At 52.9% G+C, this 224839-nt stretch overlaps 74 protein-coding genes and 5 pseudogenes across 79 annotated transcripts, besides 5 other annotated features; 41 read left to right on the forward strand and 38 right to left on the reverse strand.

The window, feature by feature from the left end:
* Positions 1 to 7755: 7755 nt before the first annotated feature.
* On the reverse strand, positions 7756 to 10550 carry NCS57_01167500 (uncharacterized protein; the record flags this gene model as incomplete). Its single annotated transcript, XM_053061381.1, has 5 exons — positions 7756 to 8494; positions 8545 to 9715; positions 9764 to 9943; positions 9999 to 10317; positions 10386 to 10550. The coding sequence occupies 5 exons, from the start codon at positions 10548 to 10550 to the stop codon at positions 7756 to 7758; spliced, it is 2574 nt and encodes an 857-aa protein (XP_052909767.1).
* A 1574-nt stretch (positions 10551 to 12124) lies between these two features.
* On the forward strand, positions 12125 to 15382 carry NCS57_01167600 (Mitochondrial presequence protease; the record flags this gene model as incomplete). The annotated part of the gene is made up of 3 exons (XM_053061382.1): positions 12125 to 12882; positions 12937 to 15151; positions 15203 to 15382. The coding sequence occupies 3 exons, from the start codon at positions 12125 to 12127 to the stop codon at positions 15380 to 15382; spliced, it is 3153 nt and encodes a 1050-aa protein (XP_052909768.1).
* Positions 15383 to 15699: 317 nt separating this feature from the next.
* NCS57_01167700 (Ste24 endopeptidase) lies at positions 15700 to 17220 on the reverse strand (the record flags this gene model as incomplete). The annotated part of the gene is made up of 3 exons (XM_053061383.1): positions 15700 to 16149; positions 16197 to 17126; positions 17206 to 17220. 3 exons carry the CDS (start codon positions 17218 to 17220, stop codon positions 15700 to 15702), a joined length of 1395 nt encoding a protein of 464 aa, XP_052909769.1.
* A 746-nt stretch (positions 17221 to 17966) lies between these two features.
* NCS57_01167800 (uncharacterized protein) lies at positions 17967 to 19582 on the reverse strand (the record flags this gene model as incomplete). The annotated part of the gene is made up of 5 exons (XM_053061384.1): positions 17967 to 18449; positions 18500 to 18743; positions 18793 to 18941; positions 19007 to 19278; positions 19390 to 19582. 5 exons carry the CDS (start codon positions 19580 to 19582, stop codon positions 17967 to 17969), a joined length of 1341 nt encoding a protein of 446 aa, XP_052909770.1.
* Positions 19583 to 20545: 963 nt separating this feature from the next.
* NCS57_01167900 (Mitochondrial presequence protease) lies at positions 20546 to 23613 on the forward strand (the record flags this gene model as incomplete). Its single annotated transcript, XM_053061385.1, has 2 exons — positions 20546 to 20832; positions 20886 to 23613. The coding sequence occupies 2 exons, from the start codon at positions 20546 to 20548 to the stop codon at positions 23611 to 23613; spliced, it is 3015 nt and encodes a 1004-aa protein (XP_052909771.1).
* Positions 23614 to 26023: 2410 nt separating this feature from the next.
* On the forward strand, positions 26024 to 27416 carry NCS57_01168000 (Ornithine decarboxylase; the record flags this gene model as incomplete). Its single annotated transcript, XM_053061386.1, has 2 exons — positions 26024 to 26303; positions 26350 to 27416. 2 exons carry the CDS (start codon positions 26024 to 26026, stop codon positions 27414 to 27416), a joined length of 1347 nt encoding a protein of 448 aa, XP_052909772.1.
* A 655-nt stretch (positions 27417 to 28071) lies between these two features.
* Positions 28072 to 31380, reverse strand: NCS57_01168100 (uncharacterized protein; the record flags this gene model as incomplete). Its single annotated transcript, XM_053061387.1, has 3 exons — positions 28072 to 28300; positions 28350 to 31269; positions 31323 to 31380. 3 exons carry the CDS (start codon positions 31378 to 31380, stop codon positions 28072 to 28074), a joined length of 3207 nt encoding a protein of 1068 aa, XP_052909773.1.
* Positions 31381 to 32189: 809 nt separating this feature from the next.
* NCS57_01168200 lies at positions 32190 to 34354 on the forward strand (annotated as a pseudogene). The gene is made up of 4 exons: positions 32190 to 32230; positions 32292 to 32480; positions 32536 to 32563; positions 32612 to 34354.
* Positions 32190 to 34354: a sequence feature.
* A 318-nt stretch (positions 34355 to 34672) lies between these two features.
* On the reverse strand, positions 34673 to 35821 carry NCS57_01168300 (Lipase-3 domain-containing protein; the record flags this gene model as incomplete). Its single annotated transcript, XM_053061388.1, has 3 exons — positions 34673 to 35459; positions 35507 to 35672; positions 35728 to 35821. The coding sequence occupies 3 exons, from the start codon at positions 35819 to 35821 to the stop codon at positions 34673 to 34675; spliced, it is 1047 nt and encodes a 348-aa protein (XP_052909774.1).
* A 1862-nt stretch (positions 35822 to 37683) lies between these two features.
* NCS57_01168400 (uncharacterized protein) lies at positions 37684 to 38184 on the reverse strand (the record flags this gene model as incomplete). Its single annotated transcript, XM_053061389.1, has 2 exons — positions 38039 to 38184; positions 37684 to 37990 (listed from the first exon to the last, which is right to left on the reverse strand). The coding sequence occupies exons 1-2, from the start codon at positions 38110 to 38112 to the stop codon at positions 37684 to 37686; spliced, it is 381 nt and encodes a 126-aa protein (XP_052909775.1). The 5' UTR covers positions 38113 to 38184.
* A 192-nt stretch (positions 38185 to 38376) lies between these two features.
* On the reverse strand, positions 38377 to 38985 carry NCS57_01168500 (uncharacterized protein; the record flags this gene model as incomplete). The annotated part of the gene is made up of 1 exon (XM_053061390.1): positions 38377 to 38985. The coding sequence occupies one exon, from the start codon at positions 38983 to 38985 to the stop codon at positions 38377 to 38379; it is 609 nt and encodes a 202-aa protein (XP_052909776.1).
* A 1003-nt stretch (positions 38986 to 39988) lies between these two features.
* On the forward strand, positions 39989 to 42731 carry NCS57_01168600 (uncharacterized protein; the record flags this gene model as incomplete). The annotated part of the gene is made up of 6 exons (XM_053061391.1): positions 39989 to 40414; positions 40464 to 40739; positions 40786 to 41006; positions 41053 to 41194; positions 41243 to 42418; positions 42471 to 42731. 6 exons carry the CDS (start codon positions 39989 to 39991, stop codon positions 42729 to 42731), a joined length of 2502 nt encoding a protein of 833 aa, XP_052909777.1.
* A 605-nt stretch (positions 42732 to 43336) lies between these two features.
* On the reverse strand, positions 43337 to 44820 carry NCS57_01168700 (uncharacterized protein; the record flags this gene model as incomplete). Its single annotated transcript, XM_053061392.1, has 2 exons — positions 43337 to 44679; positions 44727 to 44820. The coding sequence occupies 2 exons, from the start codon at positions 44818 to 44820 to the stop codon at positions 43337 to 43339; spliced, it is 1437 nt and encodes a 478-aa protein (XP_052909778.1).
* Positions 44821 to 45400: 580 nt separating this feature from the next.
* NCS57_01168800 (N-acetyltransferase domain-containing protein) lies at positions 45401 to 46036 on the reverse strand (the record flags this gene model as incomplete). Its single annotated transcript, XM_053061393.1, has 2 exons — positions 45401 to 45978; positions 46021 to 46036. 2 exons carry the CDS (start codon positions 46034 to 46036, stop codon positions 45401 to 45403), a joined length of 594 nt encoding a protein of 197 aa, XP_052909779.1.
* Positions 46037 to 46374: 338 nt separating this feature from the next.
* Positions 46375 to 48454, reverse strand: NCS57_01168900 (Methionine--tRNA ligase; the record flags this gene model as incomplete). The annotated part of the gene is made up of 3 exons (XM_053061394.1): positions 48229 to 48454; positions 46885 to 48179; positions 46375 to 46836 (listed from the first exon to the last, which is right to left on the reverse strand). The coding sequence occupies exons 1-3, from the start codon at positions 48419 to 48421 to the stop codon at positions 46375 to 46377; spliced, it is 1950 nt and encodes a 649-aa protein (XP_052909780.1). The 5' UTR covers positions 48422 to 48454.
* Positions 48455 to 48708: 254 nt separating this feature from the next.
* Positions 48709 to 49465, forward strand: NCS57_01169000 (NTF2 domain-containing protein; the record flags this gene model as incomplete). Its single annotated transcript, XM_053061395.1, has 3 exons — positions 48709 to 48754; positions 48801 to 49219; positions 49265 to 49465. 3 exons carry the CDS (start codon positions 48709 to 48711, stop codon positions 49463 to 49465), a joined length of 666 nt encoding a protein of 221 aa, XP_052909781.1.
* Positions 49466 to 49860: 395 nt separating this feature from the next.
* NCS57_01169100 (uncharacterized protein) lies at positions 49861 to 51497 on the forward strand (the record flags this gene model as incomplete). Its single annotated transcript, XM_053061396.1, has 3 exons — positions 49861 to 49903; positions 49953 to 50546; positions 50605 to 51497. 3 exons carry the CDS (start codon positions 49861 to 49863, stop codon positions 51495 to 51497), a joined length of 1530 nt encoding a protein of 509 aa, XP_052909782.1.
* Positions 51498 to 51850: 353 nt separating this feature from the next.
* NCS57_01169200 (Mevalonate kinase) lies at positions 51851 to 53411 on the reverse strand (the record flags this gene model as incomplete). Its single annotated transcript, XM_053061397.1, has 2 exons — positions 51851 to 53134; positions 53193 to 53411. 2 exons carry the CDS (start codon positions 53409 to 53411, stop codon positions 51851 to 51853), a joined length of 1503 nt encoding a protein of 500 aa, XP_052909783.1.
* A 1739-nt stretch (positions 53412 to 55150) lies between these two features.
* On the forward strand, positions 55151 to 55582 carry NCS57_01169300 (VOC domain-containing protein; the record flags this gene model as incomplete). The annotated part of the gene is made up of 1 exon (XM_053061398.1): positions 55151 to 55582. The coding sequence occupies one exon, from the start codon at positions 55151 to 55153 to the stop codon at positions 55580 to 55582; it is 432 nt and encodes a 143-aa protein (XP_052909784.1).
* A 323-nt stretch (positions 55583 to 55905) lies between these two features.
* On the forward strand, positions 55906 to 56532 carry NCS57_01169400 (uncharacterized protein; the record flags this gene model as incomplete). Its single annotated transcript, XM_053061399.1, has 1 exon — positions 55906 to 56532. The coding sequence occupies one exon, from the start codon at positions 55906 to 55908 to the stop codon at positions 56530 to 56532; it is 627 nt and encodes a 208-aa protein (XP_052909785.1).
* Positions 56533 to 56721: 189 nt separating this feature from the next.
* On the reverse strand, positions 56722 to 57158 carry NCS57_01169500 (60S ribosomal protein L38; the record flags this gene model as incomplete). The annotated part of the gene is made up of 4 exons (XM_053061400.1): positions 56722 to 56768; positions 56823 to 56951; positions 57023 to 57056; positions 57129 to 57158. The coding sequence occupies 4 exons, from the start codon at positions 57156 to 57158 to the stop codon at positions 56722 to 56724; spliced, it is 240 nt and encodes a 79-aa protein (XP_052909786.1).
* A 513-nt stretch (positions 57159 to 57671) lies between these two features.
* NCS57_01169600 (uncharacterized protein) lies at positions 57672 to 58110 on the forward strand (the record flags this gene model as incomplete). Its single annotated transcript, XM_053061401.1, has 4 exons — positions 57672 to 57686; positions 57768 to 57780; positions 57841 to 57977; positions 58027 to 58110. 4 exons carry the CDS (start codon positions 57672 to 57674, stop codon positions 58108 to 58110), a joined length of 249 nt encoding a protein of 82 aa, XP_052909787.1.
* A 595-nt stretch (positions 58111 to 58705) lies between these two features.
* Positions 58706 to 60037, forward strand: NCS57_01169700 (uncharacterized protein; the record flags this gene model as incomplete). Its single annotated transcript, XM_053061402.1, has 1 exon — positions 58706 to 60037. One exon carries the CDS (start codon positions 58706 to 58708, stop codon positions 60035 to 60037), a length of 1332 nt encoding a protein of 443 aa, XP_052909788.1.
* A 621-nt stretch (positions 60038 to 60658) lies between these two features.
* Positions 60659 to 61761, forward strand: NCS57_01169800 (NMO domain-containing protein; the record flags this gene model as incomplete). Its single annotated transcript, XM_053061403.1, has 2 exons — positions 60659 to 61099; positions 61150 to 61761. 2 exons carry the CDS (start codon positions 60659 to 60661, stop codon positions 61759 to 61761), a joined length of 1053 nt encoding a protein of 350 aa, XP_052909789.1.
* Positions 61762 to 62451: 690 nt separating this feature from the next.
* NCS57_01169900 (uncharacterized protein) lies at positions 62452 to 63495 on the forward strand (the record flags this gene model as incomplete). The annotated part of the gene is made up of 1 exon (XM_053061404.1): positions 62452 to 63495. One exon carries the CDS (start codon positions 62452 to 62454, stop codon positions 63493 to 63495), a length of 1044 nt encoding a protein of 347 aa, XP_052909790.1.
* Positions 63496 to 64011: 516 nt separating this feature from the next.
* NCS57_01170000 (uncharacterized protein) lies at positions 64012 to 65598 on the reverse strand (the record flags this gene model as incomplete). The annotated part of the gene is made up of 3 exons (XM_053061405.1): positions 64012 to 65227; positions 65280 to 65360; positions 65408 to 65598. 3 exons carry the CDS (start codon positions 65596 to 65598, stop codon positions 64012 to 64014), a joined length of 1488 nt encoding a protein of 495 aa, XP_052909791.1.
* An 875-nt stretch (positions 65599 to 66473) lies between these two features.
* Positions 66474 to 67988, forward strand: NCS57_01170100 (uncharacterized protein; the record flags this gene model as incomplete). Its single annotated transcript, XM_053061406.1, has 1 exon — positions 66474 to 67988. The coding sequence occupies one exon, from the start codon at positions 66474 to 66476 to the stop codon at positions 67986 to 67988; it is 1515 nt and encodes a 504-aa protein (XP_052909792.1).
* Positions 67989 to 68147: 159 nt separating this feature from the next.
* NCS57_01170200 (uncharacterized protein) lies at positions 68148 to 68656 on the reverse strand (the record flags this gene model as incomplete). The annotated part of the gene is made up of 2 exons (XM_053061407.1): positions 68445 to 68656; positions 68148 to 68397 (listed from the first exon to the last, which is right to left on the reverse strand). The coding sequence occupies exons 1-2, from the start codon at positions 68618 to 68620 to the stop codon at positions 68148 to 68150; spliced, it is 426 nt and encodes a 141-aa protein (XP_052909793.1). The 5' UTR covers positions 68621 to 68656.
* Positions 68657 to 70410: 1754 nt separating this feature from the next.
* Positions 70411 to 70861, forward strand: NCS57_01170300 (uncharacterized protein; the record flags this gene model as incomplete). The annotated part of the gene is made up of 2 exons (XM_053061408.1): positions 70411 to 70610; positions 70660 to 70861. The coding sequence occupies 2 exons, from the start codon at positions 70411 to 70413 to the stop codon at positions 70859 to 70861; spliced, it is 402 nt and encodes a 133-aa protein (XP_052909794.1).
* Positions 70862 to 72966: 2105 nt separating this feature from the next.
* On the forward strand, positions 72967 to 76135 carry NCS57_01170400 (uncharacterized protein; the record flags this gene model as incomplete). Its single annotated transcript, XM_053061409.1, has 2 exons — positions 72967 to 75571; positions 75618 to 76135. Exons 1-2 carry the CDS (start codon positions 72976 to 72978, stop codon positions 76133 to 76135), a joined length of 3114 nt encoding a protein of 1037 aa, XP_052909795.1. The 5' UTR covers positions 72967 to 72975.
* A 608-nt stretch (positions 76136 to 76743) lies between these two features.
* On the forward strand, positions 76744 to 77442 carry NCS57_01170500 (uncharacterized protein; the record flags this gene model as incomplete). Its single annotated transcript, XM_053061410.1, has 1 exon — positions 76744 to 77442. The coding sequence occupies one exon, from the start codon at positions 76744 to 76746 to the stop codon at positions 77440 to 77442; it is 699 nt and encodes a 232-aa protein (XP_052909796.1).
* Positions 77443 to 78219: 777 nt separating this feature from the next.
* NCS57_01170600 (MFS domain-containing protein) lies at positions 78220 to 80082 on the reverse strand (the record flags this gene model as incomplete). The annotated part of the gene is made up of 8 exons (XM_053061411.1): positions 78220 to 78321; positions 78371 to 78616; positions 78664 to 78698; positions 78753 to 79025; positions 79075 to 79110; positions 79163 to 79284; positions 79335 to 79839; positions 79890 to 80082. 8 exons carry the CDS (start codon positions 80080 to 80082, stop codon positions 78220 to 78222), a joined length of 1512 nt encoding a protein of 503 aa, XP_052909797.1.
* A 1061-nt stretch (positions 80083 to 81143) lies between these two features.
* On the forward strand, positions 81144 to 83384 carry NCS57_01170700 (Fungal-trans domain-containing protein; the record flags this gene model as incomplete). Its single annotated transcript, XM_053061412.1, has 4 exons — positions 81144 to 81179; positions 81236 to 82462; positions 82508 to 82879; positions 82932 to 83384. The coding sequence occupies 4 exons, from the start codon at positions 81144 to 81146 to the stop codon at positions 83382 to 83384; spliced, it is 2088 nt and encodes a 695-aa protein (XP_052909798.1).
* A 640-nt stretch (positions 83385 to 84024) lies between these two features.
* On the forward strand, positions 84025 to 85647 carry NCS57_01170800 (uncharacterized protein; the record flags this gene model as incomplete). Its single annotated transcript, XM_053061413.1, has 1 exon — positions 84025 to 85647. The coding sequence occupies one exon, from the start codon at positions 84025 to 84027 to the stop codon at positions 85645 to 85647; it is 1623 nt and encodes a 540-aa protein (XP_052909799.1).
* A 605-nt stretch (positions 85648 to 86252) lies between these two features.
* Positions 86253 to 88616, forward strand: NCS57_01170900 (Beta-glucosidase; the record flags this gene model as incomplete). The annotated part of the gene is made up of 3 exons (XM_053061414.1): positions 86253 to 86466; positions 86521 to 86830; positions 86882 to 88616. The coding sequence occupies 3 exons, from the start codon at positions 86253 to 86255 to the stop codon at positions 88614 to 88616; spliced, it is 2259 nt and encodes a 752-aa protein (XP_052909800.1).
* Positions 88617 to 94438: 5822 nt separating this feature from the next.
* NCS57_01171000 (uncharacterized protein) lies at positions 94439 to 96802 on the forward strand (the record flags this gene model as incomplete). Its single annotated transcript, XM_053061415.1, has 2 exons — positions 94439 to 95013; positions 95068 to 96802. The coding sequence occupies 2 exons, from the start codon at positions 94439 to 94441 to the stop codon at positions 96800 to 96802; spliced, it is 2310 nt and encodes a 769-aa protein (XP_052909801.1).
* Positions 96803 to 98302: 1500 nt separating this feature from the next.
* Positions 98303 to 99931, reverse strand: NCS57_01171100 (annotated as a pseudogene). Its single transcript has 2 exons — positions 98434 to 99931; positions 98303 to 98361 (listed from the first exon to the last, which is right to left on the reverse strand).
* Positions 98303 to 99931: a sequence feature.
* A 1726-nt stretch (positions 99932 to 101657) lies between these two features.
* Positions 101658 to 103999, forward strand: NCS57_01171200 (Poly [ADP-ribose] polymerase; the record flags this gene model as incomplete). The annotated part of the gene is made up of 3 exons (XM_053061416.1): positions 101658 to 102488; positions 102537 to 103823; positions 103877 to 103999. The coding sequence occupies 3 exons, from the start codon at positions 101658 to 101660 to the stop codon at positions 103997 to 103999; spliced, it is 2241 nt and encodes a 746-aa protein (XP_052909802.1).
* Positions 104000 to 104762: 763 nt separating this feature from the next.
* NCS57_01171300 (uncharacterized protein) lies at positions 104763 to 110235 on the reverse strand (the record flags this gene model as incomplete). The annotated part of the gene is made up of 2 exons (XM_053061417.1): positions 104763 to 110068; positions 110181 to 110235. The coding sequence occupies 2 exons, from the start codon at positions 110233 to 110235 to the stop codon at positions 104763 to 104765; spliced, it is 5361 nt and encodes a 1786-aa protein (XP_052909803.1).
* A 3729-nt stretch (positions 110236 to 113964) lies between these two features.
* On the reverse strand, positions 113965 to 115806 carry NCS57_01171400 (BZIP domain-containing protein; the record flags this gene model as incomplete). Its single annotated transcript, XM_053061418.1, has 1 exon — positions 113965 to 115806. One exon carries the CDS (start codon positions 115804 to 115806, stop codon positions 113965 to 113967), a length of 1842 nt encoding a protein of 613 aa, XP_052909804.1.
* A 2941-nt stretch (positions 115807 to 118747) lies between these two features.
* NCS57_01171500 (Conserved oligomeric Golgi complex subunit 2) lies at positions 118748 to 119644 on the forward strand (the record flags this gene model as incomplete). Its single annotated transcript, XM_053061419.1, has 1 exon — positions 118748 to 119644. The coding sequence occupies one exon, from the start codon at positions 118748 to 118750 to the stop codon at positions 119642 to 119644; it is 897 nt and encodes a 298-aa protein (XP_052909805.1).
* A 121-nt stretch (positions 119645 to 119765) lies between these two features.
* Positions 119766 to 120761, reverse strand: NCS57_01171600 (uncharacterized protein; the record flags this gene model as incomplete). The annotated part of the gene is made up of 2 exons (XM_053061420.1): positions 119766 to 120429; positions 120517 to 120761. The coding sequence occupies 2 exons, from the start codon at positions 120759 to 120761 to the stop codon at positions 119766 to 119768; spliced, it is 909 nt and encodes a 302-aa protein (XP_052909806.1).
* A 314-nt stretch (positions 120762 to 121075) lies between these two features.
* NCS57_01171700 (SurE domain-containing protein) lies at positions 121076 to 122016 on the reverse strand (the record flags this gene model as incomplete). The annotated part of the gene is made up of 2 exons (XM_053061421.1): positions 121076 to 121794; positions 121842 to 122016. The coding sequence occupies 2 exons, from the start codon at positions 122014 to 122016 to the stop codon at positions 121076 to 121078; spliced, it is 894 nt and encodes a 297-aa protein (XP_052909807.1).
* A 1556-nt stretch (positions 122017 to 123572) lies between these two features.
* On the forward strand, positions 123573 to 124493 carry NCS57_01171800 (NmrA domain-containing protein; the record flags this gene model as incomplete). The annotated part of the gene is made up of 1 exon (XM_053061422.1): positions 123573 to 124493. The coding sequence occupies one exon, from the start codon at positions 123573 to 123575 to the stop codon at positions 124491 to 124493; it is 921 nt and encodes a 306-aa protein (XP_052909808.1).
* A 2632-nt stretch (positions 124494 to 127125) lies between these two features.
* NCS57_01171900 (uncharacterized protein) lies at positions 127126 to 128176 on the reverse strand (the record flags this gene model as incomplete). Its single annotated transcript, XM_053061423.1, has 2 exons — positions 127126 to 128094; positions 128162 to 128176. The coding sequence occupies 2 exons, from the start codon at positions 128174 to 128176 to the stop codon at positions 127126 to 127128; spliced, it is 984 nt and encodes a 327-aa protein (XP_052909809.1).
* Positions 128177 to 130051: 1875 nt separating this feature from the next.
* NCS57_01172000 (TAFII28 domain-containing protein) lies at positions 130052 to 131375 on the reverse strand (the record flags this gene model as incomplete). The annotated part of the gene is made up of 2 exons (XM_053061424.1): positions 130476 to 131375; positions 130052 to 130420 (listed from the first exon to the last, which is right to left on the reverse strand). Exons 1-2 carry the CDS (start codon positions 131070 to 131072, stop codon positions 130052 to 130054), a joined length of 966 nt encoding a protein of 321 aa, XP_052909810.1. The 5' UTR covers positions 131073 to 131375.
* A 547-nt stretch (positions 131376 to 131922) lies between these two features.
* On the forward strand, positions 131923 to 133067 carry NCS57_01172100 (annotated as a pseudogene). Its single transcript has 5 exons — positions 131923 to 132256; positions 132306 to 132506; positions 132565 to 132629; positions 132676 to 132714; positions 132762 to 133067.
* Positions 131923 to 133067: a sequence feature.
* A 564-nt stretch (positions 133068 to 133631) lies between these two features.
* NCS57_01172200 (uncharacterized protein) lies at positions 133632 to 139243 on the reverse strand (the record flags this gene model as incomplete). Its single annotated transcript, XM_053061425.1, has 6 exons — positions 133632 to 134814; positions 134859 to 137530; positions 137575 to 137666; positions 137828 to 138646; positions 138695 to 138743; positions 138827 to 139243. The coding sequence occupies 6 exons, from the start codon at positions 139241 to 139243 to the stop codon at positions 133632 to 133634; spliced, it is 5232 nt and encodes a 1743-aa protein (XP_052909811.1).
* Positions 139244 to 141351: 2108 nt separating this feature from the next.
* NCS57_01172300 (Structure-specific endonuclease subunit SLX1) lies at positions 141352 to 142337 on the reverse strand (the record flags this gene model as incomplete). Its single annotated transcript, XM_053061426.1, has 2 exons — positions 141352 to 142054; positions 142102 to 142337. 2 exons carry the CDS (start codon positions 142335 to 142337, stop codon positions 141352 to 141354), a joined length of 939 nt encoding a protein of 312 aa, XP_052909812.1.
* A 245-nt stretch (positions 142338 to 142582) lies between these two features.
* NCS57_01172400 (Matrin-type domain-containing protein) lies at positions 142583 to 144136 on the reverse strand (the record flags this gene model as incomplete). Its single annotated transcript, XM_053061427.1, has 2 exons — positions 142583 to 143992; positions 144044 to 144136. 2 exons carry the CDS (start codon positions 144134 to 144136, stop codon positions 142583 to 142585), a joined length of 1503 nt encoding a protein of 500 aa, XP_052909813.1.
* A 305-nt stretch (positions 144137 to 144441) lies between these two features.
* NCS57_01172500 (ATP-dependent RNA helicase FAL1) lies at positions 144442 to 145751 on the forward strand (the record flags this gene model as incomplete). Its single annotated transcript, XM_053061428.1, has 3 exons — positions 144442 to 144562; positions 144608 to 145648; positions 145693 to 145751. The coding sequence occupies 3 exons, from the start codon at positions 144442 to 144444 to the stop codon at positions 145749 to 145751; spliced, it is 1221 nt and encodes a 406-aa protein (XP_052909814.1).
* Positions 145752 to 147070: 1319 nt separating this feature from the next.
* NCS57_01172600 (uncharacterized protein) lies at positions 147071 to 148648 on the forward strand (the record flags this gene model as incomplete). The annotated part of the gene is made up of 1 exon (XM_053061429.1): positions 147071 to 148648. One exon carries the CDS (start codon positions 147071 to 147073, stop codon positions 148646 to 148648), a length of 1578 nt encoding a protein of 525 aa, XP_052909815.1.
* A 1925-nt stretch (positions 148649 to 150573) lies between these two features.
* NCS57_01172700 (uncharacterized protein) lies at positions 150574 to 151716 on the reverse strand (the record flags this gene model as incomplete). The annotated part of the gene is made up of 4 exons (XM_053061430.1): positions 150574 to 150679; positions 150732 to 151130; positions 151184 to 151527; positions 151579 to 151716. The coding sequence occupies 4 exons, from the start codon at positions 151714 to 151716 to the stop codon at positions 150574 to 150576; spliced, it is 987 nt and encodes a 328-aa protein (XP_052909816.1).
* A 6126-nt stretch (positions 151717 to 157842) lies between these two features.
* On the forward strand, positions 157843 to 159623 carry NCS57_01172800 (annotated as a pseudogene). The gene is made up of 4 exons: positions 157843 to 158277; positions 158324 to 158599; positions 158645 to 159493; positions 159540 to 159623.
* Positions 157843 to 159623: a sequence feature.
* Positions 159624 to 160126: 503 nt separating this feature from the next.
* Positions 160127 to 161693, reverse strand: NCS57_01172900 (uncharacterized protein; the record flags this gene model as incomplete). Its single annotated transcript, XM_053061431.1, has 3 exons — positions 160127 to 160585; positions 160639 to 161562; positions 161622 to 161693. 3 exons carry the CDS (start codon positions 161691 to 161693, stop codon positions 160127 to 160129), a joined length of 1455 nt encoding a protein of 484 aa, XP_052909817.1.
* Positions 161694 to 162143: 450 nt separating this feature from the next.
* NCS57_01173000 (Mitochondrial import protein 1) lies at positions 162144 to 162567 on the reverse strand (the record flags this gene model as incomplete). The annotated part of the gene is made up of 2 exons (XM_053061432.1): positions 162144 to 162254; positions 162304 to 162567. 2 exons carry the CDS (start codon positions 162565 to 162567, stop codon positions 162144 to 162146), a joined length of 375 nt encoding a protein of 124 aa, XP_052909818.1.
* Positions 162568 to 163017: 450 nt separating this feature from the next.
* NCS57_01173100 (uncharacterized protein) lies at positions 163018 to 164308 on the forward strand (the record flags this gene model as incomplete). Its single annotated transcript, XM_053061433.1, has 3 exons — positions 163018 to 163080; positions 163126 to 163529; positions 163573 to 164308. The coding sequence occupies 3 exons, from the start codon at positions 163018 to 163020 to the stop codon at positions 164306 to 164308; spliced, it is 1203 nt and encodes a 400-aa protein (XP_052909819.1).
* A 207-nt stretch (positions 164309 to 164515) lies between these two features.
* On the reverse strand, positions 164516 to 165641 carry NCS57_01173200 (GTP-binding protein; the record flags this gene model as incomplete). The annotated part of the gene is made up of 2 exons (XM_053061434.1): positions 164516 to 165413; positions 165460 to 165641. The coding sequence occupies 2 exons, from the start codon at positions 165639 to 165641 to the stop codon at positions 164516 to 164518; spliced, it is 1080 nt and encodes a 359-aa protein (XP_052909820.1).
* Positions 165642 to 166682: 1041 nt separating this feature from the next.
* On the forward strand, positions 166683 to 167498 carry NCS57_01173300 (uncharacterized protein; the record flags this gene model as incomplete). Its single annotated transcript, XM_053061435.1, has 1 exon — positions 166683 to 167498. The coding sequence occupies one exon, from the start codon at positions 166683 to 166685 to the stop codon at positions 167496 to 167498; it is 816 nt and encodes a 271-aa protein (XP_052909821.1).
* A 2474-nt stretch (positions 167499 to 169972) lies between these two features.
* NCS57_01173400 (uncharacterized protein) lies at positions 169973 to 170706 on the forward strand (the record flags this gene model as incomplete). The annotated part of the gene is made up of 2 exons (XM_053061436.1): positions 169973 to 170438; positions 170492 to 170706. 2 exons carry the CDS (start codon positions 169973 to 169975, stop codon positions 170704 to 170706), a joined length of 681 nt encoding a protein of 226 aa, XP_052909822.1.
* A 2154-nt stretch (positions 170707 to 172860) lies between these two features.
* NCS57_01173500 (MFS domain-containing protein) lies at positions 172861 to 174734 on the reverse strand (the record flags this gene model as incomplete). The annotated part of the gene is made up of 6 exons (XM_053061437.1): positions 172861 to 173037; positions 173082 to 173415; positions 173457 to 174081; positions 174124 to 174221; positions 174264 to 174483; positions 174635 to 174734. The coding sequence occupies 6 exons, from the start codon at positions 174732 to 174734 to the stop codon at positions 172861 to 172863; spliced, it is 1554 nt and encodes a 517-aa protein (XP_052909823.1).
* A 1338-nt stretch (positions 174735 to 176072) lies between these two features.
* Positions 176073 to 178321, forward strand: NCS57_01173600 (HAUS6-N domain-containing protein; the record flags this gene model as incomplete). Its single annotated transcript, XM_053061438.1, has 2 exons — positions 176073 to 176381; positions 176429 to 178321. The coding sequence occupies 2 exons, from the start codon at positions 176073 to 176075 to the stop codon at positions 178319 to 178321; spliced, it is 2202 nt and encodes a 733-aa protein (XP_052909824.1).
* A 100-nt stretch (positions 178322 to 178421) lies between these two features.
* NCS57_01173700 (uncharacterized protein) lies at positions 178422 to 179349 on the reverse strand (the record flags this gene model as incomplete). The annotated part of the gene is made up of 2 exons (XM_053061439.1): positions 178422 to 179145; positions 179195 to 179349. 2 exons carry the CDS (start codon positions 179347 to 179349, stop codon positions 178422 to 178424), a joined length of 879 nt encoding a protein of 292 aa, XP_052909825.1.
* Positions 179350 to 179567: 218 nt separating this feature from the next.
* NCS57_01173800 (PWI domain-containing protein) lies at positions 179568 to 181975 on the forward strand (the record flags this gene model as incomplete). Its single annotated transcript, XM_053061440.1, has 4 exons — positions 179568 to 179589; positions 179638 to 179724; positions 179773 to 181835; positions 181883 to 181975. The coding sequence occupies 4 exons, from the start codon at positions 179568 to 179570 to the stop codon at positions 181973 to 181975; spliced, it is 2265 nt and encodes a 754-aa protein (XP_052909826.1).
* A 553-nt stretch (positions 181976 to 182528) lies between these two features.
* Positions 182529 to 183368, forward strand: NCS57_01173900 (uncharacterized protein; the record flags this gene model as incomplete). The annotated part of the gene is made up of 1 exon (XM_053061441.1): positions 182529 to 183368. The coding sequence occupies one exon, from the start codon at positions 182529 to 182531 to the stop codon at positions 183366 to 183368; it is 840 nt and encodes a 279-aa protein (XP_052909827.1).
* Positions 183369 to 184441: 1073 nt separating this feature from the next.
* NCS57_01174000 (uncharacterized protein) lies at positions 184442 to 186486 on the forward strand (the record flags this gene model as incomplete). The annotated part of the gene is made up of 2 exons (XM_053061442.1): positions 184442 to 184841; positions 184886 to 186486. Exons 1-2 carry the CDS (start codon positions 184559 to 184561, stop codon positions 186484 to 186486), a joined length of 1884 nt encoding a protein of 627 aa, XP_052909828.1. The 5' UTR covers positions 184442 to 184558.
* Positions 186487 to 186780: 294 nt separating this feature from the next.
* On the forward strand, positions 186781 to 188031 carry NCS57_01174100 (uncharacterized protein; the record flags this gene model as incomplete). The annotated part of the gene is made up of 1 exon (XM_053061443.1): positions 186781 to 188031. One exon carries the CDS (start codon positions 186781 to 186783, stop codon positions 188029 to 188031), a length of 1251 nt encoding a protein of 416 aa, XP_052909829.1.
* A 317-nt stretch (positions 188032 to 188348) lies between these two features.
* Positions 188349 to 190379, reverse strand: NCS57_01174200 (annotated as a pseudogene). The gene is made up of 5 exons: positions 190186 to 190379; positions 189688 to 190134; positions 189446 to 189640; positions 189120 to 189397; positions 188349 to 189073 (listed from the first exon to the last, which is right to left on the reverse strand).
* Positions 188349 to 190379: a sequence feature.
* Positions 190380 to 191429: 1050 nt separating this feature from the next.
* Positions 191430 to 192669, reverse strand: NCS57_01174300 (PKS-ER domain-containing protein; the record flags this gene model as incomplete). Its single annotated transcript, XM_053061444.1, has 2 exons — positions 191947 to 192669; positions 191430 to 191903 (listed from the first exon to the last, which is right to left on the reverse strand). Exons 1-2 carry the CDS (start codon positions 192601 to 192603, stop codon positions 191430 to 191432), a joined length of 1131 nt encoding a protein of 376 aa, XP_052909830.1. The 5' UTR covers positions 192604 to 192669.
* Positions 192670 to 195428: 2759 nt separating this feature from the next.
* NCS57_01174400 (Pyruvate carboxyltransferase domain-containing protein) lies at positions 195429 to 197662 on the forward strand (the record flags this gene model as incomplete). Its single annotated transcript, XM_053061445.1, has 5 exons — positions 195429 to 195436; positions 195515 to 195659; positions 195751 to 196646; positions 196700 to 197441; positions 197507 to 197662. 5 exons carry the CDS (start codon positions 195429 to 195431, stop codon positions 197660 to 197662), a joined length of 1947 nt encoding a protein of 648 aa, XP_052909831.1.
* A 378-nt stretch (positions 197663 to 198040) lies between these two features.
* On the reverse strand, positions 198041 to 199810 carry NCS57_01174500 (uncharacterized protein; the record flags this gene model as incomplete). The annotated part of the gene is made up of 5 exons (XM_053061446.1): positions 198041 to 198391; positions 198441 to 198525; positions 198579 to 198925; positions 198973 to 199517; positions 199567 to 199810. The coding sequence occupies 5 exons, from the start codon at positions 199808 to 199810 to the stop codon at positions 198041 to 198043; spliced, it is 1572 nt and encodes a 523-aa protein (XP_052909832.1).
* A 546-nt stretch (positions 199811 to 200356) lies between these two features.
* Positions 200357 to 201217, forward strand: NCS57_01174600 (uncharacterized protein; the record flags this gene model as incomplete). Its single annotated transcript, XM_053061447.1, has 1 exon — positions 200357 to 201217. The coding sequence occupies one exon, from the start codon at positions 200357 to 200359 to the stop codon at positions 201215 to 201217; it is 861 nt and encodes a 286-aa protein (XP_052909833.1).
* Positions 201218 to 201438: 221 nt separating this feature from the next.
* Positions 201439 to 203102, reverse strand: NCS57_01174700 (HET domain-containing protein; the record flags this gene model as incomplete). Its single annotated transcript, XM_053061448.1, has 2 exons — positions 201439 to 201712; positions 201763 to 203102. The coding sequence occupies 2 exons, from the start codon at positions 203100 to 203102 to the stop codon at positions 201439 to 201441; spliced, it is 1614 nt and encodes a 537-aa protein (XP_052909834.1).
* Positions 203103 to 208979: 5877 nt separating this feature from the next.
* Positions 208980 to 209597, reverse strand: NCS57_01174800 (uncharacterized protein; the record flags this gene model as incomplete). Its single annotated transcript, XM_053061449.1, has 2 exons — positions 208980 to 209243; positions 209472 to 209597. 2 exons carry the CDS (start codon positions 209595 to 209597, stop codon positions 208980 to 208982), a joined length of 390 nt encoding a protein of 129 aa, XP_052909835.1.
* Positions 209598 to 211600: 2003 nt separating this feature from the next.
* NCS57_01174900 (uncharacterized protein) lies at positions 211601 to 212087 on the reverse strand (the record flags this gene model as incomplete). Its single annotated transcript, XM_053061450.1, has 4 exons — positions 211601 to 211616; positions 211667 to 211914; positions 211963 to 211982; positions 212072 to 212087. 4 exons carry the CDS (start codon positions 212085 to 212087, stop codon positions 211601 to 211603), a joined length of 300 nt encoding a protein of 99 aa, XP_052909836.1.
* Positions 212088 to 214017: 1930 nt separating this feature from the next.
* Positions 214018 to 214865, forward strand: NCS57_01175000 (Endoglucanase; the record flags this gene model as incomplete). Its single annotated transcript, XM_053061451.1, has 3 exons — positions 214018 to 214367; positions 214413 to 214765; positions 214816 to 214865. The coding sequence occupies 3 exons, from the start codon at positions 214018 to 214020 to the stop codon at positions 214863 to 214865; spliced, it is 753 nt and encodes a 250-aa protein (XP_052909837.1).
* A 2537-nt stretch (positions 214866 to 217402) lies between these two features.
* On the reverse strand, positions 217403 to 218644 carry NCS57_01175100 (uncharacterized protein; the record flags this gene model as incomplete). The annotated part of the gene is made up of 4 exons (XM_053061452.1): positions 217403 to 217815; positions 217874 to 218100; positions 218192 to 218524; positions 218571 to 218644. 4 exons carry the CDS (start codon positions 218642 to 218644, stop codon positions 217403 to 217405), a joined length of 1047 nt encoding a protein of 348 aa, XP_052909838.1.
* A 1015-nt stretch (positions 218645 to 219659) lies between these two features.
* NCS57_01175200 (Chitinase) lies at positions 219660 to 220958 on the forward strand (the record flags this gene model as incomplete). The annotated part of the gene is made up of 1 exon (XM_053061453.1): positions 219660 to 220958. The coding sequence occupies exon 1, from the start codon at positions 219684 to 219686 to the stop codon at positions 220956 to 220958; it is 1275 nt and encodes a 424-aa protein (XP_052909839.1). The 5' UTR covers positions 219660 to 219683.
* A 3284-nt stretch (positions 220959 to 224242) lies between these two features.
* Positions 224243 to 224608, forward strand: NCS57_01175300 (uncharacterized protein; the record flags this gene model as incomplete). The annotated part of the gene is made up of 1 exon (XM_053061454.1): positions 224243 to 224608. The coding sequence occupies one exon, from the start codon at positions 224243 to 224245 to the stop codon at positions 224606 to 224608; it is 366 nt and encodes a 121-aa protein (XP_052909840.1).
* Between the last annotated feature and the right edge of the window lie 231 nt (positions 224609 to 224839).

The following is a 224839-nucleotide window of genomic DNA, read 5'->3' on the forward strand; positions in this document are numbered from 1 at the left end:
TAGTAGTCAACTCAATCTTATCCAGCTTATCTCGGCCCAGCGCTTCTATCTGAGGCAATATCACACCCAAGTCGTGGTTCAAATCATCAGTTGCTCGTGCCATCAAGATAAATCGCGCCTCAATATCCTCCTTTCCACCTGCATCCCCCGCGCTGCGTTGCTTAAACAGCATGCGTTTTGGGTACCAGGAGGGGGGGGCTTGCGCCTTGACACCTCCCGGCTCTCCCTATCGGGCAACTTCATCTGGCCACATCCTGGTATATAGGAGCCACACTGGAGGCTGTGATGTGATACGCAAAATCATCCCGCGCTGACGGGCATATCATTTGGACTGATCCAGACCACACGGTGGGAGGTGCAGAACGATGCCGCGGGAGTGCCCGTCCATTGCGCGCCTGCCGCTGCATCCCGCACATCTCCAAAGAACTCATGGATTGGATAGGAGGGAGACAGCCGTTTTGGGCGGACCATGCGAGTTGCAGGTTGGAGGCTGGCTAGTCCACGGTTAATCACAGCGCCTGCCCTATCCCCAGAGCGGCATCACCCCGGCAGGCATTGCTATTTGACGACGACGATGCTTCAAAAGCGGCAGCGATCTGTTGATTCATCACGAGGAATCAACAAGCGTCGGGGATCGCAGCCGGCAAACGGGCCAATAACCAGATTGTCGAGAGAGCGCTCTGTTTATCTGCAACCCTACTCAAGAGGTCTCTCAAGTGCGCAAGAGCTGATCCGTGAACTTGACTCTGCGTTTTGGCAATATATTGCTCAGTCTCCACATTCTGTTGGTGTTGCTGGCCTCAATTGCTCTGTCCAGTCCAGAATCTAGGGCCATCTGACGCACGGGGCAGAGGCGGCATGTTGAGCTTCTCGGATGACTCGAGTCAAGCCCTAGCCTCGTGGTCTCTTTACACGAAATGAGGGTTCGTATTTCCTGTTGCATGCATCCTTCTAACAAGCCATGTAGATGAGCGCAAGTCGGGCGCGGCCGACGCAGGAGAGAGCGTGACTGCACCGTCGGGACTGCGATTCAAGTTGGCATCACTGCCGAGATTCATATGCCTATGAAAGCGTTCCTGGTTCCCCGAGACTCGAGGGCGAGCCGGGATCATGAACAGTAGACCCTCAAGGGTCGACAGTCCCGAGCTCGTGGGAAGGAGGCAATATATTCGCAACACGCACTTGGATCAGGGAGTGCAAGGGCTTACACAGACATCTACCTTAATGTGCAAAAAGCAGACCACAGGGAGGGCTCGGCGCTGCCCCCTTTCGGCTGACAACCAACCGGACGCGCACCTATTTGCCGGTAGGCTCACCCGGCGCCCCAGGGAATTGCAAAGGGCGACATGACGGCCAACTTCAAAACACGCCCCTTTGTGCCCTTGCTGAGGGCGGGGCGCTTGGGCCTGCTGCACATCATTGATGCGAAGCAAAGCAAGGGGCCTCCTGGCTGCCGTGGGGAAGTGCGAGGTAGAGTAGCAGCGTCGTCGTCGGAACTTTGCAAGGTCGGATTCGAGTTGTTACGGTATGATTACGACTCTTTCGAATCGATGTTTCCGACAGAGTAGCTCAGAGGAACCATGCTGACAACGTTTGCTAGCGGCTATGGAGGCCAGGCCAGGCCCAATTTCACGGGACCGATCCCCGGGGCATCAAAGCGTTGGTCTGGTTGGGCTGAGGCGCCAATGTTTGTTAGCGTCCGCGGCGTTCAACGCGCTGGGAGATTGATGGCTCTGCTCTGCCGTGAGCTTGTTGGGTTTCTGCCCTGCAACATCCATCTCATACACGCACGCACGCACACGCGGACAGGTCTTTTGCCTCAAAAACGCTGTACAACAGAACGAGGCAACGGCATGCTGTGACACGATGCACAGGAGCACGGCGCAATCACATCAACGCCAGGTGATAAGACGTCCTATAGCATCACGACGTCTGTACACCGCCGAGACATCCAGGTGACCGGCTCGTCCGAAATGGACAAAGAATGCCGTCGACGCCATCTCCTATTTGCAAAGCGAAATCGAGCCGCCAAGAAGCCACATTGGGAGCGAGGACACCCAGCTTGCATCGGGCATCATGAGACTGGCCCTCATTTCGGAACGACACTCCTGGACAGCCTTCTGACGGCATCTCCTCGACCCAAGCCAGGTCAACACCCGTTGAGCCACATCGGGAGGTGGAATCCGCTCCACATTGCGCCAGGTGTCTAGTCTGGCCGTTTCGAAATCCCTTGGATGAGACCCAGATTCGTACACTTGACTTTGGGACAAACCGTTGGCCTTGCTAGACCCCCTTGCCCTTCCCTGCCCTGCCTGCTGCTTGCTTGCTTGTGCTCAATGCTGTTGGGTGTTGGGCCGAAAACCTTTTTCCAGATCATGATCCCTACCTCACATCCATCCACGCCGGGGCTCTGGTCTGCGACATGCTGTTGGCTTCGAGGCTCAGCCTTCTAGAATCCTTCTTGAAGGCCCATGGTTTCGGAACCCCTGAAGACGGTGGCGCTGGCATTTCATTGGCGTCGGCCGCTGGCGGTGAGCGCATGGCTATTCCAGGGATCGTCGATCATTCTCCGCAAGTAACGGACCTGGAACCTTGCCTGGAGCTGGCTGGCCTGCGTTGGCGGTTTGATTGTCCTGAATATTCGGGCGGCCCACCACAAACCTGGATGGAGATCCTGTCACCATGGGCATTTTTGGCACATCAACGCCAGCCTTGTCGTTAGTCTTGCGCGCACACCAGCCGCGCGCTGTGACTGAGCGGCAGACTGAGCGACGACATCTCGACTATGACAAGTCAATTTCACCGCACGCATGTCACCATCGAGCTTATGCTAGCGCCAATGTCAGAGCAAGCCTGCTTTGACAAGGCAGGCGACGTTGCACTCTGCCGTCTTCAACTCGGGCCCTGAGTCGCATCCGCGACGAAAGGACCTGTCTCAGACGAGACAACTCGACTCGACTTTCTTGAGCAACAGCTCGACTCGCCCTTATCTCTGCGTGCTGCCTGGATGAGGTGCGTATTCGCTCGACCAACTAAGTGGCTGGTTCCCCTAGAGATGCGTATAACCTTGACAGGGTTTGCCCTGCCCGCTCCGAGACAAGATATGGGAAACGGATGGCACCCGACGGAATGGCACATTGGCTAGCATCAGGGCAATGGCATCGAGATTGATTTGTTTCCCATGGAGAGCCAATGTGGCACGGCACAGCCCTGCTTTGCTTTGCTTTGCTTTGCTTTGCTTTGCTGGCAAATACTTGCTCCACCATGGTCATCCAGTGATGCTTCCATCCTTCAGCCTTGTCGTTCTCACCGTGGATACACCTCGGTCTAGGCGCCAAGGATATCGTCAACCTCCCTTGGTACTCTGGTCAGCTGCGCTGCATGTTACCTGCTGGCTGACAATTGCAACCTCGTCTCCCCTGCGGCACAGGATGATCGACTTGCACCGCCTTTTCGTTTCGGCCGCCATCTTTCACCTCGGTTGCTCGAGCGAGTTGGCCCGGTGGTCTCAAAGGGCTGCTGGCAGAAGCGAGTGAGGCTTGCTGGTGTGAATGAAACTCACCTGGCCAGTGGCAGAGGCTCTTTCGGATGACGGCTGCGCCATAAGTCGACGATTATGGTGGCTCGGGCCGGTCCCATGTGTCGCCTTGCAGGTTGACTGGTCATTTTTGGACGACATATGTAACCCTACAGCTTGACCTCCAGTTCGGCCTGGAACGACTGGGTGTTTGTGCGCCGGGGGCGCGTATGACCGTCCCTGGCGAGTCGCAGCCGGGGAAAGGTAGTACAAGGAACGGCAACCACCAGGTCGGCGCGGCACGGAGGCGAGGCCCTCAGGGAATCGAGGGCAGACGGGCGTGGTGGGTAGGCGCCATGCCCATGGTAGCGTATGGGGAATGGAGGTGTGGTTGATCTCCATCCAGCCTCACGGATAGCTGCGGCAAGCCAGCAGCAGCTCACATGGCTTTTGAGGGACAAGCACATGTTATTTCCCTCACCGATCTTGTCTCGACCACCAGCAGGTCAATGATGCAGATGACAATTGACAGAACAGAGAGCAACGGAGAAGAAGCGGCGAGGACCGGCGACGGCGAGTCCGACTCCGACGCAGCCCTCTCGTCATCAACCCACACACGCATAGCCGGTGTTGGGAATGGCCTCCTGCTGTGTCTGTGTCTGCGTTGTTTGGGTGAAACCTGAGCAGTAACCTCGGCTGACTAAAGGGGGAGTTGAAGGAGGCAAGGGTGGTATATTGGCTGCTTCTGGAGCCGGCAATGCACTCAATACCGGCGAACGAGCATGATCCGATGGATGTGCAGTGCAGCACAGCACAGCGGGCATGCCATACATCCATCCCTCACCATACATTTGGATGCCTACAAAATGGCGGTTGCAGTTCCCACCTTGTCGGCAAATTGCCGCGAGGAAAGAGACAATATCAAGATCAGCATCTATCAGCTGAGAAGAGACTGGACTGGACATGTTCCGACGGGACGCTGGATGCAGGTGAGTTGTCACCGACATGGTCTGGCAGCACTCGACGCCGGTATCAGCCGTGACGTCTCGTGATGGTACCGTATATGGCACACAATGTCATTTCGCCAAAAAAGAAAATGACTCTCTGGCTCTGGCAGCATCATGTATCGCGGACGTAGCAGTACTTGGTTGCTCACCTCACCTCACCCTCTGCTGCGAAAGGCCATGGATGTGCCACGTCAACTGTCAATGCCATCCGATGTTCATCTAGCCAGACTAGTTGGACGTCAGACCGCGTTTCTCCCGGGCTCAGTGTGGCGCCTGTTTCACGACAACAAACGCGGGCGGGCGAGGTAGAGGCAGGGGCGAGACTCGCCGAAGGGGCTGCAGACAGACAGGCAGATAGACCTTGAGTCAGACCTTGGCTCACCAAGGAGAGCGACCCGACTCACAGCCCCTGCCTGCAACACCTAAACAGACAGCTCTGTCTGGGGGAAGCCAGTCAGGACCTCGCATTGAATTAATTTCGCACCAGCCTCACTGAGCATCACGCCATCACTCGCATATTCGTCCGGTCACGTTTCACCGGTGAGGCCACTCAGAAGCTGCGAGGTGTCGAAACATGGGAGCTTTGCCCTGGGAAAGGATTCTCCGACAGGACTCGGGTGTGAAACAGCAAAGGAAAAAAAGAGTCGGTTCCGAGAAACTGGTCGTAGGTGCGGGGGTGGACCATGTTGGATGGCAGTAGTTGAGGGGGGGAGGGGCGTTTATTTTGGTCGGGGCGTAGGAGGTGGCGATGCTATGCCAGGATGACGATGGATGCCTTGGGGGCGATAAATGAAGAGCTGTAAGAGAAGGACGGACAAGTGAGGAGGAAATAACAAAGGAACGGGACAGGACAAGAATTGGGTCCGAGTGGGTTCCATGGATATCCCGGGCTCGAACGGGGGGCCCGGGAGAGAAGCGCGGACGTCATTCGGAGCTTTGACCCGGGTGGCGTCCCCGAAGGTTTTAAGAAGGAGGTCGGATCGGATAAGATGGATGGCAGTGGTAAGTGGCAGATGGAGGCACGAGCACGGACAGAGAAGAAGTTGAGGACTCCTGGAGTATGGAGCTCAGGCCCCGCCAGCAGACACACGCTTGTCTGAGACACGGCCAACGGTGTTTTTGAGGGAGATGGAAGGGGTCTCTCAGGGGTGCAGCACGGAGCTGCCAGCAACCATTCACTCTGCTTGGAGTCAGTCTGCTTCTTTGTGGGTTCGACTGACGGGGCGGAACCCTGCGCCGGATCCCCTAGATCGGTGTCCACAGAGTTCCCCAGGGAGACGCTGGGGCTGGAAGAGATCCGGACAATGCTACGTGGACCAGCCGGTGATCTCGGCGCATCAAGGCGCCTGCTGCGGCTGCGGCTGCTGGTGTTTCTGTTTCTGCTGCCTTGTCGGACCTCTTTCTTCCACTCTTTCGTTGTCGATGCTCGGCCAACTCGGCCAGCGGAATACAGAGCCGTGGCAGGGCCTCATCGTTGTTGTTGGTGGTGGACCTCGAAGCAGTGAGCTGTGCAACGGATATACTATTCATGGCCAGAGAGTCCGGGCTAGCCTAGGCTGTGCTACGTTTCATGCCGGCAGACAAAGCAAAAAGCAATGCCGGCATCAACGAGTATCAGCCAAGCCCATGGGGTACGCTTGTTGTTGTTGTCGTCGTCGTCGACCAGCATGGATCGATGCCGCTCACGCGACACTAGAGAATCACTGTAGCATCCAGGTTTCGACCGACATAGCGACATCATCATCATGCTGTACGAAATACGTGTTGGCACCGCATTCCTTCCTTCGCCGACACGCGCAATCGTCAGTCCGTCACTGCGACTAGCCGTGTGTTACTGCCGTGGTGTCTGATTATGGCGTCGCCGAGAGCCGCAACATGTCGCCGTTTTGCTTGCCCCCTTCTTCGGCTGCCTCCTTCTCAGACGGGCTCATCATACAGCTGTTGTGCCAGGGCGTGAATGACTGTCCAAGCATGCCGTGCCGGCTTGGCTCATCACCACGGGGCGGTGGATTTGCGGATTAGAGCCGTCTCAGCGCATAGTCATGGCATGGAAGTCTGTCCATGTCATACCAGAGCGATGAGACGAGCGGCACCCTCTCACAAACCAGACTTGATCGCGTGTTCCGGAGACGGGCATTTGGCTATCCTCGATCATGTCGGTGCCCAGACGAGGACTTTCGCCCATCAGCAGCTTCCCGTGTCCTCCTCGACTGGTCTTGGGGCCTTTGTATCACGGCAGAGTTTGCTTTCTGTTTCCTGACTTTCTCGTCTGAGTCTCTTGTTGCCTCGTTTCGGGGGACGCAAAAAGATTTGCCTTGCTGTGAGCTTCCACTCTCGGGCGAGCCTGCGAGTCCGCGCGTGGCATCATGACTCGAATGATGCCTAGAGTTTCTTGTGCAACCAGTGACAAAAGTGAGAATGATCCGTCATTGTTTGTCGCGGTGTAATCTCGAATAGTGAGGCAAACCCGCGATGTGAGGCCATACCGTGATAAGTGATGAGGCACGCCGTGACGTCGAGGCATGTTATTGGATGTGAACTTGGACGAGAAGTCAGAGTCACCGGAGATGTTGAGTTTGCTTCCATGCACACGCCCTGTCTTTGTCTGACTCTTTGGTACTCGGACTGCGTTGTTCGATTACTGTTGCTCTTGTGTAAAGCACCTTCATCATGCGTATTCGTTTCGATGCGGATCGAGAAACTCGATAACGGTCTCTGTCTTGTGATTTGATGGGCATCTGACCGCCTGTAACACTTTCACTCCTTGTCACTGCCTGTGGATGAGTGTTCTGCATACTCTGTGAAGATATGTCATGAGACGTGGTGTTAAAATTGTTGATGGCATCTCGAGATTGCCTCGTGTAGGGTAGCTCATTGCACTCGGGTTGTTTCCAAATCCCCACGACACTGCAAGCTGGTTTAACTCTGGATGTAGGTAGCAAAGCAAGTCGTGGTCTAACGGGCCCGAATAATTTGTATCTGGGATTTATCGAGATGAGAGGTGTTTGGTGTTTGGTGTTTGGTGTTTGGCTATGTTCAACACTCAGCAAGGGGCAAAATCAGGGGCAACATGTCTAGCACCATCAACCATCACTTAAGCCAGAATGTAACAAGATAGAGAAATTCGCCGAGTTTTTTGAGCAATCATCAACATTATCATCACCCAAGATAATAGGACAGCCCTATCTAGCTTCCAAAGAGCCCAAACATGACATCCCACCCCCTTGACACTCATCGTCCAGCCGCCGGCGCCGGCTTCGACTGAATCTCCCGGATCGTCTCCCTCGTCCTAGGGTTCGCCTCGAAGCTGGCCTCGATGAGGTCGACCACCTCCGAGGCAGAAAAGTACAGGCTCAGCTCGCTCTCGAACCACAGGTAGCGCACCTCGTTCAGGTTGCTCTGGAGGACCTCGCTGAGGTACTTCAGTCGGAGCCAGCTGGGAGCAAATTGCGCTGTTTGGGGTACCTCGTCTTCCGCATTGTCGCTACTTGTACCTGACAGGCTGCTTGGTAGGAAAAGATCGTCCAGCTCTGTGGCTGTAGCAATGAGCTTGGCAATGTTGTATGCTTCGTCCTGGCCGATCGAGGGCATCTCAAGAACATCCGTGATGAGCTTTGTAGCGAGGGCTTCAGCAAGTGACCCGAGAGCCTGGGTCAAGACCGAGCGGGCGAGAATAGGCTTCCAAACAACAGCCATGGTGCGGATGCGAGCAGTGCCCGCCTCGATGCATGCCTCCATCTCGTCCTGCTGCATCAGACTCGAGGATCCGCCGAGAAGATCACGCAATACTGTCTTCTGGATGTTCATCTCGTTGGCGTAGCTGCGGTTGGCAAAGCTCTGTAGGCTCTTGATGTCGTTATCAAGGCGGAGCATGTTTCGCGCTCTGGGGGTTAGGTCTTCACGCTTCTTCCATCCTTCAGCAAACTCGGAGAGCTTTTCGGCCAGATACATGGCATCATTGTAGAGGAACCTACTTAAAGTCAGAATATACCACTTCGACTAACTTCAGGGGGTGCTCACATGTTGCCACCATCGCTAAACGAGTAGTAGTAGGGAGAAATGGCCCTGAAGAGAGCCAGAGCAAATGTCGGCAAGCCAAACAGACCTGGTGCAGTGGCTGCAACAGGAGCGTATTCGACGTCGTCCCTTGTTAGAGCAGCACCGTCTTCGAGAATCGAATAGATGAGCTCGAGGACTGGCTCTGGCATAGATGAGATGTTGTATGTCTCTCGAAGCACGAGCTCACGAGTCTCATCGTGGGGATTAGAGGTTTTGCCCTGGACTGCTGGCTCAACTTGGGGTTCTTGAGTCGCATCGTCATCTCCCCAGCCCCATGCTGCAGCACTGTCATCTTCATCTTCATCCTCCTTCTGGGCCTTCTTGGTTTGAGGCTCGGCAGCCGTCGTGTCCTCGTCGTCCCAACCCCAAGCGTCAGCGCCATCGTCCTCCTCGGCCTTGACAGAGTCTTGACCCTTGGACTTGGGCCTGGGCTGGCTTTCATCTTGCTCCTTGTCGTTATCCCAAGCATCGCCCCAGTCCGCTCCCCAGTCGTTGGCTTCACCAGTCGCCGCAGTTCCAGGAGCCTTGGTGATCTCTTTGCCCTCTGCGATAGAGACCATTTGCTTCTCGACTTTTTCCACTTGCTTGGCTTCGCCAATTCCATTGAGTAGCTTGGATCTGACAGAGTCCAGAGTTGTCTCCCGGCATTTTCCAAGCCATATTGACGGCGCATTCTCAACCCAGTTCTGTAAATCTGTGAATCCCGTGTACCCGCTGCTTGTGAGAGTTTCGCAGAACCCTCGTGCCCGTTTGATCATGGCCTGGAACCTATCCATCTCTGCCAATGATGAAGGCACAGCTGCATCAAGCCACTCGCCAATAAGCTTGGGGATCACATCGGCCATCATGAAGTTGCCGAGTGATGGGAGAAGATCAGAGGGAAGTTTCTGTGAGAGAAAGGTGAAGACGGTTTCCAAGTCAGTGAGTAGGGCTTCAACTGAGCGTGAGGCATCGCCTGATAGCTTCAGAATCTCGCCTTCTGCTTGTATGCCTGGAAGGGTACTGCTTCTCGTATCCATTCGGGGAGATACGATAGCGGCGTCCACGTTGCGCCAGAGCTGTTCCATACGCTCATCAACCTCCTTGTAAGCCATGAGGCCTATCACGGAGTCGGTGAGATTCATCTGCTCACCTAAATATTGTCAGTAATGGTAAGAATGTTGCAAGGGGAAAGACCTACCCTCGACACTCTCATAAACGGCGATTTGACGAGATTCTATGTCGACATGAACCAGAGTCTTCCAAACATGATCGAATACCTCGTGAACAGAGGACTTTAGCTCAAAGCTTCGGAGATTCAGCAGTTTCATGACTCTGCAAGTCTTGCTGACGCCAACCTGGTCGAGTGCTTCCCATGATTCTAAGCGGGATGATTAGTGGGACAATACTGTGAACCATGCAAAGCAACAACCTACTCTCTAACAATCGCAGCGAGTCTAGAATACGCCGCTCATTTTTGGCAGCCTCTACCTCGCTCAGTAGTTCATTAACATACTGGATGCCTCGTAGTACGCCATGGAGCTGGTGGCTGTACTGGACTTCTCGATTCAGGAACTCGGCCTTTTCCTCAGCTTCCTTGATGGCCTCTCCGGTGACTTGTGGGGCCTCTGATTGCCGCACAATGTCGTTGGCCATGGTCTTTGACCGGATGATATCCTCCTGCAAGGTCTTTGCATTCCGCACCCAGGAACTGACATCTTCCTTGGTCTCCTCATTTATGGTATGAAGTTCTGTCTGTGGACGTCGTGAGTATTACTGCTGCTGGCATAGTATCCCTTCTGTCTGAAGCAGAGTCAAATTACCTCTAGCTCTTGCTTGGCCTTGGCTAGGGCTTCGATTGCTGGCTGTAGGTCGGTTTCGGAGACGGGAGGGAGAACGGAAACGTCGTCGGGGAAGCGGCCGTCGAGGGAGAAGGAAACGAGGGCGTCGCTAAGTTGCTGCGACGGTGATTCGGTTTCTGCAGCCATTTTTGTAGAGCTAAGGAGCTATGGTGGACGTAGGGTGTTGTCGCAAGGAGGTTCCTCGGTGAAGCGTCGTGGGCTGTAGATCAAATGTATGATGATGTTGATGTCTAGATTCGTAGTTTTAGGAGTCGCATCATATCTCGCTTGACATTGAGACACCCAAGATCGAATATAAATCAAAAGAAAGGTCGCCAGTCGTCTAGGAACCTTCGTTGTTCGTCAAAAACCTTGTCATGAGATGCTGGTGCTCGTCAAGATGCATCGGCCAGCCACAAACTGGCAACTTCCCATCGGCGTCATGGGGGGAGCTTCTGCCTCCACTGGAAGCTCAGCCGTGGCTGATGACCTGGCCAGTGCGCTTAGCGGTTGTGCAGCCAATCAGCGCACAGGCCAGCGCCATAAGCATTGTTCCTTGGCTTGGCGGGGTGAAGGTGCCCACTCTTGATTGTTCTTTCCACGCAGGTTGAATGGGAAGGAACGGATCAAGCAAGGCCGTGCCTGCCCGGAAGGTGCTTATGATAGGTAGACGGCGCTCTGCGTGTTTGCCAGTGATGCGCTGCAGGGAGAGAGAATATTATAATCTTGCTATAAACAGTGAAAAATCTGCCCATCTTGATTCCTCTCTTCTTCTTCTACCATCTGCTCCCCTGAGTGACATCTGGGGAGTGTTGCCTGTGCCTGCCTGTGCCTGCCTGTGCCTGCCTGCCTTGTATCGTCGATAGCGGGGTAAATTTTCCTTCAGGTGCATTCTCACTGATTGGACCCCTCCTTTCTCGTCTTCCCTCTCACTCGCAGGCAACCCGTTGTGCACGCCCACAATCTCAACCGCAGGTGAGTGAGGCTGTTTATTTTTTCTTGTCCTTGCTGACTGCGTCGTGTCCTATGTTTTTCTTCTTCACTTTTGCTGCCTGATCTGCCTTCCGTTGATCTCTTTTCTCTTCCCAATTGCTGTGATAGCGGGGTCTTTTTTGCCCGTCCTCGCTGTGTAACCAGCTTTGTGCAATGCCCGGAGAGGACATATACACGTCAACTCAACCACCCTGCCCCCCGATTTCAACATCGTCTCCTTTCTTTTTGTCTCAAGGGGTGATCAAAGTGAGGCTGTGAATAGTTGCGGATAGCTGCGTATTCACTACCTCTGCAACCCTATCCGAGAATAGAGAACAGAGAAACCCTGCACACCTCAGTGGTGATGTCACCCAAACATGCAATTTCACAATACGCTGTTGCGGCGGTAGTCGCCCTGCTCAGTGTATTGGCCTATTTTACCCTTTCGAGCAATGGTCCCGTATTGCAGTCGCTTGGGATCCCCGGCCTTGAGTTAGTTGTCTTCTTGGTTTTGCTTCTGAGTTGCTAGCATTCTGCCTGGGCTTGGCTCGCCCATGATTCAGCCTCACCTGAATACCCTCTCAGTGACCTGCCGAAAACTGATTTGAAATATCTCCTTTGTCACACTCTTCAGCATTTATCTTCCTATTATTTATATCATCTTCATCTGCGTTCCGTCTTCCCAGCATTGAACAGCCACTAACCTCGATAGTTCTCTCTGGAGCCTTCCGGGCCTCAAACACCTCAAAATGCCGGCGGAAACGTCCAAGTCGCATTTCCGCAAGATTCAGAGCTTCAAGACTGACTATGCTCCTTGCACAATCACCCAGTATGTCTCTGAGCGCAGCGGCATGCAGGTGGTCGTCGCAGACCGCAAGGGACCCAAGATCAACGGCTACTTCACCCTAGCCACCGAGATCTTTGATGACTCGGGAGCTCCCCACACGCTTGAGCATCTCATCTTTATGGGATCCAAAAACTACCAGTACAAGGGTCTCCTCGACAAGCTTTCTTCTCGAGCCTACTCTAGCACCAATGCCTGGACGGCTACTGATCACACAGCTTACACCCTTGAGACCGCTGGTTGGGATGGTTTTGCCCAGATCCTTCCTGTGTATCTTGAACATGTCATTTTGCCTACCATCACGGATGAGGGCATCGTGACCGAGGTGTGGCACATTGACGGAGAAGGCAATGATGCTGGTGTCGTCTACTCTGAGATGCAAGCTGTGCAGTTCCGAAGCTCTGAGATTATGGATCTCAAGGCTCGTCGTCTCCTCTACCCAGAGAACGTTGGCTTCCGCTACGAGACTGGTGGTATGACAGACGCTCTTCGTGTTCTCACCCCTGAGCGTATTCGACAGTTCCATCGGGACATGTATCAGCCTCGCAACTTGTGCTTGGTCATTGTTGGAGAGGTGGACCAAGACAACATGCTCCAGATTCTTGACGAGTTTGAGGAGTCTATCAAGGATGATATTCCTTCTCTCGACACCCCATTCAAGCGGTACGCTGTCTCTTGGCTAATGTGAGGAACCATCTGGCTAAATGTTGATAATAGGCCTTGGATCGACTCTGCTCAGCCTCCCAAGATTAACGAGTCACAAATTGTCACCGCTGAGTTTCCAGAGGAAGATGAGAGCGTTGGTGAGATTCTGGTCGGCTTCTTTGGCCCTAATTGCATTGATCTCATCACATCGTCTGCTCTCGAGGTCCTCCTCACCTACTTCTGTGGTTCTTCTGTTTCTATCCTTGAAAACATCCTTGTTGAGCGCGAGGAGCTTGCGAGTTCCGTCTCGTACTGGCTGGACCCGCGTCCTAACTCGGTCATTTGGCTTCAACCCACCGGTGTTGCCACTGAGAAGCTCGAGTTTGTCGAGAAGCGACTGTTTGAGATTCTCAAGGAGGTTGTCTCGAAGCCCCTTGACATGGACTACATGAGAGAGTGTATCCGCCGCGAGAAGCGTCAAGTCAAGTATCATGCTGAGACATCCGAGTCTTTCTACGCCACCAACATCATTACGGACTACCTCTTTGGCAAACGAGATGGATCTACGCTCAAGGACCTCCAGAACCTTAGCGAGTACGATACTCTTGAGAAGTGGACGGATCAGGAGTGGCGAGACTTCATCAGCAAGTGGATAGCTGATGCCCCTCATATCTCTATTTTGGGCAAGCCCTCTGCGGAGCTGGCTCTGAAGATGAAGAAGGATGAGGAAGAGAGGATTGCAAAGCGCAAGGAGGAGCTGGGCACTGAAGGCCTGGCCAAGCTGGCCAAGCGTCTTGAGGATGCTAAGAAGAAGAACGATGAGCCTATCCCTGCCGAGGTCATTGACCGTTGGAGTGTCCCCGGTACTGAGTCTATCCACTTCATCGAGTCTGATACTGCTCGTGCCGGACGTGCTCGGACCATTGGACTGGGGTCAGGCTCTGCGCAGAAGCTCATCGATGGGACACCTCAGGGCAACCTCCCTCTCTTCATCCAGTTCGAGGATGTTCCTACCAACTTTGTTCACATCACTGTCCACATCGGTTCTTCTCAGATTCCTAACGAGTTGAAGCCTCTGATGCCCATCTTCAGCGACACTCTCTTTAACACTCACATCACGCGAGATGGAAAGCGAGTCGACTATGAACAAGTCGTCATGGAGCTTGAGCGAGACACTATCAGTTACTCTCTCAGCTCTGCACGCTATCTCAGCGACCCTGATGGTATCATGATCCAGTTCCAGGTCGAGCCTGAGAAGTACGCTGCCGCCGCCGAGTGGATCCGTACCATGATGTTCGACACCATTTTCGACCCTCAACGTCTTAGCGCTGCCGTTACCAAGACTCTGGGCGATGTTCCCGAGTCCAAGCGCGATGGCAAGTCTATGGCCAACGAAGTCAGCGCATCCTTCCATTCGGAGAAGACGACTTTGGCCGTGTCACAGCGCGTTCTTGTCCGAGCTGTGTACCTGAAGCGGCTTAAGAAGCTCCTCGAGAAGGAGCCTGAGAAGGTTGTTGGCTGGTTCAACACTGTCCGCGACTCCCTCTTCACATTCAACAACCTCCGCTTCCTCGTCACAGCTAACCTGGCCACGCTTCCTAACCCTCTGTCTACTTGGGACACTCTCTCCAAATCCTTGACAGCCACAGAGGAAATGATCCCCATCCCCAAGCCCGTGAGCCTACGCAGCGCTGAAGGTCGCAACCCTGGATCCGTGGGTGCCGTTATCGTTCCCATGGGCACTCTCGAAACCTCCTATTCCGTCTCGACAGCCAAGGGATTGGAGTCACTCACTGACCCCTGCCTCGCGGCTATCATGGTGGCCATTGGCTACCTCGAGGCTCCTGAGGGACCCCTCTGGAACGCTGTCCGTGGTGCTGGCTACGCTTACGGCTCCTACTTCTCGCGGGATGTCAACTCGGGTCTTATTTCGTACTTTGTGTACCGCTCCCCTGACGCCTACAAGGCCATTAGCGCCTCGCTCGAGGCCATCCGCAAGATTGCCGACGGCGAGGTCGAGATTGACCACCACCTGCTCGAGGGTACTATTAGCCAGATCGTCGTTATGTTCGCCGATGAGCAGTCCACTATGCCCAGCGCTGCCCAGCAGAACTTTGTCCAGGGTGTCGTGCGTGGCCTGCCCAAGGACTGGGATAAGGAGGTGCTTCGCCGCGTGCGCGCAGTGACTGTTGACGAGATCAAGGCTGCTATGCGTGAGACCATCTTGCCCTGCTTCGAGCCTGGCAAGAGCAACATTGTCGTTACGGCTGCCAAGATCATGCAAGAGGTACGTTTCCACTCATCGTTGTGTTTGTACTTACCAACTAACTTGAAAAAGGGCATGGAGACGGCCTTCAAGGGCATGGGTTACAAGGTCCAGACCCATGAACTCAGCTACTTCCACGACGACTACGGTCTGAAGCCCGAGGATGGCGAGGAGGAAGAATCGTCCGAGGAGGAGGATGAGCTGGCTGGTTCGGAAGGATCTTATGACTCGTTCGAGTCGGACGATGAATAGACGTGATTCTTAGATGAAATGGTAGATGGATGGCCTCTTGTAGATTCACTTGGATACAGTCGCTTAGGATTCACCAAGAACACTTCGGTAGCAATGCCATAGACTCAAACGTGGCGCAAAGAAATACACTTGGTTGTATTGTACACGAGTCTGAATCTATACCTCTAGGGATGGCCGGTCCCCTCTAGATCGACTCTCATCTCGGCCCCTTTTCCTGTTTATCCCTGTATCTCATCTGCAGAATCGCAGTGGAGATTTTAATGAAAAACACACCCTTTCTTTCTATACAACATACACCTATTCTATTTCCCAGAAATCTACAGCTCATCTCGGCCGCTGGCCTTGACGACGCCCTCCTTTTCCGAGGCCTCGGCAGCCTTGTCAGGCACACCCTCAGTGACGCCCTCAGAACCCTTCCAGCCAAGAGCCTTGAGGCGCTCCGACAGGTGGGGGTGGGAGAAGTGGTAGCTGGCGTACATCCAGTCGGCGTCCATGGTGCTGAGGTTCTGGATCTGGAGCTTGAGCAGGGAGCGGGCGAGCTCCTCGGGGTAGCCGAGCTGCTTGGCAAAGGCGTCGGCCTGGAACTCGAACTTGCGGCTGACGATGTGCATGAGCAGGGTGATGACCAGGTCCATGGGGGCGAGGGCGTCCGAGAAGAGGATGAAGCCGATGATGATGGGGTGCTGGGTGAGGAAGCCAAAGTCCGAGTACAGGGAGTGGTTGTTGATGAAGACAGAGAACAGAAGGAAGATGTAGAAGGAGTGAGCCTGGCAGTGTTAGTCTTGATACACAGCGATGAGGACATGTTACCTACCTGGGAGATACCAAACAGGCTGGTCGTGTGACCAAGCTTCCAGTGACCAAGCTCGTGCGCAAGAACAGCAACAACCTCCTGAGGCTCGCTCTTCTCAATAAGAGTATCGTAGATGACAATGTGCTTCTTCCAGGGGAGACCAAAGAAATAGGCGTTGGAGTGGGCGCTGCGCTTGCTGCCGTCGATGACGTAGAGCTCGTGCAGGGGGAACTTGAGGCTGGCGGCAAGAGACTCGACCTTTGTCTTGAGCTCGCCGTCCTCGAGAGGCGACAGCTTGTTGAACAGGGGCAGGATGGCGATTGGGTAGATGGTGATCATGAAGACCTGGAGGGCGATGACGAAGAGCCAGAGGTAGTAGAAGAACTGGTTGCCAGTCTTTTGGATGATCTTGAGGAAGCCGGCGAGGAAGGGGGGCGCGAGGACAAAGGTCAGGAGCTGAGTCTTGATGAGATCCGTGACGAAGAGCTTGGGCGTCTGCTTGTTGAAGCCGAATTTCTCCTCGAGGACAAACGTCTGGTAGATGGAGGCGGGGAGTCGAAGGATCTGGCTAATGGCGGCAAAAGTCAAGACGAAGACGATGGTATGGCTAATCTCGCCCGTGAACCTCGCAGGCGCAAACTTGAGGAGCAAATCACCAGACCAGGACCAGAGCTTGGGGAGTATATCAAAGTGCATAAAGGCGAGGTTCTGGAGCTGCGAGTATAGACCGTTGACGATTTCAAACTTTGCCTTGGCGCGGCCGTAGGCCTGCGACTTGTCAAAGACTTCCTGGGAGACCTCCTTGGAGAGGACGACGGGGGGCTTGGTGTTCTGGAGGACGCGGTACTGGCGGAGGGTGAGGAAGGTTTCGAAGAGGTACTGGCCGACTGAGAAGCCCATGATGAGCTTCTTCCACGGGAAGAGCGGGCGGTCGAGGAAGCGCGCGAGGCGCTGTGCAAGTTAGCAGAGCCCATGATGTATAGAAATGCGAATTGGCAAACAACAAAGCGCATAGAGAGCATCGACATACCTGAAGAAAGTCCATGGTTGCGGTGTTGTCGATGGAACACGTAAACCTGGGTACTACTGTGGTTGTAAGAGCGAGGCTATACGAGCTGGGATGCGCTGCACCTGCGCGGGCGGAAGTGGGATGGATGAGGTGGCCTAAACGCGCCGTTTCATCGGGGCTGATATTCGCCGATATGCCGATGTCGCGTCCTTTCACACGTCAAGGCACCGGAGATATGACGACTTTCAATCGCACAGGGAGGCCTCGTATCTGCTTACATAGTTAGTATTTATAAGTAATTGGCCTGCCGTCCATCGATCTCGTCTGATTCTACGCCCGAGGAAGCCTCCTTATCAAGTGTTCCGCCCTATCGTCAGCTTCACAATCGTGCCTCACAACATGGGCGACACACGCCTCAGACCAAGCGGCACAGCCATTTAACCAAATACAAGAGGGCGATGATGGTTCAACACTGCTGGAAGCTACGACAATACATCTTACACACAACAGCAACAGCAACGCAACAAAAACAAGCACCTCTAGCAGTAACCCAACCAGCTTAGCCAACGAGTGTAAACCCAACAGCTCCCTACTCCGCGGTGATATTGACACAGTCCTCTGATGGACCATCAACCTCCGCGTCATGTGGGAGCAATCTCTCAGGGGAAAAGCCAACTGTATCGCCGGCGTTTGATGGCTCAAGATCCAGGCTCATCAGAACCCAGATCCTTCTCATCCCCGAGGTTATGGCTACGGCTTGGGCTCCCGCTTCCAGTGGCCTCCTAGTGTCCGTTGGTAGCGGCCGCAGGAGCTGGCTGAGGAGGACGCTCAGGGCCAAAAGGCACCGGGGTCCCTTGCTCATTGCTTTGCGGTTCCTCCTCTGTATCATCGTCGAACTCGCTAAGTTCTTCCTCCTCGCCCTCTTCGTCAGAGTAGTCGCTCTCGTCCCCTTCATTCCCTCCGTGGCTGTCCGAGTAACAGCTCTCGACCGTGTTGGCCATGCCGGGCGGTACCTTGCGTCCTTGCTGTTGCATCTGTTGGATGATACTCATGAGCTTCTCCGACTTCTTCTCGGCCGACTCTGTCTTCTTCTTCCATTCCTGGCGCTCCTCGGCCATGCGGATGATGTTGGCCGCTGTCGCCTCCTTTTGGCGCTTCAGAGCCTCGTTCTCCTTCTCTAACCGCTTGCCCTTCTTGGACATGTCCTCCATCTCCTTGCGGAACGACAAAAACAGGTCGTTGCTATTGTTCAGGGTATCCTCAACCTGCTGTGCCATTAGTCAACATGCGCGCTGCTACTGCCGAATCCCCTCACCTGCTTAAACTTATCCACGTAGACGTTGAGTTGATTCCTGAGCTCCGTCTCCGTCTTAGTGAAGGCTTGAACTTGGGCTTGGAGGTGCCGGGCCTTGGCTGATTCGCCTTCGGCATTCTTCTTTTCTCTCTCGTACCGAGCCATGTGATATTGGACTTCGAGTTCTTTGGTCCGCATGAGTGAGTGGAAATGTAGCTCGCGTAATTCGTATTGCTCGATGAAGGACTTGAAGCGCACTCGAAAGCTGAATGTCGTGTTAGTAGGTCAACTTGCCCAAATTGCGCCAGTCTTACAGTTCGTCAACCTCCATGTCCACGACCTGCTTTTTCGGAGTATCCTTCTCTTCCTGGTATCCCTCGAGTTTCGACAACAGCGTAGCGTACTTCTCATCCCAGTGAGTGTTGTTCCGCTTCTGGGTTGTTTGAAGTTCCTTGTTCTCGGTCTGATGTCGATTCATTCCGTCAGTATTGAGTCCCATGTCCCATCGTCGTGGCAAACGCGACCGACCTTCATCCTGTTGTTGTCACGCTGCAGTTCGCGGCACAGCTTCTCGAGTTTCTCCTTGAGTCCAACCGTCTTGCTAAGCTCGGTTCGGCCTGTATCTCGTTCCTTTTGCAGGTTGTCGCCTCGTCGCTTGTTCTTTTGATTCTCACGCTCGAGTCGTCGCATGTCAGCCAGCAGTTCACTGGACCGCTTGGTGAGATGGTCAATCTTTTGCATGTTGTCCATTTTGGAAACCTGCTGCAGAAGGTCTCGGTTCGCCCTTTTGACTTCGCGCTCTGCATCCCCAACGTATCAGCATTCCGATTTTGGCCTCGTTGTCTGCAGGCGCCACGGCAGCGACCGGTACAACATTGCATTGCCACTTTAACGATAGGGGCGAGACGCACCGATTTCCAGCTCTTGATCCTTCTCCCCAGCGGCATCTTGCTCCAGCTGGGAGATGCGCGCGTGGAGAAGGCGCGTGGCCTCGTTTGAATCCATGGCTTTCTTGCCCTTGGCCTTCTTGGCTGACGTTGCTGGCGGATGGACGTGGCCGTCGTGCCCGTTGGCTAGAGGAGCATCCAACTGACTGGCAGGCATCACCGGTTCGGCAACGATCGAGGTTCAGGCAGTAGACGGCGGGCGGTTGGGCGGGGGTCACGGGGGCAGTTACAAGGCCCGATAGCATCGAGGCGGGATGGATGAATAGGGCCGGTGTCGTCGCGGAAGAGATGGATCGAAGTACTCGAGTCACTGGATCGGAGAGGCTATTGATGATGAGGTGGCTATGGATATGCAGCCGATTGCGAGAAAGGAACGTCGGCTAGAGTGCGGGACAAGGCTGTTAGTCGAGTTCACGCAGAGAATTGCCCACTTTGTAATGCAGAGCGGCACATTCAAGGCTGGGGGGGTTCAATGTTTTCGCACCTCGACTTGGGTTTGAGTTTGTGATAATTAAAGGCAATGGCCTCCGACTGTGGGAAACGGCGGCAGTGCAACGTGACTGGCAAGACTCGAGGCGCACAGCAAGAAAAGCCACCACAGCTTGTTGGTCATGGACAAAAACAGTCGCTCGGCTGGGGTCGAGATAGAGGGCTCATGGAGTCTTGGGATGGAGGCATGGATGGGTTTTGCGGGAGCATGACTAATCACACAGGGGACTTTTAGTGGTCACCCACTGAAATGGCGCCCACTAATGGCCGGGCGAGCCACCCAGTGGCCACCAGCCATTACGCACCCTGGGAGACTGACGTGGGCGGGCAGGCGGGCTCAGGTTCAGGCTGCCCTGGAGGGGAGACTCTCTGACTGGGGCTGGCTGTAGGGGCCGGGGTACGTACCTAGGTCGACTCGACTCGGGGCGAAACGTTCCGGCGTCATTGTGCCGACGGCCTGCATCCATTCGCGAAATCTCAATCCTGACTCTTTTATTTGACGACACTAGACGTTGGGCCCTTGTTGTCGGATCTCGCCTGGATCTGTACGCTAACTACTTGATTGTTTTATGTATTATTAGATCTCGTCTCTTTCTTCTTCATCTTCTTTTTAATTTCTCCCCCATCCACAATGCTTCGCAACGCTGCGGCCGGCGCTCGAAAGGCCGTGACGGAGCTGTCGCAGTTCCCAAAGCCTGGCGAGAAGCTCCATGGCTTCACCCTCGTGCGATCCAAGCATGTGCCGGAACTTGAGTTGACGGCTTTGCATCTGCAACACGACAAGACTGGCGCCGATTACTTGCACATTGCACGCGACGATAGCAACAATGTCTTCTCGATCGGCTTCAAGACGAACCCTCCGGACGACACGGGAGTGCCACACATCCTGGAGCATACGACGCTGTGTGGTAGCAACAAGTATGGCTACTCTGACTCCTGCCAGCAAGATGGCAGTGGCTGACAGGATCTAGATACCCTATCCGCGACCCCTTCTTCAAGATGCTACCACGAACGCTATCAAACTTTATGAACGCTTTCACGGCTTCGGACCACACCTTCTACCCCTTCGCCACAACCAACGCGCAGGATTTCAAGAACCTCATGTCGGTGTACCTCGATGCTACGCTGCACCCGCTGCTCAAGCAATCCGATTTTACTCAGGAGGGCTGGCGAATTGGCCCTGAGAACCCGCTCGCCGAGGATGAAGCTAGCAAGAAGTTGGTGTTTAAGGGTGTCGTCTACAACGAGATGAAGGGCCAGATGTCGGATGCCGGATACCTCTACTACATTCGCTTCCACGATCACATCTTCCCTGATATCAACAACTCGGGTGGCGACCCTCAGAAGATCACTGATCTTACTTACGAGCAGCTGCAGAAGTTCCATGCCGAGCACTACCACCCTAGCAACGCCAAGGTGTTTACTTACGGCGATATGCCTCTTGTGGATCACCTGCAACAGGTTGACGCTCAGCTCCAAGCATTCGAGAAGATCCAAGGAGACAAGGAGATCCGTGAGCCCATCAAGCTGGACGGTCCTCAGGATGTGACCCTGTATGGTCCCTTGGATCCTCTGGTGGATGCCGACCGCCAGTTCAAGACATCGGTATCGTGGGTGATGGGTGATACTAGCGATGTTCTGGAGTCATTCTCTATTGCCCTTCTGTCTACTCTGCTCATGGACGGCTATGGCTCGCCTCTTTACCGTGGCCTGATCGAGGCTGGTATGGGCGCTGACTGGAGCCCCAACGCTGGGTACGACAGCTCTGCCAGGCGAGGAATTTTCTCTATCGGTCTTACAGGTGTCCAGGAGGCCGATGTGTCCAAGCTCAAGGAGAAGGTGCAGCAAATTCTCCGGGATGCCCGTGACAAGGGCTTCGAGCAGACCAAGATTGACGGCTCGTTGCACCAGCTGGAGTTGGCGCTCAAGCACAAGACTGCCAACTTTGGATTTTCCATGCTCAACCGCCTGAAGCCCAAGTGGTTCAACGGCGTCGATCCCTTTGACAACCTAGCCTGGAATGACACCATCACGGCTTTCCAGGCTAAGCTCGCCGAGGGCAACTACTTGGAGGGTTTGATCGACAAGTACCTGCTCAACGATAATGCCCTCACATTCACTATGGCCCCTTCGGCGACTTATGGCGAGGACCTGGTCAAGGAGGAGCAAGAGCGGTTGGCGGGTAAGATCCAGGCGGCGATCAAGGAGGCGGGTGGCGAGGAGAATGCCCGCAAGCACTTTGAGAAGCAAGAACAAGATCTTCTGGTCGAGCAGAACAAGACCAACACAGAAGACTTGAGCTGCCTGCCGACCGTTCACGTCAAGGATATCCCTCGCAGCAAGGAGCCTGTGGTGGTTCGGGATGAGAACGCCAATGGAGTCAAGATCCAGTGGCACGAGGCCCCAACAAATGGGTTGACCTACTTCCGGGCCATCAACACGTTGGAGAACCTGCCAGACGAGCTGCGTGAGCTCGTTCCCCTGTTCACCGATAGCATCATGCGCCTCGGTACCAAGGACATGACTATGGAGCAGCTTGAGGATCTCATCAAGCTCAAGACTGGTGGTGTCTCAGTGGGATACCATTGCACACCTTCCCCGACCGACTTCCACGCCGCCAGTGAAGGCCTCATCTTCACTGGTATGGCGTTGGACCGCAACGTTCCTGTCATGTTTGACATCATCCAAAAGCTCGTCCTCGGAACCGACTTTGACAGCCCCGAGGCAGCCCTTCGAATTCGACAGCTTCTTCAGGCTTCTGCCGATGGCGTGGTCAACGACATTGCCTCTACTGGTCACCGGTTCGCGATGGGCAGCTCGGAAGCAGGCCTCACCCGGAGCGCGTGGTTGAGGCAACAGGTGTCGGGTCTGTCGCAGGTTCAGCTGGTGACTTCTCTGGCCAGCCGGCCAGAGTCGGATAAGCTGGAGGATGTGATTGCCAAGTTGAAGCAGATCCAGAACTTTGCGCTGGCCGGCGGCAACATTCGCACAGCTATCACATGCGGATCCGAGAGTGTGGCCGACAATGGCGCCTCGCTGCAGAAGTTTATGGGTGGTCTTTCGCATGCTCCGCTCGGATTGAAGAACCCGTCTCCCCGACAGCTGCCTCGGGATAGCAAGACCTTCTTCCCTCTGCCTTACCAGGTCTACTATGGTGGTCTGTCGGTGCCCACGACGTCTTACACGGCTGCGGACGGCGCACCGCTGCAGATCCTGTCACAGCTTCTCACGCACAAGCACTTGCACCACGAGATCCGTGAAAAGGGCGGCGCTTACGGCGGAGGTGCCTACTCTCGACCCCTGGATGGTGTGTTCGGCTTCTACTCTTACCGCGACCCCAACCCCCAAAACACCCTGAGCATTATGCGCAATGCGGGTCAGTGGGCGGTTGACAAGAAGTGGTCAGACCGGGACCTGGAGGAGGCCAAGATTTCCGTGTTCCAGGGAGTTGATGCTCCCAAGTCGGTGAATCAGGAGGGCATGGGGCGGTTCCTGTCGGGTATTACTGAGGAGATGAAGCAGGCGAAGCGCGTGCAGCTCCTGGACGTGACCAAGGACCAGGTGCGCGATGTGGCGCAACGGTACCTGGTTGATGCCATGGCCAAGGGCGAGGAGAGGGTTTCTTTCCTGGGAGAGAAGCAGTCATGGGTTGACGGCGAGTGGAAGATCCGCGAGATGGACGTCAAGGGCGCCGAGTAAAAGGAGGATTGTTATAGAAGCTAACCGGGGTATGACAGACATGACAGACATGACATGGAGGGTGGGTGGCCGAGATATGGCTGACCATCCGGGGCAGACGCAGTGGCTGCGGCTATGACTGTACGATGAAGTGTACATTACAGACACAAGATTATAGACGACCCTTCTCAACTGACACATTCGGGCAACGCTTGACGCGAGGCACTGACGCCTCATCGACACTTTTTTGTTCACGCGTTCAGATACGATACATCTCTGGGCCCTTTCAATGGCACAGAGACCACAGAGCAACGCAAGATGAAAGACATATCTCTCTCCGTCTCTTCCCGGCACCTGTTGCGGTATTCACTCTTCTCTACCTCTGCTGACCAGACACGTGAGAACCCTCTCGGCTGAGGAGCGAAAGCACCAAGCGTGAGTGGTTCCAGTGGATGAGCGGTTGGCAGCGGCATGAGAATTGTGGGTGAAGCAACAGGTGCCTGGTCGAGAAAGGGGAGAGAGTCAAAGCTCGTTCTATCAGAGCCGGAGTCCCTGAGCGATGGATATTGCTGGACTAAAGAGCGGAGTACATGCACATAGACATTTACATGGTGTTTGACCTGGGGATCCAGGCGAGTTGTCACATTGGCTGTGCCTGATTTGTATGGAGGAGGATGCAAGGCACGGGAGCCGAGCCGATTCGACGACAGGTTCAAAGAGAGGGATTTTACGGCAGAAACAACCAGGGCGTCGGTAAATATGGGAGAGAAGCTGGGAAATTGAATTGCATGCCCGTCAAGCAAGCTTTCTCTGGAGCTGGGGTCAGGCATGGATGCCTGACGGGCCGAGTGCTATGTAGGACGAGATGGAGCTCTTCTGAGGGGAGCTGGCTCAATGCGGAAGTCGAGCTGACCCTTTTGAAAGCATCAGATTTCTTACGTACTTGATTGTTGATGGAAACCTGATTATACGAGGCATCGTATGTGTCTGTGTCTATCCAGGCTATGCTTCAAGTTGCGGGAATTATCAATTGGGTCGTAGGTACATAGTCTCTAGCTATAAAATCTAGGAGCGAAAATGTCGTGACGTCTACCGAGTACATCGACGGGGATCGACAGGGCAGGGTTTCGGTGTCTGTCGGTGAGAAGAGTCATGATTACGACCACACACTGACTGGTACGTACTTGTTCTCAGTGGCTGCATTTTTCTTGTGTGCCCTGTTTATTTCTTCTCCCGAATGGATGGACAAATGTGCGTGCGTGCATGCGCCACATCGGAGAAGAGAGGGACCAACGGGATGAGCTGCCGGGGGAGAAGAAGTGGAATTGGTTCGATTTTCTAGTCTGGTTCGATCACCGCCAGTTGAGGAGCATCGGGAGCAAAAGGTATAGTAAACATGGAGGTTGTAACTGAGAGCAGTGTATCTACCTGTCAATGAATATGTCCTTGATCAATTCAATTTCATGATCAATAGAGGTAGAGTTCAATTGCGTGTACTGCTTCTGATACTGCTGCGCCACCGAGTTCCTGGCGTTCCCAAACCTTAAAGTGGAGACTTGACGGGCAGCAGCTCCTTCCTTGTCTCTTGTGTGCCTGCCCCTCCAAACCCAACGTCACAGGTCAGAAATTTCTCCTCCACCTTTTTTTTTTTCAATCAACCAACCAACCACTCAAACCCGCATAATTTCAGGCCCAGACTTTTGGACTTTGCCTCTGTTTGGAAAACCTGTCGACTTCTTTTTTGGGACCAGACCCTCCTTCCCCTTCCTTCTCTCACCTCCTCTTGATCGAGAATAAAAAGCCTCGTCCTCCTTTCGACTTTTTTACTCCTTCTATCTTACTCACTTGCTTGCCTCGCCTGCAAACATCAAAACAACTTCTCACCACCACATCAACAACACCTCGCTTACAAGCCCCCAACGCGCCCGCAAGAGCTCCCCCTCCAAGCTCTTTTAACCAAACCCATCGACTCGCCTTTGGTCTCTTCAAAGGCACCGATCCCACCACGGCTCCTCCGGCCGTGAGCTTCGTCAGTGACAAAGATTTCAGCCTCCGCAAGCCTTCCCACATCATCAACGTCATCCCTCCTCCTGCTGCTGCCGGAATCGACGCCTAAGCTCCTCGACCTTTTCGTCTTGGACAACAACCCCCGACCCGAAAGAACTCCCCCGCCGTCCTTGGACGACCACCAGCTGCCGCATAGGAGGATTCCGGAGGTTCTTCCTCTCACCGAGGAAGAGTCGAGGAGGCCTCGCCAGATCACTGAGGGATCAGTCTGCTACCGCTCTCGACCGCCCTAACACCAGCTCAACCCCCCACGGTTAAGCTACATTACTCTCAATCCTCGAGGAACACAAACGTCTCTCGTGCGACCCAACCACTCAACACCCTCTCTTCAATCCCACCCCAGTCGCAGACTACTGTTTGGGATATGGTTATGGCAACGGCTGTCCTCGACACCTACAACCACAATGTCAATCACCCTCATATCGCATTAAAGAGACCCATCTACCAGGAACCTCTTGAGCAACATGGCGTGATTACCCCAAAGCAGCTTATTGGCGAGGCTCTCCACCAGCGTGTGGAGGCCATCGACCATGAGATGTGCGACCCTGGCGATGAAGACACCTTCTTCGTCGCGGACCTTGGCGAGGTCTACCGCCAGCACCTTCGCTGGAAGAAGAACCTGCCTCGCGTCCGCCCCTTCTATGGTGAGTCAAGGTTTTGTCAGGTATCAAACACTGCTAACTTTTGCAGCCGTCAAGTGCAACCCCGACACCCAGATCATCAAGCTCCTCGCCGAGCTCGGCACCGGCTTCGATTGCGCCTCCAAGGCCGAGATCGAGCAGGTCCTTTCCCTGGGACTTAGCCCTGACCGCATCATCTACGCCCAGCCTTGCAAGACCAACTCGTACGTCCGTTACGTCAAGACTGCTGGCGTCAAGCAGATGACCTTTGACAACTCCGATGAGCTCTACAAGATCGCCAAGCTCTACCCCGGAGCCGAGCTCTTCCTCCGCATCATGACCGACGATAGCGAGAGCATGTGCCGTTTCAGTATGAAGTTTGGTGCCGCCATGGAGACCGCTGAGGGCCTGCTGGCTCTCGCCAAGCACCTCGGTCTCAACGTCGTCGGTGTCAGCTTCCACGTCGGCTCCGGAGCCTCCGACCCTCTGGCCTTTTACAAGGCCGTTCGCGACGCCCATACCGTCTTCCAGCAGGCCCGCGAGCTTGGCTTCGACATGCGAACCCTCGATGTTGGAGGTGGCTTCTCCGGCGACACCTTTGAGACGATGGCCGAGGTCCTCCGTGAAGCTCTCGACGAGTTCTTCCCCCCCGGTTGCGGAGTCGACATCATGGCCGAGCCTGGCCGCTACTACGTCGCCACGGCCTTCACCATCGCCTGCAACATCATTGCTCGACGAACTGTCGAGGACCCCACCCTCGACGGCAAGGGCTACATGGTCTATGTCAACGATGGCGTCTACGGCAACTTTTCCAACATCGTCTTCGATCACCAGACCCCCGTCGCAAAGATCCTCCGCGCCTCTGGCAAGACCCTCTACGAGACCCCCTCTGCTCACCCAGTTCCCACTGGTGAGGGTGTCGAGTACTCCATCTGGGGCCCGACCTGCGACGGCATCGACCGCGTCACCGAGAGCATCCGCTTCGACCCCATCCTCGACGTCGGCGACTGGCTCTACTTTGAGGACATGGGCGCCTACACCAAGTGCTCTGCCACTCAGTTCAATGGCTTCTCCAACGCTCACGACGTCATCTATGTCTGCAGCGAGCCTGGTGCCAAGGCCCTTCTCGGCCTGTGATCTGTCGTATGGCAGTAGAACGGAAATGTAGGCGTGTTGATTTGGGTACAAGCTCGGATTGCTCCCTAGACACATGTTTCATTCTTACTCCCGTTTGACTCGGGAGGGCATTTTGTCGACGCGTTTTTTGTCCTTCACTCATGTGAAGCAGAGCTACAGTACAGTGGCTGCATGCCACCAGAGCTAGAAATCAAGAACACATCATTTAATCAGACAGCATCTTGATATAATACACGTATCAATTGCCTATCGCATCATTTTGTCTTGTCCAGCCGTGCAACATCCTTGACGTTGAAACAAGCCGTACCATCTAATAAGGGGCAAGATCCTATCCGTACCGCATCTCACGCAAAACAGTTCCTCCGTCCCTGGGTCGTTCCGTAATCTTTTCACTAATCTCGTACATATGCCCCCGAAACTCCAAAAAATACCCTCGTGCCGCATTGAAGTAGCAAAGGCAAAATCCTCTTGCGCTCAACTCCCCGACTCCATGCCCGTTCCAGTGGCTAAAATGCCACTCGACATTACAAGATCATAATAGTCCCGAAGATTCCTCAAGTCCTTCAACTTGACTCGAGTGAAAATTAAAGCCTTCATCAGTATTCCCTTCCAAGAGAGGCACAGAAATCAAATCATCCTGTAATCATTGAATCGCTTAGGAGCCGCGGAACAGGAACTGCATGTCCTGAGGACTGAGCGAGTCCATCGCCTTGTCATCAGCATTGACCGTCGAGTGGATCATGCTTGTCTTCTTCTCCTGGATCAGCACCATTCGGCTCTCGACCGAATCCTCGATGCACAGGCGGGTGATGGTACAAGGTCGAGTCTGTCCAATACGGTGGCATCGGTCGGCAGACTGCCACTCGGCGGCAGGGTTCCACCATCTGCAGAGGTCAGTAGGCTATTTAAGCAGCTATCAGGTCGGATACTTACGGATCAACAATAAAGACTCGCGAAGCCTCAGTGAGGTTCAGGGCCACTCCACCAGCCTTGAGAGAGACGAGGAAGCACTCGACATCCACATTGTTCATGAAGTGCTCAATGGATGCCTGGCGCTGAGCAGGCGTCATGCTTCCGTCCAGCATCACCGTAGTGATTCCAGCACGTCGAAGACGCCACTCAATGAGCTGGAGCATCGTGGTGAATTGAGAGAAAATGATGGACTTGTGCGAGGCATTGTCAGAGCGGAGCTTGTGAAGCTCATGGACGAGAAGTTCAATCTTGGACGACGAAGTCCAGTTCTCCATCTTGATTCGGTTGATAATCGAGTTCTTCTTTACGAGAGCCTCGTCCTGCTCAATCTCGGGCTGCTCAAGGTCGATCGACAGCGAGATGTGGCAACGAGGGCAATCAGGCTCAGCAGTCGAGCGGACATAGCTACTGACGCAGGCTCTGCAAAAGTCATGCTTGCACCGACTGCGCACCGTGTCTTCAGCTGGCTCATCGCAGATACAGCAGATCAGCACATTCTGGCCTCCTTCGGCATTCTTCTTCAGAAGCAGGTCAGGGTGGTCGGCAACCTGTCGCATCTGCATAATGAGACCAAAGATGTTGGCGTAATTGTTGAGGAGAACACCCTGGGCGACGTAGGTGTCAAACTTGCGTTGACCGTTGGTCATGATGCTGTTGGCAAAATCATTCTCCTCCTCTCCAAAGAACTGTCGGTCGACATAGATCTCCTTGACAGGGAGCTCCATCGAGTTGGTGTGGTCCTTCTTGAGACGACGGAGCATAATGCGGTCAGTCATCAGGCGAAGCTTCCTAAAGGCTTCTCGGCCAGGTCCAATGTTGCCGTACTTTTGAATGGGGTTCAGCAGCTCTTGGTTGAAGACAGATACGTGCTGCATTCCAGCGTGCTTACACTGAGAGCAGCGGCTATCCGAATCCATGGACCATTCGAGAGTCGAGCAAGGGCATTGCTTGCAAAGGTAGGATGCAAAGGGACGGATGTTGAGGAATCGAACCAGAGAGAAGAGTTCTCCGATTCGATTCTGAAGGGGTGTACCAGACAGGCACCAGCGATATGTCGTCTTCAAGGCGAAGCATGCTTTCGCTGTCATTGTGGTTCGCGTCTTGATGCAGTGCGCCTCATCCAAGATGATGCGGTGAAAGTTGATCTTGTGGATCACACTATCCACCTTGTGTGTTCCGTCCTTGCGCGTGAATCCCTTCACTTGTTTGCGATACATGGATTCGAGACTGTTATACGACATCATGAGAACATCGTATGCCTTGAGATCCTTGACGGTCATTTTCTTGGACTTTTGGTTTGTGCCGTGAAAGACAAACGTCTTCAGTGTGCCATCCGTATACGACTTGATCTCCTGCTGCCATTGCATCAAAGCAACCGGAGGGACGAGGACCAGAGTAGGTTGCTTGGCGGGATAATCCGACATGATCAGGGAGACGGCCTGGATCGTCTTGCCTAGACCCATCTCATCACCAAGCAAACCTCCCTTCCACTCCGTCTTTTCCATCTCCATCATCCAGGCGAGACCTTCAAGTTGGAATGGTTTGAGCTGGCGTGAGATGGTTTGCGGCTGAGGTGCCTTTCCAGCCTTGAGGACAGGCATGTTCTCCAGCTCCTGCCACATCGTCTTGATCTCTGGATGGTGGGTTTCCAGGCGATCTCGCTCCTTCTTAAGACGTCGGCTACTTCCCGTGGCCCTGTAAGCACGACGCGATCTGGAGATGGATTGAAGTGCCGCCGCATTCGTGACATTGATGTCGTTAGGATCCTCGTCAGTATCACTAATACTAAAGCCACTAACAGAATCCGTCGCGTCAAAATCGCTGTCGAGTATGGTGGTGGGGTTGGCCGGAGCTGCCTGGGTAGGCTGTGGGGCCGAGGTCGAGGCAGGGGCCGGGGCCGGGTCCGGGGCTGGAGCCAGTCTTCGGGGAAGGACACGGGCTTGACGGCGTCGTGAGAACGGGACGAAATCATCTTCGCTCGAGAGGTCTGCAGCCTCGTCTCTGTCACTAGCATCGTCGAGATCCGCGAAGGACGCATCGCCATCCGATTTCAAGCCCAGAGCATACTCATCGTCTGAGACGAGGCCAGCAGCCGCTGCAATCTCCGCATCCATGTTGATATCGGATTCGCCTTCGTCAGAGTCAGGGATGACTTTGCTCTTCTTTGATGGACGGCTGCTCTTGGGAGCGGAGTTGGTGGAGCTTCTGCCACGCTTGGCTGGTGCCTTCTGGGGAGCTGATGAGGCAACTAGGCTAACAGGCTCAACGGTTCGTGTGCTCCGACGTGGGAGAGACGAAGTGGTGTACTGGGCCATATCTTCCCGCTGAAGACGACGAGCCAGCTGAGCGTCTCTGGAGTTGTCTGGGAAATCCTCATCATCGGAGTCTAGGATGATTCGATTGTCCTTGGTGCCTGTCTTCATCGAGTAAATGCTGTTTCGCGATGCTCGCTCGCGGTCTTGACCAGAAAGTCGAGAAGGAGCAGGGACAACAACTTGAAGACGGCTCGAGGTGGACTTGAAAGAATCCGTGGCAGTAGGAGTTGGGCCTTTGCTTGTGGCAGGGGTGGAGTAGCCACTCTCAGAAGTGCCATCTTGAGGCGTCGGGGCTGACGAGGTAGATTCAATCTCGATAAAAGCCTTGCTTGGGCGACCACGTCTCTTCTTAGGAGGGGCGACATCCAAGGCAGAAGATTCGGCAGTCGATGATGCAATCTCGATTACCGGTGCGCTCTTCCTTGGTCGGCCTCTGGGGCGTGGAACCGACGGGGCTTCTGTCTGAAGCTCTGCGCCTTGAACTGGAGTTGAAGCGGATGAGGCAGCCTGACTTCTAGTCGCAGCGCGAGTGATCCGGACTGATGCAGTGGATGCTTCACGAGAGGCTAAATATTGTTAATAACTGCAAAACATACAGAGGAATAGAGCAGAGGCTTACTGTTTGCCATGTCGGAGGCAGCGGGCGTACCCCGAGTGGATGGGCGACCTCGAGGCATCTTGCCGGCGAGGTTGATTCAGCTGGTCAAGAGGTCGATGTGCAGGCTGGCGAACCAGCAAGGTTCCTTCTCGAGAGTGCCGCAGACCAACGTCAAGATGGCCAGCGAAAACGCTGAGAGAAAGGAAAAGAGGGAGAAGCTTGACAAAAGCTGCAGAGAGTGTTTCCCTTCAATGAACAAAGGAGTTGAAGGTTAGGTGCTGCTGACGGAAGAGAGCCGGTGGTGGTGGATGAATCCCTGTCTGTTCGCACTAATGCTAGTCGGGGATGCAGCAGGGAAGAGTGCAGTGCGCAAAGGACAAACGATGACGGGAGTGGGAGATGGGAAGAGAAAGCAAACACCACAACAAACGAAATTCACCCGCTCATGCGTGAATGGGAAGATGCCCCTTTTCACTGCAGCCTTGATGGTCAAACGATGGTGCAAGGAAAATAAAGAGCGGGAGCTGGTCGGAGGAGTTGCCACTGGCCCAGCTCCTTTTTTCTGGGGGCGCACCTTCCAACTGCCAATTCACGGTCTCACAGTGTCGAGAGAATTGATAACGCGAAGTCACGTGCGCGGGGAGCTGCATTTTAATTGCAGCGGGTGCCCCTCCGCTGCCTTGATCCAGGCCATTCATCAACGCTCAGGTCACCTGACACCGTGCCAATTCCGCGAAGACGTACTCGCGCCTGTGCAAGAGGAACGCCACTCGTCTAGGCAGCTTTGTCTCCTGCGCCAACTCTAATCACGGCTTGATTTTCCCATCCCCTTTGATATCGGCAGCTGGATCTTTGTCGCTGGAGACTGAGTGACATTTTCGTGCCAGAATCGACCTTTTCTTTGCCGGACGACCCGTCGCCTTTGTCATGTAAGCTCACCCCTGGTCCCTCTGGAATCGAAATATTGCGACGTACTAATGCCATTCGCAGGGCGCGGCCCAGGCAGACCCAGGCCAACAATCAAAATGGCCAAACTGCTCCGGCTGGCCAGGCTGCGCAGAATGGTCAAGCTGGTCAGAATGGCCAAAATGGACAGGCTGGTCAATTCGGACAGATCGGCCAGACTCAACCAACTGCCCAGGCTCGGCCTGCCAGAGCGAATCGTGCTGTATACGGGCCGTGAGTCTCTCCAGTGGCACCGTTTACCCAAGTACATCTGCTAACATTTCAACAGCCAATCTGCGCTGACTGATTTCCTTGCCGTAAGTTCGTAGCGATGGCCGTCTACCTGACATGCTAACCCGCCTTAGTCGCACAACATTTCTGCAAACCAGATTCGTGCAGATGCTGATGCTCGTCGACGTCAAGCAGCGGCCAGCAACAACCCGCAGAATGGAGATGAGGATGAAGATGGTGAATCTTCATCGGCCCCTCTTTCTGCTAGCACCCGGCGACGCTCAGGTCGGAACGCCACCGCTGAATCTACGAAGCGGAAGAGGGAGGAAGAAAAGAAGATCCAAAAGATCAAGGAAAGCAAAGCCTTCAAGAGACGCAAGAAGAGAGTCGACGCTTCCGATGACGATGAACTCGCTCGGGCCATTTTTGAACAGACATCGGCTCCTCTTCCCGGCCAGATGGAAAACTGCGAGATCTGCGAGAAGCGCTTCACTGTCACCCCTTACTCGGTTGCTGGCCCTAACGGCGGCCTCTTGTGTGCCCCTTGTGGCAGAGAGGTGGCCAAGGAACGCCAGGATCAACCTAAGAAGAAGCCGAAGAAGCAGACAGGCGCCAGCGGTGTCGGAAGACGCCGTGCAATCCAGAGCCGAATTCTCGACGGCGATTTCGGCACCAAGAGTTTGGCGACGCTCTGTGTTCAGACCTTGGCCAAGAATGTCGACCTCGCGGACAGTCTTGGAGACCTTCCCGACCACTTGATCGACAAGATTGCACGAATGTTTTCCAAGAGACGTCTTCTCAAGCCAGAGACTCTCCCTCTCTTTGTTCAGCCCACAACAGAGAGCGTGCACATTTACGATGGCGCAAGGCTCGGTGAGCAAGAGTACATTGGCATCTTTCAGGTCGCCCAGCAGCTGCGACACCTCAAGATTCGATGCGGCATCCAGTTCAAGGACGAGGTTATGGACTACCTCTTGTCTCGCGATATCGCCCTCGAGTCTTTTTACCTCCACGGAGCAAACCTCTTGAGCGAAGACAAGTGGCACGAGTTTCTCCGCGCCAAGGGCGAAACACTGGGAGCCCTGCAAGTCTACTATACCGACAAACATTTTGGTGACGACACCATGGTCGTGCTGAAGGAGAACTGTCCCAACCTGAAGCGTCTCAAGGTTGAGAACAACCAAAAGTTTACCGATGTTGGCGTCAAGGCCATTGGAGAGATATCCACACTTGAACATGTCGGTCTTCAGCTACAGAACAAGACCCACACGTCGGCATACAACGAACTCGTCTCGAAGATTGGCGCGAACCTTCGTACCCTATCGCTCAAGGTAGTTCCTGGAGTCGATGATGGTTTGCTACGAGCCATCCACCAGCACTGCCGATCGCTCACCAAGCTTCGCATCACAGACAGTGAGGAAATGACAGACTTCGGCTTCGTTGACCTGTTCACTGACTGGGCCAACCCACCTCTACACTACGTGGATTTCCAGAAGTGCCGACAGCTTGATGCGAGCCAGCCGCGAGAGAACCCAGACAAGCTTGGGCTGTGCAGTGACGGGTTTAAAGCCCTAATGGCGCATTCTGGACAGAAGCTGCAGTATCTCAACGTGCATGCCTGTCGTCACATCACACGCGAGGCCTTCGAAGAGGTATTCCACCAGGATGCCCATTACCCGGAGCTGAAGGAGCTTGAAATCAGCTTCTGCGAAGAGGTGACGGACTTCATCTTGGGGTCCATTTTCCGTGCGTGTCCTAGCATTCGGGAGGTGAATGTGTTTGGATGCATGAAGGTGAAGAGTGTCAGGGTGCCTCGAGGAGTCATTCTAGTTGGAGTGCCCAACGCGCAGGGTATGATTGTTGAGGGCGAACATTGATGGCATGTACCAACATGAAGGATGTGTTTTGGTGTTATGGCGTTCCCGGTAGAACGGATGTTATCAGCACATCCGGCTAGCGATTACAGGATGGTCTTGGGCATTTGTCAAATATGATGCCTGTTGTTTTTGTATGACGTATGTATGTATGTATGAAAGATGGACTTGGCCTTAGACTCGGATGTTACCATGTAGACGTGCTGTTAGTCAGGCATATGATGCAGGACTGAGGTGGTCATAAGTATTCATCATTGTATTATTTTGCATCATTCCTCCATGTCTTTATGAGATCATGCAAGGATAGGTTCTTTACAAGGCCTAGATCTTATGGCTGTCCACGTACTCCTTGTCCATGGCAACATAGTCGTTGAGCTTCTGCTCCAACTCCTCATCCGTCATGCTCTCCTGGCGCTTGGGGATCTCGTCACGCTTGGCCTTGTCCCCTCTCTTCCAGGAGATACCGCCCGCTGTGCAGGCATCGGTGTTCTGGAAGTAGCGCAGATGAGCGATGATATCCAGGCCTAGTGTACCGCCGTTGCAGGCGAGATTGGCAGCGCCTTCACAGACCTTGATGTCGTTGACGGTGTAGTCGATCTTGGTGGATGCACCGCCGGCCAGCCAGTACTCGGGCGATGTGTGTCTGTAGCCAAAGACGATGGGAGGCAGACGGGGCACGGGATCACGACCATGAGTGACGCGGAACTCGCCGCCGGCCTGGGCCGTAATGAATGCTGAGAGTTCAGCGTTGCCCACACGGGGAGCACCAAAGGTGAAGATGTCAACGGGGGTTCCCTTGGACCTCAGGTCAGCGGCACCCAGAGTTGCGACAGCACCGCCGAGAGAGTGGCCCGTGGAGATGACCTTGTAGGACGGGTTCATGGCGCGGGCCTTGGCAACGGCGTCCCTCGCGCGCTGGGCAATCTCATCCCAGGCATTGCGGAAGCCCGTGTGGACTCCGCAGTCGCGGACGTAGGAGCAGCTAGACTGGCCAAAGTCGACGTTGGTGAGCCAGTTGCGGATGTTGCTGCTGCCGCGGATCGAGAGGACAATCTCCTTGCGCACGTTGTCAGTGGAGACGTAGCCTCCGATACCCGTGCCTGTTCCGCTGCTACGTGTCAGTTGAGGGCTTTGTGAGGGAGGAGGTGAGCTTACACGAAGGATGCTACGATGATTGCGTTGTTGGCCTCGATGCCTTTGCAGCCGTTGTCGTTGCAGGTTATTTTTTGGCCAGAGGCTGTCTCGGAGTTGCAGTATGCTGCGGCACCATGCTGGATGTAAAACTTGAAGTTTTCATAGTCAAGTTGAGAGGCGGTGATGGCTGCGGAGTTGACTTGTCAGGGCGACGTCTGTCTTGGGGGAGTGATGGTAGTTACCTCTCTTCTCCAAGGCGTCAGTGTACTCCTGGACGGATGCTATAGGGCTCGCCGCAGCGAGCGTGACGACCGAGAGGAGAGGCAGCAGGCGCATTTTCGCTGACGGGGGATTTGGAGGTGAGGAAGTTATCTACGAGGCCAGTATACACGGCTGGGGCAAGGAGTTCGGCTCAAGGGGTTGAAGGGAACTGTCTTCAACCGGCGCAGGGCGAAGGAGGGAGTAGATGATGACGAGATGCTTCTCAACTGATGCACTTCATGATGAACCGGGACGCCACGGTAACTTATATACTCGTCCACAGGCTGTAGACCATCGTCTTCATACCGCTCATCAACAGCCAGCAACCCACTCAGGAAGCTAAGGCATACTCTTTTCAGCTCTAACCGCCGCCAAGAGGACACTCGTCGTCTTTCCTCCCCGCATTCTTGGCTCCTTCACCCTGGTAGGCAAGGGTTGAGGGCTTTTTTTTTTTTCTTCCTGTGAATGTTTTCCCGTCCGCGGACGGCGGTGGGTGGATAGCTTCTCGATCCGCGGGCACACACCCCTACCGGACGAGCTTCCCAGATGGGTAATGATGATGGCGATGAGCCACGTGAGGCCCCCAGAGGTGGGCAGCCTTGCGGAGAGATCAACCGGGGTGGGAACAAGGGTCGTCACATCTTTGTTGAGGGGAGGAATCAGAATCCAGGGCTTCCTCTTGTCCCCTGTGGAGTGACGAGTTGAAAGAGTGTTCAAGTCAGGTGAATGAGTGGTTGAAACAGAGTCAAATTGGCCCCTTCAAGTCACTGTGACAAGGCAGACCAGGGGGGGTTGAATAGCCGCCCAGGGGAGAGTCTTGTAGCCAACCATGTTTCGCACAAGCTCATCTCAACGTGATGCAACTGCCGAGCGGGACAGAGAAAGGCAGACAGAGGCGACGGCACGTACGGAGTCCATCCCCTCTTTTTTCTCGGTAGGCCGTTTCCCCGAAGTAGAATTGTCCGGAGCTATTCGGATTGAGGTGGTTTGGCCGGCATGAACTTGCGGACAAGGTTGTATTTTGCGGGGAAGTGTTGAAGTGTTTGTTTTCTTGGTTTTCTTTGGGCTTTTTGTAGAAACTAATCTTTTAGTCGCAAGGCTAACGTGGTATTCAACCGTTGAAACTAGACAGCATTGGATGATTCTTTCTCTTGTTCCGTCCGAGATGGTTATACCGATGGCTCTATCAACACCACCCTAAGTCCATCAGCCTTTATCTCACCTACCTATTACATCTCTCAATCGTACCATCTCTAACCCACCATCTTACTCCTCATGCAAGACGGGCCGACGCATCACATAAGCCAAAATACTATTATTGTGCTGAACTCAAGCGTGTGTGTGCCTGATGATCTGCGAGAAAAGGACCTGCATGCGCCACATTTGCCAACGAGCCGAGGGACAAGACGAGTTTCCTTAGTCTTTTACACATCTGACTGAAGCCTGTGATGAGGGGTTGACTGCAGTCGTGATGGTGTTGACAAGGTGGCCATTGTCTCTCCGAGACTTCTACTTTGAGAGTCTCCCCCGAAGAAACAACATGCATTCAGCTAGATTGAGTTTGCCCAGCTTATCCCATTTTCCCCCTCTTTTGTTGTTCGGCCACTCAGAAACTACCCGGTATCGGGCGGAGAATGGGCATCATGTATGTCTTGTACAACCCACGCTCAGACAAATTGTAAGCGGGATGCTCGGTCTTTCCGCCTTGCCGAGAGAGTTTTTTTGACGCCTGATTATGCAGCTCGGGTTGAAGCCCCGAGCTGAAAAGACGGACCATATGAGAGGGTTGTTTTGGTTTATCGTGTTGATTTGTACAGACATGGCATCACACGAGGGGGAGTTTTCGCTAGTGGACAACTTGTCCCCAGCCTCGCCCTCTCTATTCCCTTTCGTAATCGTACATCACATGTTTCTGCCGTCCCCCTGCCAAAGCTTTCTTATTGAGCAATGTGCTTGCGGCCCTTGAGCTTCCTCCTCCACAGGATCTTGCGTCCCGTCCTGCTTCGCGTCCTGTAGAGGAATCCGTGTCTGCGCTTCTGGACCAGCCGGGTGGCGCCGTTCATGGTGTTTCGGGGACCGCAGCGGATTTGCATGTCGCCCATGGCAGGATGAGCTGAGATGGCGCTCGAGGGGACCAGGTCTGCCGAGGCGGCGCTCGAGGGGGTGAAGCTCGAGGGGAGGACTGTTCGGCGGACGGTGGAGGGGGTCAGGGAGGGTCGGAGGGGGACGAGGGTCGTGAACGTCCTGGAGAGGGTTAGTCGATGGTTCGGTGACCGAGATGTGAGGGTTTACCTGGGCGATTGAGCCAGAGGAGAGGCCATGACGGGGCGCGCTATGCGCGTGACGGAGCGGAACATTGTGTTCATTGCGATTGAGAGCGCGCAGCGAGGACTGCGGCTGGTGATGCAATGGACGGGGCGGAAGTGGTGATGGTTGAGGTTGGAGTTGAATGTTGAAATTTTGGGCCAAGCTCGGAACGATGCCGTTGCCGAGTGGGGCCATCTACCCTAGACTCTGGATTCAAGTTCCCGCGGCTTCATCCTTCCATGTAGGATCTATGATATCAACTTGATCTTTTTATCATAATGAATCCCTTTCTCGAATACCCTCTTTCTAAGATCATTACTTCGTCACTGTGTATATCCCAGGTCTTTGAACGCCCGCTGCAAAATCTCACGAATCACATCCTCCTTACGTTTGTTGTACTGCATAACATCCTCACCCTTCTCAGCACTCACAGCAGCAGCCTCCCTCTTTGTCCTCTCATACAACTCCCGGTCCGTCTCATTGCGTCTCAACCAGTCGGTAAAGATCTTGTGTCTTACCACCTCGGGCGAATCAGGTCCCCAGACGTGCAGGTTTGTAGATATGGGCTCGTATCCGCAGAAAAAGCGGTGCTCGTGCCAATGAGGCTCCCGTACAAGAAACTGGAAGCCTGCTTCTTCGAGAGCGGGCGCGTAGGATGCTTCGTCTGTCACGTCTTTGACCACCAAGTCGATGTCGATGACGGCTTTGGCTGGAAGACCTGGGATGCTCGTTGAACCAACATGATTGATAGAGACAGCTGTGCTGCCGAGAGCAGACTCGATGCGGGCCTTGAGCAGGTCAAAAGTTGCCGGCCACGAAGGGTCAGGCTCGACGATGGCCAGCGGAGGCTTTGATCTGCGGAACGCCACCCGCTGAAGCAGCGAAGGGTCAAAGTCGTAATCCTTAAGCAGTTGCTCGACAGAGGGCGCCATGGTGTGATTGGTCGCTCAGAGGTGAGTAGCCGCCCGGTGTTGGTTGTTGGTTGAGATATACCTTGGCTCAAGACAAGGGAGAGAGACCAAAACAGCGGCCCAGTTTGAGGTACGTTGTCTTATCTCTGGCATCAGCACCGTTTGTGTCAAGCGCTTAAGAGGATTATATGCTGCGTTGTGCTGATGTTGATCTCTAGATATCTTCCTATTGTGTTCGGCAATGACTCACTTGCCGGCTCAATGAACTGCAGACATCTCTCACGAGTACAACGTCAGATCGGCACAACTTTGACCCACCACTACAAGAGAATACGATGTCAAGGGCAGAGAGTTTTCTCAGCTTCCGTTTTCGTTTGCATCAATTGTCTGATCGACAACAACCCCTGCAGACCTGAAGAACTGCGAGCGCAACCAACACCCTTTCTTCAGCTCCCAATGGGCTTTGCTCTCCTGAGTTTCAATTAATGCTGGTCTCTCTGATGCGACCCAAACTTTGACTTGGCTGAGTCTATTTTTGTTTCAACACTTGCTTCGCCTTGCTGGTCGAGTTTTGGGCTGCGTCTCAGCTACATCTGCTACCAACACAGAGTTGCAGTGCCTTTGCGAGCAAGACTTTCATTGTGTCAATTACTCTAGACGGCTCGACCCGACCCTTGAACTTGTCAAGTGGGAACACCATCATCGTTTCAACTTCAGTTGGTTCCGCGATTCCGTCTTCTATAGAACCAAGAACGGGCGCCTAGTTGCAGGATAAGCTGATGGCAACATGCATCGGGGGAATAGCCCGCTCCTGGCAGCATCTAGCCCAAGTCTTGACTTGGATGTTGTACTGGTGAGATAACCACCATGGCGGAGAGACATAAAACGTAGAGCAAATCCAACTTTTGATCAGTCCAAAACTGCACATTTCAATCTCTTTTGTTACTCATTTTTCTCTTATCTCCTTGTCTTTTGTGTTTTTCCCTTTTCTCTTTCCCACTGCTACTTCCTTTCATCTATCATCATGGCTGGTCCGGTTGATATCACCTCTCAAGTCCCCCAAACTCCGCCTCAAACGGCAGCCAAATCTCCCAACAACCTCGATCCCAAAGACAATGAACACCTTCTGGGCAAGTCACCCGCCGACTCTGGCGTGTGGGACATGTCTGGGAACTCTGTGAGATCTTCGAGTCCGTCTCCCAGTGGAAGGGTTGACGTCGAAGTTGACTCGGACGAAGAGGGTAGCTTCTGGCAAAGCGCCCAGACTCTTGCGTCCCAGAAGACTTTCCCCAAGAAGACTGTGGCTGAGGAAACTCCGGTCAAGGCCGGGAAGGCTGTTGCTGCTGAGATCATGCCCAAGGACCCGTTCGACAATCCGTACAACAGGACTCTGTTTGACGCCATTGACAAGCTTCAGTCTTTTGGCTCGAGGGGCCTTAGAACCCCCCAGGTATGTCCGAGTCTTTTCATTTGATGAGACCTCTACTAACAGAATACAGCTAGTCATTGTCGGCGGTCAATCGTCAGGCAAATCGTCACTCTTGCAAAGCTTGACCGGCATCCCCTTCCCAGTTAACAGTGGCTGCTGCACCCGCTGGCCGACTCGCATCGTTTCTAGACGTACAGGGCCGGGCAGCAAAGACTCGTTCCGTATTAGCATTGAACCACCTGATGTGGACGTTCCAGGCATGGAACCGGCCTCCGAAGATATCAGCAGCTACTCACACCAAGGCAATACCTTGACCAAGGACGAGTTTGTCAAGACTATCGATGAAGTACGTCGATATCCCAAACTTGACGAAAGTTATCTAACAGCAGCAGGTCTCTGATCGCATGGGAATCTCTCCCGGAACGGGTCGAGGTGCCAAGAACTTTGCTTCTGAAGTTTTCAAGATTGAACTGTCTGGGCCAAACCGCTCCTATTTCAGCATTCTCGACCTTCCTGGAACCTTCAAGAACTCTGTCAAGGTCAACAAACAGGATCCATTCCAGGTGGAAGCCATGATTGTTGAGTACATGAAGAATCCTGACAACATTGTCATGTAGGTTGACTCACCCCTTGAACTTTGACAAGACTGACAAAGATAGTTGTGTTTTGGATGCCCCAACAGACTTTTACCGTCAGGATGCATTTACTCTGGCTTCTAAATACGTCTCTGACCAAGAGCGTCTTGTGGGAGTTTTTACCAAGTGTGACATGATTCAGAATGAACCTGACGCGGCGGAAGACGTATGTTTCTCTGAGGAGGTTGCATGACTTTTCTAACATGGCACTTAGATCGTTAATATTGCCAACAATGACTCTCTGAGTGACTCTGGTCACCTCCGCAAGGGCTGGTTTCTTGTTCGAAACCGTGCTGGCAAGGACGGAGATTCTTTTGATCTGAAGGCAGCTGAGGAGAGTCTCTTCAGTACAGCTCCTTGGAGTAGGGTCCCTCAGAAACGCCTGGGATCTACCGCCTTGAAGACGTATCTTGGACGCGTTCTCAGCTCCAAGATACGCAACTGCTTCCCGGAGTTGTGTGCCGAAATCGAGTCGACGCTGAATCAGAAGGTTGCAGAAAAGCAGAGCTTGGGCGAGCCTCGGGACACTCACGCCGCCAAGCAACAGTACGCCATGAACACTGTCAGCAAGTTCAAGGAGATGGCCGATTTGGCACTGGGTCGCCCTGAAGAGCTGCCCGAAGATGTCACACCACTGCTCTGGGAAGTTAGAGAGCTTGACCAAAACTTTGACGACTTTATGAGAGCTAAGGGAGGCAAGTGGGACTTTGCAGATGCTGACGTTGATCCTTATTCCAAGATAGCTGAGGCTCTAGGCCAAGAGCCGAAGCTATCGTCGGCCCCGCAGGTGGTTCCCAAGGTGCCTGCTAGCCTGGACAAGAAGTTCCCCAACTGCTCTGTGGTCCAGGGCCCGGGAGAGCTCATGAAAACCATTGAGGCGCAGCTCACCCAATACCAGGCTGCCCAACTGCCGGGAATCATCAACCCGGTCGTGTATCCCAAGATGTATCAGATGCAGGTGGAGAAGTGGGAGAGGATCACGCACCGGTACCTGTTTCTCGTGCGCGAGGCAATTCAACGCTGCTACATGTCCATCCTAGACTTTATCTGTCCTTCTCATGGCGAGACAAACACGCTTCGGAAGGAACTGGAGAATGTCCTGGAGAGGATTCTAACTGAGTCCTACGAGGCGGCCGAGGCCCATCGCGAGGAGGTGTGCGGAAACGAGACTAAGTGCAACCAACTCCAAACGACGGCGCCCCGATTCGGCGAGCAGATCCTTGGGTGGCGGCAGTTGAGGTTCTTTCAGGGGATGCGGGCTGCCCAGGCAACCGATCTAGACGAGGCTGAGAGGCTTGTAGCGTTTGTCAACTACTTTCAACTTGCGCACCCGAGCCTCCAGAAGAACATGGTCAACGATGTCCACGACGTCTTGAAGGTGTACTACGAGGTATGATTATTGCGCCGTTGACCAGGCATTTTTCTAACCTTATTCTTTTCAGATCGCCTTGGATGCGTTTATTCGAAACAGGACTCAGTCAGTCTTCAATGGTTTTGTTAACAATAAGAATGGTCCGATCAAGGCACTCAACACCGAATGGGTCCTAAGATTGGGCCAGGAGGAGCTGGATGCTCTGTGCAGGGAGGACGAGAGGATTATCGAGAGGCGGAGTGTGCTTGGGAGTGAGATTGAAAGGCTGCGGGGGGCTTTGGCTATTGTTGACAAGGCGAGGCAGCAGACGGCTGGTCTGGAGAAGTATTAAGGAGTTTTGGGGGACTGGGTTATATGAGGACTTGTTATGTATGTATGATTGTGTATTTTGGATGTGTTGGCGTTGTCTGAATCTGTTGGCGGTCTTAAGGTACTCCAGACAGTCTCTACCGAACCATTCTCACTGCACTCTCTACAATTGTTAAGCGACGTGCCTTTTCCCCATGATCTTTTTATTTCTTTACGTACTATTCAATCTCTCGAATGTGGCTGTAACTGCTCATGGATGCTCAGCCTCAATATTGGTAGGGGTGCTGGTGTACCTAGTAACACAACGAGATGAGATGAATCCAACCACAGACGACACTCACAGACAGAAGCACTTTGATGAACCCTTAAACCATGTTTTTCTTGCTTAGGCAATCATTTGTGTGCCTATTGAAGAGGCTTTGTTAAATAGATGAGTTGTACCTCTTTATACTTGGGCAATTGAGATCTTATACCGGTCCTGCAAAAAGAGGAGACATTGGCCATTTTCGGTTGAAGATTTACTCAGGAATAGTTATTCAATTACAGATGATATAGATAAAACGACGCTTGTTCCTTCTTATACAATCTTGCCATTCCTCATGATTCATTACACACAATTTACATAGCTTAAACCTTGGCGGCATTCTCATCAGTGCTTCCGCTCCTGACACTGCTCTTCTCGTGAGAAGCGGTACCCTTCTTTCGCCTCATGAGCATGAAAGCGATAGCTCCAACAATAGCAACAACACCGAGGGTAACCATGGCACCGATGACACCAGCAACGGCGTTGGACATGCCGCCCTTGCTTCCGGTCTTTTCGTCCTCGGTCTCGGCGGATTCATCGTCGTCTGTCTCGTAGGCTGCGCAGAAATCTTCCTTGGCTCCGCACTTGGTGCACCAATCTCCAACGTCGGTGATGGCGCGCTCTTCCATCTCGCTGACAAACTTTGGCCAGGGGAGGGAGTCGTCGTTTGTGCCGAAGAGGGGGAAGGTCTCGAGCTCGCCAAAGGTGCTGTTGCGGAAGAGCCAGCGCACACGGAGGTCCTTCTCAGGGTCAGACGGGAAAGAGGATGCGTCGGATTCGGTAAAGAGCTCAAAGGCCATGGTGGAGGCGTAGTCAGGAAGACCGTGGAATGCAGGGTCTTCGTCAAGGAGGCCTGCGAGACCGAAGAAGGCGAGGAAGGTGTCGTAGCTGCCGGCAAAGAGGGAGAACTTGAGCTTTCCTTCAGAAGTGACGGTCTCGTTGAGCTGAGCGAGGACGGCGCCGGAGAGGGTCTCGGCGCCGATGGCTCGGGCCTTGTCGGAGGCGTTCCAGTTCTGGCCGAGCTCTGCAGAGTCGGCGAGAGTTCGGAGCTGGAAGAGGTCCTCGTCGGAGACGTTGCGAGCAGGAGAAGTAGCGTTATGAATGCGTGCAACGTTGACGAGATCAAAGATGTTGTAGGCGTTCTTGTAAGTCATGTTCTCAGGCTTGAGGTTGTATACTCCATCCGAGAGAACGTCGTAAAAGCCTTCGTAAAACTCCTTGGTGTCCTCTGTACGCTGGGCAAACACCTCGCTGTCCATAAAAGCCTTGGAGGCCTTCACATACTTGGGGCATGCGTCATCACCCTTGATCCAGATGGTATCTGGCGAATTGTCGCTGATGGAGTGCAGCCGAACATACTGATACCCATCAAGAGGCGCCTGGCTCTGAGAACCATTGTTGAGCGTCTGCGAGGCGATCTCGGGATCAAGATCAGCCAGAGGAGGGTAGAGGCCTTGCAAAAAGGCAGTGGCCGTGTTCATGAGGATGCCCTGATCGGGAGCACTGGCAAAGACCTGCGCGGGCTTGTATTCATCCTCTGAGATGCCGAGGATCTGGTAAGTCGACTCTGATGAGAGGTAGCGGCTTCGATAGTCGCTGCCTACTTGGAAGTTTTGCTCGGCGCCGAGGGGGGTGAGGGCTTGAGCGCCATACCACTTGGTGGTACCTATGTGTGTTAGTGTTGTGTGTAAGAGAGGTGGAGGGGAAACATACGATCTCCATGACGGCTAAAGACGACGACGCCGTGGATAGTCTCGGCAGCAGCAGTGCCAAAGAGCAATCCGAGAGGAAGGGCCTTGGAATACATGGTGAGAGTAAAGACGAGTATTACAGGCTTTGGAGCATGGGTCACACACAGAAACACCAACCGATGGCCCGATGGATGGGAAGACGAGCTACATATTTATGCTTGGACACAACCTTATACCCTAGCTCCAACCCAAAAGCACTGACTAATGATTATCTCTTGTAAATCGCTCGCATCGATCAGCAGCGGCCAATGCCCAAAGGGCGTGCGTGCGGAGAGGTCTGACCGGTTGGTGTGATATCCATCGCATCGCATGGTTTGGGAAGCTCCATACAAAAGATCCTGGCGCAAAAGCTTCCCAACCCCGCCTTCAAAAACGCCGTGTTACGTCCGCATGGACGAATGATATGAGAATGCCAAGGGCCGGGTTCTGCGGAGATGGTGCCGGTCTCGAAAAAGCTTCCAGATTGAGAATCTTTCTCGCCCATGATGGATGGGGTCGAGGTCTTGCAAGAGTGGGGGGGTTTTGGTGATGGAGCCGAGGATGGTTGAGATAAGGATGGAGTTGATGATAACAAGAGACTCACCTCGGAGATGCCCATCTCCGGTAAAGATCTGTATCTAAAGACATGAACCCAGTCTATTCCACGATGCCCTCATACCCCAGCTCCTCATACGCCTTCTCCTCTTCAACTCCATCATCCCACCCCTTCACCATGACCACCTCGCCAAAGTAATTAACCCCGCCCCTCTGCTCAAACCCCATCTTGTCAAACAGCGCCCTGCTCCCCGCGTTGCTCTCCTTGATCTTGACCATCAGACCCTTGAGCTCGCCTCCTCCGTACTCGGCCAGCATTTCTCCCATGTGTCTGCGGAGGTACGTGAGGAGAGCCTGTACAGCGGCCCGGCCCATGCCCCGCCCGCGGTGTGACGGGGAGGCTATCATCACGTCTACTTCGCCCGTGAGCCAGTTTTGCTCTTGGGCGAGGGCTTCTTCTTCTTCCGAGGCTTCGTAGTTGTGGAGGAAAAAGTTGATGTCGCCTCGCATGAGTTCATCTGCATCCGCCGTGCCAGCTTTAACCACAGACGTAGACTCCTCAAGCGGTGCACACACGATAAAGGTGAGCTTGTCTGAAGAAGTGCGCCACGACTGCTGGTTCTCGTACTCTTCGTCCAGCGTCATGGGCTCCGAAGCCGTAGCCTCTTGAATGTCCTTGCCTGTGTCAGCCCTGTAAAGTCTTTTGAGTCCAGGAAACTCACAGGGTCTTGCATCCATGCGTGGTATTGCCTCACGTGGCGTGACTCGTACGGGACCAGCAGGACCCCTGGAGTCGAGATGGCTGCGAGAAATTAGTCAAGACTCAAATAATAGAGGGAATTGACTTTCCTGTGTTTTGGTTTATTCTCATTTTGACGATTGATGTGTGTCGTGAGTTGTAGGTTCACCGTGAGCTGTTTAAACTCGATTGGAGAAAAATTCATGGATGGGGCAACACCACACAGCGAGAACCACCGAGTGAGGAATTGGGTATGTTATTTTACAGTATCGTAGACTACATGTTTTACACATCTATCTTCTCATACACATCTGCGCTACATCATTTTCATAACTCGTCAGTTGCCTGGAGTCTGTCGAGCTTCTTCAGCCAGAGACGCAGCCACCCGGCTCAGGCGGTTCTTGGTCTTGCCCGCCTTTGCCGGCGCAGCCTGTCCCGTCACAGCCTCATAGTCTGGCAGCTCGATACCCGATACTGGAGGGAACAGAGACGCCCACGCATTAGGCTTGGGGTCAATCTTCTTGCCGCTGTCGCCAAGCTTTTGGGGCTGAAGGGGTGCAACGCCATACTCGAGATCAGCACCCTTTGCCGCGAACTCGACGGTGCGTCTCTCTAGCTTGACACCGAGGCCATCCAGTAGCTCGCCCGCCTTGGTCGGCATGACGGGCTGGAGCATGATACCTGCGATGCGTAGGGCCTCGGCAGACCGGTAGATGACCCAGTTGAGACGAACTCGAGCATCCGGGCTTGTATCCTTGACCATGTGCCAAGGGGCGGTATCAGAGATGAAGCGGTTGGTCTGTCAGACGTTAGCAGATGGCATTGTCAATATTTCAGGAACACTCACCTCTCGAAGAAGCTCAAAAACCTCCCTGAGAGCACCACTCAGGTTAATATCATCCATCTCGTTGCGAATCTTTTCAGGCGCAGTCTCCAAAGTCGACTCGAGACTCAACAAATCAGGACCCTCCGCAGCCAACCCAGCTATGTCATTAAACTTGCCCTCTCGAGCAAATTCTGTAGCTTCAAGGGTCGACCATCTACCAGTCTTGTTCCGAGAAATACGGTTAAACAGGTTGCCAATGTTGGCCTGGAGCTCCTTCTCGTAAGCGACAATGATGAAATCGTTTGCGTAGCTCATGTCGCCCTTGAAGCTACCGTTGCGCATGAGAAAGTACCGCAGGGGATCCAAGTTCCATCGCTGAACTGCGAAAAAGGGGTTGACGACGTTGCCGAGCGACTTGGACATTTTACGGTTCGACATGGTCCAGTGGTTATGGCAGACAATCTTCTTCGGCAGAGGGAGGCCCACGGCCATGAGCAGCGCGGGCCAGTAGATGGCGTGGAAGCGGATGATGTCCTTGCCCACGACTTGGACGTCTGCTGGCCAGATACCCTTGTCGGCGCTGTCGACATGCCACTTGGAGCCGAAGCCGGCTTTGGTGATGTAGTTGATGAGGGCGTCGACCCAGACGTAGATGGTGTTGGAGGGGTCTTCAGGGTCCTTGATTCCCCAGCTCAGCCTCGACGCTGGGCGGGTGATGGAGAGATCCTCGAGGTGGTGCTCGACCCAGTTCCTCACTTCGTTCATCCGATGGGCTGGCTGGATCCAGTCGGGGTTCTCGTCATAGAACTTGAGCAGCTTCTCCTTGTACTTGGATAGAGGGAAGAACCAGGTATCTTCTGTGACCCATTCGACCTCGTTGCCCGTTTCGATACTGGCCATGATCTTGCGTCCCGTCTGTGGCACAACACTTGGCTGGACCAGATCTTCGGGATAAAAGCACTCATCACTGACACAGTACCAACCCTCATGCTGTCCCTTGTACAAACCCAGGCCTTCAGGAGCACGAGTCTTGAGAAGCAGCCAGAACTGCTCCACCACACTCTTATGGTCCTCATCGGTGGTCCGGATAAAGAAGTCGTGAGAGATGTTGGCGACTTCTGCGAGGTCCTTGAACTTGCTGGCATTGTTGTCGCAGAACTCCTTTGGCGGCATCCCCTCTTTTGCGGCTGCTTGTTGAATCTTCATGCCGTGCTCGTCAGTGCCAGTACAGAGGAGGGCTTCTTTGCCATTGATCTGCTGCCATCGCTTGAGGACGTCGGCCAGGACCATGGTATAGAGGTGGCCGATGTGGGGTGCTGAATACACCATGAGCAAGTCTCTTAATCACTGTCGGCCCTAACATACCAGCATTGACGTAAAAGATGGGCGTTGTGATATAATACGGCTTCTCTTTCGACTTGTCCGACGAGCTATCCGAGCTCCATCGATGCTGAGACTGATACACCCGACATCCTGAACACACCCAGCTGGACTGACGAGGAAACCTTGATTGGACCTGGCGCAGGCCGCGCAAAGATTGAAGTCGAAACGCCCTCATGACTCCTCTTAAGCCGTCAATTGAAACGCTCCCTCTGACAAAGTGGGATGAATGGCTGCATCGCGTCACCTGGAGCTCCAAAAATTGGCCGATAAGCGGCGTGGGTGTACAGTGTGAATTGAGCTAACCGATAACTGTGTCTCTCCTTCCATCGCAGGCAGAAGAGCTTCTCAACCTTCCGTTTTGTGTTTTGCGCCAAACTCTCAAACTCGAACAACAACAGCAATAATCTCGTCTCGTCGGTCAAAGGGCCTTTTAATATTGTCGCTTTACACACAGACTTCATCATGACTCTCCCAGACGAGGATACTCAGGTGCGAGTCGCCAGCGAAGGTAGGCATCAACTCTCTTCTGCACCAACCAAAGCTAACACCTCCAGCCGCCGAGATCTTCGTCACCCACTACTACCAGGCCGTCAACAAACAGAGCGCGCTTCTCCCCTTCTACATCAACTCTTCCTCGCGGTACCCCATCCCCGCCGATATTTCCATCAACGGCGCCGTCCTCTCCGCACCCACCGACTACTCTAAACTCCTCGAGGCCCAAGGCCAAGGCGCAGTCTACGAGCTAGAGTCCTTCGATGCGCACGTCGTCAACCCATCCTTCGGTATGGGCGCCCCCGAGAATGTCTACGAAGGCGCCAAGGTGGAGAAGAACGGAGGTCGCATGAGCATCCTGGTCAACGTCATGGGCAAGGTGCAGTACGGCAAGGGCAGGGAGGCGCCCCAAAAGATGTTTCACGAAACGTTTGTCCTGGTGCCCAACTGGGAGGCCATGGTCAAGAACCCGCCCAAGGGCGTCAAGAGGTGGTTGATCATGTCGCAGAACTTTCGCGCCTTGTAGGGATGGCCGCGGGACGTGGGACAGACATCGACGACAGAGACGGCGCTTGCCGCTGCTGCTAGGATCTTTTCGACTACTGGTGCTGCGGGTGTCACGAAGACACAGGCTGTGAGCCGACAGGCTATCAAGACGAAGGGCGTTTTGAACGAGGATTCGACCAAGGCCAACGTGTCGAGGAAGCCCAGAGTCAAGGGGGCTTAAGCTGGAGAAGAAGCCGGAACAGCAATGCCATTATAAGATACCCGAGTCGAAATGGAGGAGGCAGCTTCATTGAGGTTATGAATTTGGAGAAGCGCCCAGTTTACGACATGATGAGAGGCATCATATGCTTCAGCTAGATAGACAGCCACCAACACAACTTTGACTACCCCTTGCTTCTCGTGTATACCTACATATGAACCGTGCCTCCTAACCCAGATACTCTCTTGATATTGTTCTCCAAACATGGTGTTGTAGAACAATAGCTTCACCTTTTGGCGGGGTAACAAACATCCTGGGCCTATCCATCTCCAGCCCAAAAAAATAGCCTGGGCATGTGCCAACCCCACCATCAAACCATCCCCGAACCCGACTCTCCAACTCGTCCAACCTGAACCATGCCACCCAAGACAAAAGGCAGCTCCAAGCCCGAGCCCAAAGGTTTGCTTTCCCTACATGTTGGCAAATATCCAACGCTGACTTATAGTAGCCACCCCAGAACCTCCTCCAGACACCGTCTCTCAACGCTCCGAGCAACGCTTCTTCCAGACAAACCCCATCGAGAAGCGCCGTCAGCAAGTCGGCCTCGCCTCTCTCTCTCCCGCAGAGAAAAAGACCTTTACTCACACCAACCTCATCCTCCCCGTCGCGAACCGCCGCGTGCCCCTGTCGAACCGCTCCGAGCGCGAGTTCTGGAAGTTTGTCACGAAAGAGGGTCTGCCCATCCGCCGCCTTCCGCGCGACTACGCCTGGGGAAAGGACCGCTCCGGGAGAGATATCGGGACTTATTCTCCTGACGAGCTTGAGCAAAGGGGGCTTAAGCACGCAAAGCTTACGAGCTTGCAGATTCAGCATCGGCAGTTTCTGAAGAAGAGGGAGATTGCTGGTGGAGAGGCTTCTGAGGAAGAGGTTGCTAAGGAAAAGACAAGGAGAAAGGCGATGGCTGCTCTCAAGAGGGACCTCTACGGGGAGATTACTGGTGCTCTGGCCCAGGATCCAGAGTGGGACGACGTTATTCCCATTCCCCAGAGCGAGCCTGAGGATGCCCTCGCTCAGATCGCCTACCCGGACGACTACGCTGAGGGTACGTCTCAAGAGCACAGCTAGACGTAACTACAAAAAGCTGACTGAAAGCTTCTTAGCCGTCTCGTACCTCCGTGCCGTCATGGCCGCTGACGAGTGTTCGCCTCGCACCCTCCGTCTCACTGAGCACGTCATCTCGATGAACCCAGCGCACTACACCGTCTGGCTCTTCCGCTTCAAGATCATTTCAGTCCTCAAGCTCAGCATCCCCGATGAGATCAAGTGGCTTAACGAGGTGGCTCTCTCAAACCTCAAGAACTACCAGATCTGGAACCATCGCCAGTTGCTCATGGACTACTACTACCCCCTCATCGAAGAGGACGACGCGACTGTTCGCAAGCTGGCTCGCTCCGAAACGCAATTCATCACTACTATGCTAGCTGAGGACGCCAAGAACTATCACGTTTGGTCGTATAGACAGTATCTCGTGGGTAAGCTGTCAATGTGGACCATGAGCGAGCTCCTCTCGACGCAGAACCACATCGAAGAGGACGTGCGCAACAACTCTGCCTGGTCGCACCGCTTCTACATCGTCTTTTCAGACCCTACAGCTTCAACGACCGGCTCTGGGCCTACTGAAGCAGACCCGCGTGTTCCAGCAGAGACCATCGATAGAGAGATCAAATACGCCAAGGAAAAGATTAGTCTCGCGCCGCAGAACCAATCGCCCTGGAACTATCTCTTTGGCGTTCTTTCCAAGGGTGCTCGACCTTTGACGTCTGTCAAGGAGTTTGCAGAGGGATTTGTTAGTGCATTGGGTGAAGATGCTGAAGAGGTGCGCAGCTCTCATGCGTTGGATTTCCTAGCCAAGCTGTACGATGAGGAGGGCGACAAGGACAAGGCGGAACTGTGCTTGCGACGGTTGGGTGAGAAGTGGGATCCCGTGCGGGAGGGATACTGGAAGTACCGAGTGACGCTGCTAAAGAGCGGAGGCGAGAAGGCTCAGGATTAGTTTAGTCGTGTTTTGTATAGTTATGATGTTATGAGGTGTCGATGAAGCATGGAAGAGCAGCTTGGTCTCACAAAGACGTCTAGTAAAGAGGTCCAGCAGTATGCAGCAGGCATGAAGTAGAAGAGCATTTCGCATTACTGAATTATAACGTATATATGAACTCCGCAGTGGCAACCTATAACTCCCAAGCCAAGCGCGTCCCTACCCTTCCCTACCAACTCGCTTTCTTCTAGATTTTTCCCAATTCATGACGGACGTCACCTGGCTCGTAGCCATATAGTACATAGAGCGACAAACTCTTTGAGGTAAGGTGAGATATAAGACGCCCTGTCTCATGGTATCAAGGGAGTGTTTCACCGGCTCTCGACCCGCCAGAACTTCCATCCCTCCCGTTCTCCAGTATCGCCGTGGACACCCACCAGCTTTTCAACCCCTTCGGTACCCTCAGCATTGAGGAATTTCTCCAGGTCAATCTCCATGCCACCCTCATCATCCTCCACGGTGCCATTCTTGAGAACGGCAGGCCACAGCACACCAACACCATCACCGCCCAGCGTGGTCTCGAACTTGGCGTAATTCTCATCCTCAAGCTGCTCTTCCAGCTTATGCAACTTCTCTGCAGGCGCGTCGGGTCGGAGAAGTGTAATAGAGCAACCACCACCACCGGCACCAGTAAGCTTGGTCCAGCCGATACCCTCGTGATCCACAAGTTCTCGCACTCGCTCCAGACGAGGGTGAGAGACACCTAGCGACACAAGCAGACCATGGTTGATGGTCATCAGCTCACCAACCTTGGTAAGGCACTCCTCTGACTCATTATCGAAGTGAATGTCCTCGATCAGGTCGGCAGCGGTATTCGTGACTCTGTCCATAGCATCCAGGATGGTTCCAACAAGCTTAGGGTGTGCTTGCTTAAGCTTTGCTACCTTGCCCACCTCATGCGCAGTCGATTTGGCTTGTCTGGTGTCTACCAGTAAAAGAGGCAGCTCAGGAAAGTCCCAGAGTGGTCTAACTGACGGCGGCTTGGAGTAGTCGGTACGCTGGAAGACCACAGCCTTGCCCTGCGTGGCTACAGTGTTGTCCACACCCGAGGGGTTACCGTGGATACACATTTCCGACACAAAGGCCCACCTGTTGATTCTCTCCACCTGAAGTCGAGCCTCATCTGGGGGCTGATCTGGGTGAGGGCCGGACAAGGTGCGTAGTTGTAGAAGAAGCGCAGCCGAGAGGCAGACTGAGATGGATGCGCTGCTACCCAAACCAGCACCAATTGGTATTGTCGATCGCAGAGTATAAAGACAACCAGGGAAAGAAGGCCATCCTAGTGAGAGGAAGAGGTAGAGGAACGCGGATGCTGAATTGCGGTGTACTCGGCGGGTTTCTTCTGGGCGATCGGGGGAGACGACGTTGATGTGTGGCTGAAGAGCGGCGACGAGGTCGGGGTCGAGTTCGGTGACGAGAGAGTAGTATGACTTCTTCTTGGACGGTTGCTGGAACGTCTGCCATGGCAGCTCGTCAATGTTCCAGGTGTGAACCAGATCGATATCTGGGAATCGTAGAGAAACGGTGCGCTTCGACTTGGACAGGGTGGTGACGTGAAGGTATGATCGCAGCGAGATGGCTGCAGCGATAGCGGCCTATGCACCAATGGCAACGTGAGCATGCAATTGACGTTGTAGGGGGCGAGTATCATACCTTGCCATGGACGACAGAGTGCTCGCCAAAGACAATCACCTTTCCTGGGGCCGAAACCATGAAAGGAGGCGCCATGGGGCTCGACATCTTGCGGGCCAACCTACGTCGGACGGCGCCTGCAGAGCCATTGCTGGAATCACCTGAGAATTCGGAACCCGAATCGGAGACATTGGCAGCGGAATGGCTCCCGTTGTGTCCGTTGATCATGACCGAGGGCATCTCAACGTCAATTGAGAGAGTCGCGCGTCTCGTATCTTGGCGTCGAATCGCAAACGCCAACAAGGTCAGCGTCGTGGGTGTACCTTGTCAGTGTGGGCAGTCTGTGCGAGGGAGCTCTATGTTGCGACGCCCAGAATACGGTTGTAGATGGATAGGTAGGCGAAGAGGTGGCGTCAATATCGAAAGATGAGGAGCGACAAGAGTAAGGATCAGAGTTGAAAATGGTCAGGTAATTAGAGGTTGTCGCGTTGTTGTTTGATTGTTTAGGTGTTGTTCGCTTCAGGGGTGGTAGAAAAGAGTCTAGAGCGGGGGTGTAGTAATATTAGAGAAGAAGCTCAAGCTAGAGTCTTGGAGTAAAAGACGGGAGTCTCGAATTCGGATACGGTACGGGCAGTAACGGACTCGCACCCCAACAAATGCAAGCCAAAGACGCAAATGAACGGGTAACTTGGATCCAATCGTAGGTAGCGTCACGGAAGGAGCGTTAGTTGCAGTCCCAGATAATGCCCATGGGTGCCATGCGAATAGATGTGATGCGTGTGATGGATGCGAATGCGGATGCGGATATGTGTGTATGATGCGCAAAGCAGTCAATGTTTTAACAAGAGACTCCCCCCGCACTTTCAGCTTGTACCTGGATCACCGTACCTGCCTTTTGGCACACTTGTCAGACGAGCTGCCAGCAGCCAGCCCAGTCAAACACAAGTGGATGCAGCAAGATGGTGACGGCGTCGTCCGGAATAGGTAAGGGTCCGGATGTGTGTGGCCGATGATGCAGGCGTTTTGATGGCGGCTACAACGCTCAGACAGAGTGACAAGACTTGACTGGAGGAGGCTAACGTAGCAAGAGGCTGGGTAAACTGGCTTAGTACATGTACTGTAGATGCGGCAGAGGAGTGTGCGAGAGGAGTGAGGTCGTCTCAACAATCACTGTCGAGTCCAGCCGTGTGTTGTAATGATAGACCGCCAATTGGAAGACGCCAAAAGGCGGTCTAGGGGACAAGTGCTTCGCTTTTATCTGGCATCTCCAACCCACCACCACCAACAAGGCTGCTTGGGACTTACATGCCGCGGGTACTCGTCACACGGGATCGTCCGCGATTTGTCGATTCGTAGGTACACCAGGGGACCGGATGCACCAACCGAGAGGGGAAGCAAAGAAAGAAGCAACAAGCAGCAATCAATATGGAGCACAGATCAGACGGTGCAGGGTCTACAAACGAAGGGAGAACGGCGAGTCCCGGGCTTTGAGGGAGCCCGATGTTGAGAAATAGGACAGAAATTACTCGAGGGGGCGCGTGATGGATGACGATGACGATAATTGCTATCGAGGACGACAACGGTAGGACGAGACAAACTGGCGTGTGACAGCTCTGAGATTGCCAAGGGAGGTCCTGGTTGGTCGCTGGCCTACAGGGGATTAATCTTGTATTTAGTCCTTGCTTGTTCAGCTCCAGCCGCAGCACAGACAAGACACCATGGCTACCTGAGCCTCCATCTTCTGCGTCAATCAATGGCAAAGAGTTGCCCAAACGCCGGCAATTACGTCGCAGAAGAGGCGTAGCTAGTTTTATGTGACGACAAGAGTAAAATGCCGGTGCCTGCAGTTGCAGTGCACACCTGCAGATGTAACGGAATTTGCGTATCCGTATCCGTATCGTTTTTTGGTGGCTTCTTAGTGGACGACACCACATCTCCTCCTTTCACCTCAAAGAGTGAACCATCGAGACGACGAAAAGATGTCTGGAACGCCCGCACCTGTCGCTTCGGCTTGGAAGATCATTCCAACCTTTGAGTCTGATGACATAGCGAGGACTCTTGAGTTCTATGTTGGCACCCTTGGCTTCACGCTTGCCAGCACCAAGCCGGAGGATGGTGACCCAAGCCTCTTTACCTTTTGCTCCATCTTTGCTGGTGAAAAGGCTGCGGCCAACATCTACTTCTTCAAGCCCAGTGGACGGTCTGCCAATCCTAGTTCAGCATACATCGCCTTGGGCACCACGCAGCTCGACCAGCTCCACGACTCTCTCAAAGCCCGGGATGATGTCGAGTTTGCAGAAGAGATACAGGATCAACCCTGGGGTTTTCGACAATTCGCCATCGAGGATCCAGATGGAAACACGCTGACGTTCTTCAAGTACTTGGAAGGGGGTAATCCAGGAGATGAATGAGTTGAGGCGTTGGACATCAGGGATGACACGGAGCACTGTGCAACTCGGCCGAGTCTCCGCCACGGTCTGTACGAAGTCATCCGCCACATCATGAGCCACGATGGTGATGCTCTTAGTCAAGGATCATCAACGACAAGCCTTGGGGATTACGAATGCCACGGCAACCTGATCATCCTGTGTTGGTTGATGATGGGACAAGATTCCATACCCCTGTGTCAACGTCAGTGGGGATGCCTAATTGCTGCATCGTTTGACAACCAGCTGCCACCTCTTGAATCACCTTGACTCTCTTGTATCAACTCATTCACACCAAACCAGCCATCATGCCCGTCAACGAATTTGCTCTCCTTCAGCTAAAGAGCGGCTACGACGAGGACAATTTCCTCAAGCTCATCAAGGCAGGCCAGGCCAACCAGGCTCAGTGGATCCGCGAGCATCAACCCCATCTCCTCGAAGGAAAGCCATACGCCAACCCAAGCAACTTTTACCTTCAAAAGTCCGACCCGCCATATCTTGTCATCACGGCACCATGGGACTCCCCTGAGGGTCATGGAGAATGGATCCAGAGCGATGTAAACAAGTCTGCCATGGGTGGTCTCATTGAGTACATCGCTGAAGGTCCTGACGGAGTTGTGCTCTTCCATATGAAAGCTGCGGGCAGTGAAGATGAAGTGCGGGGCGACCTCCTTGTTCAGGGTTCCTTCAATATCTGGAGAATTTCGGTCGACTCTGACCAGAAGGAGAAGCTGCAAGAGCTATACCGCAGCGTGGAGCTTCAGATTGGCAACACAAACCCTAATCAGAGGGTCTGGGGAGGATGGAAAGTTGAAGAGGGCGAAAAAGAAGAATTGGTCGTCTTCTCCCAAAACGTGAAAGAGGATGTGCTATCCCCTCTAGCCCAGGTTCCAAACGTTCAAGTCCGTCGTCACGAGGTCCAAGGGCTCCTGTAATTAGCAGATCCAAACCATCACAGCGGGAGCACCAGGTCGACGTCGTGACTCGAATCGATCTTTTTACTTTTTGGACTCTATCCGAGTATCCTCCTTTCAGAGCACATGAAATGCAAGGTATCCCGAGACGCCCATTCGTGCATGTGAATCCTCCCACACCCAAAGCGCAACCCTTTTCAAACCATCTTCTTAAGCAGACTTCTTGCTCTTCTTGGAGACGTCGGTGAGCTGGAGGGCTGGAAAGCTGCGTCAGTACGATTACTCCCATTGTGAGTGTCAAGGGCGCATACTGGGGGGAAGGCTCTGCTTAAGCTTCTCGGCCTTGTCGTTGTCCTTAAGCACCAAGGTGTAGAGGTGCTTCTGGCATCGGACCTTGAACTTGACGTTGTTGGTCTTCTTGCTCTTCTTGATCCGCGCGGCTGTGGATGAATGTTAGAAATCGACTCTCTCGTTTCGTTGGACTCTCGTGGAGGGTATCGTCAAGACGTACACGAAGCGTCGTTCCGACGGCAGATCTCGATGAACTGGTGCAAATTCAGTCAGCATTTCAACAATTCAATCGCGGGCGAAATGCCCCTGTGTTTCTTCTCCCGTACCTTCTTGATATCAGCGACCTCCTGAGGCATTTTGGCGGTGGTTCGATGTGACGTTCTTGAACAAGAAGATTGTCAAAGGCTCGGATGTGCGATTTCGATTAGATTTTGGAGGAATTCATTTTTGTGCGTTGATTTTCGCGGGGGGGAGCGATGGCCGATACGCACGGACCACCTTGCGGTTTTCGGGAAAGCAGAGGGCCGACCCAGAGCAACCTGCACAGCTCCGGCCAATGTGGCGTCGAATATGGGACATGGGAGGCGTCATCGTCGGGGTGTGGCGCAGGCTGCCAGCTTTCATGGCAGGAAGTGTCACGAATGGCCACCTTTCACTGCCTTGGGTTGCCTGTTTTGATAGGCATTTTACAATATCTCAAATATCCGAGGTTTTCTTCTTCTTTTCTACTATCCATTTGAGAATTTCGTGTCGTCTTGCTGTGTCCAAGCAACCTTTCCATCTAGCTCCTGGCTTCTTCTCCTCAACACCAACATACACCACGATTAACCCCCGGCAATACATTTAAGATGCCTACTCGTCTAGATAAAATGATGAGGTCCCAGGTATGTAGCTGAATTCGCTTGCACAACTCCAGCCTTTGTCTTCATTTTACCACTACTTACACTCTGCTAATCGTCATGTAGAACATGGTGCTCGGTAAGTACTGCTCTTCCATCTACAGGGTATCCAAGTGACGACAACGCTCACATTCTTCAGCCTTTGGCGCCGCCGTCTGTATGGGAGCAGCATATGTCATAATGGGAAACAACGGACAAGGTCTCTTTCCTGCCCCGGATCCCACAGGTGACCCGACTACATGGACGCGAGATGAGCTGCGCAGATGGCTTGCTGCGGTGAGTCGAATCTGGCTTCACGCAACATCCCGATTACTGACCATTACAGAGGAATTTGTGTCCGGCTGAGAATGCCACCCAAGAAGAGCTCTTGGAAAGAGTTCAGGCAAACATGCGCATCCCGAGGGAGTAAAGATTGGGCTGAAGATGGTTTCAACGGTTATGTGTTTATGGTTCCACCACCACAGTTGCATGGGTCACAAGATGTCTCGGCGGCAATCTTTACTTTGTTTCGTACCACGGTTACCCTTTGAAGAGACTGACTTTCAAGTACATTCCAACAAAAGCCAAAATAAAGATTGATTACTCGAAGCCCAAGATAAAGATCAAGACCAGCCCCAGTGGATCTGATCAGCGGTACCTCAGCCCCAGCCACGCAGACGCCCAGATCTGGGTACCGCTCAATCAAACCCAACCACCCAACAAGCTGTTAGTCGTCTCACCTTGCTGCACGTGCCACCACAAGTCGCTCTCTCGTCTCGCACTGTAAGCCGTCCTGCAGCCATCAACCTCGATTCCTTGTCTTGTCGCATCCATCCTGCTTCAACCTCACGTTACAGCGTATTTTGCTACAGATTGCGCCAGAACCGGCTCTTGCGACCATGTATCCCTCTTGAATCCTCTTGCTGGTCGTTCCCATTTCATTTTCTAGAATCTCGACCCCGGATCAACGACACTGCTCTCCCGGCGCTTCTGATGTTTGCGACGTCATATTCATCATCTAGACAATGGCATTCCTCGAGGATCCGCGCCTGCGCCAACGCTGGAACCAAATCACCCACGACGCCGAAGCGGTAACGGAGAATGCTGCAGCCGGCATCTGGTCTTTTCAGCATCACTACATCAATCCCTGCTTCTCATCGATCGCAAACTCGTTTGAACAATGCACGGCTGTTTGCCTTGGCGACCCAGAGGAGCGCTTACGTAGGCGCAGGGAACGAGAGCGCACTCGGGGGAGGGCAGAATACAGCTTCGACTTTTACGACGATTGGTACGAGGATGAACAGAATGGGAGTTTGTTTGGGACTTGGGGAAATGAAGACTGGGAGAGACTGCTGGCAGGGACCGGCAGTCAACGAAGGAATACTGGAGAGACTTTGGAGCAACCCCGGAGGAAGCGAGGCATGAGTTACGGTACTCGAGGCGGACGACGGAAACCTAGCGAGAACGACGACCCGACCGTTATACCCAGTACCCAACCGATTGGGTTCCTAAGCAAACTGCCCTGGAAGATGGGCGGTACTCTGCGATACAAACCTAGCGCGGCAGATCTGCAAGACCACCCACAAAGACACGGTGAAGGCGAGGCAGAGCCGTTGCTTGGCTCCGATGAAGACCACGACCATGGAAATCTGCCTACGACTAGGAAACGAAGCGGGACGACAGGGTCGGGAGATACATCGGATTCTTATCGGTCAAGAGGAGATTTGTTCCCGAGTGACGGTGAAGGTGAAGAGGATGCAATTCCGCTTGATGACGAGGTTACATACGATATGGTGAGGAAGGACGACAGGAGTAGTGGGCGAAGTGGTGGAAGTGGCCGAAGCGCGAGAACGATTGGCAAGGGAAAGCGGCCGGCAATTGGGCTGGCTGGTTCAAGAACTGTCTCAAGGACGACATTGGTGTCTGTTGCGTCGAGAGATTCGTTACGCATGGGTCGCCGATCCACGTCGTTTCTCGCTGGCTCTGATATTGATGACGTGCCGTCTCTGCAAGATCTGGAGCGAGAAGAGCAGATGCTGCAAGAGGAGGAAGATGAAGAAGTAGCAAGGAAAAAAGAGGCTGCTGCACAACTTGCGGCTGAGATGGGCCTTGCAGGGACAAGTCCTGGTATACAATCAGTGCCTGAACTCAAGCCCGAGGTGGCAGAGGATGAGGTTTATGAAGGCGACCCCGGCAAGAATGTTTCTGAAGAGCGTATGGAGGAGGTCAGCAATGAACTTCGTGTGCCCAAGACACGTGAAGCGGAAGATGCAGCAAGGAGCCCAAAGGCACCACCAGGCGCAAAACCGCCAGAGAACCCGGCGTTTGTGCCAGCGCGTTTACCACACTTTCAATGAGACGATGATCAGTTTGTGATGGGAAGGCATGGAGGATATGCCTGCAGTTCGAAGCAGCGCGAAGTCAAGGGAGATTTTGATGCGAGCGAGGCGAGCGCTGTTTACTGATGACGAGTCTCAACCTGGACTGTAAGACTAATGAAACGTGGCAATAACGCACAGCGGCTCTTACCACGACGATTTGAAGTATGTATGATACCAACTTGAGAGAAGGATGGGAACTTGGCAGTTATGGCTGGGTCTGTCATTGGCAAAGAGAACGGGCAAGATAATTGCTGATGTAGCAACATTGAGCATTTGACGTTCCTCAGATGACTTGCACCGTCTTTCACATCAGCTTCGAGTTGATTCTAGGCAATGATCCTCATTCTGGATCGATCACCATGTGAATGAAGTGCTCCCCAATGCGGAAATGCCTCGGGCTCGAGCCGATCTCCCCGCATATAACCCCGGTTGATCAAGGTAAAGCCGGATCCCCCGCAAACCGGGTATTACTTGTACACAGGAGGCTGGCGAGAGGCTGAGACAGTACATAAGACGTTTCTTCTTTGTTATCACTTAAACTTGTTTATCTCCTGGACTGATTCGGCGATTGAACTTATCACTTACACCACCTTCACTATGACGACACCAGGCCCCATCACAACACCTCTCACCTCCTTGCTGGGCATCCAGCACCCCATTGTCCTCGCCGGCATGGCCAGGACATCAGGAGGCCGCCTTGCTGCCGCGGTATCCAACGCCGGCGGACTCGGTGTCATTGGCGGCTTCATGTACACTCCCGACCAGCTCCGCGAGATCATCGCCGAGATGAAGGCCAACTTCTCACGACCTGACCTGCCGTTTGGCGTTGACCTCGCGCTGCCTCAGATTGGAGGGAACGCGCGAAAGACGAACCATGATTACACGGGTGGTAAACTGGATGAGCTGATTGATATCACTATCGAGAGCGGTGCCAAGTTGTTTGTTAGTGCGGTCGGTGTGCCGCCTAAGGACGTTATTAAGAGGCTTCACGACAAGGGGATTTTGGTGATGAATATGGTTGGACATCCAAAGCATGCGGTGAGTTTGGCAGAAGCGCTTGATTGCTGTTCGCTAACGCAGCTTGTTAGGTGAAAGCGCTTGAGCTTGGTGTCGACATGGTCTGCGCCCAAGGCGGCGAAGGCGGCGGCCACACAGGCGACGTTGCCAACTCGGTCCTTATCCCTGCTGTTGCAGACGTGGCGGCCAAGTATCACCCTCCTCTTCTCAAGGGTCTTCCCGCGCTGGTGCTTGCAGCGGGTGGCATTTCGTCTGGACGCAGCCTGGCAAGTTCGTTGATGCAGGGAGCGGCGGGTGTTTGGGTTGGCACACGGTTTGTGGCCTCTGTAGAGGCGGGATGCAGTGAGGAGCACAAGAATGAGGTTGTTTCTTGTGGCTTTGATGAGACGCAGCGGACGCTTGTGATATCTGGAAGGCCGTTGAGGATGAAGACGAATGAGTATATTCGGAAGTGGCACGACAAGCCTGAGGAAATACGACAGCTCTGCGATAAGGGAGTAGTACCTCTCGAGCACGATCTTGACGAAGGAGCGGATGTAGACTTGCCTTATCTCATGGGGCAGGTTGCTGGAGCCATCACGAGCGTGCAGCCGGCTGGGGAGATTGTCGATGAGATGGTCAAGGAGGCGGTTGAGATGCTGAAGCTAGGAGGCACGTATCTGACAGCCAAGCCAAGGCTGTGATGATGTGGTGAACATGAGATGAGTTGAGGGAGTTTGCCCAAAGCGGTGTTTACTGGTTATTATTAGTATTGTCTGAATCAACGTCAGTGAATCACTATTGGCCACTTTTAGTCACAAAGCTCCTCAGACTGCCAAACAATCATTCACAATACGAGCCAACTCACTTGCCCCTTTAGCCTAGATCAGCACTGATTCAAACACCATCCAGTCTTTCATTGTTCATCCAGCGCTGCAGGTTATTCACAAACTGTGAGGCACGGTTCAATGGGGGCAAACGTCCAGACTAAACCGCCTCTTGATGCAGCCCACGGACCCTTTTGGCTATTCTTTATCACTTGCGGAGTGCGACTATAAATGAGTTGATCTAAACCTGCACGTTTTTGGGCTTCTTACTTTTGATCTTGAGAGTTTCCTTTTGCGTCGCAGGCTTCTCCTCGATTAGACTTGAGACTGGGCTTGATACTCCTTTGGTTCCTTCGACTTGGTCTTTTGTTCGCTTTGAATCATTGAGGAAACTTCATTCAACTCTTGGTCTTGTTTCCATCATCGACTTGCAAGCACGCTAGCTATAGACTTGGTTGCTGGGACACCACCTGCAGACATCAACAACTCTCTACTCTCAACAATCTCGCACAAACAATCCAACACACTATCCAATACTCATCGAGGCTTGAATCATCAAGTCAAAACATGTCCAACTCACAGGAATCTACCTGGTCCAACCAGGAGGGCCTCTTCTCAGGGGAAAGCCAATCACATATCCCCCCCTTTCGCTGCGGACACCTCCGAGCCCAAGCTCCAGAAGGTCTAGACAATGTCCTACCAGTCATCGACCCCCAAAACTCTTTTCGATTCAACAAGAGACCGACAACCGATTACGTGCTGGTTGCCCTCGACTTTGAACACCTCTGCAAGACAAAGATTGGCCGCTACGCCGACGGAACTCGATACAGCTACAACCCCCTCACCGAAGCTGGTGTTGCATACCTCGACATGAGAAACGTCCTGTACAAGAAGGGACGCTGGACTATGCCCGGTGACCGTGGACACTCTTGGTTCAAGCTCATGACGCCTCTTCACTATATCGTCGAGGAGTACAAAAGCCACTGGGGCCATCTCTGCAAGTCTGACTGGCTGCACGTCGAGCCTTACATGTTTGCCTTTGGCAAGTCCAAGATTGTCAAGGAGAGCGAGCTCGGGTACAGGCTCTACCGCCTGTTCATGGGACTTCGAAAGATGAACCGTCGAAGGGATGAGATTCGACACAATCGACTTCGTGAGATCATCTTTCTCACTTTTGACTCGAGTCCTGTTGAGAATACCCTTAGTCGACTGGGGCTGGGATGGCTCGCGGAGCCAAACATCAAGATTTGGGATGTTCAGAGGGATATGCAACTTGAGCTGCGCTTCAACTGGCCCAAGATGCGATTCGAGTACGTCATGGAGAGTCTAGGTCTCCGGTTCGAAGACAATCGATTCGGAAACCTGTCCCACTGCGCGGGAAACGCGGCCGTTTTCACGATTCAGATCTTTCTTGCTCTTTTCTACAAGGATGAGGAGCAGAGCGTTGCGTTTGCGGCGCGTGAGCCCATGTCATGGCTGCGGTTCACTTGGGTTGGGCATGCTCTCGATCAGACCAACATTGCTCCTGGGGATACGCCCAAACGTCGGGAGGAGAGTCAGATGAATCGACATGATGTGCCTCAGAGGAGGGATGAGAATGCGTTTCACTGAAAGAGTTTGCTGACGAGCTGGAACATCGTTAGGCTTTCGGTACGGTATGGGGACTTGGTCAACCTGTCTTCAGAGAGAGGGGGCAATCAACGTGGTTTATTGGGGGGAGGCTTTTGTTACTTGTCATGGGGAAAGGGGACTACTTTGGAACATGTTTTGCTGAAGGCATGAAGGTGCTGATTGTGCTCACCTTGTCAACTGACGTTAGTAACTGCATTGTCAAGCATTGGCTGTATCATCGCCGCATTTTCTCTGATAGAACGGTTTAATAAACGGCTTGGTATTCACACAGGCCTTCATTTCTTGTTTTCGGTGAAGTGCTTGCGTTCTCATTGCATCAAAGGTGCTCGTAGGCCAAGGCAGCAGAAGCAGGCAACAAACACGATGCTGTCCTTTCGATCCGGGAGAGGTTCCAACAAAGCTCTTGATAGCATCAAGATCTGTATCAAGAATGATACAATACTCGATCAGCACAGTGAAAACAGGGGTAGTTCTGGCTAAAGTCCGCACCACCGCTTACTCTCTTAGCAGACGTCTACGGTGAGGAACCTTGCACGCCGGTTGCTGAACCAGTCCCAGCCTCGAGATAGTGCCAGTAAGCGTCTCTACAGCTTTGAACCCGACGATGAAGTGATCAGGCAGAGCAAGTTCCTCGCGCTCATCTCCCTCGGCTTCACCAAGTTGCACGTTTCCACCGTCCGGGAATAGAAACTTGAGACCGATGATCCTCGGGTAGTCGGCTGGGTTCTTCTCAGTTGTGATCACGATCCCTTTGAGCCAGCAATCGGTGGGTATGGCGACCCGGTTCTTCTTGACGGACCTGGACGCTAGCCAGGGCACGTACTCAACTGCGATGCTCTTTAGCTCGCCCAGCGGGGTCCAGCTGACTTCAATGTTGGGTCGAGTGGTGGGCAATTCGTCGAAATTGCGGAGAAGAAGAGTTTGCTCGTGGATTGAGTGCTCCAACTCAACACAAGTCAGTGGTGCCATGGGCGTTGATATGGCGTCCACAAGGGATGCAGGCTGTTTCGGTTGTCCTTGGTCCTCGCCTTCCTTGTAATTAAGATAGACATCGGCGATCCATCCGATTATGTTCCACATGCGATATCGATTTGCGAGTGCCAGATGCTTTTCAGGACCATGTGTGAGAACGGCCCTCCAGATCCTCTTGTACAGAGTTTCCCAGTTGATGTGCTTGGAAAGATCTTCGTCTATCCGAGGAAAGTCGTACAGCCAGGGCAAGTCCTCTTGGAATCTCAACTTCCAGAAGGTGTCTCTCAGTTCGAGACGAGCCACAGCTCTTGAGGCTATTCTCCATGGCCAGGCATGCGGCATGACCATGTAGCTCATGATATGTAGCAAGATTTCGGGCTGAAGCTTCTCAAAAGGGTCGTTTCCGGGCTTGGTAGACTCTCGGATGACTGGAGGTCTGTCCTGGTTTTCTAGAACGGGGTTGATTAGGGACTGATACCAGGCTTGGAGCTCAGGACTCGAGCACGGGGAGAAGACAATGTGCTCGGCTCCTCGGTCGGAAGGCCAATACTGGTGATGATACTCTTCAGCCCCTCCATAGGATATGTCCAGAGGTCCACCAGGTGGAGAGGAATACCTGTCGAACAGCCGGTAGAGGACTCTCGGGTCGATGGGCTTAGGGGCCAAGACTCTACGGAGCTGCTCGAAGCATGCGTCATGCATGGGGTACCCGAGTGCCAGGTCACCACCGTCATCGTAGCTTGGGTGATGGTTAGATGGGCATGTTTGTGAGGAGTGCGTGGCGTACTCACGCTGATATCATGCCTCCTCCCTCTTCGGTGTCGAACTCGAAGGCTCCATGGTCCCAGTAGGTGGCTGGGATGAGGTGAAAGCTGTGAAGCGCATTAGTAGGAGCATCTAGGGAGGGGGAGTGTCTTGCTCTTCATTTTCCGAGTCCTCATCTTCTGAGCTCCATGGGCCTACCAGAGTACATTCTCCCAACCACAGGGTGTCCTCAAGGGTGATGACAGAGTGATCGTAGCAGTCCTCCTCTCCATCATCTTCGTCTTGCCACCATAGCTCTCGTGTTACAGCACCGCAGAGTGCACACCAAGTATCCCGCCCACCCATGATGATGCTGCGGGCAACATTGGATAATTCCCAGCTCGACAGTGGTCGATATATATACTTGGCTGATGGTGCTGCACGATGTTCAGAGATTTAGAGCTGCCGACCTATCAGAGACTCGATAGGAAGCCATTGTCGCCTAAGCTAGGCATCGTGCTGACATTGAGGACTTTGGTCAGGCAGCCCTATGCAAGTGGGTTGTCTTTGTTGGCGATAATTGGATCCTCAGTGAGAGTGAAACAAATTGTTTATTGACTGATGCAGGCTATAGTACTCGAATAGAAGCTGGGATAGGACTTGGCATTGAAGGGTAGATTTTCTTGTTTATGCTTCAATACGGCTTATACGAACGTCAGGTGAGCTCGCCAGCGAAAGCCGATCTATTCCCATTGCTTCATCGCCATTGGTGTTTATTCGAGGAGGCATCCGAGTGAGGCGGTGATGGACTAGCCCAAAGCAATTCTCGCACCATGTAACCATCCCAACAGCCCTGTCAGCTCGAGCCGTGACATCCTTGGTCACCTCCAACAAGGCAGTGCAATTCAGAGATCACGCATGAAAGGGCCAAGAACCAATTAATTTAAAAAACAAAATGTGATCGGCAGAGTGTAGGGTAGTTGGTGATGGGGTCAAACGAAAAACGTCCAAGCTTACGTGTTTGACGTGGCGTATCTCTTGGCCGCTTTTCACCGATAACATGAGCTCATCAATGATTCAAATTAGACGCAGCGTCTCGGATGAGTCGGATAATTCATCAACGGGCCGGTCGAATCGTTTAAAACTCTTTTTTCACAGAAATTGACCTTTTGTTGGCTTCCCTCAACTTCAATCAAATCCTTCACAAGCAATCCATCTCATGACAACACCTCGGCTTTGCAATGGACGCTCATGATGCCGTCGTAAAGGGTGTTGCTGAACGGGTCAAGTACTTTCACAAGAGGCAGGAGCCTTTTCGATTATACCATGGATCGACAAACAGCACGCGCCAGTCGAATCGCCGCGCCGACAATACTGTTGACACGAGCAGTCTCAACCATGTCCTCGAGGTGAGGACGGACTCCAAGACGGTCCTCGTCGAGCCCAACGTCCCAATGGATGCTCTCGTCGACGCGACTCTGAAGCATGGGCTGGTGCCGCTTGTGGTTATGGAGTTTCCGGGAATCACCGTCGGAGGGGGATTTTCTGGTACCTCTGGAGAGAGCAGCTCGTTTCGCTACGGCGCGTTTGACGCCACCGTCAATTCGATCGAAATTGTCCTCGCCGACGGGACAATCACTCACGCGTCAAAAACAGAGAGACCGGATCTCTTCTGGGGCGCCGCATCGGCCTTTGGAACCCTTGGCGTTGTGACGCTGCTCGAGGTGCAGCTCAAGGAGGCCAAGAAGTACGTCGAGCTCAAGTACCGACTTGCGAGGGGCCCTGCGGAGACGGTCAAGATCATCAGGGAGGAGTGCAAAAAGCTCGAGAATGACTATGTCGATGGCATTGTCTACTCAAAGGACACGACTGTGGTGTGTGTTGGGCGGCTTGTTGATGACCTCCCCGTGAGCGCAAAGCCAATGCGTTTTTTCCGCCGGAAAGATCCGTGGTTCTATCTTCATGTCGAGACGGTCCGAGATGGCCTTCGACTTGGAATGGTTACGGTTGTTGCAGATTATATCCCGATAAAGGATTATCTCTTCCGTTACGATCGTGGAGGCTTCTGGGTGGCCAAATATGCGTTCAAGTACTTTCTCACCCCTTTCAATCGTCTCACGCGCTATGTCCTGGATTCACTACTACGAGCTCGAGTCATGTACTCGGCTGGCCACAAGAGCAACCTCTTTGACTATTACATGGTTCAAGACGTTGGCGTACCATATCGAAGCGTCCAAGAGTTCCAAACCTGGCTCGACAAAGAATTCAGCATCTATCCTCTCTGGCTCTGTCCCCTACACGTTAAGCGCGACGACCCGGACTCGGGCCACGGCCTACACTCGGATTTCTCCAAACCCGGAGCACCGGACTTGCTCAACTATGGAATCTGGGGCCCACTGCAAGGGAATCGGCGGGATGCGATCCGGCATAACCGAGCGCTGGAGCAAAAGGTGCAGGAATGCGGTGGCAAGAAGTGGCTATACGCGCACGCCTACTACACCGAGGACGAATTCTGGACGCACTACGACCGAGCTTCATATGAAGCGCTGAGGGCAAAGTACGGGGCTACTTACCTACCAACTGTGTACGACAAGGTCAAGGTGGACATCGAGGGACCAGACAAGGTGATGCAGTCTACAGTGAGAACGAATTGGCCGTTTCAAGGGCTGAGAGGTGTGTACAAGGCCTTGACTGGAGGAGATTATCTGCTGCAGAAGAAGAGCGGAGACGCGGACGCTGGGAAGAAGCAAGATTGAGTAGACCTCAAGGCGTTGGAGGATATCTAGATTTGTCCATAATTAATTCATATTTATTTGTATATTATTTCTTCAGGAACCAGGCCCGGTAAGCAATTTCGGTCCATGGGCCAGCCATAACAACGAATGAATTTGTAAATGTTTTGGTCTAATGCGGATTCATTCAGCTCTGAAGCCGCCCATTCCACCACCGCCCTTTCTCCCGCTGAGCTCCGTCAACGACTCAACTTCCTTGTCCTTGTACTTCGCGGCAAGGGACGGTCGTCCTGACGGCTGGGGGATGGAACCGATTTCTGTCGAGTTGGCGGCCCTCATGTCTCCCTCAAAGGTCCTTTCGACCTTGGGTTTTGCGGGGGATAGAAGGTAGAGACCTCCGAGAACAACGCCGGCAGCTCCCGCGATAGGGACCCTAGAATGTCAACACTTGTTAATGCAGCTCAGAGACAGATTCGTTACCAATTGCGCTTCAAGGCCTCGGGGCCGCCCGGGTTTGGCGGTGGGGCTTGCTGGCCTCCCGGACCGCCGAGGGATCCCTCAGGGTGGATCGTTCCTGCGAAGCGGAACTGAGCAGGCCGGAGGAGTGGGGCCGCGAAAGGTCGGAGACCGGGTCTGAGCATTCTCACCAAAGTCATGATTGAATAGTTTCTGAATTTAATTGAATATTCAAGTAAATAAAGGGCAGAGAAAGCTCCTGGAGCTACAAGGGGAGCTTTCGGTATTTAAGAGAGGGGAGCTCCTTGAACCTGATGACTTCTCAGATGATGATGGCATGACGTGTGGTGACCTATGATGGAACGGGAGCGGGTGATGTTGCCCCTTCCCCGCGTTTGACGACGAATGGCTTGCGCCCGGAGAAGAGATCAAGGTTGAGCCTCACTGGCTGGTTATTGGATGTGGGCAAGGGATCCTCGGCTGCGGGAGCTTGTTTTGGTGGGTGTAGCTGGGGGTGTTGTAGCTCGTGACTTATGCGCTACAACCTAAGTTCGGCTCGGGTTTCCCATGAAGTTTGGCGGTAAGGGATGAATGTGGTGATATTTTGTGCTTCCCAGGAGTTTGCTTGAAGGTTGCTTGAGGCATGTGTGGTGATACGTCTCTGGAAGGGCTTCATCAGCATGTGATGGTTGTGGAGGGTCCGGGAGTTGCTACTGCTTCCGTAAGCGAATGCCTGAGGGGAATATCTTGCGTCGACACCAGGCCTCATGTTGGTACACAGCTATGAAAAGATCAACAGAATAAAGTTGGATGTGGCATCATGACTGTTCTTGGCAACATGTGAGTTACCGGACCTTGAAGTAAACCGAGCTCTCCCTGGAGGAGGGAAGAAGCATGAAGTGAAGAGATGTTTACGAGCGTAAATGCTGAAGCTACACTTGAATTCTGATGCCTTGACTTTGATAGAGATCTTGGGTATTAGTTCATGGTCAAATGCCTGGTCCGGTCGAGCCGGAGCAGGACTCGGCGTATTGTGGGGACATCGGTCAAGAGTGGACCGGCCATTCCCGGCGCGGACCTACTATTGTAGACGGTCTTTCGGCGCTCAGGAAGGGGCCGTGCATGCATGTTGATGGGAGAGGTTGTTTTGAATTGAGAGGATAAAGGCTACGAGGAAGGGTGGAATGACCGAGAAGGTGTCGCGGTTAGTTGGCCTATGAGCAATTGACGTGGCCTGTGGTCAGTCGTGCACCGTACCATGCGCCCGGAGACGCGCGATCGCGGAGAGCAGCGGTTAGATGGGCAGTATGATCTGGTATGCAAAAGAATCATCAGGAGTAAAGAAAAAGGCCAGATTTCCAAGAGTTTAGAATGGCCGAGCCTCAAGCCGGGCCATCTGCTGATTTTCCGGCGAATTTTGGCGACAGTGGGTGGATCGGTAGACGCCGGGTCCGATCATCAGATGGTTTTTTTGGCCACGACGAATTTGAGATTGTTGGTTATGCCATCACCGTCAGTCGAGTCTCCGGGCACAGTCGGAAGGGAAGAGAAAGATGATTGGAATGTTGAAAGATGCAAGAGAATATGCATTTACATATATTTTGTTGTTTATATCTGGAGGTGTAACTAAAGGTTGGTACTCTTCACTGCCTGTGTTGCGAAGTACATGCTGCGAAGTACCCAGAGGCACCCGACACTCAGGTAACATATTACACCAGGGATGGTTACCATGATCTACGATTCATCTGATCTTGTAGATTTAATCAAGATGCAAGATCAAGACGACTGAATTGACCAATTAATTCGTCTCCTTCCCTGAACATGTGGTGTTTATCCCAGTGACAAGCTTCCCCGGTATTGCCCGAAAAGGTTCATGGCCAGGGCTGGAGCATCACAGTGGCACCACTGAGCTTCAGAGTCGAACTATCGACACGCGACCAAGATTCATGACCGTACCATGGGCAAAAAGCTTCTATTGTAACGGTATATAATGACTGGTTTCTCTCGTCTTGGGTCTCCTGATTCATCATCATCATCACTCAATCACAAGCATCCATTTGAGATCTTGACAACTACCACAATCCTTGTCTTCGACTACCGGTCACTTACACCACTTACACCAATCACAACAACACTCAAGACCTTCAAAATGGTTGCTGCTCCCATGATCAAGCCTTCTGCTGGCCCTAAGTGAGTTACACCACTTACTTCATAATCTTCCATGTCTAACAGCATCCAGGGCCCTCCCTCTTCTCCTCGTCGTCGGAAGTGTCTCCGTCGTCGGCACCTACGTCTCCTCCCAGCTCAGGACACAATCCCGCACTTTCGACCGGTACTTTAGCCAGTACAACAGCACCCAGAGCGAGGCGTCCCGGGCAAAGACCTTTGACGGTTCTGTTCCTGACCCTCGCACGAGCATCTTTAACATTCTTGGCTGGTGATTTTGTGGAGTTTCTTGGATAAACGGATGGTGTTTTGGAAGGGCAATCATAGCGTTGGGTTTTACTACACGAGGCGAGGGATAGAACAGCCTCGATGAATTGAGTAATTTTAAACTGTTAAACAGAACCGAGCAATTGGAATGAATGTGACACCCGAGGTGATTAACATTTATAACCATAAAAGAAAGTTGCTGCCATGTCTCAGGGCTGGAAGCGAGCTTCGGTACTGTACTGCATCCCTGATCAGGGCGGGAGGGTACTTTGGTTGCACATTAAACAATCAAGGACAAAACTGGACAGAAATAAGAGTCTGAATAGTCATAGTTGGCCATATCCGGACAGAGAGTGCCTTTTCTTGACCTGTCAACCTAGAAGCCACACTCTATTCATAGCATTGGATTGCACAGCCCACAGCATCACCAGCACGTTTTGAGTCTGGCGCGTGAACGGCCGACGCCAATGCGCTACTGACATTGGAGGCGGAGCCTTGTAAAGTCGAATTATTCTGACGACTTTGGGAGCAAATACTTGATGTATCAATCTGGTTATTTGACGCATATTCCTATCCTATTCTTTGGCATGAGGATACAATTATAGTGAACTTGGATGGAAAAGATTTTATTGAGTCTAGGACGAGCAGAGTAAACGCTTGGAAGAGCCTCTTTCGGCTCTGCTCTGCTAGGTAATAGGCAGCCACACTGGTGCAAACAGCCTCTGCCGTGGCTGGCTGAATGACCTCTGCCACCTGGTTCAGCTGCTCCGATTTCATGATAAATCAGACAATGAATAACAACTTTTACCGTTGGCAATTTTCCGAGTTTTGCGTGATTCTGCCCCGCGAGATTGTGTGGAAATGATGCCAAGAGCGCCTCTTGGCACCAGCAATCAATAGCCTGGAACTCAATGCAAAGAAAAACATCAACAAACACGGCACGTCAACCGCAGTATTACAGGGTGCAAGCTGCGCATGTGCCGTATTGCCTGTCAGAGTCTGACACGCTCGGAAAAGAGTTGACTTGGTCGGCTATTTCCGTAATATTCGGGGGGTTTGTCGGTGGTTTGTCAGGATCCAAAGATAGAGAACGGGCCGTATTCTTGATTACTGTACGGATAGAAAGAGTGGTCTTATTCATCCTGCAAGACATTTGATAGGAATGCTTGTTTACCTTGAGACGTGCTGTGTCAGGGATGGAGCCCGCTGATGGTGGCTTGTGAAGTATCCCTGCAGACGGTCCGACCAACGGACACGGCACAAACTCAGAGGTTGGGAACTCACTTGCCCAAAGCTAAGCCCTGCTGGAAGGCTCCAGTTGCCAGTAGGCGGCAGAGATGCATGTAACCGACAGGGCCTTGTTTTTAACATAGCCACTGTCTGCATGTCACTGACAGTTGATTTGATCAGGCTGCAGTTGCAGGAGACACATCCCTGTTTTTCGTCCTCAACCCTTGCTAAGGATGCTAAAATTGAGTTGCAGGGGGTTACATTTCACGGTCTTGAGCCTCTTTGCTGTTGCGAGGCCCCCATATTTCACTGGGGGGAGAGTAAGCACTATGAGGTTGCCGCTTACTATTTCCCGACATCCCTGGCAAATCCCTTTTTCTCAGTCTCGAAAAGTCAACTTGTCTTTTTCGATGTTTGCAGAGACAGCAAGAGGGGAGAACCGAGAAAAACAGAGGCAGCTGAGCCGTTGGGCACTACCAGAGTCTCGACCTCAAGCGAGGACAGTTTAACTGTTGGGCCAAAGCTCAGCCCCGACAACTTGGCTTGCGCTAACGGGCTTGGCAGAAGATTCAGCCTCAGCCTTACACCATTCCTCCCTCGGGTCTTGTCCAATAGAGGTTTAGAACAGCTCGCTAAACCAAGCCTCTAGAGAAACCCCGGTGGTCCTGCATGCCGAGGGGAACGGACATTGGACGCCACAGCTGAAAGGTCTGGGGGTCTAGGCTGTCTCACGGGGGCTTGCATGGGAAGGATGGATGCAAGGATGCCTTGGAGGGTTGCAGGCGGGAAAATAGTCTGTAGAGTTGGGCCGGTCTCTCAATAAAGGGACCGGCATCCCGTTCTTTGGGGTGGTCGTCTTGTGTGATGTTTGTATCGGATTGTTTACGTCAAGATGCATCAACCGCCGTATCCCGAGAATACCTGGTCGCAACCCAGCCCTCGTGAGTACGAGCCGGTTGCACAGAATGAACAGAGGGATCTGCCCTCGCCGCTCGAGACGCCTCTCGAGACGCCTCTCGACAATGACAACCTACACCAGCCACATCCAGTACAGCACGCCTGGTCACCGACAGCTCCTCGAGAGTACAAGGCCGTCCCTCAGAACGTGTGGCCCATCGAAGAAGACCGAAGTGACTCGCCGCCACCATTGAAGTCGGAGGGTCCCAGCTCAGAGTTGCCCAAGTCCGACTATCGACCTATTGCGTTGAGATGGCAGTTTATCGGCCTCATCATCGTCGCCATCGTGGCTATCCTGGGTGCCATGGGTTACGCGCTCCACGAACTCAAGAATTCGGACTCGACGTACAAGCTCGAGTCGCGATCGTTTGGCTTGCAGGGAAGCCTTGGGCTTATTAAGCGGACGGTATTGAGGTTTGAGACACGAGATGTTGAGCTTCTCAAGAGGGAGCTTGGTATTGTGGAGAGACAGGACACTGCGAGCGAGCCAGCTGTTGTGTCGGTTGAGACTGGGCCAACACAGGCTGCGAATGAGCCTGCGGCGGAGCCAAGTCAGGCGCCGGCAGATGCTGTGACTGAGATTGAGGTCAAGCCATCTCCTACTCAGCCGACAGTGGAGGCGCCTACCGAAGAGGCACCTACCGAGGACAAGACGGAGCCTTCACCTACACAGGACGATAACAAATCTTCCCCGTCCCCGACGGAAGATGACAGCAACGACTCTTCGCCTAGTCCTACAGAGGATAAGAACAAGTCTTCTCCGTCACCGACCGAGGATGATGAGAGTGATTCATCAGCAACACCGACAGACGATGATATCATTTCTTCGCCGACTCCCACCGACAACAAGGCCAAGAATAAGCCCTCTACCACGGCCACAGACGACAAAGACAAGACATCGCCATCACCAACAGAAACTGACGACGACGATGACAGCAAGACGTCGCCCACTGCCACTGAAACAGACGACGACGAGCCTAGACTGATTACTGCCGTCGTCGAAGCGAAATACACCTCAACAATCGTCTCGTCCTCGGCAGTGACAGCCTTCTCCACCGACGCCGTCGTCACCAAAGTAGAGAAAGTAGCCTCGACAATGGTGTACACGGTCGCAGGCTTCACCAGCACATACGCGCTCCAACCGGAAGAAGACGAGCCGCAAGGATTCGCCCCCAAGTACACCACTGAGATCCAGCCTGCGAAGGAGACGACGCGGATCACGTACATGCCGAGCACCTATGTCACGACGTTGGCTACCACGCAGACTAGCTTCGGTCCTCCCGTTACGTACGTCGAGACTGGTACTACGAGGCTCACGTCTGTGTTTTATGTCGATGATGATGGTAAGCCTATCCAGAAGGCTGTTACTCAGGTCAAGACTAGCGAACGCCCTGCTACTGTCATGACCATTACCGAGACGCCTCCGGTAGAGACGATTCTTCAGACGCAAGCGGATGGACAGGTTGTTACTATCCTGTCTACGCCACTGCCTACTACGAGGGTTACTAGCGTTGGTCCTACTAGGGTCGTCGTCACTGATGTTTCGACGCCCACTGGGGACTTCAAGATTGTCATGGAGGTTACGGAGTACACGCTTACGGGTGCGGGATACTTTATTGGAGCGTTCCTCCCGCCCATCATCGCCGTGTTGCTCGCCATGACGCTTCGTGCGATTCACCAAGCTGCCACGCAGTTCCAGCCTTTTGCAGCTCTCTCACGACCTGAGGGTGCTCTCGGCAAGGACGCCCTAACGCTTCGCTTCGATGGTATTGACAGTATCACCATCCCCTTCAAGTTGCTCGCAAACAGTCAGCCTCTACCGTTCATCACGGCACTCGCAGCTTGGGGATCGAGCTTGTTTGCTCCGCTGGCTAGTGAAGCCATCGGTCTCAAGATCCATGGTCGTTGTCGTAAAGGAGCCATTGGCGGCTGTGCCGTGGAACTCGGTATATCGGAAAGATCGGCATACGGCCTGCTCGCTCTACTGATCGCAATCGGAGCCCTTCTCATCGCCACCATCGTCGTCATTAGTCGTCGCTGGAGCACAGGTGTGGCAGCGAACCCATTGTGCTCGGCCAACGCAGCCGCTCTCATGGCGAGGAACCCAGACCTTCGCGCTCTACCGCTCCACGACTACCGAGCTCTCAAGGATGCTGTGGTGGACAAGAGGTTCAAGATGGGGACGTTCCGAAACTACGAAGGCAGAGACGAGTATGGTGTCGTCCTCCACCATGGCCATAACCACGGCGCAGAAGCCTACGGCACCACGCCCTTTGACGAGGGCGGACCGCGTGCACAGTCTCATCGGGCTCCTCAGACGTTTGCGGCCCTGACGTTTTGGTATCGGTTCCTGTTTGGAGTGTTTCTGCTCTGCCTGCTCGGCTTTATCTGTTACTACCACTTCACCGACACGTTTGGTCACCTGCCCAAGGGGCTCAAGAACGCCATGGAGAGTTCTCAGTTTGGTGTCCGCTTCATTTGCTCTGCCATCGGTGTTGCCATCATCTGGCTATGGGACATGCTCTTTACCAGTAAGTCACCATCCTGTATAACCCTAATCATTGCTAACTCTTGCAGGTGTTGCGGCAATCACGCCTTTCCGAAGAATGGCAGACAAGAGTCAATCTCCCACACGGTCCGTCCTTATGACGCCGCCGACAAACGCCTTCTCGGGTCTCTTCGTTGCGCTCCGAGTGGGCGATCTTCTTCTCTTCCTTACGGCCGTTGCGTCCCTCATGGCTCAGTTCCTCCCGATTCTGTTCGCCAACGTGCCGTATAACCTCACCCAGACACGGCTAGCCCACCAAGTGTGCTCACGACTCAGCGCTGGACTTTTAGTATTCATGGTCATCGGTCTATTTGGAAGTCTGTTTGTCAAATGGCCTGATCTTCCTGTTGATCCACGCAGTCTCGTCGGCGCCATGTATTACGTTGCCGAAGCACCGTGGGTCGCGGGAGTAGAGGGCGTAGCAGGAATGAATGCCAAGGACCGCAAGAACAAGATTCAAGGACTTGGGGGACGATGGAGTTATGGATACGTGCAGACGGGGCATGGAAGACGGCTTGCTATTGAGCATGAGATGGGGTATAGGTGAATGAGACATGATTTCATGAGATGGGTTTGGGATTTGCATATCCTGGGGCGCTTGGATAATATTAAAGGCATTTACATTGGATATTGGGTAAACAAGATCAATTCGGTTACGGGGTGTCTCTTCGAATGTGGACGAGTCTATCGTGTCTCGAGTCCTGAATGACATATTCCTTCACTTTAATCTTGGAGTATCCCTTGCAAGCGCCTGTCTAGATTAAGCTCGTCTATGGCTGAGGGCATAATTAAGCATAAAATTTGAGGGTACATCCTGAACTAGGTGTGCCATTCTTGTGTTCCCAGTGCAGGTCGCATTTCGTCTCCCTGCAAGTCATGTTGCCTGGGCACTTGCTGCATGTTGATCGGCATCCCCGACAATGGCCAAAGATGTGCTGCTTATGCTCTTGACCTGGAACCCCCCGAAAATATCAAGAAAATCACTGAAGGACACCTCATTCATTCACCAGTCTATCCACTGATTCCGCCTGCGTAGGGCAAGCTCAAACCTCGCATGATCATGATTACTAGTGCTGAGAAGACCGAAAGCGGGGCATCGCTGACCTGACTCCTTCATCCACGTCAACCACAACATCACCAAAACAGCGCCTCACCATGAAGACTCTAGGCCTCCTCGGGGGCATGAGCTGGGAGTCTACGACTACTTACTACCAAGAGATCAACCGCCGCGTACGAGAGGTTCAGGGCGGTCTCCACTCGGCGAGATGCATCGTCTTCTCGTTCGACTTTGCCGAGATTGAGAAACTTCAACACGCTGGGAAATGGGACGAGGCTGGCGCTCTACTCGATGATGCCGCCTCAAGACTGAAGCTCGCCAGTGCAGATGCCATCGTGCTCTGCACAAACACCATACATTTTGTGTCCCACGGCATCGAGAAGGCATCGCAGCTACCTCTCATCCACATTGTCGATCCCACCGCCGACCGTATCCTCAAGGCGGGCTTCAAGTCTGTCGGACTTCTCGGAACACGTTTCACCATGGAAAAGGACTTTTGTAAGTCTCGTCTGGAGGAAAAGTTTGGTTTGAGCGTCATTGTACCCAACGAGGAGGGCAAAGAGACGGTGCATTCCATCATCTACAGTGAGCTCTGCAGCGGCATCATCAACAACGACTCGCGGGAAAAGTACCATGAGATTATTAGAGACCTGAAAAAGGCTGGCGCAGAGTGTCTTATTCTTGGATGTACCGAGATCGGACTGTTGGTGGACGAGGCTGGAAGCGAGTTGCCAGTGTTTGATACAGCCCAGATTCATGCAATAGCAGCTGCAGACTGGGCCATGGGGGTTGAATAATGAATATTGGATAGAGTAGAGTAGATATTAGAGGTGCTAGAACAACAATAAGTAGATATAAAGGTTTGTCGGTTAGAATTGGTGTGCAGGGAGAAGTGGACAAGCCAGTGTTCTTGGTATGCACTTCTGCTGGTTTCCCTCGAGAGAAATATCGACATTGGTGGCTACGTCTCATTCGAATCGATCGTGACCTTGGTATAGCGACATTCCGGCTCGGATCGTCGGGGATGATACTTGAGGCGGGATGTGTTCGGGCCATCGGAGCATGAATATCGATCATCCAAAGACTAGATATTCTCTTGGTGCGAGATGGCCATCCCAGAAGCGTTGTTTGGCCAATGATTCAAGAGTAGCACACCTATATGCCATCTTCATTCCAGTAAACTTGGGACTGGTCCTTGTCCCTCTGTGGTTTCCCAAGTACAATCAGTGAAGAAGGGAATACCAAGGGACAAAAAAAGACGTGAAAGCATTGTCTTCTGGAAGAAATCCTTGTGATCAAACCAGATCTGGTGTGGAGATATACTCTTCCATAAGATTATGGCTCATACTCCAATTTCTCGATAGACAAGGAGCCAGAGGCAAATAAAAACTTGCCCCTGTTCAAGCATCAATATACCATCTCGGATTATGGGTAACTGCTAAACTGAGAGATCCATAGGTTGCCATATCTGACCGAATCCAAGGAACTGCCATGAAGAATTCAAAATTGGCCAAGAGGCTCGGATTGATATTATGCCCCCGCAATCAACTTCAAAGAGCTAGTTCTATAGGAACTCAGTTCTTGGTGCCCTCGACGCTGTTGTTCTCGATTTGTAGGCTGGCCTTGGGACTTCCAGGGGCATCCTTGGAGGACCTTTCGAGGTCGATTCGAGTATGCTTGGCGTTGAAGACTAGGAGCACAGGTTAGCGAGAGTTATATACTCACGGTGTTAAACTTACTGAGCTCCATCTCTTCCAGAGATCGGCCCTTGGTCTCCTTGATGATGAACCACGCGTAGACGACGAGGGCAAAGTTGAAGATGCAAAACATGAGGAATGTCTTCCAGCCCAGGTTCTCAACGGCATGAGGCGTGATTTGACTGAAAGCAAAGTTCCAAAGCCACTGAGTCGCTGTTCCGACGGCGATCCCTCCTTCTCGGATGCGTGTGGGGAAGATCTCGGACATGTAGAGCTGGGAAACGTTAGTTATGCTAGAAGTTGAAATCATAGTTTACTTACCCAAGGAACAGGACCCCAAGAGATGTTGTACGTCACTATCAACCCAGTTAGCGTCCAATTAGTCTCTGAATAATCAAGTCTAAGCTCACTGGCTTCGAGGTAAATCATGGTCAACGAGGCAACAGAAGCAGACGTCATGCCGCCTCCTGCAACCGGAGGATGAGTAGCAGTGATGACCGCAACGATCAACATGTAAACACCCATCATAAAGGCGCCGAGGATAAGAGAGCCCCTGCGACCGATGCGCTCAACAAGGAAGAGCAGGAAGAACAAGCAGGCCACGACCTTGACGAGGCCGAAGAAACCGCTGAAGAGGAAGGCGTTTGAACCGGCTCCAACGGCGTTGAAGATTTGAGGAGAGACTGGACTTGTTAGAATATTGTAGTCGTTTGGATATCCGATTCGGCTTACAGTAGGCGAGGGATGTGTTTCCGGTAAGTTGGACACCTGACAATCGATATTAGCCGATGGCTTTTGATATAGTGGACTGTATCCATACCAATCTGGAGAGTGATGACGATAAACATGCGCCAGCGGTTGGCAGGAAGAAGGAATTCCTTCCATGTAAGACCCTCGGTGATGCGCTCTTCTTCGGCAATACCAGCTAGAATCTCGTCCATCCTGTATTGAGTCGGTTAGATGACGCAAAAACCAAATTCCCAACCACTTACTCTGACTGAACTTCAGGGGTCAATTCACCACCACGAACCCAAACCAACGACTCCAAAGCCTCCTCGTGCCTCCCAACCTTGGCCAACCAACGACAACTCTCCTTTGTAAGCAACATGCCCATGCCGAGAATACCACCAGGTACAAGCTGCAGTCCAACAGGAACTCTCCACTGCGCTGTAGTAGAAGGCATGTGCTCGGCAACAGCGTAGTCGATCCAGTAGCTCGTAAAGACGCCGAGGGTGAAGAAGAACTGGAACATGCTGCCCAGCTGGCCGCGGATCGCCTTGGGTGCCATCTCGGCGCTGAACATGGGGATGATGACGGTTGCGATGCCCACACCGAGGCCCGAGATGACGCGTCCGGCGTACCACGTCGCGACCGAATTGTTTGGGTAGAAGAGCTGAAGGATCGCGCCGATGTTGAACACGCACGAGGCTAGAACAATGGACCATCGTCGACCATATCGTGCGGTAAAGGGCCAGACGAAGAAGCAGGCGAAAAAGGCTGGTTACTGTCAGCACCTAGGGGTAACTGTGGAATATCAAGATGCTCACCTCCGGCTTGCAAGAGACTGGCCGAGTTGGAACTGACTGTCGACTTGCTCTCGGGCGTCATACCCATGTCACGCTGGAAACTCTCGAGGGACAAGACGCCCCCGACGATGCCAGTGTCATAGGCAAAGAGGAAAGATCCTACGCAGCACAAGGCCACCAGGTACGAGGCACGAAAAGTACCGAGACGTGACATTGCAGCAGATTTGCCAATGCTCGAGGTAGTTGAAGCTGAATGGAGACCTAAAATGTGACGTCCATCTGATGCTTTATAAGATCTTGTTTCGTAGTGATGGGCCATAGGGACCCGACAGGGTGGTGTGAGAAGGGATCGAGGTCGGTCGGAGCTCGGTCAGGGAGGATTCCTGTTAGAGGGTCTGTCCAAGTCACTAGCGGAAACTGCTAGGTGAGCATCGATCCGTGGAGTTTGGCTAGACCGCAACTGGCATGAGTCGTCCGGTGGCCCAATGAAGTCCCGATAGGTTCCTGGTAGTGTCTATCGTGCATACCGTTTTTCATTATCACAGCTTAGCCATCCTGGTATTTTCTTACAATTCTTTTCTTCACAACTGCAGCCGACCTGCACCTACTCCAAAAACCAAGCCCGCCAAGGGGCTTCGGGGAGTTGCTGGCAATAGCCCGGAGGGTTCGGGGACTTGGCCAACGGAAAAGCGGGTCGCCCGAGGGATCTCGGTCGGGCCCGGAGCTGATTGGGCGCGGAGATGCATGATTTGCGGAGACCCCGCACGCCATCGCAGGCCCTGGTGTCGTCAGCGGAAGAGAACAGGGCTAACGGGGAGTAGCATCCAGATTCATTGGACGAAGTTGTCGAGAGTATGGCGTGCTTGGGGGGATGAGAAGAGAATGGTGGTTTTGTGCCCTTTTGACGGTAATGATGAGAGAGATGCAGTTTTTACCTCCTTCAACATTGTTCTTGAGAAGGAAGAAAAGAGAGTAAAACAGTCCCGTCTGTATAACCTGGCCTGCCTTTGACACACCGTTACATGAGTCGTTGGCCCGCGTGACAGCCGTAGCGGCAGACACTACCCCAGATTGAGGTATCCTCTCACCAAGCGGAAACAGGGTTCTTTCTCTTCTCCTTCATCCTCCCAGCTTGGCTCGCATATATCCGACAGTCAAATCCCCTGCCCGAATGCCGACCGGATCCTTCAGCTTTCCCCGGATCGTTCAAAACCTCGCCAAACCTCCGAGGCCCGAACTTGTTGACAAACATCTTCCTTATCTTATGGGGTCGCCATGAAAGCTGCTTGCGTCCAATGCCGGGTCCGCAAGGTGAGTTACACACACCCACCACCCCCCGGGTCTCGGCCGGTGCTGACTCCCCGGAGGTCCGATGCGATGGAACTGTGCCGCGGTGTCGCACCTGCGAGCGCCTGAGTTTCCAGTGCTCCTTTGAGCAGGATGGGTCTCACGGGCAGTATGCGCCTCGGCTGCCGCCAAAGTGTCGCGGTACCAGGGCTTGCCTCGAGTGTCGGGCCATGAAGGTCCGGTGCTCGGGGGATACTCCTAGATGTTCAAACTGTCAGAGGAGGAACAAGCAGTGCACGTATTCAAACTCCAAGCCTGGTCCTTCGAGGGGTCCGGTGGAGGGTGCGTCATCTTCGAGGGATGAGGCAGGTTCAAGCTCTCAGCGTGCCGTCTCGCCGGATCGTCAGCAGTCTATCGCCTCGAGTTCTCAACACGAAAGTCCAGGACCTGCTGAAGATGCCCCTCCAGTCAATCCACCTACAGATTCTTCACCTTCAGATGAGTTAGTCACTGGTTTGGTCAATCAGTACTTTGACCGTCTGTATCCCCTTGCCTCGTACAGCTTCCTCCACAAGGCCACCGTTATTCAGAGATGTCGCGACAAGACCATCGACCGAGCCCTCAAGTTGGCCTTATGCGCCATCACGGCCATGTATTTCGACAAGCACAACCAGGAGCGCGACGCCTGGGCTCAAGAAGCCGAACGACTCATGCTCGACCGTCTCGAACAGCCTTCCATCTTTCAGCTGCAAGCGTCACTTCTACTCATCCGCTATCGTGCAGGTGTTGGACAGTTTCCTAGGGCTTTCATCATGGCAGGACTTGCTGGTAGGTGGGCAGTGGCTCTACGACTCAACTATGAGCACTCGAGGTTAGGACCCGTGGCACAAGAAGTGAGGAGGAGGACGTTTTGGTCGCTGTATCTGCTGGAGGATAGCTTCTGCGTTGGCCTCAAGGAGTTTGAACTCTTTGACCCCGACACGATCCATCTCCAGCTCCCCTGCGAAGATGTCGACTTTCACCAAGAGCGTCATGTCAGCACGGGTTATCTACAGCCAGGCAAAGGTCTTGAGCCAGAAGTGTTGGGCTCTCGGGCCGCCTTTGTTCGACTCGCATTCATCCGTCGGGCTATCATGAGACTTAATCGTCGAGTCTTTCTCAAAGAGGTCAACCTGTCGGAGCTGTTTTCATCCATGGAGAGGTTCCAGAACGATCTCCTTCGTCTCCGGACAAAGCTGGCCCCTAGCGATCAGTACCCGCCTACAAATCCTGAAGAACTACACCGACCGCCCCAATATGCCATCATGGTAGGTCTCAGAACTGCTTCCTACAGCACTGACTAACACGTCTAGCACATGAGCTGGCACCAATGCCACTGCGATCTCTATCGTATCTTCCTCACCGGATATCCCGAGGCAACACCACACGCAGCCGTCGAGGGAATGTCTGCCCCCGAAAGGGCATTGATGAAGGATAAGTGCCTCGCCCACGCCGAGCAGATCGTCAAGGTCTTGTCCGATTTTGTGCAGCACAAGGATGAGAGGGACATGCTGGAGTTTGATGCTGCCGTCTGCGCATATCACGGTGCTCGTCTCATATTGTTTGGGACGTATACTGGCAAGGACAATACCGGGCTTCCGATGCAGATGGCTATCAATAAGGCGCAGCTGTGTTTGGATGTCATTACACGGTACTTTGACTTTTCGGCACAACTCAAGCCCATGGTAAGCATCTCTTACCCCATTCCAAGATTGACAGACGCCAACTCGGTGATAGCGACAAGAACTTGAGCGAGTCATTCAGCAACACAAGTCGTGGCTAGAGTCGTCAGATCACCAAGCCCTATCAACATCAGACCCAGCACCACGACCACCACCCAAGCTATCCAGAGACGCTTACATTCGGCAACGCCTAGCCATTCATAGTCTCCTTCGACAATCCGATTTTGTCGACGACAGTCGCGACGCAGCCCCCGAGCCTCCCTCAGAACCCGCTCTGAGCTTCACAGCATCCACAGAAGACGAGCAACCAGTCGCAGAGCCATCCACAGATTGGAATACGAGGGAGACAGGCTATCCGTTAGCAGATCCAATCACGGACCCCAACCTCCTGTTTGGTCTACCTTATGGTGGTGTTGGACTGGACTTGAACGCGTGGGCGTGTAATACGGCTGGGACTCAGGATTTGAATGGGTACTTGGCCGATTTTGATGAACAGTACATGTACTAGCGATGACGAGATTTAATGATACCAAGGCGTGATTCTACTCTATTCTCGTTACCTCTATTTCCTCCTTTTCCGTGGTGATCCCAAAGGCTGGAACGTCCACATACCGCACTGGCCTTCTCCCAATGTCTAAGGGCTACTTCACCCACTCATTCACAACGGGCGCCTAGACGGTTCACCAACTGTTAAACTCGTACGTTTAACAGCACCTTGAGCCAATTTCCCCAGCGGTTTCCCCCGGCTAGCCCAAACTGATCAACCCACGTGGATAACAGAGTTTGCTCGCCAAAACGCACCCCATATTCCGCCCATCATGGATCAAGGTCTCGGCCAACATCCAGATTCAATCTCAAAAGTCATGATGGTGTCCGTACGTCAGCCAATGGCAGCTGTCCCGAGCCGAGCACCGCGATACCGGCAAGTGGGGACCCGACAGCCCCGAGGCTCCGCTCCGGTCAAGGACCCTGAAACTCGGGCGTCGGGGGGTGATGTACGAGTGTCATGAGAAGAGGAGGATCGCACGCGAGCTGTCTTCTGGGATTATTTCTCTTTCCATTGTGTCAATTTTTCTCATCTTGCGTGCTTTCCATTGACCCAATTTCTCTCCTGATTTGTGTCACTGTCAAAGAATTGAGAGCAAACAATGGCGACAGACTCAGCAAGCAGCGGCAGCAATGGCCGTCCAAACGTCATCTTCATCATGGCTGATGACCATGCGTCCAAGTCCATCAGCTGTTATGGTGCTGGAATCAACAACACGCCAAACATCGACCGTCTTGCAAAGGAGGGCATGCTGTTCAACCACTGTTATGTGACCAACAGTATCTGCACTCCTAGTCGAGCTGCTATTCTTTGTGGTACTTATAACCACGTCAACGGCGTTATGACGCTGGATGACCACGTGAGTTGCTTTGGTGGAATTGAAGCCATTGGCATTCTAACGCTCCAGCAGATCAATAAACATCTCCCCAATGTCGCCAAGCACCTCCGAACGGGCGGTTACCAAACCGGCATGGTTGGAAAGTGGCATATGGGAGAAGACGTCGACAACCAACCCACCGGCTTCGACTACTGGTCCGTCCTCCCAGGCCAGGGCGAGTACTGGGACCCCGAGTTCATCGAGTCCGACGGCGTTCACGTCAACCCCGGCTACGTGACCGACATCATCACCGACAAGTCTCTCGACTTTATAAAGTCACGAGACAAGAATAAGCCATTCTTTCTGATGTGCCATCACAAGGCGCCTCATCGATCGTGGGAGTGTGATGATAAGCACAAGGACCTGTACAAGGACCCCGTCCGACTTCCCGATACTTTTACCGATGACTACAAGAACCGTGCTCGCGCGGCAAAGATTGCCAAGATGCGAGTGGCGGAGGATCTCACATACCAAGACCTTGGACTCGTGCAGCCCGACGGCGGAAGACGCGTGGGTGAACGAGTCCAGCAAGAGAAGGGGGCGAGCGAGAGAAAGATCCCCGCACCAACCAGCGAAGAGGACCTCAAGGCCCTCAAGCTCATCGACAAGGAAGACGGCACTGTCTTTCGCTTCCAGAGCGCTGGAGAGCTTGCCGAGTTCAAGTTCCAGCGTTACATGCAGCGATACCTGCGCACTATCCAGTCCATCGACGATAGTGTTGGTCAGCTGCTTGACTACATGGACAAGGACGAGCCGGAGCTTGCAAAGAACACTATCGTCATTTACACCTCTGACCAAGGTTTCTTCCTTGGTGAGCATGGCTGGTTTGATAAGCGCTTCATGTATGAAGAGTCGTTCCAGATGCCTTTCCTGATCCGTTATCCCCAAGAAATCACCGCCGGATCAGTGTGCAACGACATCATCTGCAATGTAGACTTTGCCACTACATGGCTTGACTTTGCCAACCTACCTGTTCCCTCCTACATGCAAGGCAAGTCTTTCAGGGCTCTACTACAAGGCAAGACACCTGCGGACTGGCCCCAAGCTGCGTACCACCGATACTGGATGCACAACGACATCATCCACAACGCCTACGCACACTACGGCATCCGCGACCAGCGATACAAGCTGATTTACTGGTACAACGAGGCCCTTGGCATCAAGGGTGCTCGACCGGGAGATGAAGAGTACAAGGAGTGGGAGCTGTTTGACTGTGAAAAGGACCCTCTGGAGCTGTTTAACGTGTATCATGAGGATGAGTACAAGGACGTGGTTAAGCACATGACGGTCTTGCTGGAGAAGAAGATGGTGGAAATTGGAGATGAGCCGGTGCATCCTAGATCATAGACGTGTAAACGAAGGGTAGATGACTTAGATGAACAGTTTGATTGATGAATAGACTTGATTATCAGCCATATCTTGTTAGCCCGTTCCCTTGTGAGGCCCTCTACGGTGTCATGACATCCCATGAGACATTCATCTCTCCAATCTCCCATGCCAACATCCCCAACTTCCCCAGCATTCGCCAAGAACACTCCTCACAACCAGAAAGATGATCCCAACTCGCTTAATACAAGCTTCTCCGCATCCCCCGGAGTTCAAGGATTGACAGCCCGACTAGCCTCCCCCAGTACAGCCAATCGCACAACCCACCGACCGAAGCCCCGACATGCGAATCCCTTCGTAGTCTCGGTGCCAAGACTTGCCCGGCAGACAACTCGGCATGCGGAGTTGAGCTATGTCACCGCTTAGCGACAACCGACACTATGACCAGCGGCGAAACGAAACCTTGTCATGCCATCATACTCTAGGGCGATGGTTCAATGTAGCTGAACTACGTATAGCATCCTAATTTCTGAAAACTTCTATAAGAGAGATTTGAAACCCCATCATGGCTTGAAGCCACAATCCAGTGTGGAGCAAGCTGAACACCCATCTGGCCATCTTCAATCATGAAGTTTCAGTACGTCCTCACGGCGCTGGCGGGCCTAGGCCTTGCCGAGTCCAAGAGCTCTCCTAGAGACCGGGCCAAGGCCCTTCTCAAGAAGATGACTTGGGAGGAAAAGATTGCGCAGATGGGGAGTATTCGACGGTTGTTGAAGCTTGGCCCAGAGGTTGATGAGGAGAATTTTGAGAAGAGGTATTCTCTTCAACATGGAACTATTGGTAAGTTCCCTGGTCTGAGCGAGGATCTGATGGGTTGTTGACATTGTTGTGTAGGCTTTGGTCCCATGTTCAACTGGATCTTGGATGCCCTTCCTCTCGTAAACGACGTCCGTGAGAAGGAGATCAAGAACAGCCGTCTACATATCCCATTCATCACCGTTACAGATTCAGTGAATGGTTTATTCATCTCTGGCGGCACTGTCTTCCCCAGCAATCTGGCCATGTCCTCGACTTTCAATTTTCCCCTATTCAAGAACATCACAGCTGCCATTCGTGAAGAGCAGTTGTCCATCGGGGTCAACTGGGTCTTGTCTCCTCCTCTGGATATTGCCTGGGAGCCCCGATATGGTCGTATCGGCGAGCTGTAAGTACTAATCCACAGTGCTCAAAGTCATCGCTAATATCGGATCTACAGCTATGGAGAAGACTCGTACTTGACTGGCGAGTTTGGCCACGCATATGTCCAGATCATGCAAGACAAGGACAAAGATGGAAACATCAAGGTGGCCTGCACCATCAAGCACTTTGTCTACGGCGAGTCTCGCGGTGGTGTAAACACTGCCAGTCAATATGGTGGCATCAACCACCTTTTCAACGACCAGCTGCGTCCTTATATCCGCGCCTTGGAAGCAGACCCTGCCGCGCTGATGGTCTCGTACGCTTCTGTCGATCTCATCCCCATGTCTATGAACGAGTACATGATTCAGGATATTCTCCGCGGCAAGCTTGGCTTCCATGGAGTTGTCATGTCTGACGCTGGTTCCATCTCCAACATGTACACGCAGTCTCGGGTTGCCACATCATACGCCGATGCCGGACTTCAGGCATTGAAGGCTGGTCTCCAGATGGAGTTGAGCCCTGGTAACCCGGCTGTTTTCCCCAATCTCATCAACAGCACCAAGGACAAGCAGGTCGCCAAGCTCATCGACGAAGCTGCCCTCAACCTCCTCACCATCAAGTTCGCAACTGGTCTCTTTGATAATGACCTCCCAGATGTTGAAACCGCAAACAAGACTCTTCGACAGGCGGCCCACTTGGAACTTGCCCGTGAAGCATGCAGGGAGGGCATCGTTCTTCTCAAGAACGACGGCATCCTCCCGCAGACTCCCAAGAAGGTGGCTCTGCTCGGTCCCTTTGGTGAACTCCTCAACTTCGGTTCTTATGCCGCCATCAACGCATCGAACCCCAAATGGGGTGAATCTCTTCACGCTAGTCTGAAGTCGGCCCTCGGCGAGAAGAATGTCAAGTTTGTTCCCGCTGTGGACCTCCTCGACACCACTGATGATAGTGGCATCGCTGATGCTGTTACTGCTGCCAAGGAAGCTGGCTTTGCTGTCCTCATGCTTGGATCTCTCTCGGCACCGATGGAGGACCCTCTCTTCAAGAAGCGAACCGACGGCGAGTTCTTTGCTCATGCTGACCTTGGCCTTCCTGGTCTTCAGCAGCAACTCCTAGACGCTGTTCTCGACGCAAAGGTACCTACTGTCCTCATCCTCACCGGCGGCCAGCCCTTTGTCTTGAACAACTCGACGCTCCGTTCCAACGCGATTATCCACTCTCTCCTCGGCGGCGAGTTCTCAAACTCTGCCCTCGTCGAGGTCATCACCGGCAAGGTCAACCCTAGCGGAAAGCTCACCGTCAGCATGCCGCAGCTCGATGGTGCCGTGCCCGCCTTTTACGACTACCTCCCCTCGGATGATGCAGGTGGTAGTCAGGATCGATTAGGTTTCCACTCGGCGTACCAGTGGCCTGTTTTGCAAAAGGCCTCTCCTATGCCGTTTGGCTTTGGTCTCAGCTACACAACCTTTGATATTTCGACTCCTACGGCCGAGTACAAGAAGGGCGAGGTCCACATCCGCGTTACCGTGAAGAACACGGGTAAGGTAGCCGGAAAGGAGGTCGTCCAGGTGTATCACCGACCCAACACCTCCGTAGGCCTTGAGTTCCCCGTGAGACGACTCGTGAGGTTCGACAAGGTGGATTTGCAGGCTGGCGAGAGCAAGGATATCGAGTTTTCAATTCCTAACGAGGAACTTGGATACTATGTCAATGCCAAGCTCGTTGTTCGCGAGGGTCTCTACAACTTTTGGACTGGTTCAAGCTCTAGGGTTGAGGATCTCAAGGGGGTCAATGTCACCGTGACGCTTTAAAGAAGATGAAATAGCTTGTACATAGGTTTATCTAGCAGTATAAATACACGAGATTGCGTCAAGCATAGTGGGTCATGTTGCTTTCTTTTTGTTAATGTCGCCACTCTTAACATCTGCCCGGACAGAGCACTGAGCAATCTGTCTCACCATTCATCCAAGTGATGCCCCTGGCTCTATTCCTATCAAAGAATTTCTTAATTGATAGTGATATGCTTGGCATTCTATGCATAGACTGGCACCTTTGGTGGCATCTTTTGACCTCTTGATGGTATCATTTTAGTGTGTCAGTCCCGTCATAGCGTAATTGAATGATGCCATCTCGCTACAAATATAAAAGAGGCCAAACTTCCACCTAACTCTTTCTCAGAGCTATATTCAACCCTTCATTAACATTGACTATTAAGATCGTTTTTGAGCCCAGCGTCGCAAAGACTCGCCTCATTGTTAATCTGGTGAGTTGTCCCCCAACAGAGAGTCAATCATCATAGCAGAGGACACGGTTTTCAGCACAATGTTTACATCATGTAAAACCCAATGCTGCATAAAACCGCAGCCTCTCTTATTTGGCCTCAGGATGGGCCCAGGAGTTTGCATCTTGTTACGCTTGACGTTCCTTGTCACCTTGTAGAAACACGACACGTGTTGTTGAGGCTACCCGGGAACGTGGCTTGCCAATGTCTGAGTCAATTGTCAATCATCAACAGCCACGAGCCTCTAGGGTCTTTGTAGTCTCATCTCAGGAATCCTTGATGTGATTACCACGATAGAGTTGGATGAAACAAAGACTACAGATCACGGGCCGGGAAGATTGGAAAGCTTACACAGTCGCAGGCATCATTTGACGCGTGATAACACTCAAATCGCCAACAATTGTATTTCATGAGTTGATCCTACACTCACTAAAGGAAGAGGGACTGTCCTTTATACCCTTTGTTGTTCGATTCATCCACGATCGGATGAGGGGAAATATCTGCCCTCTCGGGGCAACATAAGCATCGCAAATCAGCCATCAGCCTCCTTCAAGGTTTGCCATAGAATACTTGCGATTGCTACCCAAGATGCTGACGTCTCTCTTCATGTTGAGGTTATTTAGAGGCCAAGCACCATAATCGAGTTCGAGCTTGCGCAACAGTCGCCCCTAGCTTCTCACTCGGCGCGTAATTCGAGCTCTTTAGTACTCAGCATAGATGTTGTTTTGATATAAGATTAATTCTTTTTTACACAACATGAGAGTCCGAGATGGACGCCAGCTAGTATTAGGGGTGTCCTTGAAGACTTGACCCCTATTCACCTACGAGATGATCTCCCTGTCACTGATAGTATAGCAAGCGTCAGCGAAACGATTTCAGCCAATTTTACAGAATATCTTGAGTTGTTTCCCCTCGCGGCTAATTCAGGTATCAACTAGCATCCTAATACCTTCATCTAGGTCCACGATCCTGCCTCACCGTTGCAGAAGGAGTATCCTGATAACGCATCGCTTGGCTGATCGAACTCTATAGTTCCCATACCAAGATCGCTTCCTACTAATATCCACGGCACGATCTCTCTAATCTCTCAAGAATCCCCTTCTCGGCCACAGATCATCCCTAGTCGGTTTCACGACCAAGCTTAGAAAGAATGCTTGTGCCCGAGCCTCGTTACATCTCTTGAGAGAATATTAGAGAATACCACGAACAGGAGCTCTCCCACCGCTTAAAGTCCTCTTCCCGTTCCATCAACATCACTCATATTCATCTAGCTCATAACTAGCCACAACACCTTGTGCGGCAGAGATCACAACTATTGAAACGGGTGACCTAGGCGAACAGTAGTATTTCCATACGGATATAGAATCGAACCCGGATTCATGTTGACAACTCGCCGGATCAGAATCATACGGACGCGGGATTTGGTATCATGAGTCATGACGGTGATCTAAGTTCTGAGCGCTCACCATTGATGTACATGAGCGTCATTGCTTCAATAAAGAATGTTTAAAGACGAAGCATTCTGGAGGATTGGTCTCCGGTATTTGATTCTCACCAACAGGTATATAAGCTCAAGTAGCGAGACCAAACCCCCAAGGTACTATCTTGAATGGACTACCCAAGGGCAGAGCTTCTCTACGAGTAGCCTTTTGTTCCATCTCACCGGTATTTTCACTTTTGATGAGAAAATGTCGTTGATATGTGACTCCAATACTGTGGTATGATTGTCAACTATGGTCTGAATCCCGTACCCCGGCTCCATAAGGGTATATGATTCATATTAAGTGGAAAGACGAGACTTTCGTCCAACTCCTTCAAATACCAATCTAGATTATACAGAAGAATGATGTCGTCTTTCTTACTCTATGGATGTATCAAGCGACTTGCCATATTAACTGCTTGAGTTGAGGAATGTCCCCTGATCCTATGCTCCACTGCACAATTCCGATACCAACTGCTCCGGCGTGAGAAGCGATTGATTGACATATGGAAACTGATTCTGATGCATCTGTACTTGTTCCTGTGTTCTCTGATCGGGAGAAATGTGCTTTAACATGATCCATCTGGAATTGGATAGGATTGACGGGGGAAGCATGAATAAATATTGCCAATGAGCCAGGCCATGAATCACAACTTTGTGAAAGATCAAATCCTCGCTGAGACAGAAGAACTTAGGGTATTGACTCGGCCCTCGGGGGCTGGGAAGGTTGACTGGCTTTCTCAGCGCTGCACACAACAGTCGCCGTCTGCCCGGGGAACAGCGTCTTGGTCCCCGAGTGCGGCAATTCCAGGGTCACATGGCTAGACCTCACGGGCAATCCGTATTCCTCTGTTCTGGGTTCCTCCTACGCTTATCTGATAGGTGTCTGGCTATCAAGGATGAATCGGCGCTAGAGCAGGACTGTGGATGATGGCAACCTCTTGTCCAGCCAACACACAGATGCCTGAACTAGGAAGAAGCTTGGTCCGGATAGCTCGCGAGCTAGGGCGCCGGCTGCGGGGAAAACTGGAGTTCTCGTTGACAACTGACAAGTTAGGATTGGGCCTGGATTTCCACCTTCTCATGATCTTGATTTGGAGTGATTCGGGGGCTCGGGATGAGGAGTAGCTAGGGGCAATATGTGAGAGCGGTTGTAGCCGAAGCTGAGTTCTTTTGGCGAAGCTGTGTCTGACAACGTTCAGGCATGGCTAGATGGTGTCATGATCGGTGCTGAAAGGCATGGGCAGGCATGCAAAGTGGAGTGGCGAGGCGTTGATAGAGCTGAACTAGACGAGGGAGTAACCGAGGTTGAAAGGAAGACATTTTGCGCAATTCGAGTTGACGCGTTGGAGAACAAGTTCATGGTGATTCTGTGATGGTCAGCAAGCTTGGGTAGTGTCATGAAGACCAGCAAGTTCATCATTCGCCACAGAGAACTCAAACTCACAACCAGACAAGGCTGTCTCGAAACAACGATCGCAAAGCGTGTTTTTCGGATTCATCTCGCTCTCGCAATTGAACAGAGCCATAGAGCCAGGGGATAGATGGGTTATGAGGTAATAGATGACCACACAGCACGCCGGGTATCATCATGATTATGCGCCAGCTGGCTGGGGATACGAACGAGGGAGAGGGAGCGGGCCGGAAGTCGGCTCCGTTGGGCCGAGAGCCGAAAAGTGCTTGAAAGATGCTGGACTTGATATCAATTGCATCGCTGAAATTCAATGATTTCATCCCGAACTTTTCGCTTCAATATCGCGTCCTGGGTGTTGAAATTCGTCGACACTGCAACATTCGGCTCGACTACATAATCTCGCCGAAAGGGTCCGCCTGAGTTTTACGGGGGCATCAAACGATGATATGGCGGTGGTCGGAACGGCAGTCGGTTAATGACGCAGGTGTGGCCCAGAAATTGCACTAATTGGCAGGAAGGAGGGTCAAGGGTGGACACAGGCGGGGCTAATTGTCCGCCCTTTGCTTCGGTTGGTCGCGACTTCCCACCAAGTTTTGCAAAGCTCACTTCGGGTCGTCGGCACCCCCAGTAGCCGACTCGACTTTGGGAGGAGCAGGAGCTGGCGCGAGTCCAAGGAAGGAGCAATCATGCTCGGTACGTACCTGACCGGAGGACACTCACCTCAAGCCACGCGCCGGTGTCTCTCATCATCTTCCAGTTCAGGCATCGGCCCTCACCCGCTAAACCTGGAAATTATTTGATTTTAATCCCGGTTATGACCTGGTCCATGGCGGAGACAAGCCCCGAGCCCATGCGCCGGGATAAGGGGCCTTGAAGCGGAGCCTGAAGCACTCGACGGGCGTCGCTTCTCGGTGCGGGCCTGCTCTCATTGGCATCCCCAGGTTTTCGCTCTGGATGATGACAGAAACACTGTGACGATAGAGTTGCTCGTTGTGGGAACATGGTAACGCTTTTCGGGCATGGAGAGATGAGCACCCCAGGCGCGGCATGGATTTGCGGGGAACAAACTGCCGGGGAGATTTTCCTCTTTGTGCTGACCTCTTGAGCAGGTGAGCACGAGGGGAGATGGATCGGTCTGGCAGAGGGCATGATTGTTGTTGCACCGCATCTCTCCCGTTGTTGCAGTTGAACGTGGCATCAGGCACAGCTCAACCTCCACTGACTGAGGCGAACAGGTACAATATCATGTTGTCCAGTCATTCGATCTATTTTCTGACGACTCAAATGACTCGGCCACCTCTTGCTCTGTTCCCCGACGTTCCCCTATCTTCGGTGACCAGATAAAGAGCCCAGAAGGCCCGCCCGAGGACTGCGGTCAAGCCGAAGGAACCCAAGTGACCGATGAAGATTTTCCCCTTGCAAGCTTGGCGGCGACAAACCTCTGTGTCATAGCTCAGCCTATGAGGCGTGGCACCGGATCTTTTGCCAAGATTTTGGGCTGGAGCGCGGCCCACACTAAACGTCGTTCCATGCATTTTCCAGGCCAGTCGGTTGAGCGTGTTTACGTATGGGTCGAGAGGCATTATTATTACGAGTGAGAGACAATCTCTGTCTTGTGTTGACTGATAGACAGGAGTTGGACTTACACTCGAGTATCGAAGCCCAGGCCTGATACGAGACGTCGCGGCCAGCTTCTTGTTTGATGTGTGCCCCACCAAACTTGCAGCTTGTGAAGGCATCTCATGTGAGCAACTAGAGGGGTGTGCTTAGGGCTGGTGGCAGTGGATCTATGGAGGCGTCTCCCCAAAAGCCAGAGGGACCAGCCCTGGAGCCCAGAACTAAAAGCTAGCAGCCGCGCCAGCACCTCATCCAAGACATCCGGTAAGAGGCGGTCTTGATGAGCTCCAAGACGAGGATTTTGTGCGGTCCGACCACTTCTCTTGATGTTTGCTGTGGCCAGTTTTTGCCTGATGTGTGCTGCGCCTGCGCCTTCCAAACAAGTCCCCTCCAGTCCAATTAATCGCCCCTACCCACTAGGGGCTCCAACTCCCGTCCTGGACCCTGCTGTCCCTCCATCCATCAAGTCCAGGTCCCCATCCACTGGCGCTGACTGCCCGGTATCGACACCCACTACAGTTGACAAGAGCCCACTGCCACTGCTCCTGCCCATTCCGGTCCCGGTTTTCCCACCAACACCCAGGACCCAGCACCAGCACCTGCCTCCACCACCGCCCGCTCTTTGACTCCCACTCACTCAACATCGTCACCTCTAAAAAAAAAACTCCAGTAAAAACAATTCCTGTTTGGAAAGCAGCGCTTTTTCCACCTCCATGGCCCTCGTCGAGGTTGACGTCGGTTTCGGTGGATTGATCTTGTCCCGTCTGCCCATCCCAGCTGCCGGCTCCTAGCCCTTGGGTCCCTCCATGAGCCGTAAACCGCCGCTGCGACTGCTGCCGCCATGGATCTCGCCTCCTCTGCAGGCGACCACCCGAATAACCTCATCCCCAGCCTCGACTCTCCAGTTCCCGTCTCGGCCGCTGCTCCGGCTGCGTCGGCCGTCTCTCAACCACCGATAGCCGCCTCCCAGCCCGCCTCCCACGCCAATTCTCCCGACCGCAAGCCCAAGAAGTCGTCTCTGACATGCACCACATGCCGCGCCCGCAAGGTCCGCTGCAATGGCGCGCGCGACATCTGCTCCAACTGCGAACGCCTCGGCTTCCCCTGCTCCTATGATGACGGCGACGCAGGCGTCTTGTCCGGCAGCTTGCCGCGCCGACGTGTCCGACAGGCCTGCCTCAGCTGTCACAGCCGCAAGGCCCGATGTTCCGGTCATATGCCATCATGCGACCGCTGTCGCTCCCAAGGCATCGAGTGCGTCTACCGCCCAAGCAAGCGTGCGCGCATCGCCATGAGGAGTGAGGACCGAAGCCCACAGAGTCTGGAAGGCGATCGAGACGATGGCCACAATGATAGTGACCCAGGATTGACCGACCCTGCCAGCACCGCAACACCCCAAGGCTATTCCCACGATGTGTAAGTTTGATTCGTAGATGATTGCTCTTGCTGCAGGCTAACAATCGATTGTAGTCCCTTCCCTGATGAATCCTTTGATGCTTTGATAGGTCGGACATTTGACCAGTTCTTCCGTCACGTCCATCATATTCCCATGTACTCTTTCCTCCATCGGGCATCCCTCATGGAACGATACCACTCGGGCAAGGTGGAAAAGGCTCTTCTTCTAGCCTTGGTCGGGATTACGTCGTACCTTACAGACATGGGACCTGGCATGCGGGAGTATGGCGAGAAATGCATGGACGATGCCGAAGCTCTCATCTTTGCCGACTACACGCGACCTTCCACTATCAAAGTCCAGGCGCTTGTGCTTATTATCAAGCACCGCATCCTCTCCAAGAAATCGCCGAGTGCTTTCATGCTTCTCAGTATAGCATCTCGATACGCTGCCGCCCTCCGTCTAAACCACGAGTCGCCAACCCTCTGCTTCCTCGCTCAGGAGTCCCGCCGAAGACTCATGTGGGCACTCTACTGCGTCGATTCGGGCATCTCGGGAGGATACCGGGACTACTCGCTCTGGAGCGCTGACAAAATCCACGTAGGATTGCCCTGCAACGAGCGCAACTTTGAATTTGACCTACCCCAGCCCACCGAGAGACTAGTCCACGACCCCGACAAACCCCGTAACCCCCAGGCCGAGGACATTGGAAGTTTGGCACTTCACATTCGGATACAGCACATGCGGCGTCGAATCATGGAATTCTCTAGGCGAGTTATGTTGACCCGCAACATCAAGCCGGATGATCTCCAGGCTGGGATTTGGGGTCTTCAAAAGGATCTGGGTGATTTCGCTGCACATCTGCCGACATCTTTCCAGTTCTCCGAAAGCTCGCTGAGACTTCGCGCCTACTCTCCCCGAATATGTGTGTTTATCATGATCCACGTCTGGTGGCGCCAATGCCACTGCGATTTATATCGTCTGGCGCTTGGTGGTCTTCGAGAAGCCCTGCCCCGAGCTGTGCTTGCCACCCTTGATGACGCCTTTATCGATCATTGCCAACGACAGTGCGTTGAACATGCCCTTGCCATGGCTAACATCTTTTCATCCATGCAAAAACTCAACGCAAAACCCGTGACGGACCTTGATATGGCTATCTGCGCGTATCAGTGTGCCCGCGTCTTGACCTACGCTTACCATACCAACGGCCCCAAGTTTGACATCACTCTGGACGCTGTGATGGAACGGGCCAAGGTTTGTCTGCAGACTATCAAAGAGTGCTGTGTGGGAAAGACAGCGGAAGGAATCAAGGTGGATTTGGAAAAGCTGATATCCCATGGAATCGCCATCCGTGTACCCTCGGCAACTCCAGATCCTCATGGTCGACTGCCAATGGACAGTGTGTATCCTCGGCAGGCCCTGCGCCAACACATGGTTCCTGATGACCACAACATGGGCGATGCGTCTCACTTTGCCCCGATTACCCCGGTTTCCATGTCCGCCATGACCGATTCGACGTTCCCACCATCCCTTGTTGCCGACCCATGGGTACCCGAGAGCCAGGTCTCGCCAGACCTACCCCAACCGACCGTCGAGGTTCAACTTCCCGCCAAGACCAGCGTCACCGCCCCTGAAATCGTTCCCCGGCAAGAGTTTGGCATTTCGGAGCTCAACAACGCATACGACGGTGGTACGGATGGCCTAGGAGTTGATAACGGTCTGGAGTATGGTATGGGGATGGACCAGAACATATGGATGCCCAGTAATGACTGGCTCGGCATTGATTCTCTGAATGGAGGTGTCGGTGCATGATTGAAAAGGATCCGGCTAGTTGAGAAGGGGTCTGGATCGTTTGCCGAAGCGAGACCCCTGATTCTTCAGAGCCACGGTTACTTTGTAACGAAGCGACAAGCCCTCCAGCTCGCCGCAACCCCCGAGACGCGTCCCGACCGACCACCCGATAACCCGAACCGATAATCCGATTGCACGGCACGGATGATGGAGCAAGAACAGATGAATCTTGATTCGGATCCGGAAGTCGGCGCTCCGGAGCAGGACATGTCGGGGACAAATCAAATCTGCCCGCCAGGCCGAACACTCAACCTGGAACGAGGCCCTGCCCTGCCTCGAGAATGCCTATTCAACACTCATCCCATCACGCGCCGAGATGATGAAATCATCATGCTCTAATCGGATGGGAGGCAATCCAGGCATCGTCTGGCAATTCACCATTGACCGACGAACCGATGCGGAAAGTCACCAAGTGACACAAAAACACGAACTCAACATGCAACTCTGATCCACGCCAAGATCGAAAGGGTCTGAGTATGCAAATGAGTACAGGAGAAGTGATTGGGAATAGTCATAACCCAGATGTGACTAGTCTTGAAGAGGAGGAATCACGCCAGCCTTTCCTGTCTGGGCCCTTGGGGGAGCAGGAAATGGCAAACGACGAGGCTCTTTGGGAAACGATATCTTTGAAGCGATACCCAAATAACGCGAAACGAGGATGATATATAGTATTTCTATGTAGTGTGCATTCACCGCCGGTGTTTGAGATGATCTGAAAGAGGAGGGTAGTGGAAAATGAAATCAAATCAAGATAAAAATCAACCCATTAGACGATCTTTCCCTATATCAGTGCCGTGATTGTAGTTCGCCTTAAACATGCGGTATCAAAGAAGTCATCATCGTATTCAGGGGGAAGGGTACCTCGTAGAATAGGAGCATACAGTTGCCTGCCTACCTAATCAACAAAGCAACAGTATCAAGAAGGGATATACATCCACGTTAGAAAGGGCTTCATCAACCCACTCCTTGTCCAGTTTGTAGTGAATCCTTCATCTCGTGAATTCAACGCCATGGTTGCCACCTATAAAGGTCGTGCCTCATCTCGTATGCATCCGCCACGACGGGCCTCAGTACAGGATAGAACCATGGCGTCCTCGGCTCATGCGAGAGAATCTCCAAACCTGTAAGAATCACAGCTACGTGATACAGATCGAACCGGGAGAGTCGAGTATGGGGTAGTCGTTGGTTTATTCTACTGATCAGACAGTCTCCTCCGGCTAACAATGACCCACTGACATCAGCTGCGACATCTACCACACGAAACATGTACGCTTCATATCGTCCAAAGATCCCATCCATCCCATCATATCATTACAATGCCTTGTTTCTTCCGTGACAACAAATGGTCTCCATGCAGACGTTCACGAACAGTAGATCGGGGGAATACCTTCCCTTCAGTCATCATCCACAGAAACATCAGCAAGCCAAAAGCGCCCGCGGGGCGAGGGGGCAGCTCTCCTCTCAAGTCTCTTCTTCATCCTCGTCTTCATCATCTTCCTCATCGTCTTCGTCGTGGGAGCCTACAGACAAATCATGTCAGTAACGGGCAACGGCCCTATGCTACAAATCAAGCGCGTATTGGTCCCAAATACCATCGTCACTATCGCTGTCTGGATCCCCCTCATCCGGAGTGTAGTGTACAACCACCTTGGGAATCATCTCGCCGACAAAGTGCTTCCAGTCAGGGCCGGTGTACTCCATGGCGTTCTTGTTGTCAGCCTGGAAGTTGACTGGGGACTTGGCAGGTCGTGAAAGCCATTGCTGTTGGGGGCAGCTGATTTTGATGTGATGTAGGTCAAGGTTCGGGACGTCCTTGAGTCGTTCGAGGAACTTGGTCCAGAAGCTGACCTTCGGGGGAGGACCTGTCGAGTCTTTCGGGAGGCGCCGAGTAAGTATCACTTTATGCATCTCCAACCGTTGAAGGGTCGGAGCGAACTTTGCAAGGGCTTCCAGCACTCGACTTGGCGATACGCTCATCATGCCCAAGTTGAGCTCTTCGAGCAAGGGGAAAGAAGGCGGCGGTGTTGGTGGGACGCCAGATGGCACGCTTGGTGCGGATGCTGCAGGGTTCGCCGAAGCCCCGGATGTTGAAGGGGTTGAAGTCTGACCGAGCCATCCGAGAAGAGCTCCTGGTCCAGTGTCGCTGCCCTGGGTTTCGTTGATGCGCAGGTGCTTGACATTCGTGACCTGGAGCAAGAACCGGCGCAGGTTTGCATCCGAAAAGGCGGCTGAAGGGTAGGCCGAGAAGCCATCATCGCCGGTCAAGTAAACATCCAGATGAAGCTTCTCCAAGTTGTTCAGAACCGGGAACACGGATGCTTCCATGTATGAAGGCATGTTAAATGCAAGGTCGCGCAGGTGGTTTCTAGAACGAGACATGTATTCGATGCCTCTTGGTCGAGCCCCAGCCTGGCCAAGGGCAAAGAGAACGGAACTGAAGACAGTGCTGCCGTACGCAACAGTGATCTCAGGGCCCCATGTGGTCTGGTTAGGACGAGTTCCGGTTTCGTTGAATGCTGTTGTCGAGCCATAGCTGGTCCACTGCCTATAGGGACCATCTCGGGTTCGGCGAGTCGAGTTAAAGTCGCGAAAGACAACATCCTCAAGGTGCTTCAAGTTGCGAAATGCCTCGGCAAGCATCTCGCGGTGATACCCATTGCTAAGGAGTGTGAACTGTCCGGTATAATGCTCTGCCAGACGCAGACTCTGGGGGTCGTTGCCACGGATGTGGGGGACTTGAGGGAAACGGTCCAAACCGATGTGCACCTTGCGGAGATGGCGACTGAGACGGCTCTTGGAGATATCGATCAAGGCCTGGAGACTTTCCTCCGAGATCATGAATTGCTTGCGGGTGAAAAACTCATTGGTAAAGGACGTGTAGAGAGCCTGCTCCATGGAGCGGCACAACAGGCGGACCTTGCCAAGGTCTGGGGTGGTGAGAAAGTGGGTGATACGTAGAAGGACCTCCAGGGGAATTTTCTGGATAGGAGAGCCAGCAGTTGCAGGATCCAGTGTAGTTGAGGCACTTCCGTCCGTCATGACGGTGTCTGGATCAGCCATGACGAGATGTGTCTTGGATGCTGCTGACGTCTAGGTTGCGGCCAAGATAACGTTGGTGGGAGGATAGAGTAGAAGGCTGAAGAAGGGATGCGAAGGCCTTTTAATTATCGTTCTGGGGCTGCCACAGTCTTAAACAAGCTGGTCGCAGTAGATATAGTGGTTGGCCAAAGGTGCTCGTGAATGCCCGTACCCAGCTCAACAGGCAGCAAGCGAGGCAGTCGATCCACCCGCTTCTCATCGGTTAGCGACTATCCAGTAAGCGTAGGATAGATGAGCGGTGTCTTACCAGATTAGGCAATCACCCTGTCTGTAGAATGCGTGGATAACAAAGCTGTATACTCCAGACGGAGTGTTGTTTGTTGGTGAACAAGAGATGGGGGAGACGGAGAACAAAGAAATTGCGGCACAGGGCGTGATGTTGAGACGGAAGGTGCGCGGGAGGTGCACCTGCACCCAGGCGTGTTGTCCCGCTGAGCCAAGGGGCCTCAGCCCAGTGAGACAGCCCCTCGCTAACCCCAGGGGGGAACTGGATTGGTGGAGCAGGGGCTATGACGACGTTCGCAGTTGGGGCCAGTCCAGAGGGAATTGATCGGGTGTTATCTTGCGACAGCGAGGAAATTGATGTTGGATCTTAACTGTCTCGTTGTATGGCAAAATGTATGTTTTTGCGCTGATGCGCTATTCGTGAATGCTCAATGTTCTCTGTGCAACATGGGCAGGCAACTAACCTCGACAGTCCCAACCACGGCCGGAGTTGAGCTTAGATATGAATTGCGAGCAAGGTGTCTCTGTTGACCAACATTTGGTGATCTCACTTCGCAGGGTTAGACTCTATATCGCCATTCATCCTTGACTCTCCAGGCTTCAGGACCCAGAGATATCTATCGCATTCGAGCCATGACTCAAAAAACAGGCAACAATTCCCACTTAAAGCGTTTAATTGAATCCACGTGATGTCGTGACATTCTCGTGTGGGGTATTAACCCTTGTGGCGCGTGCTGGTGCCTAGAAGCGCGTCATGCTCTGGAGGAAGGAGCTGAGCTGAGGTTAATTGGGAGAGGGTCAGTGACAGAATAAGTCAAGCACTTCAACTGAAGAGATGTCAGTTTTCTGGAGAAAAGCGCGGTCGAAAGTCCTCAGAAAAGCAATTGAGTGTTGCTAGATAAACATGATACGGTTAATAAAAATATGCATAACTTAATCCTTGACTTTTGAGCTTAACTTCGCTTCAAAGAAGTCTCAGCATCCATGATGTCTTCAGATTTTCTTCAGCCAAATACGCCTCGCTTCCAAGTGGGGGGTTTCAGCCTGGATCGTACCTTCCCTCTAAGCTTGAGCTGGGGTACCAACTGAGCTGCTTCACTTGAGCGCAGTTGACTTTAAAATAGGAAGGCACCTCCCACCCTCATTCCCATCCACCTCTCAATTCTCCTCTGCATCTTCTCCTCTTACATCTCACTTTTCGCATCGCCTCAACACCAATCGTTTCCCCCCCGTCAGCCGCATCTCGCGCAATTAGCCAAGGATTTTCTCCCCTACTCGGCGATTGCTCGATCCGGTCTGTTATTGTTGGCAGTTGGTATGACGCCGCAGCTCTCAGCCCCTAATTTCGCCCCCACAGCAAGACTAACACAGCCCGTCATAAAGGCCTGCCCTCGTCTGAGCTCAGCTCAAGAACAGCTCGACCTGACCATCTCACTCTTTCGCATCACGTCACCCCTTTCCCCAAACCCTTTCTTTACCAACTTTCGCGAAAATGCCCCCCAGGCGACGAGCCGCTGCAAAGCCTCCAGCTGATCCGCCTTTGGACGGCTGCGCAATTGCATTGAGCGGCAAGTTTGACGACATTGACCACAACCACTCCTCTCTGGAGACTGTCATCCGTAAGCATGGCGGAACTGTCACCAGAAGCGTCACCAAGGCCACAACCCATGTTGTTTGCACAGAGTACGACTTCAATGCTGGAACAACCAAGATCGCAGCTGCCAAGGCCAAGGATCTTCCTTGTGTCAACCCCTCTTGGATCGTCGATACCGACGACAAAGGCACCAAGCTAAATGCGGACGACTACACTTGGTCCGCTGCCCCAAAGACTAACGGCACCAAGACTGCCACCAAGGCTGCTCCCAAGGCTGCCACCAACGGGACCAAGTCTCGAAAGAGAGCCTCCAAGGCTGATGATGAGGAAGAGGAAGAAGAGGAGGAGGAGGAGCAGCCTCGAGCCAAGCGATCCAGAAGTGCCACTGCTGATTCCAAGACGACCAAAGCTGCCAAGGCTACTGCTGCCAAGGCTACTAAGGCTACCAAGGCAAAGACCGCCAAGGCCTCCAAATCAAAGGCTGCAGTCAAGGACGAGTCTGAGGAGGAGGAGGAGGAAGATGTCAAGATGGATGAGAAGACCAAGGAAGACAAGGTTGTCGCTGAGGGTCAGTTCATCAAGAAGAAGGACGTCAAAATCCCTCTTGATGAGTTCTGCACTCTTCCCACGTACGAGGTCTACGTCGACCCTGACTCAGGCATGATCTACGACGCCTCCCTGAACCAGTCCAACTCGTCCAACAACAACAATAAGTTTTATCGCATTCAGGTCAGTTTTCCATCTCCGTCTGCCCAACTTCGTCTAACACTGTGACAGATCTTGAAGGATCCCAAGGGTTCAACCTTCAAGACTTGGACTCGATGGGGTCGTGTCGGTGAAGGTGGCCAGAAAGCCGTTTTGGGAAATGGCGCTCTCGCCGATGCTATCAAGCAGTTTGAGAAGAAGTTCAAGGACAAGTCAGGTCTCTCGTGGGAGAACAGAGGCGATAACCCCAAGCCTGGCAAATACGCTTTCATTGAGCGCAGCTACGACCCTGACTCTGACGACGACGAAGATGAGGAGGATGCCAAGGCAGTCAAGAAGGAGGGTGACGAAGATGAAACACCCGCCCCTGAGTGCACGCTGGAAAAGCCCGTCAAGGAGCTCATGGAGCTCATTTTCAACCAGCAATACTTCCAGGCGACCATGACATCGCTCAACTACGACGCCAAGAAACTTCCTTTGGGCAAGCTGAGCAAGGCAACCATTACTCGTGGTTTCCAGCAGCTCAAGGATCTCGCGGCTCTCCTGGATGATCCTACTCTCGCTGCCAGCAAGTGGGAAATGAGCATGTCAGAGGCAACTGAGCATCTCTCCAACACCTTCTACACCGTGATCCCACACGCCTTTGGCCGTAACCGACCGCCTATCATCCGAGACAACTCGATGCTCAAGAAAGAAATAGAACTTCTGGAGAGCTTGTCTGACATGAAGGATGCCGCCGACATCATGAAGATTGATCGCAAGACCTTGGATACTGTCCATCCTCTTGACCGTCAATTCCAGGGCCTTGGCCTCGAGGAGATGACACCCTTGGACCGCAAGAGCAACGAGTTTGTCCACCTCGAAAACTACCTCAACGAATCTCGTGGCGCCACCCATCACATGAGCTACGAAGTCCAGGATATTTTCCGTATTGAGCGCCAGGGCGAGACTCAACGCTTTGACAACTCAGAGTATGCCACGATCAAGTCTGACCGTCGTCTCCTCTGGCACGGCTCGCGATGTACCAACTTTGGCGGTATCCTTAGTCAGGGTCTGCGAATTGCGCCTCCCGAAGCCCCTGTGTCTGGTTACATGTTTGGCAAGGGCATTTACCTAGCCGATATGTCGTCCAAGTCGGCCGGCTACTGCTGCTCGTACATCTCCAACGGTCATGCTCTTCTGCTCCTGTGTGAGGCTGAGCTGGGTGATCCCCTTCAGAAGCTGACACAAGCCGACTATGACGCCGGTGACAATGCCAAGGCCAAGGGCATGCACAGTACATGGGGACAGGGTAACACAGGTCCAAGCAAGTGGGTGGACGCTGGTTTTGTTCATGAGAGCCTCAAGGGCATCAAGATGGTAAGTTTCCTCGAGTCTTTTCTACACGCCTTGCCTCTAACGATGAATCACAGCCCGATACCAAGGTCAAGCCAGGCCCGACTAATGTTAAGAACGCCTCTCTGTATTACAACGAGTACATCTGCTACGACATCGCTCAAGTCAAGCTGCGCTATCTCCTTCGCGTCAAGATCTAGAAGACCTAGTCTGTCTAGATGGCAAGTTTTGATCCTCGCCAAGTTGGAGGGCTTTTGGGCGCTTCAATGGAGTTTCGGGCGTTTTGATGACAACAGGTTGTGGGTGTTGATGGTGAGCATTATCCCGTGTGGGATTCCCTAGCGACCTGGGTCTATCTGTATCTTGGAGTTTTCTTGTTTTCGCGTCGGCGTACCAGGCGGTGAGTTTGGTCAAGGCAAAAAGCGGTAATGTCCCGAAGAACAAGTTGTCGGTCTACAGATGACAGGACGTTCTGGCGATTTACTTGATGACGGCAATGTGGCCCTTGTATGTAGAGTCGTTACGTATCCAGACCTGCAATAAACATTTTACCCGTACGGATGCCAAGATGAGGCATATATATGAGTGAGTTGAAGACCATGATTGTTCGTATTCATCGCTAAAAACACCCATCTCGACACCAATGTATATATCCATGATGCACACCTTGGTATATCCTCCACATTCTCTCAAGAATTTGCCAAAAAGGACAAGATCATCCATCACATCCAACGCATATGCTCCTATGCAAAAAAGTTGATAACCCAAGAGCCACCAGGAGGTTCGCCCAAGCCATGAACCAAACCACGCAGATGACCTTGCGTCTCTAAACCAAAGGCCATATCATGTTCATATCCATCGACATCATGTTTCCTCCAACAAAATAGACGCCAAAGCGCCAAAGCACTAAACAAAAAAGCAGCAAACACAAAAACAGCTATGGGGGTATAATAAAAAAAGATTTCAACCAAGACCCATGAACTCGTTCTGTCGCAAGAAACTAGACGCCAGCTCGTCGCCTCCATGTTCGGCCGCTTCCATCCAATGAACGGCAACACACATCAGTCCCGGGTCGCTCCTCACGTCGTTCTCCTTGCCGTCGCCGCCTCCGCTCGAGAAGCCCGAACCACGGGAGCCGCCTCCGTTGCCGAGGCCGTGACCACCACCGCCTGGTCCACTACCACTCAGGCGGCTACGCTCGTTGCGGCCATACTTGTCCATGACGGTCTGCTTGAACACCTCACGAGGCTTGGAGAGGGGGAGAGTTGTCCGCTCAACGTACTCGGGGTTGGACAGGTAGAACAGCGCCAGTTCACGCTGTGCTGTCGGGTCTCCTTCCTTGGCCGTGATGGCCCACATCTTGCCAGCATCGTCTAGCTTGTAGGTTGTAGAGGGTGGCGGGGGAGTGCCGGTTGAAGATTGAGGCACATCTGGGATCGTGTTATCGCTGGGCTTTCGCACATGAGTGTGCGCGGCGACAACTTCATCCGCCATCTCCACCATAGTTCGGCAGACCTCTCCCTTAAGCTTGAGGGCCGCCAACGCCGTGTTCCAGAAGGCCTTGCCTCTCTCTTGCTTGTCTAGAACCGACGGCGGCACAAAAGATGCAATGAATTGCAAGTCACGGAAAAGGGACTTGGGTCGAATCGATGACTCTCGGAAGAGAGCCTGCAGTTCCTTGGTGATGACATCGGTGTTGATGTTTCCTCCTGACATGATAGATCGTGTCTCGGAGCTAGCCTGTCGTGGACCAAAGAAGGGGGTTTGAAGTTGAGACTGAAGTGCTTGAGATCGTCTCTCCTTGACATTGTCGATGGTTCCCTCCAGAGGCGTGGGACGGGCGTTTCCGTGCTCAGTCACAACACTCGAGCCAGCATCAGACCTATTCCATCGAGGCCTCTTTTGTCCATTTGACTGCAGCGCAGCGACAATGAGGTTCTCCAGCTCATGCAGGGCATTCAGTTTTGCGTAGGGGTTGGGATGGACGCAGAACATGTTGAGCAGTCGCTGATAAGCCTTCTTGAAAGGAAACTCGGACTTGTCCTCCTTTGCTGCTGACAGGCGCGGAGTCGAGTCGTTGGTAGCCTGTCCATCGTTGGTAACAATAGGAAGGCTCTCTGAGGTCTCTGACGCTCGCTCCGAAGTCGACTCCCCGGCTCCCCGCAGGTTGCCAAAGCTCTTCTTCTTCTCAATAACTCTGGGCCGTCCAGAGCTTCGTTTCTCCTTGATTTCGGATCGGCGTCTCGCTGCCCGGCGGTCCAGAGCATCCTTTCGATCGATGCACTGCTGGCCCAGGTTGTCAAACCACGCATCCGTCTCAGAACCTCGGGAGAAAACTTGGTTGCCGAGGTCAGAGAGCAAGAGACTGACGAGGGATTGTCTCAGCTCGCCCAGGAAGCGAGTCTTTTCGTCGTCAGCACGCTGCTGCTGGAACACCGTCTCATTGGAGGACGCCGACGTTCCTGGGCGTCCAGTTGAGTAGCTGGCGGTGGAGGGCGCAGTGCCATGTTGCAGGGGGTGAGAAAAGGTTGTAGAGAGATTCGTCAAGCTCGTGGTGGGCGAGTATCTGGATGCACCGGAGCTTGGCGACATGACGGGCTGGAAGGGTGACCAGAAGGTGCTGGCCGAGTCGATAGTATGAGCTGGTGATGCTCGGTCAAAGTACTCTTGCCCGTCGAGAATATCAGACAAGGCTGAGCTCGCCCGTGGCATGCTCTGTCGTACCGAATCGAGCGACTGTTGGCTAGGGTTGTGCATCGACAACGCTCTCAAGTCTCTTGCCAACGAGTTTGGTCGGCTTGTTGTCGAGGGAGTAAACTTGCGATCGTGTTCGCTAATGACGCTTGCAGAATCATCTCCAGCCCATGACAGCTCACGCTCTCGAGCTCTTGCGCGGTCATAGCCTAGCTTGTCACGCTTGTACAGCTCGCTCGACCAGAGAACTGGGGCTTCTCGGATCGTCTCTCCCACGAGTCTCGAGATACACTTATCCACCTCATAGCAGAATCGATGGATTCTCTCCTCACCCATGCAGAAATTCTCAATACCGCGGCTCTGAAGCCAAGCGGCCGTTGCCTCAGCCGGGTCATCGCTGAGCTTGTTGGGTCCTCCCTGCTCTTCAGAAGCAGCAAGGAGATCCATGATTTGCGACTCGGTGCGGTAGAGGTATGACGAGCCTGGTCCTCGAGCCATATGAGCACGAGATCGCTGGAAAGAGTTCCAGCGCCTAGGCATGCCCATAGTCTTCAATGCCTGGCATATATCGCGACTATGGGCGTATTCTTTCGAGTTGCGCACATCCGTGACATACCACATCTTGTCACGCATGGCACGCACTCTCTTCATCATCCGGTCAATGATGCCTTCGTGGCGTTCCTGGCTCTGCTTGAGCCAGACTAGCCAGGCATCGTATTCTTCAATGGCAGATGCTGACCGCCGAATCGAGTCTCTAGGTCCACGGGAAAAGATGTTGATGAGTACCGCGAATCCATTCTCTCGGAGGGAAGGTGATTCCAGTGCATTCAGTTGGTTGAGGGTCTTCCAGTACTGATGAGATGAGACGAAATCAGCCAGTGCCTTGGACTGTGATGACGCTGCCTTCAGCATGGTGACAAGCACAGCTTCTGGTTGCTGGTCCTTGGGGTTTGGCTCAGGTACAGTTGAAGATTCCCGCTTGGAATCTATCTGGCCCATCTCTTTTCCAACTTGCTTTCTGTACGGGTTTCGACTGGCCATCGACCTCTCCGTAGTGATAATCTTGCTCTTTGACTTGTACCTCTTGAGTCCAGAGGCACGGTTGCTGAGCTGGGTCCGCCCATTCTCGGGTTCGAGGCTGCGAGGAATCTCATAATCTTCAACGAGCTTCAGAATCGAGTCGCGAAGTTGATGATAGTCCTTGTCAAGCTCTGGGCCGTCAGAAGCATCTTCCTCGTCCGTGTCGGTGCTTGACGAGTTCTCCTCATCGTCAAGCTCGTCGTCAGGATCAAACGTCATGTTTGTCGACAAGCTCTTCCCATCAGCTGAGATGAAGAGAACAACCCATCGCTCCGCACAGGGGTGAACAGATCCACGGACGGTGTCGGCGCCTAGGTTCTGGGTCATCTCGTGCAGGGCCAGGCGCAGGCGGTAACCGTCGTCCTCGTACTTGTTGAGGCGCCTCTGCATCTCCGAGTCCATTGCTGGAGGGGAATATCGCTGAGGAGTCACTGACGTCTGCTCATCCATGTACCCATCTCGAGTGGTTGTGTCACTAAAGACGGACGAGGCGCTGGTGCTGATGATCGAAGCAGTGTCAAAGTTATTCCGTGGGTTTGACATGGAAATGGGCTGTGAGATGGCAGACATGCCAGAGATGGAGGCAGGACCCGATCTGAAGCTGCCAGAGGCTGCTGACTGGGGCCTCCTCTCTGGGAATATGGCATTTACCAAGGTCACCAAATCTGCCGGGCTGATGACCAAATAAGGGTGAACCTCCTTGGTTTCCCTTAGGGATGTGATGGACCTTGCCGGGAGTAGCTTGGCGGCCGGTATCTTGGACTGTGATCCCTGGAATCGGGCGAGGATACTCTCCACATGACCCTTGATTTTTGGGGGCACTTCAACAGGGACGCAGGTCGCCGAAGGCTTCCCGCTCCACATGCTCGAGACGTACTCATGAGCCTTCATGGCAACCTTTTTGAGAATCTTCTCACGCGCATAGGGCGTGATGTGATACTCAGCCAGCATGCCATAGGACTCGGGGTGAATGATGACGCCCAAAAGGAAAACGAAAAAGAGACATCTCCAAACCAACCACCGGGAGGTGTTTTCGACGTACTTGTTGTCAAGCTTCTGGATGACAGCATTTCCAAGTTCCAAAAGTCCTTCAGGGATTCCAGTGGCATCTTCGTCATCGACCAACTCAAACAGCTGGTTCACTGCCCTCTCGTAAAACTCTTTGGCAGCGACCTCGTCCGAGTGGTTCCAGTCTGAGAGGTTGAATCGTGTGCCATGCTGATCCTCGGCTCGATCCAAAAGGAAGGCTCCGTCCTCGAGAATCTTCATCAGATACCATTCCATGTTAGACTTGCCCGACCAATCGCGCATGGCGGTCCAGATGTTGAGGACCGAGATGAGGAAGTGCTCGCCAGTGGATTTGGGCTCCGAGATCAGGCGTGCCAAAGCAGTGGACCAGATCTCGGTACGCCGCTGGTCCTCGGAGCTATCAGGTCCGGCAGAGTTGGCGAAGCAGGTGTGGATGAGGATCGAGAGGGGGTCGTGACGCTGAAAGGACAGTAATCGTTCAATATCCACGGCGGTGCTGCTTCTTCCGGACGCACTTGCGTGAGACCTTCCGGCAGATCGACCATGAAAGGGGAGAACGGATTCCACAGGCTCCAAACCTTTGTGATAAGTCAAGAACGAGTTCAACTCGGAACTTGACAGGGAACATATACGAGTGGCCAGGTAGTCCGGGTTCGTACGAAGCTGCGTGAGAAAGTCCATAAAGGTATCCCGGGCAGAGGCGGAAATGTCGTGCAGGAAGGGAGTAATGGTTTTGAGAGGACCAAGAGCAGCTGCCGAGTTAGTCGGAGTATCCAAACTTTCAGAAGAACCAATACCAGCCGAGGCGAGGCCCTCCATCTCGGGATCGAGAAGGGCGTAACGGCGGAGCTCGTCACAACTGTTGCGTACATCGTGAATGGCGTTGTAGAGGGCGGAAAAGTTCTCCTTGTCGTCCCGGCGGAAGCTGTCGACCAAGTTACGATGGGCTATCTCTCCACAACGGGTCAGACGGGCGCTGAGGGCCGTAGAAACCAAATTCCTCTGGAGTCGCAGACGGGTGTTGGCGCGCTTGCGCTCCTGGTACTTGGACAGTCGTACGAGATGGGCCAACTCCTCGAGGGTCGTGCTCTCGTTTTCGGGGGCCAGGTGCGGATTTGTATACTGGGAAACGTCCTGCAGAAGCTTGGGGAACGGCGAGGGGGCGTCTTCGTTCTTGGAGTCGGCGGGTTTCACGGTCGAATCGTCGGGAGCGTGTCGCGGGCTCGGCTGGCCAGGCATGTTGGGCTGTGCCACGATGGGCTTGCGGGAGGACATGGCTGGTGAGTGTTGTTGGGCATGGCCCCGATGGGCGTTGTCGTCGGAGCGTCGTAGTGGTAGGGTTTGCGTCGCGTTGTGAGCTGGGTTTGGGCTCGGAGAGCGGCGTCGACGAGTTCGGGGGGGTTGCACATGGATATCGATGTGCGGAGCGGGCGACGCCGAATCTTGCGCGACCGACGATGACACGGCTGTGCGGCGGCGAACTAGATCAGCACAAAGAACTACCTTGGAGGCTCATATGAGCCAGAGGACGAGAGAACCCTTGGTGGGTTCACAGTGGCGACGTCGGAGCAGACGTACTGGGAGAGGAGTGAACGCGGACGGGCGAAGACAAAGATCGTTGCATAGAAACCATGCTGAGCCCATAAAGGAACTCTACGTCGCAGCCGTACAGCTCCTATGGCAGCTCTCAACGAGGGGCTGCTCACGGGTCTGCCGGGCGAGTAAGTCGAGGCTGAAGGGTATTGGACGAGGTCGAGTCGAGTCGAGTCGAGTCGAGTCGAGTCTCGGTGGTCGTGCAAGCAATCAGAGAAGGTGTGCTAGGCCGGCCAGCAACTGATGGAGAAGGGCAAGGCGAGGTACTGTAAGGAGTGACAAGGCGCGCGAGGATCGAGTATAGCGCGTTCCAAACTGCAGCTCTGGCGTGGGAGGAACTGGGATGGATCGTATTACGGGGATTGGAGTCGCACGTCGGAGTCGCCCAAGACAAAACACAGAGAGGGACAGAAAGCGGAGGAGGAGGAGAAGTCTATGGTAGAGAGAGCAGAGCAGAGCAGAGCAGAGGGGAGGTAGGAGGAGGGGGAGAGGAGAGAGGAGAGAGGAGACAAGAAGGTGGGGGGAGAAGTAGCAGCAAAGCCCAACTTTAGGTGCGGTAGAAAGAGTGAGCAAGAGGGAGAGGCAACTGTAGGCCTCATAAGACAACAACAGGACAGCAACAAAAGGGGGCTCACGCTTCACAGCTGGCACCTGCTGGTTGCGCCGACTGCATAGAGGCAAAAAGAGTCGAATCGAGGTCGAGGGGGGGTGGTGGTCTCTTTCTCTTGGGCTGGGATAAGGATGGGATTCAATATGATGGGGTAGAGGTAGGCGTAGGCGGGAGAGAACAGTCAAGGTGGAGCATTCAGGTTCCCACGGAGCGGTACGTACCACGGGCGGAGCGGGCGGGCGATGCGCGCTAAGCCCCTCTCGGAGACGGAGACGCGGCAATGCGGGTGCGAGATTGAGCTACGATTGGGCCGCCGGGCCCCTGCTGCTGGCTGCGGGCCCGGTACCTGAGCCCTGTGCCATTCGCACGTGTCAGCCAGCGCCTGGGTCAGGTCGGGCCGGGTCTACGACCTTGCTTGGGCCTGAGAAAGCCCGGGGCAGGATGGACGAAAATTAGGTGAGTTGTGCGTTGGCAAGCGCTAGAATGGAGGGGGAAGAGAGAGAGAGAGAGAGTCGGTCGCTTAATTCTCGAGGCTGAGTTGGTCTTTCTGGGAACTCCCTTGTCTGTTGGTTTGAACAAAGTTGCTTCTTTGAGCGCATGCGCCGAGACAGAACCCATCCATCTGGTCGAGATTAGGTATGTAGACAAGGTGGAAATGTGATATGTACGCATGTGCTATCAATTAAATTGCTTAATACTAAATCATGCCCGTTCCTGGGTTGAGGCTTGTTCCTTTCATGACAACGAATGTAGGTACACCACAAAATCCACGTTGAAGATTTGCTGAGGTGGCTAATATGACTTGCAGACAAATTGATTGACACTATGAAAGAAGAAGCGAACAACAAGTCTTGTGCTACAGGACACACCTCCAGTCTCTCGTTGTCTCGACAAAAAGGAAAAAAAGGTACAGAGCAATAATGTGACTTTGGTGTGACTCTAGGCGCTGAGTTGTCACTGCAGAGGCCGCCCTTCGCTTCCTGATCAGCAGGAAGTCAAAAAAACGGACCAGACGTTTACTTCCACGAGTGACGGAGACGCAAAAAAACAAGTTTAGACGAGAAGGAATGATAGTAAAGAGAGAGGAAAAGACGGTAAGATGAGATGCATGCATGCCCCCGTGTTCGGATATTGGCTCTATGGATTATTGATTTGGGCCTGGGTAGGTAGGCACTGTAGGTAGGTTGTCGGGCATTTTACATCCCTTGCATTGGATGGCTGCACATGAAATTTCGTTGGGAGTTGAAAGGCTCAAGGTGCATTCTCGCGCATAATTACTACACCTCCATCCCATGATATCTTCATCTTAAACGCTGCACCGCACCGCCATGTGCCAGAAGCAAGTGCAAACATGACATGTTTCACTCCATGCTGTCCTGTACTGTACATGGCCATTAACAGTTCCCATCAACTCGCTACCTACAGCGCAGTACACTACAGTCACTACAAGCCCAGACCCTCCATCCTTCCACCCCCATCCCTCGGACCAATCTCGACGCACCACGCCAGTTCCCTCCATGCGAGGCAAAGACAACAAAGGTCTCTGTGCGTCCCCTCCCCCCATCACCCGTCAGCGAATGCCTTCTGCCAACGCACCAACGGGGCCCTTGCCCAATCATGCGCTACGCCGGTGCACACCACCCCTGGTCCCCTATGCAGAGAGTGCGCCGCTGCCCTCTGTCTCTCCCCAATCATCGGGTGCCAGAGCAGGCCTTCACAGGAAGAAAAAAATCTACAAAGTAACAAGCCTCCACCCCCCTCTCACCGAACATGCCCAGCCATTCAAATTTGTTAGACAGACCGACATGTTTCTGCTGGACGGTGCCGAGGGGTCCATTCCAGCCAGTTATGCAGCCAGAGCAAGCACAAGTTGACACTTGATGCAAGTTTACCGACACGGAGGCGATTATACTCAGCTCGGCTGGCCTCGTCCAGTTTGTTGTCAATCTCTCTGCTGGTCATCCTTTGGTCTGGTCTCGCCTTCTGTTGGTCATTCTGGCCCTGACCATCTTCGCCTTTCAACTCCACAGCCCAGCATCAGCCCAGATATTCCAGCCTCCTCTGCCTATCTCCCTCGTCCAGTCTTTCAGATGCAAGCGCATCTGTCATACATGCCTACCTATTCCCAGTCGTACCAGGTCCAGCCCCAAGGTGAGCCGCCCGCCCGGTGCGTTGGCCACTCTCCACCCTGCCCTGTCCGGCCGGTCCACCTTCTCGTCTCTTGTTTTTTTCCCAACAGTTCACGACGGCTTCAAGAAGACTATAGGCGGATGACCCTTGACCGCAACCAGCATAGGCCACCCCAGCTTTCCCCAGCATCTCCTCTTTGAGCCTCGGGCAGCTCGAGTCGTCATGACTCCTCATGCACGTCAGCCGCTCACAATTTACGAACTGGGCGCTTGACAGTTCGTTTTCGCTGGTATGGCGTGTTGTTCATCTCCAGCTCATCTGAGCCGCAGAGCCACCGACGTAACAAAGACCCCGTTTGCTGTCAACTCGGCTCATTCCATTCCTCAGAGTCAAACTGCTTGTGCGTGAGTTGTGCATGGTTCGCTCTCACTCACCACGTCACCTCATAACGCCCAGTCAGTACCAGGTAACTATGCTTTGCGTTGATGCTTGGACCAAGATCGTCTTCTGTCTGTTACTCCCTTCATCCATGTCATGTCATACAGCTTCAGGCCTCTTCAAGGACGTCCCTGCTCGTCCCATCCATACATCTTCATCGACTCGCCTGCTTTTGTCTACGTCCCTCACTGGCCAGATCCTGACCACTTCATCCTGGTTCGTGCAAGCCCTACTTCTAGAATCCTTCCTCCGAGCTGCCGAGGCGTTCGGCACTAACAAGCTGCGTCGACATTGCTCCGGCACATCTACTTGCACATCACTTCTCACATCATCTCGAGTGATACAAAACATCTTGAAATAACGCATAGATTCGTTCATGCATGAGACTAAGGTGAAGGAACTACATCTTCACCATAAACATGGGTATAATACAACCGCTATCCGACCATAACCTGCACCAATGTGCCATATAAGGCATGCAACCCCAACTGTCCATAACTCGTAGGACCCCGTATGTGCTTTCTGCTCATTTTTTGCTTCATGTACTCCATATAAGTATTTTCGCCCTTTTTTTAACGGTTTGGGATCTCCTTAGAATCCTCTCCCAAACCGAATATCAAAATCCTTCAGCACGCTCATGATACTCGCCGCTTCAACCTCGATGGGCATCATCGCCCCTTGAGGTGCTGGGCGGGCTCCGGCACGAGGAGTAGCCTTGAGCTTTGGCAGCCAGGAACCAATATCATCCGCCGCCTTGGAAAAGTTGCGGTGACTTGATAGTGTCTGGTATGCCTCGGCACAGCTAAGTCCCAGGCTGGGCAGACTGGGAAGAGAGATCTTCTCAGGCTTGGGTTGTTGGGACTTGCAGCAACCGCCGCCAGCTCCCTTGCCACCACAGCAGCCTCCAGAGCTGCTACCATCCTTACGGTTGAAGTTGGCGGCCATCAGGCGGCAGAAGAGACCAGACTTGGGATCAGCCTGGCACTGGGCACAGGTACCAGGTCCGTTGGGACCACAGCCTCGACGTTCAGATGATTGGTTCTGAGTCTGTGTCCGGCGAGGGAGCTTGACGGCACCATCGGCCGTCATCTCCATGGCTAGTGTAGGAGAAACAACATCGGTCTCTGACGGGGGAGGTGTCTGGACCTGCTGGGAGATGGGAGGAAGGGTATCATTTGGAGTCATGGCTGGGGTCGCCAGTGAGGTGTCTGCGCAGACGCAGTAGGTTCCGTCCTTACAAAACCCACATCCGTCTCTGAACGGCATGTTGTCTAGTGAAGGAACTTGGGAGGGAGCAGTGTAAGTGTCTTGGGTGACGTTGGTGGCCTTGCGAGAGTACATGGCGGTAAAGTCTGTCTCAGCCTCGTCATGGCTGGAGCGGTGCCTCTTCTCGCCGGAAATATCTCCAGACGGCGAGGCCGGACGCTTAAGGTCCTGAGATCGGTTGAGGGCGTCAGCCACCTCGCCGAGGCACTGGCAGCTAGATGTCAGACCGCACTTGCTGCAGCCGTTGGCGGCGGTCTTCATCACCTCTTCGGCACAGGCACATGGCCCGTTTGGGGAGCAGTTCCCGCAGGTGATGGCGGTATCATCATTTGATGCGTTGATGTCGAGGGTCTCAGGGGGAGAGATTATCTGGGAGATGGAAAAGGAATGACCCGACTGCCGGTCCGGGCGGCCATCGGGAAGACTGTGCCTCTGCGGCTGACTAGTTGGACTTTGAAGTCCATCAAACGGGTGGGAAGTGCTCATGCTCCGTGACTGGTAACCCGAGTTGAAGACGCCTTCATCTAGACGTCGCTTGAGGGTCTCGGCCTCGGTTTCAACCCGGATACGGTCCTGTCTTTCCCGGTCGAGCATGTTCTCGAGTAGCATGCATCGGGACCGGAAGGACTGGACATCAAGCTCGAGCTCGTGAATCTTGTCCTTGAGCTCCGTCTCCTGCTTCTCATGAGCCTCACGCTGCTGATCAAGCTGCTCCTCTAGCTCGCCGACTCGGGCGGCTCTCCTCTCCCGGAAGGCCCTCTGGGCTGCGCGGTTTTGGGCCTTGCGCTTGGTGGGTGGTGTGTCGGTGGCGGGCTTCCTGCCGGGCTTGGGCCTCGGAGGGATCACCCACTCCTTGGAAGTCATGGACATCTTGGGAGGCTCCGGCGGCGCCGGGTTGGGGCTGATTACGGACGACATGGCCATCTTGTTGATGGAAGGGAGAGCAGTGCGTTGTTGAGGTTGTGCGGGTGGAGGTGGCTTTGCACTCGGCTTAATGGAGAGAGGCGTCCTCTGTGGGGCAGTGGATGTGGCTGGTGAAGCCGGCCCAGGTGCGGCTGAGATAACACGAGGTCTTGCCGCGGGTGCAGGTGCGAGGACGGGAGTACCAGCGCCAGGGGAGTCGACAGCTTGACGCGGAGGAGATGGAGCGAGTGCTGGGCCTGTCATGGTGGGTGACAAAAGGCCTGATGTGGATGGGTGGCGAGTCCTTGTTTGTTATGTGTGTGTGTGGCGAGACCGGCGGGTCTCTTTTCGGTCGATCGGTCGTGATGAGCCAAATGGGGTTCGGAGTTCCGAGATGGGAAACTCTGGGGGAATAGGAAAAGTTGTCGTAATCGGACAAGTCGGCTTGGACGAATTGGATAATGCTCAGTCGAGTAAACGCGTCGTCAATTGGTGGTGAGGTGCTGTGTGCTGGCAGATTGCCGGATCAGATTGATAAGATGGGGGTCGTTCCTAGCTGTTGCAAGGCTGCAGAATGACCCAGGCAGGTCGTGGGTGCGGCTTCGGCTTCGAATTAGAGGCGCGGCTGGTAGCCAGAGAAGAGTCAATTTGACAGCGTGTTGATGGACCCATTCGTGACAGCGCAAAAGGAAAGAAGCTCAGATGTCGCAGCTGGTCATCAATTGGAATCACGATAAGAGGATGATGGATGGAGGAGGGGAAAAGGGAAGGGGAGGCAGCAAGAGGGAAATTGATCGTGGGGTGCGTCGCTACTTTTGTGCCCCGACCGCATCCGACGCCTGGGAAGCCAATGGTCCGATTCCAGGAGGCGATGGGTGGATCTGATCTGATTGATAAGATTTGATTGATAAAAATTTCGCATGCACCCACGGCGCCAGGCACAAGGGAAACCGCGCCAGGCACCCGCCCGTGCGGGTTTGGCAGGTCCAGCTCGAGCCACTCAACCGCCGAGTTGTGAGCTTACCAGCAATTACGACGGAGCACAAAAGCGGGTTTCTCGCACTCTGATTGCCGGCCAGGCCTCTCTGTCAGGCATCGAGTCGATGGGCGATGGGGTTTCGATGGGGACGTTTAATCAGTCATACGCAGGCGGCTCCGCCATCGCTGGCTGTGTCTCGACTTTTTTTCTGCGCCCCCACCTTCTGCAACCCATCATCCTTTGTGACCCCCAACAACGACTCAAGATGGTCCATTTTGAGCGGCGGTTTTTTACTTGATGCAACTAGGAGAGTTTCGGTATTTTGTTGGTGAGGGACGATCGATCGAAATGTAGTATTCCTGGTCCGAGTTTGAGCTGCCGTCGGTGTGTCTCTGGCGTCCAAGGTCTTTGGAGCGGAACTTCGGGATAACAACATCCCCACGATTCTCGGCTTGGCCCCACCTAGCAGACCCTTCTCAGCCTTCACCTTTCAGCTTTCTGGTATAAGCTTGATCCAAGGCCTCACCTGGAACAAGCCACCGGCGTTAGCCGGAGCATGCCCGGGCCATCTGAGCGACATCCGTTGACCCTGTGGTTGCGAGTGTCGTGGGAAGCAAAAAAATGCCGTGCAACCCAAGGGTTCTCGGAACTCCGACTTCGCTCCCACCACCCGCTTTGCAAATCCTGGCCGCGTGGTTTGCAGAACAGGGACTCTGGGCCTGTGCTCTCCCAAGGGTCAGAGACAATACCGGGCCCGCTCGCGTGGGAGGTCTTTTCCCAAAGACTGAATACCCTTTGTCGGGACTCTGAGAGGCCGGTCGTACGAGCTGCACCAAGGCTGATCCATGCCTCGAGCGACGCCTCCACGGAAATATCCCACGGCAGTACGGGGGTTGGACTGGTTCGTTATGGCGCTCAAGCTTGGGCATCTCATCAGGGTCTTCAAACTGCCAACGAGATCAGGGCAAGATGATGTGACAGATTCAACTGGTCGCGATGGGATCCATGGTCTGGCTTGGGCTTTTGACAGGCAGCACACGCATACATGCGTTGATGCACGCATGGCATGGTAAAGACGAGACGCCATCAAACCCTTTCGGCATAGTAGACGCACATCTCACGAGATGCCATGGGAGGTCACAGTCGACACCGATGCACACCGAGCTGGCATGCAAGCAGGCAACTCGTCTCTTTTTCCTCCCAACAAAGATTGTCGAATAGCGACCATCGTAGCATCTCCTTGTCTTCCCAAAGAGGAAATGTGTCGTCTCTCCCGCCTTTTCCCACTCCGACTTTATCCTCGGCAACCGATTCAAGGCCGGCTCCTCCAAACGTAATGCGTATCCGCTTCTTCGAGACTTTTTCTCTCCGACTCAATTCCTTTTTTTCCCTCCGCTTATCGCGCCCCCCCAAGCGCGTGGGATTCCGCCCAGGCCACCTCAGCTGCTTCAAACTCCACCGAGCTAAGCCTTTTGTCTCGAATCGTGCCTTCGCACGGAGCACACCTGAACACAACCAACAGTCAGTAGACGAGACCAATCAGAGGCTGAGGTATCGTTGTTCATCCCGCGGAATTGGAGAAGATGTTCAGGTGAGGTGGCCTTGACGGAGGAGGCATATTGAGCTGATTGTCGCCTCACTGGATCCAGCACGGTAAAAGACGTCAGCATAAGGTATCAGCTATTCGTCTTTTTTAAGACATTTAAAAAGTATAGTAAGGGTAATTAAATAGTAAATAACAGAGATCTAAAATCTACCTTGAATGAAGATATCTCTTGTAACAGTTTATCTCTGTTCCTCCACAGACGAGCAGCATTTGAGACTTAAAAGCTGTACTGTGCCGTCTCATTTTTTTCTTGACCGCGTGTCAGGGTGTTGGTTAGACGTACGAGTACGAGCCCACGAACTCCTCCACAGAGTATACGGATCTACCAATGATTCAAGGGTGCTCAAGAGCCAAGAGTGTTCGTTGCACCCTGGAACATCACGAGGTGTGACTTATGCCGAGTGGGAGGTCTTGACTCAGCAGAGGTTAGCACAACGGCACAAGTCCGGGGTTTATCGATAAGATAATCAGTAGCACCCCTTCCAATCATGGTTAGCGCCGCCGATAACGCTCATGCCGCCACGAAGCTCCTTCACCAATCCATGCCACCTCACCTCTAGTGCTCCAAGCATCGTGGGAGACAACTTACAGAGCACACCCACGACTCACCACCACCTACAATGGCCGCCGCGCCGGACCCTCTCGCCTCTTTCTCGGGCCTCGGGATATCTACCCCGTCCCGTGCTCCTTTCACCCTCTCCGGCTCCGACTCTTCCTCCTCCGTCGACGATGACGCCCCCCTGCCGTTCCCCGAGGCCCTACCGCGCGCAGACTTTCTTGCTCCGAACTTTCAACCGGCTGCATATCTCTCTGCACTTCCGAACCGACATCAGACCCTCGAGGATTTGCGCTCTGACTTGCGCGATCGGAGCGCAGCCATCAGCTCAGAGCTCCTTGAGCTTGTGAACTCGAATTATACGGCCTTTCTATCCCTTGGCAGCGAACTTCGCGGCGGCGACGACAAGGTCGAGGATGTCAAAGTCTCGCTGTTAGGTTTCCGAAGAGCGGTGGAGGAGGTCAAGGGTCGTGTATCGTCACGAAAAGAAGAAACCAATGCGCTCAACGATGAACTTCGTGGCGTGAGGTCAGCCATCGAGCAAGGCCGCAAGATGATAGAGCTCTCTGAACGATTAACATCTTTGGAGGAACGTCTGGCGCTGGACAGCATGCCAGCTTCCAATACCCAGCGAGATTGGGAAGACGACGAAAGCGAAGAGGAAGATGAGGACGAGGATGGGACACTTGGGAGCTCACCAACAAGACTGCTTTCTTCAGCACAAGAATGTAGTCGCATTGCAACGCTCACCGAATCTCTAGACCAGAACACACCCTTTGTGATCAAGATGGAGGAGCGCTTGACACGTTGTCGGAACACTCTGCTACTAGACTTGGGCAACGCACTAAAGCAGGCCAAAAAGGCTGGCGTGCATGGTCAGGACAGAGTTCTGAAATATCTTGCTATATACAGAGTGCTAGGCGCACAAGCAGATGCCATCAAGGCTCTTCGAGGCGGTTAGGAGGAGCTCACATAAAATCCAATAATGATACCCACGTCAAGCTGTTTTGTTTCATTCACGAGGTCGTCTATTCGGTAATATGACATATGATACAATAATACAAGCCCCGCGCTAGCATACTTTACATGATGCTCGACAAGGCCTCGGGGGTAATCTTCTCCTCTGCGTCCTTCAGCTTTCCGTTCAAGCTCAGGCCCGGCCCATTGGTCGTGCTGAGAATCACCTCGTGCACCTCCTTGTGCACCTCCTCTGAGATCTCGGCGCATTCGGCCTTGATCTTGGTCAACAGCACCTTGATGTTGGCCTTGAGCTGATCGGGTGTGTATCCCAGCTGGCCAATAGCCATGCGGATGACACCCTGCCTCTCACGGTAGTCCGCCGCACCAGCCGAGTCTCGCATCGACTTGACAACATCGGGAACGATGGTTCGCATTCGCTTGCTGGGCATGAGGCCCTTGGGACCGAGGATCTTTCCGAGACCGGCCTTGTTGAGGGCCTTTTCGCTAGCCTCGTGGCAGATGAGGCGGTCAAAGTTGATCTGCTCCTGGCGGATAGCCTCGAAGAGGGTCTCCTCACCGACGGCCACGGCTCCGGCGGCGGTGGCCTCGCGGGCAATCTCGCTGCCCTCAGGGCACACGACGGCGATCTGCCAGTCGCTCTGGACGGGGTGGGGGAGGCGGACGCTGTTCTTGATGACGGGGCCGTTTCGGGCTGTCTTGAGGTTGATGTGTAGCTCGTACTTGACCGAGGCGGGGGGTTGACCGACTTCGACGGCTCGGAGGACCCTGGATATGAGTTAGCACTGATATTGGGGTTGTCCTTGACTGAGGTCCAGTATCCCCAGTCCCCTCCACCCATTGCTCCCAACTAACCTCATAGCCTCGCATAGCGAATGTTGCGGAAAGTCCCTCTTGGTAAGGTTATGCCTCTTGAAATCCTTGGGAATCGGCCTCTTCTTCTTGGTTGTCTTTCTGATGCGGACGACCGAGGCATTGCGGACCTGCTGTGCGGCGGCGGCCGGTGCGAGGAATCGGGGTATCGTGGGGATGGCAGGCCGAGGAGTCTGGAGGAGGGACAGCCTGGCCATGGAGGCCAAGCAGCGGTCGATTGGCGCCATTCTGTGTGGGCAATTGAAGCTCCTGGCTGCTGGATATTGATGGTCGCGCAAAAAGTCGATGTTGAGCCACAGGCTTTGATGGTAGGCCTGGAAAGTTAGGCGCCAATTCTTATCGATAAGGTGGGGCCTTATGGGCACACTCAGTGGCAATGAGATAGTTACAACTTGACAATTGATGCAATGAGACAGCATTTAAGGAATCAAGCGACAGAAGTTTTTGAGAGGCTGCCTGAATCATATGTACACAATTACATTCATACCGTTTAATCTATTTACACGTCCCCTCAACAATACATGAGCACCGTACTCGCTGCTTAAGGCAGGCACACGAGCATATCCCTGAGCTTTGCAAGCACAACATCCTGTCGCTCATCGTTCACAGTCGTCTTGTCAGTGGCGTCACCAATGCTGACAGAAATGTAGCATCCATCCTCAAGAATAACATCCGTCTCGGTGGGCAGGCGGTCATCACCGCACCACTCAGTATCAGGCTTAGAAAAGACACCAGGGTTGATGCGGCTCAACACCCACTTAAACTTGGATGCGTCGGTGCACTTTCCCTCGACCTTGGGGAAGTTGACGTTGAGGAAGACGTCCTTGGGGAGGTAAGGCTTTCCAGAGTCCACGACCTTCTTGACCAGCTTGGTGGCCAGCTCAGCGTACACAAGGCTGCGAGCGGGAACAGGGCTCGTGTTGAAGGCAGTGTTGCCGGAGGAAGCTCCAGAGAAGGCGATCGCCGGGATGCCAGCATCGTGAGCTGCATAGCAGGCAGCGCCGACAGTACCAGAGAAGGGCACCTGAAGCCAGAGGTTGGTACCGACATTGGGGCCAGTAACAGCCAATTCGGGTGCAGCACCATCCCACAGACCAGGGCCAAAGGTGTCGATACCATACTTGATGGAAGTGACAGGGAATGAGTTGACCCAGTTGAGATCAGGACGCTTGGGGTCAGAGCCGACAGGGCCGCTGTTGGCGGGACAGCTGTTATACTGGCATGCCTCCTTGCGATCCTTGGGCTTCTCGTCGCGCGAGCCTGACTACGTGTTAGTGCATGTTAGCTCTGTTTGTGATGTAACTTACTGCTGCCCGACTTGTTCTCAGCTGGGGCTGAGAGAACAACCTCGTAGCCGGCCTTGTTCAGGGCATCGTTGAAAGTACGGATGTACGACTCTGCCCAGCCATCATCATTGGATTGAACGATTCTCACTGCCTGGGCGGCAAGAGGCAGAATAGCCAGCGAAACGAGAGACTTCATGATGATGCAGTTGGACAGTTGCAGAAAGACAACGAGGGGAAACCAAGTAAGCTGGCGAAATAAGCTTCAGACACGAGGTGCAGACACAAGCTTTCATACTACACGATGCAACACCCAAACCTATATAGCTTCCGACATAAGACGGCCATTGCATGAACTCATCTAACTCTATCCTCGACCGAGCACCAATACCTCGCGGATCGTCCTGGCACTCTAAACAAAAGCCACCAATCAGCGCTCACCACTTCCCTTGTCAGCTGGCCCCATGAAACCCCTAGGTCATGCCCACCGCGCCATCAACCACCCCACGTGCCATGCCATTGGCCTAATCAAGATAAAACAGGAGCATCATCCTCAGGCACGTTGGCCGCCGAGTGGTGAGTGACCCCGGGACTACCTATGACTTGCAGAGAAGCTCCGGCATGTTTGTTCGCTTCAGGATAACGGGCCGAGCCGATTCGGTGAATGATGCATCGGCAAAGGTTTTCTTTTTGGCATGTTTCGGTCGCGATTAAGGTGAAGTGGTTTTCCGGGGTTGTTTATCGCAACTACCGGAATCGGGGCAAGAGCCGGCGCCGTTCGGTGGTTGTGGGGCAAAAGGCCGGGGTTGGTCCCGGAGGTTCTCCAATACGGCAGGTCCACCGGGTTCCGTCCCTGAGCTACGCTTGCACGAGGCGATAGTCGTACGGTCATAGGTAGAAACTCGGGTTAGTATATTCAATAGCTCTATTACGTAGGTGACCATATAGGTAGTTCGGAAACCAGGGTGATGATAGAGTTCTCGCTTACCCTGAATCTCGGACGGTGAGGGAAGCATTCACATGTTTAACACGAAAAAGGGGGGGGACTGGATTAGCTGGAATTGAGTATTGCTTTTCTGGAAGTTCTAGGCGTGTGCTCGATGTGACACAGAGCCAAGTTGATGATGTTGTGAGTGTCTGCGTGCTAGTTAGTAATATTGGTGTAGTTGGAGGGCCCACCATTTAGTGGTGACAGATTGGATAGAGCTTGATGATTATACAACAAAGACAAAGGAGTTACTAACAGTGTAGCAAGGGCTAATAGTAGACAGACAAGGTAGTAGACAATACAAGTGATAATACCAATACCCTATAGTCAAGTCAATTGAGTACTGGGATTGATCAAGAACTATAACGGCTTATTTTTAAAGGTGAAGGCCATCAAATATATCAGCAATGCGCCAGCCTACCTAGGAATGCATATCTCCCTGGTTAAACAAAATCTGCTATGTTTGCCAGCTCATGTGTGTTTTCAGAATCTGGGGCCTATGCTGCTTTTCGAGGCGGTCGTTTGCCGATCATCCGAAGGATTATATGCGCCTTTACTAATCAGCCTCTTCGCTACAAGCACGATCCTTGACCGCTTGTCCCTGAGATGACTGCATAAGTGTTGGTGATCAGTCTCTTCAGATTGGCCGGAGTTAAGTAGTCGCGAAGGGAATTGCCGAGCCCCGAAGACATGGGTATAAGTTGTGAGACTTGGGGCGAAGTCAATACAGAAACACCATCCTTTATTCCTCCAATTAGAACCTCAATATGCTCGTTCTTATAGCTGGCGCAACCGGAAACCTCGGCCAAAAACTCATTGATAGCCTTCACTCTCATGGTCATCAAGTCCGCGCCCTCGGTCGCAACCCGTCCAAACTCGAGCCCTCTCGCCGAGAGAAACTGGAAAGCTTCGTTCAAAGTGAGGCTTACTATGACATTCCGGCTCTAGATCGTGCCTGCAAGGGCGTCGAAGTGGTTATTTGCGCGTACCAGGGTATCCCTCAATTGCAGCTTGAAGGCCAGCTCCTCCTCCTACGTGCCGCTGAACGAGCTGGTGTCAAGACATACGTTGCCCACTGCTGGAGTTATGACTGGAGGAACATGAAACTTGGTGTTCAAGAAAGTTATGATCCATTCATATCTTTCAGAAATCACGTGGACTTGTCTTCGAACCTGAAGCCGATTTACATCTTCACTGGAGTACTGGCTGAGGTACTCTTTTCTGCGCCTGGCCATGGCCACTTTAGCCCAGCGCACAATGGTGTCTGGGACCCAGAGAGCAAGACGATGGAGATTTGGGGAACAGGCAAAGAGGTCTGGAATTGGACTACCGAACGAGATGCTGCAGAGTTCACCACCGCCATCATCGAGAAAGATGATGCGTCTCAAGGCGGCGACTGGACTGTGTGTTCGGGAAGTAGCACACTCAAGGAGCTAGCCACGATATACGGCAAGGTTAGGAACTGCAAAGTGGACATTCGCATGAAGGGAACTGTGGAAGAGTTGCGTGAAAGAGCTCTTGAGGCGAGGAGGCAAGGATCAAGACGGAACTACTGGCCGTATATCGGGTGGTTCTATCAACTACACACCGTTGACGGGACCTGGTCTCTTGGAGAGTTGGACAATGAGAGACTGGGAGTGAAGACTACAGGGTTTGATGAGTTTCTGAGGAAATACCCAACCCTCTAATATCAGTCTCAGGTATGGCTGGGCGCCTAGGGTCTTTGATGTGCCAAGCTGTCCGGGGTATATTGATCATCAACTTAAAATTTTGAGTATAGGTAGCTGGAAGTCTTGGCCTCTCATATATCGCCCTTGATAATGACATGTCTCACTCGTGATGAGATTGTCTCAGAATCGCCTTATAAACTTGTCTAGACAAGTCCTCGTGGCAGACTGAGCAACTGCAAACTGTAACTGGCTCACCGAAAGAAGTACGAGACTCTACCAGACCGGCTGTCTTCTTGGCAATGTGCCTTGGCCAAAAATATTCCATTTTTAGGCCTGAATGAAGTCATAACCACATCTGGGCCAAGCACAATATTCGTAAACCTTGTCTCCCAGCCCACTCGGAAGCTATCCAAGAGTTAATCGAGGCGGTATCGAGGGCCGGGACTCTTGGCTCGACCCTTTCGCCACAGATGCCTTATCTGATACTCGGGACTGAGCACATTTACACGCAAGAGGGACCCAGCAGACCTTGTTGGCGCCAAGCTCGACATTTTCTCCCTTTTTGAATGACGACGAGTCGGGTGTGCACTGCCACCACCGACTACGGGCCAATCCATTGCCGAGGCCGCGCGGCCATCCTAGGCTACCGTTTCTTTAAATGTTGGGCGGCGACCCTAATTTTTGATCCGCGAGGCCGCACCAACTGAGGCCTGGAGAGTCTGCGTAGCTGTTGACTATGGCCTGGTGCTGAGGAACGGGTGTAAGTGATCTAGGTACGTAACTTACAGTTTGCTAACGTCTGCACAATCAGAACTTTACCAACCATGCTGCAGATTATATTAGCTTTTACTATCATTCTCCAAGACTACAGGCCAACTATAGCTCGAACCAAACGACGTCTCATTCGACGACCGCCGTTGATGCCCTGTTCTGGATACCCCGACCCGACTGGCGAAAGCAACCATGGAAGAATACGTACCGGAAGCGAGCCGCGATGGACCGAAGCCACACCTTAATGTCAAAGCTTAACAAGCTAGCCAGTCAGCGATCAACCACGGGCACGTGCTATCAAGCTCCTCTACTCCACCCCGGGCCCAACGATCTCGGGCTTGTACCCTGGGAATTGCGCTGTCAGTCACTGGGACTGTCTGATTGGCCAAAGCTCTTTGTGTTGCCAGTACGTAAAACAAAACGAGATGCTGCTGCGCCTTGGAAACATTGGATTTATTGTTCAGCGGACGCCATATCGGTACGTTTCTCTTTCTGATTCGGTCTCTTTGCAGACGGAAGGAACTTGGCTGGCTCCTTCCTCCTGAATATCCCCCTTTCCTTCCTCTTTGGGCCATTGCAGTCGCGTGCCCACTTTCCGCTCTTGCTTCAACCCTGTTATCTCCCGTCTTTCCTCCCTGTCTTTCTTTTTCCAACTTCTCCTCTTCAACCTCTTTGGCCTCTCTGCTCTTCTTGATCTCTTCTTTTCCCGCCGATCCGGCCGTGATCTACGAGCGAACTACATGGAGATATCTTAGATCTATCTCCGACGCTCAGTTCATTCTACTCTGAGCAGCTTCAGTCGTAACTACCAGCCAGACACCAAAAACACCAACCACCACCTGAACCAAAACCTCACCAGGTTGTTACGAACCATCAGGCGCCGGGACGTCATCCCGGGCTTACCTTTCGGTTGGCTGGGCCAGTATGACGCCGTTGTGGATCTATGATGGATCCCTGATTTCCCGACATGAGCGAACTGTCCGAGCAACTCGAGGGCCAACGAGTTTTTGTCAGGGGAGAATATTAATCTGTGCCGGAAAATTCCAGCTCACAGGATATTCTGCCTTGATCAAAATTCTTTATTTTGCTTGATCTATACGTTTGCTGATTCATCTATAGTTTTTCTTTCCAATCTCGCGCCATCTTCTCTCAACCACTGCAACTCCGTCGTTGGCGTTGAGTCGTTGGTCACCCAAGACGTTCCCCGGAGAAGCCTTATCTTTGCATTCCCACTGCATCCCCGCTCAGGACCAAGGGTTTCAGCCGCCTTCGACAACCCGTCTCGTCGGACCCATTGGCTTGCCAGGCGGCCTCCCGCCAAGACCTTGAGGTCTAGCTGACTTATATCAGGCTGAGTTTCAATCTCTCGAGTTCCTGGTCTGGACTTTTCCTAGACACTGCTAGAGATGTTTCAATATTGGGACAGGCATCCCTTCGACTTGGCCGGCGGTCGATAAATCCTCTGTCCACACCGTTCGGTTGAACTCAGTCAATCCAGTTGATTGACCTCCTCACCCATCCGAGACCCCGAGGATCAAACTTCTACGGTTCGTCGTTACGCCAAGCACCCCGGTACTTCAGATCGAAGAGCGCACTATGGACTGGTTGATTGCACAAGTGTGTAAGAGACCACCATCGACGCTCGCACGATATCTGGGATTCGCCACGCCGTTCGAAGATCGTCTTGGCAATGGATCTGAGTGGCAGGGCCACAGGAGATGTTGAGAGGCGAACGTTGGGATCTAGTGGATCTCGAAGCTTGTCTAGACGACGTCAGATTACCGGCCTGGAAACCGAGCATCCAGGAGCCTGTGCGTACCACGAGACATATGGGCAAAGCTGCTCGCCACATGGTATTATTTGTATCAGCCCCTTTTGCTCAGGGGGTCCTCTCATCGTGTACACGGAGTACCGGCGACCTCTGGACAGCGCCCTTGTCACCACTTAGCGCCGGATTTATCGAGTCAGATTCCCTGCGGCCTGGAACTTCCGTGACGAAGCTGGGTGCTGTCCCAACCGGAAGGTCGAGCGGTGATCTCGAACCGTACTCGTAGCTCCGTGGAGACGTCGAGCTCAATCGGCTGGGGGTCGTATGCGAGGAGGTGGGTGAGCTTTGCCCTACTACTGGCGGACTCGGGACGAGGAGGCTATCTGTGCGGGAATGGGTACGATGGTGCTTGCTGGCACCGGGTTCTTGCTGAACACTCGCATTTGCGAGGACTGACAGTTTATCGAGGGGGTTAGGTTCTGGCCTGCTCTGTCCTAGGACGAGTGCGGGCAAGACTGGTAAGGCTGGCGGTTGAGGTCGAGGTTGGAGGAGCGTTTGTCGTTCGATGGGTAAAAGTTGTGGACCGCTGGAGCTGGATGATCCCGACTTGTTGCCGTCTCTTCTGATTCCTACGATTGCGTCGACGACTTCGCGGGTGCTGCTCTTTTCAGCGATTTGGGGAGGCATGTATGTTGACCTGATGGGATCTGCTGACGGCGGTCGAGACAGGGGTTGAAGAGCCATCTTGGGCGTTGTGCCGAGGGCAGGCGGCTGACCAGCGGCTGACTGCGATAGGGTGGCCTTTGCGGCATCGGTAGCGGGTTGATCTGGGAAGCTCTGCAAGAACTTGTCGATATCTTCGGCGGTGACGCCGTGGTAACCCAGCAGGATCCTCAAGCGCGAGTTCTCGACGGCGACGTTGCGAGCGGCCTGCTGCATCTGAAGGGTGGCCTCGACTCCTTGACGCTCATAGTCTTGGAGCTTCTTCTGCAGGCCTTCGACATACTCCTTGTGACGTGCACGGGAGCGCCGCTGGTTGTCACGAATACGGATGGCGGATGGGTTGTTCGAACCCTCCTTCTGCAGGGCAACGAGTCAGAGTTATGGGCGAGGCCAGAAGACTTGCTCCCCGAGACCAAAGACTCACCTTTCCTCCCGTCATGGCGGCACATGTGGTTCATTGATCCAGGTCTACACTACGAGACGGATGCAAAAGACATGGACAATCGGGATGAGATGTGAGCTCTTCTTGATGTACCTTTTGACCTGCCAAGTCTAGGACGCGCGTTGACGGCCGAGCTCCGAGTTCTTGGCAGAGATCCATGTCCTGGGAGGTGCAGATCCAGCTGCCGGACGAAAGACGCTAGCGCCAGGGAGGTTTTAAACATACATCCAAGCATGGCAACCCTATCACGACTTCGAGCATGCATTGCTCAATAAGACGCCCTTGGCGCCAAGGCTCTGGGGGGGCCTTGAGACGCCGTCACTATCGGAAGCACAGGAACAGGACCTGTCTCGAAAACTCCTGCCATTGTCATGAACAGTCGGCCGCCCATGAGAACAGCAACGTTACGACAAGCAAGACAGCAGACAGTGGAGACATTGGTCGAGGTTTGCGCCCTAGCCTCCCTTGAAATGATAGCGAAATCCCGAGTTATTGCAGGGGACGGTCGGTCTCTCTGGGCTCTGGGTCTCTGGGCCTTTGGTTGTGGGATGCCCAGCCGCCCAGACGCCCCATATTTTTCAGCGCATTGCTGGGCTGGCAACTGCTGCGCCACGGTCTGTCGGGCCAGCCGACTGCCAAGCCAGCCTCTCGGCTCTTTCTATCCGGTCGAGGTGCGATGCCGACTATCCAGGGCGATGAGTGTCTTGTGGTTTGGGTCCAATGTGCTTGGGGCAGAGACGGTGACAGGTGGATTTGGCTTGACCTGTCTTGTCTGGGGTCGGTGAGCTCAGGGACCAAAGACAGTCTGGACCCGGAACATTTGCCAAGACCCTGCTCGAAGGTTCGCTTGCCGGCGAGTTGTCACTGACGGGACGCCTTTCGCTGGAGCAGGTCTGGTGAGTTGAGCTGGCTGACTACGCATGCCACAGAAAGTCTTGGCTGTTGAGGCAGGGCAAGCAAGGATTGCTTGCCTGGTTGTTAGCCGTGACAGGCGACAGCAGCCCTGGGAGGTTGCTTACAACCAACTCCTGGCTTGCTTGGGCCCTGCTTGGGTCCTGTGCGGACGGAAGAACCCACTATCAGCGCAGCGACTCAGCGAGGTCCAGAGTCTCGACCTCAGCAGCCAAGGCTTGGCTCCAACTCATGGGACTATAGAGCAAGTCGTACGGAGAGATTAGTGTGCCGTGTTTCCCAGATGCCCCCGCGATTGCGCTTGGCAGCGTCTCACAAGGAGACAGGCAGCGAGGGCCAAGACGAGCGTTTCGTGTAACAAGGCCAAGGTGAGAGTAAGCAGAACCCTTGAGCTTGCTTGCACAATGCCACAAAGGATACCGAGGTTTGAGCAAGAAGAATCAGATCAGTCCACCACACTGTGGCCCGCGTATCCGCTCGCTTTGGTGTTTTTACCGACTAACGTAGATGGCCGTTTGCAACACAAAAAAACAAGAGCAAATTGGGAGGGTTTAATTGGCAGTTTGACAATTTAGCCAGCTCTGCCACATGGCAAGCCCATACCAGATTTGTATGTGATTTTCACAAGTACCGATAAACTCCCCGCGGGCACCGAGCAACGGCACCAACAATGAGTGACACCACAGACAGGCATTGGCGACGGATGCAAGACATTTCAGCTTGTAGAGTCAAAAACATGCCCGATTCGGTATTATCTCGTCTGGCAGGGTATCGAGCCAGTATTTCCCGATCTGGCTAAGGGTATCATATTACGCTTTAAAGACCATTCATCTTCTCCTTTTCTTTCTTTCTTTCAACCTCTGCCCAGAACTGCTCTGCCACGTTCACATCTTTCCAAGACAGGGTCGTAGCCATGTCTTGGCGTGCTTGCCTCGTGCATGGGCTCCCTCCTTGCCAGCCTCACTTGAAGAGCCGCTTTCCCGTGCGTGTCGAGAAGCGGTCGACACCATCGGCCTGTTGCGCATGCCAGAGCTGCTGCACGCCCACTCCGCGGCTTTCTCCCGACAGCTTGTAGCGACGCCATGCCTCACGCAGGTGGTCAGGACGCAGGGGCCCGCGCTTCAGGTCTACCTCTTCTTCCTCGGCGGCTGCATCGTTGTTGGAGGGGGGCGGTGTTGGGAGCTCACTCTGCTTCTCTCCTGTTGCTATCCACTCGGCCTGCACGTTGCGGGCGGCCTCGATGATCTCACCAGCAAAGAGCTTGGCAACGGCTTTGACGGCTGTGCTGACGTTTTGCGGAACGGATTGCGACACGGTCGCGTTGACCACCTGCCGTAGTCAGTAAAGGGAAATGCATCATTCGTAGGCTGTGGGTGTGCCATACTCGTTTGACGACAGAATCGGCGAGCTTGGCTGCGCGCCAAAGCTCGTATCGGTTATACTGCTGGCTGTCGAAGGCCTCAACAAGCATTGCACGTAGACGAATCTCCTCTTGCTTCTGCTCCTGTGTCCTTGCAACCACATCCTCCAGCGCCATCTCTGCCTTTTCGTCATCTTCGTCGTCGTCTTCCTTATCTCCGCCCTGTCCGCTGACGGCTGTAGGAGCGCGGCCTCCTACGAGGCTGGGTGTCTGCTCACGCGCCTCATCCTGCTTCGCGTTCTTTGCCTTCCGGCCGCGTTTCTTCTTTGGCGCGCCGCTGGCCGTGACGCTTACTGCGCTGCCGCTCACGTGGGAGGATGCGTCAACGGATGGGGAGCGAGGGTACGGAGATCGGGCCTCTGGGGGGAAAGAGGTCTGGCGGAGAGGGTGGTTGACTGCGGCTGCAGAGTTGGAGGTTTGCGAGAGGTTCGAGGGCTTGCGGCGCTTTGAAGGGTTGTTTACGTCGAGGGTTGACGAGCGTTTCTTGTTGGGGATTTGCGCTGGTGATGGGTACGGAGGCGACATGGCTGAGGGGGAGGAGGCGTAGGGAGGAGAAGCCATGGTTGATTCGAGTTTTGGTTGATATGGAGATCTGGCTGGGCTTCGTGCCAGGTGCGCTGATGTTTCGATTGGATGGAGTATGTAGTCAAGAAGAATCGCGAGAAACAGACTAGTGTGAGGAATCGACGGTCGAATGTACAGTGATGAGCGAGGATTAGTTTCGATATCGGCTTCGGGATACAAGGCCGAGATGAAGACGCTACACACGGAAGAGGATCCGTTGCGCGTCCTCTCCCATGTTCGGAGCGTGATTGCTGCGAGATCACGTGATATCACACATGACCGGAGTGCGGCTCCATCTTCCGTTTTGCTGATTGTGCCGGAACCCCACTCTTTTCTGATTGAGCAATTGGATTGCTTGCAATTGACGACAAAGCGGGCTAACAATGGGGATTGTAGTTGACATGAGCTGAAGTGTTTTCTAGCATTGGAGAACGAGGGGGTATTGTTTATTTTACTGTATGAAATCAATTGTTGGCGATTTTAGAAGCTGCTTCCGTATTTGTTTTATACAACAAGTCTTTGAAGATACTTTGCTAATTGTAAACAACAAAGTTTTCTACAAACCCGTGACGTCAAGCGGTTTCCGATAAGATAAAGAACCGTAGAGCAGCTATGAAGAAAAAAAAGTCCCGCTAGACCAAACAGATCAAGCGTCTACCCCCCCATGATCCTTGAATTTTGCTCCGCCCCGGCCGCCGATGGCCGGGACCTCTCCTCCAAACTCGAATGGACCCTGACTCGAGCGATACATCACTTCTCTTCTTTTAATCGCTTGCTGGTCCTCTTGCTCTTTTCACTCTTTATCTTTTCATCGTACCGACTACTCTTGCGCGACAACAACTCTAGTATCATAGCAATGGCTCCTTCAGAAGACGGCGTTCTTGTCGCAGCGAACAAGAAGCGCCCCGCCAGCGTCTCGGGGTCTTCGACCGGTAGCAGCGATGATTCGAGCCGTCGCAAGAAGCGTCGCGATCGCAAGAACGGGAGCAGCAAGAAGCGAAGCAACGGTGACATTTCCGTCCCTGGTGCTTTTGCGCAGCGCCGCAACAGTCTTGCCAAGGCCTCGCGGGATCCTCGCGATGAACCCCTCCCCAAGAAGAAGCGCGCTGTTGCAGAGGGCGCTGTCGTCAAGACGAGGTCGCCTAGTCCCGTGATTGACTTTGATGGTCTTAGTAGGCCAAGTATGTTCCTCCTTCTCCTGTCTTTTATGTCTAGCTAACATCGAGGTAGGCCACGGCACCCGAGAGCGACGAGAAGAGACAAAGGAACAAGCCGAGCAGCGCCTCGATCGCATGCGCGGCGCCGTGCGCACGCTCCTCGAGTGCGTCGGCGAAGATCCCGACCGTGAGGGTCTCCTCGACACGCCCTCGCGCTACGCCAAGGCTCTTCTCTTCTTGACCAAGGGATACCAGGTCAATGCTGAGGATATCGGTACGTTGATTACGCCTTGGGGGCTGAAGTGTAAGATTTGCTGACTGGCTTGTGATAGTCAACAATGCCTTGTTTAGAGAGGGACATAGTGAGATGGTTGTTGTCAAGGATATTGAAGTCTTTGTAAGTTGACGAACTCTTCTTGTCGAGATGTATACTTACTCTCTAGTCCCTCTGCGAGCATCACCTCGTCCCCTTTACAGGCAAGGTAAGCACACCATCCACCCCCCAATACTCCTCATCTAACGCCTTTAGATGCACATCGGCTACATCCCCAACGAAACCGTCATCGGCCTCTCCAAGCTCCCCCGCATAGCCGAAATGTTTGCCCGCCGCCTCCAGATCCAGGAGCGCCTCACAAAGGAAGTCGCCAACGCCATCATGGAGATCCTGAAACCCCAGGGCGTCGCCGTCGTCATGGAGTCGAGCCACCTGTGCATGGTGATGCGCGGCGTCGAAAAGACCACCACTTCCACCATCACCAGCTGCGTCCTCGGATGCTTCGAGCGCAAGTCCAAGACGCGCAACGAGTTTCTCAACCTCATCGGCATCAACCGATAAAGAGATTGAAAACAATAATTTTTTGCATTTATTCGGCGTTTGGGGGGTTGGATACTTTTACTTCATTTCAGGGACGTCCAGGGACAACAAAGAAAGAGAAGAAAAAAGAGCCCTTGTCTTCAACAATTGGACATGACGAAAAGCGCCTCCTCAGTTGAGGCTATCTTGGCTACATCAGGTGGAGGGGAGGCGTTTACAGCATTTATTGTTTGTTCCCTTAACTTAGACGTCCGGGCTCAACGCCCTGGAAAAAGAAATTTGCTAGGTAGATTGCTCCTTTCAACGAGAGCATCCATATTTTATGAACCAATACAATACCTACGTATTGCCAGAGATAAACCCTCCGTTAAACCAGACGCCTCCGTTGATGCATTTCATATCATTTCAAAAAAGAAAGAAAAAATTAACGAGTTAGAGCCCTTCTCACTCATTCGCATGCCTCCATCGCTGTAGAACATTCATTCATTCCCTCCAGCCAACTCCATTCCTTCCCATGTTTTGGTAGCCGATTAAAACGCCCTTCTACCTCGCTTCCGACTCTGAATATTGTACTCTTTGCATAGCTTACGCGCCGTCTAGGAGCGCGTCCATGCCGTTTCTCTCCTTTTCTAGGGATGCCGTCGTCATATGAACATCACCGCTTGCATCCTTCTTCTTGTCGTCCTCCTCATCTTGGTTCGTCATCTCCTTGAACATCTGGTCCACGTTTCCGTCCTCTTGCTTCATCATATCGTCGTCCATGGGATTTGGAGTCATGCGTCTTCCTCCATCACCCATAGAGCCACGACGAGGTCCCCAAACGTCTGGTCCCCACATCTTCTCGGCTTGCTTCCTGCCCATTTCTGTCCTCGAGAGGATTTCAAGAGCCTTACTCTTTTCAGCCTCGGTGTGAAAGCTGATGCCGTCGTCTTGACCTTGCAGAAGCTTTTCCTCCAGAGACATGGAAGAGTTGCCAACAACTAACTGTGGACCGCCAGCTCCAAACAGACCGGGGTGTAGCCCACTACCCATGCTGACTGAATTATCCCTCGAGTGGTTTGATCCGGACTGCGATGGTCGACGCTCTGGGTGCCCGTGAGTCGGAGGACTACCGCTCAGGGTCGCCCCTGTCCTGGGAAAGAATGCTGGGCCTCCATACGTTCCGGGGGCCGCACTTGGAGGCAAGATCGGGACGGATTGTGATTGCGCAGCAGCAGCAGCAGCCGCCTCTGCATTGGCCGCCTTTCGTCGCAGGCTGTTGGCCTTACCTTTGGCGTGCTCAGGGAGGTCGTCGGGGTTATCGACTCCATACTCGACAAGCATCTTCTGCAGCTTGGTGGGCCGAGGCTTTCGAGTGCTCAGTGACACCTCTAGTATTGGTGGAGCCTCAGGAGCCACGGGACACCATTTGTGGAGTTCTTGGCGGAAGAAGTTCGTTTCATACGCCAGTAAAACTTCGGCCCCTTCGATCTTTCGGAGGTAAAACCGTTGAGTCTCGGCCTCGGCTTCCGTCGACAAAAGTGGATTGCAGTACCTAGCAATGTGGTTGCGGAAGTTTTGCGCATTGTCAATGATCTTGCGCAGCACCTCTTCCTCTTCAGGCTGAAAAGGCAACGAGGGCATCTCGTCCGCTAGAGCCACCAGATCTTCCAGCTTTGGTCGTGAAGCATCTCGAGGAATCTTCATCCGCCAGTCGCAGATAGGACAAGTGTACTTGTCGTCTTCCTTGACCTTGCCACGGGCAATCTTGAGGCACTTGTAGTGATACCTGGTCATGTTAGCGCTGTTCCACTTCTCCAAGACTCGACTCACCATTCGTGGCACAATTCACACTCAATCATCATGCCTGCCTCAATCTTTCGGCAGATGCAAAAGACTTGCCGAGACCGCGGGTCTTCCCATCTGCTCACCCCTGGCTCAGGGCTAACCTCTCTGGAGACTGGCTCCCCAGGCAGACGAGGCGTGTCGTTTTCGGTATCGAAGCAGTCCATGTTACGCTCCAGCACGTATTCGAGGTGACTCTTGAGGATGTGCAGTGGGGCATTTGACTTGCCAAACAGCTTCTTGCCCTTACGCATCCAGTCTTCGTGGCGTTTACGCTCGTTTTCGAGATCAATCGTCCCATTGGGCTTCGAGTTGAGATCCTCCAACTTCTTCTGGATTTCGACCACCTCCGAGTACTTAGGTCGTTGGCGAAAGTCGGGGTTCCGGCATCGTTCGGTAATGTCAATGATCTGACGATGCGCCTCGCGTTGCTTGTGGAGAATGTTGTCGACAGCGTTCAGAGTCTCCTGCGAGACGGGCAAGTAGTTGACCTGCACTTGATGCGAGAGGGCCTCAAGCTGGGGATAGTGCACAAACTCGGCACCAATGAGCTCCTTTGCCTTCTTCTCCCAGGCCTGGCCAGCATGCATCTGCTCGCGGTAGTGGGTTAGGTGGTCGTTGTACGGCTGAATCTCCAGTCGATTTCCCTCCTCGATCAGATCCTGCACCTCCTTCAGTGTCATGATGACATTTCGGTTGGCTCGGGCCTTTTGATTCCAGCGCATCTGCTCCAGCACCCTGGAAAGCTGCTCGACCTCGGGTGTGTCCACATTAAAGCTGCGACCCTCTTCAAGAAGCTCCTCGATTGTGTCTGTTGGCACAGCTGCCGTGTTCTTCAGAGCTTGCATGGCACTTGTCTGGAAGCGCTTGATGGCTTCAGCGCGCTCTTGAAGTTGGGCGATTTCAGGGCAGTCGAAACCAATCCGTTCAGCCTCGTCGAGGAGTCTGTAAATGTTGGACACATTTCGAGACTCTCTCTCCTTTTGATCATGTTCGGCGCTACCGATCGATTTTCGCATTCCAGACTGCCAGGCCTTTTCGTTCTTCCGTCGGTTTTGTTGCTTTCGGACAGTGTAGTTTGTCGCTTCTTCCACCCAGTCGTTGCATCGGTTGACAAACTCCTGCAGGATCGGTAGTGAAGGCAGCTCATAGGGAATGCGCTCACCCTCGTGGAGAATAGCTCGGAGCGTCTTGAGTGATGGCGTAGACTCCTCGTCTAGGATCTTCTCATACTTTTCTTCCCAAGCCTCGGGAGTCTGGGCCTTCTCCATTACCTTGTGGTAGGTTTCAGTCATGTCATCTTCTGTCTTGCGATAAATGAGAACATGTCCATCGCCTCGGAACCGTGCTTGTTCAGGTTGGTCACAGCAAGCATGATAGCCTGCATGCAGCAGACAGAGAACCTTCCCTGAGTTGAGGCACTTGAAGCGTGAAAGATAGGAAAACGCCTTGCAGTAACTGCAACATTGCTCGTCTTCATCCTGGACATCCTCATCATCAACCTTGAAGGTCAAAGGACATGTGTCTTCACTGCCCCCTGTGGCATGACATTGATGGGGTGATGTCTCGCAATGCTTGGACAGGAATTCCTCACGCTGGGAAATCTCTCGCTTGTGAATGCGGTCGAGGGCTGGTGCTAGCCATTTCGCTGTCTGGATCGTGAGACCAGTTGCCGTGCTTCCTTCAGCAGCTGTCCAGAGCAGCTCATCGTGGGAAAAGCATGGTTGCCTTCGGAACAGCTGCAATCGCTCCACACCCGCAAGGCCGAAGGGTTCCCAATCACTAGGTGCAAAGTTGACGGCCTCGTTGAAGTTGAATCCGTGGTTGAAACCAGCATGGTAAGCCTGAGGGAACGTAATGACAAACTGTCCAGCACGTTGATCGAGGGCATACACGCGAACGCCCGCCTTCTTCAACTGTTCAGGAGTCAAGAGCGTCACCAACTGGAAGAGGAGATCTGGCTGTGTCTCAAAAAGCTCAGGCACAGCTTCTCTCATGGCAGTCTCGAACTTTTCGGCATCTTCTCCTGGAATTCCGTACCAGGTCTTGGTCGCGCCGAGATGCTGGTAGTTGGCTGAATAGGCGTAGTGATCCTCGTTGTGCCAACAGAATGTCGAAAAGATCATCCCAACATAGACCCAGGGAACGGTCATACCAGAAATATCCGACTTGATATGTCTGAACAGACTCTCAGGATGGAAAGGAAGGACATTCAGATTCCAAGGATCGGTCGCATACGGGTTGTTGGGGTGTCGTTCGGCAGTAGGGAACCCAGAGCCATGGGTGGTGCAGTGAATATCGGCTCCGTATTCGACTTCAACCGTCTCTTCGAGATCAGCAACCAATCGCCAAAACTCCGTCTCCACATCTTCCTCAGTGACAGGTCGATGGCAGTTGAGTTCGTGGTCGAAGGGCATCTTCTTTTCAAAGTACCCTTGCTTGAAGTCGTTTGCCTTTTGCTGGAATTGTTTCAGAGAGTACAAGCCTCCCTCTTCGAAGCCGAACTGACCATCTCCAACGAGGCATCGGGGGCAATTCCACTCAGCATCTGGTTTTCGCTTCAAGGGTGGGTCCAGACAACCGGGATGATAGGAGTGATCGCAAGATTCGCAGACGAGAAGAGAGCCAGCATCCTCTCCTCTTGCACATGTTTCGCATTTCTATCCTTGTCAGTAAACTCCTTGCCAATTGGAACAACACTCACCTCGCCTCCCGGTGTCGCTTCATCTCTAGGAATCCTCGGCACTGATGGACGGAATGGCGTCATGTGTGATCCAGCCACAGTGGGGACGGCATCTGCGAGCACAAAATGTTAGTTAAACTGCCAAGGGGCCAATGAGAAGCGGCATGGATCATCACAGCTGAAATCCCTGCGCATGGTACCACCAACGACAAAGACGGAAAATGCTCTGCGTACACCTTGCATGGAGCTGGGATCTGGAATCGCGTGCACATACCTTTCTTGAGACGCTTAGAACGACGACTACCCGCGTCGCCATCGTCTTTACCAGCGTCGGCGTCTTTTCTCGTCGAGTCTGATGAGCTGTCGCAGCTGAGCTGACGCTTCAGGGCTGTAGCCATGAGGCTCGACGCACGGTTGTCTGGGGTGTTCTTTGCCGAGGAGCTGGGGCTGTCGAATCGCTTAGATTCAGGAGTAAAGCTCTTCGAGTCACCATTGGTACTGCGGTTGACACTGGTGAATCCCGAATTAACCGCGGTAAAACCTCCAGAGTTGATTGCGGTAAAACCCCCAGAAGTAGGTGCTGGAGTGGTGGTTGGCGCATCGGTCATTGGAGTATCGCGATCCGCCTCCTTCTTCACCCCGTTGATGCTAGCTTGTAGAGCATCGGATGCGTTTCGCGCTGGCGAGTCGCCTCTACCGCTCGCAGGCGTGTTGACATTTGATCGCTTAATTGGCGTATGCGCTGGACTGGGAGTCAATGGGCCGCCGTATTCTTGTTCTAATTGCTGGTGGACTCCAGGTTTCGCCAGGCGCAAGTACTCCTCGTACGGGCAGAGCCATCGCTGGTACGAGTTTTTCAGGGACGTCGAGAGTGATGACATGATCTTGCCACTGTAGCCCAGATCACGACCAATCTCTGCCCATTTCTTGTGCTTGCACACCTTTTCAAAGCCACCTCGCGACTCGACAGCCTTTTTCAATCTGTACAGATCAAGCGGCTTTTTATCCACGTAGGGAAGGCGATGAAGGTTGTTGCCATGCTGTTTGTGGAATTTTGAGAGGCCATCGAGATAGGTCAAATTGGCGCGGGTACCTAGCTGGTCAGTTTCTTCCTGGTGGGAAAACAAGGTGAAACACGTACTCCCTTCCACCGAGTTCAACTCTTGTTTTCGGGTCCTGAAATGAAATTTCTAAACAAATTAGTATGAGCTCTTGAGCGACACATTTCACAATGCCGAAAGGGATGCACGCGGGTTGTGCAAGGTCGGCATACCTCGGTGTCGATGGCAAAATCGGGGTTCCAGGAATCTGGAGGAATGAGTTTGCAGATGCCAAACTTCTTCGCCTCTGGTGTTATCTTGCGCATGTACTCGAAAGGATCTCGCCATTCTTCCTCGGTTGGGCAGTAGGTGGGAGCTTCTTGGAGGCCATGCGGGCGGCTCGTCTTTGTCACAGGCTCTCGGATTGCGGTAGGTTGTCCTCGGCGTTCGACCGAGGTTAGATCCAGGGGAGCGCTCGACAAAGAGCTGAGAGGCGTCTGCGGATTAATAGGGTGGTAACCATTTGAGTTGACCTTGGGCTTCGGTTTCGACGAGGAGCCAGCGCCGACGGCAGGCGAACTTCGCGAGCTCGCACTGGCACCGTGGGAACTTGACGCGGCGACGGCGCCGACAGTTGGCACTGATACCATGGTGGAAGCGGAGGTCGAGGATGAACGGGAGCGATATTGGGGAGCGGGCGTATCGAAGTATCGGTCGACTTTACGGATGCGCGGCAGATGACGACTTCATACTCGAGAAGGGGCCGTTGTCGTTAGTTTACCAGCGGCATCGCAGGCTATCGGCGTCCCAATCGCGGCGAGAAACCAGACTCGTAGAAGGTGGTGGCAGGAGAAGAAAAAGACGAGCCGAGCTTTATGTCTGCGCTGCAAATGTTAACGTCGAGGTGGACTGTGGTGGAAAGGTTATTGTGGAAGGGAGAGCACGAGGATCCGGGTATGACCCAACTAACACGAGGAATATGATACTCACGTTGTAAGACGAGGAAGGAAACCAGGCTGAGGACCTGCAGAGTACAAGTCTGGAAAAAAGTGGTATTCGACTTCAATGGGCCTCGTGGTGATGATCGAGGCGATGGGCGAGGAACGAGTCATGCAAACCCATCAGAGTGGAAGGTTGATGAAGGAGTGAAAGAGGAAGAGTGAGGAAGGAGTGGAGGGTGAAGGGTGTGAGTGGGAACTTGGGAAGGCGGGAATGGGTCGAGGGAATCCCAGATCTGGAGGCGCGAGCGTCGAGCCTACCTACCGGCGACCTTGGGCCATGGCACGCACACGCACACAAAGGAAAGGGAAGGGACGAGGGTGTGAGGGAGGTTCCTGGTAAGGCGCTGCGCCTAGGTGAGAGGTACCTCCGTTAGCACTGACTGGCGCCAGGTACAAAGGTACCTGCCGCCGCCGTGGGTGGCTTCCACAGGCCCCGTCGTCGCTGTCACGGCGGAAGGTCCGGTGGGATCTCGGACCCGCAGCGAGAATATGGCAGGAGCTCTTGGAAGCGATAACGGGATTTGAACGCGTCTAAAAGGATGAATTATGTGTCCTTAAGCATCTCCCATTCTGCCAGTCTCTTGCGTCGCCAATTCTCCTCGCGTTGGTCGGCGTAGCGCTGGAAAGCGCCGTCCTGATACAAGGACCCGAAGGCTCAGGTGCGGACCCACTGGCGACGACATCCGACCGGGCGCAAAACCACATTACCGAGACAGAGTACCCATCGACGGGCTCTGCGGTGCTCAAGATGGTCACAAAGGGGTACGGGGTCAGCTTGGGGATTCATGCAAGCAATTATCTCGAATTTGGGAGCAACCACATCACCAACACATCCGATCTCCCGGCTGATGCACACGCCGAGCCTTGCGACGATTGTCCGAAGGGAGAGGTTCAGGGATGCCGCCCCCACGATGCTTCTCCCAGCTTCTATTTCCGAGCCTCGTGAGGGACTTTGACATGGGTCAAGGCAGATATCAGAGCTCGACAGCTGCGCGTCAACGTTGATTGATGTGCTAGGCACGGCTCTGTGCATCTCACCAGCGATCGACCCGAGATTAATTCCACGGCCACGTCGTCATTGAACATGGCATCCGAATGCGGACAAGATGGTGACATGGACGTTCAGTCGAGTCACGCGCTGACAGGCATCATCATATTCCCTTGTCGGCGGTTTGTGTGGCTGGCATGTCCCGCTTCTCCCAGAACAGAACTCAGGTCGGCCCCTAAAAATCTTGAAAGGGCACCCGCTGAAAAAAGCCCGGCCCCAGAAAAAAACCAATCTGATATCGAACTTTGAATGAGCAGGGGTCGGTTAATAATTGGCTGCTACCGAGCCAATCACGGCGAGATGACGTTCAGCACAAGGACGCCGCTGCGCCCGGGGGCCTGGTCAGCGACTCAGGGCTCGCGGGGAACCCCGGGGCAAAGCAAACACGACGTGACGAGATTTGAGGTGCTTTGTGGGTTGACATGACGAGATCTCTGCTGGGGATCGTTGGAGAGTCTCAACACGGGCATTGATGCTTCATCAATCCTCAGGTCTGAAGACTTATTCTCAGCCTGGAATATGCGCGGCATGGGTGTCAGAAACAACCTGTGTGAGGCTGACCAGCACGCCCCGTCTCACAGTTACAGGGGACACCGCATCCGAAACCACAGAGATTGACATGAGACTTGAGCAAAGTACGGTACAAACAAAAGAGCAATCCTCAGAGGGTATCTTTCCAAACGCCGATAATGCAACACCAGAACCATGATCAAGATACAGCAGCCGCCTTCTTTGTCCGCCGTGGCTTTTTCAGCAGTTTTTCCACCTCTTTTGGTCCCCGTACCCGAAGTGTCAACTCCTTCATCATGTCACCCCATTGAATCTCGCTGTAGCAACTCGGACACGTGCATGACCGCGGTATCATGACCCCCTCGTCTTCACCCTTGAGGGCGTGTTTACTCCAACAGTCGAGATGGCCCATTGCTTCGCATCTACCGTTGGGACACATTGGATGAAGTCCCCTCCCCGATTCCAGTTCTTCATGGCAGTGCACGCATTTTCCTTCTCGCTCGAAGGAGACGACGTTGTGTGCCTTTTCAACGTACCCCTTCATGGGGGCATAATCCAGGGGTAAGGCGTGAATGCCCCACGGCGCAGGTGACGATTCCCTCTGAGTCTCCTTGGATGGTCCAAAATCAGTGAGAACATTCATGCCTTGTCTTGGCGCTGCATCAATCGACTGAAGCCACTTGTCCCAAGCCTTCTTGGGCTCGCTGGCAAAGAAATGCACTGTCAATGGCCAACGGGCAAAGCTTGGTACACTGGTGAGCAGGTGAAGATTAGAAACGACCGAAGAAAGAGTATGAATAGGTTTTCGCGGCTTTTTCATTCCCTTTCGTTTCTGGGCGGCCTTTGTCAATCGCTCTTCTGCCGAAATGTGTGTGGTCAAATGTGGGTTTGTCATTGCCCACCTAGAACGTTAGTACACCATGATGCCATACAACACAACAAAACTTACTCAAACTTGAGGGCTGCAATCGAGCTGGGAAATCCAGTAACCAAGATCATGACCTCCCATGGCCGTAGCTTCTCCCGCGACGTCCTCACAGCACCTCCTCGGGCTTCACCATTGTGCTGCTTCAGGCGTCGTGGAGGGTTTGGCGTGGAACCTATGTAGATGGAGGCATGGCGCACAGTAGAGCGGAGAACGTAGACACCGTAGAGGGCTGGATGGGGTCTTGAAAGCTGCGACATGCCTGGCTGCAGGCGTCAGAAAAGGGTTTCTCGATGTGAGGATGTTTACTTGGCGTGAGCGAGTTGGAGGGGTGATGGAGTCGGATGACTAATCTTATGAGCATCACCACTCCATACCAGTATCAAGCAGAAGCTTTGAAGAAGCAAGGCAATTCAAGCTATGGTTTAAATCCAATACCATCCTTTATATGAAATTGTTTTATGGTACCTATGTTACATGACCAGAACGCCAATGAAAACCCAGCCTACAAGAGACCCTGCTTCTGCAAATCATAGTACACCTTCTCAGGCATGACATTGCCCTCTCCATCCTCCATCTGCACCACACTGCCCTCGTCGACCTTGTTGCGCTTCTTCTCCCTCTGGATCTTCTCCCACAACTTCAGCGCCTCATCGATACGCGTAATATCTCTGAACAGCGCCGTGTTGGTGACACCAAGACACTTGAGACCGTAGATGTGTCGCGCCTCGTTGAAGTGCTTGTCGAAAGCTCTTCTACCCATGTAGACAAAGTTGCCGCAGATCTCGCAGGGGAATTCAACGCCTAGACCGTGAAGACGGTACAGCCAGAAGGGAATGGGCTTTCCGTCCCATGCGAGGGGTAGCTTGAGGGGGTTGTAGATCCTCTCCTCGCCGTCTTCGTCCTCGCCATCACCCTCGTCGACTGCCTCCTGTGGACCTTCGGGGACGTTGAGGAGGTTGTCGAGCTCCTGTTGACGCTCACGCTCCGTCATGCCCTGCTTGCGCTCGACGTTGACGCGTGTATCGCTGCGCTCGGTGCTCATGGCGCTGGCCAGTCGCTTGACTCTGTATTCTCGCTCTGCTACAGCGCGCTCCTTTAGTCGTGTTGCTGAGACAGCTCCGTTGGTTGCGCCGCTGGGGGTCGATTCTTCCTGGCGCTGTTTCCTCTGCTCGGCCGCCTTGATATGTTTTCGCCCTGTCAAGTGGTTCTTGTAGACGTTTTCGTTCTTGAACTCCTTTTGGCAATCATCGCACCAGATAGCATCTGCCGCGGAAGCCTGCTTGCCAACATCTGAAGGCGTCTCCTTCTCCCAGCCCTGAATCTCGTCCTTGTCCCACGCCGTCTCGAATTCCTGATCGAACGATGTGAGGACCTTGTCCACGTTCTCCAGAGGTCTCGTCCGTCGCATGAAGCTCTCGAGGTATTCTGCTAGTTGACCAACGTACTTGAAGTACTGATCGGTCAGCTTGTTTGATCGACTGACGCCGCCGTGGCCAGGGGCAAAGTTGTCGAATGTCTCGAGGTATTGGAGATATGTCAATCGTCTGACGTTGGGAAGGTTCAGGTACGCTTCGTGGCAGGTGTTCAGATCAAAGAATCGTCCGTACGCTTCTTCTCCGGAGAACAGAGAGTCCACGATGGACGGCATGGGCTCTCCCTCGGTCGGTCTCTTGACCTTGTACCGCTGCTCCGAGTTCTCGGCCTGCTCGTTGGGGTATCGTGCGTGGTGATCGCGGACATCTTTGAGCTGCTTGTAAAACTCCTCGAATGGGTCGCCGGTGCCAATCTGCTGGATCTCTTGTGATCGTACTCCGTTCTCGTCCTTGTAGATGTCGAGGAGGTTCTTTGATTGGACTTGGATCTGGTCTAGTAATTGAGAAATCTCGTGATCTCTGTTGAGGCGATCGCGAATCTATAGAGTCAGCATCTCAAATTCGACGTCTGATAGGTATGATTTGCTCACATGTTTGGGTTCGTCGCGAATGCGATCGGCGACGCCTTGCTCGAGGCGCTCTAGATCCTCATGGATGTAGCGCTGCTCTTCAAGGACCAACATATCGTCTGCGATGAATAGAAACCAGCTTCTCGAATACTCGTGTAGAATGCGCCTGATTCTCTATCTCGACGCGATGCAATATGTGAATGAAGTTGAGCTCGAGTTGCTCAAAAAATTGCGGAGCTTCACCAGTCGCGATTACAGTGGCGTTCCAGGCGCGCATTGTCATTCCGAAGTATTCCCGGCGCGTGCTACCTCTAAAGTTCCAAAACTTTGACCACCGACACCAACAACAAATCTCGTCGCAATCATCATCTTCCGACCCCATCGTATCCTTTTGAAACGAAACGGAAACCGTCGCTATCATGGCTGAAGGCTCAGGTTCAGGTGGAGGCGGAATTGACCGCAAGGCCGATGAGAGGATGGAGTTTTCCACCTCCAAGGAGGTTACTGTTCATCCGACTTTCGAGTCCATGTCGCTGAAGGGTATGTGAGGACAAACAGGCAAACAATGTAGCTAACACGGAGCAGAGAACCTTCTTCGCGGTATTTACGCTTACGGATACGAATCTCCCTCGGCCGTTCAGTCTCGAGCCATCGTCCAGGTCTGCAAGGGTCGCGACACCATCGCCCAGGCTCAGTCTGGTACCGGAAAGACGGCGACCTTTTCCATCAGCATGCTGCAGGTTATCAACATTGCAGTGCGAGAGACTCAGGCGCTTGTTCTTTCTCCCACGCGAGAGTTGGCGACTCAGATTCAGTCCGTTGTCATGGCCCTGGGTGACTACATGAACGTGCAATGTCACGCTTGTATTGGTGGAACCAACGTTGGCGAGGATATCCGCAAGCTCGATCACGGACAGCACATTGTCTCTGGTACTCCTGGCCGTGTGGCCGACATGATTAGACGACGACATCTGCGCACCAGACACATCAAGATGCTTGTTCTCGACGAAGCAGACGAACTCCTCAACAAGGGTTTCCGAGAGCAGATCTACGATGTTTACCGATACCTCCCCCCTGCGACCCAAGTTGTGGTCGTCAGCGCTACTCTCCCCTACGATGTCCTCGACATGACGACCAAGTTCATGACGGACCCTGTTCGCATCCTCGTCAAGCGTGACGAATTGACCCTCGAAGGTCTCAAGCAATACTTTATCGCTGTCGAGAAGGAGGACTGGAAGTTTGACACTCTATGCGATCTCTACGACACCCTGACCATCACGCAAGCCGTCATCTTTTGCAACACACGCCGCAAGGTCGACTGGCTGACGGACAAGATGCGAGAGGCCAACTTTACCGTCAGCAGCATGCATGGTGACATGCCTCAGAAGGAACGAGACAGCATTATGCAGGACTTTCGTCAGGGCAACAGCCGAGTGCTCATCTCGACCGATGTGTGGGCTCGTGGTATCGACGTGCAGCAGGTCAGCTTGGTTATCAACTACGATCTGCCTAGCAACCGTGAGAACTACATCCACCGTATTGGTCGTAGCGGTCGATTCGGTCGCAAGGGTGTTGCGATCAACTTTGTGACTACCGAGGATGTGCGCATTCTCCGAGACATTGAGTGTGAGTATTCCGAGGTTTTTGATGAGCCTTGCTGACTTTGGTAGTGTACTACTCAACCCAGATTGACGAGATGCCCATGAACGTTGCGGATCTCATCTCATAAGCGGTAGATGGGATTCATCCTGGAACAGAAATGAAGCAGAGCCGTGACAGGCTAAGAAGTAAACGTGGAGGAAGGGGGCCCGGTACCGTACCGAGTAAGTGAGATTACTCCCTCTTGACGGGTTGATATTGACAGTGATGCAGATTAAACGTAGATTGTCAGAACAAGTGTGATGGGGATATTACTGGACTACTGCTCGAGCCGAACTCATTACGTGTACGCCTTGACAGGGTATAATGAGCCTCAAAACTACATGATAAAAATGTCTCAAAAGCTATTCTAATTCTGTCTCTTGACTTGCAAATATCGATATGATGACGGTGCTGTGACACATCACATTGCGGGTATTCGATCCGAGGCTGACCTCGAGATGGATGTCGAGCCACAGATAACGGGAATCCCAATTTGGAAAGTTCATGCGACTCTGAAGCACGACCGGATCTGCGCCGGGTTCAACGTCGAGCCTCTGGCAATCCTCTTCCCCATGGGGTAACTAGATTGCAACACAGTGATTGTTGGCAAGGATGAATGATTGATGGTGGGGTCCACCTCGGACAGCAGTGTTTGATCCATGTTAGATGTGTTTATTGTGTTAACTACCCTCTGGAGTCTGGGGTGCTGGGAGGCTCAGTCTAGGTGGTGTTGTGTAAGCCTTCATTCCACTACAAGGTCTAGTCTTTGCCACCAAGTTCCCTGGACCATACGAGCCGTCTTGATAAAGTAGAGCTGATGATAACATCCCCTGTTACTCAGACATGAAACATTTGATAACAACCCAGGAGCTTGGACTCGGACCCTGTGCCGTGATGAATCTCTATCCTGCAGTTGGCAAATGGGCCGCAGCAATCTAATGCGGACCTGCCGCATCCGCCCGTCGAACTATCCCGGTTAGGGCGAATACTTTGCATTTTGAGAATGCGGAGATGGAGCTAGTTTGACGCCGCGGATCTGAAGAACCCTGTCGTCGATATCGATTTGTGTAAGAGACGTTACACACAGAGATAACTCATAAGAACAAATTGAGTGAACTAATTAATATGTATTGTCGGCATGCCCGGCGGCGATTGTTGCCGCCGGCCAGAGTGTTGGTGTCGTCGGAGTCTTCCACACCATTTGAGAGGCGAATTCTCTACAACAAGGGGCGTTTCCCCCGCAAGAACTTGACCCTAGTTTCTGTTTAAACTTTGAAGCACTTATAAGATCAAGAGATATCCCCCCAAGTTTCACTCAATCCAGCACATCACCAAACAAACACCTCTCCGCCAGAGAATGCCCACAACCCTTCACTACCCCATCGTCGAGTCTTCCTCCGGAGTACCATGGAGAAACAACAACAGATGAACCAGGCCGAGCGGGACGCCCTCGACCTCGCGGCGTTTGGCCATGCCGAGGGCCTCACCCGCAAGTTTAGCGTGCTGAGCATGCTCTCCCTCGCCTTTTGCGTCCTCGGTACGTGGGCTGTCTGCGCGCAGGGTCTTGCCACGGCTATTGAGAATGGCGGGCCTGTCAGTTGTCTATGGGGTCTTGTTCTCGTTGCGCTGTGCAATACTTGCATCGCCGTCTCTCTCGGCGAGCTGTGCAGTAGCATGCCCACAGCCCTGGGTCAGGCCTTTTGGGTTTCGCGACTATGGAGGTCACCTCTTGGGCGGTTCACATCGTACATGACTGCCTGGCTTAACACATTTGGGTGGCTTGCCCTCAGTGCCTCGCAGGTCGCCTTCATGGCCGAGTTTTGCCTCTCGATGAAGCTCATGTTTGATCCCGAGTGGACAGGCAACAAGGGATGGGTCACGTTTCTCGTGTACACTGGCATCAACATCTTCTTCACCTTTGTCAACTACGTCGGATGTCGGTCTGAAAAGTTCTTACCCTACTTTAACAACTTTGTTGCTGTTGGGTTTGTCGGACTGTTCGTCACCTTTTGCATCGCCCTCCCTGCTGTGGTTGGAATAGAGTCGGATCTCGAATACCAGTCGCCCAAGTTTGTCTTTGGAGGTTGGGTCAACGAGACTGGATGGAGTGATGGGGTCGTCTGGTTCTTGGGTCTTGTTCAAGCTGCGTACAGTCTTACGGCCTTCGACTCTGTTCTTCACATGGTGGAAGAACTACCAGCTCCACGCCGCAACGCCCCGAGGACAATGGTGATGGCTGTTGTCTTGGGCGCCATCTCTGGATTCGTCTTTTTGGTCGCCAGTCTCTTTTGCATTCAAGACCTCACTGCCGTTCTTGATCCCGTGTCTGGCTTCCCCTTCATCGAGCTTGTCCAGAGCACCATCGGTCTCAAAGGAGCTGCGGCCCTAATCGCCTTGTTCATCTTCAACGGCTTTGGACAGGGTATCTCGGTCGTAACTTCAACCTCAAGGCTGACCTGGAGTTTTGCACGAGACCGAGGGTTTCCATATGGGGCCTACTTCTCCTACGTCGACCCTTACTGGCAAGTTCCCGGTCGAGCCTTGATTCTCCAGACGGTCATTATCAATCTCGTCGGACTCCTATACCTCTTCTCCAGCACCACCCTCGAAGCAATCCTAAGCGTCAGCACAATCGCCCTAACGATTTCATACGCCATCCCCATCGCTGTGTTGATGGCAGTCGGCCGAGACAAGCTACCCCCAGGAGGACAATTCGGACTCGGCAGACTGGGTCCGGTCCTTAACACCGTGTCCATCATCTATGCCGCCATCACGACCGTCTTCTTCTTCTTCCCTTGGACTCCAAACCCTGCGCCTGTGGATATGAATTTTGCGATTGCCGTGTTTGGGATTATGCTGGTTATTGCACTTGGGTTTTGGGTCGTCAAGGGGCGCAAGTCGTTCTTGCAGATTGAAGATGTGTCAGATGACATTCTTTATGCTCAGGAGCAGGAGATCCGATCTGAACAGGTGGAAAAGAGTTGAGCGATGTGAAAAGGGGAGCGTCTCTGGAGTGTCGGCGTCACGTGAGCCCCCGACAAACGGCATTCGAACCATCATTGCAGATAACGGAGCCAACCGAGTTTTGAAGAAGCTTAGGTAGTAGTTACAGCTCACTCATACTTAAACTAAGCTCAGTTTGATTCATACTGTCGTAATATGACGCTAGGATGGTACAAAATAATCAATTAACAGGTGCCAACTAGACAGAGGGTTCACATCTGAGTGTCAAGCCCGGTGTTGAAATCTCTCCATTCTTGTCCTCAATCCCTGACAGTATTCAATCTGTTTCAGTTACCAGAAAAACCCCCTCATCACTGGGTCTCCAAGCGGCGCGTCCCTCGCCATTGCCGCCAGGCCAAGCTCCCCTCTGGTCTCGCACATCTCATCCTGGACAATCTCAACTACTACCTGCCAATTTTCATCCCTTATATAGCTCATGACTCCTCGATACCAGCTTAAAAGATCCTTTTCATCCCTAGCGTCACTTTCCTCGATCAACGTGCTGATGTGTTCACTTGCAGCCGGAGCGTCTTTTCGTCTTGCTGCCCGAAGAAGCTGCTTGAGAGTTGCCATGTGGCGTAGCAAGTAGTGAGATAGCAAGTCGAAGTAAAGGGATATAAACGCTTGCTGTTCTTCCGGATTTGGCCGGCGTTGAGGGCTCCAGAGCTGCCAGTCCTCCGCCTGCCAACACCAACCCAGCGCGCTCAGGGGAGTCCAGCCATCAACGTCGCGCAGTCTAGGGTCAACGAGTGTAAAATGCTGCTCTGCCAGATAATTTATCGTTTCAAGTTCAGCAGTATAAGCGGCCAAGTGAAGAATATTTCGAGAAAATGCAGTTGTTGTATTAATCGATGCACCAGCATCAACAAGAGCGCGCAAGACTGGGGCGTTGCTTTCCACGACTGCTTGAAGCAATGTTGTTCTGCCAAAGTTGTCTTGCGCATCTAGTCTGGCTTGTTGTCCCTGAAAGAGGCGAATGATTCGATGAGCTGTTTGTTGGTCTGCCTGGCTTAGAGCAAGGAAATGCAGTGGAGTCCCGCCGAGATAGTCACGTTTTTCCACAGACGCACCTGCCTCGAGCAACATGTGAACACACTCAGGAGATGTTGTTCGTACAGCCAAGTGCAGCGCAGTTTTTCCAGTATGTTCTTTTAGGTCAACATGACGACGGCATTGGTCATTCTGTAGAAGGATCTGCGCTGCCTCTTCATGACCATTTATTGCAGCCAACATAAGCGGAGTCCAACCTCGGAAGTCTCGTCTGATAGTGTCAGCCCCGGCAAGTATCAACTGCTCTAGCACATTTATATTGCCGTACATGGCAGCGTAATGAATTGGAGCGCTTCCACAGCTGTCGGGCTCGTCTATAGTTTCCGGTTGCTCTCGTAGTGTCTGCCGCATCTGAACCATGTCACCTTGCCTCGCTGCCTGGTGGATTCTGCGTATACGCCGACCTCCTTGTACAAGCGACAGGACCTTTGTCAAAATATGTCTGCTCTTGTCATCGGTGACTGTCCAAGAGCGGTGCACAAGAGTGAAGTTGACAGCATAGCCATCCCTCCTACAGACAAGTATTAGCCCAGCGTACAATATGGCTTCTGCATAATACAACCTTGGCAGTCCTTGTTGTGGGAGCACATTTTTCCACAGCTCGAGCAAAATCTCAATACTCTCATATTCTCGAGAAACAATGGCTTTCTGCAAAATTCAAAGTAAGTACTATTTCCCATGTTCACTTTTTCCCATCTCAGCACTTACTTCGATCAGGTCTCGACCAAATTCGTTAGTATCATCTAGGAAAAGTGCCAATCCCTCACTAATACGGTTTCGTAGCATTGACGGTTTTTCTATCAACTTCCAGACTGTTTCCGTAACGGGTATAATCCTCGGTGCGCGTAGTGAATAGGTCAGAGTCGGCTGTCCGCCTCGATACCCTCCAAAGGGAGCCACTCCAGCCCAGAGCCATCTGGGGGGTTGGTATTCGAACTCCGGCCCCATGCTTGGTCCGCATTGCTGCTCGCAAGTCCTGTCAACAACTTGGTTTCTCACACGCCACAAGCCCAACACTGTTGACATCCACGAGTAGTTTTCGTATTCTCCAATATTTCCGTGGCAGCGGCATTGGCAGTCTTGTCCGCATCTGCGCGTTCCCAAAGGCTGGATCGCCGTTATGCTCATGTAGCTTTCCTCTTGAGTGTACATGGCACAGCCACCACTCTCATCTGATAGGAAACTGCTCTGAAACTCGCCCAGCTGCAATGAATCCGTCATGGACTGGGTGGAGGCCTCGCTGGTCTCCGAGCATGAGTCGCCTTCTGACTCGATTTCTTCCACCTGCCTCTTTACAGGGCCAATGACTGGAGCCTGAATTGGACCACGGAGAGGGCTGTTGAGTAGTCCCGTTTGGCTTTGTTGGTTGCCTTCCAGGTAATAGACCGTGCGCTGCTTGATTGAGTGTAGAATCCTAGACCATTGTCAGCTTTGAAGTCAAAACGAACAAGCCTTCAGGCCACAGACACTTCTTGCTGTGTTCCGACTCTATCCACCGAGGATGAAGTCCTCAAAGTGATCGCCAAATGCAGGTTGAGCTTTGTGTTCTGGGCTTTCCGCGCAAGCTCCTCAATCTTCTTACTCTCGGTGAGCCATTGCATCTTCCTCGTTATTCGCCTCGGGTCGTGCCATTTGCGATCGTTTGAGTACTTTGACACGATCTGGTTGAGTGCTTCCAGGATCCCCTGAAGCTCCTGGACTGCAAGCGAAACCATCGGGTGTTCCTGCGTCGTCCCTGGAGGGGGTTGTGGGCGTAACGGTAGGCCCGTCTGTCGCATAGCCTCGAGGATGAATCCGTCGATCGTAACGATCTATCAGCGCGTTAGCCCTGTCATTAAGAGATACAAGTGAATGCTTCTTACCTCCTTCTTAAGGTCGTCGCATTGCTGTCGAATCTGACGGATCTCTCGCAACAGGTTGACAGCCTTGATGGTTCCTTGCACGGCTTGCGCGAGGGCGATGGAGCTCGCCACGGCTCCGAGAATCTCGAGCCCCGACATTTCGTGAAGTACCAGTCGATCAGGTTGTCTCCTTGATCATAGCGACGTGACCAGGAGATGAAAGATGCAGAGATGAGGTGGGGTTGATCAATCTGTCAGAAGCCCAACTGCCCAGAGCCTCGTCAGGCTGTGCTGAGACGCCTTGGTGACATGGAGAAAGCCTCGCTATGCAGGAGCAGCCAATCAATAACTGCTCTGGCAAAACCGCCGGAAGCTGAAATGCAGTCGGACCAACACTGCCATGGGCTTCCAGTTGCTGCGGACGGCACAGCCTGATCCAAAAGATGTTCTGTAAATGTGGCATTCTAAGGTCCTATCGTCTAGTTCGGTTTGTAGCTTCACTGTAAATGTCTTAGAAATGTGCAGAAGGCATACTTGGAGTGTTTTGGTAGGCTTCCTTCAGACCAGGCTGAGCGTGTCAACAGGTGTTGGGTCAGCCAGCCAGCGCCTGGTGTATGCCTGTGTTTCTATCCTGTAGAGTTGCTCATATGGGGGTTTATCGATTCGTATCTGGGTAATTATATCGCGTTACAGCGGGTCGTCTTTCGTCGTATGTGCTGTCCACCAGTGTTCGTCAAGCTACTTGTTGCATGCCGAGAAATGGGAGAAGATATTCCACACAATTTAATGACTGTCGCCATAGCACAATGATTAGGATGGTTAAATGGGGTATTATCTTGCAGGAAAAGGAGAGATACTGGTCTATTAGGGCTCAGGTTGAAGAGCTGTAATGGATACCCCAACGTAGAACTTACCTAGAGTCAGGGCTAGCAGTTATTGGTGAGATAAATAGTCGTATATAGATGCTTAGAGCTACTGAGACTAGATATCTGGAGTTTGATTTACTCTGTGATGAATATTTGGATTGTCAAGATTGCATTGATCAGTTGAAGCGGTGGCTATTGTTTTCATCCATCACTGGCATTGTACTTGGTCTCTCCTTAACCTCCAAACTAACAACATATTTTACAACTAGAAATGAAGACAGAACATCTATCAGGGTGTGTGGCCCAAGCACTCGATACATTTTAGTCAACTCGATCACGACATGAACGGATTTCGCGAAGCATCGTGCATCAATCAAGGCAGCTTACCCTGGAATCGGCCGAGATCTCGATTAAGCGGAATCTCGAGAAACAGTGATAAGACAAGGTCGATAAAAGACAGGAATGATTAAATCAAGGCGTACGCCCCTGCTTATCCTCTCGGCCGGGGACCTATCTCATGCCATCCGAGTACCCGGTTGTCGTTGAGCCGAGCTATCATAGGCTCACCTTTCCTTCACACCGAGACATGAGTGACGCCATCAGACCTGCTCAATTACACCGACAATTGAGTCCCGTCAAGCTAGACAGGCGATCTAGCCGTAGTCTAATGCGCGTGCTCATTGTTTCAGCCAGCCTCGCCCGGAAACGATCAAGTCAAACCCAACAGACGAATCATTTTAAGAAATAGTCGAGAGGCTACAAGCTGCAAGCGATCTGTGTCAGCCCAAAAGCCACAGCTAGCTGCACGGCTTCTAGAAAACCCCCCCTTTGAGAAGTGGCAATTCGTGTTCTGAAACCAAGCGAGGAAGTCTAATCGACGGGAATGGGCTAGGTTACCGGCGCTGCGGTCAAAATGTTCTACGATGTAACGAAGATGACGGGTCATCGGGGGGCAAGTCTGTTTCTGGCCATGGCTGAAACGGCCGGAGAAAGCCATGCCCTGAATCAGTTCCTCCAGAAGCCCAGAGGGGAAGGCTGGCATGTGGCTTTTGGGTCGAGTGTTTTGAGCAAGGTCCATGATGCCAGAGGCTGAGTTGTAGAGCCCAGTGCAACCTCGGTATGGCATCATGTTAAAAGGCGTCCGGTAAATAGGCGAGGGACGTCTCTAGGGATACATGCGCACAGATAGCGAATGGGCTGTGGCAGGTCATGGCAGCAAGGATTGTCTGATGGCAGGCTACGCATGCGTGCCAGTGGCACACAAGGCCCCGAAACGTGGAAAAACGTGGTAGTCGAGCAGGGGGATCACTGTTGCCTTGAGACCCTGAATTGACTCGCTTGGCTGGTCGGGTCGTGGTTTTCTGTCAACTTGGCTTTCTGTGTCAGATCATGCTTCAAACTTCCTTGATCAAATCCCCTTGGGCCTTTCTTGGCAGCCCTTTGGATCTGCCTTCCATCCATGGGGACAAGATGGAGCCCCAGAGCCCAAATGTGCAAGAGTCATGCAAGACAAGGTCGACGACAGTCCGGGGGACGGCGTGGACTCGGCGGTCGTGCCCAGGGCAGGCCTAGCGAAACCTAACGGGAGGAAGGCCGACGCCACCACATGGGACTGTTGGGCAGAACGGGAGTTTGTCAGTCAAAAGGCAGAGCTGGTGGTTATTGTAATGAGAGGGACGGCGGGTATGGCGGGTGGTGAGCCGGTGACAGGGGCATGAAAAGACATGGGAACGCTGGTGGGAGAGACAATTTATTGGGCTTTTGGGGATGTAACCTATGAAAGCAACCTAGATTCATCTCGACTTTGAGGCTTTTCACCTTGATGATGCAAGCTAGCTCACCGTGATGATCGCAATGGCGCCCGACTCGATGCAAGATTGATGAGTGGTTCTAAATCACCAACGCCAAGACGGGGCTTGGCGGACAATGGAGAATATCAGCATGTCATCTTTCGGGCAGTCGGGTATCCCACAGTCCGATCAAGACCTCAATTCCTCCCCTAATCTCTTTTGCTTCTCTACGACATCCCCTAGAGGCTCCGCTTGAAAGGAACCGTGCTGGGATGGGGGATGCTCGCTGAGGGGGACCCGGTGAGGCCCCAAAACGGCCTGGGTCCGCCGGGGGAAGACGATCCGGGCCGATGCTCTCAAGGGTTGAAGCCAGCCGCGGTCCCAAGCGTTTTGTTCCATTGTCAGCGAAGGAAGGTTCTTTTGCTTCTGTTCGGCGTGAGTGGTAGCGAGAGGTGGGCGTGGTGGGTACGTGGTAGAGTGTGATGACGGATCGACGATGGATGTACGGATGTGTATACATGTGTATAGATATCTTATGTACTCAAGAGGGTATGTTTATGTATGTTCTCGACTATGTATGCTGGTCGTGTGTGTTTTCGTGTATCGTGTGGGTGTTCGTGTCTGCCGCCTATTCTTCTCGTACATGAACCAGTCCAATTAATCTACTACGTAGTATGGATAGTCTACTCCGAACTACTCGTAGACACCAATGCTCGTGCGTGCGGGTGAGGCGCGGATGGCGGGTGGATGATGGACGATGCACAACATTGAAAGACGGCTCCCAGCACAGACTCTTAGCAGAGGCGCTATTATGTGAAGGACGGGCCAGCTTCAGTGGAAGAACAAGCAAGCCGTTGGTCAAGGACGAAGGGGCAGAGACATTTTACCCCTGACTTGTTTAGTCCCGGATGATTCTGCTGGGCAACTAGGTTATTTCACCAGTTAGCGCCCTCTTGGACAGGAATCATATCAGGCAGGCCGACCGTAAGCTATTTACGAGAAGCGACAGTAGACCCGCGATTGTCGCTCCGGCGGTCGACCTGGCGGGTCGGGTGCCAAGTTGATCAGCGACGGGACAAGGCTATGCAAAGAAGAGGACCCTGGGTGAGAGTAGATCGACGACGAGTCGACCAGGCTGCACAAGAGCACTGTACACAGAGACGGAGTAATCTTGTAGACCCGAGGCTCGGATCTAACCCCCGGATCAGGGCCATGCGAGATGCCAGGGGGGTTATGTGACAAGTGTGACGGTGCCTGGACGGCTTGCATAGCATCGTGCAGACAGTACAAGTACCGTAGCAGTCGGGCTGACAAGAGTTTGGCCCAAGGCTGACAAGGGTCGGTTGAATTGTGTCGCATACGGAGAGATGGATATCCGTGAGCACAACTCGAGATACTGACTCAAGTCACGTACTACACAGGACAGCACCAGCGTCTGGTAGTACATGGTACTGTACTCTGCTCAGTAAATCCCATCCTGTCTTCACTTCCGGCCGGCACTGTCTGACTGCCACGTGCGATTCCGTCTCCATCCCATGCATCTCGAGATTGAAGTGGGCCCCTTGGCTGGGACCGGCGAGAAGGGAAGAAGCAAAGAAAGATGTTGATTGTTGGCAGAAATGGCTAAGCAAACAATTGACGTGCCGTTTCACTTTAACTGTCACATTGTTGAATTGCTAGATGATGTGAAATATCGTATTGTCCGCTCTTTCCGGTTTGGGCGGATGAGAATTCTGCTTCGGGCGGCTCCTTCCTTCTGCGCCGCTCTTTCCATCCCAGAATCGGCTCATGCCCTCACTTACACATTGTCTAGATTTCGGCTTCATTGCTTTTTCTTCATCCTTTTTTCCTTTTTCACAGTCTTTTTGTTTTACGCCTTTTTCCCTTTCCGCTTGGTCTACGGAGCACCTAATTATTTCTTTCGCAGCCCATTTTTCCTTCCTTTTTCGCCATTGATTCCGTCTCCGTCTCCCCTTGAACGGCTGGGGACCCGTCCGGTCTGTCTCCTTTCAGGCCCCCAAGCCCCCCCAAGCCGGGCTTTCAAGGGTCGCTTGGTTGAATTGGTCTCTTCTCGCTTGCCCCCAGTGACCGACGATTCTTTAGCCGTACGATACCCATTGTGGAGTTTAACCTCGTTCGACCGAAATGCGCGAGAGTGGACTTTGAAGAATTGTCTCGTTCTCTTTTCCTTTCTTGCCGCGTCTTTGCTTCTTCGTCTCGCTTCCCGCCGATCCCAACGCGGCACCGCAGCGGCAGTCTACGAATAGCGTTGCAGTCGACTCCCGCTTGTCTTTCCATTGGGGTCCTCTCTCGGCCGTGTTAGCATCTGCTGCTTGGCTGGTCCGTCCCCCGCTAATAACCCAGGCGCCTCGGTCTATGCTGCTTTGTGCAATGTACCATGAGCTTAGCAGCTTGTCATGAGCATTCATGACTCGCCGCTTCATTTCCCTCTCCACGCGACGAGACCATCTCCAATAGTCGGTCGCTTGCTGAACAAGGCTGTCGACAAATTGCTTCACTGGTCTCTTGGTCTTGCCAGTTGACGCCAGCCTCACATTGATGCTCAATCATTCATAACAAGCTTCATAACTACGGAGTACAGTCCCTGCAATACGTACTCCGTACCGCTCCCGTACCACGAGCTCCCGTCCAACAGACCAACCAACAGCTTGGAAACCCTGTCCAACTTTGCGGCTCAGGACCACCCGTCAAAAGCACGGAATAAAAACAGAAGCGGAAGGCCAAGAAACTGCAGCACGCCAGCAACGCCCCTTTGACTCGCGAGCCCCATCCTTCAGCACCACTGGACAAGCTCAGCAACCGTCGAGTCGAGCACGACGCACGCACAGAGCTTCTCGCTCCAGCAGCAACCAGCCGTAGGGACCAAGCGTGCCCTGTAGCGGCCAGCAGCGGCCAGCAGCCCGTCAGCCATCCCCCAGCACCCCTGCGAATCCCTGCTCCCTGGGCGTGATCGTCGACGGACCACGCGCCTTTCACGCCTTCAGGGGCCCTAAACGACGCTCGGGCGCCTCCCAAGTCTCGTAGCCCTTCGCCTGGACCGCTGTTGGGCCTAGCTTCAACCCCGAACCCCCGCAGAGGAGTCGAGGGTCCCCCCTGACGCCTCTTTTCGCTCGTCCTCGACCTGTCGACGTCGCGACTCTGGACGGGGTGGATACACCTCACGCTCTGCTCATCTGCTCCGAAATCCCCAAGTCCCCAGGCCTGGGCCCTAGTCAGTCAGTTCACCTCAGTTGCTTGTTCCTTGGGTGTGGTCCGTCCTGGGTCCCTCAAAAGCGCCGCGCCCCGTCTTTTGACCCCCATCCCCTTCCTTCTTTACTGTCCTGTCTGTTGATTCTGCCTTTGCTTGAGGCGAGACTGACAGACACTCAACAGCAGACCCAATCCTCCCTTGCAGTCGCCGGCACGAGGACAACGCCCGCGCATCCCGCGCAGACAGCTCGTCGAATCGCTGCCTCGTTCGTCCTGACCTCGACGCACGACGCTCGTCCCTCGCTCGCCCCGTTCCCGTCGCTCACGGACCTTTCCCCTCCAGTCTTGTCTAGACGCCCCACCTCCTGAAGACCTTCGTCTCGTCTTATCAGCCCAGACCAAAAACCGCAGACGCCAGATTCGATTCTACACTTGAAATTGTAACGATTCGATCAACGCCCGCCAAAATGGGCCTCTTTTCGCGCAAGGACAAGACGCCAAAGGGCGAACAGCCCATCAACACGTCCAAGTCCAATGTCAGCGTAAACTCGCACTCTTCGAGCCTGAGATCTCCTCCTGGAGTCTCTCGCAACCCGCTCAATCGAACTTCGGCTGCTAGCACCTCCCCTGGCACCCCAATGAGCCCAATGTCACCTATTAAGCTTCCCAAGATCGACCTTCCCCGACCCCCGGACCCTCAGCTCGACCCAGCTGGTTACCTTCGAAGTCTCGGCGCCGTAAGAGAGCGAAGCAAGATTGTCACAGACAAGGCGCTGCGGAATGAACTGAAGCACTTTGATGTTGACATGGGAAAGTTTCCTGATGTGGTTACGTTTGTCACTGGAATTATCAAGGTATGTGGGAGAAATGGTTTGCGCGAAAGCATCTAATAGCTGTCAGCGAGACTACGATGCTCCTTTTACTAGCATTCCCAGCCATGGTCGATACCAGCACTTTTGCGTAGGCGGTCGCGACCGCATTGCTCAGCTTCTGTCTACCTGGCCCGATAACGTCGACAACACGGAGCGATGCCGTCGTCTGATTGATCTTTTCCTGATTAGTGTGCTGCTCGACGCTGGTGCTGGCACCCAATGGAGCTACAAGAGCAACGAGAATGGCCGTATGTACAGGAGGTCAGAGGGTATCGCAGTGGCCAGTTTGGAAATGTTCAAGACTGTAAGTGACCGGCCACGGCTTTGCGCGCGATTGCTAACTTTTTAGGGACTGTTCTCTGGAAACCCCAACAACAAGTTCCAGGTCGACAAGGACGGTCTGAAGGCTCTGACTGTTGAGAAGCTGGCCGCTGGTCTCCAGTCAAGGCCGGGCAACGAAATTGCTGGTGTCGAGGGCCGCACTGATCTTCTTGTTCGCTTGGGCGAGGCCATGGCTGCCAAGGACGACTTCTTTGGCTTCGACGGTCGCCCTGGAAGCATTGTAGACCATCTCCTTGGCCACCCCTCAACACAAGCATCCTCGATGCTTATTGTTCCCCTCCCCGTTCTCTGGAACGTCCTCATGACTGGCCTCTCCCCTATCTGGCCTACGAACCGAACCGCCATCAACGGTGTCTCCCTCGGCGATGCCTGGCCTTGCCAGTCTATGCCTCAGCCGGGCAACTCCCCCAAGGTCTCGGCTTTCCCCAACAGCTCCAACGCCGCTGCTTGGGAGTCTATTCTTCCCTTCCACAAGCTTACTCAGTGGCTCACCTACTCGCTCATGCAGCCCATGCAGCAACTGCTGAAAATGCACTTTGCTGGCACTGAGCTCCTGACTGGTCTCCCTGAGTACCGCAATGGTGGTCTCTTTGTCGACATGGGTGTCCTTAACCTGAAGAAGGATGATCTTGAGAGAGGTCTGGAGAACTACAACGACTGGGTACGACGGACAGGCGCCAAGGGTGTCGAAGTTGCTCCCATGTTTGAGCCTAGCGACGATATTATTGTTGAGTGGAGAGGTGTCACGGTTGGCTTCCTCGACATGCTGTGCACGGAAGTGAACAAGGCACTCAAGTCTGAGCTGGGTGGAAACGAAATGACTCTGGCACAGTTGCTGGAAGCCGGTAGCTGGAGGGTAAGTTCTTGACGCTGTATACTGCAAACAAAGCTAACAACTTCAGGGTGGTCGTGAAATTGCCGAGATCAACAGGCCCAACACCAAGGAGCCACCGATCTTGATCGACAGTGACGGAACCGTATTCTAGGCTTTGCCCTTCTTGAATGTATTACTGAACAATGATGGAACGTGAGGACTGGGTATAGAGGAGCGGATGGTGGAGCTTCAACGGCTTTCTCATGGGAGAGCATCAGCATTATTTCCAAGTATCCATATTATCCTGAGAGGCCAACAAGGCAGGGGTTTATTACAGTGGCAAAAGAAACTGCGGGCGGAAAAGGGCCAGGCAGGCTGCCTAGTTTATAATCGAGACGAGACGTACAAGACGTTAAAAGGAGGCGGCGTTTTTAATTGAGTAGTCGCTTCTTGGCAGCTGAGTCTTATTGTTCTCTCACGTTTGAAGTACTGAGGTTTTCTCATGTTTAAAGTCTCGAGGCTTTCTATTATGTTTCAAGCGCAGTTCTCTTTTCCACGCCAAAGAGGAGATGCCCTCAATGCAGTCCATTGTCATCCCTCATGTACTCCCCATGCTTATTGTACAGTTTCCATACACGGCTATATTTACATGTCATACACGTCTGAGATTGTACTTTACTGCTTGTACTTCTTCTCAAACTCGTCCCGCTCAAGCTTTCGTCGCAGATCCTCGAGCTTCTGCATCTGCTCTCGGCGCTTCTTCTCTGCCCGCTCCTGCTCGGTACCAGCGTATTGGCCAGTATAGTTGTTGACCTGATCAGACAGGCCCTTCTTCATATCGTTGAGGTTGTCGGTAAGACGCTCTCGAAGGCCAGAGACGCCTGAGGACTGTGTGGCGCGAGGGGCCTCGTACTTGGGCTTCTCGACCTCGAGGATAGGAAGACCGAGGGCAACTCGGACGGTCTCGTTGTTGAGAATGACGGCAGTGAGGAGAGTGGCGGAACCAGTTGAAACCATCATGAGGTTGACGCCGGCGGAGAGGAAGGTTGTGCCGATGAAGCCGACGGTACCAAACACCCACATCATCTTCTTCATCATGGCCTTTTGCGAGGCGGGGGTGTACTTGGCGTTGACCTGGGGGTGTCAGAATTCAAGATTCACGAGAAGTAACGAAAGTGAGAACTTACAGCCATGGCACCGAATAGAAGACTGGTACCCAAAGCAGGGAGGAGGAAATAGGGATCAGAGGCTGTGAGGTCGGTGAACCACAGGAAACCAGCGTTCTCCAAAGACGGAACGGGAATGTGAACCATGCCGCTAATGATTCGGAACAGGCCGAAACTGAAGGGGATCTGAATAAAAGACCACAGCATACCCGAGTTTTTGGCGCCGTACTGCTCTCGAACCATCTTGTTGAGGAACTGGCCCTTTTGCAGCATCTCCCTGTCGCCAGACTGGTATCCCTTCTTGACGAGATCCATGGCTTCTTGACCTCGGGGATCCTTCTTCATCTGTTGCATAGCGGCGTTGAATCGCAGACTGCGAACCTGGGGATAGAACATGATCACGCGAAGGATGAGGGCTGTCGCGATGATGGATTCGCCCCAGCCGAGACCAGAGTATACGTGGACGTGCTCGAGAGCCCACTGCATGACTGAAGTAGGACCCCAGCCGTAGTCGAGACCGATCTCGTGTAGGAAGCCGAGTTTTTCGGGCATGTTGAGGATGTTGGGGCTCGCGAGGTTGGCGATAGCCTCGAGGTCTAAGTCCGTGGGGACGACGGGGGTTTCGGCCGTTGTCATGTTCGCGACAGTCTCGGCGGGGATACCAGCAGCATCGTTGACGGTAGCTGAAGTCGCCTCTATCGTTTCTGAGGGGGTAACGGGCTCGGGGGTCACAGGTTCGGCGGTCGCGGCCTCAACGGCGGGCTCTTCGGTCTTTTTCTTTCCAAACGGCCAGAGGGAGAATGCCCTCGTTGTGGAAATTCCACCTAGAACAACAGGCGCGGCGACGTTCTTGACTCCGATCCTTGAGGGTGTAAGAGAAGCGCGAGGATTCCTCAGCGCTGTACCGAATTGCCGTGCATCTCCGAATTTTCGAGAAAGCGTCCTCTAGCCACTCATTAGCACATAACAAGCCATTGACACACAGAAGCATAGAAATATCGTACGGATTGACTTGGTAGTCGCCTTTGGAAGGCGCCCGAGGGCAGGGAGCGCACAATTCCTCGACTGGGAAGCATCGTGGGCTGTGTTCGTGGGGTAAATTGAAGTTTGAGGATTGGCGGGCGCGGCTTTTGGCTGGGGAATTTTTTGGAGGTTTTTCGCTCCGGGGGTTTGGTCGGCGGGTAAATGTCGGGACCGGTGGTCCGTCGCCGGCGTCGGTCTCGGGATGTGGTCATCCGACATGAGCTTGTGACGGTTGGAGTGAAAGCGTATGTATCCCAGTTCAAAGTTGGGAATGCATTTTTGTAGTCGTGATAACAGTGTCTTCAGAGAAGCTGCCTTACATGAGCCGTGTGGTATTTACATCTTGAGCCGCCTGTTTCCGCAACGTGATCGCCGCGCTCCATGTTCCCCGTCCCGTCTATGTAGTATCAAATTACGCAAAATGCCAATGCATTCATCCATCATTCGTATAGAATGTGGGTATGCCCGTGAGTTGTGATTGTTTTGGGTCCGTCGATAACCCCTCACTCCAAGCTCGCAAGGTCGTTCAGTGAAGGACGAGGGCTGTATGACCTTTCTCGAACCTCGATGCCGGGTCCGATGGGGTGAGCTCTTCGTCGGGATAGAGGAAAGACCTGAGCCGTTAGTGACTGAGATAGATACTACAGCGCATGCAGAGCTCACCTTGGTGCCTCCCCAGCCCAGTCTAAACGCAGCCTCATGCGCAAACAGCTCTCCAAATCCCAGCATCATGCCGTTGATGAATGGTAGCAGCAGGTTGATGGCGGCTCCTCGTACCAGCGACCATACTGTAGGAGGCTTGTAGAGGATAACGGGCGAATTTGATGAGGGCGGCGAGGAGAGCTCATCTCCGGCAGAGTATAGTTCGCTATCGGAGGGCACCGTGACGCCGGACTCGGCGAGGTGGTTGTGAGGGTCGTCGGACATGGCGGGGGATGTATGAGTATTGCGGTCGCGGGAAGTTGGACACCAGGAATGTCGTTAGAACTTTCAAAACTCGGGCTTCTCTGATCGCAGGCAGAGTTGTCAAGCTAACAACTGCTAACGCCGAGGATGGTGTTGACGATCCCAACAGCTTCCCCAGCCTTACGTAAGGTGACCGGGGTCGGTGGATCGCTGTTCCGGTGGGGTCAAGGTGGGGTATCAGCCACCACAGCCACCGCCGCTATTGAGCTTGCCCGCTTAGCCACATGGAGCTTGGTGACGAGGCGGCAAGCTGCCTGCTTCCTTCATCTTCCAAGCAATCTTGCAAACAACTTTTGTCATTGTCCTTTTAGCTTTGTGTTGTTCCTGAGTGAATCCTTGAGGTTTGGGATTTATTCGTTGAACGACCGCCGTCCGTGACACTCTTCCTCCAGATACCCCGCCTCAACCAACATGGCAGACCACGAGAGCCAGATCGTGGACTTTGTCGGCCTGACCGGCGGAAGCACAGAAGAGGTCAGCAGAGCGATGCCGTGAATAGTACGAAACTGACTTTTCCAGGCCAAGCAGTATCTTGAAGCTCACAACTGGGACATCGCCGAAGCTAGCAACGCCTGGTTCCGTGACGCCGAAGACGATGCCAACGACCCAGTTCCCGACAACTACACCGGACCACGAACTCTTGACGGTCGACCAGCTCCTGCGGCCGCTAGCAGCAGCAGCAGTCAGGCACGCAAGCCTGTGTCACAGCAGAAGAAGAAGGGTATTGCGACACTGGGATCGCTTGGAGGTGGATCGCACCAGCATGATCATGATGACGATGACGATGACATGGATGATGAAGACGACGATGGACGTGGTAACCTGTTTGCTGGAGGCGAGAAGTCGGGTCTGGCTGTTCAGGACCCCAAGCAGGAAGGAGGTCCCAAAAAGATTATCAGCGACATTCTCGCCAAGGCCAGAGCGTAAGTCGAGTGTCCTTGACCTGAACATGACTAACAGGAGCAGCAACGCCTCTCGCCCAGACACTGAAAACGAGTCCGGCCCATCTCAGCCTTCTCACTTCCGGGGTACCGGAATGACTCTTGGTGGTGACGGAGTTGAAAGCCGAAGCATCCCCGACCCTCTCGGACCAGCGCGACCTTCCAACGCCCAGCCTCAGGAGCGAGTCCTCCACATCTGGCAGGATGGGTTCAGCATCGACGATGGAGAGCTCCGTCGCTTCGATGACCCTGCTAACCAGGTTGACCTGCAGATGATTCGCTCTGGTCGAGCACCCCTGCACCTTATGAACGTTCAGCACGACCAACCCGTCGACGTCAAGCTTCACCAGCATGACACGCCATACCAGCCTCAGCCTAAACAGTACAAGCCTTTTGGCGGCTCTGGACGACGACTGGGAGCTGTGGTGCCTGGTGCTGGCGAAGAGGCTACCCCCGCTCCTGCGTCTGCCCCTGCGGCGTCTTCCTCTACCAACACTGGACCTACTATTGACGAATCCCAACCAACCGTCATGATTCGCATTCAGATGCCTGATGGCACTCGTCTGCCTGCTCGATTCAACACCACCAACACCGTTGACGATGTCTATGGTTTTGTCCAGGGAGCTTCACCCGAAACTCGAACTCGATCATGGGTGCTGGCTACAACCTTTCCCAACAAGGACCACACCGACCGCAGCCTCGTCCTTGGAGAGATGCCCGAATTCAAGAAGGGCGGAACCGCTGTGGTCAAGTGGGCTTAGGCATAATTGGGATGGCGTTGGGGTTATGACTGAGATTTACGGCTACTCCAGTTCAACTGGCATCGACTTAGACAGGCCAATAGAGAATGGCAATTGCATTACGCTTTTATGTGACAAAACCCCCAGTCTAGCATGAATCCTAAACCCAACGCCCTCACCGTCATGACAGTGGTATCTAAACGCCGACGCCAAATAATTCGCAAGTCATCAAGCAGCTGCAGTGATTGCGTTGGAAGCTGCCTGAGTGATTGGACCATCCAGGAATTTGAAATGCTCAATGGCAATCTGGCAGTTGAGCATCGCAGCGTTGAACCGGGCTTCTCCTGGTGGAAGCACAACCATGAGGTACGTGTTTGTCGTGAACTTGAGGATGAAGAGGCTGAATCTGGGACCGGCCTTGTGCTCCATCCTGATGAACTGCTCGGCGTTGCGGGGTGTTCCTGTGAATCGGGAGATGCTCTGCTTGAAGTGCTTCATGATGTTGGACATGCGCTCTAGACGGTCTTCGGTGGGGTTTCGTTGGCCTTCGGGGGATGTCCAGGATGATACGGCGAGGAAGGAGGTGCGTTCGAACAGGAGGAGTTCTTCGGCTTCGATTGCAAGTCCGAGGTTTGCGAGGTTGCGTTCGATAACGGCGAGGTTCGGCACGAGATCGTGGATGATGGATGCCCAGGCCTTGTATAAACTCTGATCCCAGATGGATGTTGCAAATGGCGTGAGCTCGACCGAAGACGGAGCGATACCAACCGAATTTGCGTACTCGAATGTTTTCTGCCGAACAACACGAATGCGCTCATCATAAACTTGCTCTCTCGCCGACGGGACCACGAGGTCCATCTTGTGTATGAGGATGTATATCTTTGCGGCGGGCGAATACTGCAGAAGAGCGGAAAGGATGGACACGTATGTGGCTAAATCGCGGTCGACGTCGCGCGATTCAATGTCGAAGACGTAGATGAGGACGCCGACGTTGGAAAAGACGTGGACGCGCTGCTGCGAGAGGTAGTTTTCCATGAACGCTTCCTGGCCACCGCAGTCCCAGAGGTTGAGGGTTAGGTTTCCGAGGAACTTGACGTGGGAGAGGTCTATATCGATGGTTGCGCCACTAAAACAAGTCAGATGGGGGTGTAGGGCGTACGGGGAGGACTCACAGCCGGCGTGTGTCTCGGGCAATGTAGTTGCTAAAGATGATGCTCCTCATGCTCGACTTTCCAGAGCCAGACTTTCCCATTAGGAGGACCTTCTTCTTCTTTGGCTTCTTGACCTCTCCGAGGATCTCTGGTGCTGGCTGTGTAGCCGCCTCCGAGAGGGGGTTCTCGATGTATGAGGCCATGTCGTCTTGTCTCGTGAGTTTTTGGTGATGGTGTTGGAGGAGGGGGGGAGATAGCTACGTTGGAAGGGAAGGGTAGCTTGTGGCGCGTGGGGCTTAGCGCGTGGCTGGGTCCACCCCCGGGATCGGAAGAGCTTGGCTGTGGATTGGGTATCAAGAGAAACAATGATGTTTGGGATTGATTGAAGGATCATTGACTCTGTCTTTGACTCTGAATAGCACGGGAAGAGGGGTATTGATTAAATCAGTCAGATCATGAATACCGTGTCTTGGTATTGTCATGATCAAGGTCTCACCTTATGTAATCCACGCATTGACTCAACGCCTCGTGGCAGCTTGAAACACAATGACTTCTCTCTTTCATCTCTGTGATTATAGCGGATCTCCTACGCCTATCCCAGCAAATCGTTCTTTATTGCTTACCTTTGCGTTCCTGATACTGGCTCATACTGGCTCATATTGACCCATGATCATACCCACCTTCGACCCTTGGCGCCAGTGACATCTAGACCCAACCCTAGCCCACAAACTTTGCCAACCAAAATATACCTCATTTGCGGCTCGACATCCAACAATAACCGGGCGAATGGTTTAGTGGTATAATACTCCCTTAGCATAATTCGTCTGAATCATCTGGGAGTGGTCCAGGGTTCGATTCCCTGTTCGTCCATCAGAGGTGGTTTGATTCCACCAAGCATCCTTCTCTTTTGCCATTTTTTTGCCGTTTGTTGCTACTGAGTCAGGAGATGACTCGCTTTTTGCTGTTCATATGGATTCTGCTGCTTGTATCAATCATGATGATGTCTCTGGTGTCTTTGAGTGCTGTCGACAGAATGACTGATGCGTGTCAGCCATCATGGTACCAAGTGACGGATTAACCGATGACCAATGCCAACCTACTATGAGTCTGCTTGCTTGAAAGACTAGACGTCCTGGGAATGGGTATAAATACCGGTCTTCAAGACCAACTCCAGGATGGAGGTGCATCATACTATGAAGAATTCTCAACTTACCACATTGAACACCGTCTGGAAGGCCATCACCATGCGCATCACCACTCTGGCTTCTGGCCTATCCATCTTGGTGGCCAGCGCCTCTGGCCACATGCAAATGTCCAACCCCCCTCCCCTGAGGTCCGAGTTCAACCCATACACCACCGGCCGCAACATTGACTACAGCATGACCAACCCTCTCCGCAAGGATGGCTCCGACTTTCCTTGCAAGGGATACCATCTTCAGCTATCCACACCCTTGGGAGAGCCTGTGATCAAGATGAATGGTGGCAAGTCATACAGGATGAGCTTCACCGGCGGGGCTTCTCAAGGTGGTTCATGTCAGGTTTCGTTGTCTGTGGATGGGGGAAATACCTTTTATGTCCTTCACAGCTACATCGGTAACTGCCCTGCCACAACTGGCAACAACACTCTCCCCTTCCGAGTTCCCGCCGACGTTCCCTTAACGGAACGCGCGCTCTTTGCATGGACGTGGTTCAACAAGCTCGGCAACCGCGAGATGTACATGAACTGCGCCTCTGTGACGACCCTACACAGCGGAATAGACGAGATTGGTTTCTTCGACCGACCGCGTATGTTTGTCGCGAATATCGGGAACGGGTGTACGACGGAGGAATCAGAGGATGTGAGGTTTCCGGATCCCGGGCCTGAGTTGACCATCAAGAATCTCGCAGCCGCGCCGCCCATCGGCTTGTGTGACCCTTCCAAGATAAGAGCGCCAGAGAGGAAGGAGCCGGAGGGCAAGGAGGAGAGTTGTGCTGGGCCGGTGAATAGGACGAGGGAGAAGACGGGGGAGCATTCTGTTACTCTTATTCCGGGAAGTTTCATCATCGGGGAGGTGGATTGATTCATTGTGCTCAGTGTTCGTTTGAGTGTGATTTGTTAGTTGGTTCGAGAGAATGTAAGGATGGGTACCATACCGAGCCCCTCGTGGCATGTGAATGCCAGGCAGTACCAATAGTCCAAGAGGGCTTCCTCGAGGAAACAAGTACAGCAATAGGGTTATGTCTACTGGGAACGCAGGCCAATCATGAGTCAACATCTGGCCCATGGCGAGCACAAGCGTGTTCTCTTCTTCAGGTTGGGCCTCAAGCCGCCTGCACTGCTGCCCTGGGGCTCTTGCAGCACCGCTGCTTCTCCCACTCCTTGTTATGGAGCTGGCTCAAAGTCTGGGTCAATGCCTCGCAGTATGCCTCGTTAGTGTCTTCCTCAGGTCGCTCCTAGGAGTTTCATCATTGGAAGGCTGAATTGATTCCTTGTGCCCCAGCGTGTGTCCGACTGTGACATGTTAGCCAACTGGAAGAGATTAGAAAGACGGTTCTCATACCCGTCGTGATTGGTCTAATAGTCGCTGGCTGCTTGCCTCTCCAGGTGTTTGTTTCGGTGGCTGACGGACAGCCTGATGGCTGCCCTTGACACCAATGAGGGCGTCCCTGGCGGAGCAAAGGACATCCTCGGCGATTTTGTCTTCTTGGGTGACCTGAAGTAACATCTTAACTCATTCGGCTCGTTGGTAGTAGTGGTATATCTCTCTCGTACCGCTCCAAAGGAGGATCGATGTTGATGCGTCAGCGAGTGTCATCCTGGCTTCTCGTGAGGTTGATGTTAGAATGATCTCCTCAAACTATCTATGAAAGGTTCAAGTTAGCCATGACACGAATCCTCGCATGTTCATTTGCCGCCAAGTGGCGCAAAAAACGAGGCCACAAGGTAAATCAAGCAGTCGTCGAGCTCTGGGGTGACTCGTTGGTCAGGATGGAGTTCCCTTTCGGGGTCTCCTTTGTCCCAATTAGTGCAAGGCAAATTAGCTCCCATGTATGTATGCGTCCGTTTGTGCAAATGCCCTTAGGCAAGCAAAAAACATTGGACTTTTGCCCTGAGGCAAGTCACAGACGTTGAGCTCCAATGCCCTTAGGCAAATGAAGAACAATGAACTCATCGCCACGCACGGTGCTCGTGAAGGCAACTGAGGCAATAACCACCCACAAGAGGGTTCTATGCTACTACCTAGCTATCTGCCACTACATTTACAGGGGAAAACCACTTAAAGCGAGAGGTTTAGACCTGAACAATCGCTTTTGGGCATTTCTTGACCGTTCTCCCCTTCAAGTTGATATCAGCGCAAGGGCTTGTCACTGGGGATCTTTCAGAGCGCGAGGACGGCGTATCATATTTTCAGGCACACAGAAAGCCTTGATATGAGTGTTTAATAGGTAGGTAGATGAGTTTCGGTAGGAAGGGGGAATGAAACTAAGGCTAGACCAGATCAATAGGAGACGCTGCCAATGTACCTGCAGTAAGTGCCAGTTTCGGCATCTGATAAGTCACTTTTGCAAGCTCAATGCCCATGATGGGAGCCAAAGCATTCATATTCTCCTAATTGTAGAAAGGTCTGCTACCCTCAACACGGTTCATGTCTTTGACTCTCTAACCCAGCTCCGCCGCTTCCCCCAGGCCGGAGCCATGGATCTTCGTATCGCCCACCCAGGTTATCATCGATGGGAGTTGGTGCCTTGGAATTGGTGTCTTGGCCGGTAATGCACTGTGAAATGTTAGTTGACTCGGAGAGAATGTAAACGCGGGTCTCATACCTGTCGTAAACAATCCACACCGATGTTCCTAGCCCCGGAAACAATCACCTCGGCATATGGATACGCTTAAACCTCAACTTCCGTACACCATGCTCGACGACGACACACACAATCACCCGAGGGTTCCCGTGATGGGGACAATCACATCCTCCAACTGTCCCCTTGCGGACCCCGTATCCTTCAGCGCATATCGAGGCTAAACAAGCCCACATGCCGTTGTTGTGGTCGAGGAAAGAGAGGAGGCGCCGGCGGGCGTTGTCGTCATTGAGGTGTGGGACTAGGAAAGCAACAAGCTCTGCATCGAACTCTTTGTCTTCGACGCAGTGTATACGGGTAGCCAGGCCCGATAGAGTCTCGAGCGCTCTCGAGAGACTGCTTCGTTGCTGTATCGACATGGTTGGTAAGGAGGCAAGGGAAGATGGTGGTTGATTGTGCTGTTTTGCTTTCCGGAGGTTTGATCTTTTTTTCAAAGAAGGTGGAAATTGAAAGGGCTTGAGTGTTTGTGAATCAGACAAGAATTTCTGTTTGGCAGTGTTCGGTTGGTAGGGCTACCTGAGGCAACACGACTCAAGACGGGCTGCCAGCTGTTTGCCAGTTGCAAGAAAAACCTCCTCCAAAATCAAGAGCCTTGGATTTTGTATCATCTCGCCTTACTCTTGTGCCGTGCTTTGGCTCTTCCAGGTTCCTTCTGCTCACCATCCTGTGGGATCAACCCCTGATATCACCCAGCATGTCGCAATCCCAGCGCCAAGTCTCCTGGCGTCAAGGCCCTTCTGGACCGCCCAGAGCATACCGAGAAAGCAGCAACAGACACCGGAACGACTTGGTCATGGTCGACAGTATGGCCCTTCAGACAGTCAAGATCACCGGCAGCAACAAAGCCTCCGGCCTCTCCGTGCACAGCGACAGCAGCGGTGGAGGAAGACAGCTCAACATTTACACCAAGCTTGCCGAGGCGAAGAGCACCATCTGCTTCAAGGTCGACAGCGAAGATGCTGCTCTTCAGGCGTATCGTCAAGTCCGAGACATGAATCCTTCGGCTCCTGTGGGAGGCGTCATGTTTAGTGTGGCTCCAAAGGCGGACACTCAGTTTGCGGATGTCAAGAACGTTGATTGGTCTTCTATGGTCGCTCCTCGCTCTGAAGAGTCTTCTGATGGCTGGTCAGACCTTGAGGAAGCGCTCTTCCAGGCCCTTCGTAAGTTGCTCTACCCAGTGTGTCCCTCAGATTCACTGACAGGGGGTTCACAGTTGCCAAACGCCCTGACAAAGGCACAACCTCGGCTCCCGCCAAGGATACCGAGTCCATTGACAGCACTCGTTCCTTATTTGGACCCATTCCTGCTAAGAATACCCGAGTTGTCGACAGTCCTCGTTCCGTGCTTGGGTCCATTCCTGCTGAGGACACCCAGTCCATCAGCAGTACAGGTTCCATGTTTGGAATCCCTTCGAGACGCACACGTTGAAATAATCGAAACGAACGTCTCGTCAGCCCTCGGGTTACTCAGAGGTCCTATTGAAGAGCGTATATGCGGTGTCTCTCGTGTTTTTGGACAAGGGCCGAGCAGTAACGGCGGTACGGATTAGAGATGATGGGAGCGAGAACAGAATCGAGGTTGGGATTGGAACTCTGGATCGGAACCTCTGGTAGTACTGGGGATATCGGTAGAGGGCTTATACTAGGCACTTGATCGATCTTGGTATGAGTATCTCCTGTAGGTGAGCTTATCGCGTTTGCCATAGAACAGCTAGAGTCGATGAACTACGCCTCGCACATATCCTTGTATGGATACACGACAGGACCATCATTCAGAGAGAACATGACTTCATGGTATTAAACCTGGCAGCCTGAGGGCTAACCACGATTCTGACACTGAACCCACCATCTTCAACGAACCGAAACCACTCTTTCTGTCTTGCAAGAGCGTCAAGGGCTTGCATGTGCTCATTACTGACGAACTCCATCCCTAAGCTCCTTGAGCACCTTCAGCAGGGCCTCGATTCTCGCCCCCTTTTCACTCGCCACCTCTTTCACAGCCAGGAGCTCCGCCCTCAACTCTCTCTCGGCCTCCTCAGCCACAGTCAGCTTGGATCTCAAACGACCGATGCTTTCACATGCTTGGCTTCTCAGGCCACGCTCAGCCTGTATCGCCGACTCGAGCTCTCTCTTGGCCGACTCAAGCTCCTCCACTTTGCTCTGAAAGGCCTCGTTCTTCTGTCAGAGCACGGCGCAGCGACCCAACCTCTTCTTCTTTGCCTCGGAGCTGCTCACATAGATCTGGCACCTCAGATCTGGCCAGAGCGCCCGAATTTCTGCTGCTGCCATCCTTGTGGGCATGCTGCCAGTCAGCTTGGCCTCCATGCTGGCTTACATCGTAGCCCTCTTGACCATGATACTCCTCCTCATAATACTCTTGGCAGTAATCCTCCTGGCCATAGCCTTGGCCATGATTCTGCCCCGACCGAGCAGCTGGGAAGCCGCCTCTGCCTCCCTGCCATCCCTCACCATGTCCACCTCGACGTCTTTGCCGACGCCGTCGTCCCCATCCTCCACCATGGCTTCCACCTCCGCCGTAGGGGATCATAAGCGGGGCCAAAATATTGACCTCCGCGACAGTGACCTCCTCGAGGAAACATCGCGATGCTGCTGCTCTTGCTTTTGCTTCTGATATTGCTGTTGCTTCTGATGTTGGTGAAGATGCGGGGAAGATGTTAGAATCCAACGGAAGGTGAGAATTCTTTTTCTCAAGGCTTTGGGCCGGGAAGGTGCGTTGCCAGCTTAGATGCTACAGGCAAATGCTAGCTACTTACCTACCTACCCATTGACCAAGTGAACTCGGGAAGGACTGTAATGCGAACGCCCGACGAGATGAACATGGGGCCGACTTTGGCTGCAGCACACAGCTGATATTGAATCAAGGACCTATCAATACGAGCATGAACACACTACTAACAGTGTCTATTATGATCTTGGATTGACAGCGCGTGATTTGTATTCCCAAGATTGTCAATTGCGGAGTTACCCCTTTTCTTTGTTGGCGGCGCCAAGGGTGTCCTTCTGGATGTTTGCCTCAGACACATTAAGCCCAGCCACCCTGAGCTCAATAGCATGAGAGGGTCCCGTTTGTAGGGAATGGATGTATCCTGAGATATGTTGGTCAATTGCAGGCCGCCGCTGTCTTGGGTTTTCAGCAGATTTCCGGGTCACCTCTCAAGGCGAATGCCACGGTCGTCGAGGTGCTTGAGCACTGTTTGCGAGGAACGCGATAGAACCCTTCACAGGGTCACATCCAAATCGACCTACATATTGTGGCAGATGCGGTTGAAGACATCCTGTGGCTCCTAGATCACGGGGGATGTGACATCGAGAGCATTCGGAGCAGTTGGCCAAGTTGTTGATGAACGCCAAAACTTGTTCTATCTAATCATAAAAGTAAGAAGAGTGAAGAATAAGAATATAATAAAGACTTAATAAAATATAATGAAAATACAATAAAAATTTACTAAAAAGAGACCAATCACGATTAAATATCTAAGTTCATACTAAATATTGCTTTCCAGACAGAACTCCAACAATTAAACCACAGTCAATGCCCAAGTCGGACGTTGTAGAACTGACTCTACTGGAGATGCTTCTCTCGAATGCCAAGAGACACGACTACAGTAACAACAGCCGTGAGTATAAGCAAGGCATACGTTGCATGAAAGCCGTTGACATAAGCCTCCGTAACCATCTCTCTCACCTCGCCCGTGAGGCCCTTGACATATTCCAGAGATTCCATCGCTCGTTGGGCAATCTAAGACGGTCAACTTCATTCAAAAGACGCTTTGGAGCACCTACTTCATCACCATCTACAAGACCATCAAGCTTGACTTCGAGAGAGTGTTGCAGAGTAGTCTGGAACAAAGCATTGTGTGCGCTCAAGCCAGCGACAGCACCAATGTTGCCACAAAGATAATATCCAGTACCTGAAATCGCCATTTCTGTTTTCTCAACACTAGCCGCGAGCCCAATATACAGAGAGGCGTGAGCAAGACCGATGCCGAAGCCTCCAGGGAAAAGAAACAGCGTCTGCCAACTGGAGGTCGACCCACGCCAACAGACAAGCAATAGCGACCAAGCGATGGAAGAGCAGATTCCAGAGATGATGCATGGAATCTTGTACCGACCGGTTCTGACTTGTCAGTGTCGCCTTGATTTCTTGGATCAACTCACTTCTTGATGTACGCTCCAGTGAGCAAAGCACCGAGGGTGTTACCCAGAACAGATGGGATGAGAGATGCGCCGGCAATCGTGGGAGAAACGTTGCGTGTAACTTGAAAGTAAAGAGGAACAAACATCATCATGCCGGCCAGGGTAGAGCAGCAAAGTATCATGACCGAGTAAAAGAGGACCACATGACCATTAGCCAGAAGGTGCAAGGGGAAGATGGGCTCAGTTGCCCAGAACTTTTCGACGGCGCAGAACAGAGCGCTGAAATGGATGCCGAGAATAGCGAGGGACACAAGGGCAGGCGACGACCAGGGCATTTTGTCCCCTCCTATGTCGAGGACGAGCAGAAGACAGAGGATAGTGCAGCTCATAGCAGCAGCGCCGGCAAAGTCGACACGCTTCAGAGAGGTTCTCCACGTCTTTGTTGTAGTGACGTATGTGTTGGGCAACTTGAAAGCAACGAGTACCATCGCGACAATGGTCAAGGGAGCTTGGCAGAGAAAGGCCCATCGCCAGCCGATCGTTTGGGTGAGGAACCCCCCGATAACCCCGCCAGATGAGCGACTCGCGGTCTGGGCGATATTGACATAACTTCGATAGGTTGCAACGTCTCTCAGGGGTACGAGATCTGGCGCAGTTAGCTCCGTCTACAGAATTGGGGTTCACGTACCTGTGATCAGGACGGAGACCAGAGAGACCATGCCAGCCCCCCCAATCCCCTGGATAACCCGGCCGACGATGATCTGAGGCATTGAAGTTCCGACGCCACTATTTTGTTAACATGGTAACTGTATTATAGAACTGACTTACCAGATGATGCTGCCTCCTGAAAAGAAGACGTATGAAGTCTGAAGCATCGCCTTGCGACCAAAAATGTCGCTCAGCTTGCCGTACAGGGGCTGCCCAACACATGTGGCGAGCATGTAGCTAGAGAATAGCCAACTAGCATTCTTGAGGTCATTGAACTCGGCCGTGATGGAACTGTATGCCGCGAGAACCAGGAAAGTGTCGGTCTGCGAGACGAAGACGCCTGCTGACCGTTAGTGTCGATCATGACTAGGAAAGGGAAGAGTGTACCGATTAGAAGCACCGAGAGGAGTCCGAAAATGGGCCTTTTGGTTTCAGACTTGCTCAATTTTTTTTAACTGGAGATCATTTTGCTGCAACCCAAGATGAGTTACTCACGTTGCAGTTGTCAGGGGTGGACGGGATTAAGGGGGAGCTTTCGTCCACCTCTGAAGGAGTGGGAACTTCGTCTTGTTTGGTTGTAGGGTGGGTCATTTTGTCTTCTTGGTCGAGTTGAGAGTTTTGATTCCCTGAGTTCTCGAGCGTTCAAGCATCTCAAGAACTCCTACTTATACCTGACATCTACCGGCTTTCTCGCGCCCTTCTCTTCCAGTTTACAACACCATCTTCCAGCCGACCTCATCAACCGAGCCTCGCTAGGTATCGCCACATACTTGAAAACCGTTGGTGGCTTGAGACAACAAGGCCTCGGCTCTGGTAAAGAAGGCTCTGATACGTTTCTAAGCTGTCGTAAGAGCGGGATCAAGTCGCCAAGGAGGTCCAGGCCGCTGATGAGGGGCCTCCTGCTTGGAATGGCATCGAAATCTCTCATTTTGGCCGTGATTTGGGTGTGATGGAGGTGGACCTGTATGGCTCCTTGTTGGGCTCTCTGCAGCTGCAATAGGTTTCGGCTGTGGGCAGAGGTCTCGGATGAAGCACCAGGTGGCAAGGCAGAGTCTTGAGCGAGAACTACACAGTATGAAGATATGACAGTATGGAACAAATACTGGCTTCTAAATAAGAGCTCGCATTGATAGGGTTTCTTAAGGTCCAAGTGACAACAGCCTCTGTTCATGTTGCGCTGATGCCCCTCATATTCTTCCCTAAATATAGTTACTAAAATATAATAAAAATAGTTAAAAATCGTCTATATTATTATACTATTTTATGATATTTTTATGAATTAATTTATTATGCTTATGAGGAGTTAGGTAACCCTCTTAATACTCTGGCATTCCGTTCACTTCTTTACCCGTGTGCCTCTCAAGAGCCCTCGACTGTGAATGGACTCAGGCTAGATTGCCACCTTTGGACCGATGTCAAGTAAAGTGATTCTGCAACTGATCGGAGAAGGCTCGAGCCGCTCCTGAGCTGGTGTAACCAGGCATCTGGTACCTAACCCTCTATCAATGAGGTGATTCTACAAACACTCGGACAGCAAACATTGTCATCGCTTAAATGCGTGGACCTTTCGCCACCTTGGCAAAGCAAGCAGCATTAGCTCTGTATGTGTGATCTTTTGAGACCCAAAATAAGAAAGACATGCCGATGAGCAAGGAATTCGAGTAACACAAGGAACCAACATGCAGTTAAACATCTCCACGAGAGGTCGACGTGGCTGTCCAGGGTAAGCCAAGCTCCGGCCCCACAACCCGCCGATGGTGCCGTGCCCCTCCGCAAGCCTCCACATGCATTGTTTACTTTACATCAGCCTTATTTGCACGCCGCCTTTTGAGCCTCGGACCAATATTTCTACGACAAACTGCATAACCACGGCGCTTAAGACATCATCATCGAACCTTTTCTTCATGCCGATTCACTAAAGAGGCCATCATGGCTGCCGTCCAGCCCACACGCACTCGGTCGGCCCGGTTGATGGCTGGCTTCACGAACAAGTCGGCCCAACATGCACCTCCACCAGCACCATCCCACGCCGTCAGCCACGGACCCTCTGCCCTTTCGCTGTTCTTGACCAACTTGCATCTTCTTGACCTCGATAAGCTTCCAGATTGGCCGGGAATATGCGTCGAGACTTTTGTGGCGGGCGGTTCGAGTGCACAGGGTCAGAAGAAGAGGGTGCAGTGTGTCGAGTGGGCTCTCTTCCAGCTCTTTGCCCTGTGGGATCCTGAAGAGACCAAGAAGGTGTGTGATTAGGCTTGAGATGTAGTTATACAGCTAACCGGATGCAGAAGCTGAAACCCTTCTTTCCTCCCCTCGATCAGGTCCAGTCGATCAACCTTCGAGCCGCCCTACTACGATCACTCGAGCTTGCCAAGAAGGGCGGAGTCCTTGGAAGAGATGCCATTGTACGAAAGACTATGCTGGATGAATGCAGGGGCGAAAGACTGGAGGAGGTTCTTTCTGCCTTTTCTTCTGCCGTTTTGAAGCATGTCATTGCTGAAGAGTTGGCAACAAGCGGTGAACATTCCGCCCTGGCCCTTCGACTGGCCCTTGAGGATCGCGACTACAAGAGCGCCAATACGGACCTCAATATTATGGTTTTGGCTCACAAGGTCTCTGTCGGCCGGATTTTGAGGAGCAAGAAAGCCGCCAACAACAGATTCCGCGATTTCGCCAGCTTGTTGACCGACAAAGAGAAGGACATTGCAAAGAGGACCGAAGCACTGCAGGCCCTGGAACAAGAGGGCAAGACAATCTCTGACGATGCGAGGCTGGAAATGTGGCGCGCCATCCGAAACAACTGGTCCGGAAACGAGCGATGGATGGAAACTTTGTTGTATGGCGACGCAAGCTCCAAGAAGGACGCCCTATTGGGCATGCCTTTTGATCGAGTCTGGAGGAGAGTTCAACAAGGTCGACTGGGGGAAATCGAAGAGCATGGAAGCGGTCTTTTGGAGCAACTCGATAGCCGGGTTCGAGTTCAAAAGGAACGACTTGAAAAGTGGCAGAGTTTCCGAAGGCAACTATCTCAGCATCAACCTATGCCATCTCCTTCAAAGGTTAAGCGACGAGAGAACAGAGAGAAGGGTATCGACTTTGGATTTGGCGCTCACGAGGCTTTGCATTCCGGAAGAGCAAGCCCTAGAAAGGCGACCATTGGACAGAAACGAGCTTTGGGCGAGGAGTACGACAGTCTACTCCGCGGTTTAGACGAGCAACTTGAGAGCGCAAAACCTCAAAAGTCTTCGGCTTTGGCCTTTTTGCAACGACCTGCTGCGCTGAACGCACCGGAGATCAACATTCCAGCCCCAGCTGTGGAGGAAGAAGAGGGGGAGATCAGTGAGCTGGAGGAAGAGGACCCATTCACCGAGTCACCGATTAAGTCGTTTAAGACGAGGCTGGATATGACTAGGAGAATGCCAGTCCGACCAAAGCTCGTCCATCGCGACGACTCGTTTGCTTCCATTTCGTCGAGCACGAGAAACCTTCGCAAGCCATCTGAAGACGAGGCCCGTATTCTTCGCGCCTCGTCGGTCGAGCGCACCAGCTCTCCAGAGCCTGAGGAGGAGCCTGATGACGATCCCACTATTGCGGTGACTCCTCCACGACCCGAACATGATGTTTCGCCCGAGTTGTCTCCTGAACCATCTCCCGAACCCTCGCCTAACCAGGAAATGGCCGATCAGATCCTCGAGTCAATGGAACAAGCGTCTCCTTCGCCGAAGAAGCGACCTAGGCCTCGACACACACTTTCCCTTGCTGAGCGCACTCGCCTCTCTATGGCTCATGGATCGTTTGCTTTCCCTGATCTTGATGAGCCTGAGCTCCCTATTGCACCGACACCTACAGATTCGGCCCCGACTCCAGATGAGAACAGCCAAACTCTCGTGAACGACGAGTTTGAGGATCTTAGTGCTCGAACTCGCAAGAGTATGGCTGGCTTCGATAAGGCGAGACAAAAAGCTCAGATTGAGAGAAGACGCTCTCTCAGAAAGTCCCGAGTGCCACCCAGGAAGGAGGGAAGCTATTTCCCCAAGGTCGAAGAGGAGGACAAGACGATCTTGACTGAGGAACTCATGGCAGAGGAGGATATGGAGGCTGTTTTCCGGTCCCGACCCAAGATCAAGGCGAGCCCCTTACCGAGTCCTACTCGTGACTGGGAGGACGATGAGTACATGTAATTTCACGATAACGAACCCACCAATGTAGATTGATCATACCCCGTAAGGTTGCTTCATACATGCTCACATCTATTGTACATGTTTTTCAATACTATACACTCTACCATCCCTGCTTCTTCAGCTCAATGACTCGGCTGACGGTCGCCTTGAAGCCGTGCTTGAATCGTGCTCGCCACCTCTGACTCCTCAACCTCTTCTTCTTGAGACCCTTGCGCTCGTGAAACTTTTGGCTGTGGTACTTGTTCTTGACCTGATCCTCACGGATCATCCTGCCCAGCACCCGCAGGGCAACCATAGGAGTCGGTCCGCTTGTCCGGGTTATTCGCTCCTTGACGAAGACGGTACGACCTGTGACGGCCTTGGCGCGGATCTGAGGGCGGTCTATGGGGTTTGTGGCGATTGCCTCGCCATATGCCATGGCCTTGTTGGCGATGAGGTTCGAAACGATGTCGAAGGTGTCAGAGGCGGCCGAGTATGGGTGCTTCTGAGCGGGCTTGGACTCCTCGGCGGCGGCGGTAGTCGGAGGAGGAGGGGGAGGGAGATCGGAGGGAGTAGTAGCCTTAGTCGCTTGAGCCGGGGTCTTGGTGACCTGGGGTTTCGGTGCCTCGGGGGCCTTCTCGGGGGCCTTCTCGGGAGCCTTGGGCTGGGGGGTCGAAAGACGGGTGACGTTACCCACGAGAGGGTTCATTCGGACGGGGGCAGCCTCCGGCTTCTTGGGATCGGCTCGGAAAGCGAGAGAGGTTGAGAAGGCTCTTGTGGTGAGAAGTGTCGAGGGTGTAGCTACCCTCGACAGCATTGCGCCGCCAAATCTGCATGGAGCAGCCCTGAGAAAAATTAGCAACTGATCCAATTGAACATCAACACCGTACGTACATCTTGCGGACAAACTCCAAGGTAATCGCCCAATTGGCTGTCGTCGAGAGCTGTTGAATCTCGACATGCAATGGCAGCAGAAAAGTCGCGATGTTGCGGAAAAACGTTGATGCGATAAGGCCCGCGGTCAAACGAAAGTTGTGGGGCTCGGTCATGCATCGGCCCCACCTTGCAGAACAAGTCGTTCAGCCTCGTGCCTGGGGGAATTTCACAGTCAACACCACGATTGCGACTGGAACGACAAAAAGATTGCGCATCTGACGGCACCGGAAGCTTTGTCGCGCGTCATCAAGCAGCATCTATACGGGACGCGACCGATATCGGAGATTGAGGCTTTCGTTCTGCGCTTGCGACGCGACGGCGTGCGCCAGCCATGGCTTACAATCCGTACGGAAGTGAGTTGCGCGATGGTTGCTTTGTGATGAGGTGCTAACTGTGGCTAGATAACCCCTATGGCGCGCCTCCTGCCTATGGAGGATATCCCGGATCTCACAATGCCCCCCCAGGCATGGCCCCTCCACCTGGTCTAGGTGCGCTCGCCCTCGAGACTCTAACGATACGCAGCTAACACGATGTAGGACCTCCTCCAGGCATGTCTTCTGCTCCGGGAATGGCACCTCCGGGTGTCCAGCAGTCTAGCGCCACGCAAGCTAATCGTCCAAGCGGCCTCCCGCCCAACTTCCAAGCGCCGGCCAACATGCCCAACATTAACTTCAACGCCCCCGTGATTCGACTCGGTACATCGGCCGGCAAGCCTGGCACGCCGACAGCGGGCGGCAGAGGCGACATGCCCGGTCCTGGTGCTGGTGGGCGACCCGGCTTGGGGATGGAAAGGGGGGCTGACCAGGGCCGAGGAGCGAGGGAGGCGCCGCAGGTGCTTGTGCCCCCGACGAACGAGGAGAAGCTACGGACGATCTTTATACATCAGATTCCCGACGGTGTAGGCGGTGATCAGGGTATGGAGCGGTTGCTTGGGGCTGTTGGAAAGCTGCGCAAGTGGGATTCTGCGGCTAGCGTGACGGATGACCACAAGGGCGTCAAGTTTGGATTCGCCTTGTTCGAGGACCCTTGGTCGCTTTCGACTGCGATCAAGCTTCTGCACGAGAACGAGGTGGAGGTCCCTGTGAAGCGACAGCAGGCGACAGCAGAAGCTCTCAAGGATGACTCTTACGAGGGCATTGAGAAGGTTAAGCTTCAGGTGGCTGTCGACGAGAGCTCTCTCAAGTATATCGAATCATACGAGGAGAGTCAAGATGGTTCTCTCGGAACAGAGAAGCTAGAGGCAGCTAAGGCGGCACTCAAAGAGGTCATCCACGACATGTTTTACCCCAACAGCAACACATCGAGCGAATCCCAGGACATCACGATGGGCAACACCGAGTCTGGCGACAACGTTGAAGTCGTAAATATCCCTCTCGCGCAGGACGATGAGCTTGCGGACATTCCGGCTGAGATGCGAGAAGTCGTGGCTCAGGAGATTGCGGCATTCCGCGAGCGTAGTAATCAGCGGGATCTGGAGCGTCTGAGAAGAGAGGAGGAGATGGAGGAGATGGAGAGACGACGAAACGGACCTTCTCGGCCATCTCGACTTGACTCGCCACCTGCGAGCGCCAACAACATTCCCCTTGGTCCTCGTGGAAGCATCCCGAATGCACCTTCAGGGCCCAAGGGACAGAACGGACAGGGTCGCATTGCTTTTGTCAATGGTGGCATCTCCAACACAGACCTGTCGATCAACCAGGAAGACGAGGATACAGACGCTAGTGACGCAGAGCTGAATCGCCGTCAACAGTCCAAGAAGCAGGCCGAAGAGGAAAAGGCATACCTCGAAGCCGAGCGGAAGTGGAGCAACCGAGAACGATCGAGACAAGCAGCAATAGAACGAGAGCGAGAGCGCGAACGCCAGGACGCTGAGTCTCTGGAACGGAGAAAGGAGGAGCAGCTTGAGAGGGAGAAGTCCTGGGACGATGAGAAGGAGGCAAGCCGTAAGGCGCACTCTTACTACCGAGATCACAGTGGATGGGCCCGTAAGAGGTCAGGCGATCGAGCAGATGAGGAGGGACGAGATGAAGCGGACAGGAGAGCAGAGCATGATGAGCAACGTCGTGAGAAGGTCGAGATGGAGAGAGCACGTGGCATGGCAGATTCATTCCTCGACAAGCAGGCCGAGGAGATGGAGCAGCGACAAGCTCCCTCGGTGGCAGCACCTCAGCCGTTCAAGCTGTCCCTTGGTGCCGCAGCTCAGAAGGCTCAGGCATCCAGGGCGGCTCCTCAACGGCGCACCATCGCCGAGGTGGAGGGTCTTTTGGACGACGAGGAGGGTGACGAGTCGACTAAGCGACAGCTGATCCCGATCCAGTTCGAACCCACGTCCGCGACAGCTTCAATGACGGAGGAGGAGATCTCGCAGGCTGTTCGGGCTCTTGCGCAGGAGATTCCCTCGGATAAGGAAGGCCTGTGGAGCTGGGAGGTCAAGTGGGATTACATGGACGAGGGCATCGTGCGGGATAAGCTCCGGCCGTTTGTGGAGAAGAAGATTGTCGAGTATCTTGGCGTGCAGGAGGAGATGCTCGTCGAGGCTGTGGAGGAGCATCTCCGAGCTCACGGGACTGCGACGGCATTGGTGGAGGAACTGGAGGGAGTGAGTTCACCTGTCTTATTTGATGATCATGGCTAACTGTTTACTAGGCACTCGACGATGAGGCAGAGGATCTTGTCAAGAAGCTCTGGCGCATGGTCATCTTCTTTACTGAGAGCGAGAAGCGAGGACTGCCAGGATGATTTGTATACGCGCTGGATTGATGATGGCGGGGATGGGGGCTCAAAATGTATTACTATTCGATCAGACTATCTGGATGTTTAATACCAATAACCAAGGTGAGGATGGCGTTTCTATGGATTAAAGATGTTTTTTTTTTATTCCCCCAGTTGAAGTTACGGTTATAATGTGAGGGGGATCGTCTTAAGGTTTCCCCTCTTGATGGGGAGCTTCCGAGATGCCGAGGTTCCCCACAAAAAGCTACGGCTGGGGAATCTGGGGTAACGCTCTTTAATTGAGGAGCTGTCACTCATTGTAGCTTCTCTACTCTGTTCTATGTCTCTTTATTAATGGGATCAATTGCTGTCGAGTCAGTCAGATATTAGAGTAAAGAAGGTTTACTGCGTTATCATCATCATCAGCATCATCATCACCACCGCCACTGAAACAGTCATCGTCACCATCAACCATCACCACTAGAGACAGCTGTCATCGTCAATGCCCAGCTACTATCACACTCACCACGGCGCTCACTTCTTCACCATCTCTCATACAACATTCCCTCAATCCATCACAATGTCTCAGCAATTCTCGTCCCCTCCCCCCACTATCCCCGGCGTCTTGCTTTCATCCCCACGACCTCACGTCCTTCTCGTCACCCTCAACCGTCCAGACCAACTCAACGCGTTTCGGCGCCAGATGCACATTGATCTCGATAAGCTGTGGAACTGGTATGATGCTGAGCCATCGCTGCGATGCGCCGTCATCACTGGCAAGGGACGGGCGTTTTGCGCGGGTGCGGATTTGAAGGAGTGGCATGATAAGAATAGCGAGGGAAAGAGAAGCGATGACCTGGAAGGGGAGAAGTGGGCTGAGAATGGCTTCGGGGGGTTGAGTAACCGGCGTGGAAAGAAGCCAGTCATCGCAGCTGTCAATGGTCTTTGCTTGGGAGGCGGCATGGAGATGGTGCTCAACGTTGATATCATCATCGCCAGCGACAAGGCCAAGTTTGGACTTCCAGAAGTCACTCGTGGCGTCGTCGCCATCGCCGGTGCCCTCCCAAGACTCATCCGCATCGTGGGACGTCAACGGGCATCCGAGATGGCGCTGCTGGGCCGCATGTACACGGCTCAGCAGCTCGTCGAATGGGGCATCGTGAACAAGATGGTGGCGCCCGACCAAGTTGTCGAAGAGGCGCTTCAGTGGGCGGTCGACATGGCAAACAACTCACCCGACTCGGTCATTGTCTCGCGCGAGGGATTGCTGGGGGGATGGGACGGCGAGGATCCAAAGATGAGCACTAGGAGGGTCGATCAAGGGATATATCGGGGGCTGGATGGCGGGGAAAATATGAAGGAGGGCGTCTTGAGCTTTGTCGAGAAGCGCAAGCCAGTGTGGAAGAATAGTAAGCTGTGAGATTGGCGAGCCTTTGTTTACAGCCCGATCTTGTTATGCATCCAAGATAATGACAGACAGACCTTGACATGCATTCTTGCTCCATCATTTTCTTGTCTGCCACCAACGTCGATGGCTTCTATAGCGGCAAACCTCATCGGCACCGGCATCCAACGTCCAATTCCGCTGTGTAACGAATGACTCGGCGGAAAAGGGGGCGTCTTTAGCCTTCCCTAGGGACGGCCCTCGATAGCGTCCGCGATGGGGCTAATAAACGCCTCGACCTCCGATTGGCATCATCCGAGACACTGCTTGAAGCCAGGCAGGTGAGGGATATTCAATGACAGCTCCAAACATGTCGGGCGAATAAACAGCCGTGGCGAGGGAATGTCTCGAGACCCTAAACTCGACGCCAAGGTGAGGACAAATCCAAGGACGCGTTGCTGGGAACAATGTGGACAATCCCAATGTCTTCGGTAGTTGCTGACGATCGACTGGCGCTGGTTGGCGAAATAAAGACCCGCAGGGTAAAATGTCATCCTTGTCAGGCAGTGGAGTTGACAGCTTGACATGGAAAAGCTCGAGAGCTGGTTTGGCGCTGGGTGAACAATGTCTTGGCCCAAGCCAATACAGGCCTTGGCCGTGAGACCCATTGAGTCGCCCTGCGAGACCCATGACGGCAGAGATCGTCGGATCTCCATTGCGGCTGGGCTTTTTCAGATAGCCACATGCGAGAGCCCTTGACCTCGTTCGTCCACTAGCATCCACAGGCTTTGCCCTCAATAAGCCTGCCAGCTGAGACATGCTTACCAGCTTTGCTCGGCCCGCGCTCGCGATGCAGTCTAGGGCTGCCCGTATTGGTCAATCATGTCTGCGGGGATGGGATTGGCAAGACCGGAATGAATAGGTCGTACACCGCATTGGCCTTGGGATCATCGCATCGACAAGAGGTCATCTTCTGCGGCCCGCCCGGCGTGCGGTCGCTGCGGTGCCTTGTCGAGCTTTGAGACAAGCTTCAAGGCTAGGCTGGGCCATGTTTCGTAGGGAAGAGATAAGATGTCGTGCCCCGGCCTCCTCGTTCTTTCTGGCAGCTGGTGAACTGCTGGTTGCTCGTTTCTCTCGTGTGCATTCTGCGGTGCATCGATAAATGCAGCCACCCAAAACTCCGACGGGGTATCACATCGAGTGAAGTACAGCTCACCCGTGTAACCATGGACTGGAGTCACCTTGCGCCGAGTGCCGCCCAGAATGGGTCTCTCAAGGACTCCCTCAAGGACCCTCTCGACACCTCCCATGGTTTTCAGAGCAGACCATCAACGCCTGCCATGGGTCCCGTCGTTCCAGGTGTTGAGCCCGGTCGAAAGCCGCGGAAGCTTGTGCTCTGCTTCGACGGAACTGGAAACAAGTTTCATGGCGACGACAGCGACAGCAATATCCTCAAGATCTTTCGAATGCTCGATCGGACTGCGGATGATCAGTACCACTACTACCAACGTGAGTTCTTCGCCACCGTCAAATTCGTAGCTGACATGATGAAGCGGGTATTGGCACATATGTCGTCTCCGGCTCACTCACTCATACCGGCCTCCGCGCTCGAATAAGCTCTTGGTATCAGAAAGCCAAGGACTCAGCCATTGGTTCTTCTTTCGACCAACACGTTGTGGGCGGATACCGCTTCCTCATGCGATTCTATAACCCCGGTGATGAGATCTACATGTTTGGCTTCAGCCGAGGAGCGTACATCGCACGATTCTTGGCCGAGATGCTAGACTATATCGGCCTGTTGTCCCATGGCAACGAAGAGATGGTCAAGTTTGCCTGGAAAGCGTTTGCCCAATGGCAAGGACGAGAACAAACCACGGGCGACGACAAAGAGGCCGAGGAGGCGCGAAAGAAGCGGGACGAGATGTTTCGATTCATGAAAGGATTCCGTGAGACCTTTTCGAGACCTGTCGGTCGCATCCGATTCCTTGGGCTGTTCGATACGGTTAATTCGGTTCCTCGATTCGAGACGGCTTGGATGCAGCGAAGCAAGTTTCCCTACACCGCACGAAGTAGCGCCAAAGTGATCCGCCACGCTGTCAGCATTGATGAGCGGCGAGCAAAGTTTCGCCAGGATCTGATGTATCAAGATCTTCCAAACAAGAAACATGACAAGCACCATCATTTGGACCAGGTAATCGACGATTTGCGCGACGGCGTGCATGGACACGATGACCGAGGAAGACGTGATAGTCAGATCGCGGAAGAGAGGAAGCGAAGGGGGTCTACTTATGCCCCCTATCGCGCTCGTTCCAAGTCTTGTCAGAGGGGGCGCTCAAAGCAGCGTTGTGATGCAGACGCAATGTCCAACCTTTCTGGGTTGCCACTATCCGAGAGGAACTACGCCGACGAGGACGAATCGGGCCAGGATATCGACGAGGTGTGGTTCTCTGGAGGACATGCTGATGTGGGCGGTGGCTGGGAGATGCTGGAGAACACTAAGAGTACCAGCCATATACCACTTGCTTGGATGGTGAGAGAAGCGCAAAGGGCTGGACTTCCCTTCGACGCGGAAAAGGTTGCCGAGATGGGATGCTGTGCTGCCCATGAATGGAATGAAGAGAAGGAGGACCGTGGACGACTGACTTCGATCCCCGATCTTCGAGTTTCCAGTACCAACGGAGGACCAAGTCGTACACCAACTATGCCCACCGATGAGAAGACAGAGAAGGACTCGCAGGGTTGTTTCCACGATATCATGCATGGCGCTTGCAGTGCTCGGATACACGATTCACTTGAATACGGTCAAGGCCTCGGTGCCATGGCTGTCACAGCGTGGAAAATCATGGAATTTCTCCCATTCCGAAGGATGGATCTTCAGTCTGATGGATCATGGAAGCCAATTCGATGGCCACTTCCATGTGGTGAAGTGCGAGACATTCCGGACGGGGTACGCATCCATGGAAGCGTCCTTCGTCGAATGAAGATGGACGAGAACTATCGCCCAGGCAACCTGATCATTGGAGGCGGTGGTCGAGGCGTTAGAAGGGCCTCGGCTGAGCATGGCATGGGAGACTGGGTGTGTGTCGCTGGCGAGGGAGATCCGGTGGGAGAGATTTGGGTGAGGAAGAAGAAGGACGACAGACTGCACGATTAATTCACTTTGTTATAGTTTCAAGCAGAAGAAGAGGCAGTAGTAAATTAATAATAGCCCTTTTTTGATGTTGTTCTGTCGTGAAGTTGAAGGTTCAAGTGAAGGAGGAAGGAGTTTAGAGAATGTAAGACGTCACGTGCAACTTGGACTTGAGCGTCAGGGCCACGACATCAAAAACTCCAGTCAACACTTTCAACCAACACATTGCGCAGCGTTGGCGACCGTTGATCGGATTTCCCGGAATGCGCTGTACTATAATCATCTTTTGAATCCCTTTCGCCTACCGGCTCCGCCACAATGCCTCTCGTTCTTGTGATGGGCGTCATCGAAAATGGCATCCCTGAGCCAGTTCGACAACATGGCCGCGCCATCATCTACACCATCCTCGCTCTGGCCTTCCTCACCCTTCTCAAGGTGTACATGTCCGGCCGAAAGAACCCTTCAGAACGTCTTCTCCACGGCAAAGTCGTCCTATTAACAGGCGGAACGTCGGGCATCGGTGCCCAGACGGCTCTCCAACTCGCCTCTCGCGGCGCGCAGCTGGTTCTGCTCACGCAAACTCCTGCCTCCGACCCGTTCCTCGTCGAATATATCCAAGACCTACGCGAAAGGACCAAGAATCAGCTCATCTATGCCGAGCAGGTCGATTTGTCGAGTTTCTACAGCATTCGCAAGTTTGCGACGAAATGGATCGACAATGCGCCGCCGCGACGGTTGGATATGGTTATTCTGTGCGCCGCTGCCATGACGGCACCTGGCGGGAAGAGAAAGGAGTCTGAGGAGGGGATTGAGGAGACTTGGATGGTCAACTTCTTGGCCAACTTTCACCTGCTGGGTATTCTCAGCCCTGCACTCCGAGCTCAACCCATCGATCGAGACGTCCGAGTTATTATCCCGACATGCTCCTCCTACATTGGTTCGCCCTCGTTGAAGAAGACGGTTTCCAAGGAGAACTGGACTCCAGGAACAGCCTATGCGCGCAGTAAGCTTGCCATGAACGTCTTTGGCCAGGCCTTCCAGAAGCACCTCGACGCCTACGAACGACCCGATAAGCTTCCCAACAACGCTCGTGTGATCTTTGTCGACCCCGGTCTTGCTCGCACACCAAGCACTCGCCGTTGGTTGACACGTGGTTCCCTCTGGGGTCTTGCTATCTACCTTGCCGGCTACATTTTGCCCTGGTTCCTCCTGAAGTCTCCTCAAATGGCCGCCCAGTCCATCCTTTACGCTGCTATGGATAACCAATTTGCTCGAGGCGCCGGTGGAAAGCTCATCAAGGAGTGCATGGAAGTGGACTTTGCGCGTAGTGAAGTCAAGGATGAGGAGGTGGCCAAGAAGCTGTGGGAGGAAAGTGATGCTTTGATTGAAAAGGTGGAAAAGATCCAGGCCAAGAAGAGGGCTGCCCAGAAGGCAGCGGACGAGAAGAAGGCAAAGGAGAAGAGTGAAAAGGAAAAGAAGGAAGAGATTGAGGAGTTGGTGGGTGCTATCAAGAAGGGCAAAGAGAAGGAGAAGAAGGCAGCTGGGAAGAAAAAGACCAAGTCAAAATAGATGAACGATATACATGAAGGGACCGGACATGGGAATATAGACGGAGTTTTCGGACTTGGGCAGATGTATAAGGCACATCCGACGGTTTATGCAGACGAAAGGTGTATAATTCATGGTATCCGACGGCATAGGAGAATATATAGACGTTAAAGAAATGGCATCCGACGGTGAAAGATGAAATTTAGTGGCCTCTCCTTCAAACTCCGATGCTTCCCCCTTGTCCGTGTCCGACCGTCCCGCTCTATATAAAAACAGTTCGCCCCGGCGGCCTCCCACGCAAATTCGGGTATATCTAACGCCTTGGAACTGATGATTCTCTAGAACTGATGGTCTCCTAGAAACTCGAATGGTCCCGTATACAAAAAGTTGTTCATTCCAATCTCGGCATCAAAGTCGGCCAAAAGATTTGTCGTCCACGAGTCGTCCGTCTCACCTGTTACTTGCAGACTCGGTACCATACTGCTCGGCTCTCCGAATGACGATGGTGTGAGACCGAGATCTGGAGCAGAGAGGGCGTTGGCTGGTGAGGATACAGATGAGTTAAAGAGACTGGCAACGTCTGGTGAGTCGGTTGGACCGCAGCGCTCGAGATACCACTTTTCTATGCGTCTTGCTCGCCGTGAGAGACCATAGAACGGATCATTTTCTCCGTCGCCGGCATCTGGACCTGAAGCAGCCTCCATTCTGAGCACGATCTGCCGGAGAGTATGAGGCATGTCGAGAATACGACGAAGATGGCCTGTCGTTTGGGCATTCTCCGCCTGTGCGGCCACGAGATCGAGTCGAACCGCGAGCGATACGGCGCAATAGAGCATGATCCACCCTGTATTTGGCATTGCGCCCTCTTCGCCTTGAGGTAGGACGAGGACGACGCTGATAAGGGATTTGGCTGCCGAGATGCTTTGGGATAGCCAGTCGAGGAGACGGTTTTGGTCACCTGCTGCTTGGAGGCTTTGGAAGCCGTTGGGTCCGTATGAGACGCCGTCTGGTGAAGGTTGACAGATGAGAAGATCGAGGACGTGAAGTTGTAGGAGAATGGTTGCTGCTTCTGTTAGCGATGCTATGGGAAATTGGAGGGACGTACTCACGGCTTTCACTAAGAGGGAAAGGTAGTGACGCTTTTGTCGTCATATACCGCTCTCTTATCCGGTGCAGTTCAGCTGGCAGTTGTTGTGTTGTTGTTGATTGTGTGGAAGTGGCTCCTGTTACGGCGTCGTCGACTTCTTCGGTGAGTTTCTGGAGGTAGATGATGTATGGGAGGTGTTTATCGGTTGATTGGCTTGTTCTTGCTGTGAGTTGATGGCAGCAATCGAGGATGTAAGGTGTATATCTGAAGTGATGGGACTTTTGTAGCAGAACTGCGGAACTGCCAACAGTTAGGATCCAGTCAGGCAACGTCTATAGTCTTACATACCTCGACGAGAGATAGTATGTCCCTGCCAGCGCTCTCATCTCATCGTGGTTGAGACTGCCGACAGATTGCTTTGTTTCTCTGCTCAGCGCCCAAAGACTGGCCACCCGTGGTCTATCCAGCCTCATATCCGAGACAATACTACCAGCTAGTGACAAATGCTGAGAGTACTTCATCCTCCCTTGTTGATAATGTGCCCTGTAACTGTCAGCACCTAAAGAAGACTGCCGAGCATGTGGACCTACCATGCCAAGTGCACCAGCAGCCCCTGCAACATATCGATGGTGGCAAAAGGGCCCTTGATTAATCGAACGGCCACGATCTCATTGAACATTTGACCCAGAGCGCGTTGAAGCTTGGGATCCCCATGAGAAGCTGCTGAGAGTATGGCCACGCAGAGTGCTGGCTTCTCCCGTACGAGATCCTGGATAATCACATTCTCCTGGACCACTACGAACGGGAAATGAGGCGTCATCTTGGTCCTAAACAAGTCCAAAAGATCTTGGCCATGCTCAAATGATAGCAGACCGCGGGCAAACGGACTTGAAGTCGCGTCTGTGTCAATGCTGCCCGGCGTGTTGGAGAAAGCCGGCGAACTGCCAGTGGCATCTTTCGAAGTAGAGGCCGCGTTTGCAGACGTGATTGAAGGTGATCTCGATCTCGTAGGGCTTGCATCGAGATTCTTTGGTGGTCTATCGAACCGTCAGCGGTCAATTGTAGTTCACGGGTTCCGTCCACCTTACCCCGGCCGTAGGGCCTTCCGGCGCCGAGACGGGTTAAAGACGCATGTCTTTCCGAGCCGCAGGCATCTATCGCACTTGCCCGAGTCTTGTGACTTTTCGCATCGGATCTTGGCGTGGAAGCACGTCTGGCACGTCTTGAGGAGAGGAACTCCAGAGTCTGATCGCGACGCCATTGTATCCGTGTCCGTGTAAACCTCTGGAGTTTTACAGTAACAAGTTTCTACGCGGGAAATTCCTGCGGGGTGAAGGGGTCATTTAGTCACGGACGCAGAAACCGGGCCGCGTAGATTTGGCTCATCTTTTTTCTCTCTCACAATGTCAACGGAGCAGGAGTTTTGCAATCATCACCGTGCCCGTAGGTCATAGAGTTAGTCGAACGCGAGAACGAAGCGAAATCTTGCTGCCTTGTTCTGGGACGCGCGGTGGAGGACGCAGCTGCTACGGACTTGGGGGGTTTGATTGTGGCTGTGGTTGCGGAGCAAAGAAGGTTCGGACTCGGACAAAGGACATTATTCTTCCAGGGCAGAACGGCTAGGGGCTCGTAATAGGCTGTGAGGGGCCATCGATTAGGCTTTACAGGTCAAGGGTGGTTTGATGCTTACGGGGCGAAGCTGTCGTTGAGATTGGCTCGATGGAACGCTATTTATGGGCACGGTCGTCAACAGAGTGGCTTAGATATGGCGGGTTTGAACTTGTTACAAGTCCGATTCCGTCTGAGCATGGGCTGAATTGTGTCTCGGGTCGAAGAATCCCCTGAGGGAGTGAAATTCCCCTAAAGAAGCAGGGATATTCACACCTTGGATGACGTGGTTGCAAAGGGGGAGACTCGAGTTGACACTCTCGTTCTCCACCCCTGCTCTACGCTTAAATAGCCCTATAAGGCTTTCCAGAAGCGCATAATTTCTTTCTACCCGCGCTGCCAATTCCCTCATACGTCAGTGTTTGTTATGCATGTAAGATACCAAGCCATGCTTTAAGTGATTGAGGCTCACTGCCGGCCAACCAGCCCGCGCCGATGACGATATAAGGTCTTCTCAGCTTAGCTGCAGGACGAGGCAGAACGGCAGAACGGATATGTTGAACGAAGGCCGTGCTGAGATAATATTGAGAGCCTGCATGACGGTTGTCTTGAAGAGCTGAACATGATAACTCGGCTTCGTTACGTTTTCTCATGAGAACACACGGACATGATGAATAAACATTAGAATACACGGAGCGGAGTGCAGCACAGCCTACCTCATCACTCAACACTCATCATCTCCAATTTGCTCGTCCACCTTGACCAACACCTTGCCTCTGGCATGAAGTCCACCAAGCTTCCTATACGCCTCCTTTGTCTCTGCGAATGACCACACACTATCCCTCACCAGTCGAATGTCGCCTCGCCCAAGCATATCGACTACGGCCTGACGATCCTCAAGGGTAGGGCTCATCATCGATGTGCCCAACCATCGTCGTCCGACGCCGCCGAGCCATCGCGAGACTGGCCACCATTCGTTGAGCTTCATTTGGAGTACTGCGCGGAGAAAGTCGGGGACGAAGAAGGTTGGCGGTTTGATGCCGACGGAAGAGTAGTTTCCTTCGGGAACGAGGTAGGCGGGAGATGCAAGGTATAGTGACTGGTGACCGAGGGTGTCGATGATGGTGTTGAAGGGGTTGGAGGAAAAGCGAGTCGTGAGATGTCCAGGAAGATCGTTGTGTTGAGTGTAGTCGATGACCTACAAAGTCAGAGATGCAACCTCCAAGGACTCGCTCACTCACCTCATCGGCTCCAATACTCTTGACCATCTCAGCATTCTTTCCACTACAGATACCCACGATGCATCCCTCCTTTCCAACAACCTTTCGAAGCATTTGCACGACATTCGTTCCAATTCCTCCACTGGCCGCGTTCACCAACACTCTGTCTCCAGCCTTGGCGCCAGACTCATTCACCAGCTGTCGCGCTGTCAAGCCAGGTAGCAAACATCCTGCCCCGTCGCCAAAGCTCACATGCTCGGGCTTGTGGACGGCGTACCTAGCCGGAATACGGACGTGCTGAGCCAGAGCACCAGTGCCTGTGGGAATGGTGTGACTAGCCGGTAGCATGGCGAGGATCTTGTCACCTTTCTTGAACCGCTTGTTTGCCTCTCTCGCGTTTTCATCGGGATGCCAAACATCGATCACGGTACCGGAAAAGTCCATCTCGGGCACACAGGAAGCTTGTCGGATAAAAGGCGGGACGAGAGTCATTTGGAAGATCGCGCCGGGGTTGAGACCAACAAATGCAACCTTGACGAGAATCCATTCTTCTGGCTTCGGAACGTCGCTGGGAAGTGGGAGAGGTGGTGGTAGGGTCGGGATCGGGCGAGTTGTGAGATTCAGAACGTCCCAGGGAAGGCCACGCTGGGAAAAGACCCAGGCTTGTGACTCTGTCATTGTGCGTGGTGATAGTGGGTCCGCTGTCGTTTGTGGTGTTGTGTGCAAACAGATGCTCAAAGGGTCCCTCAACGATGCAAAACTCCAAACGCTTGTTTGATGTCTCTCTTATTACAGTGAGTGTCGCCGTATGAACTTCTTTTTAAGAAAACGTCTGCCTGGGAGCTGAACGTCGGGTCGTCGGAGCTGAAAACAAGCTTACGTGCCCCCTCGTTTCTTTCTAGCGCCAAGTCCGCATGTGGCTTGCAATGTGCGAGACCACGTTTCCTCTCACAGGTTAGTTAATGGGCAACACTGCTTGTGCACTCTCGTATAACTGTTTGCTGAGGGGTTCTCGGGGTAATATTGGTCCTTTTTGCACATGATCAAAGAGATTGTCTGGTTGCTCCCGAACTGATTAATTATGGAACAACATATTTGACTGTCACCGTTTAATGCCTAACCCGACATTGAAAGTCGCGATAGCTTCATCGTCCGGTTCTTCCTTCCCCAGCGCTTTCCTCGTCTATTTTCAGCCCTAACTATCATCATAAGGCGGGTTGTCAGCATTAAGGTTAATTTTAGAGCCCAGAAGGTTAATGAGTCTATCACAACCTCAATTCTCCAGGGTAGGTAAGCTGCAATGAATGCCTCCAGGTGATGACGAGACCCCGATTACATATGGGTAATAATGTACGGACATATAACGAAGAGGCCAGAATGCGCGATGGAATAACATTAAATATTCGCCCTCCATCATTCAGTTTGCGACTCTCTGCTGCACGACGTTCGGTTGGAGCGACTTGTTTACACCACCATCAAGTGTGAGGACGTTTAGTCTCAGCTGACGCGTATGGAGACATCCTCAACGCATTTATTCATGAGGCCCTTATCCTAATCTGAAACACTGTGCTGATATGCTACGAGTCTTAGGTCTTGTAATCCTTTCAGGCGAAATAGGGCGGCGTTGTTAGTGGATTGGGCACGGGTAGACACGTCCGCTGCTCGCCATGGCCTGATCGCGACACATTGACATGGATAACTGCATTATGCAACCCGAAAGCACTTTTTCCATCTCAAGTTGTAATGTATGTGGTATTTGAGCGTCTTGGTCTGTCCAGAGCGGTTGTCGACTGTGCCTACCTCTTCGCCAATCTATTATCCAACAAACCTTGCATCTCGCACCGATCAGGGCACACATCGCCCCAATGAATACATGAAAGTAACTTAAAGTAAGTTGCTTCGCATGGGGACTTTCCATTCTACCTTATATACGGCTGTGAAGTCACCGTCATTGGACCACTGGTGGCTACATGTAACCTGAGACTGGGTGCCATCAAACAACTTCAAGTTCCCAACCAACATTGAGGTGTAGGTCAGGTCTCCCGTTCAAGCTTTTGATGATGCGGTCCTGTTCCACGGAGAAGCGGGATCATGAGAAACCCACAGAGACAGGTCTATGCCGACAGCTCCAAAGCAAACACTCAGCTGTGCCCCCTTACATGAAAGAGCTGGCCGTCAGATGTAAATCCAAAACCACCACGGACTCACTGGCATTGTCAGGCCGAAAATCACAATGAGGTATTCAGTAAGGTGGTGTCACATACACCATTGACCGCCCAGGATATGGGCAGTTGTGACGTAGTCGTCCGGTCTTGAAAGGGATGGACGTGCATATCCTCAACCGGCATAGCGACAATGACACGAGAGTGAAGAAAAAGCCGAGACGCAGTACAAAGAGATCAACTAGCTTATCCTTCCCCAAGGATAGCTAAGAAGGGATAATAAGAATTGGAATGGAGAACATAAAAGAACTCTAAAGCTTTACCCTTCATTATAATATCGTTTTATAAACTTTGTCTAAAAATTCAAGAGCAATTAGATATCTTTGCCGTTCTGGTGTCTCGTTTATTTCTTAACCTGCATGATTTCGATGGCACGACGAATCTCTCCCAATTGAGCCGCATACGAGAACACTCTCTGACAAAGCAGCGACTTGCATTGGCCATATCATTGATAAGCCTGCAAAGAGTCACTGCTGGATGCATGGCTGGACGGCCCGCCGGGTTGTAGATGTGTTTCGAAGGTAGGGCGTGAGAGACATGTGTATTCGTAACACGGCATTTTCCCCGATTGGACCTAGAGTTCTCCGTGATTCCGCATTGAAGGCCTGCTAGTCAATTTCCCGTCCCCTCCTTTTGGCGTGCAACAAGAAGAGAGAGTCATCGGATTCCCTGCAAACATGCATTCAATGGATGTATATGGGACCGTACATGAGTCTTTCAACCCATGATGGCAGTCAATTGTCGATATTTACATGCAAGGATCCGATACCGGATGTCCAACCAGAACAGTTGCATTTGGTGCGCGCATGCAACCTATCAAATCCCTGCCAAAAGTCATGTCGCGGGGCGGCAGACGCTACATCAGCCCACCCGCAATTCAACACCAGAAGGCAAGTACCGAGGTCGGCACTCACGGCAGACGCGAGACGGCCCCGCTCGGGGCCGAAAAGCGTGACTCTCGCGGGGGCGGTACCGGAGCGGCAATACACGGCCTCTTCAAAACTCTGACTCGGGAGGAGGGGTGACTCAGCTTGGAATCTTTTTCGACCCCGCCTCCATCAATCGTACCGCGAACCCATTAATCGTCTTTTCCTACTTCTAGATTGATCTGGGATCTTGATCTGAGATTTTATTTTACTTGAGATCTTGATCTTTACTCTTGCCCGCACGGTTTTCGTTCCTGGAGCATCGACGTGACGCAACCCCGCGGTGGCGACTTAAAACCTTCATACCAACAACCACGAGAACGATCGCGCAAATTGCGCCAAAACCACTTTCAAGATGCCTATGTAAGTTGTTGTGGCCTCTATTTGCACTGGTGTACTGTATTTGAAGGTATAAACTGACACTGTGCTTCTAAATCCCAGGCTCAAGGAACCATGGAAGAAATACAAGCCCTTCCCTCGCATGAACCTTCCCGATCGCCAATGGCCCTCGAAGTCGATTGAGAAAGCCCCTCGATGGCTGGAGACTAGTCTCCGAGACGGAAACCAGAGCAACCCAGACCCAATGGTGCGTATATCTCGTTGGCGGTATAGTGGGGGTGTTCCGGACTTGGGAGCACCTTGACCCTGTTTGGGCGGCCGGCTGACAACTTGAACAGAATGGAGAGGAGAAATGGAGATTCTTCAAGATGCTCTGCGATATTGGATTCAAGGAAATCGAGGTTTCCTTCCCTTCTGCTTCTCAAACCGACTTCGACTTCACAAGACGCCTGGTCGAGACACCTGGAGCTATCCCCGACGATGTTGCGATCCAAGTGCTGTCACCATGCCGACCCGACCTGATCAAGCGCACAGTCGAGGCCGTCTCTGGCGCCAAGAACGCCATTATTCACATCTATCTCGCCACCAGCGAGTGCTTCCGGAGAATCGTCTTCAACCACTCCGAGGAGGACACTCTGGAACTCGCCGTGCGTTGTGCCAAGGTTGTCAGGTCCCTGACAAAGGACGATCCCGCTCAATCAGGCACAAACTGGCAGTTTGAGTTCAGCCCTGAGTGCTTTTCCGATACCTCACCTGAGTTTGCTGTCAAGGTCTGCAATGCTGTTCGGGAGGCCTGGGGACCCACGGTCGAGACACCCATGATTGTCAACCTGCCGGCAACAGTCGAGAACGCGTCTTGCAATGTTTTTGCCGATCAAGTCGAGTTCTTCTGCAGAAATATCTCTGAGCGTCAGACGGTTTGCGTCAGTGTCCACAACCACAACGATAGGGGTACCGCAGCAGCGGCAGCAGAGTTGGCCCAGATGGCCGGAGCTGACCGTGTAGAGGGATGCCTCTTTGGAAACGGCGAGCGTACTGGAAACGTCGACCTGGTTACGCTGGCGCTGAATCTGTATACCCAAGGAGTCCCCCCCAACTTGGACTTTTCCAACTTGACCCAGATCATCGACCTGGTTGAGGACTGTAACAAGATCCCCGTTCACCCTCGCGCTCCCTACGCCGGCTCTCTAGTAGTTTGCGCCTTCAGTGGCTCACATCAAGATGCTATCAAAAAGTCGCGTAACCCTAACCCTAATATATTTGATTGTTTTGCTAACATCCTTACAGGGCAAGCAGAATCGACTCCTCAATCCTCAATCCATTTGACCACTTACTGATACGTTTACAGGGCATGCAAATCCGTTCGCGCGAAGGAAAGTCATACGAGGACTACTGGGAAGTGCCTTATCTACCCCTGGATCCCGAGGACGTTGGGCGTACCTATGAGGCCATCATCCGTGTCAACTCCCAGAGCGGCAAGGGCGGCGCTGCCTGGATCATCCTGCGGAAACTTTCCCTGGACATCCCTCGAGGTCTGCAGGTTGCGTTTTCTAGCGTTGTCCAGAAACATGCCGATGGTCTTGGCCGTGAGCTTCGACCCGAGGAAATCACAGACCTTTTCGAGACAACCTACTTCCTTAACGAGAACCCTCGATTCAGCCTGGTCGATTACTCGATTACCCCTGACCGTTCACAATCTCCCGCGCCGCCTGCGCCGGGCAAGACACAGGAAACCAAGAACCTGAACCGGGTTTTTGAGGGTGTGGTATCAGTTGATGGTAGGGAGATTAAGCTCCGCGGACGCGGCAATGGACCCATCTCCAGCATGGCGAATGCTCTTAAGGACGTTGGCGTCGACTTGGATGTCAATGACTACAAGGAGCATGCCATTGGTGAGGGTCGTGGCGTCAAGGCTGCCTCTTACATTGAGTGCAAGATTGGAAACACCAAGCAGACAGTGTGGGGAGTTGGTATCCACGAGGATGTGGTTCAGAGTTCTCTGATTGCTCTGCTGAGCGCCGCCAGCAACGTAAGTCATTGTGTTACTCATTGTCAATGCACCCCTTTCCTGCTCAGACTGACACGCCCCTCCAGTTCATCACCAGCAGACCTGGAAGCCCCGTTCTGAAGCCTATTGCATCTCGTCCCAAGACTCTGGACCCCAGCAGCGCCAACGGCGCGCCCACAGAGCCTGCTCAGGAGACTCCCAGTGTGATCTCCATCTTGGAGGAGAAGGCGAACGGCATGTAAAGTAGTGTGTGAGTTTGTGTTGAGGGATGAAGCTTTTGCCTCCTCCTTATTGTCTAACATTAGTGCGTTGTCAACTGCGGACATTGGAGCTCTGGGGGTGAATTCATACGAAAAAAAGGCCCAAAATGCACTAAGAGGCCAGGGGAGAATCTTGAAATAGGCAGATAGATTCAACCCAAAAGCAATACCTGTTTTTTGTAACCTGCGTTGACAACACATGTCGGAGTTTACGGCAACTGTGGCAGGAACATGGAGTGAGATGCTTGAGGTTCCAATAATGACAGTATCTGAGTTATGTTACAGCTTCCTCTGGGAAAGTTCCACGTAGAGCAGGACAGAGGCATGAGTAAAAGGCAAGAAACTTGCATCCTCCAAACATTACAGATGGACAAATGACTTTTCCATGTCGCCGCTGACAACCCTGAACCTCCTTTTCTCAAGAGGGTGATAGGCAGTAAAGTAATCCACGTACACCATATCCGCAGCATCAACTTCGAACGCGCGCAAATCTGGAAAGCGGCGGAACAGTGTGCCCAGTGTGACATACAGCTCGCACCAAGCAAGGTCATGGCCTATGCACATGCGACGGCCGCGAGAGAAAGGAACTAGACACTTGTCGCGCTCGTGAAATGTTGAGGGATCGGTCCAGCGGGTGGGATCAAAGACTTCAGGGTTTGGGAAGGCTTCTGAATTGTGGTGCATCATCCAGGCGGACATGCTTGTGACAGTCTATTGACTATTAGCGAGCGAATGGGCTTGTAGAGGAGCAAGGACTTACGCCTTCGGGGAGGTAGTATCCTTCTAACTCGACGCCTCCTTTTGGAACGACGCGGGGAAGACGGCTTAGAACGCCGTAAGAGAGTCTTGAGGTGACAATTAGCAAGTTGGACCCAAAACAGGTGGAAACTGGACTAACCTCTGGCCCTCCTTGATAACGCCCGTCAGGTATGGAAGTTTCTCCAGCTCAGAGGAGCTCAATCGGGCATCTGGATCAGGGAATGCCTCTTGGAGTTCCTTCTTAATGGTGTCGTAAATGGTGGGGTTCGTCACGACGTGGAAAGCAGCCATGCTCATGGCGTTGCCGGTCGTGTCGGCAGCAGCTGTGCAGATGCCAAACGCCTCATCGACGAGTTCGTTGATAGTAGGTACGACATGGCCTTCGGCGGCGTTGGGGTCGAGGAGTTGATGCCAGATGGTGGTGCGCTTGGGCTGGACGCCTTGGTTGATGCGCGCTTGGACGTCTTCGACTTGCTTTCTCGTTCGCTATGGTAATGTTAGCATTAGGGATGTAAGTGAACTGTGAGACTCACGTCTTTGCAGCCCACAAAGTCGGCGACGGATGGACTCATGTGCTTGGCGACACAGTCGGGCAGACTCTGGATGGGAACCCTCAGTGAAGCAAAGGCTTGGAAGGTCCAGAACATGGACGCCGAGCTACGGATCATGTTACTGAACCATTCTCCAAGATCTTCGTCATCTAGCTGGTTCCACGAATCGTCAAAGGCATAATCAGTAATGACGTCGACACTGATGGCTCGGAACGCTGCATGCAAGTTGGTAGGCCGCCCGGCAGCACGGTCATCAGAGACCATACGGCACAGCTTCTCGACCTTGTCGTGAATGACGTCAAATGACTCAAGCTCGAGGACCTTGCGGCGGGAGAAGAAGGGGTTCAGGGCGGTGCGACGTCGGCGGTGGACATTGTTGGAGATGGTGGTGAAGGTTGCAGACTCGACTCCGAGTGCGCCGTAGAAGCCGGGATCTTTGTAAAAGTCGGACTTTACGCCAAAGACTGTATCGTAGTGCTTTGGATTACTGAGATGGACTTCATTTGGAGAGATGCGCACGATTGGACCTTTGAGAGTCAGCGGCTTTGTTCTTCGTGTTTGCAGGAGGCTATTCACCATAGACGTCGTGTAACCGCTCAATCTCCTTGTAGAACTTGCCACCACAAGGCACGTTAAAGTACCAGGCATACTTTTTCGTCACAGCTGGTAGAAAAGGACCTGGAACATTTGCCAACGGATGAAAGAAACGACGGTAGATGATCGTGGCGATGGTGTAGAATGCGCCGCCTACGACGGCTGCCCGCCACCACTGAGCCACAAGACGGCAAATGGAGCCAAGATTCGGGAATATAACAGCCATGGCGATACAGAACACTCAGCCAGGCATCTTAATGAAAGGAAAGAAGAAACAACTCCAGTCAAGGGAGGTGGTCAGCTTCTTTTATAGGATGAGATGTCGTCAACTTTAGGTAGTCAACCTACCCCAGAATAAGCACCGCTTTGATCCCCGCAGCCCTGCGTAACTGTACAGTAGAGGCTCTAGCGGGATCGGATTGACAAACTTACAGGCTTTCTCATCCAGTGAGAGCCTCTGTGTTTCATTTGTCCCGGTAGATCGTCTGACATGGTGTCCGAGTTTCGTCAGCGGGCCGGACCCGTGTGGAGGTGCAATGGCCACCTCGTTGTTGGATGAATGCTGGGATGATGCACCCTTGGCACCAACCATGAACGCTTCGGTAAATTTCCTTATGGGCTTGGCTCTCTTAATTATGGGCGGTTGGCCAGGCAAACATAATGGGATTGTTCCCCGACTTGGCCGGGCGGTGAAATACTGCCAGCGCTCTCCTCTTTACTTGGCCCATTCACAACACCTCAATCAGCTCTCAAGATCATCAACCTCGCCACCATGTTGCGAACAAGGACGCGACCTCGAACCTTGGAGGAGAGATTTCCAAATGGTCCCCCCGACGTTAAGCTTCCACCTAAGTACAGGATTGTGTCCAACAACCGCATCTTCAACGACCACACCGGTGCACCGGCCTTGATGTCATGGGAGAGCCCGGGGGTTCAGCGTTCATTGCCTCCTCTCGCCTCTTGGATCTTCTACATGACCCATCCTGATGTGCCACGCGATTTTGACGGCTCTCTATTCTATGGTAGCCTCGAGATGGACCACCAGCTGTGCAGAGGTGGCAGCTTTCGCTATGAGTTCTTCTTCCTTCCGGGCGCCACGGCTGAAGAGTGCCGCACTCACTTTCGTGGAGAGATGGAGGTTCGAGGAACCATTTGGCGCCAGATCAGCAAAGTCAAGGAGGCAATGAACCTCAAGGCATGCGGAAACGGCCAGGGGTTGGAGGATGATTCGGCTGAAGAGTCCGCTTCTGATCAAGATACCGCTACCGACAGTCGACTTCCCGGCCTGGTCTGGCTACAAAACGATGACGAGTGCAAGGACTCATTCTATCGCGGCTGGTGCTTCATATATCCACACGCAGGTATCGAGTGCCGAAGTGAGGAGGAAAAGGCGCGTGATATGTACCGCGTCGAATTTGACCCCATCCCCATTCCGGACTGGGACGAGGAGGTGGAGTGCAAGCCCAGCCCGATGGAACGTCCCATCGTTTCGCGGCGGATGAAGGCCAAGAGCGGAGAAGGATTTGAAGACGGGATTTTTGGTTGGATGGAAATGAGGAAGAGGTCACTTTGGGAGCAAGCGGCGGATGAAGCTACAGATAACGCTCTGGAGCTGGGTTGGGAGTCTTGGTGATGTGAGAAGGAAGGATCCGACTGCTTTGTATATATTGCGGTAGTCCCAGTCTCATCGCCATGTAAAGACGGTGGTTTGTGGTGATCATGGCGATGTGTCGTTCTGCCAAGTCTAACTACAAACATCTGGCTTAGCCGCAAGTCTACACGACGGGGGAAGCCTCTGGGGAGGACTCAACTAGCTCGTAGATAAGTACATTGCGCGAAGAGATGTATGCATTTCTACAATGCGGTATCTGTATAATTCTCAATTGCGGTGTCATCATCATTCTCGTCCTCGAAATAGCCAATACCACCATCATGGCTAATGACTTCCACCTCTTCCCGAATACGCACTTTAAGGTCGATCAGTTTCTTCCCTCGGGATGAGAATTCAGAATCAAATGCCCGGTGTCGTTTCAGAATAGACTTGTCATCGGTTTGCCAATCGGTAGGGTGAGGTTGAGAGTCTGGATAGAGAGGTCCGTAGAGCCAGGTGACATCGCAATCCTTGAGCCTAGTCATTGTCAGAGATATGAAGTCATGGTGAGTTGCTTGGGTACCCACCAGTTCAGTTCCTCCGCTGGGATTGTTGACAAGTTGTTCTTGAACTTTGTCCATGCCCTCCAGATGCCATTCTCCAGGCGACTCTTGTTGATGAGCGATTTCGCCGAGCTGACTGCCTTCCATGATGGACCAATCTCCTCATCGGTCCACCCGTGTGACAGATAATCAACAGAGCGGCTAGACGTGATCGGTACCTCAGAGTCATCCTTACACCTGGGTTGATCATCGGGAACTAGGAGGTCGGGAGCATGGGCTCCTCGAGACTCCAAGTCTTCAACCCAAATGCTTGACGCGTCGCTGTAATGTGAAACGGTAAAATGAGACTCCTCATCAGGCTCATTATAAAGAGAACTACAGTTAGTTGGCTGCACAATCTGCGGAGCGACAGCCTGTGAAGATATCTGGCCAGCAGGAGGAAGAGCCTGGGATGACTCCAAGCTATTTTCGGTACTGAGAATGGCTCTTTGGGAAATTTGGGGCGTCGGTCGCGACGGCGTCATTGATAACGTCAATATGTTGGTTACGTGGTTGTAATAGGACCTGGGGAGTACCCTTGCCGGATCGTTCTCCCAAAAGGGACGTTCATCCGCCCAAGTTAGCAGTCTTGGAGGGCAAATGAAGAGACTGTCTGTTCTGATAAGTTGCCGGTCATCCATACGGATCCCGAGCGCAGAGGCCAGCCGTCTGCCAAAATACTCTGCCTTGGAGATTGTATCCATCTGAACTCCCCTGACTATACGACGAATAACGTCGTTGTAGATGTGCTGGACCGATTTAGCATAGTTGACATCGACAATGTCGCTCGAGATCCCGAGCATGCCGTAGACCTTGTCGCGCCTGTCTCTGCATTCGAAGTTGCCGAATGATAGTAGCAAGTCGGAGATCGGGGCTCCTTGTTCCTTCAGCTGTGGATTGGTTTCAAGGAATGCTTTTTCCTTGACTAGGATATACCCCGGTGCGTTCATTATCTTTGAAGCCCGTTGAGATCCGTGAAACTGACTTCCTGATTGGAGCATGGAGATCTCCATGCCGCCGAAGAAGCTGTTCAGCTTGTTCCAGTTCATACACCTTAGGCCGCAGACTATTCTTATCTCTCTAGCCAGAAGCACTTCTTGGATGATCCAGATTCTTCTCCAGTATACCCGGCTGAAGAGGCTGAAGATTGCGTCGCCAATCTTTGCGTCGAGGACCATCCGAAGAGCACCGGAATCCCCCTGATAGGAGTAGCCGATCTTGTTTGGGTTTTGGCCGTAGAGAACTCTTGGTTCCGATAGAACCCGTAACGTTTTCTTGGTTGACTTGCCTAAAAGACGGTGGGTGAGGGATGCTAAGCTGTCCATGGCGAGATCGGATTTTGCAGTTGGCCTACCAAGCCAGACAAGAACCACTGTCGCCGACGAATAAATCTTTCGCATAAGTCTGACCTGGTGGTTTCTCTCGGCAATGTTACTTTGGTTGATGCATATCGAATCAATCCAAATGAACTGTGGTCGGGGATCGCAGTCTACGTCCAAGGACGGGAGCTCTTTGAGTAGATCCCACGCCGCTTTCCGGACTAAAAATGAGTGCCCATTGATGCGGATTGGCTCTGCTATACAAGAGTCTCCCCAAGTATACGAAATTGCGGCGAAAGGGGGACATGATTCATTGAGAGGGAAGACCTCAAGGCCGTATTCTTTTGGAGAATCGTGTAGCTTCAACAGACGCACCTCGCCGCCCGGGTCGGTCAAGGTTGTGTACTGAAAACGAGACATGGCTTAAGGCATTTTAACGAGGCCATGGCGCAAATTATACAGTCATCGGCGAGCTGAAGCGCCAATATGTACCCTTGAGTGAGTTCTGCAGAGTGAGGAGCTAATCGCGGTGCAGGGTCAGCCTGATATGCAGCCCTGCCCAACCTGACACTCTGATTGAGCCGTATACACAGCCCTGTGACCAGTTTCCTGTGGCGAAGCTGAGAACAGCCCTACAAAAGATACCCTCTGTTCAAGGAGGCTGTAGTACTGCGTGCACCCACGTGCGGACTGGTTCTTAGGCAGGGTCGCATTTTTGTCTGCGGCACACTGTCATCGAATTCATCGCTAGTCACCAAGGGCCTCAAGTCATAAGCTCACGTAACAGACCCTTTGAAGCCCGTAAGACTCCAAGGCTGCTTCTTGGGCCAAGTTGCTTTGCTCCATGACGACTGCCACTTCTCTGAGCTCTGCTATTTCAATTTCCTTTGTGGGAGAGGTTTGCTTTGCATCGACAAGCTGGGCTTTCAGCTGTTTGTGTCAAGTTTACGGCTGTTGACATGGCGATAAGCTACGAATCTTGGACGTGAATGGGCGAAATCACTGGTACATGCAGTATAAATGATGCAACTCGAAAGAACTTTTGTATAACAACTCTTGCAAACGCAATCTTTTCCAATAAACTAAACACAAAGACACACAGACCAGTCACTCACTCATACTTGAACTCATCGCTATTACTACCCAAGCCGTACTTGTTGGCTAGTGAAGCCCAGCGGTCAGACCCATCCGCCATCGGTTTCTCCTTGGTCTGGCCGCGCCTAGTTTCTAGATGCGCCCACGTCACCTTGCGGTTCTGTTCCCCATGGTGGGAATTCGCTGTCGTAGGTGTTCTTCTGGCTACCGCCAGACCATGAATCCCTCTAAGCTCTTGTTAGTACCTAAGAAGAAGGAAAGTCTAAAGACTTGGCCTCATACTTGCGGTGCGCGTAGCACCAGCTGGTTGTGGGCGAGTGCTTGTGGGCAGCGCCTCGTGTTTGTGCACCCGGCTATCCAGCTATAGCTTCCTCTTGTTTTAGTTAGCGCCTAGTCATTAATTCATGGTAGACGGATGCTTACCTCCTCGCTGAAGGTGGCCTTCCTGCAGCCCTCCTCCATATCTGCGGCTCTTGTCTGCCTTGCCTCCTTCCTGAAGGGCCCTTGCCTGTTGGTGTGGTTGAGACATTCTCATGTGGAGAGAAAGAAAGGTATTTTTACTGTTGGATCTCCCTCTCATCGGCGCGGTTGATTCACTGGCTACATCACGCGCCCTCATAAAGGGTTGAATGGTGTTCTCGGTCCCAGTTCCTTTGACAGAGTCACGTCCTCTCTTTCGATCCGAGCCTCGTAGTCGTCTTTGTGATGGTTGCATCACTGAAAACCTCTGTTGAGATCGAGTTTGTGGGCGCTACCGGTAGCGAATGGGTCGAACGGGATCGTGGAGTCATCAGTCTCGGTCGACGCAAGCTATCTGGTCGCTACGTCGCAGGCCGGATCCGATAGCGAGCGCGGTCTCGCGTTCCCCACACATGGAGCGCGTGGTGTTGCTGATAACTATCTATCGAACTGATCAGCATGGCCTTGCTGGGTATGTGGCTTGCTGTTGAGTTGTCTCCCGCTGGCTGTGTGTGTATAACATTGATCTTGATGGAACGGGAAGCCCGAGAGGGTTGCTCATGGGAATGAACACATCCTGAAGGTACATGATGCAAGGGTAAAAGGGCAGTCTGGCAGTCTCGCCGGGTAACCTAGGGTCAGGCATATTCCCTCCATGGGATTGCAAGCGCCCTTCAAATTAGCCTCTCATAGGCCACTGGCATCCCTTCCCATAGCTCTTCCATTGTGAAGATATATGATTGTCTCGATACCAGCCGTTTTGGCGTCATCCACGCCCTACATATAGCCGTGCTCATGCTCGATGATTCAGATCACCTCCCAGGGATGAATTGCGAATGACTTCAAGGAATCCTCGACGACGGCGGCCGATCCATCTTATCAGCCATGGTGACTCCAAAGGAGGCCGTCAGAGAGACCAGCAGGACGATAGACGTCAATGTAGCGCTCGTCTGACAGAGCGATGCCGCTGGTATGTCGGTCAGTCTCGTTGGCGACGTCTTGGAGTGGGACACGACGTAGGCAACGGGTATCTCTGACCTGCTACTGGAAGAAAGAAATATACAGAGTCGCACCGGGACGAAAAATCTCTTTCCAACAAGGACGCATCTGTCTTGTATTAGCATCGGAAGAAGCAATCGGAGGCGGCCTCATACTTGTAGGGGCTTGTCCCACGAAGCGTTGACTGAAGATGTTGATTGAGAGTCTATAAATGCGACACCGATTGCTTCCTCTTGAGGAGCCTAGTCACTGTCAACTCATCTTCCTCAGTGATTGTGTTTGGCACCGGCCTCGGATCTGGGAGTTGGGCACAATGATGACCTTGCGACGAGCATGGTGAAACTCTCGGTGCTTCGCTGGGAAATGTCGTAAATAGAGGCATTGCTTGGGTTGTGAACTCATTGAGCAATATCCGATTATGGAATCCTTGACATCGATAGTCAGCAGGGCGCAAATAAAAAGCCGTAGAGTCCTTACAGTGATGGTAAACAGCCCACCCAAGGTCCGCAATATTGGGGCGCCTTCGAGTCATCACGATGGCTCTGTGCTTCGTGACCGGGGACTCCTCTCTCCAGTGGCTTAGAGGCGCTCGCCTTAGAAGTTTCTTTGGTATATAGATGGTCATAACTTCTTCGGAGACCTACTGATTGGTAGTCTGCTCCTCATCGGCGGGAGTATTGGTGGTGATGGCTACCCAAGCGTGTTCCACCGACTTGACAACCCTCGATAAATCGTTGACGATAGTCTTCCAGATATTGGTCGCAAAGTAAAGGATCCTGGAGGTAAGCTAGGTACTTGTAGCCGGTGTTGTAGTCCCTGATACCTTCGCTGGGGAGTAGAAGTCCGTGGTGAAAGAGGTGCCTGACGTCTCGGAGGAGGTGCGACAACCTTGACGATCGCGTTTCAGGTTCATGAGGTGTATTTATGTGGAGTTTGAGCGATAGATTTGATGCTTCGAGTGTCCAAATCAAGACATTTGCGCATTTGTGATGGTTGTCTTTGAAGTGTTGCGGGAAGAGCTTCGTCGAGCCTGAGGCCGAACACGTGACCCAACCGGATCACGTTGTCCCCGGGATGCTCCTCGCGGTGGTCCAGGTTGGTAGAGTTATTGCACCAGATGCCAGCTATCCCCGCCCTTTATCCTAAGGTAGAGAGGAAGAAGTTTTGATGAAGTGTGTTCAACAGCGTGAGCCAAGAAACAAGGGACCCTGGAGGTTCTTCGCCAGAGTCTGTCATTGTTTCCGAGAATGTCGCTTCTCCGTCCCAGGTCGGGACTCCTTGCCAGCGTCTTGAACTCATTTTACGGCAGCCACTTCTCGGAGATAGCTGTATATATTATAGAAATATCCACCGTGTTTGGGTCGTTATGTTCAGGCTATCTCCGCCCCGGACCCTTGGGGTCACACCGGAGTTCCGCTGCCAACTTTTCGAATTCCTCCTAGGTGAATCACGTCCTCATATATGTACTATGACAAGACCCCGCTTCTCTCTGTCGGAATTAGGTGACATATGCCGCTTTTTGGAGAAGCGCGGTGGTTGATGGATTGATCAATCATGAACCAGCTGCTGGCTTGACTCAGAGGATGACGAAGCCAATGGAGACGCCTTAGCAATAGCCACGCTCATGGCCTCGACGGAAGGAGAGAGAAAGGCCTCGCCGACCCCCCTCGGGAACCCATCTAGGAGTTCCTCGTCGCCATAACGGAGAGGGTCTAGCAGGCTCCCTCCGTTATCAAGCGCCTCTTGGGGTTGGAGAACTAAGCTTTGGCCCTGGGAATCTTGGCCGTGCGTATTTGGAACGTTGACGCTGTGAGACTGAGAGTCCGGAGCTAGGGATATCTCATTCAGGAGTTGAGGACCTTGGTCGTCGGTGCTTGGGTCCTCGGAGTTGGGGGTCGATGAGTCAAGAGCCAGGAGAGCCTATTATTCAATCTGACGGATTCTCGATTCCGTGTCGGCGGTATCGGGTTATAGAACCTTTGAGGCTAATGCTATGAAGCCCAGTTGCTAGAGATCGTTATCTCCATAGCCTGACCTATCGGCCTCGCGGATCTGAGATGCAAGGGCTCGGAGGGCCTTGTCCTGGAACCAACAGATGACTCCGCTATAGCAGTTCCAGGCTTCAGAGCGCTAGCCGCCAGTGCCATAAAGGCCAAGTGTCGAAGTTAAGAGTCTTCGTGGGCTCGTGTGGTGTTGGCGTGGGACCTTCGCGACTGAAGGCAAAGGGTGACCTGTTGTTGTTTGAGGGGGGCGGACTCCTCGGTCAGTTCGATGTTTGGCCATGCTGTTGTCGCTCTTCCCCTAAGCGCATCGGTACTGATGGCCGCATATGTATCCAGAAAAGCAACCTAAGAGGAAGCCACGCCTATGCCCTTCCAGAAACTCATCGAATAGTCGCTCATCATCAACGCAGTCAGCAACAGAGCGCTTTCGTCTTCGCAAGACTTCGAGTTCGTTATTCCCCTAATAGAAAGGACGGTATTCATTCCTTTTCGAAGAACGTCACATCACTCTATATTTGAGTGGGAGCATCAGCGTCGTAGTGGTGGTAGTGGCAGCGACGGCGGCGAGGCGTCGGGCATGGCGAAACATCATAAGGTGACCCTCTCCACCAGGCATATTCCTTCCATCAAATACCTCGAACTTTCCCTCACAGCCTTTTTTGATATAAAACGTGGTGTCCTAGTGGAAGCCATCTCTTCCGGTGGCACATATATATAACCCTCTAACTTGCCCGAACATATCCAGATCGGCGACACTCGAGGAATCCGAGGGGGGAATCCCTTTCGGTTCCCGCTTAGGTAGTCATCGGTGAGCGTCCCCCCGTCAGTATAGTCTAGCCCTCGTCCACAGTCTCTCATTCATCGACCTCTCGCATGGTCGGGGCCCCGCGGTTTCCCTCGACTGGGGTATGGGCGGCTGCGTCTCGCCTCTCATTCTCATCGGCGGCGGAGGCGGTGGTAGCGGTGGTTATGTTTGATGGCATCCGACGCCTCTTTGAGAAAGCAGAAGACGGCCCTCTACTGCTAGGCCAAAGTCATACAACATTCGCTCTTGGAAGGAGAAATACAGAGCGGACTAAGAGATTCTCACTCATGACAAAGAGTAGGCAAGGTGAAGAGTCAAATAGTGAGTTAAACAGTAGGAGAAAAGAATTCTGAGGAGCAATATCACCGAAGGAAATAGCGAAACGATAAACTTTTACGAAACCTCGAAGCCACTGCATTTGGCCCTATGATGACAATCAACTAATGTCATTCTAAACTATAATTCTTTTTGCGGCTATGAGTCGTTAGAGTGGAAAAGGGGAGAAAAGGCAGAGCTTACCTTTCACTGGTACTTCCTGTTGTACGCAATGCCAGCTTTGAATCCGGCATCGTAGGCCACCTGTTGACCGTGGCTAAGGCTATAGGCGTAGCCACTAGCTACACCTTGGCGATAGCCACGGTCGTGGCCACGGCTCAAACCAAGAAGAAACCCTCTTTCGTGACCTCGAAGATATTCGTCGAGAATATCTTCATCGGTTTGATGAAGAGGTTCGGTCGTCGTCTCCTCAGTATGGTTGTAGGCATTTGCCCCTTGGGCCGGGAGGATCTGATGACTGTTAGCTGGTGTTTGTCCAGACTGACCCGGCGAATGGCGGCCCCGACGGAGGCCAAGGCGAAGCCCCCGTCGATCGCCGCGGGGCTATTCGTCTAGCAGGTCCTCATCGGTGATATTGGGAGGCTCCGCGAGCCTCTCTTCGTCGTCATGGGAGTCCCACTCTGCCAGAATCTAATCACTATTAGCTCGTGATCTCCAAGGGTCATTTTTGGGACTAACCTGGCGAACCATAGCCACAATCGAGTCCACGAGTGCGCGGCGCTGTGCACGGCGGATCGCCAGGATTGCGTTTCCGAAGGCTCTGGGGCAAGCCACTGGGCGGGTGAATCTTCCGGTCTGGGGCATGTTTGTGGCTTGGTGCGTATGCCGGAGGTGATTCTATAGTCTATAAAGGGAACTTTCTTTCAAAGAGAGGAGACGATGGCGAGCTTGAGAGCTGGTGGCTCATCGGATAGAGCGGGCAGGATAAGGAGTCAAATAATGGATCAACAATGCAGGGAAACATGGTTCACTGGGTGGCGAGTTGCCGAGTAATGACAACGACAAGAACGAGATGACTTTGAATGCCGTACTCCGACGTCCTCCTTCCTCCGGCTTGATTTCTGGCGCGTGTTTTATCCCAGAAGCTGGTCTCCTATGATGAAGTGTTAGAGGTTCAAAAGAACAAGTAGTAAAGCTCTTACCAGCAAGGTACAATAACCTATCCACGTCGCTTGACCTTATTCTCGTTGACTACGAAAAAACCCAGCTAGGGGCCCCTCGGTGTATAAACTCTCCTGTCCCTCTTGAAATCCGTCCCGTCTCCGCGCCGCATATCCGTCCCGATGGCCCTCGTTGTAGCCATCGCTTTGGCCGTGGATATATCCGATCTGGCATCCGCTATCGAACCTAGATTGGCGCCCCTCCGGGAGCCCGAGCTAGACCCCTACCAGAAAGCCGTTCCTGTGTCCGTCCATGTTCTGTCTCACGTCCTGCCGTGGGCTCATTGGTCGGAGCGGTGGTGATGGTGTTGGTAGTGGCGGCGGTAGCGACCGCAGCGAGGTGTCGATGATGGCGGAGACGCCATGCCTCTTAGTCACTACCTTCACCAGACATATTCCCTCCATCAAATGCCTCGAACCGTTCCTCAAAATAAGCTTCGCTATATAAAACGTTCTGCCATTCTTGGAAGCTGTCTCTTCTAACGGCACACGTATATTGATGGTCATCATTGTAACCCTCCGCCTAGCTCTGGATGCTGCCAGAAAGGCGCCCTTCGAGGAAGCCAAAGCGAAAATTCCTCTCCGTTTCCGCCCAGGTAGCCTTCGAAGGGCGTCTCTACGTCGGGGTAGTTTGCTCCATCGTCCGCACTCTCTCATTCATCGGCTTAGGGTATGTCGTTGGCGAAGCAGGAGACGGCCCCCCACAACGGAAATAAAGTGATATGATACTCGCCTAAGGAATGAAAAAAGAAAGTGGGAAAAGAGTCTCTTAGCCATGGGATAGGAAAGGATAGGAAGAACGAAGGGGCAAGTAATAAGTCAGTAGCAACGAGTCGTAATCCAAGATATTTAGTGACTTTCGTCTCCATGGAGATAATGTAGCGACGTTAAAGCTCTTAACACTCTGTGATTTGGTAGGTAGGTATCTTGGAATCTAACCTCATCTGTTTCCCACCCTCGCCCCTACTATGAACCGTTAGAGTGGAAAAGAGAAGAGACAGCAAAGCTCTTACCGTTTACTGATACTCGTGAGCGTCATCTAACCCGTCACGGAACCCAGCGTTGTATGCTTCCTCCTGAGCCTGGTGGAAGCCTTGAGCAAACCCAACGGAAACTCCTCGTCGGTAGCCAAGCTCTTGCCCTCGGCGAATGCCAAGGCGGAAGCCTTGCTCGTGGCCACTCAATAATTCATCCAGCAACTGTTCGTCGTTGGAACGGGGAGGCCCCGCTGGCCTCCTCCCGTCGTCAACTTCGGGAGTCGGTGGTCGGGTCGGCAAGATCTGATCACCGTTAGTTACCATGTTGCAACAGCTGTATTGGGGACTGACCCGATGCCATCACGGTGATGATTGGCGTAACGATGGCGCGGCGGCGCGCATGCAGATCTTCCAGAGGTGGTTCTATAGTATATGAAGAAGATGTTCTTTTGGAAAGAGCAGAGAGGGTCAGGGTGATAGGCTATGGCCCACTGGAAAGAGTAGATAATCGTGAGTCAGCCGGTGGGTTAACCATGAGAGTAATGATTGTACAAAGCGTTAACAAGCCAGTGCTTGCTTTGATGATCACAGCGAATTTGGGTATGCAAAGGTTTGGTTTGCTGGCCCGTTCTATCCACCCCAAGGTATTCCACTCCAATCTCAGAACGATTCAGATTCCGTAATATCTAATATGAACTGTTAGAATGGAAAAGGGAAGAAACGGGAGAGCTCTTACCTAAAGCCTAATCGCTCGTTCGCAGCACCATCGTTGTAGCCATCCTCATACCCCATCTGATAACCCTGACGAAGGCCATGCTCAAAGCCAACGGCCACACCGTGGCGATAGCCACGCTCGTGGCCGCGGCGGAGGCCGAGGCGGAAACATCTCTCATGCCCTCGGAGGTATTCATCTAATACCTCCTCATCGTTGTACACAGTCCCTCCGATATCAATATCGGGACCCGTCTCTCTGACTGAGAGCATCTAGTCACCGTTAGCTCGTAAGTTCCAAGGGTCATATCTGGTACTGACCTGTCGGATTGCGGCAACGACTGCAGCCACGAGGGCGCGGCGTCGCGCGCGGCGAAATCCCCGGATGGCAGTGCCGAATGCGCTGCGGCGGGGGGCAGGACGGGCAAACCTCTGACTTGAGGCATTTTGGTGATTCGGTTCGTGTGTTAATCCCGTTGTCTTTTGGATTTTTGTGTTTTTGTGGGAAGAAAGAAATCCAAAAACCAAAAACAAAATCTGGTTATATAAATATGCGTTTTGCCTGCCAGGGGGCTGCCACTGCTCAGGTAAGGGCACTAGGACTTCCGTCTCTTTTTAGACAAAGGAATGAATGGTGGTCTAATTCATTATTTATAGAATATCTGCTTTGAGACTAATATAAAAATGTTCAAGTATTGCTTTACTTGGAGGTTAGTCGTGGTAGTGAGTGTCGACTGATGTCTTTGTGGCTCTTTGGAATATCATGGCCGTGAAAGGACAGAAAGAACGACATAAGTAGAGGAAGAAATTGTATTCATGTGATGATCTTTTACAGTGAGATTATATTCCAGTTTTAGAGAGAGACCAATCCATCACCTGCGCGTAGGTGATGTTCAGGGATCGGGAAGGGAGAAGACAACCGATACCAGAGTCAATGACAGTAGGTGAAACAGAAACAATTGAAGCGTTGGAAACCTGACTTGTATAATGTCAATAAAGGTGATGGTGAATATATAAAAGGCAGAAGAGAAGACTTATAAATGTTAGACTCAAGCCACCCTGGAGGATGGTTGTGTTCGTGCTTGAGCATGAAGATGAAGGTGTGTAGGATGAAGTAGGAAGGACTGAACATCTTACGGATATCCATAGGGTATTTATACTTATTAAGCTGGGCAAGGATGTTCTGTCGTTGTGATCTGGCAGGTTGTGAGCGGAGTTTGCTCATGACTGGTGGCTGCGTCATGTTGGTCAAAACGAAGGCATGCATAGTAAACAGTGACGAAGAGTCAACAGTTTGGGCAAAGTTTTGGCTGTGAGAGGTATGGAAATTATTTGTGTTTGTTGCCATCTATCCATCCAAGAACACATGCATGCCATCAGTTTAGCTCTACGGTTGTCACCCTGATTTCATCATGTTGTTTGGAGAGGCATGAACAATCAGCACAGATTGCTTAAGTCAATTCACAATCTGCACAAAGAGCGATTCGATTGTGCTTGGTTGTGTCTCTCCATTGTGAAGCACTTACGCAACCCATCTTTCACACACCTTGCTCAAAGCTGACATAGACCGAACTGCTTGACAAATTCAAACATCAGCACAAACAAAGAAAAAGACAACAGGGTAACAGAAGCGGCGTGACAATAGGGTACCTTGATTACTTGTTGTGCACATCAGCTGTTCACGAATAATGCATAGCCAGCTGAACAGCCCCATGCGATGGATCAACCCTGCTCAGAGCCGCGAAACACTACAGGGATAACGGAGTTCCCGAGAGAATACAGTTCAATATATGCAGGTTCACCGTCCTATACGAAAACTTTACGTCTGCTTGTAAACTCTACTCAACTGACCTAACCGACACTGGCGCAAGAACCTTCTCTTTCGCGCTCAAAGGGAATAGCTTAGCGTTGGCCAACTTCCCCTTTTAGAAACGAACAATCCGCTCCGAGAACCTGCTCAATCGAGCTAGGTTGATCGTCCAACCTCCCATAGGCCCATCTCACGCCACGAGGCCCGGTCCCTATTGCTGGGAGAACTCCCGGGAATGCAACTCTAAACAATGGTTCTAAGGCGAATTACACCATTGGTGGAATATCCCGTTTTAGCCTGATGTGGTTCGGTTTTGTCGGCACTTGATGGGGTCCCATAAACGGCCCATTGCCGCATACGACTTCTTGGCCGAGCCAGGGGTTTCAGGTCCAACACACGGGCCAATCTCAGGAGCCCGGATATTAAGGGACTAGGATTTTACTCTATCAGAGACGGCAGATCTTCTGGCCTATATAAGTATTCAGCTAATGCCAAGTTCTGTTGGTTTGTTCATCACCAGTTTCAACTTCATCTCATCTCAATAGTCTCACATTCAAATCGTCACCATGAAGTTCTTTGGTGTTGTTTCGGCCTTCCTTGCCGCCACGGCTGTGGCCACTCCCACCACTCCCACCGAGACTATCGAGAAGCGAGACACCACCTGGTGCGATGCTTTTGGCTCTCTGGCCACCTCTGGATACACCGTCTACCACAACAACTGGGGCAAGGGTGATGCCACCTCTGGTTCCCAGTGCACCACCTTCACCTCGGTCAAGAGCAACAGCTTTGTCTGGTCCACCAGCTGGACCTGGGCTGGTGGCCCCGGCAAGGTCAAGTCCTACTCCAACGTGGCTCTCGAGAAGATCAACAAGAAGATCTCCGACATCAAGTCGGTTTCCACCCGCTGGATCTGGCGGTAAGAAGCCCATTCCTTCACCCTTGTCTTTGTCTAACTGGCCAGATACACCGGAACCAAGATGATCGCCAACGTCTCCTACGATCTCTGGTTCGCCCCCACCGCGTCCTCCAACAACGCCTACGAGATCATGATCTGGGTCGGTGCCTACGGTGGTGCCCTCCCCATCTCCACACCCGGCAAGGGTGTTATTGACCGCCCTACCCTTGCTGGTATCCCGTGGGACGTCTACAAGGGCCCCAACGGCGACGTCACTGTCATCTCTTTCGTCGCTTCCAGCAACCAGGGCAACTTCCAGGCTGATCTTAAGGAGTTCCTCAACTACCTGACTAGCAAGCAGGGTCTTCCCAGCAACTACGTTGCCACCAGCTTCCAGGCCGGTACCGAGCCTTTCGAGGGTGAGTGATGCTTCCGTATATGATTGATATTCGATTACTGACAGTTTTAGGTACCAACGCTGTCCTCAAGACCTCTGCTTACACCATCTCCGTCAACTAAGCCATTGCGGGATATCAGTCTTGGCGATGATGATAAAATTTTGTACCTTCTGCGCTACCACTTCTTGTACATAGCTTACCAAGACATATTCATCGCAACCCATCAACTGTGCCAGTGAACTCTGAAATGAACTCGTAGAAGAATCTTTCACAATGTGCCACTGATACCAATGAGACTCAAGTTTCGCCCAGGGACGTTGCGCCGGCGGTTACCCTGTGGCAGCATGCGCTGGTTCCAGCAAGATGATCAGACTGGCCAATAAGCTAGAATCAAAACCAGTGGTGAACAAGAAAGCTAGATAATCTGTCGAGAAGTATTATTCGTGCAAGTGCCGAGGAGGGATTGGACGCAGACCATCTAAAGGAGGAGCATGGTTGCATAATATTGCCTGACAAAGCCTGTGCACAAATGAGTGGAATTCGCTAGAAGCGCTCGTTCCGTATAGGTAGTGAAGGCCTAGACTACCTCCGATCAATCATGGATGCTGAACTTTCGATAATTAAGACTACCCCAGAAGGAGATAAAACATATTGCGATGATTTCACTGAACAGTGAACAGCCATGTTGGACACAGGCAAAGAACCTCTCAAACTCCAATGAACAACCCGACAACCTAGGCCTTTCTAGCAAGAACTGCCGTGAAGAGCATATTATCATTATTGGGGAGAATAGAGCTTCTAAAAAGGTAGAGTTTAGGCACTTCAGACACCGGTACACTTTCGAAAGCTACATGCTGCCTAGGTGAGTAGGGACGAAGCCTAAGATTTCAATCAGAATGAACTCCAGAAGGGCTTCATGGGAACACAACCTTCCCCCAAACTGTCCCCCCTCAGTTAGCCTACTACTAAACTAAACGTTCAAGGTGCGCAGTGCGGTTCTGGTCGTCAACCGCGCTCCCTATCTGTCCCCCTCTTTCACGTTGTCCTGGGTTTTGAATACGTACTGATATGCAGCCTGCAAGCATGGAGCCTACGCAAGTGTGCGTGGCTGTAGTTTCCTTGTTTGTTCTCTTTGTTAACTGGATGTTTGTTTTGTTGCGGTAACTAAACAGAGTAGAAGCTGTGATAAATATGGGAACCTACCTGAGTCTTTGTTTCCCTACCATCAGAACTTTGTGCGGGTACAAGACTTGGCTGTGCTGGATGATTCAACCCCAACAACAATGGAAGCGCTTGTGTTGATACGGTATTCCGTGGACGCAACAGAGCATCTAAGAATTGAGACACTTGCATATTAGTACGTCAAAGATCATAGACGAGGGACATGCGACGGCTCACTGTTTGAAGCTGGGGCTGAGACAGTGGTATAGCCGTAGAGGGAAGCAAAGGCGTAGATGTGAGGGACTGGCAAGCACGAAAGAAAGCACGCTGTTTGGCGCTCGCCGCTGAATGATTGAGCTGCCCTCAAACTTGGGAAAACAACTCCACTGAGAATGTGGATGCGTCTCGGTGATGACAGGCGGCTGCCGCTTGCCTATTCGCTGCTTGTGCCAGCCCAAGAGAAACGGGATGACCGCACCAAGATGGCAAAGGCGGAGAGCCCGCCTGGATTTGGTGCGGCCTCTTCAGAGGGCCCGCAAGAAGAGCTGGACTCATCAGGCATCAAACAGTCCCAGGCAGGCAGACCGATAACTCCAACGAAGGGTACGGATACCCTGAAGCAGATCCTGATGATGCTGACTATTTTAGTAATTAAAAGCTGGGAAATGGCCAAAGCAGAAGTCAAGGACGCCGACGAGGACCAGGGCGCCCACGAGCCTCTCCGTAAACCCTCTTACGCCAGTACAGGCATCGCAGACTCCGGATCTCGCGCATTTGACCCCAGATCAGGCTTCTTTTCATGATGATGCGCCTTTAGACCCCTTAACGCCAGTACGTGCGTCTCAGGGGGCCCACCCCTGCGCCGCTTGACATGGACGAGGCTCTGTATCGAGGTGACGGCATGCCTATAAGGGTTGCTACGCTCAACCACGACAGTATTCCTGGGACATATGACGCGTCTCTCCAAAAACGGCTACCGCAGAGAACGCCCCGAGAGTAAGACTATGAAGGGAGCAGTCGCGGGTCAGAAGACGCCGAGGCCCATGTATTGTCTGAGGGTGCTTCTCAACCGCCATTAGGAGCCCGGGTGTCGCATTTTCGGCCTCGGGGTCCGACAACGCGCTGCCGCGCCCGTCCGAGAGACATACACGGATTGATCTAAGACGACGATGGTGGCAGTAGCGACGCGGGTAGCGAGTCCCAAGGAAGTGAATCTTGTCTTGATCGAGCGAATTTGCGGCGTGATCAGGAGCTATTCCTTAAACCAGGACTTTTCCGTTCTCATTTAACTTGAGAGTTGCGCCGCTCAGGGACAGTGACAAGGTTCAGGGCCGGCCCGAGAGCGCACGAGCCAATTCTTATGTGTATCAATAGCACACTCCGGCCCGCGGGTTTCCTCAAGATCTCTTGGCGATTCGTGTCATACGTCACCAGTGTCACAGCAATATTATGAGCTATTACATTTTATAGAGCCAACTTACAACCCAGAACCAGAACCTAATGTCCCCTGTATGCCCCATCATACCCTGCCGCAACCCGATCGTCAACCCTCTTCATCTCTTGTACCCTCTCATAATCAGCAGGCAACTCAACGAGACTCTCCTCAGGCATCTCATATCTCGCCTCGTTATTACGTATCCCCGCAGCTTCATCCATCTTTGGCAGCGAAGGCTTTTTGTTGTTCTTCCTTCGTCGTATCAGCAGCCAAGCGAGAAGCCCGATTGCTCCAAGCCCGCCGATGACAGCTCCGACCGCGATCCCGGCCTTGGCGCCGGTGCTAAGGGAGCCTGTCGACGAGTCTGTCGACGAGTTTGCAGACGAGGCTGTAGACGAGGTTGCTGACGAGGTTGTTGACGAGGTTGTCGAATCGCAGGAACCGAAGTCGGCTTGGCAGCCCGTTCCACAGTAGCCTAGAGAGTCGAGTCAGCGTTGTTGGATTAGATACGTCCCTTGGGCGAGTTCACTTACTCGAGTTCCCGCCGCAGTACCCCAATCCCGAACAGCAATCACCAAACTCGCTACCTTTGCAGACAGCGTCGATATCCGAATTAGATCCGCAGTTTCCGTCAATAGAAATAGCACCAAGGCTCGTAGATGACGCCGCCGTCGAGGTTGAAGTCTTATCAGTTGCTGCGGTGGTCGTGGAGGTCTCGTCCTCGTCAACCGATGAACAAGTACCGAACTCGCTCTGGCACCTGTTCAAATCCCAATGTCAGCGGCATCTAGAAGAGGTTTGAGGAGCCGATGGAGCAAATCCAGCTCTTTTCGGACTAAGACTGCACTCACCCGTCACCACAATAGGTCACATTCTTGCCACAGTACCCCAATGAAGAGCAGCAGTCTCCATACGTGCTCCCTTGACATGTGATGTTGCTTGTGGAAGTCGCACCACATGATCCTGAGGTACTAACAAGCTGCCCATCAGGCATTGACGAGCAGGTGCCAAACGCATCTTGGCAGCCCTCGGCGCAGTATGCTGAAGTCTTACCGCAGAACCCTTTAGAAGAGCAGCAGTTACCGAAGGTGGAGGTGAGGCATGTCGCGTTAGTCTCGGAATTAGAACCACAGTTGCCGTCTCTGCTAGTGGGGTTTGAGCGCGGTAGGAGAAGAGAGGATGAGCTGGGAACTGTCAGGGGTAATTCGAGCAGGGGATCAGTGACCTTACAGTTCAAAGTCGTGGAGGAACGATGCCAAGACTGGGGAGAATATCCACAGAAAACACACCAGGGAAAACTCCATGGCGACAAGTCGCTTGTTTGGTTCTGGGAAACGACGCAGGCAAAGGCCTAAAGACGTTCGTTGCAAGATCCTCCTCGATCCTAGCGGGGCACAATGCCTTTATGAGGGATCACCCTTCAAAACGACCCTAGCAGAAGCGCCGAGGTTAGTCTGATCGTCCTGCTCCACTCCAACCCGTCCCTAGCTCCAAGCCTCAAGGGAACATAAGCGAGGGGTTGAGACTAAGACAGCCGACCTGTCATTCTCGCTGCGGCCCGATAACGCGTCCATCCGGCACCTACTTGCAATTAGCACCTCGATGTCTACAAATGAATAGCTTTCATGAATCTTCCAAGGCGATATGCCAGCTTCAACTCATAAGATAGCTAGCAGGAAGCCCAAATGATGTTGCAACGCTGACAGTCGCACCATGCTTTGTCTACCTTGCCTTGTGGAGCTGACCAAGTTGACAACGAATAAATGGTCCTATTTTTAACCTTTAAGAATGGAGACTCGTGTAAGCGCCGAGGTTGAGGTTAATTAGCCGAGATTCAGGAGGCTGACGGACCACCTTTTACCATCTCCACTATCCTCAGGGGGGCACTGCAAGAAACCAATTATATCGCAGGTCAGGATTCAGCTACTACCTCTTCGGGGTTGGTGTGTGCTTACGGTGTGGAGAGATCATTAAGGCTGAGTCTGGAGCTCTTTAACCACCAATCAAAGCAAGTGACATATGCCTGTTTTTGCATCTCAAGCATGGTTTGAGCGCTTCCAGCACGGCAGTGTTTTCTTTCTCGGTAACGATCGCCCTGCCCGTTTCTTTTGGTCCGGCTCACTAAGTAACCAGGCTGGCGGCAAATGGAAAAAATTGACGTCTTTGTGCCAGTGTTATTTTAAATGTGGAAATGAACATGAACAGGGCTTAGCTTTCAGACGCTCAAATGTCGCCGACGTAGTGACTGGGGTTAAGCGGAATGGGACTTATAATAAGCCCAAGAAGATTGAAATTCGTGACTTGCACTCGGGTCTTCTGGCATCGTTCCAAGTATATTCGGCCATGTTGGCTTCCTTCACTTCTATCGTCGGCCGTCTGGCCCTGATTCTCGGCCTTTTACTCAACCTTGTCCTCGCTCAGTGCGGTCCTGACAATGATGGAGCCCGCTGCCCTTTGAACACTTGTTGTTCCTCATCGGGATACTGCGGAACATCGGATATCTACTGCGGAGACGGCTGTCAGTCAGCGTTCGGGAGCTGCTCTGAACCTACAGTTCCTTCTTGCTCTACCGGCCGTAGTTCTTGCTATACCGGTGGTAAGTCGGCGACCAACGGCCGCCGCGTTGGATACTGGCGAGTAAAGCAGGCATGGGACCGGTCTTGCAATGTCGTTCTTCCCTCCCAGATCCAGACCAAAGGGTTAACCCATCTGATCTTGGCGTTTGCCCATTTCGACTCGAAGAGTTTCGCAGTGGGCGCTGAAGACCCCAAAGACGTCCCCTATTATACGCAGTTCACCGCTCTGCAGAGCAGCTCACTGCAAACGTGGATTAGCATAGGTGGCGGCAGTTTCTCTTCCGACTCTTGGTCTTCCATGGTGGCCTCATCGAGCTCCCGATCCGCCTTCATCTCGTCTCTCAAGTCCTTCATGGAGACCAACTCCTTCCAAGGTGTTGACCTGGACTGGGAATTTCCAAAAGCTTCAACCGCCGATGGAGATAACTTTGTCTCCCTCGTCCGAGAGCTCCGAGCCGCCTTCGGAAACGATTATGGCATTTCAGTGCCAGTGCCATCGGACTGGGGTAGCCTCCAGGGCTTCAACCCTGCAGGTATGGGCAAATATGTCGACTTCTTCAACTACATGGCCTACGATTTGCATGGCTGGGGGGTTGATGCCGAGCCAACAAAGAATGTTGTCACCTACCAGGCCAGCATACTAGATATCGCCACCAATCTTATGCCGCTGTGGGCGAACCAGACCAATGCGTCGCAGATCAACCTTGGTATCCCCCTATACGGCCGCGGCTATACCCTCTCCTCCTCTGATTGCAAAACCGCTGGCTGTGCTGCGTCAGGGCCCAGCGAACCGGGTTCTTGTCTCGCAGATCCGACAGGTGTCATGGTGCTAAGTGATGTCAAAACGGCCATATCGGCCAACGATGCCGCCGTTGAGCTTAACAGCACCGCCATGCAGAAGTATGCGACCTGGGGAAGTGATCAATGGATAGCCTATGACGACGGTGATACGTTGGCACTGAAGATGGCATGGGCCGATGGATTGTGCATGGGCGGCGCTATGTTCTGGACGCTCGATAACGATGGTGGTGCATGGGAGTAACACCGCCTACCGGGTGTAAGGACTTGTGGCATCTACCTAGTACAAAGGGTTTCACAGCATCTTCTAATAGTGTAATACTACCCCCGCTTTCCACGGCAGTAAATTAGAGTTAATTTTAAACATCGCTCTTCGCCACGAGGGGACAGGGATTCCGTGGTTGTCAGGTCCAGTGTGTCCAACCCAAGTCCTGGGTAAGATGGCCTAGTGGATGGGGGCTTGTACGGCCTATGGTCCGGCCGAGATGCGGGGGGGGGCGACGGTTAATGTACGCCATCGTTTGGGGAATGGCCACAACGGGATATACTCTTAGAGTACGAAGATGAGCAGCAGCATTCTCACCCTACCTCTATTCATGAACTTTGGCCGTTCGAATAAGTCCTTCGGTCATCTGTGCCATTTAATCTGATGTTGGTTGAGGGGAGCTGATGGGGTATAGATCTACGAATGATAGCTCGCAAGCCAGCCTTCACCCCCTGACGATGGCCGTTGTGGCCGTTTGTGGTGTGTTACTGTGGCGTGTTACACAAGTGGCCCCCACATGAAGAAGCGACAGCAACCTCCCAAAACTCCAATGAGTTCGCATAACACGCTCTTCCGTTGCGACGAGAGATGACGAAAGTGTAGAGCTGTAGTACCTGACCTTTCCAAGTCTGGTGTGTAGCGCCTAAATGGTAAGGTGCAGGCCATCTCTTCCCGTGGCCCTTTGTTCACTGCATCTCTACTCTACTTGGACAATCAAAAGGGTGGCGCATGGTGACGAGCATGAACCCAAGTCTTTGTCCCTATCGTCAAAGTTTACATGACAGGTCCGCCCAGAACATGGTTGCGTTGTGGTTGCTAGCCGCTTTCCTGCTCACTGTTTGGCCTAACTCATGGGAAACGGGTGACTGGGCTAGCTTGCTGAGAACGTATTGTCCACTGTCAAAAATTAACTGTTGTGTGTTTGTAGAAATGCGCCTGGCAGCTCTTGGTATCCAGCGACAGTCAGTGCAAACAGCCATCTCCACGTCACTCCTCGCATGCATGCAAGGAGAAACTCGTCGACTTTTCCTTTTTCTCACACCGGATCCGTTTTAGCATCATACTTTTGGATTACGATGGCACCACGGGGATCAGACATACGACATCACAGCCTATTCAAATTACACACTCACAGCATTATGAACAGGCTGCACATGATACCACAATACTTTGTGATAGGCTGCTAAGATCACGATAAGATCAAATAACCCTTTCTAATCCTGAGCCTTATCCTCATCCTTATCCTCATCCTTACAAATGGCGCATTCTCCAACGCAGTAGCAATCCGACAAGATGTCGTCAGCATTATGACTCCAAATTGGGCATCGGCTCGTGTTGAAGTTCAGACGACCCGCGCTACTACACCAGGCTTGGCAACGGGAGGCTATTCCCCAAGTCCCGGCCTCGCAATCCACAGAGTAAAAGATCTCTTGTACTTTCGAGACGCCATCATCTCTGCTATCGGCAGTCGGGTCGACGGGCAAGCCGACGACCACGTTGCCCAAGATGCTTCCCAAGAGGGAGAATGTGAGGAGTGGTTTCGCAGGGCCTTGTTTTTTTGAACATGTTGAAGAGAATTGATCCTGGCGATTTAACGATTAGCTGGGTGGTGCTTTCTGAGTGAGTTTGCCTTGCGGTGTATTACAAAGATCGATGAGTCCTGTGATGTGTGGAAATGAGTCGGGTTGAGAGGTTTACGTTCTTCTCACAGGGACTGTCACCTCTTTATATACTTGAACTTGATCATTCAGGGCCGAGCAAATTTCACTCTCTAACATGTTTTATGAGTTGTCTCTCAGAAGGCTACATGCTCTGCCACTTGGACTTGATCCGACATCGTGACTTGTTCTGGGTTGTATCGGCCATGAAGGGCCGCGGTGGTGACCGTCTACTCCGTAACGTTGTGGGTGTTGGCTGTTGGCTGTTGGTTCTACGCAGGGTTATGTGCAGGAAGGAATCTTTGGGCTGAAAAAAGAGCAAAGTTCCATCGCTTGGGCATTGATAACGGTGAAGACGGAATTGGTCTTCGGCAGACTTAATTCATAGACTTTCGGCAGGTTGGAACTGAAATAGATGTTAGCCATTCGATATTACTTATGTGATTGTTCTTTCTCGATAGTCAACGATAGTGCCAACTACATTTTATTAGTCTTCGATCGCTCTTTTCCAGAGTCAATCTAATAACATTGTGTGGTCCAGGGTGCAAGCCTTTCCACCTGCTTATCAGAAAAAAACAAAGACATACTATCTCTTCCTGTCATTCGACGATAGTTGAGTCAAGTCGCCTTTGCATTAGCTGCAGATTACCGCCCGTTGGTGACAGATCTTTTTGAACAGTAGCGGAACTTTTGACTAGGCAGGGCTAGGGTGACAATACCAAAAAGGAAAGTGACAGCAGATCTATTTGAATAGTAGCGGAACTTTTGATCGGGCAGGGCCAGTGTCTACGACGAGAGACAAATGCAGATGTGAACGGCGAGCTGTTTCTAGTCTGCTGTGGGTTACTGTTGGTTTGGGGGAGAGGCCCAGAGACGATCACCCGCCATGTGGCAAGAAACCACATCCTGAATCGTTCGATCCGGAGGCTGTCTGTTGGATACGCCGTATAGACCTGCATGTCGATATGGCCAGCGAGGCGCCCACTAGTCTCGAGGATATCTGGACATGATCATACGAGGCGAGCCATAGATAGTCCTTCCATTTCGCTGTGCTCCACGTGTAGGAGCCCAAAACCCCGGGCGACGTCTTGGAGGTACCTGGCACGCGAGACTTCTAGTACTCAGGCCGGTGGCCTATTCTACTTCCATCAACGCAGCCTTATGTAAAATAGATAGATATCCATTGAAACCTAACTTTAGTAGAATAGATGGAAAGATATGCAAGAACTATCCATTTCCAAAGCTTGAATACGTGGACAACAGACGTGGAATGGATCGCTAACCTGCTAGCACTTATGCCATGTTTCCCCTTTGATAATGCCAAGTATTCAGCTAAATGGCAATGTGATGGGGTGAGGGATTTTTGATCCGCATGCTTATCATGCACGTTACTGCATGACTGCGGAACAGGGAAAGGGTTATTATTTACATCACCAACAGCCAGAAAGAGCATAGTCTCAAGTCAAATGTGTTGGTTGCAAGTATCGCTAAATTTGTGTATAAAGATATCAATTCTCCCAATGGTCCTTCTTTTTAGAAGTTAACCCAAAACGTTTGCTGATAGAAGAGCCGCGTCGATTATTATATCAAAGAAAATCAAGTATCATGGCGAATCAGCCCACAGTTCATTATACAGTTGACCCTTCTACCAACCCGGGTTCATGGCCTCCACCTGCTCCAGAACTTAGCAATGTCAATATCAATAGAGTCGATGTCATTTTCATCAACATCAACGGCGACTCTAACTTTCGGATTGTTCGAACGGGCACCAACGAACATGTTCACCATGCGGTCATGCAGGTGACAAAGCACATAGCTCGGGGCCTCTACCGAATTGTCAGCATGAATGTCAGTGACTACTCGTGCGTGGTGGTCATGTCAACTGAGAAATCGAGAGACGAGCTTATGTGGAAGAATGGGTTCCCTTGGGACAGGGAGAATGATCCCCAGCCAGAGGTTGTTCTACAGTAGATGGAAGTGCGGGTGAAGGGTTAAAAGAAGTCCAGATATTAAAGATAAGGCTTTATGTTTAATAAAATCTCCATGAGAAGTTTATTCAGCCACCTGAAGAGGCTGTTCATTGCTCGACCCTTGAGACGGCATTGTGGAATCTTACCTTGGGAGGGGGACAGGCCCTCTGCACACTCTTTAAGAACTCTCCGACTTTTTCGAAATGACCCTGACACTATTTTTCTTCCAAAA

This window comes from Fusarium keratoplasticum, chromosome 9 (assembly GCF_025433545.1).
Source record: "Fusarium keratoplasticum isolate Fu6.1 chromosome 9, whole genome shotgun sequence".
Lineage (NCBI taxonomy): Eukaryota > Fungi > Ascomycota > Sordariomycetes > Hypocreales > Nectriaceae > Fusarium > Fusarium keratoplasticum.